The sequence below is a fragment of the Leptosomus discolor genome, chromosome 8 (genome assembly GCF_034619465.1).
Source record: "Leptosomus discolor isolate bLepDis1 chromosome 8, bLepDis1.hap2, whole genome shotgun sequence".
In the NCBI taxonomy this organism is placed as follows: Eukaryota; Metazoa; Chordata; class Aves; order Leptosomiformes; family Leptosomidae; genus Leptosomus; species Leptosomus discolor.
In genome coordinates this window covers 42,003,554-42,252,955 of record NC_141398.1, presented here as the reverse complement: position 1 = coordinate 42,252,955, position 249,402 = coordinate 42,003,554, and the positions used below count along the sequence as shown (strand labels likewise).

Sequence of the window (249,402 nt, the reverse complement as noted above, 5' to 3'; positions counted from 1 at the left end):
ACTGTAGTACAAATCTGACACTTTACTCATTTTAACTTTTCTTTGATATTCTCCATACATTTGGTAATGATTCAGTGTGTCGTTGTGTTTGATATGAAAAATGAGCATCCTGTTTAACTGCCTTTAAAAATTATTGCTTGGTGATTGTAACTGAAATGGTTATAATCTATCTATTGTTGTGAACATGGATTTTTGATAAGTGTTCTGTTGCGTAGAGCTGACAGAACTGGTTTTGAGTACAGATCTTCAATCTGTACTTTGTAGCTGTTTTAAAACTGTATAAACATTTTACCTTTCCTAATGTTTGTTTTGATTCATAAAATTATCTGTGCAGTGTTAGGATGCTGTATGTGCCATGCACACCTGTATACTTGCCACTGTCTATTGTGTGCACAGGTGTTAAAAAGGATTGTTTGCATTTGATCATAGGTCTTTATGCTAAACTTCGTAAAAAACTGATAAAATGGTTTCCTTCATTGTGGTCTGAGAAAAGCAAGACTTGCAAAGATATTAAACTAAAACCTAGTACTTTTAACCCTTTTTTTAATTTCCAGTGTTGGAAAACATTTACCTTTTGAGTTAGCAAAAAAAATATTAGGCTCTAATCAAACTTCGTTGGGAAGCTTCTAGTGACTTGTGTGATATGATTCAGTGCGTGCTTATTTTTTACTTAAGAAATTAACTACTGGGGTTTTCTTTAAGTTTCTCAGGCAGCAAAGATGTGAATGCCACTTTGTACTTTACTGTTTCACTAGCTCTCTGAATCATTATAAAATTTAAAGGAAATTTCCTGGCCATCTGTGTATCTGCTCTAGTTACATACTCATATAAGTCCCAGGCAAAAAACAATTTAAAAGCTGAAACCATTGTCATTGTTTTCTTCTCACTGTGCTGAAATAGAGCCAAATCCTGGACACCAGACAGAACACAAGTAAACATGTCTGGGTAGAGGTACCTATATGAACCACAAAACCCATGAGAACTTAAGAGTGTTAAAAACAATATGGGACAGTTTCACTTTAGCAGAAGCATGCATTTATTTTCCTTGTATGGCATACAATGCTTTTTTTTTTGTAATTTTTTTTTCAGGAGTTAATTGAACAGTGTTCAGATCCTTAGGTGAGAGGGAATGGCAGATGGTGTGTTTGCAGGGACATCAGAATGATTTGGTTTCAGGAAGCTGGAATATTGAGACTGCAGGATTAAGCCAGTAAATTACTGCACAGGTGGACCATGATGCTTACCTGTTTTATCAGTGACATGGTAATTCTACTTTACTGTCTTGCTGCCCTATGACATTCTCTTAGTACAGCTAATACCAGCTTTCATATTTTGCTCTGCCTGAGCATGGAAAACAGTTGTAGTACTTAGAATGTTTGTAGCCCTTAGGCTGTATAAATATGCATTATGAATAATGAATTAATAGAGATTTAATAAATTATCTTCTCTCCCATTAACTTTTATCAGCATGCCAAATATTGCAATGTAGACTGTAAAATCAGTGGTTGCTTGCTCACTAGTATAGGTAACATGCAAGACTATGCAGTGTGGCTGGAGATGTGTGCATGTCCTGTAATGGCAGTGATGCTGGGGTGAAGGGATAAATGGGGGGGGAGAAAACTAGTCACCGATGACTTTCTGTACAATAGTACTCGTTCAGCATTTACCCATTTTCCTCATATTCATATTCAGTATTTAAACTCTTGTGAGTCTGTAGTAGAAGGATTCTCTAATGTTTGTAGAGACAAAATGTCTAACACACCACTTATTTACAATGATGCCCTATGCCACTGTGTTACGGAAGCTAACGCAGCTCAAAGGATGATGGAGGACAGTTTCCATTTTGTTTCTTCTCATAGAAAAACGCACTGAAGACAAACAGATTTGTTCCACCCCCACTTTGTTAATTTTTTCATGCATCTTAAATTAAGAAAAAATAAAAATTAGATGAAAAGGAGATTTTCCAGAAAGAGCTGATGTATTTCCATGAAAGGAAGAGGTAACCTCATCTTCTTAAAAAATATCTCGCATCTTCATCTATTGCTGCTAGACTGCCATTATGCATACAATTTCCCCCTCAGCCCAGCTTGTGAATTCACCGGATCACCTGGTCAGAGAGAACATTTCGCCCACACAGTTCCCTCTTCTCACTTCCCTTGTGCTTTAGAACCCTACATGCATGCTGTCATTGTACTGACATCCTATATGGCCTGACAAAAGAAGACAATATTGATGTTTCTGAGTGAATGCATTGTATGAAAAGTCTACACTCTCCTTTAGAAATTTTACAGAGTTTATGGGAGCCAAACCTGATCCTCAAGGTGTGAAAACTTCCCCTCTGAGAAAATAAGAGAGATACCATAGTAGCTGTCTTGTTTTAGGACATTCTGATATTGTAATTATGTTCTTGTAAACTGGGTACCTGGGGCCAATGGAAAATGTTTCTGTTCTGTTCCTAGAACCCTATGTTCCTGCTTATTGCAAAGATAAAAGTGCCTCTGGTGCCTCTGGGATATTCCTATTCCTCAGTTTGCTATGCAGTGGTATCTTTTTTTTTTTTTTTTTTTTTTTTACAGTTCCAAGATCCTAAACGTAGAGAAAGCAGGTAACTAGCTTCTTGCATTAATAAATTTGGTTGGCTTTTCTATAACTGACTCACTACAGCTCAGCCTTTAGAGAAGTCGTCTGTAACTTTTAAACAGATTTTGGGATACTGACAAAAGCTAATCTTAGCTTATTGAGGCTGCTCTTCACTCAGGTCAGTGTGGGTGAGGAAGAGAGGGTTTTCAAATGGTAATTCAGAATAGTTTCTGCTCAGTTGTTTTCTTAGCCTCACTAGGCTAAAGTCAGCTTTTGTAAATACCATTCTTTTCTTCCACCTCAATATTTAGAGTAGGCTTGTCAAGCTGACCAATCTTTTTATCTGAACATAAATAGTCACCTTGTTAATCCCTGAATTTCCATTGCAAGCCTTTCTTGCATCCCTGGGTGAACTAAAATGAATTTGAGATTCAGCTGTTACACCCAAGTTACTAGAACAGTATTGTGCAGGTGTTGACTTCCACTCAAGTAGGCATTTAGCTAGGATGACAAAAAAGTGTATCTGTTGTCTTTGCTTGGCAATGATTACTTCTGTAGGTAGAGATCATTAAACAGCACAAATATTTCTTCCTTGACTTCTGTACTGCACAGCTGGTAGCATTCAACTGGTGTCAGTGCTGGTTTTCATTATGTTACTTCCTTATGCTGTAAGAGGGTCCACAAGAGCATGCAAGTATCCCTTCAGCAGGGGCATCTAGCACAGGGGCAGAGCAGACAGCTGAAAGTGGCCACCACCTTCGCTGGCCCCAACAGAATCTGCCACCAAGTGTCTTGCTTGACATTGTAGAGACTAGCTAGGACAGCAATGTAGTGAGAGTACCTCAGGTGAATTATGAGGTGGAAAACAACTGGATAGGGAGCCTTTTGCTCTAGCACCTGCACTGATGATAATACCTGTGCAGGTAGTAAGGATTAAGTTTTAACTAAACTGGAACGAGCTGCTGGTTACAGTCCTGTTCTTAACATGAAACATCCTGTTGACAACCTCAGCACAAACATGAGTAGCAGAAAAAGAAAAGGGCAATTAAAATATCTTTTTACTCCTTTCAAGTATAGTATCTCCAGATCAAGACTCAGGGTCAGTGATATGGGCTTCTGTGGAGTTTGTACTGTTACTGTATATGATGTAGCTGACCTCCCAGAAGAATGTAGTAATTTTCATTGTTTGATGCTTCTATGCAAATTAGCACAGAAATTAGTGTGAAGAGGAGATCTGGATGTGCAGTTGTCTGATATGCTTCCTTGTGATTCAAGAAATGGAACTGGGAAATGTCTGGCATATTTCCATCCCGTATACTTCCCATCTATTGACTGCTCACTATTTTGTGGATAAGTTCATAACCTTTATATAGCAGATAAAAGCTATCAAATATTTTATGCTAATTTGTATAGATTAGACAATTAATGAACAATATACAGTATTGAGCTCTGTCAACAACCTGTGTAAATATATTATAAATACACCCACAGTGCCTCATGAACTGCTGTAGTTTAACATAAAACTAGCACCAAGAGGATCTTCCTTGGTAAGTGAGGAAGTGGCATAATCTGTCATTAGTTTCCTCCTAACGAGAAACAAGTATCTTCAACCACATCTTTAGACTCCCACGCCACTGTGGATATCAAGATGTTAAGCTAGGTTTATTTTAAAGGTCATCATGTGAGATCTAACACACAATTTCTAAACTATAAACAAAACATAACTCCACAAAAGGAAAATGCAGATTATCAAAAGTGAGTGAAACTTAAAGCAATGTCTAAAAATAGGCTTCAGCATTACTTTTATGACTTAAAAACATTAGCAATTATGCACAGGGTTTGGTTTTTTGGTTGTTAGTGTGAGATGATGATGTTCAGGTCTGTTTGGAATATAGTTTTGTTATCTCTATTATAGCAACATCCAAAATAGGCCCAGTGTTAAAGAGTATATGGAGCATCTGCTATGAAAAATTTACCGTCTAAGAGAACAAACACAAAAGGTAGGGCAGACAGGACATAACTATATGCAAAGAGTGGAAGGTAGGGAGAAGCACAAAGCTTACTGACCCGTTTTTCACAGGAGTAAGGGAGAAGCTGGAGTACATCTTTTTGTGCTCTCTGTGACAGATAAAGATGCGTGTGGTAAAGGAGGAGGTAGGCAAGGGACTCGGAGTGGACTCATGTCTTGTTTGTGACATGGGAGAAAGAAAAACTTCATATAAAGCAGCCTAAAGAATGTGGTGTTGGGTGAACCAGTGACAAGAAAGTTCAAATAGTCAGGGATCTGAAACTGGGGTTACATGAAGCTGTATCAATGTCAGAGTAAAATGATTTACAATCTCCCTGAGTGCTTTTATTGGTGATTTCGATATGGTTCTGAGATGCTGGATAATGTCCTGCATTCAGATCTACTCGCTACAAATACGAGAAGTAGTGGCATACTTTCTTACATATGATTCTTGACAGGAGATTAATTTCAGTGGAATCAGCATTGATTCAAGGTTTTGCTAGTTGACTATAAAGCTTTAGACTGAATTACTTACAAAGGATGAAATGCTGGGTAAATTAGATGGATTAAAGTAACATATTTTGGATCTAAGTTCTCACAAACTTAAAAGCTATTTAGGCAAGGAATTTTGCCTCAAGCCCTGTTCTGTTTGAAATTTTTAAATTGTGTGCTTAAAAAGAAGGAACTGGTATCCAGTACTTCATGGGGACTGCATGGGATTTTTTTGTGAAATGTCTTTTGTTTTACTGAGAGAGGAGGTGAACTGAAGAATGCCAAAAAGGGGTACTGAATGACCATCAGTTAAGGAAGTTGCTACCTGTCCTTGAGTCTCATGGGTGTATTAGAATGGCACTGTGTTTGAACTATGTTGCCAGTATATTCTTGGGACTAATTATTCCTGAAACAACACACAATTCTCAGACACTCAGAGCTACTCAATAAAATACTTTAGCATTCAATTCAAGCCTGTTAAATGCTTTCTTCGAAAGAAAAGTGTGGAGATATAACTAAGGCAAGGGACTATGAAAGCTAACTTGACATCTATTCTGAGCTCTTTCATTGAGCTATTCAGGCTCACCAGTAATTTCATCCCTTTACAGTTCCAGTTCCTCTGTTAGCATAGAGACATTGTATGTTGTCAAGGCTCACATAGCAGGCTGTGGTTCAAACCAAGTTATCAACTGCTTGCCTCTTGCTTCTTGTTGCAACCTCCATCACTTATTACCTCCTCCTCTGTTGTGCCATCACAACTTGCTTATGGTTGCTTTTATTTTTCAGGTGAATCAGTTCCCTGATCTGATTCACCCTGGGCCTATACAAGTATTAGTGGTGGCACAACAGCAAGGATGGCAACTAGGCAAGAAAGGGTACCTGGGAATGGGGAGTGCCTAAGGAGGGGAAATGGGGACTGCTGAAATCAATATTCATCACCTAGGAAACGTCAGTACAGCCACAGCCTCATTAGCTTCAGGCCAAGAGAAGTACCTTCTGGCAGCCTAACCTTTGCATTTGTAGATCTTGTTTATAGGCAGGGTTCATATTAGTCAAATTGAAGTTGTAATTTTTTTCATCAAATTATCCCTACAAATGGTGAGAATCATGGCAATAGAGCCCTCCTAAATAAGAACACTGTACACTGGGAAACTACTTTGCAAGTTCTGTGATTTCTGAGAGCAGCTAAGACAAATGTCATTTCCATGTAATTGAAGTTATATTATTAAAATACCAGCTAAAATGACTGGCTACTGGCAGAACAGCCAGACCAAAACAGATCTTGGAGCTGGCTAAACTTCTCAAGTATTTATTCAGTTTTGTAGAATGTCATGCACCCCTGCAATGAAATCTGTGCTGCAAGGGTTCTGTTAGCAACAGCCAATACAGCTGCTTTATAGCCAGGCTGGCTGTGCCTGCATGACCTATAGCTCTAAAAATGCCTACAGTGTGCATACGCTCCAGTCACAGCAGGAGAAGTTGGTGGGCCAGTGTCTGCATTTTTTAATGATAAAATAATTGTAATTCTGATGGACTACCCATTGATTATGATGCGTATGGCAGTAATGCGAGTTTGTGATGGAAATCTCAATTTCTGAGTGTAGGTTGTGATTTTTTGGGAAGACCGTATCTTGTAAACCCTAGACAATTTATTGCTTCTTGCTAGTCCACAATAGAGATCATGGCAGCTGACAAACAATTTAGTCAAGTGTAGGATCTAAAATTAAATGCCTTGTTTTACATCTTTTGCCTTCCCTCTATTGTTTCCTGAAAACAAAGAATGTTTTGAAATAATTATTGAATCCACAGCACACTTCTGAATGTTTGTCTAGGGAATTAGTGTTTTGGGAAGGGTTTGGATTAGTGTCTATATAGGCTGAAGACCTCTGCCTATGATTTGGATACAGTGTGGTCAAGTCAGTTTTACAAGTGTGTCTTCTAAAGTCAGTTCTAGAAGAGTAACCCTGGACATCTCTTCCTGCCCCTGCATTGCCCTCTCAGTTCTGCAAGTGCAGCTATGTGTGTGCAACTGTTTGGCTAACTAGACTGGGGAACTGATGCAGGGTAAAAACAAACCAACTGGGTGGAATTTTTCGATAACCACGGGCCGCTGCTGCCAGAACTGTTCATGAAACATTCTCATCTAGGATGACTTTGAACCAGGCTATATAGTTCCTGGGCTGTCCAGGGCCCCACAGTTTGCATTACCAGATGCTTTGGACAGTGTCTCACTCCTAAATGAAAGATGAAAATAGATACTTTTTCACCACAGAAGTGGCAGCTGTAAGTGTTTAAAGGGTAGATATTGGCAACTAGAAATGAGCTGAAATGGAAGCTAAGTGGATTCTTGCATGGCTAACAGACAAATAGCGTTCTTGTGCAAAGTGAATTGTCTTTCCTGGCAGTAAGGCAGTTGTTTCTTGACTGTAACAGATGCTGTGCTGCTTCTGTATGCACGTAAGATGTCAGCATTTAATATTTAGAGGAGGGTTAGTCTGCAGCAAACAAAAGTTGTGGCAATTCAAAACGTGGACAAGAGATCAAATCTATTTCATCTTGCAGCAGTTTCTGAGTTAACTGGTTTTAATTGTAAAAGATTATTTTTAAAATAGAACTGCCGGAGGTTAAACTTTACAGATCATTAAAATATAAAGACTTTTTGTTTCCAAGTGGTCATCAGTTTCTCTCTTTTAAGAAACTGCTATAGAGTTGCCTACTGCTATGATATTCCTAGGGCTTTCTACAGAGATTTTGCTTCTTTCTTCTGTATCATGGTATTCATTCACTTTGTTTTAGGGGATTAATATCCATGGTAACCAACTGTCAGTGAAAACCTTGTCCAGTCTCTAAAGTAACAGAAGCCAAGAAAAGGGAACATTTTTCTTTCATTCCTTTCCTATGGTTCTCTGATCATTTGCCACAAAAAGCAGATTATTTTGACAGAACCAGGTTAGGGAGTGGCTTCATCTGTAGTCAGACTGACAGATCTGAGAGGACTGGCAACTGCAGGCGGTGTGAAGGAGTTTGCCTCTTAATACAGATCAGCTGCACAAGTTTGACCATGTCCTCAAGTTTAGTAATGCTCTCTCTCAGATCAAGGCAGAAAGATGGAAACTCCATTCTCAAGATGTGATACCAACTCTTCTTTCAAAAATAAAATAAAAAGCCAGATGCTCAGTTTATGGCTCATATGATTTCTGAATGACAAACTCGAAGTTCTGATTGCTCTAGATGGGCAAATGAGCTTGATCCTTTGCTTTATTTGGCTGTGAGTGAAGCCAAGGTTTGCAGAAAGATCCTCCATACGGGACTGGTCCCAAAGAGCATAAGGGGTGGAACAATGTAAGGAGAAGGCAAGGGTTCAGGGGAAAGAATTGGAGGAAAACTTGTTCCAGGATCCACAGTAACTTTTTTTTAATGCTCTTTCATGCTGTCCTGAGAATCTTATTTTCTAAATTAACGAGGTGATGACATCTTCTACAGTATGTCTTCCTGATGAATCCAGGTACTTCTAATAGCTGCTGAGATAGGTGACGGACAAACTAGGCATTGTTATCTGTGAACCATATAACATATATCTGGGAAATCATACAAGATTTTGACACTCTTCACTCCTGAACTTCAAGGCAGATTGGCAAAAATAATACAATTGGCTTTGGTCTTCCATGTTCCTACCACATCTGTATAAGCCTGGATATGGTAGAAGTTCCTTTAAAAGGATTTATGCATTTTAGCTTTCATCTGACTCCTGGCTCCATATTTTTGTCTATAGAATAAAAAACCCCAAACATGCAAGATTACCAAGAGTCATTTTTAAATGGAAAGATTTGGGAGGGGAGGAGCAAAACAAAAATGTCCCTCTGTTCCCTAAAACAAAAGCACATTCTTTGGAATCTCTTTATAGAGACTCTATATAGGGAACATATACACTGGTCAGAATGTGAAAAGTACTCAGTCTAGTCCCACTGCCCTTCAGAAAATTTACCAGGCTCTGGCAGTATCACTGGGGAGGCAGATATGACCTGTAAACAGACTAATCATTAGGGATTACCTCCTACCTTATGCCAAAACAAGAACTGTATTATATGGGGTAATAACTCAGCCATGTATTCATAAATGTGGGGAATGAGCAGCCGCTTAACCGTTCTTTTCCGAGTGTTACAGAGCCTTTAAAAATCTGTCCATGAATTTTTCTCTACGAATGCCTGTATTGTGTAATCTGATTTGGGGACAGGCAAACATACTGGATCGTGGAAGTTTGTAAATTTGTGTGTGGTTATAAAATAGTCTGTGTATTTTAATTTTTAATTTTCCAATAAACTGCAAGAGTCAGTAACAACAGAGTTGTTCATACAAAAGCGGTATGCATCTGCAACAGTATCTGGGGTGGGAGGGAGGAGGAGAGACCCACTTGAAGACTGAGCAGAGTGAGTTTATTATAATGTGATCTTAACTGTGTGTGACTTTTTCAGTGGATAAAAAGTTGGTCCTCAGAACACATGTCCTTTTTGGGGGGAAATGGGCAATGTCATGTAATTTGTGCACAGATGATGCCAGCTGAACTGTGAGTTCTGAATGCATGACATTGAGAGATATGACCTTTTAAAAATTTTCAAATTTTAATAAGAACTCTACCACACAAGCCTTGTGTAAACAAGCCCAGTTTTGCACAGTTAGTAAATGTGCTATAATATGGATTTGCAGAGAAGCAGCCAAAGTGCGTATTTGCAAGGAAATCACTGAATTCTGCTCAGACTATTTAAATGACACCCCTATGGTTTCAGTTTAAAAGAGAGTTTTATTATTTAAAGAACAAGTTTTGTTGCCACCTTTAACTGATTCTATTTTGCTTTCCAAGAATTCTCCCTTAATTAGCTGCCTAGATATGTAGCAGAAACATCTTATGCTTAGACAGGATGGCTTTTCTTGTGTCGGTGCTCCTCAATCCCCTAGTGTTGATTCTCCACATCTTTGTCACTGTCTCAGTTGTGGCAGTACAATTGTTCATGGGATTTTGTGGTAAAATAGAGTAGGGAATTGATACAGGTTAAAAACAACCTCTTCTCCACATCCCTTTCACCAACCCTCCTAACAGTTGTTTGGAGGCAACAAGGAAGAAAGAAAAGGAAGGGAAAAAGGAGTCTGGAGGCAAGGGTGTTTTAAGTCAGCACTGCTGACAAAAGCAGTATTTATCAGACTATGGCCTGTAGGTATTAGCTACCTGGTTGACTTGGATGTCTGTGACAGTAGAAATGTGTTAAAAGACTTCCCAGTAGAGCTAGTCCAAGGAAGTATAAACCATACCCATTTGTTCCAGAAAAAAAATGCCTGATCTGTGGAAAGGGAAAATTGCTGTTATAGAAGTGCTGTGCTGTCTCTAGCTGCCCTTGGTGAGGCAGAGCAGTCTGATGGAGCTACAGAAGATTTATGTGGACAAGTGCACTGTAGCCTGTCCCTGTAAATACGTGTATTTGTCACATAAAGCTGTTGGTAAAAGAATTTCAAGAAGCCTAAGTAATTTAAAAGTTCAAGTTCCATTTTCAAAACTAATATTGGGGTCTACATCCCACTGACTTATAATGACAGGCTGGTAAATTTCTAAGGCATTTTGGAAATGAAATTATTTTTTGGAAGTAATTTATACTTATACTTTGGAAGTAACTACTGTAGACAATTTACTCCATCTGTAGCTAAGACCCTGGTCTTACCGCTGTATGTAGTCAAGCTTCATTTTAAGGCACTGCTGTAAGAACTTGGTGGTTGTCAGTTATTATTCCAGTTAATTGAGAGGCATTTTTGATCTAGTGCTATGTAACTAAAAATCAGAAGTTGTCTTTCAAGTTGAGTATGTGGGGATTTTTTAACTTGTAAAATGAAACCAATGATTTCTTCTTTAACTGCATGCAACTTTTCACCGAAGTTTTACTTTACCATCCCATTGTCTCTTTTAGTAACAAGAGAAAAGACAGTTTACATAGGATAAGAGTCTAACCATAATCTTCTATTTTTAGAACTGAACTTTTTCCCCACAACTCCTGAAGACAAAACACCATGTGAGAAGTTGACTACTCTTGTCATATTCCAGCCGAGATCAGAAATAAAAGTGCCAGCAACACCACAATAAGCCTTTTTCTCACAAGACTTACAGCACATTTTTTTTCTGACAGAAAGCACTCAGATGAACTTCCAAACTCTTAGATGCTTATCTGAACTATACTCACATTTTTTAACCTTTTGTAGCTCTTACTTATAGCTGAGACTAAAAAAATATATTTGTCAGGGCCATGGCTTAGAACAACAATCATCCCTAGTGGATAGATTGTTTGTTTTCAGAGGATATGGTAGAAGTTCCTTTAAAAGGATTTATGCATTTTAGCTTTCATCTGACTCCTGGCTCCATACCATCAGAGGTACTGATATGAATTGTGGGGAGAAGGATAAATTGATGAATTGTTGTCTAAGTGCTTTAAAGATTCTCTTACTTAGAGTTTCAGTCTGTTTTTCCTGATGATTTACTATTGCATGTCACTTATTTCTGACAATGATCCTTTGAAGTGATTATGCTTCTCCTTACTGAACGCAAAATGTATCTCTAAAACTAAGGTTAACAAGAGAAAATCCTATAGCAAATAATTTGATAGCCCTGTCTATCACTTGCAATAAACCTCATTATTTACTTTTCAGACTTACTTTCTCCAAGTTTCACTATTAATCAGCCATCACAGATTTTTTTTTCTAAAGTCACTCTACAGCAATGTATTCACAGCATTTACCCTTGAGATACCATCTGTTCATTTCTATACTTGTTCACAGTTTTTTACTGGCATATTGATAGAACAGCAGTGTATTAGAGTGTTTCTCTCAAGCTGCTGCCACTTGTGGGCATGCACAGTGACCAGTACTGCTCTTGCACTTTTGTCTCACGACACAAAGCACTTGTCAGCAGTACTAACTTAAGAGATCCTTGGTCTGTGTTGCTTATTGCAGCCACCACACCATCCCTGAACAGTTGTGCTGACACAGCTTTTTGTGGGGCCACAGTGTGGATCAGATCAGGGAACTTATGTGACCCAAACAATCCTCCCATGCTGACCCCAAATAAAGAGTGGAGCTGGGTCAGCTCCCTTGCTCTGGCTCACAGGGTGGTCTCACAAATGTTTGTGCCAAAACAGCTGAGCAGATGACATGGTTCTATGGTGCAGAGGGAAGGAAGAAACCATTAAGCTTGTATTGCCTAACACCATATTCTTATTAGTGTCATAGTACAAACAGATATAAATATTAAATTTGTTTCTTGTTATAACTGCAATTTACCTTAATGGCCAGGTGGTCAATTTTAAGTATAAATGAGGAAAGGAGGGAGTTTTGAGACTTAGCTGTTATAATTTATTTTATCACATGGCCTAAATTAATTTATTTATTCAAGTTGATTAATGTGTTGTTAGAGAAAGAGCTATACTTAATATTCCTGGTTGGCTTTAATGGCTGTCTAACTGGTGCGGATCAAAGCGCTGCTTCTTTTGCTAATTATTCTTTAATTGCTAAGTTAGTATAATCTTCAGTTTGTTACCTGGCACAGTAAAGGTACATGTTTAAAACAGCAACAAAGGTCCTGCAAATGGTGCCAGGTCTGGCTCTGTTCCCTAGATTAGAGTGTGCTCTGGCATTCAGTCAAATTGAACCAATTCCAGTGATTTCTGTACTGTACCTGACTTGGGCTGGCTTTTCCTGCAGGTCTTGTAGGTCAGAAACCTGTGATTGTGCATTTGCTGCCCTGCATTCATTCTCCAACCTGCAGATACCTCATGTTTTAAAAGTGGGTTGTTTGGGGTTTTTTCCTCTCTCTACACTTCGGCACAAGGCATGCAATTGACAATTTTTGTTGAAGCAGCAGGTTCACCCTTATCAGTACCTTATTTTTGAAACTGGGTATGTTCAGTTGGTACAAATTTTTTTTTTTATTTTTTTTATTTTTTTTTGGTGGAGAAGGTATGTAGAAGGCACAACAACAGAGGAACAGGAAAGGGCTATATGCAAAATCCTGTCTTTCACATGTCTGCTGTGGCCTCATTGCAAAATAGGTGCATAATGAGAGCACTCTGGTACACACCTGTAAGATACCTCAGAGAACTGGCTCTGGGCATAGCAGGTGGGTTGTTGATGAAGAAAACTAAGATGATAAAGTTGTGACCAAGACACGGGTTCCATCCTGATTTTCAAAGGGAGTTAAGGAAGATCTGCTGTTTAAGCTGTGTGGGCTAACATGACTTACTTGAACTGTAACTGCAAAGGGAGTGTTCACTGCTTCACTGTGTAGGTGGCTCTTCAGCGAACCCAGCAGCAATCAGACCAGGACATGCATCCGTAGCCTCAGAGGTAAAGGCAGCAGGCTGAGCTGAGCTGAAAAAAAACCCTCCTTCCAAAAGAAAATGATTCCATTCCCTCCTCATATTGCCCCGGGCAGAAGATTAACACAACAAAAGTGAGACGGACACTTCCATCTAGTTTAGTGAGTTAAGTCATTTCGCTGAGGGTCATATGAGAGAAGTATGCAGAAACCCTCCTTTCCAAAACAGGGAAGTGTTAGACTGCTGCAGGGTTCTCATTGCACCTTTACTCTGTGGGTTCTAGCTAACAGTTTATAACAAATCATGCTCTGAGGCATTTGTGACTTTCTGCTAGAAGATGTTACTGTTCCCTTGTCAGAAGTATCAGATTTAGCAATGTTTTGTCTCTTTAATTTACTAGCTGCCGTGTTAGTGGAACCTAAAGCTAACTATAGTTTAAGTCACTATTTAGAATGTGAAATATGGGGCTCATATGAAGATGGTTAGCCACTGACTGCTGGACAGCTGATGGTCCCAGGGGTTCTCTAGGACCTTATATCAAACAGGCATGAAACTGAGCTAGCTGAGGTCCCTCCCTTGTGCCACTCATGCTACCGTATAATGAGTCAGTTCAGAGAACCGAGACAAGAAGTTGCTTTCTTTGGAGAGCTAGTTTTTAACTGGCTCGGATCCCTGAGCTGACTTATTGCACAGTGCTCACATCAGCACAAATCACTGAGCAGCTAAGGGTAGGGTGGAGGGCCAGGCTGTGGCAACTGTAAATTAGGTTGGCTTAAGGTGTTATAGAAATACACCCTAAACTGAAGCAGAAAAAATATATAAACTTCCCTTTAAGAATACTGTTTTTCTTGAGTGATTGAGCCACTCCTGAGAAATGCAGAGATACTAAGTTCAAAGGAATTTAAATCCTACACAATTCTAATTTAATTTTTAATTTTCAGTCATATTTGGGCCAGTTATGTTATAAATATTGAAGCAGATTTCCCAAAAAGGAATTATTCCCACTCTTTTATTTAAATACCTGTCATTCTGGTGTTTTTATGAGTTAATTAGTTCATTTTCTGAAATGTATTTCTGGGATATTTTCCCTTTAACTACTTCGACCCATAACCTCGTGTTCTGAGAGTTATTTAACCTTTGGTCTTGTACAGTTTACTGGCAACCATTCATTTCCTTTTAGGAGCTTTCTTATTTGTGATTCTTTTAGCAATATGAACCACATATAGCTACTATTGCCTAACATGAAGCTTCACACAGTGAATTGATGTTACATTTAATTAACAGAAGAGTTTTAGATATTTCACAAAGTTATTGACACCAGGAACACTGTACATTAATACAAAATGTTTGACATCATTTACTGTAATAAAGGGTTGTAAACCCAGATAAAGTCATATTAAAAGATGGATCAAATTTATTTTCCAACTAAAGGACTGCTATAGGAGAGAATTAACATTGCTTGGTTATACTGTATGAAGTTCTATGCCTTAACAAATCTGGATTTCTTTCAGGTTTTACTCTAACGTTTCTTGATTTACAATTTTTTTTTCTACTTTAATTTTAAAGCTTAATTTTAAACTTTTACAATTAATTAACAATTTTTAATTACAATTAACATCCTTGGTATAATTTGTTAGGGCATTCCCAATGAGAAGTCCAAGAAATCCAGTAAGACTGTTTTTAATACTCTGAAGGTATATAAATACCGATGTTGAAACTATTTTTAGTTTGATCTTTTGTCTGATTCACTGGTACATACCAATTGTTTTGTACCAAGCATAGTCAGAGCCTGGTAGCCAGTTGAACTGGGTTTACAACTTTGGAAGCTGCTAGACAAATAACTTTCATGTGCTGTCTTGACTGGAAAAGATTAATTTCCAGTTTATGGTCATACTGTAGCAGACACACCCCTCCCTTTGTGATAATAAATATGAAACAGTATTCTGTGATATGGATCTTTAATATATTGTCTGGTTTTGGAAGGTGCTACTGTAAAAATGTTAAAAGCATAAAATACGCTTTGTCTTAATATAGGTAAAACTTTTGAGTAAGCAGTTTCACATTTGGTGCCTCTGGTGCTTTAGAAGGCTCTTTTAGTGTTTCTTGAACAACTGTATAAACCCGGAGGATTAGTATCTGCCTGCAGGAGAGCACCAAGAAGGGCAGCTGTTGTTCTCTTCAGTGTTTTTTTGCTGAGCAAAAGCATGTCAAAGCCATCAGGACAGCTTAATGCTACTACATGCTAAAAAAGTCCTGCATTGTAGTGATTGTGGGTACATACAGTCCTGCTGACTGCTTCCTGCTGAATCCCTGCCCAGCAGAAACCACTTCATGGCTGATTGATTGTTTCTTCTTTTTTAATTGAGCAAAACTGGAGAAGATGTATACGTTTTAATTCAAATGGAAACTTAAGTAGCAGATTCCAGAGACTTGGCCTTTTCTCGTCTGTGGGTACATTTAGTTCAGCAAAAGGATTATTTATTAAGTTAATGAAGAAATTTTCATGAAAGTACTAGCTCCTCCCTGAATTTTTAATTCTATGTTAGATTATAGATATTAAAATATTTTTTTTAAAAAAAAAAAACTTAGTTCCATCCTTTTGTTTAGAAACCTGTCATTTTGGTGATTTTATGGGTTAATTCATTCCTTTTTTTCAACTGTATTTGTGAGGTATTTTCACTTTAACTGCTTCAACCTGTAACTTCCTGCTCTAAGAGGAACTTAAATTACTAACTATGCGTACTATTGCTAAACCACGTTATTCCTCAGGATCCTCCCCTTGATTAAGATGTTTTTCTTCACATGTTTCAGAGAACATTTTGGACTGTTCAGTTGCAGACTGAACAAGACTTGGAAAAGAGGCTTGTTTGATTTTATTTAAATAGAAATAGGCTGATATCATCCTGATAACCTATTATCACCAGCCTAGTGTGCCATGAACATCTGTTTACAGTGACAGTGTTGCAGTCATCCTACTTGTTAACCGATGCCCAGCCAGCTCCTGAGCAGATGCCCCCCGCCAGCTTTGCCCCTAGTTTATACACTGAGCATGGCGTCCTATGGTATGGAATACCCCTTTGGGCAGTTTGGGTCAGCTGTCCTGGCTGTGAACCCTCCCAGCTCCTTGTGCCCCCAGCCTCCTCACTGGCAGGGCAGTGTGAGAAGTTGGAAAGTCCTTGACTTGGTATAAGCACTGCTCAGCAACAACTAAAACATCAGCGTGTTATCGATGTTATTCTCATCCTCAATCCAAACCACAGCACTGTACCAGCTACTAGGAAGAAAATTAACTGTCCCAGCCGAAACCAGGATACTACTGTAATCTTCTGAAAATGTGTCCTTTGTTGTCCTACCTGAGATTTCAGTCTGGTAACCTCTATTCCTGCTGTCTCAATGGCTGACCAGGTAAGAGTCTGTATCTATGGCACCTATTTCCATTGGTTTATTTGCTGTGTTTCTGTGGAGAGCGCCATCAGTGGTGCCTACATGCAAGTGTAGTACTTATCTCTCTACTCTCTTACATCTTCCTCTTCTAGATGTTTACATTAAACCCCTTCTATCTACAGTCTGCCTATTTTCTTTGTTTATAATATGATGAAAGTTAGATGCCGTATCAGCAGTGGATATTTTACCTGGGAAAATTATCCACCTTTTTGATAATGTTTTGCTTGGCTTTTAGTCTATGAAAATAGAAAGAGTAAAGGGTGGCAGAATAGACAAAACAAGAGTCCGCAATTTTTTTTTCCTTGTCATTAGATGCATTCCCAATTGGAACATCTTTCTTGCGGTTTTCCTGACTATTTTTCTCTTTCTCAAATGGTCATCAAACTCTCTTTTTTTGTGAATTTCTGCCAATTGTACTATCTTTATCAAAAACTTATCTTTAAAACCTTATTATGTCCCTATGAAAGAACACTTTATTCTGTGCCATGCAACAGTTTTGACTTTTTTTAGATCTTCAGGGGTTTTGCATTCTTGTTCATCCAGGTATTTGTTTCATAGCAGTCACTGCTAAAACTCTGGTTTGTTTTAGTCTTCCATCTGTGGGAAAAGGCCTTGAAGATGGTTTGCAGAAGTATATGGCATCTTTCCATCTTCAGGATATTGGCTGAAGCTGTACCAGATCAGTTCTGACCAGAATCTGTTTCCAACCAATAGTTTAGCAGTGTTAGTCTGCAGATGTCAGTATAGCAAAGACACCTCCATCTCTGGTATCATTATTGTGAATGTCAGTCTTTCTACTATGGAGTGAAGACACTGAAGAGTGCTCACTGGAGTTGACAATGTGGGACACTGGTTCATATATAATTTGCTGCCTAAACTGGGTTTTCTGCCAATTACTTTTCTTTGGTGTTGTCAACCCAGCATCTTTTACAAACCTTGTCTCCCTCTTGGTTTTCTTTAAGGAACTTAATTTTTCAAGGACAAAACATTTTGCTGTGTCTCTGCTACCTCTTGGGTGTTACATATATTTGTCACATATTTTTGTCTTCCATTCTGCTTTCTCCCTAAGTAGCTTTTAACTTCGATACAGTGTCTTTTGTTTAGGGATATTAAACTACTTGTTACCAGTCACTTACCTTTATCATGGAGGTGACTAGTTTCCATTACCTTACATTCTTTGCCTCCCTATTCTTACTACCATTCTGAGTGTAACTACTATGACATTTTTGCCTAACAATGACAGAAACTAGATGTAACTGACAAGATTAGAGAGTGGCCTGCATGCTGAGCAATTTTCTGATGATACATTGTGCAATTGTTGGCTGCTTTATGATCAATCAAGAGATGGTGAACCTTGGTGTCAGCAAATGCCTTATGAAAAAATCAAACTGAGTAAGAATAAAAATGGATAGTTAAATTTTTTACCAGTAACCAGTACAGTATTGAACACTTTAAACGTAAACTAGATAACATTTTAAGCGATAGGGCCACTAAGATGATGAGGGGACTGGAGCATCTCTCCTACGAGGAAAGGCTGAGAGACCTGGGGCTCTTTAGCCTGGAGAAGACTGAGAGGGGACCTTATCAACACTTATAAATATCTGAAGGGTGGGTGTCAAGAGGATGGGGCCAGGCTCTTTTCAGTGGTGCCCAGTGACAGGACAAGGGGCAACGGGCACAAACTGGAGCACAGGAAGTTCTTCCTCAACATGAAGAAAAACTTCTTTACTCTGAGGGTGACAGAGCACTGGAACAGGCTGCCCAGGGAGGTTGTGGAGTCTCCTTCTCTGGAGATACGCAAAACCTGCCTGGATGCAGTCCTGTGCAACCTGCTGTAGGTGAATCTGCTTTAGATGACACTAGATGATCTCCAGAGGTCTGTTACAACCCCTACCATTCTGTGATTCTGTGATAAAGACACATAACATATTGTACACATAATCATATCTTCAGCCTGTCAAACCCAAGCATTTTTAATGCCTCAAAAGGACATTATGTAATGAAGTATATGAGAAAAAAGATTTTGATCACTCAAAAGTCTGTATCATGCTTTAAAATGGATGTATTCTTTATTTTAACACGAATCACAGTTAATGTCATGGTTTATACAATTGTTTCAGACAAATTTAATTTTTTAATGGGGAGATAATCTATTTGAGTTTGTTAAGGACCTCACAGAATTATTTACTGATCAAATAATGTCATAAGGTTGAACTTAACAAGTTTAGCCTTTTCTCTTACCAGTTTTTCTTAATCTGAAAATATTGGTTCTGTAGGTTATCATTAGTTACCTCCTTGTGGCTTTTTGGTATCACTTCTTAACACATGGGAGCACCAGACCCTGGTCTCCAAAGGAGTAGGCAGCAGGTCAAACATTTTATTTTGCATTTGTAGACAGATATTTGTGCATATTCAAACATCTGTGGCCTTTTTGATGATGAAAGCAAAAGGACCGATCATATGATTTGTTTTTGCTCACCGACTGGATGACATAAACCATTGGGATAAGACTATTAGTTTGAATACATGTTAAAAATCCATTTTATGTGAGCATTCATTGAAACTATGTTATTTTGTTCACTATAAATTAACAGCTAAACCATTGTTTATACATACCTAATGAATTAATATATTGGTTCTACAATTACAGCAAAAATAAATTAATTTTAAATGGGTGAACCCTTACTAGGTAATACAGAGCTAACTGGGATCACTTCATTAATTGAATAGCTCATTCTCCAGCTTGGAAGAATACTGAGATAGTATTTAATCAGTTATTACTTTCTATGTATTGTCATTTCTTCTTTCCATGAATTCTTGATATACAGCAGTACATTTATCCCAATCCCGTCTGACACGTAAGGAGGCAGAGGATGCAGCTAAGCCTATTCCTGGGAAGGGGTTAGGGTAGAAAGATAAGGACTGGGACCAGCAGCATAATATCAGATGACCAAATGTAGTGAGGATTGATTCTGTGACCAAATCGAATAGTTAAACCTCACAGCACTTGCTCTGTCAAAGAAGACTTAAGCCTCTTGCATGCAATCTGGACAACAAGCCAGGAGGAAACTCAGTCAATTAAAAATGTGAGAGGCAAGAGCTGCTAATGAAAACTATTGCCTCTGTTCCAATGCAAAGGAAAAAAAAAAAGTAAAGCACCTGGCTGGCCTGTTTAACTTTATATATACTGGAATGGATCACAGCAAAAAAGACAGACAGGCACCTGCCACAGCTCTGATATGGCAATCCTGTTCAACACCCATTGCCTCTCAGCTGAAACCTGTTGTATGTAAATTAAGATGTTGGGTCAGAAAGCTCATTAGGCACAGACTAAGCAAGTGGTGTGAACATATGTGATCTAACAACAGCAAAATGGATCCAGTTCCACAGAGAAAAGGTACAAGTCCAAGATCCAAACTTGGGAGCCTTTAAAGTTCTCCTCAGCATTAGAACCTATTGTTTTATGTTGGCTTAGTCTGTTCTGAGTCAAGGACAAAAGAGTGATTTGCACAAGATTGACATTCCTTCTCGCTGGAGAGTGAGCCCATCAGGCTTCTTACAGAAACTTGGGAATATGCATATCAAGACAAGATTAGTAATGCTTTTATTCTGGTTTCTTATTGTGAATTAATGGAGAAAAAGCGTAAGGAGGGCAAATATTCTTTTGCTACCCCTGAAGACAATTAAGGTTTCTTTATCAGTACATTAATTAACTGATAAGCAAAGGGTATGCGTCATTTATTAAATTACAATATATAAGGAGGAATGACTTAATCACATGAGATTGTGGTTATATGTAAACTAATCAGAGGACATCAAATGTGTATGTGAAATACAGGAAATCTGGTGCACCTTAAACTGGAGATGCATTACACTTGAACAAAACAGAACCATATCATAGGAATATAATATATAGATGTATAGATCCTAGAATAGAATAGCCAAAGGCTCAGACGCTGGGGTTCCATTTTGCTGTAACAGTTATGTGATGCTTCTCTTTTTCCAAGACAAGGAGAAATTTTAGCCCAAATCATCTAGCCAGGCTGCTTCACTGTTCAAACACAGTGTATAAGAAGTATTCCAGACTTGAGAGTTCTTTACTCAGAGGCATTTGCAATCTAAGTGAAAAGAGGAACAACAGAAGTTGTATTATCCTCACTGTAGAGGGAATCAAAGGCAGTGTTTTATGTGTCTATTTAAATAGCAAATTACTTGTGCTGCTTTGAGAAAGTCTGAAAATTAGACTACAAGAAATTGGAAGCTTGGAACAGAAACTGTATTTTCTATATCCCAGTCCTGTACAAGAAGACTGTCTATTGGCTAATGAACAGTCAAAAATGAAAGTTAAAATATGGAAAAGTAAGTAAAATGCCACCTTAGTCTCTGTATCAAGCCTAAGGGCTTTTATGAAATCCCATTTGAGTTTCCATGAATATTTATCTTATGCAAACATCACTGTGCATTAAAGGAATTTGTTCTTGTTCTGGTAGCAATCTCAGTTGTTGTCCAATTTCACTCACAAACCACTTTAGGTTTTGTAATAGGACTCTTAAGGTATCTGTAAAAGCAGTCATTTCAGAATCACTTGTGCCTGGAGTGTCCTTATATATTGATACCAGTAATAATGCAGCTGATAAAAAAATACTATGAATATAAAGTCTGAGAAGAGAGCCATGCAGTTAAGTGCCAGATTTCTAGACCCTCTAGTCTTTTTAACATGTGTGATGGTGACCTCCAAATGGGAGGATTCCTACCTGCTCTGTGAAACTATAGAAATATAAAGCAGCAGCAAACTTTATGAAGTAATGTCTGCTTTACATGGCAGAATATTAAACAATAAAGCAAAGCAATGATTGTTTAATGTAAAAGTATATTGAATAAAAATATATTCAAGGTACTAATATGACTGCAGTAAGTTTAAGAGAGCGATGAAACTTCATGGGGAAAACTGTAAAGTGGTTAAATGAGACTGTGACGTCATTAAGATTTTATGTAGATATGTTTTTGTCAACACACTTTGTAGGCAATCTTTTTTTTTTCTTTTAAACTTTTGCTGTTACAAATGCCCCATTGATCAAATGCTGAGCACAAGATCTAGATAGGAGTGTGGTAATTAACAGGCATGGCATAGGGAGTCTTAAAAGGACGACTGCAGATTTTCACTGAAAATTTATCCAAGTTCAGTCAAATTATCCCCTTTTCGTCTATCTTCTATTACCATGTATTCTTATGCCTGAATTAGGCCAACTCCTAATTTTCCTACAAAACTTTCCAATGCTATGCAATCTACTTTTGGTTTTGTTTTCCTTTTAATTCCCCACTGGCAAAAGTTTCACATTTCACCCAGGCACTGGTAATTAGCCAAGGAAATTATTTAAAATGCCAGATGCCACATATTAAATATAAATAACCTATGACCTTATGTGCAGAATGCAAGCCCCTTTCCTATATGACTGCTGAATTTAACTTTCTTGAACGTAGCCTCTATACTGAAATAGTATCTTTCTTCTACGTAACACCATTCTGCATGCTTAAAAAATGGATGTGCCATGTTAGCTGTAAGAGACATAAAGGCTGTGATAATGTTGTTCGTATGCCATTTGCAAATGAGTTTAAATGTGTAAGTGTACATTCACACCGGTCAAAAAATTTCCCTTGTTGTACTTGTGCTTTTTTCAATAGCAGCTGTAAAAGGCATAAGCAGAGGTGCAGCCAAGGAACACTATCTGCTGATTCCAGGAGTCTTTCTCTGTGCTTCTCATCTGCCCTTTCTATGCCACGCTGGTGTGTGTGGCTTCTAAACAGGTCCAGATTCAACCACAAACAGGAATGAGATCAAGCACATGAAATACAATCTTATGTGTTATATTCTTAATTCGAGGCTGTTTGGTTTATTGAATCATGCAGAACGAATGCCTGACCATGCTTCTTCCAAAGCCTACTCTGGCTACAATTGCACAGCTGGGTTTGATTTGTTGCCCATGGGAAGGGGGGAGGAATCCCTATTACTCCAAGACAAATACAGATCTGGGATGTGGCTGCAGTTCCAGAATTCCTAGCTATCCAACATAGGATGATGTGTGGAAAATAAAACACAGCACAATGTAGCCCTCAGGTTTTTGGAGCCGAAAGTCACAACACGCCTAGAAAATAGCCCCAGTTTGGAAAGGATTCAAGTACCACAGGAAGCACATTCCTTCCTTCTCAAGGCACATGCAATAACTCCAGCTTCTGACCAGATCAAGGTGTATCCCCATCTGGATGCAATTACACAGCCTTAAAAGCAGCAAGGACAGAAACCACCTATGCATATTAAATAAATGAATAAATAAAAGCACCCCCTCTTCACAAAACCACAAGTGAAATAAAGTTGCCCTCGTTACTGCCACCATTTCATCTCTCAGTAGCAAGCAAAAGCCAAATCAGCCATCCATGCCATGGACCTCAAGCACAGAGGCTGACATAAGTCCCTGGAAATTGATGTAAGCCCACGTCAATCATTTTAGGGCTTCTGCCAGCTCACTCTCAGTCACACGCCAATTACTCTTTAGCTGAACAGAAAGGGTTTGAAGGTGTTTTTCTTTTTACAAATTCAAATACAGAAAGGATGCGCATTTTGGTGCAGTAGGAGAGAGACAGCGAAATAAAAAATATGACGAAGACAAAAAGAAAAGATATTGCTGGCAAGAAATGGAAATTCTGAACTCAAAGACAGATATATCTGATTTTGATGTAAAAAGCTTTATAAAAAGTTTACTGTAAATAACCATCAATTACTTACAATGCCACTTTACCCTCTACATATTCTGTAAATTCTTATCTTGTTAGCTAGGTGGTCATGATGTAACCAATTACTCCATTCTATTTTAGGATATACAGTCCTTTTTAATTGACAGCTGTAGGTAGGACTAAAAGCACTGCCTAATGACCTGCATATATCATAGTTTTCTGAATGAATACTGTCTCAAACAGTGGAGAAAATAATTGTTTTACAGTTAAGGGAAAGGAACAAGACAGTAATATACATATATTTAATTTAGCATACTCATTAGAAATGTACTCTGAACATCTTATCAAAGAACAGGTATCAAATACTTGTTTGTGTTCAAATTTCCCCTTATGGAGAGAACAAGTTTGGTTGTATTTTTCTCCAGGGACATGCATAATGAATCATCTACTGGTATAGTAGAACAGGAAACTGCTATGGTTACTCCACATGCTGTAATCTGACACAACAATTATTTAACAGTAAGACAAATTCTAATATATCTGCTTTGAAAATGTGAAGATTACCTCAAAGTTTTTAGACAAAAATTAGCTGCTAAGAGCTGTTCTATATATAGTGTATTTTACTGAATTGTTCATTGAGGACCTGTTTTCATTCAAGAATGCATGAGGGCTTTTCTTAACTATGGTTAATCCAATTAGACATTCTTTTACAGCTTGTCTTGCTACATGACCTTGGATTTAGAGGTAAAAAGAGGCCACAGGCTAACTGGATGTGAGCTTCTTGTATAGAGGTTTGGGCTTCCTTCAGGACGATGAGCTGGCTACCCTAACAAGAGCATCAACCTTTGCTTTAAGTATTGTACAAACAGTAGCTGTAGTTGCTCATGTATTGTAGGTAAAGAAACAGCTAGTGGTGCATGGGAAGTGACAATAGAAATGACAGTGCATTAGAAGATTAAGTAAAAGATAAACATACAGCTGCTTTGTATTCTGGGCACTAGAAGCAGCTTCCCATTTTCACTTGGGGAAAGTCCTCCTGTCCCAGGTTCTACATAGTATTTTTTAGTATGATGCTTTCAGTTTCTACTAGAATTTTGAGGTCACAAAGTAGCTTTTCATTTGGGTTTGCTTTCTTCAGCATAGATTAGTGATCTTCCTTGTGAGTCCACAGGTAGATAGAATTAACTGAACTCTTTTTAAAGCCTGCTGGACTGAGAATTTTGCACTGTAGCAAATTTCTCTTCCTGTTAGCCTTCTTTTTTCGCTTTCGTTCACTGTCTGTAAAGAGAACATCTAGGTACAAATGCACGCATGGGATTATGATATGCCTGTTTGGATCCCTCTAAACAGCAACAGACACATAGGAACAATTTGAATTAGTTATTTATGAATCAAACTATATTAGCAGGTAAACCTAGAATTTCTATGTGGTCATGAGACATTAACTCTAGTTCAGTTAATTTTTCAACTAGGTAATGCAACCTGGTCCTTTAATGTTTAAAAGATATAGCACTGATATTTCTGATCAATATGAGTTTCACAGTCCCTAATAAATAAAACTGTAACATAGCTATACACAAATGTGACTGGCTGAGAGTAGCAGTTTAATTCCCATCAATGCCCAAATTTCAGCACAAACCTAAAATCTTCCTAGATGACGTATATTGAGGATTAATCTTTTACTCAGCACCCAGTGATGATTTCATCAAGTTTCTCCAGGATTTCTTAAGACTGCAAATTCCAGACACATGAGGCCAACTATGGTTTCTACACAGCCATCTGCTGCTGGCAGCAGGTGCTCCTGCTATAAGAACAACTTAAATTGTACATTTTCTTTTGCCCTTTTATTTGTCTTTCAACCTTGATGCAAGGCATAACAACAGCTGACGGTATGTTACTGTGCAGGCAGAGGATTCGGAAACTTCTGTGCTCTTCCGAATGACCTCTTGGCTCCCGTCATTGACGGCTTACATGGCTAAAAGGTATTTCATCAGTCTCCTTACAGGTGCCTCACCGCCGCTGTTCCCAAGGAGCACGGAAGGCAAGCGCCTAACAGCTTGGAGTCCTCCAGCCAGCAGTCGTTAGCCAAGCTACACTCGCTCCTCAGCCTACGCCAGCCTCTCCCGTTACCCGGGTCGTTAGCTGCCGCCACACCGCCACCTGCGTACGCGCGGCTTTTTAAAGGCTCTCATGGGAGCTTGCACCCCCAAAGGGTTTTGCCCTTCACCCTCACGCGCGGCACCCTGCGCCTCGCAGGAGGGCTCACGCACGGACCCCCGCGGCAGTCGCGTCGCGTCGCGGCTCTGACGGGGGCTCTGGCTGGGGCTCCGGCTTCCCCCACGGCCGCCCTCTCACCGGGCCGGGCCCCACGGAGCCCGGGACACGGCAGCCCCTGCGCGGCGGAGGCGGTGGAGGTAGCAGGGCGACACGTGGCACCCACAGCCCACGAGGCCGCCCCGCCCCTTTGTGCTCAGCTGGCTCCATCGGATTGGACGCCTACTCCAGGCCGACCAATCAACTACAGCCCCCGGCAGCTCTCGCGGGGCGGGCTTCTCGCGCCGCCATGTGACGTGCCGCGGGGCGGCCCTCCTCCCTCCGCGGCATCGGTGCGGGTCACGAGGCGCCGTCGGTGCCGTCGACGTCACCGTGCGCGAGAGAGACCAACTGTGGGAAACGCCGGCGAGGGGCGGGGCAGCCCGGTGGGGCGGGGGGGGGGGGTGCCCGGGGGCACGGCGCGGGGCCGGGGGCGGGGCCAGCCGCGGCCCGTAGTAGGCGCTTTCCCCACTGAGTGACAGAAGGCGCACGGGCACGGGAGCTCGCGCTGGGGCCGCAGCTGCTGCTCGCGCCGCCGCCTCCCCGCGCGCTCCCCTCCCCCGCCCACCCCCTCTCCGCTCCGGCCGCGGCGCCATCCAGTGTTATGAGGCGGCCCTGAGGGGCGGCGGCGGGGAACGCAGCCCGGCAGGCAGCCCGGCAGGAGCCCGGCGCGGCCCGGCAGGGCGACGGGGTCTCGCTTCGCCTCGCCGGCCAAACCCATGACTACTGCAAACTGCGGCGCCACCGACGAGTTCGACTTCAGGCTGATCTTCGGGGAGGACGGGCAGCCCGGCCCCGGGCCGCCGCTGGGGCCTGCAGGTGCGCTTCTCCGCAGCCGGGTCGCGGCCGCTCCCCTCTCTCCGGGCCGGCGGGTGTGTGTGTGTGGGCTTCCTGTTTTCCTCCAAGTTCGGCGGGGAAGGGGGAGTTGCTGCGTGCCCCGCCGCCGCGGGAGGCGGGAGACTGGGGCGGGAAGCGGTGCTGTTCCTCCTTAGGCTGCGGCCGCTTCACGGCGCTGCTGCCCTCTCCTCGCTCGCAGGACGTGGGGGGCTGCGGAGGAGCCCCGGGGGCTGAGGGGGGCAATGCCTCTAGCGAGGCCGGGCCGAGGCTTTCCGGGCGTTTGGCCGCAGTTACGACTTTCTTTGGGAAAAGAAACCTAAGAACTCGCTGGGCCTCCCCCGGGGCGCGGCGGCTTTGGCGGGGGGAAGGCCCTGGCTCTCGCGGAGGCAGGGGGCGGTTGGGATCCGGTGGGCTTGTCGCCCTCCGGGGACCGGGGCCGGCTCTGCGTCCCGCCGCCGCCTCGGGCGCAGGTAGCGGCGGGCGGACCCGCCTGCGATTGCCTTCGCTGCTGGCGCAGGGCTTGGAGGAGGGCGACAGGCGGAGGGTCCCGGCGAGGTAAATTCGACATGGGGCAGTGAGCACAAGATATTAATGGGGCTGGACTAGAGCCTCGTCTGGGGCTCTTGCGGGGAAAAGTTTCAAACGAACTGTTCCCCGTCTGTAAAGCATCCTAGTTACTCCAGTGTGTTCTCATAAACTTTGTGTACGTGTGTGTACATACGTGAGGATGGGCAAAGCACTGCGTGTTGAGGTGTGATGGCTGTTTGGGTCCGTATGTACGGTTGTATACACCCGTTTCGGAGTGCTTCCATTTTACTCAGTTTGTAGTATTAGCGCCTGAAAATCCCGTTTAAAAGCCCTCATCTTTCTTGAAACCGCAGAAAATAAATGTTCTCTGTAAATTATGATGGGGGGAGTCAATAAGAGCTAGCTATGCAGCGTGTAGCTGTACCAGAGCTCGATGGCTGCATGCTTTTTTCCTGACCTACTTGAAATATGTATTAATTGGCAGTACACTGTCTTAAGCCTTAACTGGTTAGGTGGTAAGATAGCTCTGAAACATGACTGGATCCGGGCTAAATGATGCAGCCATGTTGTTTTGTTCTCTGACTTGATTGTCTGTGTAAGTTCGTTAGAAAAAGAATTGTTTGATACAGTCTATATGTAATCAAGTGTGAATGCTCGGGATTGATTTCTTGCAAAATCTCTAACCTCCTTGATGCTAAAATTCAGTTTACAGATTCCTTCAGATAAGGGGAGATTTTCTTTGCCTATTTTCCAACTTTTCCTACTCAGTAATTTCACTGTTTTGCTGCATACTGGAGATGAACTCGCCTGCTGTGCACAGATGTGGCCTTCAGGGGAAAGGGTTAGAATAGGCCTCTGCCTTCAAGTATTTTATTAAAAGGATTGCCAGAGTTTAGCTGTTAATTCTGCCTATGTAATTTACATATGAAGAACTAGATTTCGTATAAGAAAGGACTTATATTGGAAATCTTACGTTTTTCCCTTCCCCCTTTTCCAAGTATATTAGTTAGATGAGTGAAAGTTCTTAGATCTCCCTAAAGCACATATTTCATAATCCCATATCACTTGCTTCAGTGATGTTGTCCATTGTGCAGCAAAGTAAGCATAAGTGTATTTTTTTTTCTAATATATGCTAATAATAAAGCATGTAGTCACAGGGAAAGTTGCTTAATTTGAAATAAATAATACTAAAATTACCAAGTCTTCCATGATCATGGAGAACACTTGAAAACATGTTCTCATGCTTCATGCTGTATCTCCAGAAGTTTGGGATTGGCATCCTTGTTCCATACCATGTTCTTGTGTAAACAACATGAAATCTACATTAATGCTTTCTTTTATGCCAAGACTACTGTAGTGTTATGAGGATTTTATTCTTTTATGTATGTACATATATAACTATATATTTATATTTTGTCTTTAACAGTATTTTTAATCAAAAGCAAGAAAAAGTGATCTATTTTTTCCATTTCCTTTAATATACTTTTGATTTCTGAACTACTAAGAAAATGCTAGTCCCAGGCAGTAGATTACCCTTTCTATGACATTAAAAGGACAATAGGAGAAATTAAATCAACTGGCATTCTAAGCTGTTATACAGAACAATTTCAGTGGTTTGCAGGATAGTAGAACTAACATACTTAGGTCTGTGCTAAGTGGCAGGAATTGAGTGAGACTAATGTTCTGCAGTAGTGCTGGTGTGCTTGATCTGAAGGTTATAGTTCCTGCTGCAGAGGGGAATGCCTGAAAGATGGTTTAAAGACGCTTGGAAGTCTATAGTCTAATACTGCAATCTCTGCAGCCTACGTCACTTGAAATCAAAGGGATAACCCATTTCATACAGCTTGTGAACTGAAGTAAGAATTTGCTCAGGGTTGCTAAATAAGAGATTGTCAAAAGCTGTTCACCTACTTTTAAGCGGAAGTTAGGTACTAAGCACCTTCTGCAAAATCTTGCTCTCTTCTTCTCTGATAGTTTAGTGTCCTTGTCCCAAAGAAGAAAGGCAGGATTTTGTAATGTTCAGCGCTCAGAACATGTAGTACAGTTCTAGTTACAAATGATTTTTTTTCTGGCAAAATAATTCAGGCCTCCAGTGCCCAAAGGTGATGCTGTAGAGCACTCTGAAGTGAACCAAATCTCTTTGGTATACTCTTGCTTGCAAAACTGTTTGGTTAGTTGCAGTAGCATCTGATTGCATCTCACCACCTTATATCAGTTGCACTTGAAATGCTTAAGTAGACATTTGAATTACAGTATCATTCAGGTCCTGTGCAGTCTAAAATAAATTGTCATGTAACTAACTGTGTCAGTTAATGTATTTGAGGTGCCACCATGTTTGGTCTTTTTAATGAAGACATTTTTGAGATGTAGTATGTGACACTTGAATACTTTTCTAATGATGCCCCCATCCCCTTCACACCCTCCGATTCTGCGATGCTATTCAGTATCATTTTGGGAAGTTTGCCTAGAATTTATTAAGCATTAAGCAAATAAACTGCAAATAGTCTTCACACTACTATTAAAAACTCTGCTGGGGGTGCAGTGTAACGATTAAATGCCAAACTCTGTGAAAGAGGAGCAAATGCAAGTTGCTATGATTGTTTCTTCTGACATTTTTATTTTAAGGGTTCATCTTCTATTTTAAAGAATGAGTTTTTACAAGGTAAGGGCCTTTAAAGAGCTTGGGGTATGTAGTACTAAGCTGAGATTTCAGGATCTTGTAAGGTTCTGTAACAGCCAAAATTACTTCTTGTTGGTATGTGAAATGGGGTCTGACTTAAAATTGGAGGCTGCAAACTGTTCTATATCCAGAAAATTAATTATTTTATTACTTAGGAAATTCTGACAGATGAGTTATTGATACTGCTGTTTAGAATCCTGTCTAAAATGTTCTTGTTATTTTTGATAAAGTCTTTTTTTTAAGAGTGAAAGGCTACAGTTTTATTACCTAGTAAAACAGAGTACTAAGTAGAATTTTATGCTCACACACACCTTTTGTCTTGGGTTATGAAGTAGGGGAGGAGAAATTCATATTATCTTTCGGTATAAGTAATCATCCTTGGTCGATTTTGTTTATTTGTTTTCCTGAAATGAGTGCTTTAAAAGTACTGATAAAGGTACCCTTCTTGTACTTCTGGTTTATAATATCTGTTTTATTTTCTTGGAAACTATGAAACAAGCTGAAAAGAGGTTCTCCATATTTCCTATGACTTAATGTTTGGTTAAGTAATACTATTTAGTAATCTTGTTGCAGATGAATCTCACAATTTCTCTTTTCTCCTGAAAAGTACGGTTTGAAAAGTATGAAAAATATCCCAGGTCTGTGATGAATTTAGTAACAATTCAAAACACCTTTGTGAGCTGGACCCTTGCTCTGGATAAGGACAGTATATCTGGATTTGGATCTTTAGTTTATTTGAAAACTTCTATACCCTTGTCCTCCTTAGAGTTTTTTTTTCCCCTCTAGCTTAGAGCTTATTAGCTTACTGGTTTGAGGCTGTTACTGAATATCAAGATGGAAATACACATTTTGCCATTGTGATGGTCAAAGCAATCCCTATTCTTTTCTTTTGAAGGTTTCTGTGTCTGACCTTCTTTCTGTATGAGCATCTGCGAGCTGCTTGGGCTTCTCAGCAGTTACCTCCTGCTCATGTGTTAAGTGCTCTGAAGTGATGATGGGTGCTGAACTTTTCCTCAGTAGCTCATTTAATTTAGATACATAGTAAAAGTCTTAAATACAATGATTTGTACTGAAATACCACCACAATACTAGTCTTCATAGCTTTGGATTCATGACAGGTATTGCTGTCAGGGATTGTTGGTAGAGTAGAAAACAGAAGTTTGCAGTGTGCTTGAACTTCCTGTTCTTTTCCCTAAGATGGTGATTAAGGTAAGCAATACTAAGAAAGTCAAACTGTGGTAGGAAAGAGAGTAGTCTTAATTAGACTGAGTCGAAAATTAAGGGCTGGATCTTGGCAATAATGGTGAACTTGAGGTGTGAGCTGACTGAGGGTTGCTCTTGGTGAAATTAATATTTGTAATCATATACTTCTGATCCAGAACAGCTACAAAGTTTTCTTTCCTTAGCTGAGTAAGAGAAACCTGTGAGACGTGACCTTCTGAAGTCTTTAACAGACCATCTTGCACACCTGTGTGGTTCACCTGATGTTTTAGTCCTTTTTGAAGTCTTTTTATTCTGTTTACATTTAGTTGTCTATATAAATGGGTAGGAGAGAAAGTCTTTGCACAAGACGGTAACTCTGTGGTTAATATGTATAATTTGAGCCATCCATATAAATACAGCTGTCTGTGCTGGTCTGTAAACATTTGCTATACAAAGAATGCTCATGTGAGTTAAGACTAGGATCAACTGGTGCAACTTCAAGAAAGGAATGAATGGACAAGTTGCTTGAGTCTGTTTCTTTTCTTCTTCCTTAGACATAAGTGATACTTTTTAACAGAAATGTTTGATTGTTTATTAGATATTGAACATTAAATGTATTGTGATAGGAACCACCACTTGAGGGAAATTTAGTTACTGTCATTTTATTTTACAAGCTAGTGGATACTGGTATCCGTGCACATAAGATTGACACGCAGGGATACAGTGCAAATCAGTCATAGGCTGTGGTTATATAATCTGCTGATGGAGGAGGGTAAACAAAACAGCTGCATCTGACCAAAAACAGAGGGTCTGTGACAAGAAACTTGTGACTTCAAGGTAACTCAGAGAGACACTGAGGAAGAACCAAAGGAAAATGTTTATTGGAGTCTAAGTTGCCTGGCCATTTAGAGTAACAGATTAAGATGGTAATTCTGGGAAGCTGACATGTTTGAATATGTTGTGGTTTTCCCCAGTGTGCTGGCTAAATGAAGTCTTGTCTATTTGGATAAAGCTTGACCAGGCCGAGACCATTTGGAAAAATACCAAACTCTCTCATGTGCTGTTACAAAGCAGTTGTAGTTGCACCTGATCTAATTGCATAACTTTTATGGTTTGGCATATGGTTCTTGGATCACTACATAGTGGATTGAGAATCACTATGTAGTGAGTCACTACGTAGTGCAGGGATTTGAAAAAGATCCTTAGTTTGACAAAAGGTCACTTATTTTGTGTGTGAATTCATAGTCTCACCTCACTCTCTGTGCCCTCCCCTCCCATCCCTTATGGGCACAGTGCAAATGAAAACAAATCCTGAGAGCTGGGATGTGGGAGATGAGCAAGGTACAAAACCATTTGTGATAATGCTTTTATTTTGCATATTTTTGAAAATTAGAAACAAGCTTTTTCTTTCTTCAAAGTAAAAAGTACCTCTCTGCTTAAAACATGACGTCCTTTTCCTTTTGTTTGTGTTGTAGAGCTCCAAGTAGTTTGTCATATCCCACTTGAAGAGTAGCTGAAAAAATAATGTTGCTGTGAATGCGTGAGAAGTGAGAGTAGATTGGGCCTGGGTCAATAGTAAGCAGCAGTTTGGCTGTTCACAGCAATAACGTAAATACGGGAGTTGTTGCCTAAAGCTGCCCTAGTGGGCCAGGGAATTACGTGGAGCAGACTTGGCAGTGAGCCCAGCCTGTAAAACAACATCCAAGTCCTTGCATTTGTCCAGGCATGCCATGTGGGGTTCAAATGACAGTGGAATTTAAGATGAGTGAAATGATCAGTGAAGCTAAGTAAAATTGCAATGCAGGAGCAAGCTTATTAACAAGCCAACATTCTCTTCTACCTTCAGTAGAACATAAAAAAAAGTGGAACTGTTCAAAGTCGTTCAGGGAAGATTAGTTTAAATCTGGAGAACTGCAGAACTGGATGACAATCAGGCTTTTGGGCTGCATTGTGGCCTGCAGATCTAGTGAGTTAACTGAACAGCTGAGCTTAATCATTTACGTGGCACATCTGATTAAATATCTCAGTGGCATTGAATGCTTATGGTTATTTTTCAAAGAGTGGTAGGTGTGATAGAAGAGAAGATACTTTTGTCAGTTTTCTTTGGGAGGCCCAGTCCTCAATTTTAGGTACCTGGGGGAAGGAGAGAAGAATCAGCTTTCAGGGGATCTGACTGCAAATCCATGATCTTTCAGCAATAAATTCTTGAAAGTAGAACTCAGGGTTTGGTTTGGGGTTGTATTGTGTTGCATTTTTGATTACTTTTTTTTTTTTTGAAAGCAGAAACAAAACCTTCATTTGAAGCTGCATATAATATATTTGTAGGTAGAAACAAGAGCAGGTACTATGAGCAGGTACTTACAGCTAACTTATTACTCCCATAAATGTAGAATCATATTATTCATATTAATATTTAGATTAATAGCAATTGATTGTTTAAAAATGACTTCTCAGTCTGCATTTTGAAGATTAGCCATCACTTCTAAAAATGAGAAATATTTTTAATATAGCAAAATTGCTGGATGGAGTTGGATTTTTCTGTTTGTTTTTTAACAGGTTGGTGGAGAGGGTTATTTTCAAAATCTTATAAATATTCTTTTTTGAATTTACTCTTTGGTCCTTTTAAACTGAGATCTTTCCATTTTCTTATGTATGAGGTTATTCAAGATTGCAGGAGGCAGTAACTTTGAATTTACTGCTTAATGAGAGTCTTCAGGTTTTAGCAGCTGCTAACTTTGCTTTTTTTAGGAGCAAATTCTGGGAGAAATGTCTTGTGTTTTTTAATCCTAGATTATTTTTTTTTATTGGTTTGGTAAATAGAAAAAATGGGAAGACTACTTTAACATAAATTCAGTGATAAGCAACATTTGTACTATGCTGGAGAGGGAATGGAATTGTGAGTGATTGAACTGTTGCCTTCTAAGGGAAGTTGTTTTACAGAGTAACCCTTTGTATCTTCCTACCCAAAATGAAAGCATACTCTAAAGGTAACATAGTCACGGTGCATTTATTAACCATTTGTGGCAATGATTCACTGCTTTTGATGGCTACATAATGGGCTGTAATAATGTCTACAGTGATTTATAGCGACTCATGTGTATCTTAGATGCTTTCTGGTAGTTGTTCCCTAAATCAAGAACACAAAGGAGATGAGGAGATGGAGTAACTGATTACAGAAGGCTTTAACGGTGCCATTTGGGATAACTGTAGTGAAGTGACAAAGCCACAAGAGAAAGCACCACTAAGAAAATCTGTCAGCATTTTGTGTTTTGCATAGCTTCTTTAGATTAGTTCTGTATTTCATCAGTGTAATTTGTCAAATTTATGCTGTTGAGAGCAAATCTGCTGTCTTTCAAATTGCCTAGCTATTTTGGTTGGGGGCAGGAGGTTAGGCTGATTAGGTACAGTATGTGGTGAAACCTCCACTCCTGTTGGAATAAACACAAGGTATTTAGGACTCTGTGAAGAGATGCAAAGTTTCAGGGCTTGCATGTGACACAGCCGTGAGGCACACTAATATGATTTTCCTTGTATTTTGGGTGATCGTTCTGAAAGCTGCTGAAAAAATGGTATCTGTGCTCAGCTTCAGCCTCCCCTTTCTCATCTGGCTGTTTGATTCCTGTTTCTGCCTGTTATGCTTACTGTATCAGTTTTAGCATAGTGAATTCAAGGTGGTTTTGTTTCTACATTCGTGTGAGCAGCTGGGAAAACAGGAAAGTTTCAGTTTATCATTCTGGCTCATTTCAGTCCTTTGATGTACAGAGCCTTTGAGTTTCATGCACCTGAAGTCTACATTAAAGCTGTATTATATATTGGTGAAAAGCTGTAATATTAATTGTTTGAATTACTGAGTTAGCTATGTGGTAGGATTGCCTGCTGGGGAATGGTTTACCTTCTGTCATGTTGTAGGACAGCTGCAGAAGTACAGTGTTAATTTTGCTGAGGTGTGAAGCATTCCCAAACTAGTTTGTTCAGATACTAGCAATACCAGTTCTCAGCCTCTGGGTCATGCTATGTTTGATAAACAGAAAGAGGCATGCCCCCATTTTGGTCTCCCCTCCTCTTACTGTGTATCCTGTCCCCACTCAAACTTATTACCTTGGCTTATTGCGTCTTTTTCTATCAGTTTTTGCAAAGATCCTAGCCTATGTCACCATACTCTCCTATAAACTAAAATACCCATTTTCTTGCATGCTCCTGTCTTGGCTTCTTTGCTATGGCTGTGCTTACACATTCTGATCTTGGAACCTGAGTTCTGCTCAGTGCTTGGTTCAGGATTGGAGCAGACTGTAAACCTGGAAGTGCCTCTGTATAGAGCAGCAAGCTCATTGGTGTTAGAAGTTGATCAGTGGCAAAGGCATCCATGTAGGTAGTTAGGTGAAGATTTCAGGAAGTTTATGGGTACAGCATAAACCAGAACTTTGAATAACTGGAGAGCCTTTTATGGACTCCGTTAGTTTTGCCCCCAGAAAGGGAGAGTTAGGTTGTGGATGATAAATTGGTCCACAGTACCAAGAATCTAGAGAAACCTTTGGCTGGCAACTACAGCACATAAATGCCTTATGCTCTTCAATCAGTATTTGCGTAATGTCATTGCTTATCTTCACGATCAGTCATCTTCCTGTGGGTCAGGCACAACACACCAGTTTTGGAGTGCTCAGTCTTCCCTGGATTCCCATGTCTACACATACCAGATGCTCTGAGTCTGCAAGGCTGCAGCCCTTTCACAAATTCTAACAACTGATTATACAGAATAATGTAGTTACTCTTCAGAATAGCAGTGACAAATAGGCTGTTAACACTATGTGCTAGTAACTGCTGCAGGGATGCATTGTGTCGTTTTAAGAATCTCCCCAAAGGCCACAGTGTATTTCTCAGTATCTCTAAACTACTGGGTCATGTTAAGCTGACTTTCTGCCTAACACTGAATGACAAATGAAGCTTCATCAGACTGGAGGGCAACAGCTTCCGTTTTGTCTACAAGGGTATTATGCAGTAAAATGCCCTCTTGAATGACGTACCCACAGAGAAAAAAAAAGAAGCAAAGAGGAGCCCATAGAACTTACGGATTTTAAAATATTTTTCTTTTTTAACCTGTTATGAGTATTAATGAATAATCCTTAAACACTGAACCACAAGCTCTATGAAGTTTTCATTTAAAGACATGCTTCATAATCAACTAGAAATACTAGGAGAGCTGGAGAAGGCACAGCTACAAACACTGCCTAGCACTTCTGGCTGCTATTTTCTGTCTTGTAACTGAACTTAGAATGACTAATTCTTGCTGAACCTTACAGTTACAAGCTGGATTCTTTGCCTACTTTGTACATCACTTTTTAGCAACATATCTCAAAAGCAGTCTGCCATGAAAGATTAGGAGAACTTGCCTTTTTTTTTAAAAAAAAGAAAAAACCTCAACTGATATTAACTCCATTTGCTGCAACAGAAGTACATAATTTTCTGAAACGTGCTTATGGCTTAAGCAGTTGCATTTGATTTTCATGTTTATTTAGTCTGTTTTTCTTACATGCCAAATAAAATTCCATTACTTATTTCCCTATGTGGAACTTAATTCCAATACTTTAGGGTGAAGCTGGATGTACCCTAAGACAGCCATTCTAGTTTAAATGCATACCAGGCTATGGCCGAAGGGTTTAGTTGCATGTTATATTTTTATTTGAATGTGAAAACACCTGCAGTTCTTGTCCTGGTTGCTCGTTTCTCCCCATGTCCTAAACTTGCCATCCTGTCAGTTGTATATATACAGGTGTTTGCTAGTGCACTGCAGATCTGATTGCCTAAATCATCTGGGTTAAAAATACCTCTCTTCTCATTTCCCCTCCCCCTTTATGTGTGAGTGTGTGTGGGAGGGTGGTTGCTGCTGAAAAAAACATAACATGTAGTTACACCCTGAGAGCCAGTATGTTCTTATTTCATTCAATGTCAGTTGTAAACATTTGATATGCTGTATTATTCTCTCGCTTTAATGCTTACAGTAGTGCACTTCACTATTCTTCTGCATTTCTACTGAGGATAATCAATTCTCCTCTGGAGTAGCATTTGGAAAAGACTCATTGACAAGCTCCCACTGCTCAGAAGATTGTTTTTCTTGTACGTTTCCAGTATTCTTGCTTAACACAAGAAAATGAGTGAAATTCTGATGGGCATGACAGAGCTGCCTCTAGCATACGTGATTGACAGAGGTAAAATTTATTTTTGTCCTTTTTGGATAATCTGATATGACCATGAAACAGAGCACAAAATCATGGAAGAGGGAGAACTGCTGCATAAAACAGTTGTACATCATTCTTTTTTGAAAGCTTAAACTTGCACTACTGTTTCGTGTGTTGCCAAACTTGGTCTATAAGGATGTGTCTACCCCCTGGCTCCACTTTGCTACCTTAATTGTTTTTAGTACCATATTTGGTGGCTTACTAGTCAGTTATGCTTCTTACAAACTAATGCATTGCTGTGGTTTTTTGGGTTGTGTTTTTTAAGTTGATGTTTTAGATTGTAGGAAGCGTCTCTGGGCAACTTACAGCTTGCAATAGAAAACTGGAGTTAAATATCCAATTATAGAGCTTTAGTGTGGTAGGGTACCAACAACAACTCTGATCAATTATCTTTTTAAGTGCACAGAAGGAAAGCTGTGACTATTGAGTATTTTGTGTTCTTTGTGAAGATTAAGACTCCTCTTTCATCCTAAGAAATACGCGAACTGCTGCAAATCAGCAGGATAATGAAATTAAAAAATGGAGCTGCATATGCTTTTTGTACTTACAGATATTTCTGTAGCATTCTTCATAATGCTGTGGTGTTCAGAAAGAGATAATGGTAACTGTCATGGCAGAACTGAAAAACAGAAGAGGTGGTTGTTCTTTTTAAAATTTGGGAGTGGAGATGGATTGTATGACTTGCCTGAGAACACACATGATGTCTGTGGCAATGCTCAAGTCTTTCCTCATGCTATTTAAAGGACTTCGTTACTGATCCTGTTTTCACAGTAGTATTTTTATAAGACCGAGATCATGTTGCACTTTCTTAGTACCTTATAAGAACTCTGTTGTCTGAAAATTATTTGTTTATGGGCTCACAAACCTAGAATAATAATGTGGTTTGGATAATTTTGGCACAGGGCTGGTATTCAGACATTTGATAGTAATTGACCTGTCAGTGGAGAAATCTGGCTCACTGCACAGCTGCACATACGCATGTGCCAGTACCTTGTTGAGGAGTGAACAACTGGTAGACAAGCATTACTCGTCCTGAATGTGCAGTCTGACATGGCAAATTGCAAGCAAAATGTACTTTAGGAGCAGTTGTTCTGGATATTTAATTATATTCTCAAGTTAGACAGCTTATGCTGAAGTGTAGTTAGCAGCTTAGTAAAGGATGAGCCAGCATTGCTTTGATACTGAACAGGAGCTTCTGTAAACTAGTCTGTTTCCAGACAGTAGCAAATGTACATTCAAAGCGACAGACCTTGTGGTTCTCATTGATAAAGGGTGACACCTGAGGTAAGATTGCAATGGAAGTCTGCAGCTTTATGTAGCTTATATGCATTTTGTGAGTACAGAGCATCTGCTAACTCTTGTGATCCCTCAGTAGTAAATCTGATCTCAGCAGGGTGGGGAAGAAGGCTTCAATAAATTTCTAAAGACTCAGTGGCTTCTCCAGGCATGGTAGTGTTAAAAGTCTTGATAAGTTAAAACAAAGCTGAGTTTCTTTCTATGCTAGCTATCCAGAAGACCTTCTTTGATTGTAACCCAAAATTTGTTTGACGCAGTTTTATTCTTAGCAAACATCGACTTCTTGTTTTGTTTCCCTGTCTCCTCTTAAATGCTTACTGGAACAAATAAACTCTTAATACCACTTCTAAAACTAAAGTTAAACTTATTGGCACTTAATTCTTCGGTATTTTTAAACCTTTTATTTGGTCCAGTTTTCTTTACTCTGCATTGCTATTAACTTTGTTAGCAATTTACTCAGTTGACTTTACTTAAAAAAAAGCTTCTAACACACCTGCCTTTTCAGGGTCATGGCAGACTTTTGATGTGAATGGCACTGCTTCTCTTGGTCTTTGTATTTTGCTGTCTGTCCTATCTAGCATCTTGCCCGCACATGCTTGTGGTAGTTGTTATGCTCTGCCTTAGTAATCTGTCCTAGTTTCTGGTTCTTAAATGCTGCTTCTTATGTTTTATGGTCAGTGGAGGCTTCGTGACTTGGCTAACTTCGCTTTTCTACTGTCTTTCCTCCCACAATAGGATTGTTTGTATGTCATAGCTCTCCTATTAAGTAACTACCAGATTTCTTGGGCTTCTCCAGAATTGTTTTGCCTTGCACTTGCCTAATGTGAGACTTCCTTGAGTTTGTTTGCCCTCTGCTTTCTTGAAGCCCCATGGTTTGGGTTTTTTTGAGCAATTCTTGCCCCTTTGCATCTATAGGGTTGTCAGCTGTTGTTTTTTTGTTGTGGTGGTTTTTTTCCCCTTCCTTTCTTTTCCCATTTCTTTCACCCAGGTTATATTTATCTTCAAACTGGTTAGAGGGCTTTTCTGGATTCTATTCTCGCTACAGACTTTAATAGGACAAAAATAATTATTGGTAAATAGTCTAGTAGAATTAATGACACAGTTTTTAAAGGTCTTGGTAGTTAGTGTTGTCCTTTGAGCAACTTACTGGTTATTTTAACATATGACTATAAGGGGCAGGGTTCATGTGTGTGAACTAAAATAAATCTACCTGTTTATTGATCGTGTCTGAAAATGGTTTGGGTGGTTTAGACTTCAAAATATATTGTTTCCACAGTCTTAAGCATGCTTTTGGGATTTGGTGTTCATTAGATGCATAGTTATTACTCTAGGTTTCTAGCTTCCTGGTTTTTGAGTGTGTGCCTGTATGCTGCTGGGGAACGGTAACGGGTGAGCATGGTGCCAAACTCATTAGAAGCTGTTTGTCGTGGGGAGGGACCAAAGAAGCCTTGAGTCAGAAGAGTGTTCTCCTGCCTTCTCCATCTTTTCCCCGGTTCTTCCCGGCTGATGTTGATAGTTCCGTCCTAGTCTGATCTCTCTACCTCAGCTCAATGAAACTTTAATTTTGAATGTATATCTGCTCCTTGTAAATCCCAATGACATTGAAAGTGGAGAATTGTTTTAAATTATTTTAAGATTCCTCAATTATTGCTGCAAGAGAAATAAGGCTCTTTGCAATGGTAAGAGTTTTAGCACAAATGATGTGCTGCTACTGTTCCTAAAGCCATTGATGATAGTAAATGGTTACACACAGGACTTGAAGACTTCCAATTGTTGTTTTCCTGTGATGTTTTTATTTATTATTTCACAATTTATGTACCTGTAACTGTTTATTTCTAAGTTTTGAATAGCTAGGTAATTGCATTTATCAGAGTCATCTTTTTCCTCCATTGACCTATGCTTCTAATACTAATGAGTGAGGAAACAAGGACATCTGTGATCTTGCACATGAATATACCAATAGATGTAGAAAACCTGTAACTACTGTCTCCGTTTCACTTTTTTTGATGGGAAACAGCAAAAAGAAAGACCCTCCCCAATTAAAGTTTTAAAATGTTTGTTATCCTAGTGGGAGGACAGAGAGGTGTGGTTTTGATAGTGGTGTAGTGAGATTGTGTTAATTATTTGTATGATATACAAAATAGACCTTCCTGAGTATCCTGATCCTTTTAGTGTATGCATATTTAGAAATTAATCTATACCGATTTTATTGTGTTCTTAACACATATAATAGTAGTTAATGATATATAATATGGATCATTGTTATAAATGGCGGTATGTAATATATATAAAATCACACAATGCTTATAAAACTACTTAGGACTAGTCTTAAATGCAATTTTGTGCCTCCTTTAATAGATATGATTACTAATAGAGCTGCTCTCTGCCCATGAACCTTCAGCCATTTTATTTTTTTTTTTTTAGTCTGAGGAACATAGTCTGTTCCTTCGTAACAGTACGCTTTCTCTCCATTTGAAAATGCTTACTTGTTGTCTCTGAGGAGATGCTGTTTTGTTTTGTTTCTGTTTTAGTTAATTTAAAGCTGATTGCTATTAGTGAAACTGATAATAGAATGAATTCATTAATATACTAATTTTTTTCATCATGGAGGGGCCTAAAATACATGGCATCCTGACTGGGTATTTTATCTGATTGTGAGAGAGACTAGCTTTATTTTAAAACAAGTATTAGTATTCTACTGATACTCAGGATAAAAACCATTTAAAAAAAAAAAAAAAAAAAAGGAAGAAAGGAAGAAAGAGCTAATACCCAGAGATGCAACTAATGTCATCCAGTCTGGCTTTATGGAAAATAATTGTATTAACATGGTGTCTCATCGTCACATTTGACACAGGAGCATTTTTGCTTGCAGAAACATTTATGCTTCTTTGTAATATTCTCATACTACTGAAAAAAAAACTTCAAAAAATAGAAACCCACACACAAAACACTAGAAACTGTGCAATTTTAATGATGATGTTAAATGTTAGTGATGAGTCAAGAGCTGTCAAAGTGATTCAGCTTTAAAACAAATTACTTGGGTTGTAGAGACAATATTGATAACAGATTCTGAGACTAGTTTCAGTGTCTAGTGGAGATGGTCCAAGTACATTTAACTTCACCTTCTAGGAGATGGTAGGCTAGTTAACTGAGGTCTTCTGCATACTCACTTTCCATAATTATAGAGGGAAGGATCTCTTTCAAAAGGGGAAGGAAACAAGACTGGAAGCATAGTGGTTACAAAATAAGAAAAAAACCTGCATTTCCTACTCTTGTTTCAGACAAAGGTCTTGTACAGGCAGTTAATTCAATATTGAGAAGCGAGGCAAGAAAATCTGCTTCAGTTCTGTGAGACAAAGCTGCTGATTTTTTTAACTGGACTTGCACTCCCTCTCAATTGCTTGTTTTTCTTTGGAATATTTCCTGTGTTTTGGATAAGTTAGTGAGATCTGAGAATATTTTGTTTTGCGTTTTTTTTATGCTGAACAACTTGTGCTCAAACTTTGTGAGACTGCACTCGAAAAATGCTATTCTGTGGGATGGGCACTTGAGAGTTTTCCAAGTCTTTCCAAAAAAAGTCTTTGGAATAAGATTTTTTCATAATATCTTTAATAATATTCTTTGTTAGGCCTGTTTTCATTGAATGTTTTTAGTTGTTTATAATCTTCATTGAAGTTTTGACTCACTGCAAGATGCTTTCTATTGTTAAAGGAGATAAATATTACATATGTGATATTCTGGTGCTTGTAAGTATTGACTAGTGCGCTTTCAGAAAGTATCATAGTCCTATTCATGTCAAAATCATTAATTTTTAATGGATTATGATTTAAAATGTTTAATTATGAATGGAATGTAGTTATGAAAGATAACATTTTATTTGAGTGTTCCAGCTTAGATCCTTTCAATATTTTAAACCCATTTTCTTTGTGTACTATGTTTTCAACCACTGAAAATGTGTATAAACTGTGGAATCTGCTTGAAAGCAAGATTTATGACAGAAAATTATGCTATAGTCATATTGGGCTATAAATATGGCTGGGGAAAAATTAAAATTAAGAATCAGCTTTATTTTGTGTGGCTAGTGTAATAGGAAATGTCTAGAGTGTTGAAAACAAGGGGTTTGTTTATGGCATTTTTCAAGTATTGCATTCTGACTCTGTTCCCCCCTTTTTTTAATTTTGTTTTTAGAGCTTGAGTCAGATGACTGTGCATCCATATACATCTTTAATGTAGACCAACCATCATCCTCTGTAAATCAGCCAATTTGTATTCCTCGCCATGGACTGCAGTCTCACTCCTCTCCTCTGTCACCACCTACAAGACTTCCGAGTCATAAAAACTTTGAAGGAACTTGTGAGGTACCGGAATCCAAATATAGTCCACTAGGTGGACCCAAACCCTTTGAGTGCCCTAGTATCCAAATTACATCTATTTCACCTAACTGTCACCAAGGGATTGAAGCCAATGAAGATGAATTGCACACAAATGGCACAGAAAATGAGTATATGGAAAGACCTTCACGGGACCATCTCTATCTTCCTCTTGAGCCATCATATAGGGAATCATCCCTTAGTCCAAGCCCTGCCAGCAGCATTTCATCCAGAAGTTGGTTTTCAGATGCTTCTTCTTGTGAATCCATTTCCCATGTTTATGATGATGTAGACTCAGAGCTAAATGAAGCAGCTGCTCGTTTTACCCTTGGCTCTCCTTTGGCCTCTCCTGGTGGTTCTCCAAGAGGTCCCAGTGATGAATCTTGGCAGCAGCCTTATGGATTTGGGCATGCCTTGTCACCTAGACAGTCTCCTTGTCATTCTCCTAGAACTAGTATTACAGACGAAAATTGGCTAAGCCCTAGATCAACATCAAGGCCCTCATCAAGACCTACATCCCCCTGTGGGAAACGACGACACTCTAGTGCTGAGATTTGCTATGCTGGTTCTCTCTCTCCTCACCATTCTCCAACTCCATCACCTGGACATTCTCCCAGAGGAAGCGTAACAGAAGACACGTGGCTAAACACTTCCATCCATAATGTACAAGGCCTTAATTCTGGCCTTTCACCATTTCAGTGTTGTACAGAGACTGATATTCCTCTAAAAACAAGAAAGACCTCAGAGGATCAAACTGCCACTTTATCTGGAAAAATAGATCTCTGTACTGAAGAGCAGGGTAACTTATCGTCATCCCTTGAAACTGCAGTAGATGACTGCTCTGGAACTCAGCACACCTTGAAAAAAGATTTGCCCGGAGACCAATTTCTTTCTGTTCCTTCGCACTTTACTTGGAACAAACCAAAGCCTGGTCATACTCCTATATTTCGGTAAGTGATTAGAAAGTCCTTCCCTCCTGTTTTTCCCCTCCTGTGCATCTTAAATAGACATAAATGTGCTTATATTTCAGTGATGCATTAAGACTTCCTAAAGAAAACTTCTTGTAGGCAGGTGGATGATATAATTAGGAAAAAACAAGTTGAGACACCAAATACCTGTCTCTTTCTGAGCATTTAACATTTTACATATAGCTAAAGAAACCTGGCTTACATGATTTTATAAAACTGTGAGACCACAAAAGAGGTGGGGAGTTTATTTGCTTTTGTTTTTACTTGCTTCTTTGGGCTGACAGAAGTCTAGAAATAGAGAAAAAAATTTGCATGCCATCCAGGAAGAATTGATTTCTGGGCTATAGTTCCACCATTCTGGTGCTGCGTTAACTAGCTCTTTTCCTAGCAGGGTGATTTGTGGAGGTTCAGAAGAGGGAAGTAGTTCATTTGGGGGAAAAATTCACCCTCCTTCCCATTCTGTTACTTTTTATATATTGCAGTTCTGTGATCTTTCCAACCCATATAGCTTCTGGAATCACTTTGCCAGTGCAATGCAGTGGGTATAGTAGAAATGAGAACTCCTTAAGCAGCATTGCTGTGGATGGACAGATACTGTGGTTACTCAGCTCAAGTTGTCCATTTGATTCCTGAACCTTTTTATTGCTCTACTAGGTTTTAAAAACAATGGGTAGGGAGATACTGGTAGGAGGAAGCTGTAGATATTTTTTGTGTGGACATTTTGTACGAAAGGTGCATTAGATTAGTATCTGCAAAGCACAATTATCCATATAAAAGCCATATTATACGCTTAAATGTCAGTGCTTCCATGCTTGTTAATATTGGGTTATGAATAATTTTGATTAAAGTAGTATCATTCTGTCCACTGGCAATGCTCAAGATTTGCTCTTCAAGGATGTAGTGGATGAAGCAATTCCTCTTTCTTAGAGCCAGGGGGAGCGGGGGAAGACAGGGTAGGATTTGCCACATACATGCTTTATTTTGAAAAAGGCACAGCTTGAGTCCTAAAAGTTAATGATGATATACAGCGTTCTTCCTATTGCAAAGTCATTTTTGCAAAGCACTTGTTTTCACACTCTGTATTTTTAATTTTAAGAAGAATCGCTTAGAAAATATTCCTGGTTTTAAGATTTTCTTCCCCCCTACCACCTCCTTCCCCAAAGTAAGTGAAGCAAAATACAGACATGTTTCTGATCAGGCTTCAGAGGTGACCTATAGGAGGCTATTTTTTCCTGGCTCTCAGAGTTTTAAATTCTTAGCTGGCTCTCAGAGTTTTAAATTCTTAGCTGGCTCTCAGAGTTTTAAATTCTTAGCTGGCTCTCAGAGTTTTAAATTCTTAGCAGAAAACTAGAATTAACTATTGCCCAGTAAGCCAAGCTTCCTGAAGAGGGGACCTCCCTCAGAAGCACAACTTGTTGAAAAATGGATGCTGTCTTTCATGGCAACATGCTACTTTTTATGTAATTCCCCTTTCTAGTGGGTTTTTCCAAATTCAGATCTCATTCCTGCATCATTTTAATGTTGTCAAATATTATTTTCTGATGACTTGTCAGATTAATAAGCCTGTTGAAAAAAACGTTTTAGAATACCTGTTCTGGTTCTCTGTTGGGTACATGAATATTTTCAGCAGTGTCCATCTCGTGGAATGCAGAAGCACTCAGTCATCTTTTAAAGAGTGCTATAGCTGACCCTACTGATGCATGTTTTAGGTAGAGAACTAATGGAGAAAATTCATCTGTAACCTTTACTGTTCAGTAGTTAAGAAGGAAGTTAGGAACATAAATGGGTGAAATATAAACCATACTTTCAGGGTAAAATGAAACGTCCTTAAAACAAATGGAATATAAGTGAATCATAACTTTAAGAGTTTCCTGAAGGGTAACTTCTAATGGGTACTATCAAATAGACTTTGGTGTTCATCTGAGTTCTAACAATGAACTTTTCAGTTTTACTGCTGCAGATATTCCTGTGTGTTGATTGATCACACAGAAGGCTCATTTCTGTTAGTGCAAAACTTCCGTTAATTTTAAAACTGTTTTGTATAAATTCTAAAGAAGTTGTCAACTAGCTTAGATTGTTAATATCTTAATATATTTAAACAATGCTTATTCAACCATTTTGTCATTTTTGCATAATTGTATAACCAGAGATATTAATTTCTACTGTCCTCAGAAATGTATTGGTTTTAGAGAGAAGTGACTTTTTTTTTTATCTTTTTCTTTACTATCCTTCCACGTAACTGTTTGTGAATGTGAAGTTTAGCAGTAAAGACGCAGAGCTGCTAGCTGGAGAATTCTGTTTTACCAGATCTGAAACTACTGTGTTGACAGAGATGTTAACTGTCTTGAAGGCTGGTTTTGTTTTGTTTTGTTTTTTTTTAAATTCTGTTTCAATCTGCTCGTCTGCTAATAAAATGTGTTCAGTCTGTTACTGGAATCTTTTCATTCTGACTAAAACAATGATAGCTATTTTTCCTTAAATGTGGATTTTGGAATTGTATTATATTTATGTAGGATACCCAGCAGTCCTAACTTGGCATTTTTGTTAGCTCACAGGCTAACATAGTTCATAAAAGGTGAGCGCTACTGAAGGGTAAAAGCACTTGAACATATAGGCATGAGGCAAGGTGGGGTGTGGATCTATAGTTCTTTTGTGGCGTGACCAAAATAGTTACAAAAATAGATACTCAGTTAAACCTGCTTCCTTTGTAGTGGGGAGAACTGAATAAAAATAAATTTTACTGTTTTCATTAAGAAGTAAAAATATTTTTTTAAATGTCAGAATTTATTTAGGAGCTGGCACTGAAGAACTTCTCTAAATATAAAATGGGCAAACAGGCAGAAAACAGTAAAAACTGCACCTATTCACAAGTAAACTAAATAAAACTATTAAGTTGTGTACATTCGCTGCCAAAAATGTGATCTGACTATTGAATTAGTGGAAATGGCTGCATTGGCAGCTGTATCTTCAGTGAAACGTTGAATTACTTAGCAGTTGTAGCCTGTTCCACAGGTGCTATGAGAGTATGCCTCTTCAGTACATTAAAACATTTCATTCTGTCATATGATATTTAAAAATTATTATGCTTATAAAGTAGGGGGGCTAAGTTGACTTTTATGAATAAAAATGAAATGCAAGAAGACCCACTGTTTCTTAAATAGTTTATGACAGTGACCAAAAGTGAATACCTCAGTTGTCATAGAGTTAGATATTAATTGCAATTTATTTCTTTATTACATATCATATATCATAATTGATTGTATCATCAAGTACAACGTAGTGCATGAAGTAAACTGGGGTATTGATTCCAAGCATATGAAGTGACTCTGACCAATGTGCATGTTCAGCTGCAATAAACTGTCTTAATGAACTAGCTTTAGTAGGGGATCAGACTAGACGATCTCCAGAGGCCCTTTCCAACAGCTACCGATCTGTGATTCTAGTAGAAGTCCTCACGTGTGACATGGTGTGTAATGTGCAGATAACACCTTCTTCTCTGAATGCCATCTAAAGTTTTGCAAGCCTGTAATCTAGTTTATCTATTAAGTCCAGACCAAGTTTTCCTTCTTTCTTCAGTGTTCAGTAAGTGTTCGGTACTTAACAAAATTCAAAAATGTGCAACATGCTTTTGAGCATTGTAGTTGTGTTTCAGATGCCATCCAAACAATTTTTTTTTTTTTAGATGACAGCTTGTTATTTGGTCACAAAGCCCATAATCTGCCAGTGTGTAGCATATGAAAAATGCCTGTGTATTGTATGCCCTGAGTCACATTTCTGCTTCCTGGTCAAATATAAGTCTAGACAAGTAACGATGGATGGAGCCAGTGCAACAATTCCTTTTAAATAGGTAAAAATTAACTAGGTAGTCTCTTCTGTATCTAGGAATAGTGAAGGTATCTGTCAATGATGTCATTAACAAAGTACCATGGCAGATGAGGAGTCTTTTGATGGCAGATTAAATTGGTCATTTTACAGAATATTCAGCAATGAAGTTGTTTGATAATTTTATTTATTGCATTGTCACTCTAGTTACTGTTAATTAAGGTACATCTTTCTTTCACCCACTAGCCTCCCTCCAGGATGATGGACAAGAAATGGCTTTATCTGTGTCTGATGTTTCCCTCCCCTCCACCTGGAAAATGCCTTTCAGAGATCTTAATGTAGTGATAGTAGATGCCCTTATTACCCAACATTTCGTGAAGATGCTGAGTTTATGACTTTTTCTTGCACATCTACTGTTACAGCTTGATTTTTACTCGCAGAAAAAAGCTCAAGTTTTTTTTCACTAAATCTCTTTAGAAGACCTATTTCTAGGCTTTTGCATAAAGTTATTTCAGATTCTTTTATTAATTGGATTCTCTTTTTCTTTCGCTCCTTTCCCAAATTCTGTAGTGGCTGTTGGAAGGGAAATATAGGTGCTTCAAGTTCACTTTCTTATTTAGATTGCCTTTGTCAGTATAGGTTATAAATAGTCTAGAAGAATACTAGAAAAAGTGTTTATTCCAAGTCTATTCATATTCAAATATCAAAATTTGATCCACTTGCTTACACTGAGGCGCTATCTGAGAGGGTGCCTTTCACACATGCTCATGTGAAGTGTATCCTTAAGTCTTTGAAACTTTGTGAAATTTCTATTTAGTAGGTATTTCATAAATATTTATAAAATCATGTAATATTGGGAAGTTCTTTAAGACTAATTCCTTTTAATGACATTTTCTTGTTTAGATTCCAGTCAGCCTCCTCAAGTACAAAGCTGCTGTATTAGGAAGATGAGTAGCAAATTGTATTTTGAAGTACTATGCATACTAGTTTTACAGAAATTAATGTTCTCAGTTACAATGTATATAGCTCTTCTGTGTCTGATCCATCTCCCCTGAAACAGGTTCACAGTTTAGAAAGTGTGTTTTTCAGTACTTTTTAAAAACTTGATCAAGGTGAATAAAAAGAGTATAGGGATGACCCAAAAACCTTAACTGAACAATCAGTATAATATAATATACCTTTGGTGAGGGCTTGTCACTAAAAGTACCATTCATAAGAGATCAGCAACCTTTCTGGTGTTAACAGCCATGGTGTTCTGGATAGAGTTAACAACAGTCGTGGACAACGACCAGCACTGGTGCAGGTAACATGGGGCATTTTGTTAGAAGAGTGGTTAATGATGATGCAGTTGAAAATGATGGGGGTTCTGTTATTTTTGCTTTTAGGTTTGTTGTTTTGATTATTTTTGCTTTAAACTTAGGACTTTTAACATGAATTGGCTAGTGGAACAGTAAGCTTTAGGTTCTGTAAAGTAGATCTTCAGAGTCTAATTTGTGTCTCAAGCAAATAGGCACTTTGCAGGGTAGTAAACTTGATGAGTCATTAATTTTTTCTTTCTTTCTTTAAACCCTGAAGTATTTGATGGGAACAAATGGTGGGTTTGTGTCTGGTAGATAACCAGGCAATATTCATTAAGGGCCAAAAATCTTGAAATAAAACCTAGGGGTTTTTTTACTATGTCTTCCCTCATGGAGTTCTTAAGAGACTTATACATTGATTTAAAAACTACTATATAAACTGATGTCTGTCTTCAGACTGCTATGTCACAAAATTAATCTAGAGCACTGAGAAGTGACAGGATATCAAGTAGTTGCATTGTTCCAGTAGCAATGAACAAGCAGGCTTTAATAGATGTATTTACAGCTCAGGAATCTTTTTAGTGATGGATACTTAATGGCAACTTGAGAGTATTTTATCTGCAATTATCTGTCAGTTATCACTGGAAGCTAGGATTGCTGACAATGATGCTTACTCTAATAGAAAAAAATAGTTTAAATACAGTGGTCGATGGTTGAATACTTGGAAAAGTTGTTTCTCTTGCCTGAATCCTTCTCTTGGAAGTCTAGGAAGTAGAGAGGAACAGAATTATGTTCTATTTTTAACATAACTATTGGGACTTTGGTCTTAATTTGAAGAATAAATCTTCCAATGTGAGTGGACTATAAGCAAACTTAGTCTGCAAAGTACTTACCTTATCTTGATAAATAGAAATAAAACCAGCTATGCCACGTTAGCAAAACTTTAAAGTGAAAATATTTGCAAATCACTGACTTTGAAGATAAGGACCCATTTAAATGAGACAAACAAGAGAACTTTGAACCTCTTAGATTTTTAATAAGCTAGGCTATTGCTGTAATGTTTACACACCATTAATGAATCCAGAGAAATTCAGGTAGTGTTTGATATGGGACCTTTGTGCTGTACATGTGATTCGGCTCTCTGCTTTGTTCTGAAATGATAGAATATCAATTTTACTTGTCAGTATACTGTATCAATTCTCTGAAAGCATAGTTAACTGTGGATCTGTAGTAGTAGAACACTGATATTTTGAATGTAAACAGTATTCTAAAAGTCTGTTGATAAGCCACTGTGGCAACTGGAATGGCCCCCAAATTCTTAACTCCAAAATTACTCCACCAGGGAAAATATTGCTTTGTTCTAGGTAGTGAAGAGCAACCATAGCAGTATTTTGGCTCTACAAGCATTCTTGAAAAGGACCGTAGTATTAGATCATAGCTAGGATTTGAGATGCTCAGGGGTTTGCTGTGTCGCAGGATATTGCTGTTGGTTAATCTCTGTAAAAACTTGGGATGAGGAAAAGATGTGGAATATCCATTGTATGGTCAGTCAGCTTTTTCCCTTTTGATGTGTTGGGAGGAGCTGTCAGTGGAAAATGTTATTTTTGCTGCAACTAAGAAATAGTAAAAGAATCACTCTAGCAGATCTGTGAATCTGAACCACTGATGGAAATAAGAACTTTCACAAGCATCTTGAGAACCTAATGAGTATCTTTGAAAGGTTATTACTAGACTTAGTGACTACAAAGAGGCAGGAACATGTTCATACAGAGTGGCTACAATGAGATCCACCTGTGTTTGAAAACTTTCTAAGCAAGGAGTCCAGGAGAACAATAAACTAAAACTGAGCTAATAGCACATGTGCTTCAGCGGAGGTACCAGTTTGTTGCAGAGAGCCCAGCTATTTGTCCAATGAATTACACAGGAAGAATGCTACAAATGGAAGGTAACTGTGTTAACTGGATTATTTTTAGTGGCTTTTCATAGGCTTTGTTCTTCCTTTTGTCCCACATGTACTGCTCTGGGGCCTCAGTCAAATGCAAGCAAGCAATCTTGTTTCTGGGGTTTGTTTCTTCCTGTGTGAGAGAGGCATAGTCAGCCCATGAGCTGGGCCCTGACTTCTGCAGGTCTACTTAAGTCTTTATGGACAGTGGGCTGTCCTTACGCTGAACATTAGATGTTTCCTCATCAGTTCGTGCAGCCTGAATCAGTTCTATTTGAGAGATAATGGTTGCAGAGGAAGAAGGTATCTGTTAAAGTAATATTGATAAATTATCACTGAAGTGATAATTTTAAATGCGGTGGCTTCTGCTGAGGATGCTACTGAAGGGGTCCTTCTTTACTTCTGAGTTTCCTTTAATAGCTGCTGTTCTCTGAAGCCTTTGATTTTGATGTGATAGGAGTATAAGCCTTTGGAGGCTTGCATTAATCAGACTATATTATATTGGTATTACTGGAAGAACATTTGTACATTTACAGATTGGTGCTATTTCAACAACATGCTAAGGTTTGATTCTAATGGAAGTTTTAGAATGACAGTCACTCATTATTTCTGTTACCTTACATGTGACTTGGTGCTTTACTAGTAGGTTACTGCATTGTTAATAAGGTTTTTACTCATTTAAAGAAAACCAAAAATTAGAGAAACTTCTGTAAAAGACTAAGTCACAAGCTATTGTAACAGTAATTTGGCAATGAACTAGGTAGAACTTTGTAATGAAACATGTGGAAGTGTCTATGAATGTGTTCCTCCCCCATCAGGCTGGAAAAGTGAGGCGCTTTAAGGTTCTTATTTATTTTAATCTTTTTATTTAAAATTACTTGGAAAAACCCTTACAGTCAGCAGCTGATCCAGATTCTGTGTTCTAAATGCAAAGTTAGATGGCTTTATCAATAATACAAATGCTATTGTGCTGTGTATAAGCTGGGAGAGACAGAAATCTTTTTGTAACACCAAATTTTTGCTCATTTCTGAAGCAGCTGAGCTTCTTATTCTTAAACATGTTTCAGGTATTTTAAGAGTAATGCAGCACTAAATTTTGAACTTACATAAGTTCTGAACTACCAGCGATCATTGGGAGTTCAATGCACAGTTTACAACTGATAAAATAACTGATTAGTCAGAAGTCTAGCAATTTTACTGCTGATCTCCCCTAATAGTGTAGACTGCACAACATTTTTTTGAGAATAGATTCTTAAATGCAGTATAGCTAGCAGCTTCAGACTTATTTTTCAGTATCCAGCATCTGGTACAAAATAGCGTTGCTTCATACTGAAAAGTGTTCAAAATACACGCAAACTTGTTGCTACCTCTTACCCCTCAAACACCAACGTGATTCTTCTTGTTTAATGTTGATTTCTACATAGCATGAAAAAAAAAAACCCAGGAGTTTGTAGACTGTATTGTGATATTTTTAAAATTTATTTACTGTCCAAGCTTGGGGGTTCATGTGACTTTCAGAAGATGACAGTGCCAGCTAGGATGTTCCCACTCTGCCTCCCTCCCACTAGTTCTGTTTGAAGAAGCTGTATAGACAACTGGGGCTCTGGTAAATTAGTAGGATTCAAAAATTTACCTTTCAAAAAGAAATAAATTTAGATCACTGATCCAGTTCAATGTGTATTTCTGCAGCGTTTGTCTCAAAAAAAGTGAAAGGATGATGAGGAAGCAGAAATACATTAAACTGATATCCCCACAGGGCAGAAGGGTGCACGACAGTGTGCCCAAATTTAAGATTCCACTGCTGCTGAGAAGCTGAGGGTGATGGAGATGGCAAGAAAAATATTTAGAGAGAAACAACGCTTTGGGTATCCAACATCAAACTCCAAAAGGAAGCAGCTATAACTCTCTAGCCTGCTACATCCAGAAAACATCAGTTTGAGGCAGCACAGCCTCAGAGGCTGTGTAAATTATTTGGAGAACTGTGTTTTGAAAGCTTTCCAATTTTTTGATGTTTTAGGTGTCTGCGCATGCGTTGTGTGCTTGCTTATTCTCTCATGCTGATATTTTCTATTTGTTTTCAAAGAATGAAAAATCTTGAGACTTGGTTATTTTCCTGTCTTTGTGTTTGTTCTAGTATTCCAAATATTTTTTCAGGAGATAATGGGAGTCTGATACAGCTTGTGCACATTTTTATTAGTTAATTGCAGAAGGAGTAAACCTCTTTGAGAGGCTGTATGGAGAGTAGTCCCAAGGAACAAATACTGTTTTCTTGACTGAATTTATTATTAAAATTTTAGTAATTCCTCCCGGTAATTGGTATATAGTCTGTGGTGTTATACCAAGTTTTCTTAGGGACTGTATCTGTTCACTGTGTATACCAACTATTTTGACATAGAATACTTGGTTATATGTGGCGAAAAATGTTTCTAGAAGTACTAAAGAAAAAATTCTCGCATGATACATTTCCTTTTAAACTCTTTTTAGTATCTTCTAATCCTGACATTTTCTTTCCTTTTTCAGACAGAAGACTTGAGTCCTCTTCTTCAGTAGCTATAAAAGTGAATGTCAAGGTCTAGTTGATAGCCAATAGTAGCATTTAGGCAGTACGTCTTGGCCTGTGGTAAGTATCTGGAAGGACTGGGCTTATACTGCATTCCTGTCAGTGTCCTCTTACTGCTGACATCACCAGTCCTCTCCTACCCAGTAAATACTATTGCTGTGGAAGGACCAGTCATCAGACCTCCTTACTGGGGGAAGAAGAGTCTTTGCTGTACACTAAATGCTTGTGGAGATGATTTATTGCTCACATTTCTTCTTTTCAGTAAGAAGAAAGGGAAATACTAATTTCTTCCATTGCTCTTAGGTGCTTCAGGAGATAAGGCTTGTGTTACAAGTTAGCCCTCTCCTGAAGTGCATGGCAGAGGTACTCCGTGAAGCAGCAGGTCAGCAGACTTGTAGGTTTTTTTCCTATAGGAGGAGGGCAGCAAGTGGTGCCATTTCATCTCCCTCTTTTCATGCTTAGTGACAGTGATTTTTGTAGTAAAAGGTAGATTTATAGTGCTTCAGGCTGAGCCCAAGTCCGTCCAGATACTTGCTAAAGACAGAGCTTTCTTTTCTTATTTGTCCAGTCCAAACATTATCTTCTTTCTTAACTATGGATATGTTTTATAGGTCTTAGCTAAATTCTCCAGAAGGTATATTATTTTTCTTGGACCTGTGGCTATTCATGTTTGTGGAAATTTGCATGGCTTTGGATTGGTGGTGGTGTTTTTCCTGACTTCCTGTAAAGCAGAAAGAAATGGACTCAAGCTTTCTCAGATGACAGTACAAACCGATATTTGTCCATCTCTTTAAAACATAATTTGCTTTCCCTATTGGTCAGAGTAAGGTAGTACAAAACCATTTTAATAGCTTATTTTTATTGTAAATGTTCTTGTTTGGTACACAATGCTATAAACATTCACTTTTAAATGTTCATAAATTAATTTGCTCTACCAGGTAATTACTGACTTGAATCTGACTGTTCATCCTATTAGACTTATAAGTCTGTAAATCTATGCAGGTAAAAGGGTAGGTATTGAAAACACTGGTGATATCATGTGGCTCATTTCCCTTTGAGGTTCTTCCATATTCCTTCTATTACTGCATTTTGTTCTTTTTCCCTGGAATGGCTTTGCTACTGCGTGTAAGGGTATGTGTAATCTGTGGATAAGCATGTACTTTAGGTGTCTGTTGTCTGTTGCAGTAAGTCTTTATGCTTAGATAGGACTACTAGCTCTAAAATTTTGGATCATCATATATGAACACATTTTAATGATAGTTAACAAAGTGCAGTGCTTACCAGTCTTAGAAAAACAACAAGGTGGAAGACAATAATGCAGAGCATTAAAACTTAATGACTTACAGATTGAATTTAGATGTCTAACAACATTTAAACTTGCTTGCTGATGTACTCGAGAATAAAAAAATTAGTATAAAGACATTATAGAATAGCACTGGTAGTGTGGGGCTGGGCATCATACGGTACCTTTCTTTTATTCTGGTGTTGAAAGGAAGACATTCCACTCAACCCCAAAAGAAATACCTAGTTGGAGATTTTAATGCACTAGCAAAATTTTGGAATTTTCAAGTAACAGTTTTAGGCTAATAGGTCATTGTTTGTTAGGAAAGTGACATCTTTTCTGTGTTTTACCATGAAGTTACTTTGTACTGTGGCCAATAGTGTAGTTCATCTAACCATAGTGTGCTTGTCTTGATTGCAGCACATCTTCGTTGCCGCCTCTTGACTGGCCTTTACCAAATCATTACGGGCAGTGTGAACTGAAAATAGAAGTTCAGCCTAAAACTCATCACAGAGCTCACTATGAAACAGAAGGAAGCAGAGGAGCAGTAAAAGCATCTACTGGAGGACACCCTGTAGTGAAGGTAGGAAGTCTGGCTTTCTTGAATAGAAGATAATTTTTTAACTACAATTACTGGTATTTACAATGCTGTGAATTGTTACCTTCTGTGAAGCTTACAGTCCTTCCTGGATAAGATTTTCTCCCTTAAATGTAGCTTGTTTCATAAAAAAGCTACTTTGAGGTGTTTAAAATCTTAGTTTGCTACAGTTACAATGCATGGCACAGTTTTATGCTGTGTGCAGTTTTATGCTTGTGAATGGATTCCCAGTGCAATAGCATATTACTTAACGTATTCAACATGAACTTTGAAGAGGGAGTGTGCATGGGGACAGGTAAGAAAAGTCCAAATACTAGATTAGTTGGAGCCATACTGAAATACGATATAGCTTCATTTGAATCAGAAATCTTCTTTCTTTTGGTGTTGAGGCAGCTGCTGAATGCTATAAATGCCTCTTGTTCGTGTTTTTATTAGGTTATTTCTGTGAAATGGTACCCATAAATTCTGCTAATTTTCACTCAAACATTTGGAGTAAATAAACTTGACTCTTCTCTTTCTTCAGCATGAACCAGAGGTTATTACTCACAGTTTAATGGTAGCTGTCTCCTTAAAAAGTAAGGCATCATCTGGTTTCATTAGATTTGGACTGGTTATCTGTAAGTGGAAGTAAGACTTGTTTCTTGCTTTTGTTTTTTTTTGACATAATTTCCATTGTCTTAACAGAATCATGCAAGCTTTATTGTCTCTTAGAACAGCTCCGATCAGTTTCAAGAAAATGCAGTAGGGCAGGCAGCAGTCCACATCTGGCTAACAGAGGGTGGTGCTATACTGACTGGTTTGATAACTGGTGCCTGCCATTAACAGTTGCTTTGGCTGGGTTCTTTAGCTAATGCTAAATATTTCAAACACTAATGAACATCTAAAGCGTTATTATTTAAATACTTTGCAAACACCATCCAGTTACTGTTGAGCTCAGAATTAGATATAAGGTTGTGGTAAATTAGGCTTGGCTTTCATAAGAAAACTTTGCTGTCATATTCTCTTTGAAGTGTGGGTTTGGTATTGTGGGTATAACTGTGTGCACAAGCTGTGATGAGCTCCTCTCTGACTTTGAGTTCAGGTGTGTACACATACTTTATACTGGGAAGACTTCTGGATTAGTTAGGGGTAGTTGCTGATGTCTCCTTTAATGTCTACAGTGCCAGCTGGCTCATGCAGCTTGAAAGGGAACCCACCCTCATTCACTGGACATGGGGAAGATTGTGCTGAGGAACTGTGGTACTCCTTAAGATGCCTTGATTTATCAGTTTGCCACATCCTTTGGTGAAAGCAATGTCTCTTTACATACTCACCTCAATCTTGCTTAACAGTCTTAAACCCAAACCAAGTTAAGATAAATTTTAACTGTTCATTTGTAAGTCAAATCAGACAACAGTTATAAAACCTTTATAAGACAAATAGGGGGAAAAAAAATCGGATTACATTAAGGTTACAGCAGGGTTTGTTTTTTTCCCCCAAATCCAGGATATTTCCTGTTCTTTTCCAGCAGAATGGCAGTCAGGGTTTCAGTCCTTAACCTTTTGCTATAGCAGGCTGTATATTAAAAAAGTATATATTTATCCTATTTCAGTAGTTGGAAGTAACTCATTACTGTTTGAGACTAGATGCAAAGTGCTAATAGGATTGGCATAATCAGTCCCTGTTCTCTTTCTCCTGCTCATACTACAGTGTAAGCATGTTACCGCTTTTTCTTCTAATAGTTTATGTCTCCTCTCTGGCAAGTGACTTCTGTCATGCTTTGTAATTACATCAGTTTTGGAAAAGCTCTAATGTTATACCTATATAAGTAAAGAGGTGTGAGCAGAATATGAATGTCTTGGACCATTGGCTCCTTTTTCCTTGCTTAAGCAATCTTTTCCTTCCAAGCTCTTCATCTGATGAATTTCTTCTCTCAACCTGACTCCTAATCATGTTCTTTGGGCTATTTATCAAACTCTGTTTTTTTTCTCTGATGGCTTACCTTGAACTTTTTCATTCCTCCTTTTTTTCCTCTTAAGACTTTGTATATTTTCTTTCTCTCCCTCCAAAAAAGGGCTGGTTGTCCGCATCCCATCTTCTTTCTTGAATGTCTTTCCTTATTCCATTTCCATTCTTAATCTGAGCTCTTCATCCAACTTTCCTGTTCTCTACAAAGTTGCTCAATATTTTCCTTTTCATCACAATACCGTGGCCTAACCAGCTCCAAGACCTACTAGATTTCTTCGCACAGTAGAGGCAAGGGTCAAGTGCCTGTCAGGGAAGTCTATGCTGCAAACTAGAGAAAACTGAGGATGCCTGGACTAGGCTGGAATCTGAAAGTTGGCTGGGCACACATCTTCATGTAGAGCATTCTGTTGCTTTAGCTGGTGGAGAACAAGTAGACACAACTTTCACATGCCAAGGTGCTGGCATTGGGATTTCTGCCTCATTAATGATGTGTTAAACTTGAGGGATTTTAGCTGACAAAGTAAGTCTCTGCTGAGCTTTTGTGAACTGCATTCAAATTATTTTTTTTCACCTGCCCCCAGGTGCTTGTGTCTTGCACCAATATTTGCATTAAGGGAACTTGTTTTGCTGATGTTTGTAGGATTTGACAAACATATGTAGGCTTTCTTTTGCTTGCAGAACTAGATGCTTCCAAGCTGCGGTACTAGATGCAAGTTAGAAAAAACAGATTTGTAATCTATGTGTCTTGCACCGATGATTTTAAAAGCTATTCATTTGCATTAGAATTCTAAAATACCTTGCTATGACAAGAATGCTGTTTTGAAAATGGGGATAGTATTTATGAGTCTGACAGTCTCATGCTTAAACACATGGATTGTGCTCTGCCTCTCTAAATTAAAATGAATACAAATGCAAATCAATATTCTATTTTGCAATTTGGTCTCTTCCAGCTGGATTAGAAATTAATTGTTGTGCTTGATGGGAAAGAGGAAGTTGTTATGAAACAAAACATCGATTTGTATTAACTTTTTACTTATTGCTGGGAAAAACAGTATGCTAAAGGCCAAGTTTGGTGAAAGGTAAACACTAAATATCTGTGAGCAGATGAAAATTACTCCATTTAAATACAAAAGTGAAATCTTCTGGAAGCTTATTACGCAAACCCAGTTCTGTATGCATTGCTATTTGTTTCTGACTTAACTTTTCTTTTTAGTGTTATTAGCATGATGCTAGTCACTTCCATGTGTGCCATCATTGCAATAAAGTACTCTGCATTTTCTGGTGTGAAATAACTCTATGTTAACCAGTGTCAGAGACAAGAACGGATGTGGGTGAATAGAATAGAATATTGCAGTTGGAAGGGACCTACAATGACCATCAAGTCCACCTGCCACGTCTGGGAGCCTAAAGGCCTGTGTGCCTGAAGGCTTGTTTGCATTTTGCTTCCTACACAATTATTTTTTTTCTCTTGAATGTTATTTTTAGAAAGCTAGAGTATTTAATTTCCAAACTGTGAAACCTCTGTAGTTCTGCATGTGCAGTTGATGTGTTACTTAAAGATTTTAAGATAGTACATAGCTTCAAGCCATTAATCTATTAGTGCATGTCATTAATCTGTTACTAATACTGTACCATACCTGTTGCTAGGAGACTAAGCTTCTGACAAATTTGGCATCATCTGTTGTGAGTAGGTTTAATCAGCTTATTTCCAAATGTGAGGAAACAAGATGAGTGGAGCATCATGCTTTGCTTTGTAACGTCATTGACTTTAAGGAAGCAAATTCGGTAATGAAATTCTCTTGTTTTCAGCTCTTTTAATGCAAAATGTTCTAAATAGCAGATACCGGTCATCTTTGTGTCTGCTCTTGGGAGCATGTCCCAACTAATCCATGTCATCTCGAACAATTTCTTTTACCTTGATAGTGAATCTGCAGGGTAATGCTGACAGTTTTCACAGGAAGGAATAAATAACTTGTCAGAATGGTTAGCGAAGAACAAGGTGGAGTGTTGAACTTCTGTCATCCAAATTATGTGGAAATTTTGTATTGCATTGTTAGGAGACACAGAAAGCCTCTGAGCTTTCTCTGACGACTATTTAGGCATCTTCTGCTTCAGAATCCCCAAAATAGATAGTAAAAGCCATGTCAATGCGTCTACAGTATGTTTGAATACTCAGTCTAGAAAAATGCAGTAATTAATACGAAAAACATTAAAAATGGCACACTGGACAATGCAGTCATCTGCTTTTTGTATTGTATGTGTACTAAAATGTGGAAAAGTAGTAACTTTTCTTCAAAGTAAAACCAATTTATGTATGGTTTTGGGGGGGGGGGGTTGTGTGTGGTGGTGGTTGTTGTTGTGGGGTTTTTGGGGTTTTTTCTTCTGTAGGTTATGTGGGAATAGCCTTTTTCTATCCTGGAAGTGCTAGCCAAAAGCTGTCCATAGCATAATTTATCATTTGGAGTTGGTATTTTGGGAACAGTACTTTCCCCCCGCCCTCCCCCCCTCCCCCCCCCCCCCCCCCCCCCCCCGCAAGAGTGTAGAGCAAACTGCAGATGGACAGTGTACTGTGGTGGCTAGTTAGATGTGACTGGCAATTCTGCACTGTGTGAAGTTGTGCTATTTGTCTAACACTACTTTAGCTATGAATTGATCTCCTTTTTAGGGTAGTGTAGAATGGGACAGGACTCTGAGCTAAAACACTCTTCAAAATACGCCTGAAATTAGCAGTTAAAACACTTGAAATCCTGTCCGCAAGCAGTGAGTGAGTGTGTAGAAGTATGAGATTTCAGAAATAGAAATCCAAGTTTTTAAACCTTGAAGGATGTTCTGTATGTTGTGTGATACGGTATCATGACCAATAATACACTGGTATCTGCAACTACTTGTTTGCTGTAGTTCTTTGCAGGACCTGTTTGTCTTTGTAGTGACCTTTAAAATGTTTTTAAAATTGGACTTGTGCTGCTACCTAATAGTTTATTAAAGTTTGTTCCTTTTGTGTCTCACTATTTTTTTCAGAATTGCAAAGGTCTGTACTATTTTAAACTCTTCCAGTCAGTCTACTCAGTAAGTTTATTTAGCAAAAGAGGAAGGAAGATGCTTTTTTGATGTGCATGCTTTTCCTTCTCAGTTGCTGGAAAGGTACATCAAATAATCAAGTGGTAGAAAATAGTACTGCACTTCAGGAAGGGGAAGTAGATATTGTTTTGGTTTAACATATTTAATTTTAAAATCAGACATATAACTTTTTGTAATGTTATAACCTTTGCAGAATCAGAATGAAATTATTTTAAAATTCCCATGTGCTTGAACCAGTTGGTTGAAGTATTGCCTAATAGAACTGAATGGAGTTTTCTTCCATTAATTCTGCCAGGTTTTTTTACACGGTCCATTGAAGACTATAGGTCAGCACCTCTGCAAGGCCACAAGGGATGACTGTGGTCAATCGGACTTTCAATAACTTCCCTGAACTCTAACTTCTTGCGTTTATATATATGGGTTTTTCAAGCTTTTCAAAATGCAACTGTTGATAAATTCATGACAAATTGTACCACTGGTGTTAGTCACTGTGTGTCTCTTGTTTCAAATTATGTTAATCTTCATGCCTTTGGATCTTTGTCATCCTTGCTTTTATTCCCAGGGCATTGTTAATAGGTGTGCTGTGCAGCTTGACATAGTAGCCCTTTGGCTTTTAAACCAGCAGTCTTCACAGTTCTTTAGGAAAGTCACCGCACACCACTCAAAAGTGACATTCTTGTGGAGAAATATCTGAAGAAAAAAGTTTGGTTCTTGAAAACCGTGCACGGTGCCTCTTTGATAGCGCTGTCCAGGCTTGTGTGTCACATCTCTGTTGTCTCAGAGGGCAAAATACTTCAAAGGCGTGGTTTGCTTTTCTCTTTAAATGCAATAAAGAAAAAAAAAATATTATTTTTACTTTAGAAGTGGACTAAAATTTAAGCAGTGGAAGTTCTTTTCCTTTAGGATTGTTGAGGTTTCATGGTGAATTATACCATATCTTTACTCATACAGTCGTCCAAAGTAAAAGTAAAAATAGTAAAAATACCAAATTCAGGAGAACCGCTGTATCTTTCATCCTTTCACCTCTATATAATGTGGACTCCATTCTCCTCTTTTGCCCTCCTTAGCTTGTAATTTTGGGGGGGTGGGGGTGGGTGGGGTGGGGGTGGTGTGTGTTAGGGAGTACAGAAGTCACTGAAATGCTTCCAGCTGCCATGAGACTAGCAAGGAGGAAATAACTAGTTACAACGTGCTTTCCGTATCGAGGTGTTGAAAAGACTAGGAAATCTCCATCTGAAGTAAGTGCTTACTAAGTGCTTGTAGTTCTTTACGCAGCTGTGTGTTTCCTTCCCTGTTCTTCATGTTTGAACTGAGGATTTTTATATGGACACTGGTGCATTTGGTGAAGATAGTGGTTAATCAAGTCTGTTGTTCACTGAAGTTATCCCAAACTTTTCCTCTGACATGTCTTGTATTTCAAGACTAAGCCCTATTTTTAGGAGGCCTATTTGTATGCAAAAGCTTTCTTTCTAATCAGCCTACTTTACCACTCCAGTAATGCCATAAGCAGTGAATTAATTGTGCAGACACAAAGGAGCACTAAAGAGTTGATAGAATCTTCATCTTCAATTAGCAAGCAAAGAAAAGGCATATATAAGATAACACATGAGCATTAAACCCCAATGAAAGTTTATTTAAACATGGCGATTTCCTAATAAATGCTGGAAAGTTTTGCAGGAAATTTGCTTTAAAAATACAATCAAGTGGGTATTTTGGCACTGTATTAGTATTGTATTGCTTGATTGTTGAGCATAAAACTTAGCTAATGAAATGATTTTTCTAACTCCTTCCCCAAGTTTTAGTTCCATCTTTCTTCCTTAGTTTTTAGCCTGAAAGAATAGGTATGTGAAACCCTGACATCCCTTCTGGATTCAGTGACACTATTAGGTATTAGATTTTTTTGTAAATAAACAGGGGGTTTTGGTTCACAAAAACAAAGTATATTAGTATTGTCTGATAGGTACCTGTTTACTGTGAAGTGTATATTTTCTGTTGGATATTTTTGTCAAGTCTTGTTACAGGTCTAAGGAAATCACGGCTTGTGGATAAATAACATTTACATTTAAATAGAGCTTGGTCATACTTGGGCTGCATTGATAAGTGGGAAACAGACAGAACCTTCTTAATTTAAAAAAAGGCAGGAAGGGAAGCTTAAACTTCTAAATATTAAAAACTAAAAAAAAAGTCTTCTCGCAAGCTTGTTGAGTGTTGCAAGCTTTACTTTAGATCAGAGCATGGAATTGATGACATGTGAGCCAGATATGGCCCCAATATGATCTGCATGTAATCTGGAAAAATGCTAACTTCTTTTTTCTAGGTTGATGCCTCCTATTTAATGTGACCTTTCTGCTTTCCTCAGCAAGGAAACGGTTCTCACCACTACTACAAAATTCCAAGTTTAAATGCTGCTGTATTCAGTGGTCAAGTTAATCTATATAGTCTCTAATGTTACACGTTTTTTAAGGATTTTTCCATATGTCCATTAAGAAGGTATGAATGTTTTTGTAATGTAAAATACGACTTCTTGATGATCCAAAAATTCTCTCATTAACTTACTGTCTTTGTAGTTACTTGGTAAAAATTATAAACTAAGTATTGACATGCATGTGTGAGTTTACTGCATGAAGTATAGTAACAGGGCTGGAACTGTTTTGGCGTGAAGCCCTTCTGGCTTATCCTGTAGTGACCTTCAGTCTTTAGCCTTCCAGCTTTAGTTTAACTTACGCATGCACTGACCTTTGCTATGGAAACGATATAGAAACACAAAAACAACTTGGCTGAGTTTCCTCCGCAAAGCAGTGGGTGGTGTATCAGTATTCTCTTACAGAGAAGGGTTTCTAGAGGTCAGTAGTGACAGTGTACAATAACTGGTTGTCTACAGCACACTTGTTTGCTACTTCTGTTTTTTAAAGTAAAATTAGCAAGTTTTTTATTTTTTGTAGTATGCAACGCTAGAGTAAATAAAGTAAATGCTGGAAGGTATACTTGAAAATATACCTAATGCTTAACCAATAGTTTAAGTTGTTGTCTGTCTTTCTGTACGTGACCCAGGACTGAATCTTGGCAGGCTGATACTGTAGCAGTTTATTGTAATGCATTTTCATCGTGGTGATTCTGTAGCACTTACCAGTAGGTTGTAAAATCCTTTGTTAATTTAAATACCTATGGTCTGTATAAAGACACTATGTTCTTATTCATACATATTGTGTATTCTTTACTAAGGTGAAGTGAAGGTACAGATACTATGGCTTCATTAGGTAGTTGAACAGAACATCTGTTCTTTCAAGTTAATTATGTAGCTATTTTCATTTAAGAACAATTAGCAGGGTTTTTTTATACTGACTGAAATGTTTGGGCTGTTCAACATACAGAATGACACGTAGACCAGATGAAGTAATAAGAAAAGTGTCACCCCTTTGTCACTGAAACTAAGAACAATCAACATTTTTTTAAATGAGAACAAAACTGTATTTAAAAGGAATGCATTTTAAATTCCCAAATATGTAATTTTTCCTGATTTGAAGTTGATTTGGAGTAGTAAGTCTCCTTCATTATTCACAAGATGGGTATTGCATCAGTAATGGCAATTCAGGCTCCAAATATCATCTTTCTTTTGCGGGAGAGCTGACACGATTCCTAGGAGATGGAAGGTAGTTCAGATTCTGTGATAATTGTCTCCAGGGGTGACCAAGTGTGGTGGGTAGGAAGTTCTGCTGTGGTTACTATGTAGAGGTTTTCTGTAGGGACAGATGTCCAAGGCTTACTGTCATGTAATGGACTTCAGAACACTTTCATACTCTTCAGCAAACTGCTGAATGCACCTGCAGTTAAATAAGGTAGGAGTACTTTCAGGTGAATTACCAAAGCAATCCGGCATTGTTGTCTGTTCTCAGGAATGGCATGACACGGGTCGTCTGTAATTATGTGGCGCTAGGCACAGCGGGCTGGTTTCACTGAAGGCTTTGAATGATTATGTAATAGAAATTACATGGGATGTGCAGGCATCCTCTCCATGAACTGTCGGATCATTTCTGCCTACCCCTTGGCTCATGGGCCCCCCCCAGACTCTTCTCTTTGATTACAGACACTGTAAATTTTCAGTTTTCCTCTTGCAGAATCCATGTCATGCCTAGAGATGTCAGCTCACTTCTTAGACAAGATTTAAGGGGAAAATGCTAATTCTAAATCATAAATTTGTGTAATAAAGGTTGGGTTTTTTGTCGGTTGTTTGGGGTTGTTTTTATCGATGTGTTGGTTTTGACAATCTCTCCAGCTGCTTCAGAGTTTTAGCTGGTGCATAAGGCTGTCTCATTAGCATCCATAGCCTATTAAGCTTACTGTCTTTTTTGCAGTAAATGTGGAAACACAAGGACGCTGTGCAGCCTCCTCATTGCTTGCTTAAGAGTGTGTTATGGTCCCTTTTTATGTGCGCCTGTTACTGTGATCAGGCCCTGAACTACACTTTGTAATATGAGAGACAGGGGTTAGTCTTCTCTTCCCTGCCCTGCCCCCAGCTTACTTAATTGCCACACTTTCTTGCACACATTGGTTATATTTATGGCTTTACAATGTTCTTCTTTTATGCTGTTCTCTTTTTTTTATTTTATTTTAAACCTTGAATAAATGCAATAAAGCATCTGTAATGCAAAGTGTAAATTTATGCAGTCTCTACTACCTTGCCATTCTGTTACTATTCTGCCTAACCATACATATACACATTCCAGTACTCTTAACAGGACTTCATTGCAGATCCTTTACAGCAATTTATTTGAGGCAAAGCTATCAGATGTAAGCATCTGATTGACATCATCTGGGGTGGAGCTTGTGGGCTTGCGTGTTTGTTTTGAGGCTGGTTTACATTAGCATGGCTTTTAAGTAGGTACAAAATTTTCAGTGATTTGTCCTGATGGTATTACAGACCATTTTTGATTATGAGATGCCTTATTTGTATGGTTCTTTATTGTAACATGCATAGGTTTCCTCTAAATTACTATAAAACTGTATTCTGTTGCATTATAATATTTTTCCTTGTAATTCCCTTGGGACATTGGATTTCTTGTTTGTTTTCATTTCATTTAATATATAAACCAGAAGAAAAGTGACTGAAGGTGGTACTACTGTGTGGGGTCTTGTTGTGGGATATTTATTATTTCTTCTGAAGCTGTAGTACCATAGTTTCACATTTCTACTTTGGTATAGCTAATGTACTGTAGAGATGTGAGACAGCTGACAAACAAGCACGCAGACTTGTATCACAAGAGCATCATATGGAAAATGCGCTTGATGACCTATTGATATACAAGCTGGTGGTGGAGTGGGCATTTTTTGTCAGACTTTCCCACTGCTTTCCACTCCCACAATGTGCTTTGCAGAAACCAGGCCTTACACATCTTCCATAACAGCATATCTGGGCGAGCATAGAGGGTGAACTTTGCTCAAGAGTAATGGAAGCAAAACTAGGGTTAGACACGGCTTTGAGCCATTCAAAGGTAGTAATAGAGCCTCCTAGGCAATACCACTGCATCTGCTGGCACGGGGTATATTTTGCTTCACTAAATTAAGCTCCTGCCCTGTGTACGCTTCTGTAGAGGACAATTTCTCCCCTGACTGTAGACAGACCAGCTTAGTTTTATCTCTCTTTCTCCCGTCCTCCCTCTTATATCACTAGTATCTCTAGAACTGTTGTGTACATCTCCATTGTTAAGGAAGGGGAAGATAGCTTTAATTGGAAATTTAGCTTTGTCACAGTGACCCCATTTGGAAGCTATTCAAATTTTTGAATAGATCTGGCTTGTAATTTATGTAATTCCCAGTATTAGAGTGAACGCATTTAATGAATGTCACGTTTAGGCTGTATTCCATTGTGTTAAGATTTAATTTTAACTCTGAGGAAAATGGATGGTGGAGTCACAATGTTGAGAACTTGGGATAAGATGGCTGCTGTAAATGCTAAACTAATACCTGTCCTTAAATTTTCTTTAGACTCTAAAATAATTCAGACTCAGAAAATATGAAAATATTAATTTGGTATTGGGGAAAAAAAATCTTTTGGAAAGATGTTGGAGTCCTTCATCGAGTATAAAAAGGAACTTAGTGTGGTTTTGTATTTAATGGATGTAAGAGTCCCTGTGCTCCACTATCAACATGACAATAACTAAGAGTAAGGTGTGTGGTCCAGTTGTATTCCTGTAGTTTACAGGTGACTTCCAACAGATAAAGGGAAAGAAACCTGTCAGTACACTGATGGTCACAGGAGGTTCTTTGTCTCCACTGTAACATTTGCGAATGCTTGAATATCACATTTATTTACATGGGCAGCAACTCTGTCTCCACTCAATGGACGAGGGTTTTTTTAATTGGTTTGGTTTCTTATTTGGTTGGTTGGGGTTTTTTGCTGGATTTAGCTCTTTGTAATGAGAACTCCAGAGAGAATGAAAAGATTTTTATATATTTCACAGAACAAAAAGCCTGCGAATAATAGACATACATATATAAATGCAAATAAATGAGATCACCTAAGAAATTAGTTTGAAATATGTCAATTATAGGACAGGACACTGTATTGGATAGAAGCTGCCATGACTTATAATTGTGGCAGATATTCTTCCTTCATTATAATGAGTCTGAAGTGGTAAGGATTGTTAAACCCATGAGGAGATGTGACTTTGTAATTTAACACTAAGTTGATTTGTTCTGCTTGCCTGTGCACACATGAATTCTCGATGGTAGCTGGAGTCAAGTGGGGAGACAGATGAGAATCCATTGAGTTTGAGGACAGGAACCAGTGTGCTTTAGCAGAAGCTCATTTGTAGCCTATGTACGATGCAGTACAAAGGTAGCCTACGTCTTCTGGTAAAAGTTGAACTGGACTGGCGTCTTAGAGGCATGACACCTGGGAGATGTTGTACATGTCTCAAGAAAGGTACAAGGAGACTTGAGGACAACAGAATTCTGTGTCTACAACCATAAAAAGAAGCCCAGTTTCCTTACTGCAGTAATCATCTAGAGATTTCCCAGCCCAGAGAAGTAGTAATAGAACCAGTAAATCTGAACTGTTTCCTTTCTTGCCTCTCCATTCAGTTAAAAAAAAAAAAAAAAAAAAGGCGAGAGGGCATTTTCTGAGAGCAAGCTCATAGTGATTGTAACAAATAACGTATTGGATCTATTGAGCTTTTGTGTCAGCTGCTCAGGGTGTGTGTGTGTTGTTGCTCAGTAACAGTTATCCTGTAGCTTAGCCATAGATTTTTATCTGCAGTATGTCTCAAACTATTTTAGATTGTGTGTGTGCTGGGCAGGAAGAGGTGAAGAACACGCCTCAGTGGTTGTTTTGTGTTTGAGTAAGCTCAGTTTTATTTGTCTGAGGTGGTCTAGATTTTGGCTGTTCTGCTTCTCGATCATGTTAAAAGGCATTAGGCAAATGGGAAGAATGCTAACTAAAATACGACCGCGCTGTTGTATCTAGATGGATTAATTAATGTATTACATCTTGGACGGAAGCATTCGTGTAAGGCTGAAAGCTTTGAAAATGGCTCTTTAAAATTCCAGACTTCTGTTGGAACAAAATTTCTGTTCTTGATTGAGAAAGGTCTTACAAAAGTGACAGGACTGCTGGGTGCAGCCACAGCTGTGATTCAAGTATAGAAAACAGGCATTGATTGGGTGTACATAAAACTTGCTGCCAGTAGTAGTGCATCAAGATACAAGGAAGCTACAGTGGTGCTCCCTGGTTTCTGGGTGTGAGTGTGCTGCTGACTACTGGCATTAATTACTCTTGTAAGTAAGTAGGTTAAATTGACGTGGTTTTGTTTGGTTTTTTAAGTCTTAGTTCTGTAAAAAGCTTGGATAATATTGTTGTGTGACCAAATAACTCTCCCTAGAGACAGAAATATTGACATGACAAAACTGCATTTAAAGAATGACTGTCTGGGTCTCCCTCCAGTTTGAACATAAGTTGATGAAATGTAAATTTGCTGCATTGCTTTTTAGAAATTATATAACTTGCACTGTACATCAGTCTGCCAATTGCAGGAAAGTGAAGTAGGCTTCATGGATTTATAAGACATATTTTCTAGGCTTCAGATTTAAAATTGCAGTGGCTAAAGGAAGGCTTCATGTTACTGTTTGTTAAATTTGTTTCCTTAAGTCTTCTGGATAATACATTACCAACGTACTATCGCAAAACTAACTTTCTTTCAGAGTTCATTTAATGCTTTTTTTCTGATGTTTCAGTGCGGTTTATGCCTAGAATTACTACTGTTAGCTCAAGCAACTGGTGGTTTTATGACAACTAAGTGCATTAGTGGTTAGTCTCATATTTAAGAAAACAAAAGATGCATGAATTAACATTTATCAAGTTTTGGTTCTTAAAACATCTTCTTTTCCAAAAATAAACCATACTTGATTTTCTCACTATGAAATAAATATTCTTCGTCCTAACACAAGAGGTTTTGTGAATGGAAATTCAAGTTTAATAAAACTCACTATTGCATTCCATAGTAGAAAAACTAAACTCTAAAATATTTTTAGTATTTCTAGAAACTAGGTGTATCTTAGTAAAATTGATAATTTGACTGTGATTAAAAATATCAGAAATGCAGCTATGACATAGCATAGCTTTGATGTAGAAATTGTGTAGATAAAACAACTCTTTTCTCTTTGAGGGATTCAAAAGTAATAAAGATATTTTGATATGCATGTGTTCTGGTATATGTTGTTGCTGATACTCGTATTGGGGGACAGATACCTGTACTCGGTTTTCTGAGTTCCAAAGAGATTGAAGAAGTTTGTAATTAAGTACTACTCTTTGACTCTTCAGACTTTGTACTAGTTGTGTATTTACATTGTGCAGACACAAATGCAGTACATGTCTACTAATACGTTAATATTACATCTACTTTTTCATCAGCTCCTGGGCTACAGCGAAAAGCCAGTAAACCTACAAATGTTCATTGGAACAGCAGATGATCGCTACTTAAGACCTCATGCGTTCTACCAGGTGCACCGAATCACTGGAAAAACAGTTGCAACAGCTAGTCAAGAAATAATAATTGCCAGCACAAAAGTTTTGGAAATCCCACTTCTTCCTGAAAATAATATGTCAGCCAGGTACATCGCAGCTGTTGTTAAATTAGCTGTTTAGCTGCTATGTGTCTTTTTTTTTTTCATTTGTGCAAAGGTGAAAGAAAACTCTTGTAGATGAGCATATTTTCCACAAATATGGCTCATCATCAAGATAGACACATCTCTCTATACATGCTAATATTTAGGTAGTCAGAAGTAAAGGCGTAGAGAGAGACAGGGAAGCTCATAAGATTGACAGGGAGAGAGATGAGTGCTTCTGGGATTATACTTCCCCATACAATCCATACATATATGTGACTCTGGATTTGTGGAATTGCATGTGGGTTACTGGCAGGTAGATTTTGTTTGATTTTATAAGACTTTTTTCTATAAAAATACAGTCATACAGTGCAGTTGCTTGTTTCCTGACTGAATGTGGAGATTTAGTTCCTGGTATCTTGGTAGGCGTTTTCCTTGTTTTGATTTTTTTTTATTAAGCATTTGAGTTATTCTGACTTTTCAGGTCTTGCCAGATGGAATGTAATAGTTTAATGGTTAGTTACAGGAACAATTAAGCTGCTCTGTTCTAGCTGGAGGGCTAGTGAACAAAGTAAAGCACAATTATTTGTTTATGTAGCACATTTATTTCTTATGTAGATTTCTGAAGTCAGCTTAGACTTTCCTGGTTGCAGACTTCATGGTAGTTCCATTGAATGCTATGAACCCACAGTGATGTGCCAAGATAACGCTCCTCACAAGCTTAGGTATATGCGTTACTTGATTAAAGTAAGCATGGCTCATGGGAGTAATGGATAACTACGTGGAAGGGTAGCTGGGACTTCATGGCTACACTTTTGTCATTCTCTAGTCCTTCCTAAGGCAGAAATAAATGTGTCTTCTGCTCCTTGTAAATGTTTACTGTGTTAAATAACATACTTCAAAGGTGAAACAATGTGCAATAACACATAATCTTTTAAAGGTTCAAAAAAGCAGCAGCTAGACATTTACAAGACCAAATGTTTCAGAGTACTTGCTGCCATTCTTGACACTAACAGATTTTTAATCTCAGACATTTAAAATAGCGTAACATGGAGAGAAAATAGAATGCTCTTCATTCTTTAATAAAAGAAAGGCTTACAAAGTGTACTTTGGCAATAGTTTGATTAATTTTCTTCCATTTCTTTTCTGATCCATCCTCACCTATCTCCAGTATTGATTGTGCTGGTATTTTGAAACTTCGCAATTCAGATATAGAGCTCCGTAAAGGAGAGACAGATATTGGAAGAAAGAATACCAGAGTGCGACTTGTGTTTCGTGTTCACATCCCACAACCTAGTGGAAAAGTCTTATCTCTGCAGACTGCTTCCATACCTGTTGAATGCTGTAAGATTGCTTTAACTGTACATAATTTCTACTCATGTTTTCTGCGTGTGTCAGGAGTATTGTCACTCTGACAACATTTATTGTCAGAATTATATATAACAAGTGTGCGTAACAAGCTAAATTACGAAAAATTAATGTATCTCTATTTAAAGATGGTACTTACCAAGTGGCAGCATGAAGGTCTGGAGGAAAAACAATGTTTTAGGCTTTAAGCTTTATACCGCAGTCAGACAGCTAGCAGCTTCAGTACCTCCTGTATATCAGCAGAGGCAGCTGATATATCTCAGTGAAAATAAATATTCATGTTAGGAAGAACTAACACCATTTCAGTTACAAGAGCCTATACCATTACTTGGCTTTATACAGTGTAATGTAATGAACACCTCTAGAGTTCAGTTGTTCAATGCTGGCACTAAGGAATCAAAAAATGACCTTAAGCTGAATTCATTTTGTCTATAAAATACTAAAGTAATTTTTAAACCAATTTTCCTAAGCTAAAATTTTCATTTGCTGTAACAGTAGACTGGTGGGATTCATGGCTTCTTGGTGTTTCTTTTCTATAATTATATAATTTCAACATAGTTTTAAAAACAAAGCTAAAGCATACACAAATATGATTTATATATGTAAATAGATGGTCATTTTAGTTTCACCCCAATTCTTTATTAGGATTATAAAAGAAATCTCACTATGATTAAAATTGTGAATAATAATTTTTTGTTTGTTTGTTTTAAAGCTCAGCGATCTGCTCAAGAACTTCCTCAGATTGAGAAATACAGCATCAATAGTTGCTCTGTAAATGGAGGCCATGAAATGGTGGTAACAGGTTCAAATTTTCTTCCAGAATCCAAAATTATATTTTTTGAAAAAGGACAAGGTAAATACTTTTTTTTTTCCCTCTGGAAAACAAAACCAAACACACTACCTGAGCTTGCTTTTAGGAAGTAAGGATGTTTTAAAAATGAAGGAAAAAAAAAAAAAAGTCATAAGCAGTAATCTGAAACTTCAGTTTGGTCACTGATCTATATGCTGGTTGGCATACTGATGAATATTTCTGAAACATCTTTCTTTACAGAAGTAAAAAATGGTTTGCAAGTTTTCTTTGGTTTTGTTTTGTATTATACACAGGTGCACATGCACACACACACCCCCGGGGTACATGCATACATATTACTCAAAGATGTTCAGGTACTCAGGATTCCTTCCTGGTTCTGTAGCTCTCCTGGATATACACCTGATCTTAGTTTTTCTTGCTTAGTCTAAAATGCATGAAAAATAGTTGAAAATTTAGGACTAGCTGTCTTAAAACATAGAGTTCCTTTTCTTCCCTGATTGTCCCTTTAATGTAGAGAGCATAAAATTTGAACAACTTAAGTTATCATTGCTGTGACTTGAATACCTGGTTTGAAATATGAAAGTAAAAGAGTTGGGTAGTTTTTTACTAGCAAATGCAACATAAGAGTGTGAGGGTGTGTTATGTTTTGACACACAACTTGACGCGCAACTTGAAAGCTTGTTAAAGAAGTACTGCTGCTAGGTACTAGGTTCTCTGCTAACCTGTACAAACCTCAATAGCAGAGTGCTGAGTGTTAGATTAAGGGTAATGGGTTATGGTAGGTCAGAGCAGAGAGAGGTTCACCAAGGTGGTTTACTTCCCTCACAACACAGATAGCTTGCCTGGTATTTGAACTATGGGATCTTTTGGTTCAGGGGAAGGTGTGTGTTTTAAATGCATAACCTGTGGGTACGTGCATGAAGATATGGCATATGTTATCTCTTACGTGGTGACTTAACCTATAAGTCATCAGCACGTTCGAATAATCAGAAGTGTTAAGTAGTAGTTTAACTACCTTTCAAAAATATTTTTAGAAAAATGGGGGAAAAAACTCATTCTGTATACTTAGAGTACACACTGCCTTCTTTGGAATTAGATCTAACTGTATGTAATCAGCATGTTCTGTTAAAATGCAGCATCGTGCACAACATTCATTATGTTTGTAGTGTTGGAACTCCTAAAGCATCTCTATATGTCACGCTTTGTTTGCAGTATATCATGTGTCAGTTGAATGGCCTCTTCATGACTGAAAACAAATGCAGTTTTATATTATGTATTTAAGTATTTTTAAGATTAAGTATTTAAGTGTTTTTAAAAATGCTTTTTGCTTGAATTATTTGTAAATTTCTCTCAACAGATGGACGACCTCAGTGGGAGGTAGAAGGGAAAATAATTAGGGAAAAGTGTCAAGGGGTGAGAAAAAATTTTTCTTACTTTAGAAAGCTTCTGTTTTAAAATGAGAACTAGGCATCTTCACTGTTCTGAAAGTTTAGTAAAGTAAGGAGATCAGTGGCTGATTCAGACAGACAGCTGGAGACTTCTAAATTGGCTTAATACTATAAAGTAGCCATTAAGATGATGCTTTGAAGGAACTGGAAATAGTATGCTTGTGAAAGCAATGAAAAAAATAAATAGAAAATGGCAAAAAGAAAACTGAAGTTAGTTTTGCTAAGATGACAAATAATTTCCAGTGCATTAAAATTTTCCTTAAAAGCTTAATGATCCAAAATGCAATTCTTTGACTGCTAGAATATTTTTATGCTCTGGCAAATAAACAAAGCATCCTTTAGATGATGTGTTTATTTAATTAAAAGCATTACCTTCAGAATACTATTGTTTAAAAGAAGAAAAAGTCTCCAAGTAAAAGTTTGCTTACAGTACTGTTTTACTATGTAATATACATAAACTTGAAGTTCAACAATTTCATAATAATATCAGTTTGCTTTAGTTTTGCCATAAGTGTTTTAATTTTTCTGTAATTAAGAGCAGTTTCACTTGCATTTGATCTGTGAAACTCTTGTTTCAACTTTCATATAGGTAAACATCATACTTGAAGTTCCTCCATACCATAACAAAACCATTACAGCTGCAGTTCAGGTGCAGTTTTATCTCTGCAATGGCAAGAGGAAAAAAAGCCAGTCTCAACGTTTTACTTATACACCAGGTATTAAATAAAAAATTAAAAGTTTGTGTTGTCTTTTTTTTTAAAGCAAACATTTGAAAGTAATTCAGACAGTCTTGTACCTTTGACATGTAGGTAAGACTTGCTTTGAGTTGTTTATAAAACAACTTACTTAAGCTTGTCTAATTAAAAAGCTGAAATTTAGACTAGTAAGCTATGGTGCTATAATTACAGCCAGGTATTTCCTTCGTTACACTTTTTACAGAATAATTTGCATTCTACTTTTTTTTGAAAATGATGGTGAAAAAAGCTAAATATTCCATTATTTAGAATAGCTTCTATAAAAAGCTATTCTAAATAACCCTGTTGATGACATAGAAGATAGTGAGATCATAGACAAACAGGTTTTACGCATCCCCCCCTCAAATGTCAAAAAACCCCCGGGGTTTAGATACAAGGCAGATAAAAAAAAAATCTCCCCTCCCCTCCAGATGCATTGCAGCATGTTGAGAGAAAAGAGTTTGTAACTTAGACAGAAGCGAAAACTGTACAACCTAACTACCCGTAGTTAAAACATCTTAATCCCTTCCATTTGGTATGAGGAAGCGGTTAATAGTGGATACTATGCCTACTCCTTTGCCTGCCACTTAATTTCATTTCTTTTAAGAAATTCATACCCATCTAGACTAGTCACAAGTGCCATCACAAGGTACCAGTGACGGCACTAGACCCTTCAGCACTGTTCGGAGGACTTGACGTCGGGTATCTGAAGGAGTCTTTAAAGTCCAATATGGATATTAATATTAACTTTAAAGCTAACACATATGCTGACAAAGCCAACTACCATTAGTTTACACTATTTAAAATAAGTTTTGCTTACTTGTGCTCTAAAATTATCTACCTCATACCTTCATGTGCAATTAAGCAATGTTACCTCGTACACTAAGTATATAGTAATTGTGTTATCAGATTTATGTGGTGTCTTTCAGCCGTTCTTAAGAATATCAGCTCTGAAGATAGTTACAAGACACATCTTAAACTATATTTTTTGTTTGGGAAATCCAAATTTTAAATTATTTAAATGGTGAAGTACTGACACTGCTTAAATAAGAAGCAACTTTAATTATAACTGCAGCTGTTATTGCACAAATGTTTTAAAATCCATTTTATCTATAAATATATATAACGGTTTCTTTAACAGTGTATTGTATAAAGTAGGAATTGAGTATTTAAAAGCAGTAGCATTTTTCTACTATTTGTACTTAAAATAAATCAGTATATTTTCCTTAGCCCATCACTAGCTTAAAAAAAAAAAAATCCTGTAGCCAAAAGTGTGTCAATTTGTAACTCCCTGTATTATAAGAACACTTGTTGCCATCACTGAAATCGGGGGATGTGCTGAAAGAGCTCCTGTAATTAAAACAACATGCACTACTCAAACGAGTTTAACTGTGTCACAGTTCAGCTGTCATCTTGCTCAGAGGCTAAGGAAAGCTTGAAGCCAGCTAAAATCTTCATTCTCCTTTTCCAAGTGCCAGATACTAAACTCTCGTCTGCCTAGTTTCAGTGGAGCCCAGCAGCATCCCCCACCCTGCACCTCTGAGCTGTATCCTTTAGATGTACTGGACTTTGTCTGGGGTTGCAAATGCCTTCAAAACATAGATTGCACAGGAGGTTATTTTAGAAGGAAAGATAACTTTTTGAATAAATGCTAGGAGAGTTCTTCTGGCTTTTAAGGGCTAATATAGCAGGCATAAGGTGAAGAGAAAAAAAAAAAAAACAACACACAGCAGAGCAAAATAAGGGAAATTAGAGCAAGGACATTACCAACACTGTTGTGGCTGTTAAACAGCAGTTGGCATGCATTTATCCCAGGATACAAATGGGTTGAAATTGTAATAGTATTTTCCTTTTTCTAGTTATAATGAAGCAAGAGCACAGAGATGAGGTGGATTTGTCTGCTGTTCCATCTTTGGCCCTGCCTCACACAAGCAATGTCCAGGGCCTGCATTCTATCCGAACTCAATTGCCTTCACCAGAGCAAGGGCATCCACATGACAATTTACTGTCTACTTCACCCAGGAGCCTTGTGTGTCCAGTTCAACCGCCATACCCAGCAATGGTCACTTCAGCAGTATCCCACCTGCCACATATGCAAGGTAGAAACCTCAGTCCAAGTGAAGAGTGTCATGTTTTGCCTCCTGCTGTGGTTCAGTCTTTTCAGGTAACATCAGCACCTCCTGTGAGGCCTTCTTACCAGCCTCTGCAGTCCAACGATGTATACAATGGACAGTCTGGTCTTCCTATGAACTCTGCCTCCAGCCAAGGATTTGATGCTATTTCATTTCAGCAAGACACAGCTGTACCTCATTTGATAAATCTTAGCTGCCAAGCTCTACCACCAATGCAGTTTCATTCTTCAAATCCAGGTTCTGTGTCAACATCAAGTACAGCAGGGCACCCGCTAGCACACCCCGCTCATTCAGGACAGTCATCTTCTCACCTGCCGTCAATGGGATACCACTGCCCAAGCGCTGGGCAGGGCTCCATCCCTTCTGCAATGAGTCGGTCCCTTGGGCAGTCTTCTCCCCAGCTGCAGCAAGTCCCATACCATTCTACGAATCAAGCATCTGCTTCATCCTCATCCCCAACAGCTTCCCACCCTTTGGTCCATTCACCCCTGTCTGGACCTTCTTCACCCCAGCTACAACCTATGCCTTATCAATCTCCTAGCTCAGGACCTGCCTCATCTCCCCCACCAACCACTGTAACTCACTCGGGACAGCATTCCCCTCAAGCACATAGTCCAGCATTGCGAGGTCTTAATGCAGCACCATCCCTAGTACACCATACCGTATGCGATTCATCTCCATTTTCACCAGATGGGGCAGCTATTAACATTAAACCAGAACCTGAAGAGAGAGAATTGAATTTTCAAACAATAGGACTACAAGACATCACACTAGATGATGGTAAGTGGATATAGTATTTTAATGCTGGGATATAATCTACAGTAGACTACAAAGCAGGTGTGGGAGGGTTGTTTTGTCTTGTTTAGACCACACTCCTTTTCACAGAAGTAAATCTGTATCATCAAAATTGAGTCTGTTTTTGAGTGCGAAGCAACAACTTATTTAAAACTAATGGTATCAGCTGTAAATTTGTAGTTACACAGTTCAAGTACTTTAATTCCTTGTAGGTAAGGTGTCAATGTGTAGGAGTTAATCCTCAAGCCCTCTTTTATGACAAAAACAAAGTCTATGGGCAAATTAGACTAATTTGAAGCCTTTTCTGATTGTCTTGTTGGCATGTTTCAATGAAAGTCATAATACTGTATCCAAGTTGCATAAATGTAGTTTAGAGCCTTGTTTCTTGGAGTTGTCCCAGTTTGGAAGGGCAGGCTAGTTTTTTTTGAAAATATATCACATGTGTTTTGGCACTGTCTCTGTAGATACGCTGTCATCATTCAGCACCTGTGCTCACAGTAGCTGTTCGCTTTCTCCTTACCGCTATGGCTACCTTTTTCAGAAATCCACTCGTTTAACATAAAGAGAACAAGGACATTCTAGAGCTAAAGGCCAGCTATAAAGTTCTCCACTTTAAATACTTTAAGACAGTGTTAATTTACAAAACTTGTCTAACCAAGCGAAAAAAAAAGAAGATATCAGATCCCAAATGTCAGACGACTAGAGGCATAGATGCAAAGCAACTTAACATGTCATGTTAGTAAGACTAGAAGAACTGAAGGCCTGGCCATAAAAGGTGTGTACAAGGTGTTTGATATGGATGATGGGAATCTTACTACTATCCCTCTTCTACAGTAGCCTTAACTGTTGTTTTTTGGGTTTTTTAATCATCCCCAGTAATTATTTAATTGCATCAGTGGTAAAGACTTAGGTGTAGACCATCTGTTAAACAGCCTTGTCAGCCCCACTTCCTTGCATAAATGGGGCTTTGCTATCGTTACCTCCAGTCCGTACTAAGAAATGCCTTTAAAGACACAGAATACTAGGAAGAAAATGAGAGAAACTGAAAATATAGTTGGGCTTTCAGTTAAATGGCCACCTTAAATAAAACTTTCTTTTTAGAAACACTGTTTCTTAATCAACTTTATTTAGAAAGGAAGGAAGAGACTGATTCTATCAAGGACTCGCTGAGGGGAGAAATGCAACAACAACAAAAAATAGCATTTTCTACTTCTGTACTAGAGGAGTGAGAGAATCTAATGTTTCAAGAAATATCATGTTAGAACCTACCTTTTTCTTATCCTTCTTCCCTCCACACCCACAAAAAGATGTAGAAATAAACAAAATACAACTGTAGTTAAACTTTTTACAATATAAGCAGGAGCATTTAGCATTTATGAGCATCTTGGTAGTTTGTTTATACTTGTTCAGAAGTGAAAATGAATACACAGTAAAAAGAAAGCATTTTTTCCCTCATATCACAAGTATTAGTAGCTTTTAGAAACTATTCCCATTGCTTAATGCAGTGAAATTACCTAGTTGTTTCTGTGCTGACAAAGACGTTGAATCACAGGAAAAGCTGCGAGAGCCACACTTGCACGTGTGTAGCGTGACCCCTTGCTAGTATCTTAGAGAGGGATAATCAATATACATACGAGTCAAATGGCTACAGCTTGAATAATGTCCTTTCTTAAATAACGCTTGCTATAGAAGTTTAAAGAAGGTCTGATAACTGGCAGTTAGATTGTACTCTTCCTTCATTGGACATGGTTTTAAATGCTAGCCTAGCACTTGGCAGCAACAACACAGTTGCAAGCACAGAGATTACCTTCATTTCAGTTTCATGTTACCGCCAGTCAATGATTGCTTGGGGGGCTGGGTTTGGGTTGTTTTTTCATTTCCAATCTGCAAATACAAATCAGATGTCTAGCCTGAAACCTGCTGTTCCAAAAATCTTGAAGGGCATAGTGACAAGAAACAAGCTGCTTGGTTCTCCAAGATAAGTAAATACTTCCTCTGCTTAATCAGCTTTAAATAAAAAAACATGTTTAGACAGGAACCCATTTTTTATAATGTATCTAACATTACTGTCGTTTAAAAAGTAACTTCAAAATTTTCTTTTGTGTGTAGCTGAATTTTAGTTTCAGTACAAATAGAGCTAGACATAAATAGCAAATCAGTTATTCTGCATTAATGTTATAACAATTAATGAAAAAATCCAAACATAATGGCATACATAAATGAATGCTGATAGGAGTATGTTCTCCCAGCTAAGATACCAAACCTGAAAGCTATATTTAGTTGGAAAATAGGGTTTTAAGGGTTACCAATTAAGGCAAAAAACCCTCAAAATAAAGCACTAAGGCCAAGCCAATTGAAATTTGTATAAATCATGTCTGGATTACTGACCTTAAATATTTAAGTCAGTAGTCTTAAAGTAAACAAAAAAACTCAAAAACCTCTGACAGCATAAATAATCTTTTAAGTAACATGCACTGTTTCAAAATAAGCATAGCAGATATTTTCTTTGCCAAGAATATAAAATATTTTAAGACATTTTAACAAAATTTAAAGGTAGTCTGGAAGTGCTACCTCATGACAAAATCAGTCCTGGAATTACTAAAATGTTCAGCTTGACAGAATAGGATTTAAAATTCTTTAAAAACAAAACAAACAAAACCCCCACCACCCCACCTACAAAGTGGTAATCTGGATAGCAGCCTTTAAGCTAGACTCCTAAAAGTAAATCTTACTGCCTTCTTCAGCCAACATTCAGGCTTTTCTTAAACACACCAAAAAAACCCAAATCCATTACTCAATACAAAACTACAAAGCTGCTTTCATCCATCTTGGCTCAAGCCAAGAGCATCTGGATTAGTCTTGATCCAGTATCTCCTGGAAGGTGTAATACATTGGGATTCACCACTCAGCTTCTCTGCAAAGCCGAATGTGCTTGCCAATGACCAGAATGGACCATCTGATTAAGTTTTGTTGGATTCCTTTGCCCTTTACCAGTCAGAGCAAGCTGGGCTCTGTTCAAACTATGAGGGAAAAGAATTACATAATTTAAAGGCAGATCCTTTACCTGGGTGTCTGCATAAATTACTTTTTTTTTTGCCCCTTTTTTTTTCCTACTGAATGTTGTGTGGGTCTCTCTTCCTGTTTTTCAACAGGATCTGATTGATGTCTTGAGGCTTTTCTAATCCCCGCCTTGGATTTGCTCTTTTGTTTGGCTTCCCCTCTTCCCATCCTTGCTTCCTACAGGAAGCACTTTCTAATTCACCTGAAGAAACAAGGGATCAAAACACATGAGGGGATCTAGATATGAAATTCAAATGATATTACAGAAAACAATTGAAACAACACAATTTAAAAGTAACTTGTACTTTATGCTACTAAAAAGGTGTTCTGAAAAAAGTGATTTTCTGCTTAGTTCTTTACAATAGTCAGTCTGCACAAGCTGGTAAATTTTTGGACTGGAATTAGGTAAAAGCAGCTTCTTGCTCTTTGTCCCCTCTGCTTTTCCATCCACCCCCCCTGGTATGTTGGGCCTTTTTTCCCCTCAATATCTTTCAGCAAGTCTGCCCTCTGCCCCCCTCCCCAGGCTAACATTTCCCAGTACAGACAGTGGAATATTTAAGGCTGCAAATACGTGTAAACAAGGCAGCCAAAATGACAAGAAACAGGGAGTTGGTCATTTCTGTCCTTTCCGGTATCCATCATCCATACTGTGCTCTGTTGCATACCCATCTAATAAAGGTCCTATTTCTTCCCCATTTGAAAAAAACAAACAAACAAACAAAACCAAAAACAAACAAAAAAAACCCACCACCAAACCCCTCGTCAGTGTTACACTCAGCCTAGTTATATGACGAGGCCTGGTTAACTTTTTTCCTCTACTCTGTTTTTAAAAAGTGCTCCTAGTGTAGTGGTTTACCTGTCCCACTGTCAAGTTTTAGATTTAAATCTGTTCTAATACTGTTGATCTAAAATTTAATCTCTTGTGGTTTGCAGTTTAGGAGTGAGTTTACCTTGAATTTCATGGCTTTCTACAGCGATGGGATTTCTAACATGTACAGCTGTATTTAACCATTTTTAAGGTATTATGATTGGCTGTATTCAGCAAATCAGGATGACCTTCTACTAATCCTCTTACATTTTGTTACTCACTGCATCTCCATTACATACAGATGGAGATTAGAAAATCCAGTATGTGGACTTACTATAAATCATAACTAGAAATCCTCTAACTGTTCTTGGTACATAAAGCAGTAAGTTTGCTTTGACAGACACATTCCATGTAGGATTCCAAGCCATTTGCATGTAGGATTCCAAGCCATTTGCGTTCATTCATTTTAATAGTTCCATTTGTGTTCATTCATTTTAATAGTTTTCTGATACTTCTCCAGTTGATAAATTCTGCTGCTGGGAAGATCAGAGATTATTCTGATCTTTTCTACAAGATTTGTACATCTCTACAGGTGGATTTTTACTGTAGCTTTCAGCTAAGGTTCTGGAGAATCACAGTAGTAACTAATAGGGAACTACTGGAGAATGACTATACTTTGTATTTCTCTATATTCTGAAGACTTATGCATTAACAAGTCATTCTTAATTGAGGCAACATCCCACCAAACAGGGCATTGAAGGTCTACAGAAACACGAAATGTACTGAAAGTTAGAGTCTAGCTTAGTATGGAGGAGAGCAGCTCAAAAACCTGTCATCCTGTCAGTGCAACTCAAACTTGAAATGTTTGTGAGATATACATCTCAAGGTTTTTTTTATGCTGTCTCCTAAGCCCAGAACAAAATGTTGCATCTTGCAGCATGCCCGACATGGATTTGTGTGACAAGAGCTCTAGCCTACATTGTACACAGAACTCAAAATACTCCTGTTAATAAAAGGCATTCTGAAAATTATACTAGTACAAATTATTTAGTAAGGTTGTGTTCAAAATCCTCATTTCCTGGTATTCTGTATATTAAATAGATATTGTCAAGCAGTATGGAGATAGCAATAAAAAGCAGTTTACAATTCTAATTCTTCTTGTAAGCTTATGGGCTCTTGCAGTGAGATGTTGAGGTTGAGTGAGGTGGTAAGACAGAACCTGAAACATAGTGGAAGAGAAATGGGTGTTACGAATGAAATAGAGAAAGATCCAGACTGAGCAGTAGATTAAAAGGAAAATGCTGTAACACTGAGGAAAGGTGAAAGGAATGTTATCCATCTGGGGCTGTCAACAGTCAAAGGATGCTATGACCATATCTTCTAGTGGATTCATTCATTGTGTTCATAAAATGTGTGCCAGCAAGGCATCTGTTGAGAAGACCAGTTATAGACAGCTAACGTGTAAAGAACTTCAGGTAAATCCTCAGGTATCTGTGACCAGCTAATGTTTGAAACTTCCCATTTGCCTCTGAGAGCCACAGAACGCTTTGTAACTAATTCACCTTACTCACAAAGTAAGCTCAACTAGCTGCACCACTGCAAAAAGATTCCCATTTAAGAATCAGAACAGGTTACTCTGTGAATGCAAGTGGCATGTCTGCACCATAGTGCGGATGCTCGCAATAGCAGTGGAACTGGAAGAAGTTAGGCATGCCCTTGTGACACTGGCAAAATTACGCTTGGACCCTTTCACACTGCTTTCCACTGCGCAGCATGTGTCCTCCAGCTCAAAGGTTCACGCTTAATACTTACTATGTTAGACATCTCTATCTTCTTGCATGAGAGAAAGAGGTAAACATGTGACTTAAAGGAGCTGGTTTCACTATGATACATAAATGCAGAGTGTGACATCAGAACCATGACATGAACAGGGCTATTTGTTACTGTACCAAGTAACTGCAGAGCTTGTGCTGTGACTCTGCAGGCACAGTCTGTCTATATAGCTATAAACATAATGTGCACAGGAAAACTATACTCCTAACACTTCATAAAGCCTTATTTTATCAGTTAAAAAAAAACCCAGCTACTTAGTAAAGTTGGCATTGAACCTGAAATTACTAAAAGTAAGCCTGTCTTATGCCTTGAAATAGTAACTTACAAGGTAACCCCACCATGTCCTTGATAGCTGCCACTGCAAGTGTGGCTGCCATATGACTGGTTTTGATCACAAACCAGCCAAATCAGCTGGCTGCTCCAGGGTTAATTATAGCCTGGCAGGTTTGGGGTTTTGGGGGTTTTTTTGTGTGTTTTTTTTGTTTTTTGTTTTTTAAAGAAAGTTGACACTGTACTGCTTGTTGGTCATGTGGAATCAAAACCAGGCTCAATATACTGCACTGACCAGTGGGACGTAGCTGCAGGGATTCATCACATAAATGTAGCTGAAAGAGGTCTATGTGGAGTTGACAAAAGAAGGCCTATATCCGAGGAGGTGTGTGCTGCTGTCTGTCCATAATGTTCTTTGATGTTTACTGATCCTCGTTACCTCTGTAAATACAGCAATTTACGCACCTGTCCTCTAAAACACACTCAGTCCTAGGTGGATGCTACCAAACCTAGACACATGATACAATCTGCCATGCAGTTATGTCAAACTTGGTTTTGCAAAGTGTCTTGAAAAACCCTACTCTGGGCTACTTACTGTAGTGCCACTGCAAGCAATCATGCATTCTAGAACAGGTTTTGGGATCACTTTTCTAAAACCAGTACATCATCTAGTTTAAGTCCCATTGCCCACACATCCTACTTCAGTTCAGTAGTAGTAAAGGATATACAGGCTAAACTTTTAATCAGACCGTGCTACAAAAAATGAAGTTGCTTGACTCCTGTAGGAAGAGATCCTGAAAGCCAAATGGTATACTGCCAGTAGCTTTTTGGTCTGCCTGTACCTGTAATAGAACAATAATTTTAAGTCGACTTGCTGCGTGGACCTAAATCTGGTGCAGATAATGGAAGATTTAAAGTTTTTCTTAACCTTTCTTTACTTAATGGAGGAGCCCAAGACAAAGAGGTAGTTCATAAAAGTATGACTTTTTGGTCAGTTAAATAGATAGCACTACAGGATGTCAGGTTTCTTGATCTCTATTTCAATTTAGTAGTTTTAGTGTTATATTCTTTCGGTACAAAACTCATTTTAGAATTGCTTAAGAAAGTAAAAGTCTTTCTCAAATGTTTATTAAATTATGAGGTAAAAAGGCATTTTTAATGTATATTTATCTGGTACCTCAAGTTTTATCTAACTTCAGTGTGCGTTGAACAAAGTCTTGAAAGCAACAGCCTTTTCAAGTGTGTAATACAGCGTATTTACCACGTTCCACAAACATCACATATTGTGTGCCCAGGGCAAGTGCATGCTTCATTCCAGAAGGTGCTGGCTGGAGACCTGTTACATGTGCTACGCATGACACGTTTTGTCAGGGGTTTATAAAAGCAAAAACTCAATACTGTCAGCAGCTTTGTTAGAACACATAAGAAACTCAGAATCCCTCTATGCATGAAATTAATTAGAAAAATTATCAGAATCATATTTCTCTACTAAAGTGACAGAAAATCCTCATTGTAGAAGCTATGTAGACTTTATGGTGCAGAGAGTGTTGCTTAAAAGAGCTAATTAACTTCTCTGTTCTCTCTGGAGGCTTTTTGTCAGCATGTTTGTTGTCTGCTCCTTTGAAAGCCTGAGCTTTGAAGAGGATTGCCAGTAAAAGTTAATTTGTTTCATCCCAACGTAGTTTTCTGCCCATCTCCCTGGATTCATTAGGTCTTTATTTAAATGTCACTTTCTTTCTGGTTCTACCATAGTTGGTGGGGAAAATGTTCTTTTCTTAATCTCCTATTATTTGACAAGAATTTGTCGATCTATTCCTTCCCTTCAACATGGCAGTGGACATTTTCATTGAAACCCAGATAATGCTTTTCACTTCATGTTTAAATACATGTAACTTTAAACTTTAAACAATTAAGCATAAGAAGTCATCCAAAGAAGTAATTTGAACTGCTTGAATTTCAGGAGGAAGTAAGAATAGACTCTTCATTCTCCCAGGAGACATCCTTAAGCAGGGCTTAGAAATCATGCTGCAAAGTAAATGCATGGCTCTATCCAAAAGGCACAAATTGGCCACTTTCCAGAGTAATTTTGTTAATTATATTAAAGCCTAATTTACCAAACTTGCAGCTCTGTCTTGGGCAGGAAATAAAAACCCAAACCCAACCCAGTATGCTGTTGTAATGCATAGTCACTAATCACAACTGGATAAACACATACCTGTTATTGATTAAAGTAATAAATAGACTATTCTACATTCATGTCTCCTCCAGGAATGACAGTTCAGTGCAATACAGTTCTCCACTTCCTCCTTGGCTTCTCACATTGCCTTGGTCTGACAGAGCCACCTGCACCGATAATACTTTGTTTTCTGACACTTCAAACTGTGTGGCCTGACTGCAGATCAGTCAGTACCTTGGCCAAAACATGCAAATAAGTCCAACAAGTAACGGGGCAGCTAACAGCTGTTTACAGCAACAGTTTCCTTTGTCCAAAGGACAGGAAAAATAAAAATAAATCTTTTATTTACTAGTTCTCTTTTGCCTACCTTGTTCAGTGGAGGTGCTGTCAAGTGGCATAAGCACTTTTAATTTGACCACAGTTAGTAGAGCAGATTGAGACAGTTGTAGGAGGAATGCTCTAAACTAACACAAATACTAAAATGAAACTTATGCAGTATAAAATTATGATGATGCAACTAGGCAGACATCCAGAAATATTAACCATTACCTTTATGACTCTGGCTGCTAACTGAAAAGTAACTAAATATACAAGATAACTGATATTGTATTTAATAGGCACTCTGATAATTTATAAATAGTTACTTATGTCAACATATGTAGTAGTTGTGAATGAAACTGGGTATTTAAAGTTAGTGCTATTCAAAGAAAACTGAAAGTCACTTCCTGGTTGAGTGAACTGTAACTTCTTGGTTTAGTCCAGTCAGTAGTTATGTCTGTCTTCTTCTCTGACACAGACAGTTTTATCTCTGACCTGGAATACCAGCCATCAGGTTCAACAGAGAAATGGACTCAACATTCAGCACTCATGTCCAACTCCTATGTGGAAAATCTAGAGGGTGAGTCTGCTTACTGAAATGCTTCAATGTTTGAAATTGGAGCACGAAGGAAAGGGGAAAGTGTTTTAACAGTCTTAACATCTACCAGTGAAAAGCGCTATGTTACTGAAGTATTGCTATAACTGGACACCTGTGTATTCTGAAATAGTTGGATATTCAGAAGTTGTGAGCCAGGTGTACACTCATTCAGTAAAAACCTCCACTTAAAGTATATATAGCTGCCACAGAACTTCCTGAGTGCTGTAGGATCTAGTAAAACAACAGAAGAGGATATGAAAATCTTAAGCCAAATATGGGCAAAGTTGTAGAGTGGCCAGATCAGTTAACTAGGAGAAATTTAAATGTTTCTTCTTTTTTTAAAAAGATGAAGCAATGTCAACTTAAATAGATAGAATACAGTGGCATACACTATCAATCTAAGAATTAGGAATACAGATTCATAAATATTATAAGATGCTTTCAGCTTCTTTATTCCACATATAAACAAGATAATTATGCACTATGACTCTCTTAAATAGTAACAATGTTAGAAATTAACGCGTGGTATATTGGTCATGTTTGTGTTTACACTCATTTTTCTTAAGTGTTTTCATTTTATTACAAACATGCCTAAAATAACAAAGAAATATACTGTCCCTTTTTTACATGTATATACACACACACATATATATAAACACACAGATAGAACACATTTTACTTTCCCCATAGATTTTGAAAGGGTAAGTGTACAGTAGCTTTGAGATTGTTAAAAATAAAATAACCAAGCTCTGTGAATAGCCTTAATAAAACTTGCACACAATTAGCCTGGTGACAGATCTGAAGTTTGCCCACGAAACAACAATAAATCACAATGTTGGTCTTTTAGCATCTTTCAAAGAAATGATTTGGTTCTGCTTTCCTTACATACCAAAACGTTACTAGTAAGGTAAGTAGCTACTGTTCAGAATGGTGAAACTAGAGGAAGGACTCTCTACGTGAAGTTGAAACTTCTGTATCTTGAAACAGCAAATCAGTTAGTAAAATAAGAGTTGTGGCTTAGATTATTTCTGTGTTCTAGACTACATCCTGTGCACCTCAGCATCTAGTAGGTGCAGAATAATTGTTGAAGAGTAGGAGTTCTTGAAAAATGAAAACTCAATTTAATAATAAAATAACCCCCAAATACCAGTATCATCAATGGAAGTGTGACACACAGGTTGGCAAGCCCCGAACTTAGAATTCTGAAACACAAGCCAACAGATTCCTTTTAAAAGGCGCACACGCAAACAGAAAACAAGACCCAGGGAGAAACATGCTTGGACACAAATGCTAGCATCCAAGAAATACAATTGAGAAACATGACATTTTTAAAAATTGAAATAATGGGTATTTTGTGCAAGAAACATAGTCAGCATGGTACTCATGCAAGAGAGATTTACACGGGAAAGTTAGTAGAATGGTTCTGTACCTTGAAGAATACTTAATGTCCAATCAGGCAAGCTAACTGTATCAACTAGCAGTACAGAATGCTTACAGATTTAACCTTCAGGCTTGTCTTAGGAAGAGTATAGCTTCTGAATTATGCTGCTGAACGGGAGAGCGACCCTAACCCTCTTGTGCTACAGGAGATCAGACAATCTGCACAGGCAGGAAGTAGACTGATGGAATACTTGAGTCATCCTTTATAGAACGGGTAAGTGTGATGAGTGCTTCCTGGAGCACCAAGTCACAACCCACAAGGGGAAACATTGCTCAGTTTGGTACAAAGGAACTGATTCAAAAAAAAAAAAAAATTATCTTTCTTTTGTAGGAAAACAATAAAACTTAAGTAAAACATAGGTGGTCAAAATGATAAAATAGTTGCAAGCAGTATACAAACTATTTATGAAGGTTCAGATTAAATGTATGAGTTCTCTGCAGTGAGAGAGACTACAAGCTGCTTCCAAATGCAGAAAACAGAAAAAAACATGAAAAGTATTAGGCGAAATGTGAAACCTGGCCAACAGATGGCAAATCAGGAATTCAGTCAAAGTTAGATAAATGAACTTAGAAAGGTTTTTATATTGATGTTCACAGTGAGGAACTAGAGTGTCTTGTGCCAAAATCCTTTGAAAAAGGGATGTGTTGCAAGACCTGTCTTAAGTTGAAGTGTCAGTAAAACTGATAAACAGACAGTGACAATCTGGATAACGTGCCAGATGACAGCTCTGAAAGAGCAACAGTTGAACTATTGACTGTAACATATAACCTCTTGCTTAAATCTAATTTGGAGCCAGGGGACTGGAAGTTGGTAAATGTGACATTGCTGCTGCTCAGCTACTCAGAGTAGTGGAAAACAAAAACTGTCTAGAACCCTCCACAGGAAGACCCTGTGATTAAAAGAAAATCAGTCAGTTAAGGGAATGGGAACTGGGGTAAGGGAAGGGGAAGAAAACCAAACCTGCCCTAATTCTGTGCATACAGTGACAAGCTCTCTGTATTATTCTCACTTAAAGCCGTCTTGAATTTAAAATAGGCAATTCTGTGAAAACTTGCTCAGTAGCATTAAAAGTACTTTTAAAAGCATGAATAAATGCTAAGAATATTTAGGAAACCAGCAAAGAATGAACAAATGCCACTATATAATCTAGTATGTGCCCACATCTTGTCCTCGATGTCATAAAAGAATTAGGTGCATACCTGTTGTTTTGCGGGGTATTTTGGTTAAGGACAACTAGCATGACTAAAGATTTGGAACAGAAGTTATCTGAATCCGCTAGGACTCTCCAGCCAGAAAAATGAATGAGGAGTATATGCTAAGTATAATAAAATGAATAGGTGGCATGGAAAAGGTAATGAAAAATACTTCTTGGGAGAGAAAATACTAAGTAACCACCAAGTAATCATTCAGTAAGTTCAACGTATAAAAAAGCATTGCTACAGCTCCACGCAGTTAAGCTTTGGAACTTACTGTCTCAGAATGTTGCAGATGACAGAACTTTGCACAGACCTTAAAGAACCCAGGGAGAAAAATCCAAATGGGACCATTCAGCACAACAGATACTGTCTCTGGCTCAGGAATTCCTTAGCACAAACACATTTTGGAGGCTGGTAGAACATCCTGGGGAAGCATCACGATGTGTTTTCCCTGGATTTCTACTACTGCCCATTACATATCTAATGGTTTGTAATCTGACCTGTTTGCTTGTAGTTCTCTATGGAGGTTTTCAAGCAGTGTTTTTGACCTACAGAAACCTAAAATGCTTGGTAACTGCCTAATAGAGAGATTCTCTTGTCCTGTAGAAAGTACAGATGCTGATTATAGATTACCAAAGGAAAGATACCAAAGATTGCAAAGGAAAAGAGGTCACTTGCACTGTTCCCAGAAGCACTTCCTGAACCTAAAGGCCTTTCTATTTTCCTTTGTGCTTCAGTATGAAATATTTGTCTCTCAGCATTTACAGAGGGGGTGAATTAAGTACAGAGCAGTTTAGAAGCATGCTAGTATTTGGTTGGCATTTGATTTAAAAAGAAAATGCCTTTACGATGTTAGAACTTCACCCGTCTTAAGAGATCATGCTACACCTAAATGCAGTCTTCTTCTAATGTAAACTGTTAGTAAGGTGGCACAGCTATACAAGTTGACTGACAAAGTATGGATTGGTCCCACACTAAGAGAATAAATTAAGGGGACACTGTAGAATTGATTAAACAAACCAGTAGGGAAAAAAGCATAGATCTTACAAACATATCAAAGCACCAGTTCCTCTTTTAAGAACTTGTTACTCTGAATTTGTAATTTCCTTTTAATTTATCCAAAACACTCAGCAACTTATCATTAAAAGCACTGGCTTTCCTAATGTTGTCATGCTGCAGAACACAAGAGCTTTGTTCTGTTCAGTCAGCTTTGTGTAGGTGAGAATTTCCCCTGAGAGGCTGGTCAATACTGCTTGCAGGATGCATCTCCAGTGGAACAGCTGAGAAGATTACTGCCCCTGGCTGTATGTGTCACTCACTGCACAAATGGCTGAGCTGTTCAAACTAATTTTAGTTTATCTTAAAACTCTGGATTGCAAGTTGCAATAGTTTTAAGAGATCTTCATCAACAGTCTGTCTGTTCACGCAGCAAACAGCTGGAGCAATAATTTTATCAGCTGTCCCACTGCAAATCTTCAGTGACCAAGAGGCAAAGCCCTCAGCCTAAAAGATAAGGGCAGGGGGAGGGAGAAGAGGCCTCCAAGGAGCTGTGGCCCAGTTTTCTGTCACTCTCAGTGGCTCGGCTGTCTTTCATGTGTGCAGTCAGTAGGGACTTAAAAAAGCAAGTGGAACACTGTGTGCAATCAAAACAGTGGGAACAACTCAATAAAACAGAATATGTGGTTGCTTTTGTTTTACAAGCTTGACAACAGATCCAGGAGTCAGAGCCAGTTACCTTCTACTCTGTCCCACCAGTACTGATGTTAGTATGCTACTTAATTTTTTTGAAAGTTTACAGGGGCTTGAGCGTCCAGATGACTTACAGTGTTTTTTCAATGCATGTTCTTGCTTTTTCTATGCTGCACAGAAGGGGAAGAAGAAAACAAAACACATCAAAAACCAAACCACAAAAAAATTTGCAATACAGTACTACAGTATCGCCAGGTCAAGTCTAACCTGTCTGTAGCAGAAGGTTTTCTCCCTCCCATGTTAAATTGTGTTCTGCAAAATCTGTTTTCAGCTATTAGTATAAATTTACCAGCCAGCTTACACTATGTGTAAATACTAGGAAAGAAAAAGGTGAAGCTATTGCAAATAAGGTGACAGCTGAAATTCTGATATCTGGAATAACTGCGATAGAGGTCAATTAAACAGACATAGGAAAGTTGTTAAAATCATTGCCATTTCACAGCCTGATTTTTTAAAAAAAAAAAAAAAAAAGCTGTACTGCATTTTGATCCACGCCATATCTGACACAAATTTTCAAAATGCGGTTACCGCTCTTGTAGTGGAGGAACCTGCCACATTTCTGTACAGCGTAGTGTGTGCCTCCCCTTTCTGTTTTGATCTGATCCATCATTATGTCAGGATTAGCAACCTGGATTGTTAGCACATAAAACATTTGATAACATTTTTGATGTTATCCACTCAATTGACACTGATCATCCAAAACTATTTTAGATGATCAGGAGGTACTAAGTGAGTACTAAATATTAGCTAGATCTCTAATTATTTAGTACTTAAAAATATTTCTGGTTCCTCATCTCTTGACAGCAGAAGTCTAGGGTATGGGATTAGCAGTTAGAACACCTGGCACCAAACATACCAAACAGAGAGTGATTTAATTGGGGGAGGGGGTGGGCAGGGAAGAAGGTACTAGAAAGAGTCATGGTCCTACTCACCTAACTGTTCACCTCCATCTTAAGTCTCATGAGATTGGCTCTCTTCAAAGAGGCGCCAAGTATAAACTACACAACACAAATGAACCTGGCAGCCAGACCATAGAGGACCTTAACAACATACTCAAGATCTGTATTACTGAATCTCTGAACAAGCTCTGCAGCCTTCCCCTAGAAATTGTGCTGAAGAAAGAAAGGAAGTTTTATAAAAAATAAGTGCATGTAGTAAAAGCACCATGTATACCTTGGTTTCCCAGTATCTGGTTGCTAACTGGATGGCTTTTAAGGTTAAGTGAAAGAGCACATGAAACCTTTCTAGCTATTTTTCTAGGACCTCGCACCCCATAGTTGAAAGTAGCAAAAGCAGGATAAAGTGTTCTTCTGAAGTACAGAAAAGAAGTTTTCTTTTGTTTATAACGCATCATCCATATAGCCTGAGCTCTGTCCCTTCTCAGGGCTGTCAAAATTGACTTCTTCCTCTCCCAATTTGCCACTCAAGGACTTGGATGTTGCTAGACAACATTACAGAAAACCTGTGTTCATGCGCATGAATAAAGTTTTTCTGTTTTATCACAGACTACTAAAGGTTCTGTGGTTGACATGTGTGGAAGAAGTTGCTGTGTCATGCATTCGAATATTAACCTTGGGATTTCTCTTTTAGTGTTTAATCTAACCTAATTTTCTCCATCACAAATTAATACAGAAAAGAAAACATCATATGATTTCACCTACAGTCTTGTACATTTCTATGCAGGATTTTAACTCTTCTTACTGACTACATGATTTACATTCTAAACTTCTTTAATTTATACCTTTCCACTGTCAGAGACAAGTTAATTATGATAACGCTGGTGAACACAGGACGTCCTTCATATAAAGCCAAATGCTTCCCAATTTAGATACATGCAGGCATCTCATTATTTGCTGCCTTAAAGCAGAGCTGTATGACTCTTCAGTAAGCTCTTCCAAAGGACTTCCAGGCTGCCTAGTTTTGGTGAATATTCAGTGTGGCTTCTTTACAATGTTTTTTTCAGGCTTTAAGAGCTGCCTTCTCTAGAAAAGCTGCTTTCCTGGTCTGAATGCCCCTGCCTCCATCTGCTAGCCTGCATGCTGGATGGGTACTTCCCCTGTCCCCACTGATCCCTTCCTCTGCTCACAAGCGTGCTGGGCACAGCCAGGCAGGCAGCGGGCCCCTGCCTCCTCCCTGAGCCTGTCACCACATCACTCAAACCTGGCAGCCAGACTACTGCACCACAGAGGGCCAGAGCACTTTGATCTCAGCTGCTGGCTTCTGCAGGCTGCGCTGGCTTCGAAGCACTTTTACCAGCATCTGTAAATAATCTAAATCAACATATAGTCTTCCAGAGTCTGCAGGCATCCCCCGACCATTTGTTTCTTACAGATTTCCAGAGAGCTAAAACAGGCACTCTTGGAAAGTGTAAAATAGGAGGATGTGTTAGGAGACTATGGTCTGTGAAAAAGCAAAAACATGTCTTTGCCAGACATCACAGAAAAAGGATTCTGGCCTTTTATTTAGGCCTGCATGGTGCTCTGACAGAACACCGATTTAGATACCTCTTCTTTAAGAAAAAAAAAAGCACATTTGAATACTGGTTGGGTTTAAAAGTTAGCAATCCTAACAAAATTACTGTGGCAAGTAAAACTACTCCACTAGAAATTTCTGTTGGGAAGGAGATAAGTAGATGTTTCCAATGTAAATCCATATGAACCAGATAAATCTGTATTGGTCACATGCTAAAAATGTTGCCAAAAATACTTCTCCCACAGCAAAGTGAAAGGCATGACAGAGCTATCTCACTGAGCCATAAAACAGTTTCTTGTAAACAAATCAATGATTTATAAAAAAAACAAAAAAAAACCAAACAAACAAAAAAACCCAACAACACACAAACCTAACACAAACTGACCTGTAACTTTAATACTCTACATAACGAATTATGCAGAACTTTGGCAAATAAAATCCCATGTGGCCAGCTATTGTGTTCACAGTGTAAGGTGATTTAAGGAAAATGTAATGCCACATGGCTACATGCTGTTGAGTTAAACACCCTGGCCTGTGGGAACTACAAAACGTTGCAAGAGCATAGACCAGTCTGTTCTGATGTTGCCAGTACATGTACGTATCATCTGTCAAAACTTCAAGGAAGTAACTGTCTGATAATCTCAAAATGTCACAGGTATTTAGCTGTGCTGCTTTTTGTTGTACCGCTCATCAAAGTTTTAGTAGCACTGAGCAGCTGCACTATTTGATTTGCACAAAGCAACTGCTGGGTAGCGCTCCGCAGACAATGGCTGTTCAAGGTCCTGTAGTTAGGGCAAGCCAGTGAGCGCCTGGCAGAAACTGATGGAGTAGAGTTCTTACAAGTGAACATCTAAATTTGGTTTAAAAAAAGTAGTCTTGTTTTTTTTAACAGCTGTTTACTTATGCATTGTGTTGGTATAATAAAAATACTTGAAAAAGTATCCTACCTGCAGTCACACGATTTTTGGTGTCATAGTGCCAGTTAAGTTCATTGTATGAAAAATTTTGAATCCAAATAAATTGCAAGTCTTGCAACACTCGAGGGAATTGGTTATTACATAGCTCAGCTGACCGGTTTTAACCTTTGGGCTGCAATACTGTGTATTTTTAACAAGCTGTCCTTGCCTTCGTGCAAGTGAATACTGTTGCCATTGATGGACTTTCAGATAACAACTACCTCCTCCCTGGCTACATACAGGTATATGACATAAGGTAATTTTAAAGCTTTCCTAAGTAAACTAAAAGAATACAGACAAAACTTGTGTTCAGAATTGGATTTTATATACATTATATGTACTTCAGAGCATCCGCAGTATCACTACATTTTCCTTCAAACCCACTTATGCTGCTGCAGCAGCAAAAGGCAATGCTCGGACTGTGGAACACTCTATAAACATAAAAAGCAATTTATACTATCTGTAGATTGATTTGATTATGCTTCTACTAGACAGGAATGGTTAGTAGGAAGCTAAATCCTGCCATGGAAAATTAAGGATGCATGAAGGGTGGTGATGTCTCTCATTACTGCTCTGTGAAGTTACCCACTGGAGAGTGAAAGTGCAAAAGGCTCAGTTCCAAGTCTGTTAAGATTTTCAATAGAAGCAGCTTACTAGCAAAACAAAAAGAGTTCTTATTTTTACTATGAATGGTCCTTACTCAGCAAAAGGATCACATTAAATGTCTGTTTATAGAACCCCCGAACTCATGTCAGACGCTTTTATTACTATAATTCAGCATATTCAGTCTTGCTGAATAAGAGACGCTGTGTACCTATTGCCACTCAGTTGTGGAAAACAACAGATCTGACTGCCTCTTCTATTAAGTAATAAATATTAGATGATAACCAAAATGTAAGTTATCTAAAAATTGTTAGTATTTAATGTGATATTTTTCATCTCCACTTAGAATATTACTCAGTTTTCTTAGTTAAACTTACCATTGCCCATTTTGTAAAATGGACATTTATATCACCACATTTACACTTATCCATTAAAATAATTATTTTTGTCATCTTCCAAATGCAATTGTACTACAATCAATTATCTAGGCTTTAGAGTAACACCTCAAAATTGTCATTTGCTGATAATCTAAGAGCTACTTTGTCGTATTCACAGTGGTGTCCCTCACTTGTAACTAGTAATAGCTGACTTCTTTGCGGAATTTGACGCCCACACAGACACACGATCAGACGTGACCCACGTATTAGCCCATCTGAATGCTTCACTATCGAAAGGCTGACTGATAACTAAGGAAGATTTTGTTACTGCAGTTTCAGAAATGCAAGTATAGAGAAAACTGGCCAATTAAACAGGTATACAGTGTTAAAAAGAATATTCTACCAACCCTAATCCACGTTCTGAGGAAGTTCTGTAAGTAGCTTGAAAGAGCAAAGAGTTACTAAGAGTTACTTGGTGCGCCTGTGACACTCTTGAACAGAAGGAGGTCTGTGGGGAAATCTGTTCTAAACTGACCTATGCTGTGCCTTTCCCTTACCTCGTTGTCATCAGTATGTATGTGCTCATTTTCTTCAAGTGTTTTAGGGATTCTCCAACATGGATTATGGTAAGTAAAGTGCAATACTAAGAGAAAACAGGACTTTTTTTTTTTTCCTTGCCTCTTGCTCAACTGCTACTGAAGTGAGGTTCCTCACTCATCCTCTGTTACTTAACTGCATCAAGGGTTAGCACTGAAGTACTTCTCTTTAAAAGGGATATGCTGATGAGTTCTGCCTTTTGGAAAGCATAAAAAAGTCACTTTTTTAACGTTTGGTTTGGTTTTTTTGTTTGTTTTTTTTTTTAGTGAATGAGATCATAGGAAGAGATATGTCTCAGATCTCAGTGTCACATGGAACAACAGTGGCCAGCCAGTCTGCACGTACATGTCCTGGATCTCTGGAGACAGGAATATCTGATGGAATCCAGTAACAGATAAGCTCACAACTGAACGTCCATGAAAACTTCACTATTTTTCTGCATCCTTCTTCATCCTCTTCCTCTTTAGACTTACTGTGCTTCCAATTCTGTGGCCTTTATGAACTGGAACAGCGGATCCTTGCAAAGCCCATTTAGCGGGTTACATTTTTGATGTAGAGACAGAGCATTTTAATTATAGTTCCTCAGATGCTGTAAAGAGACTTCTGAAAATGGACACACAGAATCTACACCAGTTATTTTAACTGTTTTAAAGCTACAAACAAGCTTCGCTTTTTGCATTTAAATAGAATACTTTTATATTGTAAGTGCTTCAGATGTGTGGAGATGTTAGTTTTCTCTTATAATATTCACAGTACTGAATGTCGGAAAAGATTTAATACACATCTTCAGTGTGCTGCTTTCCCTTAGCGATAGTATAGTTTGTAACTGATGATTTGTAACATCTTTGGGTCATTTTGGAAAGCCTTTAAAGCTTCTATTGTTTAATTTTTTTTTAAGATACGATCTTCCAGTGGCAAATCGTACCTGTCATCTGAAGCCAATGCCACGGAAGCCATTGTGTATACAAATACTGTAGCATTTTCTTTCTTAGATTCATAGGAAGCAAAGCCAAATGTAGATCTGCACTTGTTTATAAACTGAAAATGTTACTTGATAGGCTGCAAAAAGACCATTCCATCATGAAAGTGTTGGGATAGAAATGACATTCCAAAATTTAACTTTTGTAACTTTGTGGATAATCTTCCTGTTCTTTATTAGCACAGGCTCCTTCTTGAAATAGCTTTTTCTTAGGAAGTTACATTTGTAATCAGATTTGAGCAGTAGGATTTTAGATTAAAGAGCAGCAACATCAAAGCCATGTTAGATACAGAGACATTTTAATATTTGCTGAGGATCTAAGTGTTCCTGTTATCCCTGCAGAATATGGTTTTGAAATCACCAGTCCAGTGGCACTCCAGTTTTCCATGCAATAAATCGTTTGATCACATCCGTATCTTTTATACGCTGTATGCCTGACCATGCCACTTGGAAGTCCTAAGGAGATGGCAATGACAGTTCCTTAAATTTAAGCTGTCCGTAAATGTCAGTTTGCTAAAAAGAAACTTACTGTGGATTAGCGATTAGGTAGTATGATTTGCCCATGTTTCATTGTAAACGTGAAGCAGAAGCTACCAAAGAAATATACAAGATGTGCTCCAAGGATGCGCTTCCCTTGCCCACATAATCTGATACATTTGGAACAATCTGTTTACGTAGTTATTAAAAACCTCAGGCCTCTATGATTAGAAACTTAGGAGAGGATCCGAAACTGCCTGTCTTGGGCACAAACATCTCCCTCCCCCAGAAGACATTGTCGTTTACAAAGCTTTCTGATGTGGAACATACAGGGTACAACATTCACAGCAAAGTAAGATATGAAATACACTGAACATCAAAACATTTGAGATGTTAGTTTTAGTTCCTCATTTGGGTGAGCCACGATGCTCTAACGAAAATTAAGAGCAAATACAGTCAAAAATTGTGAAATACAGAAAGTGTATTTGCATTGAAACTAGTTCAGGCAATTGTGGACATTTTGAAGGTTTACCACATGTGGAACACGTGGCCCTCTCTGTAGAGAGTTCCTGGAGACTCTTAACATCACAGTAAAATGGTCTTAAAGGGGATAGCACCACGGAACTGTGGCACCTGTAAGAGTAAACACAGATTCTACTGATGGTGCATTTTGGCAGACAGTCATGGGGAAAACTTTCCATTGAGCCTTTTGCAGACAAAGTACTACACCTAAATTTAAGTTGGCACCCAAGCAATACTATTAAAGTAGTTATAATCCCATCTTTGTAATAGCTGAATCATGATCTTTTAGAAAGACCATACATTAAGCAGGTGAAATTACAACTCTATCGTGTACTTCCTTGTAAAAGTACAGCCTAAGGCTACTACCTTGGTGCTTCATAGTTAGTTCAGACAACTTAATTTGAGGCCACTATATGCGTGCTGGGAATCTTAAGCATCCTTTTTGTGAATGTACTGTTCAATGGTGCAAATCTTTTACATTTGCAGAAAAAAAACTGTCAGGGCTGTAATCTGAAGAGTGTGGTATTGTCATTGTCCCTCGGCGATGGTGCTTTACTCTGTCCTCTACTCATGTACGTTAAAAGATCCTACAAAAGGATTCACACGCTCAGAAATACATCTACTTACGTTTTTAACACCTAAAAAAAACCCAAACCGAAACAACCCCAAACCCCCCACACAATGCTGTAAACTATGTAATTGTCCTCAGACTGTGTGCTGGTGGCAAGGCACGTTCCAGTTCTCATTCGTGTATTGGGTCTTTTGCATTAACCATTGTTTGTAGAAGTCTAACTTCAAAGCTTTTCAGTCTGTATGGGATTTATGCTCCTTTATCCTACTGGTACAGACTCTCCTTGCAAGTTCTCCAAGTAGCTGGAATTCGCACTGTACCTAAAGTATAGGAGCCCAAACAATCCGGAGTTGCTATGCACTAAATTTTCTGATGCCTTTAAATACCTTGATGCCTGTAGACATAGAGACGCTTTCCTATTTAAAAATGAAATTAAAAAAAAATATATATATAGCTTTGGATACTAAAGCAGTTTTGTATTTGCCTTGTAAAAGCTTCAGTACAAGGGTCTTAATTTTATTTTAGCTTGTGTGATAACGTAGGTAAAGACTGTTAATCTTGTATAATTTTAGTGATATAAAAAGCACACAATCTCTATTGGACTATGCAAATTTAATTAAACAACAGAACCTGGCAACTGTTGGCATCCGCTTCCTTGCCCTTAAGTCCTCTCTTCTCCCCGAGTACTTTTCCAAAACTTTTTAATAATTTTGATTATCCTGAAGGAAAGCCTTAATGATGAGGTAACTTTTCTAAAAAGAGGGTCAAAGATCAATGTTAAAAACAAAAAATTAAGGAATACTATATTAATCCGGGAGGAAGGAGGGATGATTTCTGAAATTACCACAAACTAGCAATCTGAATTCCTGTAGTAAAACTTCCATGTTATCGGGGGAACTGCCATCCTTTTTAAACCAAAGAATGAAAATAACATGAGAGTTTTGTTCTGATACAAACAAAGCTTTGAAACTCTATTTTTGATACTCACAATGGATGTCATTCCTTGAGGTTCAGAAATTGTTCAAATTGAAGTTTTATATTTAAAAATGTGGGACAATAAAGATTAAGTTCTAGATGTTTACAGAGCCTTGTATTGTAATTTCATGTACATTTTGTATTTTAAACATTTTTTGTAAGTTATGATTGCAGTGCTACTTGCAGAAATAAAGGGAAAAACTTGCATTTAGGCTCTTAAATCGTAGCATTCAAATAAATAATAGGGATGTAAATGCATTGTCATTTATTTAAAATGCAGAGTGGGAAGAAACTCCCTATTTGCAATGAGTGGTAAACAGCCATGCTTAGTTGGGATGTATGAAATGAGGGACATTTAAGGTGGCCCTAGAAGAGCAGCAGTTTCAAAGCAACAAGGTAGTTTGGGGCTCAGGTTTGAGCCAGCAGCAGTGAGCCTACACATACGCAACAAACGGTCCGCAGTGCTGACAGCACGTCAGTTTGCACAGTAACTAATGATTTCCTATTTGCAAGTATCATCATCTCAGTTGGACGATCACAGGATTATTGTAAGAAATTATTATTCAGGGAGCATATCAAAGTAATTTCCATTCCTGAAAGGATATTCTCATAGGCACAATGCAGTTAAACTGTTTTAGAAATAGATGTAAAATTCCTACAAAGTCTAAATTACTTGCCAAGCCTTGGCTGATCAAGCAGCACTGAGGGAAACACCTTTGGGAACGGTACAGTAGATTCAGGCCTTAAAATCTGTATCTCATCTCAGTGGCATCAATGCTACTGAAAAGATTTTTCTCTCCCTCGCAGTTGTGTTACAGGGTCTTTTACTTATCTGTGGAATTCCTAGGCATATTAAGGCATGCAAGTGTTCCAAACTCCACGTTGGAGCAAGAGCTCTGGCCTCTGGTTAGTTATGCACACCCGCCTGAGGGAGAAACGGGGCAGCGACCACACTGTGATCTCCTGCCCACATTGCACAGGGAGAACATGGGCCAGTTTGGGATTAGCCTCTTGTTGAGAGCGCATGGCCTGACCCATTACCTTCACTACATTTTTTATCTATAAATATAGCAGAAAGCGGTAGCTACAGTGCCAGTAACTGACTGCAAAGTAAATATAGCCGAGTTTTACTAAAAATAGCACGAGCAGTTTGAAAGCTGTTCCAACATGTTTTCTAGTACGATTACCCAGTATATAATTAGCATTTACCAACACCAGTAACATCCCGTGGATTGGTTGCGTAGCTTTACTGTCAATTCAAGCCTTCTTTCGGACGCAAATAGGCTGTCTCTCTAAGATGGACAGGAGAGATGAGAGGATGTGCAGTCAGGCTAGGGCATTTAAAGCTGAGCATGGCTAACTCCGGGCGCTCACGCTGACACCAGTATCTGTTGTATTGCAGAGGGGAGACTTTGTTCCAGGCATTGTGAAAGCATCACTCCTACCTTGCAAAACACTGTTTTGTAATTTCAGGTAACTGGCGAGAAGGCATGCCTGTTAGTCAGTCCTTTCAAAGAGCAGTTAGCAGCTTCTGTCCGTTTAGGACCCAAACCCAAAGGAAGTGCCGGCAGAAATCAAGGCCTTTTACTTCTCTTATTGTAGCTAGTATTTCCTTATAATATTCCACAGCATTACTCGTGCTCTCTGCTTTCCTCTGCTTGTTGTTGGACTTCTATCCCCCTCTGCCGTCTCTCCCAGCCTAACTCGAAGTACCAGTGTATGCTTTGAATCCAGCGCTTACTCCACTGTAGTGAGTTACGTGAGGACTGACACCTTTATTCATAAAAATACCTAGGTAAGTGTTGGTGCAATTGATGTACCTCACAGACAGAAGAAAAATTCAATAGCTCATACCTAAATAAGCCACAGAGAAGTCACATCAAGCTGCCTGTGCATGGCTCAGCCCGTTCCCAAGCTATATTAATTCCTGTGCACATTCAGTAAATTAGTCCTGGCCTCTTTCTATCTCACTGCAGAGTTAAACCTTCCATAGCGAGACCCTTGGAACACCTCTCAGAAACCAAATCACGTATACACAGTGATAATGAAACAAGCATTTAAGATGAGAATAATAAAACTGGGTGGGCAAATATGCAAAGAGAAAAAAGAAAAAAAAGAGAGCACCACTGTTTGTTTGATCAGCAAGACCATGTTCTGGTGCAAGATCATTACTTAACTAACCCACTCTTGTTAAAAGTGTTTTTATGACATCTAGAAAACCCACAGATACATCTTTCTCAAATCAGTGATTTGATGCCTGAGGGCCTCAGCCCTTGCAGATTTATTTCAAAAGACAATGTGGCCATTCAACATTTCTTAAAGAAAGATTCACCATGACAAAGCAAATAAAGAAAATACATTGATGATAAACACTTCTGCATGTAGGAGCTGTGCTATCCATAAAGGGAACCAATGCAAGTAGAAAAAGTTGTTCGGGAAAAAAAAAAAATCAAAAAGACATACAGCACAGGAAACTCCTGAAGTTGGACAGACTGATTCTCTAGGTGAGAGGGTGGGGAGCATGGGCTAAAGGGCCTGAAAATGATAAAGAGCAGTTCTGATCAGAGAGGTCCTGCCCCTTGCATCAAGAAGTTCAATGCCAGAGGTAACTCTGATAGTTCATATTACAAATAATTGACAGAAAGTTTTTGAGCTTGAGGTGCTGTTTGCTCGGTGTCGGCTTTTTGTTTCTTTTTTTTTCCCCCACCAGTCTTAATAATCAGACTCCACATTTGTTTCTAGCAGTTCCATCCTCCCATGCACTCTTTCCCACCCACCTGACCTCTAGTACATGAGAAAAGCTACTGTCAATCAGTTCTTTCCTACAATTTTCGATCGTGTTATAATTTTCAAAGAAGAGTGATGCACCTAAAGAGGACGCAGACATCCATGAAAATATTGCTTGGGAATGTAGTATTGGATATTCAGTGGCATCACATGAAGTAAGTTGGAGGGAAAAGGGAGCCACTACTTTTAGAAGTTCTTGTGTCAGTGGAATGACAAATGACTGATGACTTGGAAAGTTTCTTCTCATGAAAAGCAGCAAAGACAAAGAAGCAGACCATTGAAAATCCTGACAGTTGGGAAGGTAAATGTTTCTAGAAACAGGTAGTTTAAAAAAAAACAATAAGCACATCTACATCTGAACTGTAGCATCGAGTACCAAACATACAAGTTCCTAAGCCAAACTTCTTAACACTCTTCTGCAAGCAGCAAGAGTAAAGCTAGCATAGTCCTGGCTTTAACACTGACATCAGCTTTCAGGATTTAATCTGGTAGTGAGCATTGTTTAGGACGAGGCATGAAAGGTCAGGGTTGCCTTCCTGAATTTAACATAGCTTGGTACAAAAGGTGTGATGAGGTCTCTCTGCCAAGATGGCAACAATACTGCAAGAAACATTTCAACACAGAATAGCTGAGCGTTCTCTTATATGCATCAAATTTTTCCTCACTGCAATAAAAGGATCTGTTTGTGAATATTTCATGAAGTCCCTGGTGTATCCACCAACCAAGTCTTTCTTACAGAGTGCTGGAAAAGGACAGGACAAACTTTTAGAAGTCACTGTTTTCAAGTGGGAAATTCTGTGAGTATGATGTAAGAACAGATTTTTCCAGTCTTCTAACATTTGAACAAGTGCCTTTGAAGCTGCTGCACAGCCTGCTCCAAAGCACTGGTTTTCTACGATTTAATGAATTATCTTTTAGTTTTAAGGTCTGGCATTTTAAGAAATGCACCATAATAAAAGTGCCACCATTTACAAATCAGATGCAGTTTCTATTCACAGCAGATCTGCAGATTTCCAGTTTAGCTGCCATTAATTCAATATGTACCCTCTGTGCTTTCCATGCAGTTTCACCGTCCATACTGGTTGCTCATACGACATTAATCCTTACCACTGCCTGTTGCTTACAACAGTTCCTGTTCAGGTCTGCGCTGTGCGATCATCCTAAGTTCTTGTAGGAATTGTTCCTGTCTCTAGCGGCACTAATTGGCACACTTACTGTTTTGCTGATACATGCATTTGCGCAATTCCATGTTCCCACAACTTCTTTCCTTACCAGGAATAAAAATTTGCTTATAAAATCTTCAAGAGAAAGCAAATATGAGAGGTCAAGCATAACTTTATTCAAGTAACAGCAAATACCGCCCTGTGACATTTGCCTGGCTGTAGTCACAGTAGCTGGATGAGGAGTCAAGTCATCAAGCCAATAGGACAAATAAGGCAATACTGAAACTGATTAAGTGCTACTATGGGATTATTTTTTCTAAGCGTATGAAAAAAAAGCTATGCCAAGAATGTCATCATTGCCATCTGACCTCACCACTGACAGGAGTTATAACGGAAAAGTTGCACAAACAATGAAGGAAACAAGTAATCCAACACTGGCCAAATACTGGGCTGAATGACACCGTGGTTTGGAGAGACAGACGTACATTTTGTGGCTGTCAGTGTTTCACTGAGAGTCTAAAACGCTGATTGTCTGAGCCTAAACCCTTTGGAACTCATCCAGGTGCTAAAATGACACTGGAGACCAATAAGGTTTCCTTAGCTAGGAAGGGGAATACAAAACACGCCAAACAAACAACACAAAACAAACCAAAACCAAACGTTGGTTCCTGGGCAGGCCTGTTTCTAGTTGAGTCTTCCACTACCACAAAAGGTTAACCTCAACTTCTACTTCATAGCAGAAAAATCTCTGGCAAAGTTCTTAGCAATACTTTTTAGTTAGCAGTTAAATGCATAGAACTCCCTCTAGATAAGCAAGAGTTAAACATATCACTGGCTAAGCAGGGCACACTCTAGTGTTTATTGTTCAATTTCCCTGTGCCATTTTGCCCTCCCTCCTGGATCCCCGCCTACAAGGGCTGTGCCTCCATTGCTTTATATCACTTGCACATATATTACAGCATGCTTAAGATTTTTTTCCAATAGTACATGAACTCTTAGCAGTTAGAAACATGTGGACTAGCTGAGTAAAATGGAATTCTATCAAATGTAAAAAAAAATGCCATTTGGTTGGAAGGACAGAGCCTAAATACAGTACAATACTAAGTGACATTAAATATTAAATATTTAACAGTGACTAAGTTTTTCATAAACAAAGTAGCAAAAATGAAAAAGGTAATTAAGTTCTATCTTTCCACTCAGTAGTTTTTAAGCTACATTGTGTTTCTTTCATCCAAAATACACAGGGCTGGGGGGGGGTGGGGGGGGTGGGGGTGGTAGTTTACACATCACAGATTTGCAGACAACTGGGATCAAGCAAGTAGAATCAGAAATGGACATCGTGCAACATAAAAAACACTGAGGGGTGATGTTAAAAAAAATCATATTACAGAGAGATGTGGAGTTCAGCTGTTCTGGAAGTTGTTTCTCAAGCTCTCAAATTTGTTTAAAACAGGCAAGCATCTTCAGATCTTCTTTGGTATTGCTGGTGCTCTACTGAGATACAATCAAGCTTTCTACTCTTAACAGCATACTGATATTACTCTTTTTTTTTTTTTTTTTAAGATTACTTTTTTTGTTGTTGAAGTCAAACTGCAGCTTGGGGCTCAGGGGCAGGGTTGCCACAACATTTAATCAAGGTAGAGATCCCATCTTTATGCCTGCTGTTCAAATTCCCCTCCAAAACAGTAAGAAAAGGGTTCACAAACAGACACAACTCATCTTTTCATCTTTTGTTCAGGAACCATTCTGGAGCCTCTTTTGCCTGGCAAATGAGGTGCAAGTGCTCAGGAAACACATACCTGAATCCAGCTTGTGCGCCGTGAGCTTCCCAAAGGCACAGACATTGGGCATAAAGCAAGAAGTGAACGACGCACCAGCTTTAGCCTTCTATATGCAATGAGAGGGAGGTTTAGGATCACAAGCAGTTTGAATTATTTCTCCCCATTTGTATATTTTGAGTGGCTTCACGCTCAGTATGACTCCCACAAAATAAACATAAGCAAGCAGGAATAGGAGATGAAATCTCGCATGCAGAAAGGTCACTGAGGAAACAGCTTTGGCCTGCCTGCCCCGAACCAAACAGAGCTAATCAGGAGGTTCACGACTTCTACAGTGTCCCTCTGTACCAAGCTCCAGTGAAGCCACTGCTGTTTATACTTCTAATTAACTAAGGACTGGACTATCTTGTACCTTTTTCTGACCATAAACAGTGATAGAGAATAGCCTTTCCCAGAAGATGCTAACAGAATGACAGCTAACCAAGATACAAAGTCTCCAAGTGAAAACAAAGTCCAAAGTGCTGGTACCACTGCTAATATGGCAGTGGCATACCCGTAACCACAGGGCTGCAGAGAACAAAGCAGAAGAGTTCAGTGGAAACTTGCTTTTAAAATGAGAAAATGCTAGGAAGCCTACAAAGAGGAAAAGGTTGGGAACCCCTGAGTGTCTGGTCTCTATCAAGAGCCAGTAATACGCTGCATGTAACTACAGCATGCTGCTTTCAGCGTACAGACCGACACAGGGCCTCAGTCAGACCGCGTTCAGCAGCAAGGGCCAGTATCCATCAGAAGGAGAGGAGATAATTTAACACCTAATTGAGGCAAAAACTAAGCAGTTTAGTAAAAGAACTGATGCTTAATATGTGGAAACATTTACATACATAAGGAAGTGAAACAGCCTTTATTCTAAGAGGGTGGCCCAACTGCCTCCTACCCAAAAAAAGATCAGGATCTGGAAGAAGGGGGGCAGCAGGAGAGATTAAACTGGTATAAATCCTCTAGAAGACTTGAAAGGGAATAATGGCTGTAAAAGCTAAAGATGCCCCATCAAAAAGGTGGAAGACACAAAGGCTAAACCCTTAGTTGCTCTTACCAGAAGGGGAAAGAGCAAAGCTGTTTACTGTGCAAAAAGAGAGCCTTCTCACATATAATAAATGCAACCAAGCTGAACATGGGGTGGGTTGTTTATTTATTTCTACTCCTGTTTTTTTATTTAGAAAAACAAAACCCACAAAAAACAAAGCTGCTTGCTCTGAGCATTACGATTAAATACAATATTCGCAGTCTAAATCACACTTACCTCACAGTAGTTACAGTAACCTGGGTAACAGCAAAGTATTCCTTATCCTAACGCGTGGTGAATCTATACACTGAGACTTCAGGACACTTTATCAAGTGACCCAGCTACCCAGTACCTCATCCACCCAACTGAAATAGTAACAGCTCCCAACGCAAAAGGCACAGCTCAGGGAAGAGCCGACAGCACGTGCACCAGAGAGGCAAAAATAACTTCCAGTAACTGTTGGCCATGCTGGAGGCTCTCTGCTGGGCAATCAGTTATTGAGTACATACTTGAACCCCAGGGTTCACGTGGGGCAGAACATCACAGCATTGAATAAGCTTTGGTAAAATGGACAAAGCTATCTTGGGATGTACTAGTTTTTCAGTATCACTGTATCATAGACAATTTGTGCTATAATTTTGGTTTTGACCCATTTTCCATTACAAGGTATTTCAAATAAAAGCAAAAAAGTCATGTCAGTCACTAAGGAGACAACCTCCCTTCAGCTGGAATGCAGCAAGTGTTTAATATTAATCCCAGGAAGTCAAGAAATCAAGAAATATTGTAGCTAGCTGAAACACAGATGAGTTTCAAGTAGGTATTACATAATTATCCGAGTTTGTGCAGGCCACTAAGGTAAATGTTTTCTTTAGCAATCATCATTTGAATTCCACCAAGTTATTTTCCACTATGTCCCACAGAGATAACATAAAATCTCTGTTAAGTACTGTGATCCCCAGTTCCCAGAACTCAATATATGTTTTGGTTGACATTTCAGGTCACGTATACAAAGCATCTTAGAGTCCTATCAGTTACGATGCACACCTTTTAGTACTTGTCAACATACCATGTATTGATCATGAGTTGTTCCATCCCCGATCTTTCCCGTAACTCAAACTTTCAAACATTCACAGCTTTATCAACGATCTCCCTCCCTATCCCCAGACAGATTCACCATTTAAAGTCAGTCCCAAACCAGAGGAAGTTTGAGGTGGTAATGGAAGGATAATTGCTTCTTTCCCCCTCCATGCCACTTTGTGAATCCATATCAGATTCCACTTGGGAGGAGATGAGGAGGACCATTGATACAGGTCCTCCCAGGTAGGAACCCTAATTCAGAAGCCAGGATCAGACAGGGTCCCCAGCTCTCACTGTACTCAGGAAGGGAAGCAAGCTGCTAATCAGCAAGTGTGTGGGGAGGGGCAGAACAGTGCTATTCAAGTGCTTATATTATCTGCAACATACACCTGCAGTGGCAGTAATGCCTCCTGTCAGATCTTTGGTTAGAGTATTCTCTCACTCCATTCTGTTGCTATTGTTTCGTATTTACACTCCTTTTCAGCTACAAAATTCTGCTGTTACTGAAAGATACTCAGGTTCACTGGTGTCTTATTTATGCCCCAACATTAAATTCACTTAAGTAACAGATGGCAGTTGATGAACCCTAGAATTTTTTAACACATGCTTCTCTTCTCAGTTTCATTAATTTAAAAGTAATGAATAATTCATACAGAAACAATTAATTCAATGTCCCTCTCTTGTTCCTACAACAGTACAGAACCATCCAAACCACATGGAACAATTGCCTCAAACACCAGCCACACTAAACAACTGCTCAGAAAGTCTTCAATCTCCCCCTGCCATACAAGGCACACTACCCAAAAGACAGTACTACACAACTGGTTGTTTCCACAAAAGAAATGCACAACTGAAGAAAAGGACACAAAGGTGTATTTATAAAAGGCAGCATTAAGTCTTAAAAACCAGATTCCTGGTATCCCAAAATTTGCAGGTCTCAAAAAAATTAAGTGAGGGGGGGAAATAAAAAAATCTCTATGGCCTTATTTGTCTAAAAATTAGGGCAGAATTTTGCATGGAGAAATTTCCCTCTGAAAGAAAGAAGATACTTGGCAAAAGGGGCTGGACTTAGAGGCATGGCCAGGTAGGACCGATGATTCAGTGAGGGCTTTCAGGAAGAGAAGCTATTCTGAAAGGAAAAGGCTTGTCCTTCAGGTACAGGGCTCCCTGCTATAGTAGGGTTAAGAGAAAATCATTGTTTGCTCAATGTTGGGAACATTTAAATTATTTTCTCTAAAAGGTCTGCATAATTAAGGCTGGCCTGGGTTGGCCTTCCAGCAACTACTGTAGCCACTCCACTGGCTTCACACAGCTGGAGCAATGTTTACAACAGCTGAAGAGCTGAGCTCTTCTCAGAACATGGTGGGTGGGCTGGGAACAGTAGGCACAAAGTATGCTCACACTGCGCAGCAGCGAATGGTCTGTTCACCAACATCAACACCCTCCTCTGCTCCAAGCTCCGACTTCAAAGCCAAACCATACACCTCAGTTTGTCAGGCACCCCTTGATACTTCCTATAAATATCTACCCATCAGCATGTCCTCCCAGAAACGTACATTAAATTACAGCAGTGCAGAAAGGATTATTTATAAAGCTCCACATTATCAATCTTTTAGGGAACGCTGCAGTAAGAGAAACACAAAGGCACTTTTTGAAAGGGAGGAATGCTTTCCCATCATGAAGCATTATCAAGAGAACATTATCTTCAATACTTTAATACATCTGAGTCAAAAGGCTATATGCGCGGTTTGAATATCAGTCTGAAATGGAATGCATTTACTGTATTCACCTAGAAAATAACATTTTTTGGAAAAGTTCATTTTTTGTGCTTCTAAATGAAAGTCTGAATAGTTTATGCGGGGGTGGGGGCAGGGATAAAAAGAAATCATAGGTCACTAATATTATTTACTGTTGAGATACTATGTGGAAAACAAAGATAATTTTAAACTAAATGTTAAAATCATACTTCAAATGTACCAAAATGCAGCCAAAACTAGAAAAGCACCTTTCACAAATGAAGTCTGGATTCAGGGAATATCAGAGGAGAGCTGGGCAGTGACGGCTGTTGCTCTGGGCAGAACACTGGCCTAGACTAATTGTGTAATCCTTTTAGAGAAAGGCTCAAGAAAATCACAAACAGATAACTCCGTATAAAATGTTCGCTATGCTGAGGCTACAAAGTGTCCACCGTACAGAAGCGGGCTATACTCTGAAGACAGTTATACAAAGAACAGGCCAGAGAAACGCAAGACCCTTAGATCTGCAACGCAGTCTGGGCTGTGCCACAAAGGCATTCCGGAAGGACAATTTGAGGAGCTACTCACGAGCATCAACAGGTAGGACAAAAGCTTGCCTTTCACACTAATATATCACCCTCGGTATAAATTGCCACTTTCACTTTTATATTAAAAAAACCAAATCCACCTACCACACTTTACTCCTTTTAGCACTGCAAAGCCACCACACTGACAGGGAGTAGCTTGGATTATTTTCCATAGTATTCATGGTTTTCTATTTGCAAACCCTGCTGTTGGTGAAGAAGCAGTGAGACTGAGTTTCAGATCTTAGATTTTGTCATTCACAAAAAGCACCTTGTTGTAAATCTATCAAATTTGGAGTGACTGAAGGGCAGCAAGCGTGGAACTTCATTATCATTCCTAAAGCACATCAGCAAACCCATCTAAGAGAGAAGAGAGGATAACTGGTATTCTCTCCAACATTGTATCTTCCAGTGAAGCAGACTGTGGTACTAGTTGCCATTCTGCACAGCACGGCTACTCGCTCACAAAACTGTCTGAACAACTTGGATCTGCAAGTATCTCTGTGTCACTTACATCAAGAAAGGTACTGAAAAACTAATCTCTTAGGTATCAGTGTTGCGCTGTTGATTTGGGGGACTAAGGATGGAGTGTTTTTAATAAGAAAATTCAAAAAACACCCTATGGGTTATGTGGGTAAAAAAAAAAATTAATTATAAACCACAGAATCTTATTTTTCCTGGGTACACTGAACAATAGAGAAAAACATTCAAGTGGGGGCAGGGAAGGCAGTGGTTTTGAGCATTCAGGAAAAAAATGCAAGTCCTCTTACACAAAGAGTTTGTAGAGTTCAATTTTTAGGGGCGCAGTCTGTCAAACAGCAACCATATTTTTCCAGTATACTTCACAGATTTTATGTCTATAGCCAACATGAAACTGAGTATTTCTGAAATTGGTAACAATACATAAGAATGAGAAGAATTTCTGAAGAGATGCGCTGTGCTTGCTAAATAAAATTCAAAAGTTAGTCATTAATTCAGTAATGGTTTTCTGAGGAATTTCTAACCCAAATACCAGAGGTACAAATTCAAGGGCTCTAAGATCCAAGGGTGTCTGCTTCATTACCAGCTCCGTAACTAAACCTCAAAGTTATGTGCTTTTTACAGTGACATTAATACAAATAATACATGTTCCCTCTTGCTAAATAAGCCTTGTTTTACAGGGATGAAAACTGAGGTGCAGGTATAAGAAAAGCTGTTTCTTGTCTCCTCCTTCTGATTTCAAACCAAATTTTCATTCTATATCTAGAGGCTAAACCTTCATTTATACTCAATGACAAATGTGCAACGAACAAACTGCAATTGTTTCCAGCAACCTTTCCCCTGGTTTTGTTTATCTTAATTGTCTCAAAAAAATCTGAAGTCCACCATTCTACAATCAGTTGTCACTGCAGCTCCTGAGACTAGCAATGTGAGCAGAATGACCTCTGTGCTGTTAACCACATCCCTACTTGTCCAGCATTTTCATGTGACTACACTCAGTGCTGCTGAGGCTGCGTGGCTGGCAGAGCTACCCAACCTGGTTCAGTTAAATCCACAAAGTGCTTTGACTGATTTTTCTCCTTGCCTTCACTCTCCGTTTCTGGCTTATCCAGAATTACCCCGGCTGCCAGCATTAACACTCTTTGCCTCCAGTTCATCCCACCCTATTAGATTACTTCAGTGTCAGTAAAAACTATGCAAAATTGATTGTATTATTAAGTTCCTGCATTGCTTTTCAAAAAAAAGTAGCCCTGACCTTTTCAGGGATATTTTAAATTAATGCTATTACTACAATTAATATTCAACATAGTTTGTGTGGATTTTCACAGTAAAACCCATGATTGCACAAGGACTGCATTGCATCAAAAGACAGGCACACTTAACCCAATGGGAACGAGACCCACGTTTTCAGAGGATGTTTAAATAAGAATTGATTGGATTAAGTTGTAGCAAAAAACGTTACACTCAAGATGAGACTCAAACTGTCCTTTCCTCACTTAACCTCTTGGGCCCCAACTAGAGATGAGGAAGCACCTGTTCCCTGCCTGCCTTTCTGCTGCTCAGTCACACCACACCTTTACTTTTCTCCTGTGGCAGGGCTTCGTGTGCCTGCCATCCATAGGGAAGGCAGTCCACACCTGGACCTAGGAAGACTGATCCCTAACAGCAAATAGTACAGAAAACATCAGGAAAAGATCTTATTCTTCCTGACAAGGCCACAAGCGCTGGCTTTCAGTGCAGCAAAGCAAGCTAAGTTCTACTGCTGCTCCATTGCACACATCAGAGAGATTTTTCCAACAAACCAATCAGAAGTTTTTCAGAGCTTCTAGAAGAAAATTCCTGTAAGTTTCCCCTCCCTAAAATACCACCATACATTTCACTCATCCTCTTCTTGGTTATTCTGATGTTGTTTCCTTCCACCTCTAGTCCTGTTCTTGTGGATGGTGACATGAAGAAGTATAACTATATTTCCTTCATTTTGCTCTTCCATAATTTTTAATAGTATTATTTTTAAAGCACACAGGGTAAAGATTTTGAAGATTTTTGCTCATAAATACATATTTCAAAAGCTACATTTGCATGAATGTCAAGCATCCTAAGTTATTGTGAAAGGGAATATATACAAGTGACGCATGGCAGTAGGACATTAGCTTTTCTCCCACACCCAGTAAGCAGAAAATTAAGTGCTGATAACAAGTGATGATTAAAAGCAAACAAACAGCAACAACAACAAACTTTCAGAAGTTGCAGTGTTGTAACAGCGAACCCAGAAGGTAGGGACCAGTACAAGAGACTGATAAAAACCAGAATAATTGCACATTCATTAGGTCTGTGGTAAACACTGCTCTCACAAAATAAAAGCAATGTAACATGTTGTTGTTCACATTTCTACTTACTGCTCAACAAGGGAAGAATGTCCTTGGAGGTCTACAAGCAGCAAAGGCCCTGTTGAATGTTCTCAGGCTTTTGATACAAGGTGGGTTGCATTCTTATAAAGTCTTTTTTTTTTTTTTTTTAATTCTGTTGGTATTGGCTCAACCTTCCTAACTTTTCTCTAAACTCTTTCTAACCATTCCTTTGTACCTTCTGCTACTTCATCAATCTTAGTGCAGGGTCAGAAGTCTGAGTAAAACAGATACTCATTACGCTTACAGGAAGGAGGAGAAGAAAAAAAGAAAAGGAAAAAATCCCAGCATTTAGAATTTCTAACGTCAAAATTGAGGTTTTATATGCTTTCACTTAAAAACATACCTTGCAAATAAGCTTATTTTATCTTTTTTCATGAAACACAATTTTCTTTTATAAACTCCTCACTTTGTGAGCTAATGATTTTTTCCTTACAGTTCTATCGCCATATTTCATTTTCACTTTAAACAAGTTAAAAATACCTCACTTACTCTTGAATTTTGTGGGAAACATAACATTCAATACGGGGAATGCTTCAAAGCAACAAAAATGCCCAAAGACAACTCACATGTTTGAAGGTTAAAGGTTGCAGGACAGAGTGTTTATTTTTTTAATATAGCTGAACTATTGATATACAACTCCCCACCCCTCCAATCATTCCTAATTTTACAGAATTCTCTCTTGAACAAGTGAGGCAGTCCCAAAATGTGGCAAGTGCTAGAGCAACAAAAGAAGATCTAATACAGAACACTGAAAACCCTCCCCATTTTTATGATACTTCCTTCTATTCTACATGCACACTACAGGCCGTGTGGCTAACGAGCATGAGATTCCCTACAAAGAGAATTTCTGAAGACTGTCAGTTCATGGCGCTCAACACAACCAAAGGAAATTACCTGAGAGATGGCTGAATGGCTGAGAACGAAAACAAACCTACATCATCAGTTTGGCTTTTTTTTTACAAGGGGAAATGAACACACACAGTGCGATTCAGAACATCAGCCATGGGCCTCAGATGGAGGGGCAAAGTAAGTGCCAAGTCTAGTTTTCCTCATGCTGAGCTCCAGCTCCCTCTGAGCCCTAAGCACAGCCTGCTCTGCAAAGGCAGCACCAGGAGGAAGGCAAGTCCCTCTGTCCCTGTGTGTTTGGACACCACGGCAGGAGATCCAGCAGCTGCAGATCTGGAGTAGGCTGGAAACAGGATGCAAACCAACAAGAACAGCAAGTTTGCTCTCTGCCAACAGTAGTTTACAACCCCCAGCAACGAGGAGCTGAACGAGCAGCTTGAGAAAGTCACCACTTCAAGAGAAACACTGCCAATATCGAGGCCATTATACCGCACCAGGAAACCAAGAACCAACCACAAGGCCAAGAGCAAGTAAATCAATCAGCAAAGCATAACACCGCACTCGGATCTACCAGCTGGGAGCAGGCAGCCATCACAATCAAACGCCTGGCCATCCTGGGCTGCAATCACGCTTTTTGCTACCAAATTTAATCGGTCATAAACCCTTAACTTTATGCTATTGTAATAAATTTTTTTCTTAAAGCCAGAAGAGTAATTTTGCTTTCACTTCTTGGTCCCTTAGTTTCTTATGTTCTAAAATAGTATGTGACATTTGGGTCACACTTAAAGCACTCCTCCTCCACTGGACTTCTGTTAGGTATTTTAATGATTTCTTTCTGTAGAGCAATTTTTATTTAGTTGGAAAAAATAAACTTTTAGAGTCAGATACTACTGTAAATTTCACAATTTGAAATAAATTTGTACATTTCAAAGCAACCCTATCAAATATCAATGAGTGCACCACTACACAGAAAACATTTAAAGCAGAAAAACAAGAACATTTAAATTAAAAAAAAAAAAAAAATTAACTGTTTTATGGGAACCATAATGACCTCCGATTTTAAGACTAACGGACACCAGATTATTTACTGAGACTTGTGTGCAAAGGCTCCTACTGCAGTCGCTATCAAGGAAACTCGCAGGCCCCTAACCATTTTGTGTTTCAAGCACACTACTCGCAAACCCTGATCGGAAGGGGACATCTACTGGTAGCAAAGATTAGTGTAAGCAGTCAACGCCAAATCAAGTTTAATAAAATTACAATACCAAACTAAAAATCCACTGATGCTCCTGACAAATCTAAAAGCTCTTACTCCTGCCACTAAATAACGACTACTAAAAAAACCCACAGCAAAAGATATTCTTTCAAAGACACACCTGACATTAAATAGACACCATTACAACAATACTTTAGTAATGTTTACAGAAGGGAAGGCATTTTATTCAAACTCTACTTTTTATTATCAGCAAGCAGACAGAAAGCAACGTCAAATAGCCAGATATTTTTTTTTTAAATCACCAAGCATGTAAATGAAAAAGGAATAACACACCAATATAAAAAATGGCAATTGGCAAGTCTAAATTAACATGCCATCATCTTTATTTGAATATTTACATTTCCAGCTAAATACAGTGGCCCTCACCTGATTATATAAAAAGAAAAAAAAAAAAAAAAGGAAAAAAAAAAATCAGGCCTCTGGTTTATTTTGGATTTGCTTTTTTAAAACCCATATAACAAATAGATCTAAAAAAGCAACATTCTAAGTTTACTACAGGCAAATCTTGGCACATACCAGGAGTTTTGTGTTTCAGAATATAAGGTTATCTTTAGATGCAATCAGATAGATACTATAAGTGGTAGACTCAAAATTCATTACCATGGACTTTGTCAAATACAGATCTATACAATTATACAAAACAGGATGCAACTGGTTAAACAGCAGGCCTTGTGATTCATTTCCACTGACTGAAGTGAAACAAATACTATTTCAAAAATGAAGGTGTTGAAAGGCTTTTTTTCTTTTAAAAAAAAGATCATGAGTTGAGCTTCACTCATAAAAGTTTGCGGAAAATGTCTTTGTTCACATAAACAAGCAAAACCTACAGGCCTGTCCCGTGTGGGTCTGCTCTGCAGATGAAGAAATTCCAACACAAAACACTTGATCTGGAAGCACAGCTGCAACTACTAAACTAGAGAACAGCCATTTCAAACTCTTCAGTCTCACCTGGTCTCAAACACAAGCAGTAAGACTAAGCTGTCTTCTCTCTAAACTGGGGAGGTACAACCCATGGGATGGAACAACATGTAAATAATTTCCAGGTAAAATTATCAGTATCAAGAAAATGGCAGCAGAAATGCATAAGTAAAAGTATCCTCTCCAAATGAGCACTATCAGAAGCACAAAGCTAAGGGATGAAATGCAAACAGCGTGAATTCTGTTCTTCCATTAGATAAAATAGCAATACAAGTGCAGGTAAGGCATTTTGCTGATGGTGAGCACAGAATAATCTTCTTTTTGAGAAACCAGTTTTGTGGCTGAGGACACAAGTGACACAAGAGTGCAAGGACCCTTTAACAACAGTAATGGACAAATCACAGCTCTTTCTTCGGTGAAACAGTTAAAGCTTAACACTTTTTATATTTATTTTTCTTATTCCATTAAACCACACGCACATACAGACAAGAATCCCTTTGTAAGGCTTCTGCAACACAGCATGGTCTAAAAATTGAATCACCAAGAACAAATGTCTACATCAAAGAGAAGAAAAAAGAAATTTCAGCCTTACCCCAAGTTCCCAGCCTTCTCCAGTGACATAAGCCACCATTCAAAGACGCTTGATACAAGTGTTTATGTTCCACTTGTGAAGGAGAACTCTTGGATTTGAAAGCCAGCTCATTAGTATAAATAAGCCTCCTCTCCAGCTAAACTGCAGGTAAGCAGCTCCAAACTGACATTACTTCTGGCACACGCTGCCTCCAGGAGCACAGCTAAGGTGTAAGCATAAGCACACCTTGACTTCCAGAAGCTGCCTGCCGTGCCCGAGCTCTCCAACGCTCAAATTATGACGGCCTCATCACATCCTCCTGGCCTCGGAGCAGCCTCCCCCCCTCGCACAGCTGAGCCCCATGAGCTCTCCGGGGCAGCCCGCGCTGGGGCACATCCACAGTCCAGCGAAGGGAGGCCTTCGTGCTGTGGTGTTCGCTCCTGAGCCTCTGCGGGACAGCACCGAACGCCGACGGCAAACACAGCCTGGCCGTGCAAAGGGCTGGGGAAAAACCGTTCGCAACCAGATGCCAGGTCTTGGGGCACGGCGGAGGGAGGCCGAGTGCCCTCTGACGCGGTGGGGACCCGGCCCTGCAGGGCCACAGCCGCCTGCGGAGGCCCCTCGGGCTCCTCTGCCCCCCCAGCCCTGGAGCCTACTACCCAGGGAAACAACTCTGCCACGGGCCCGTCTCGTTTTGACCGCGGAAAAGGGCAAAACCCAGGCGGCAGACGCCGGCCGCCCTCGCTGTTAACCCGCTGTCGGCGGGGGGCCGCTCCCGCGGGCCCGGCGGGGCTGAGGGAGCCGCGGCCCGAGCCCGCCCTGAGGGCGGGGGATGGCGTGCAGTCGCAGCAGGTGCCGAGGTGCCGGAGCCGGGCCTGCCTGCCCCGCTCAGCCCCTGCCCCATGGGGAGGCACTTTTTTACTTTTTTTTTTTTTTTAAATTCCGGAGCAACATGCGTATAAATGAGCTATTCCACTGTCTCCTTTTACTATTATTTTCTTTCCTGAAAGACCAGAGCTCGATGCCAGCAAGGCTGCTCAGAGGAAGGGCACCTGCAGGTCCAGCCTGTTGTCAGACCCCACCTGGGTTCTGGTCTAACCCAAACGCTGTCACCACCCTTGCAGTCATTTTGCACAGAGAACTTCTTAAAAAATGTACGCTACTCACAGGTCCCATGTATTCGGTTTTATACACACACAGCCTGAAATGTCCAAGTCCAATAACTAGGTTCCACTATCTCACGCTGAACAGTGATTACAACAGCAGCTGGAGATAGCTAAGCCTCTTCTTTAATGGACATGGCAGAGCACAGGGCTGCACTTAAAATTAAACCATGATCACTGTTGACTAAGCCATGAAGGTGTTGAAAGAGCAAGAGGAAGGTGTAGATCTAAAGCATGGCTGATGTGTTAACTGGAGGCATTCCCACCCTGGCTGAGCTTGCCCAACCTGCCAAGGAGCAGAGCCCCTATGAACAACAGAAAAAGCCGTAAAGACTAGATGCTTTCAGTAGATTGAGCATCATTTTAGCTAACAGAAAACCACAAGTTCTGTACAGGCTATTAAGAGGAAAAATAAGATGTTTCAAACTGATCGCAAAGCCCTAATCAAGAGGTGACCAGCTGGACTATGCCAGAAGGCAACAGTGTATTAACTGAAGGGGTAGCTACATGGCATAGGTACTGTATTGCTCAGGATAGAGGCTGTCAAAATTTTAAAGAGGCAGAAGCATTCTCCTCAAAGGCACAATGAGAACATTAATCATCATGGTACAGTCCTCTCTAGTATTCAAATTACTTTAAAACCAAGATTCTTGGTAGACTTCACCAAGACAAATCCTGGAATCAGAACAATGCAAACAGTCCCACTTTAAAATCATGAAAAAGCTTTCCCTCCAGTCCCACCTGATTGTGTTAAAACTTCAGCTGGGAGGTTTTAATGATGAAATAGCATCTGGCATGGGATGCTTCCAACTAGAGAAAAAACAAACCTTATTATCTTAATATGATTCCACCTCCATTTTTACTACAGAAAGGCTGTCTGGCTCCACCATGACATAAACATAGCATTTTGGGTTGCACAGAAAAGCAGATGACCTATTAGGTCAATTAAATCCAAACATGAACACCATTTCCAGTTCAATACTTTGTTTCCTCTGGCACCAGAATAAGAAAGCATGTAAACGGTTACATTGCCTAAGAAGTGTTCCACTACAGGAGAAATATGTATCACGTGTATTTCTGGCTTACCAGCACATGCAAAAAAAGAAAAAAGAAAAAAAACCAAAACCAAAACCACACAACAAACCAAAACCCACACCTGTCTTGCAAGGTACATATGCCTACCTACATCTAGGAGAAAGAGAAAAATGAGTAGAAGTTTATTTATCAGCGAATGACGGCCCATGAAAATATTAAAACAAAGCATAAGTTAGTTTCAAAAGCCAATACACATCATAAGCATCTTTTATTTGTTGTAATATAAAGAAGCATACATCATTCAGTTCTTTGAAGTACAACTCAAATTGTACACTAACAAAAAAGATCAATTCAGACATCCATGAACATGTCACAACATGATTCATTACCTTTTGCTCTGCTGGTATTGCACTTGGAATGGTTTGAAGTAAGGCACAGTAAAAACAAAGTCATATAGTGCTTCTACAGCAGATGTCTTTTTTTTTAAACACATGCTACATGATGTAAAAGTACTTCTAGCTTATGTATATATACACTGAGGGAACAAGAAAAAAGCATGCACTAGAGCTTTGAGATTTCAACGTATCTTGTTTCATAATATACAAATAAAGTAGTTTAAAGATGTAAACAAATTGCATGCACATAAACTAGAGCAAAATCTTTAATACAAAATCTGAAAGCTATTATGCTTAAATAAAAAAATATAACTTATTAGTACTCAGGTTTATGTGCCATTTTTGTCCTGTAGAGATTAAAAGTTTGGGGTTGGGGGCAGGGAATATTTTTCTGGTTTTGCTGTTGTTTTTATTTTTTTCCTTTACATGTTGGCAGCAGTACATTGGTAAAAAAGACAAATATGGCTTTTGCAAAACAACATATAATGAAAACATGAGAAAGCACAGTTGCATTTGGGGCCCAGCATCCTGGTATTTTCCAGTCAAGAACAAAACAAAACAAACAAACAATCAATATGATCTACTCTTTGAACTGGGAAAGCTATGCATTCCAAAAGATCTTTCTAAAGACATTTAAACTCTACAAAAAACAGACACTTGACAAAGTGTGAACTCTTAAAAACTCAACACAGAAGAATCTGAATGACTTAAGCTTCACTTTCCACTTCAAATGCTACTGAACAGGTTTCTCCCATGGCTGCGATAGCTGAAGTGCTATTCGATTGTCTTCAGAATTAACGAGATGCCAGGAGCGGGTTTGCTTATTTTTAAACAAGTACATTAGAAATCAAGTAAATTAACTGCATCATTTTTGGTTTCACTTTATCTTTGGCATAGGATACTCCAGTTTTCAAATTAAATACAGGACATGTACCGCTCTACGTTCCAACATATTATGCTGAAAAGGCACATTTGCTGCTGCCTGGGTGGCAAGGGAAGACTTCTTATTTTGCAAAAGGCACGGTGTTCAGTGCAACATCCTTTCCCCATCCCCCAAAGAGTGTTTAGTTAGACCAGGTACAGTTCTACATAACGGCTTCCCAGGAGCTGTCCGTTTTTCTCAGCCACTGCTTTCTTAGCTAGATCCAGGCTTGGAAAAGTCACCAAGGCCTCTCCACTGGGCTGGCCACTAAAGTTGTAAAGCACGAGGATGGAATCTGTGTGGAGCTGCAATGGTACAAGACAACAAAAGAAAAAAAACACCTATGAAGACCAGAGACCACACCTGGAAATGCAGTTTTTAAAGCTGTGCATCTGGTTCACTCCACTCCTATGTCTGTAGCAAAAAGATTCTGGATGTGAGAATGGGAAGGAGGAGAAGTGACTGAAGATTAAAAGAATTCAGCTTTTAGCTTGGTGAATGGCAGCAGCTCATTCTGCTGGTGTGCTGAACAGAATGACATAGACATAATTCCATGCTAAGATTTTGCTAGAGATGTTATTCAGATTAAAGGTTGATATGAAAAGAAAGATTTAGATGTTAATAAAGGGAGCAAGAAAGTCCAGGCATTCAGTGAATAACTCTTGTACTGTGTGGACTACTGGCCAAGTGACAAAGGTTCTATGGCATGTGAATACTCACATGAAAAGTTTAAAAAAAATAAAAAAGTGATAGAGCTGTCAGTTCTGTGTTGGGAGGATGAGCTGTACTTAACACAGCTATACAGCGCAAGAAAGACTGTTCAGTAAAGTGAAGTAAAATTTGGTGCAGTCCAACAATTAAAGAAGTCTTTACTATAATTTTAACAAGGCTAAGAAAAAAGCAGGTTAGCAAATGAGATTGTTTAGTCATTGGAACTGATTTACTTCGGAGTGCATTTGCCCTCATGAATTCTTAAAAGGCAGTTCCAAAACGCTGAGTTTAAAGCAGATGTCTGTCTGCCCTATAGTGCCCCAGCCATTTCTCATAACATGCTGGAAGGCCTTCCAAGCTAAGACTGGAAGCCCTGTTTGTTGAATAGAAATGGATCTCAATGAAGTTTCAAAACCAAAAGTTGAAGGATCAAAAGCTCAGCATACAAGGTTAGTTTGTCGGAGAAATCAGTGCCAGGCAAAACATACGGTCTATGCCAGAAAACCAACCAGTTTTATATGTATTAACCCAATTCAAGTCAAGTTCATGTCACATATGCCCTCAGGAGTTTATAAAAAGTTAAACTATTCAAGGGTTTCACTTTTTGTGGAATTTGTGCACGCTGTGTATGCTGCAAGAAATATCAGTCTTCTCAGTTATTACCAGTAGCAGTTTCTGATCAGCATTACATTCAAACATATGAAAATAAAGCAAGTACATGCCAGAGCTTCACTCACCCAAACACTTAGCAGGCAATAAAAGTATTCTTAAGATATAGGCAACAGTACACATTAGAAATTAAAAGTATGTATAAGACAGTCAGTACAGACTTCATGTAATTTCTTCTCACAGAACTAAAGTTAGTCAAGAAATAGCATGCAGAAAGAAATTAAAAGACAAAAAAAAACCCATCATGTCTGAAGCCCAGTTCAGGTTTGGAAGTAATCTTGGTTTATTTCAGAAAAACACTGTGTTCAAAGAGAAAGTGACACACAGTTTGGGTTGAGTTGCAAATCTGAGCTAAAAGCTGGTCTGCTCTAAACCAGCTATTTGCCGTTAATCCATATAGGATCCAGTCAGTCATTTACCATCAGTCCTGAATACAATTTTAATACTGCAGTTCAGAGTCACCTGAAAGCACAGAGGGAGCACAGTTAGACCTCTGAGCACAGAGGACAGCTTTAAAAAATAAATAGCAGCATTAGTGTCGTACCAATGTAGAGATCTGGAAATTCACCTTAGAAGAGTTGCATAGCAAGTTAGCAGAGAAGTCTACACATTCTGCAAGCAACATAGTTAAAAAGAGTAAATAGAACCCTCCAGTTTCATTTTAAGACACACAACACACTAGTTTTATGTTCTTATTTATACACACTTATAGATATAGATTTTCTTTATGTACATACACCTTTTCAAATACAGATTAAAATCTGTACAAATCTTTTCCTGGATGTTTTCTCCTAAAAAGAGTGGTATCTGTATGACACTACTTTGGACTGCTTAGAATTCAGGATGAGTTACCCCATGAATTATTTTCTAGTCAAAGACTGTTTCCAATCTCATACATAGTAGAACCCTATTGCTGATCTGGTTTTCCAGTTAATCTGGGTAAAACAAGAGAGTCAAACAGATTGTCCAAGGTCACATAAATATGTAAATGCTCAGACTAATAATAGGTGTTCTTCTGTACACCACCAGACCATGCGGCCTCTAGTCTACCTTCTCCCTAGCAGATCTAACAGTATCATGAGAAAGCAACTAATCTGAAAACAACAGAGTTGACAGTGACTACATGAAGGTAGTTTCATCTATGAAGATAATTCCATCAAGGTACAGTATTTGATTGTCATTTTTTGTATGGGAAGTTGTGTGGTTTTTTTTTTTTTTAAAGGAGAAAACACATAGTAACTAATCAGTAGCATTTTTAATGGAATACAATAGTATTGGAATGTCAAACTCCACATAGGTCACACCAAAATTTCTTTAAGAATTATGTATTAGTGCCAAAAGTGCAGTAAAGTTACCATTAGCAAATTTCGTTAATCGCATTAGAAAGCCACTATACTAAAGAAACCTCTCCAAAAAAAAAAAAAAAAGTAATAGTTCACATTGCATTAGGGAGATCAAATCTCTAGACAGCTGTATGATACAAGAAAGTGAAAGCCAGAGGTTTGGGGTTTTTTGCATACACATTTGTGTGGCTTTGTAGCCATATCAAGGAAAAAAAAAAATCTTCTACTGTTACACTAAAAATAAAATATTGGACTGAAAGCTTTACATTAGAAACTTCCCTTTCTGGAAGTTTAACACGCCATCTGAGCGGAACCAGGCAATCACACTACCTCCACCACTGCTATCCCATCACCTACAGATCACAATTGGCCTATTTCCTTAGGTTAGTTGATTTTTTAAGAGGACAAAAGCAGAAAAATTAAAGCAAGGATCCCAATGCAAGCTAAAGAGGAAAAGCCATATGCAAAAAAATCTGTATCACCAAGCCCTTCTTTCCCTTCCCGTTCACCACTGGAGACCCAGTTTCTGCCAGTCACATCTTACCTTCTTTGGAAGTTACAAAGAGTTACAAACAGACCCACTCTTTCGGTGCTTGTAACACACTCCTTGCTTGATCGCTCAGCTGAATAAGGCCATTGTAGTCATCAGGTGCATACTACAGTACAAGTGTGACATACGATAATCAGCAAGAGAAGGAACAGTTCTGGTACAGCAAGGCACACAGATGATCATTTGCAACCATAATTAAGAGCATCAGATATAACAACTGGCAGGAGACAGCAAATTTGACAGATACTATTGTTATGCAAGATTAAAAAAACCCCCAAAACCATCAACTGAATTACTGGTTATGAAACAGATTTAAAGTAAACACGTGGGGAATATTCTAAACTATGTATTTGAACTGTTCCTTAACAGGGAAGGGAAATAGTTCAGACCATGAAACTCTCCTTTTTTCCTTCTACTCATGAGACAGCAACATCAGGTAACAAAACTCTGAAGTTTACGTAATCATGCTTCCAGTAACGACTCTCAATGGGACAGAGGAGCATCTTCCAGCATGCATACTGAAGTGGGGGATTAGAAGCAGCATACACATCTCATTCAGATCTTTTATGCAGTCATAGAAATAAACTGCAGATTCTCTTGAGTTGAGTGATAAACACTTCAGCTGCATAGAACACTTGCACTACACAGACTACAACAGTGTAGTTAAAGAAAATAAATGTCCCTGCATGAATGCACTTAGAAGGTAAAGTAGCATTTATACTATACTAGTACATTTCCATATAGGAAAAAGAAATAAACTACACAGTGTAACTGCATCATGACAGGTTTGTAGCAGAAGAATATTAAAATAAAAATAGTGACTGTATGGTACAGTCACACCAATAAATTAAAATGAAAAAACCCACACATGAATCAGATTAAGAAATATTTGAGATCCTGAATCTGAACAGTAATCACACATACTATTGGAGGGCCCAAAATAGATCTTGGGGAATATGAAACATTGTTTTGTATCCATCTTAATCTTTCCAAATTGCATATTCTGGAAAGGGACTAGGCATTCTTGCACATGCTACAACGACTACTGGAGTGGCTCCTGTAATCCAGAAGACAAAATACTTAGCATAAGCTAAGTTATAGAATATCCTTTCATTGGCAAGAAGTGTTTCCCATTTCTCCAAAAATAGCTGTTTTGAGCTAACTTTTACAGGACTGCCAAACACACACAGTGTAGACATGCTGCCTTCCTTTGATATTTCTGTAATACAAAAAGTCTCCTGCCAGCTTAGGGAGAAAAAGGTATTATATTTGGGAATACAGGACACATTCTATCTGTCTAAAGGGAAGTTGAAATGAAAAAAAAAAAACACCACACAAACCAACCATCATAGTATACACCTTCCACAGAGAACAATAACCAAGAGCCCAGAGAATGTAAAAGAAAAGAACCTCCCAGAATTTTTACTACTGAATTCTAGCCACCTTCACGTCTAGACCCATGCCATTAAGTAAAAGACAAATATAAGAAGTGTTTTCTAGATAGTCTCTGCCAGGGCAACCAGACCGTGCAAATATTAGATTTATCAGTTCCCAGACCTGCCCTTGAAACAAATCTACAAAATGTAAGTTTACTCTTTGAAAGGAATGTCTCAAGATAGTACATACTTTAGATTATCAGTAGATGTACAGTAGGTAAAGATCTACAGTCTCTTGTGAGGGACAGTGTTTCAAAGGTTACACTTGAAATGCATAAACAATGTGGAAAACATGAAAGTGGGAAAAGTACCCTGCACAGAAATGTCAAAGTTGTCCTTAGGTTTAGGCCTAAGGAGAGAAAGAGAGAAAAAGATCAAAATACCTAGCAATAGAAGCAACTTCTAATCAGAAGGCAGACAGGTAAAAGACTGCAGTTAATTAAAACAGAAGTTGTGGAACTGTAAATTCTTCAAACTTGCAGATTTCAAGTAGTACTGCAAACCAAACTAGGACAAAGTGGGAGAATTCTTATTCCCTGTGAATGAAATAACTACCCTAACTTGCCTGAGGAAGTATATAATCATGAATACTTCTGATTCTGTCTGCATTTCAGAAACCCGTAAGAACAAAAACATCCAACCATGCAGGACAAACAGCGTAAAGCCAAGGGTAAAGCTATAAACTCATTGCTCAAAATGGAAATACAGTTTTGCTAGCTTCACCTGCAGCAGGCCAAATTCTGCATCCACTTAGATCTGAAAAATACCACGTAGTGACTTATATCCCCAGTAAGCCAGCTGCAAGTTCACTGAGCTAGATTCTAGCAGTTTCCTGTATAAATATTATTGAGACCTGAGACAGCACAAAAATACTAAGATAATATGAAACTTCATGTCATATTTTCAAACACCCACCCTTAACACACAAGTAACTAGTAAGAAGTTACCAATGCAATTATTCCCTTTAAATTTAAAGTTATATAAAATTAAAAGCAGATGTCACTGTTAGTGCCTTTACTGCCCTTCCCTTATCCCACTATCATCTCATTCCCACCTTCCTTGATTCTCCAAACTGAAACACAGCCTCTTTCCTCAGAGCTGCTGCCTTGTTCCCTCCTCCCTTTAAGCTCACAGCTCTTGGGGGGGTGGACTTTCCTTCCAACCTAAATGAGTCTGTGATTCTTTCTCACCCAGGAGCTTCCACTTACTCTCAGTATGTCAACAGTAGCATTAAAATATAGTGGTCTACTGGAGCGATGCAATAGCAAGTCTTGCTTTGTTAGACTTAATCTATGAAATACAATCTCTATTAAAGTCTTCCTTCATCTCATCCTATTAAATCGGATTCTCTCACATGCTCATAGATGACAAGCAGGGGAGATCTATTTCCTAGAACAACTGAAGTAGAATGCAGAAACAATTCAGGCAAAGCAATTTCTCTTTTCCCCTTGAAGCAGTCATAAAGAAGTCTAACTTAGTCTAGTAAGGAAGATCACACAGAATACCACTGTTAAATGGAGAGCTCCATTCAAAAAGGCAGCCTCAGATGTTACAGACATGAAGATAAGGTTCTCAGCATATGCTCTGGTGCTATACTGACTTCTTCCAGTGATCAGAGGTGGCAGCTGGATCAAGAAAGATGGAAACTAGGTACGGGATAAGGTTGGCATTTAGAGCCTCATCTAGGAGAAGGAAACAAAACAGAAGCTTTTCAAGGGGTTACTAAATAAGACTCTGGGGTCAATGATTACCTCTATGGCAGGCTGCAAGATGGCAGGAAGAACATGCATATGTACTGGGGAAAAAATGCAGCTGATTGGAGTAGAGATTACATTGAACAGTGAAGAACAGTGTTTCCTGTTCCCTACATTCTTCTTGTTATCTCCCCTGTGACAGTGGGGTTTTTTATAGCTTAACGCATCTGTTAATAATGGCAAAATTATGTTTCCTGAAGGACATGTTGCTTCTTTACAGAATCAGCAGTTTACCTTACAAGTGTAAGGTAAATACCTTTCTGGGTATTAACATATGAAACAGCAGAGATATTTCAACTCCTGTATATTAAATAACACTTATTATAATATTAAATAACATATTACAATAGACCATAGAATAATATACATGTCATTTACTAAATAACACTAATTCTTTTCTCCTAAAGGAGATGATCATTTCTGACCAACAACTACCTCCAGTATGGTAGCATCTCCCAGACAGACTATCTGCTATGCTTACAGCAGTCCAAAGCTTTTTTAAGATGATAGGTATCAGAGACAGACTGGTTAATAAAGAGGTAGTGTGCTACACTCTCTCCTTGTACATGGTTTGGTTTGGGTTTTTTCCTTCAAAGTATTTTATTTCTTTCAGAAGTACCTGCTACATTGAGGGGAATACGGGACTGTTCTTGTCCCCTTACAGACCGTGCACAGATTTAACCAGGTCACTAACCAACAGGACATTGATTTCCACTGCATTTTTGCAGTTCCTACAGTGGAAATTCAAAGATCAGTCTAAAAACAGCTCCTGCAAAGCAATCTAGGAAAACAACTAACCCATTGCTGAAAACAAAATTAGAATTGGAAAGTATGTTTAGACATGCCCCAACTGGGAATAAAAAACAAAAGGAAATGAAAGAAAAGGAAAATACCATAGGCAAAATGGCCACTTCAGGATTGCAGCTGCAATGCTAGCCTAAACTGCCGATAAACTCTATCACAGAACAGTTCCCAAAGGGATGAAATCCAGCTCTTGGACTTTTGGCAAAAAGTCTAGATACAGTACGTCTGGAACATAGAATCAGATCTGATGACTAGGTAACTGCAACCTTTGGCACAAGAGTGAGTAGAAATACCCTAAACTGGTTTTGCCACTAAAGTATATTAATTGAACCTTAAGAGTACTGATACAAGCACCAGCAACCACCTGAATGCTCTAAGGAACAGATACCACCTGAATGTTTTGTGGAACAGATAGTGAAGCATGTAACATCTGCTCCCAAAAATACAGCTTGAAGATGGTGCCAATTAGTCTCTTGCTTCAAGCACAGGAGGCAACAGGCAGAAACAACAACCACTAATTTACTAGTCCCAGTCTCACAGATGCTTTCTCCACACAGGCAGCATTTCCAGGTGGAAGATAAATTTAGGAATAAAGCAAAACAAACAGCACACACTATTCTGAGAGCACAGGAGTGAGTGTACAATAATAGCTATATTGCCAGATGACTTCAAATACCAGTAAGTGGGAATTCTTCCTCTACCACATCCTCTTTCCCTTCCCTTCTCTAGTCAGAAGGTGCTATGCCTAAAATTGGCACACAGATGATGGGGTATCCCTCTCAGACTATGAAGCATCAGATTTCAAAAGGAACTCATAGGAAATAGAGAATACGTCTTTGTTTAAGCATGCATTTCAGAGAAAAAAAAAAACTAATCCCTAAAAAGTGAGTAACAATGAAGCCTGCTGTCCTGATACAAGAGAGAAATGTTGTTAATACCCTTGGAATCTAGCCATCCATCCATTTCCCTTCACTTCCTTATTACTGTTTTAAGCACAAGCCACCCCCCTCCTCCCGCAACAATGAGCCTTGAATTCTGGATCTCTGAAGACTTGGAGGATTAATATATTGCAAAAGCTCTTTTTGCTGCAGATAAAAGGCACCTAAGCCCAGTATAGGTTTAACGCAGTATTTACTTTAAGCTTCTCTTACATAAAAACACATACACAAAGAAGTCCCTACATTTCCACCCTAGCCTTTTTCAGCTAATTCAGGTGGCTTTAAATAAAGCTCAGATAGTAACCATGGCCCTTAAATCTTAGTCTGCTCCTAGTTTATTTTTTTTAATAGTTCCGAATGAAACACACTACTATACTTCCACAAACTTACCCAAATAGCAGGTCTGCTTTCTAAGAACTAATCCACATGGTCTTTTTCAGGCAGACATGAGTTAACTTTACATTCATGCCAACCTCCCATAAACTGGGCAACTACTACTAAATGCATGCTGAATCCTACCCAAGACAGCAGTTGTGAACTGGCTTTTGGTCAGCTAAGACTATGGGCACAGTTAAATCGCATCTACTTGTACATAAACCTAACAGTTCTTGTCAGAATACCAACTCTACCAGTGTTCGCTATAAACCTGCATTCTCGTAAGAAGCAAAAAAAAAAAAAATTAGGTCATTATTTGGAGACTAGAAATATTTCTCATTGATTCATTTAGTAGCTAAAGAGTAAAATCCATAGCCAGTAAATAAAGCAAAATAACTTCTAGGGAAAAAATTTGTTCCGATATGCACAAATAACTTCATGTAAATCCATCACTCAAGCTGTACATAATTTACTTGATTTCTCTCACTGCTGTACAGAGTGATGGCCTAAAGTGACACCGAGACGTCTGTTGCATGGAATTCTTGGTTTTGCACCATTTCTTCCTCAAACTTTTCCCCATAGGGTCTGAAACATGTATTATTTTTCTTTATTCTAGAAGGGTCTCTTCACAAGCACAGATTTTTCAAATTATAAGGGAAGTTTCCTGTAAACATCCATAGATCTCTTACTTCAACATAATGCCCAAAGACCAGCATCTGCTGAGCAGCTGGTATTTTAGCACCTGTCAGAGCAACTACTGTCATCCCACTGTCTGATCTGAATTGTATGGTGGGTTTTTTTATTGTTGTGGGTTTGGTTGTTTCAGGTTTTGTTGTTGCTGTTAAGTATCCTTTATCTATGTATCCAGTATATGACTGGAGGCAAATCAGTGGCCCTGTTGAATTACAGTATAACTAAAAAGCAGGTTAACATTAATTACTTACTGAATCAAAGAGAACTAATACTATCTCTTTTGGAGATTATGGTACTCTACAACGTTATACAGAAAGGTGATGGTGAAAATTACCACCTCCAAGATTTACTATTGGAATTCCTCACAGGTTTTTCAAGATTGTTGAAAATTCCTTCCAGCTGGAAGGAATTTTCAACAATAAAAACAAAAAAGCAGAACTATAAGAAGAAATCAAGATGCTGAACCACTAAACAAGCAGCTACTGCTGATACAGTTAAATTTAAGTTAAAAAGCTGATCTGCAGATTTTTTTACATTATTTATTATTAGAAGCATGTACTGATATTGAGACCAGCTTGTTGAAGCCCATGATAAGCAAAGTCTATCTCTTAAGAGGCAGGTCTGGTATGAGAGGTGCTTTCACTTAAGTAGTAACATGTGCATACATGCAATATACAGAGCCCATGAAGACTGAAGGAAGAGAACAGAAGAGAATAAAGCAAGAACTAAAACTTAAAACCTATTTCTTTCAGACAAGGACATACAAAGACAAAAATCACCCTTCAATCTCAGCATCTCCAATCTGGTTCCCAGAATACCAACATTGAAGCCCACTGAATACCAACATCAATTAGTTATACAGAGATTAAAACCATGCCCAAACCACTGACGATTATTAGGGGCTCACTTTATAAACGAGCAGAAGCACCGTGCAACAAATCCTTGGGCAGCAGCAGAAAATGAAAAAATAATGTAAGGAAAGAGGAGGAAAAAAGAAAAAAAAAAGGTTAGTTATTGCTCCAGAGACATAATATTGTCCCAACACAGTAAGTCACCACCTCTTTTTTCCCTTATAGTAATGAGCGAGTATAAAACTAGCATTACCACATGCGGGATTCCAAGAACAATTCAAAAGAATTCCTTGGCTCCTTTATAAGATATTGAACCCGATCTCATTTGGACAACATCTTCTAAAGAAATCAAAGAGGTGACCAATTTAATAACAGTAAGTGATGATAGGACGTCGCAGCAGAAGAATATAGGTTTCACCTTGTGGCAAAATTTTGATTCATTTGAAACATTTAATTGTGCAATACAAACACTATGAACTGCTTTCCAAATGCAGAAAAAAAGAAAAAGGGCAAATTCAGCACCAGATCCAAAATCCAGATTCACTAAACTGAATATTTACTGGAAGACAGTGCTACCAGACATTCTCACTGACCTCTTCCATGCACAGACAGGTTCAGGTCACGTTTTTCAGTGGTGCACACACACTTCTAGCTGAATTTCCATTTAGTAAACAGGCTTCCTCAGTTAAAGTTTTAATACACCCACCACCCATCCACCAAAAACCCCAGTCAGTTGGAGGAAAAAAAAAAAAAAACAAAACACGAAAGAAAAAAGGTAAAATATCAGTGGCTAAGCAACAGATGAATGATTACTACTGTTCATCTGGAAATCACGAAAGCCACGAGTAACTGAATTTTGTTTGAACTCTAGAAATACTCATTGAAGAAAAAGCCCTAAAATAAAAAAAACCTAAACGTTGTTACAATGTTTCTCAAAATTCATCACACTTTTTATAAGCTAACCTTCAAATTTTTTGACTGAAAAACAAAGTATGCAAAACCGCTGTCAAATAAATGTAACATTTGAAAAGAAGCCACAAGGTAGAGCACTGTACCTTACAAATACTCAAAACTTGTTGAAGCCCATGATAAGCAGAATCTCTCTCTCAAAAGGCAGAACTTGGAACATACACATTTAAGCATCTGTTCTCAGCCTACATTAATTTACATAGCAGACATCTGGTTCTACAAATTAAAGCCCATTGTCCTTTAAGAATCTTAAAGAAAAAGCATACCATGCCTGAATGTTTCATATTAACTGCTGCTATGCATTAAAAAGAATCCATCTGCATCTTACCCTTTAGCAATACCACTATTATCCAACTTCGGGAATTCTGAATGAGAAACATGCAAAAATTGTCTTCTTTTCACACTTATCACTTGAACAGCGGATTGAGGCCCACTGAGCAGATTTTAAGTCAGGGCCTCTGCGTAGTATCAAAACAGCAGATTTGGTATTTGTGCAAGTGCTGTTATCCACAGAAGTTAAATACTCACCAGAATATACCATATTCTATTATCTTTCCTTTTAGCAAACATGCAATGACAAAACATGGATATAGATACAATATCCTCGGAGATGAAAGGCAGAAGACATGTAAAGACCCACTCCATGAATTCAAATAAGTGCCGCTGGAAAAAAAAACGTTTGTACATGCTGCCTTTTTTTGGTTTGTTTTTGTTTTGTTTTGTTTTTTATTTTGATGTTCCTCAGGAAGATAAGTTTCTATGTGTTCACACACTGACTGAAGTTACCTGTAGCACGTAGAATATTTGCTATCAGCATTAAGTAGTTTGGAAAGTACAGTTTTCCTTTAGTTTGCAATGTAATGCAGTTTTAATGGAAAATGTTCTTGCCTGCAACCCAAATAATTAGTCCTAGAAAGAGCGTCTGACAGAGTTGTCTGTCTGTCTCCTTTTGCAAGCAAGTCACTGCACCTAGGTCATAGCCTTCTGTACTAGAAATTTACTCTTGGCAGACTTAACACTTAAGTCTTGATAGTCAAACACTGACCCTACCTCAGGCTCCCATCAAAAAATCGGCCAGGACTAAAAGCTTTTGGCAGCTCTCACCTTCCTCTGGCGGCCCCTTTACAGGCCCACTCACACTGGGGGTCTGCATTTTCTTCCTTCTCCAAACAAAACCCAACCCTAGACACTAAATCACTGCTTTCAAATTGGAGTATGTTTACTATGTAATAAATAAGGCAAATTGTGTATTACACTTTGGCCTGCCAGTTAAATGTAGAACATTGAGCTTGCACACTTGTTCAGCAATTTCCAAAAGCACTCACTTGCTCAGTTTTATCCCCAATGATTATTACTTTGAGGTCCAAATACAATACGAAGGAGAAGGACTGCATACTAACCTGGTACCCCTGGAAGAAACTGAGTATCTCCTTCATTCCTGTGTTATATGGCAAGCCCTGCATACGGACTAATGCTCCAGGCTGGGGCAGAATCGGAGTGTGGGTGGCAGTGGCAGCAGCAGCCACAGCTCCTGGAGGAGCTGCAATATACCCCACTGTGGTAGGGGATACTGGAGGACTGAAAGACAAAGAGGGGCAAAATTGTTATGAAAACCAATAACTGGTTTTAGAACTTAGAATAGGCAAAGATGAAACTGAAAATTTAAATTTGAGAGTAAGCCCAAAAAACACAGAAAAACAAGCAGCCCTGACGCAGACTGCTTTGTGGACTTCAATTTCTCTTCAGTGTCTGATAATTTATTTTTAGAGAAGGGAGGGAAAGGAAAATAGCTAACGTTTGTAGTTGAAGACAAGAAGTGGCATTTGTTATTGGGAAGAGAAAAATAGTAGCTGCAGATGACTTGTTCTAAGATTGTTAATAAAACCATAAAGAAAAAAAGGGAGGGTGGGGGGTAGAATCATAGTATGAAAAGCTGCCAAGGGTTCAAATCTGGTACTTCTGAGCCACAAAACATTGAGTAACGTAGTATCTCTGGTCAGGGCCCATCTATCAATTTACCAGATACTCAGGCTAGTAAGTGTCACAAGCCTAGGAACTATGACTGAACAAGCTATTTCCCCATGGACCCAAGTACCAGACTTCAGTGAGCCATATTGATACCATCTATGGGAAGCGAAAAGGTGGAGATCTTCTGCTTTGCTTACACATGTAGAACGTTCTTCGGAGTCACTGACATAAGAAATCAAACCTAGTACACACCTGATGAGTCTTTCAGTATGGAAACAGTATTATAAGTACAAGAACAAACTAAGAGATGAGGGTAGAGGTGCGTATTGACACAGCTTCTTGTTTGGCCAAGAAATAGAACCGCCTTGATGACATTGCACCAGTGCCAAACACAGTTAAATATTAGAACATTATCATGAGATCCAAACAGAACCTACAGAAAAGCCAAACTTCATTACAAGGCCACACAGAATCAGTTAAAATGGCTACTGCCTCTGCTGATGAACATCAAGTTCCCAGGATTATCTACACCAGAAGCACAAATTAAAGAGCTGTTCACAGATGAGCACACAGTTGTCTGCTCCACTGAGATGAAATGTCAGGAAAAGCAGCTAAGTCTAGGGGTTACCTGGGATAGTAAGCTGTGTAATTCATATAAAGCTGAGCAGCCTGAGCTGGGTAGTAGGTAACAGTTGGAGGAGCAGCTGCAGAGGCCTGGGGAGTCCTGGTGGCTGGCAAAAGGGCTTGTGGCTGGTAAAGCGCTGCCTCTGCTGGGATCACAGCTGCTGTTTGGAAAGCAGCATAAGCTGGTGGAGAAAGACCTGAAAAAAAACCAGAACACAGCAACAAAAACCGATTAGGATAGGAAGAGAATTATTCATCCCAATGTGATTGATACCACCTGGGCACGATTAATGAACACTTGTGCAAAGACTGCTCTCTAGCCTCTCCCCTAGAGACTCCCTGCTACATCACCATGAATGACAACTGAGGCATTCAAAACTAGCAGTTCCTAAGAGTTCACAACTCCTAGAGCTGAGCAGCCTTACCCATACACAAATGGAAAGTAGGGAACTTCAGAGTTATTCAAAGAAAGCATAAAGCCATGTGCATAGAGAAAGCAGGCGTGCACACCAACACACCCTCTGTTCTTTCTAACAGAAGTTGTACTCTGTGGGACAAAAGTACCATAATATTAGCTCCACATGGGCATCCACAACTGCTGACCATGAGTATCCGTATATAAGCCTCCAGCAACTTCAAAAAGTATTTTTCAGATATAGCAATGGAAAAAAAGAATACCCCACTAGATCACTAGTCTGATGCATTTTGATGAATAAATACCTGATTTGTATAGGAACATTAAGCTTGGCTTGGTGTGCAGTCAAATTGTTTTTTTATATACTATATTTGGCAGCTTTTTACTATTTTGCAAATACACATCGGCATCAGCTTTGTGATTTGGTAGTGAGACTAATTAGAATGGCATGGTAAAGTTCCATTATAGTCACACAGTAAGATTCACTGTAACCTTAAATAAAATAAAAATAAACAAAAATCCATCCAACTCCACCACTCTATGGTCTGTTAGTGTATCATCCCAGTGTTTTCCTTCAAAAATAAGCCCATAGAGTACCTTCTCAATGCTCTAAGGCAAGATAGCAAGAGCACTCATTGGCAGCTAGAATATAGAATTTTTCCCCCTTTCAAAAATCCCTCTAATTCCAAGTGGGTTTTTCACTACAGGCAAGTCTACTGCAGAGCTCAGAAGAACCGTACACCCATAAAAAGCAAAGTGTGCAACAATTTCACTGCCCTCTACTCACCACCGAAAATACAATAAAAATGCCTCTGATCAGTCCCATTATTGCCCAAAGGGAACAATTCCAATCTCCGCATGTATACAGATGGATGATTATTGATCATGGCAAAACCCAGGTCAAAAGGTGAAAGGCCACAAAGCTTCAGCACCTACCACATATCAGGCTTTAGCAGCAGAGAGCAGAAGAACTGGAGACTTACATGGTAACTTACATGGCGGTGGGGATAAGCCACTACGATTTAAAGTGCCACCCATTAAAACAAAGTTCATCTCCTCTCCTGAACACTGGAATACTTCCACATAACGGTCCTTCATCATTTTTTTGTGACATTTTTGAGCCACCATAAAAGCTTTGTCAGCAGATTTCATTTGGATAAAAGCATCACCTGATGGTCGTCCCTAGGGGCAGGGGGGAGGAAGTAATCATAAGTCAATCAGTTATTAAAACAGGCAGAGCACAAGAAATGCAGAAAGTACTAAGGTCAGATCTCCACTAAAAGTCTGTGTTGTTCTTCCTCATCTGGCACCGATGACTAATAACTCCATTATTTTCAGGAGCAGAAAGGCAAGACTCAGGTAACCAGCACTCAGTTAACACAACACTACTTCTGTCTTCTATAGAAAGAAATAAAGAGTAATTTAGCATGGAAACAAAGTTTGGAGGCCTGTAATTCAAACGCTGTTTAAAGCAGGACTAACTTTGAAGTTACATCAGGCCATTCACTGCTTTCTCCACTTAATGCTTAGCATCTCTGGGATGGAGATTCCACAGCCTCTCTGGGAACCTGTTCAGGTGCTTAACTAATTTCTCATTGTGATTTTTTTTTTCCTCTCCTTTTCACCCAATCGGAATTTTCTTTGATGCAGTTTAACAACATTGTGTCTTATTCTTTTGCTGTGAAGCTCTAGGAAGTCTGGCTTTGCCTTCATTCTAACTAACTTCTAGGTAATAGTACAACAGTACTAAAGCATGTCTGGAGCTTTATAAAGTCCATAGCTACTTTAGAAATTGATATCCAGGTCTGATTTTCTGCAACCTGACAGACATTGCTGTACGTATAAAATATTTAAAACTTTCTTAACAAAAAAAAAAAACACCACAAAAAACAACCAAACACAGAACAAACATGGTAGATCACTCATTTGTTTTCTTTAATACCTGAATATTTCTATGGCTAACAGAGTTTATTTGTAACACAAGACAACAAGGAAAAGATATCCCTGTAGTTATGTCATTAAAGTATACCTAAAACACAATTTTTAATTATCAACTTCCTTTAAATCCTCAGAAGACTCTTATCAAGTTCTAAGTTAGGAAAACCTAATTTTTCCACAAATACCACTCAAACAACAAAGCTACCACTAAGCAGAAACCCTGGAGCTGACAGAGCAGCTATGCCATCTAACAGGAGACATTTCTGTCTCGTGTATTTCCAGCACTTGACTGAAACGCAAAAGACTATTTAAGACAGCCTCCAGGATAAAGCTATCATTAAAAGAACAAGCTTCACCTTCACCAGTCTTATGCGTACATGTACAGAAGGAAAAGCAAACGTGTATGTAAAAGAGGAAGAGAACTGAGGAAGAGAGACAAATTACATAGTATTGTCTCAAGGTTATAGAAGCACAGCCAAGAATAGGTCAGCTACCCTGACTTCTAACCCTGTTCAATAACTGCAAAGTTAGGTCTCCCATGCAAGACACTTACCTGTTGATTAAGGACCATGTGAACTCCATGGGGCTTGATATCAGCTGTGGCATCTCCCATAAACTCCAGGATGTCATCAATGCCAGCAGTGTAAGGAAGGCCTCTGAGCCGGATACAGTCACGTATGCTACCCGTGGCAATGGTATATGGTGAGGGTATGACAGGAATGATGGGAGTTGGGAGAGTGGGAATAAGAGGCGTTGACATATATCGATTAAGTACCTGTTGGCAAAAAAGCACATTGATAAAGATTTACACATCATCTGGCTAAGTACAAATCAATTCTCCCAAAATTATTTCACACATTCAAATAAATCCACTTCCAACATCAGAGAGAAAAAAAGAAAACCTTCTTAAACCAAATTATTGTGGATAGCTTCCTGTTGGGCAGTTGGAAGTTTCAAACTCAGAAGGAGAGAGCGGAAGTCTAACAAATTTAATTTGCTAGACCCTAATAGCAGACCTTTGTAATATCATTATAAAGAATTTAAAAGCAGATTAGAGTTCATTTTAGAATATCCCAAAAAGGAACATCTAAAAATCACATTTGTACTAATAAACCAGTATTGTCACATACAGTTCTTAAATTAGGGTAAATTAAAAACAGTAATTTTAAAAGGGGCCTGAAATAATTACTAAGTAAAAACACTAGCTCTAATTCATTCACAAAACCCAATTGGTTAAGTGAGGGTGCTTGGTTTTTTTAACCTGAGCGCTCACCTCCAAGTACAGGGTTGGGCGGGGGCACATGAGAAAAAAAGAAAATAAAAAGAAAAAATAAATTTTAAAAGAGGGTAAGAGCTATAGGAGACCTTGATTTCAAGATTATTTTTTTTCTCTTGACTCATTCCCAAATGACAAAGGGAACATAACTTGCTGTTGGGGCCTACTGCTGAGAAGTGTATTTAGTGATGATTATCAGAAATAAAGAAACACATTTCACTGAAAGAGGTACCAAAAAAGAGGTTACAAAGCTTTATAGTTTTGTCAGTAATGACTCAGCCTAGGGAGTTTGTCTCAACCGAAACCTTTTTTCAGGAATCTACTTGTAGCACATTTCAGGCCAGAAATCTTCTCCCTCAGATATGTATAGAATACTGCAATTACTTCATATTAACACTAAGTACATGAGAGTACTGAGTATGATTTACCTCTTGTAATTACTCACACAAACAGCCTGTAACTCCCTAGAAAATCATCTCTTGCTCAAGCAGCAAAAAAATTAGGGTGTCACCCTAGGCAGCTGTTATAGAGAAAGAAGTAATGACATATTTGTAGAATATAACTTTTATCCAGGTCTCTCTAACAAAAGTGAGAGCAAAGACTTGGTCACAGTGACAGCGTCCTTAGAGGATTTAGTCTCATTCTCTCCGAGGTGGGGAAGGAAAAAAAAAAGAAAATTTAAAAAAAAAAAAAAAAGAGAAAAAATCTCACCATGCCATTTCACTTAGTCTTCACCATACACATACCAGATTCTTGGCTGTTCTAATCTCCCTATCACAGTACTAATGGTAAATGTCAGGCCTATAAGTGTGGATATTCCTTCCCTTGCCCCACCCCTTCTATTGAAAAGGCTCCTCATGTCACATTGGTTGAAACAGTAACTGTATTAAGTTTTTATAGCCAGTGGTTTTGCAAAGACCAGATCAAATCTCATATTTTTTCTCTTTGGCATTATCAGTCTAGAAATATTCTGTTTAGGCAGAAAAATGCAATATGTGATGTTTTTCACAGTGTCAAGTTGCTAGCGCCAAAATAAAACAGTTTTACCATTTTCAGAAGGTGATTATAGGAACTGGTAAATAGATAGGGTAAAAAGTGAAATATATTATCTTAGGAAAAGAAACATTTCACTTCCTTTCACCAAAAATCAGATACATGCTGGTAATTCTTAGTTTCCAACAAAGCAGTTGTAGGAAAAGCCAATTTTAATATTAGAAATTCTGTACATGGAGACCAGACTTTAATGACAATATGGCAGATTTTCAAGAAGCATTACTACAATACAACCAATCTAGTATATTTTTAGAATTATTCTTGTGACTTCAGTCAACCTTTAAGAAAATTATTTGACTAGTTTTACTTAACAACCTGAGGGATATTAACAAAAACAAAACAGTGGCAGTAAAATACCAAAAAACAATGCTGTGCAGTTTTCCATGCCAATCAGGAAGCACATGTCGCCCTTTCTAGAATTTGACATCTTTAATATAATAGACTTTCATGGTTGCCTACAATATATTTCCGTGCAAGCATTAGAAGAAATGTTTTAACTGTTAATTTTCAAGTCTCAGAACTAATAGTTATAACCTGTTGGACTTCTGCTGCTGTACTCCTGAAGAGTTCAATGTAACGTTTTCCAAGTATTTCTTTGTGCTTTTTAAGTGCATTCTGTGCATATTCTTCACAGGAAAATAACACAAATGCATCTCCTGTAGGCCTGCCATCTGGGTACTTGACAAAGAGAAGTCCCTCTTTCCCTCCCGTGACTGGGCACTCTGGCCCCAGGAACCCCAAGACATCCTCCTGAGTAGCAGTAAATGGAAGGCCTCTCATCCGGATGATAACTTGATTCTCCTTAGATAAGAACTGGGCCACTTCATTGGAGGTGCCTGGTAGAAAGATAACAACATATGGTCACCCTGGTCTGTCAATTCCATAGCACACAGGAGCAACAGAGCATTAAGGAGCAATATAGGAGATAACTACAGCTAGCAACAAACCCACAGAAGACCTGAGACACTACTAACTCCCAGTAATCTATTTTGAAGTGAAAATCCCTTACCCTGAAAGTGTTTCATTTTTAATTAAATTGGAACAAAGATGAGATTAGCGTGAATCTATACAAGGGACACAGATGCTTCCACTGCAAAGGCTCATCTTCCTCGTAAACAGCAAGACCTGTCTGTGAACATCACAGCCCGAATGCTCACAGCTCAAATTCAACCCTGTGAAATCAGAACTTGACAGGGGCAAGTATTCTTGGAAGGCAAAACAAGAAAAGCTACTTCATTATCCATTTGTGTCCTCAGTCAAGAAAAAAAAATAAAATCAGAACTAGAACAACACTCCTATGAACTGAAGTAATCACACTGAACTCCAGCATCACTTACCTCCTGCAATTTTTAAGAATTCTTCCCCAGTTGCTTTGTAAACCTTAAAAAGGAAGAAAAAAAACACACACATGAAAATTACAACATTCAACTCAAACATGTGCACTCTTCCACACGTGAGAGTATTGTATTTCGGTACTTGGAGCAAAACAGAAGTGTAGTTTCTTCTCATTTGAAACCGTAGTCTAAAATATTCAGGTTGCTCTCCAAAGACCTGTTTCAAGTCACTACTTTTTACCTCAATGTATCTGCTACCCATGTGATGCTTATGTCTTTCCAGTGCAAGATCTCTCTGTTCAGAATTGACAAACCGAACCAATGCCTCTCCATTTCTTCTTCCTTGTGCATTCAGACAAAGAGCCACACCACCTCTGGAAGGAAAAGCCAACAAAAAGAAACTTAGCTTAAATATTTAATACATTTAATAAATAATTGTGTAAGAGTAGTAGAGCAATCAGACTAACACTCAGTTTACAGACTGGAAAAGAAATTGCTACTATCCACAATTTAATTTAATTTTGATGCAATACAATTACACTGCAGAATCCACTTCAGTGAAATTTTGGATCTCATGCTGTTCACGACTTCCTCAACCTCCATGCAGATGAAAATTTGCAAGCCCTTCCTATCACCTCAGAGACGCAGATAAATAATAATTTTAAATATACATATAGTTTCTCAGTGTTGAGAAGCTGGAACATATAAGTGAGAGATATGCTAATTAAACTCACTTTCTCTCTCTCTCTCTCTCCACACAGAGGTGTACACACACCAGTCATTTGAAAATTTCTTCCAAACAGTACTTGCAGGTTTCCGAATCTGGTCTGTTTAGGAGGTATAGAGGAATAGTGAAGAACTGGCACAAAATTGAAGCTTCTACTATATCTTGGACTCTGCCTTGATTAATGCAGTAGGAGTTTCTCCCTTTAGCTACTAGCAATAAATGAACATATGTTGGTTTTCAATTGGTAAATCTCTTTTCTTCTTCATGCACTCCAAAACTTTCTTGCACACTTAAAACCTGTTCAGTTATCATAACCACGGCATGGGAAGGGGCCTGGGTAGGGAAAGACAGTAGAAGTGAGGACTCCAGAGGGGGTGTGAGGGATAGCGTTAAATATTAAAGAAACTTGTTATTAAAGACAAAGTGATAAAGCAAGACAAATTCTTATTATCTTACTTGGCAATGTTGAGTCCTTTGAAAAATCGAGCAATATCTTGGTCTGAAGACTGCCATGGCAAACCTCTGGCACGTATTACTGTCTCACTGTCCACTGTTTCAGATTTACTACTGCACAGAAAAAAAGAAAAAAGCCAAAGTAAGCTTTAATCTATGTTTTCCATTATCTTATCAAATTTCAGCTTGCAACTAATTTAACTTGAAAATCAGGAGTACATTTGCTGTTGACTGTTCTAATTCCATTACTCATTTCAATAAAGGAAAGATAACTGGGATAATCCTTTTATATATACAACACCTAAGATCCATTACGTTGTCATCACATTGCAGTTCCTTAAAAAAAGTAGGAAGACTGTCTCAAAATGGTGTAATAAGGAACTGGATTAATTTTATTTGAAAGACCTAACAATCCAACATAGATGATTACAAGGCAGAACCAAACATGAATACATATTCCTTATGCTTAAGACGTTTCGTTCTCTAGTTACCACCATGTATTTGAAAACAGAAAAGAACCATTCTGTTTCTTGTCTCCCTAAACCCAATATGCAATACAGCATATTAGACCACTCTCCAGAAGCACCATGTAGTCCAGCTGCAGACAGGGTGCACTAGCCAGTACCCCTGTTGACTTAGGGAAAGTTCACAAATATTTCTTCACCACTGGGTAAGATAAGTCAGCCTCACTGCCATGCAAAACAGAAGCTAGAGAACAAAGAGCGTTTAACTTGCACTGATTTTAAAGAGACAGACTAAAGTAGAGCATTGAACATACCAGCTACAGTCTGTCTACACCAGACTGCTGAATACACTGTTTTCAGGAACCAACCTACTTTCACAGTGACCATGGGGAAATATTCACAAGCTTTCCTTGCTTTAGACAAGACTCATCTTTGGTTGTAAACAACCATGACAAGGGCACTTACCAAGGACCCGTTTCGTACTTGTATTTCACAGTTTCAGGCTCAGTAAATATGCGATCTGCAACAAAACAGGAAGTTTAAATATAACCAGAGTCACAGATTACTTAAGAATGACAGTACCACTGCCAATTCATACAGAAAAAGAAAGAGTTCAGCATTCTGTATAAGTAGTTCACTTACTACAATTTTCAGAGAGCATGCTGAAAATGATAGCCACCATGGTTTTCACTTGCCACACGCCAAAGTCCTCCTCTGTTTCATCTGTCCCTAAGCCTAGATCTAAACAGGTGATTATAGAAAATAACAGACTTGCACAATCATTTGCAAACAAGTCATGAGGCTTTCCTGATATAAACACAGAACTGGTAATCAAATTTACCGGTCTTAGGAGGGACACATGACCATTAGACATTTGTTACTCTGCTCATAAATGGGTTAATATTCACTTTAATGGTCAACAGTCTGAAAACTATTGATAGCTTACATCATTTCAGTGTTAACAGTTAAAAACCAAGCTGAATAAGTTCCTATCACTTCAAACTTAGCTGAACTTTAACCAATTCAGCTGGGCCACAACAATTCCCCTAAACTTTAGAAGCAGGGTGTTGTGGCTTTTTGTTTGTGGGTTTTTTTGCTGCTGCTGTTTTGTTTTAAACTCAGTCAGGATCATACAAGAGAACTACTACTATCTGCAAACAGTAGAAGCTTGCAGACCAACTGGTGTTGAAAAGGCCCAGTGATAGCTAAGCCCTTCCTTTAAGGTCAAGTATCAACGCAAGAGATGTTTTTCTTTAGGGGCTTTACTAAATAAGGTTTAGAACGCAGTGTTAGACTCAAATTGAAAAAAAAATTTACAAGCAGAGCCACACCCCCAATACACACTTCAGCAAACATTTCATCTGTGAGTTTTTAAAACCTATGTTTTAATTTAGAAGAATAAACCTGTAACGATCACAGACGTAAAACCTAAGGAAGCATAAACGATTCTGGTGTAAAAGCTGCAGCAAAAGGATACATTCTGCCATGGTCTTGGTAGTCTGATCTTTCACAGCGGCTGAGCTAGGGTAGCAAGTGTGAAATTCTTTCCGCAGATCATAAAAGGAATAGAAGCAGTCTGACAGCGGGAAGTTCTACAATGAAGGCAAAAAGTTTGTTTTGTACACACCATTTCTTTAAATTCCGTTAATATTTTTGGACTGAATGAGGCAGTCTCAAAAATCACATAGTTGCATGTCGTCAGCTTGTCTATGATAGACCAGTTTAGTCCCTTTTGTAATACAGTTCAAATTCCATAGCCTTACAGAATTAAATCTCTAGATGAGGAAACCCAAACAGCTTCTGAAAGGCAGACCTGTGCAAAACAGCTAGAGAAGACTGCTGGGAAAGAAAAAAGAAATATTAAAAAAAAAATCTAGGTGTTGCTGTTTTATAAATAGCCCATTTAGAATTCTGTATTTTCTCTTTTGTGGTCACACTGAAAAGCAGTATTGTACCAAAGTGTGATAAAGTTTAAGTAAATATTGTTACAGTGTACAAAGTATCTTCCAGCAACTTAAAGACATTTATTCATTACTGTTGCATATTGGATAAGAACTTTAATTATATAATATTATTAAACAAATGTTTAATCAGCCCTCCACTTAGATATTAGCTTATTTTTTCAAGGAATAAATAAATAATTCTGGTCTTATTCACTACTTTCTCTCTCTCCAACTGTTTTACTATATAGAAGTTTGACTTCGTCTAGCCAAACAGCACCCACCCTTGTAAATAAAGAATTAAGAAAAATCACAAAGTAATGCTTCTTAGAGTGGCAGGAATAGTCAGACCTAAGGTCTGAGGCTTACTAACATTTAATGTGCAGGGAGAAATGAACTTTCACAAATGAAAAAGCATCAAAGGAGAAAAAAAAAAAAAGAGAAAGAGATGCAGTATTAAGAGACTCAACATGTGATCAGATCTTGATCTGGTATAGACAATTGTTTCTTCCACAACATTACAGCATTTGTGTTGGTTTAGTCTATTTGTTTCAAGGGGAAAGTACAAAGAATTACCCATCAAAAAAAAAAAGGTACTATCATGTTTGAATGTTAAATATCATTCCTGTTTCCTTATTTGCTTCATCCCTACATAAACATGTGCTTTTCATAAAAAGTCAGTGTTATGTTTTAATATAACAGAAATGCCAAACGAATACTTGTAGAAACTCAGCATGAGCCAATACCCTTATATAGAGAAAAAAATACAACTGATCAGTCAACTCCTTCCATGTCAACAGCTCCCATTCCTGTGGGGTTCCTGCAGACCCCGCCAAGCAGGCTAACTCAAGAGCCACCACTCTGCACAAAGGCAAGATTCTCCCTGTGCAAGACAGCCTGATCTAAGATCTTGCCGGAACTTGGAGTGGAAGCTGCTGCCTCATGCTGGAGCAGCAAATAAGCACTACTTCCCACTGAATAAATGCGTATGGGGAACCACTGCCATTCCTCAGGGCAAGTCACTGCCTGTGTGTTTACTCTTTAAGGGACATTGGCACACGGCTCGTACCAATTTCGGATCTTAGTAGAAACCCGTGGCTCCACACAAAACCTGTGGTTTAACTCAAGCCTAAACAAAGCAATAGTTCTCCATCACTTTTGCTTCCATTTCTTGAGACACAGAATTCAATGTACTTGTGTTATTCCCGTCTCTATCCTGTCTTTCCTAATTTTCCTCTTCATTACACTCATCTGGAAGTCCTCAAGCACTGTAGCTGACTTCCAAGAGCAAGTGCCAAGAACTACTCTGCTACTCGGGGTTCAGACAGGGAGGGGATTATCTTAAATATTCTTGGAACGCTGCAGTTCCCAAGGTTGAATTGTGTTGCTCATCTCAAACTCACATAAGCTATTTTCTTTGATGTCCTTAAAACACAGTACTGCCCTTCTGCATCACTTCTGATCTCATACCTTCTTAGAGGTTTCTGGGTGGAGGACTTGTCGAATGAGTAACTGGCCATCACTGCAGAGTGTGTAAGAGCTCCTTCCAAGTACTTTCAAATCACTGGATACCAGCTGACTAAACTGAAAAATAAAGTGATAAATTGCATGGTACTGACTGATACAGATAATTCCAAAAACCTTACCATTATTATAACACTTTTTTTAAAAAAAAAAAAAAAAAAGATAAAATAAGGCAGCCCTTTGTGATAGCTTTTGAAAAAACATGATGGAGAACAGACACGGGCTCCTGATAAAAGGCACGCAAATAAACTATACGCATCTGTGGAAAAGAAAATAAGAACACCAGCATTATGGTAAAAAGAACAATTAGGACAATACGGCAGAATTACGAGTTCATATGAAAGGTCCTGGTATTATAATAATAATGTTAAAAATCTGAACTAACTATAATAGATGCTATGAAATAGTTGAAAGAAAAAAAACTTTCACAATCAATCACAACACTGATTTTGCAACAGCCTTTTTTCACCTACAGCACCTTTGACTTTGGTTATATCCTTTTTATTTTTTTAACTTCTTTTAAATTTGAACTTCAAAAAGAAAAAAAGCTACCCATCAAGATTTACTAATGTTCCAGAAGGTACACGGTAACAGAAGCCAAACAAATTGTAGTCTAATACCTTCAAAAGTGAAACTATAATCAAGTCAGATCTAAGCCAATGAAAATTCTTGGTAGAGATACAGTGTTACAGTCAATAGATAAAACCAAATTATTCCCTACCTGTAGGATGGATAACCCCAATGGGTTAATTCTCAAGAGGAAAGGGCTCCATCTGTCTTGTTCAATGTTATTTTCCAAACTTATACAAGTTTCTAGCCTTTTATTACTCCATGCCTGTGTTAAATTCCTTGCTTATAATAGTCAACTAATGCATTACAGTACCTATATGTACCGAATCAGTAAACAGTAGCTTGTTAGCTAACTTTCAAGGGACTAAATATAATTAATTCTAAGTTTCCCTCTTGATGCTACTCCCTCCCAGGAAAGCATCACCTCACAAACAAAGCAGTAATTAACATCATGATGCAGTAGCCACCCACTGCTCTCAGCAATAGCTTACAACTCCAAAACAATCACCCCCAAAAGAAAACTACAAGTCAACTTGAAACTCAAACATCTTTATGCTTGTCTTTTAACCTGTGTATGGGGGGGAAAAAAGAGGGTTGCTTTGTTTTATCATCAACACATGTGACACTTCACATAGTTACAGTCTCTGTTCAGGAAAGATGAGGTCCTAATGATCTGATCCCACAGCTACACAGTATTCACTGTGTGAACAAATATTGCAGCATCTGTGTCCCAAAGGTACAGGTCCACAACCGAAAAATGATGTATTGAACATGATTTAGTAGGAGCAGACACATGATTACCCAGGCTTCGTTTCAAAATAACTGCTCAAATCCAATTCAGGCCCTTTCCTAGACTTGGACAGCTAACCAGCGTTCCACTACCATTTTGAGTTCAGAAATGCTGCAGTAGTTGTTACTACATATCAAGACAGAGAACCATAGGTCAGAGCTGGGTAAGGAGAGGCACTTACATCACCATTGTGTGTAAGCTGCTTAATTTGTAGATATATCTCTCCAGATACAGATAAAAACATATCTGTAAAATTAAGTTATTCAATATCAAACAGAAGATATTTGAAACTTTAAGAAGGGCGTAACATCCTCCCCAAAAAATCCCTTTACAATGCAATTCTACTGCAATGCATTACAAAAAACACACAAAAACAAGCACCCACCCCCCAACAGAATAATCAAACAAACCACCTAAACTCTTGCAGATTCAGAAAGCCAGTTTCCTCCTGATTGCTAGTGCAGGTCATGTTTCTACCACAAGTTGAAGTCTTGAAAAACCTGAGGCTATAAAGCAAGTCATTGTTTAAGGACGATTTAAAATCAGAAAACTGAGATCTGAAAGTACTCTAAATACCTCAGCTGATGTGTAAACATCAGAAAAAGAAGAAAATTCCAGAGGACTCAAAAGTAACCACTTCAGAAATGCAGTTCTGGGGACTGCCACAGTCACAGACCATCAACAAATATTCTCACCACAACAGACATGAGAAGAATTGCCTTCTTACTAAATGCAGCACCTTATTACTTTCTGTTTTAACTTCTGGGCACAGTAAAGAGCAAATATTTGTAAAAAGGGATTGGAAATGGTGATAGGAATTAGCTTCCAGAAGGTGTACAGGGATTCTTGCCAAAAGGAAGCAGAGTCTTACTGATGAACAGCAATAAAACACTCCTCAAACCTTCAACTTTGTACCCTGTGCTTCTGAAGATGCACAAGAGCCCATACAAAGAGTGCAATTAGGGAGCTGTTTTGATCAGATACAAGAAATCCAACACACAGAGCAAATGTATGCAGTCTCCTGCTTTACAAATAAAACATTAGAACTGTAGTTCTAAAAGTCTTCACCAAGCTAGAAGACAAAAGGAGAAAAATTTTTGGACAAGAGAGGAAATGCTCAGGCCAAATGTTGTAAGTCAATTTGGTAATAATCAAGAGTGTTGCACTGAAATAGCCACATTTTTTTCAGACGGTGTTTCCCACGCAACATACAGCTGAAAAGACAGATATACAATGCAGCTGTTTTCAGAAGCACAAACGAGTGAATTATTGCATAAGAACACTGATAAGCCAAATACTCCCAGTGTACTAGGGTTTAAAGAAGGTATGAGAGGCAGCATTTGTTTTTATTTTTAATGGAGCCTAAGTATTTCCACTGCATATTTATTAAATGTCAGTCTAACATTCAATATTGCAAACTCCTTTCCAATAGGACAATCAACATGTCAAAACAATTCTCTACTTTTCTTGTTAGAGGCTAGCAGCCTAAAGCACCTTAGATAAAATGCCACAAGGTTGGCAGGCCTTGCCTAGCACTTATTTAGAAACTTTTATTTTAAAAAACAGCCTTTTTCAAACTTCGGGGTGTACTGCTCCAGCAGAGGGCAAAAGGAATGTGGGAAGAATAGGAGACATAAGCAATCCTTGCTACCCAAACCAGCTTAGCTACTGCATGGGTTAACTGAGGAGAGGAATGGGGTAGCAGAATATGAATGGCAAGATTCACCTAGGAGAAAAGCATGGGGCAAAACAGCAAGCACAACACTGCCACAGAGGAATGACAGATATTTGAGATTGGCTTGAACTGGCTTCTTTCATCCAGACGAGATGTCTCCAAGTTCTGGAAAGGTCAAGTATGAAAAGCACAGCTGTGGACCAGCTTTCATTACTATAGGTTACATTGGACCCTTAAGTCTTTCAAGCAATAGATAGAGCCTATCCCATGTATCAAAAGGAGTTAAAGCAACCAGTGTAGATGTGTTTATAAATTAAATGTAAGTTAAGCTATTCAGCATTCCTGCGGAAAAGCCATTTTCAGCCTCCTTTTTCCCCACTATGAATTTCGGGCAGCATCTCAAAAACCCACCTTGAACCAGCATACACCTAAGCGTAGCAAGCTAAGGACAAGTTAAGACCAGTGCCAGATTTACATTGCATTTTTCTGTCTCACATACTGAACGACCTGTCCACAAGTCTGTCATTTCGTAAATTCCATCCACATCTTCTTCACCCCACTAATAAAAACCTCAGCTATTTACCTCCTGTCATTCATCTTCGGGCTGCCCTCCATAGCACTCCCCCACCTCAGCATGCAAAGCTGCCCCACCTTAAGACTGCCTCCACCAAGCTCACACACCCTATGTGTCTCCTGTTAATCTACTCATTTCACAGCAACAGAGTTATACAGAGCATTAATTACCACTGTTTGCATCTTGCAACCAGCCTTCATTTCGACTGCAAGAACCACGGTGTACTGGCATCATTCTCAACCCTTTATTGCTAGTTCCACCAGATCAGTGTCTCTAGCAGAGCTCTGATGAATCATTCCATATTTAAAGGAATATGTTCAATAATTCAATACTGAGATTAAAACTGTACAGAGATAAGAGGAAGAATCAAACAAGCTGCTCTGTACATGTATGTCCATGAAACCTAAAACAGTTCTTAGAGAAAACGTGATGAGAGGGAAGGACAAAGTTTGAGCACCAGTTTGAAAAACTGGCTGAACAGGATTTCAGTCATGTAGCTGAGAGTACAAAGAGAGGGAAGAGACATGTTTTGCCAGCAGCAAAGCTGGATGAAAGCCAGCACAAACTGCTGTGTTTTCTGCAAATGAATCCTAAGTGGCTGAAATGACACAGCCCTGTTCGTGTTGCCTTAACTATAACTGAACAAAGCTGTGGATCTTAGAGAAACAAGAAGATTCCTCATTAAGCTCTTTCTATAGTTATGATGCACAAAGCACTAAAATAAACCTCTGGCTATTTGGATATTCCCATTTCCCTAACTAAAAATAGCTCTCATCCTCGAGAAAGGCCACTGCATCTGCACTGCATCTGTGCCTGGCATGATAATGGAATACTGAGATAATTCAGTAGCAGAATGCATCCATGCTGTCAACTGAACCATTTCTAAAACACCGAGATACTCTGGGATTCTCTCTTTAATTCATCTCTGAGAAATAACAGAAAATTTGGCTGATTCTTATTCATCAGATCTCCAGCAGCTTCTAGTGCATCTTCAAAACGGGATCCTTTCCTTTAATAATGCACAAAGTTTCTGTTTTGCTTCTTTTAGCCCTACTGACCCATCACAGCTAACAGCACCAGACAAGACACAAAATTACTCACAAAGCTTCAGAGTTAAAGGCATCCTTGCAACTTAACCAGGTCTGGAATGTTATGCCAAAGCACCACAAAAATCCAGAACGCAGCTTAGTTTGTAGTCCATGCTTAAGCTAGATGTGCATCTATTCCCAAGCAGAAAGATAAGTTATTAGATTTATCAATATTCTCTGTCCAAAAAGTGGAGCTCATGGTGTGGGGACCTGGTTTCAGATCAGTGGAATTGACAGACACGTTACTAAACTGTCCAGAGATAACAATTTGGTGATCACACGTGAATACATGATCAAGTTTCTGACAAACTAGCATATCAAAAAGTGCTCATTTTGACTTCTATGCCACCTTTAGACTTAGGTGGGGGGACAAATCACACCTGGTCCAGACAAAAATGTAGACGCAAGACAGATGATACTTGATCTGGGATAAAGCCTGTCGAAAGAATTTGAACAGGCTTAGCATTCTAGATCAGTCGTACAAAAAAAATATTCAGGAGTGACATCTTTTGGTGATTATTAAAAAGAAAACTTCCAGGAATAACTTAGGAGAAAAGTTATTTCAGCTCACCTAGGCTCATATATTCCAATGTTTTCCCTCGAGCTTAAAGAACTCCTGCTACTAATATGGAACTGTGCTAGACAAAGTGAAAATATACTCCACAGATCTGTGTAATACTGTTTGAGACAAAAGTTTTATCTGAGGCACATAAACATGAACTGCTTACATCTCTCTTGCTCAAAACTACATGCATTCTTTTTTTTTTTTCCATATTCATTTTAAGAAATCAAGAATAAATTTCCACTCTGACCAACACACATCCCCATGCAAAGCAGAAGCTAGAGATCTATTTTAGATCTCTTTCACAAATTATTTTTCCCTAAATAAGAAATTTCCTTCAGTAAGGAATTATTAAAGAAAAAGGTGGAGGGCAGCATAGAAACCATTAGAGGCAGGCAGCTCTAATATAATGATATATGTATCTCTCTGTACACAAGCATATGTTTATCCACAGAATTTAGAATAGCGACACAAATCATAATATTAAAAATCTCATCAGATCTGCTGAACTTTCACATTTGCATGTCTAAAAATTCAGACTTTCTAAACTTATAAAATTATTTCTAAATTTCAATTCACTGTATTTCTCAACATTTTCTTTAAGTCCTGAAATTTGTTAGTTTTATTAGCATAACGAAGTTTGAGAACTACAGCCCACAGCCTATCAGATTATCAAATAGAATTTACCAAAACAAATCAGTAAGGTCTATACAGACTTGCACATATATAGCAATGGTTTATGTTGTAGGAACAACTTAAGTAGCAACCACATAAAGCACTTCTTTTTCAATCCAGAATCACAGAATCATAGAAAAGTTTTGGTTGGAAGAGACCTTCAAGATCATAGAGTCCCACCCTTGTCCTAGCTCTAGCAACACCACTAAACCATGTCCCTAAGTACAACACCTACCGGTCTCTTAAACACCTCCAGGGATGGTGACTGCACCATCTCCCTGGGCAGGCTGTTCAAATGCCTGACAACCCTTTCAGTAGAGAAATTCTTCCTGATATTCAGCCTGAACGAGTTCACTCTTGGGCAGTCTCACACTTCGCCATATGCGAACCACTTAACTGAAAGATGTTAAATTTTCCTAATCACAGCTCTCCTAGCAATGAGACCACATACTTCACGTATTAACATCATATATCACTTTGCAACAAACATCACATGTGCTTTGATTAAAGCCACACTGTTCCTAACCATGTATGAGATCCAGTCTCACCTGTGTTAAAAAAACCCTATCATTAGTTATTAGACATTACTGTAATTCACTACATTAGAGCTTTAGACTGTCCTTTAGGCCTTTGGTATGGGTCATTCTTTGCTTGTGGCATAGAGCATGTAACAATGATCTGTCTTCTTTCAGGAGAGAAGCATGGAAAACAAATAACAATCTCCAAAATGGTCTCTCTGAAGATTCTCTACTCCAAGCTCTGCTTCAACAGGCAAAGATATTGCAGCTCTTGCCTCAAAGCCTGATTTTACCCAAAGTCCTCTAAAATTTATTGTCAGAGAACACCCAAAACCAATTATATAGTTGCAGGTGCAGTTCCTGAAAGGAAATCTCCAGTGGCTGAACACTGAAACAGTCTGCCCAGAGAAGTTGCAGAGTCTCCATCCCTGAAGATATTCAAGACCCAACCGGACATGGTCCTTGGCAGCCTGCTGTAGGGTTTGGACTAGACAACATGTATACGTCCCTTCCAACTTCATCTATTGTGTGATTCTCCAATCTCTTTGGACTTTCCATTTTGCCTACTCTGCAGCTACACAAAAGATCATTACAACAATGACACCATAGCGTATACACACACGTGTGTGTGTTTGGAGAGGAATATGTTGTCTTTGGTGGGGTGGGGAAATATCAAGAGGTGAGATGCCGCCAAATTTGATTAACAGAACTTTTCTGCCACCAAAACATAAGTAAGATTGGAGCACCACTGAAAAACAAACATCCAGCAACCCTGAAGTCTCCCTTAAGACTTAAAGGCTCTAAGCAGAAGAAATCTCAAGAGTTAGAAGCCAAAAGCTTGAATACACAAGCTTGAACATACACATACCATGATGTGTCAACTCCAGGAAATATTGTCACTCGGACTTTGTGCCTCAGACCCTACATCTATGAGGGTTTCACATTTATTTACAATACTCTCCATAGGTAGTTTTCTGCTCCTTCACTCTTCAAACCCTGGTGATAATGTCAGCCTTATCCATGCAATGGAGGAATTTAAAGCATGTCACTACTACTAGGAGGTGCACAGACTGCATTTCAGCAGTATTTACAAGTATGATAACCCTTTATTGTGCTAGGTAACTTTTTAAACAGAGGATCCTATAGTAAGCCTTTGCCTTTGTTCATCTGTTAACTGCTATTCCACACGGCTGATAATACATGGTGACCTTGTACTGAAATTGCTGTGTAGAAAAAAAGAAAAAAAAAAAAACAACTGTAAGCCACAGTGCAGCTAACCTTTTTCCCCTTTAGCAAAATTGGAAAAATTACTGTCTTTAGATACTATTCAGACACAAATGTGAAAGAGAAATTGCCCCTTCGTTTTATTCCTTTACAGGGGAAACTTGCAGAAGTTGACAGTGGTAGCCCAGGTCCACTCACCAGAAATGTTCAAAAACAATATTGCCACTTTGATTTCTCCAATTAAAAGGAAAGCAATTTTTTGCTCTACTGAACGCTAATGCCCGAGATTATTCAGTGACTGAAGACTAGCCTGACAAAAGCATGGCTTTCATTTCCAGCATGCCACAGACAATATGACTGTGCTCAATATGACCAGTCAAGTTAATTATCACCTTATGCCTGTCGAGGTACTATAAACTGTATTAAATAACTGAATGAGTAATCAGTCACAATGGCCATGATACATAAGAGAGAAAGATGTACATATCACCCACAACCAGTCAGAGTTTCCATCCAACCTTGGAATTTGCAAGTGTAAGAGCAGGTTTGCTCTCCTCAGTGTCAAGGAGATGGAGGATGTGGCACTTAGCTTCAAGCACTGTAGACTCAAGCCTATTATGTTGCTTCTTACTACCTACTAATCTTCTTGTCATTTTGTATTCTTTCCTGAATAAAGGTCCAACAAGAATAAAACAGGTACCACACATCCTGCTGCTTCTGCTGCTGTTCCAAACCAGTTTCATCTACACTGCATGTCTGTATAGACATAAAATCACATTGTTGCCTTTCTCACAGAAAAACTAATTCTTTTCCACCCATGGCATGAACTAACAAAGGTCACAGGGTCTGGGTCTCAACTATCCTATGCTTGGGTTTCTACCATAAAATCCAAACATCAAAAATCTTCAAAAGAAGTAGTAGTTTAAAAAATACAGAATTATACATTTGAAGCTATTTAAGATATCTACTTTCATCTTTTACTTTGTTGGGAAGCTGAAGTTCCAGTAAGTAACACCACCCTGTCCTCCTCCTTGTCGTCATCACACAATTCTCAAGTCAGGAAGGCAGACAGCCTACATATACCTCTTAAAGGCAGGAGAAAAATGGAAGGTACTCTTCAAGTTTATCACATCCTTCCATTAAACAAAACACAGAAAATACTTTAAAATTCATCATACTCCTCCAGAATTACCCAGTGGGACTGGAAACTTTACGCTTAGGTATGGGTAGCCTAGAGCTAATTTTCTGCATAAAAATTGGTTTGTTTAGCATGGTTCAGCAACAGGTAGGATAGGAAATACAGAAATGGGGCAACGGTTGTCATGCTTTGTCTGCCCAGTCAGTTTGTAGAGCACAGAAAACAGTCCATTGTGACTCAGGACTGATAAACTGTCTTAAGGGTGATACTTCCACATTATCTCTTTCTTTGGCTCATTTTAACTGGGCCTGGGTCTTTGTGTGGCAAAGTAAACAATAGCTAACTAAACGTTTTAAGTCTTCCTAGGAAAGAATGTAAAAATCTAACCTCTACCAAGACAAAGATCTGTCCAAGCCATGCCACTTGTGCATTTTATGACCATTTTTGATTAATTATTTCTTAGATGGAAGTTTGCAACACCAGATTATTTGCATGCTTTCCAGCTATGGTATCTACAGCATCTAATTCAGGTAATGCATTAAGCATATAAGGCAAGACCACAGTTCAGGCCATCTAAATGTCACAGCAATCAGGTCACAGCTTTTATCTTCAAAAGCACAATCTGTTTTAATAAGAGAGTGTTGAAATATGCAGAGTACTCCACAACTAAGCTACTTGAAGTTAGCCTTGTGTAAGATAAAGCACCCCAGTCCAGCAACACAAGAATTTCAGTTTCTCGACTTACTTTACTGTTATTCAGCAGTTTCCTGACACATAATATAAGGAAACACTTACTGAGATGAACTAAGTTTTCACCTTTAAATTAACCTGTATGAAAGAGGCAACTAGCTATCAAAATCAACAATAATGCAAGAAAGTTGCATGTCTTGCAGAACACCTTAGCATTTGTTAGCATAGATTATTCATGAGTCTGTCTTTAAGCAGAAGGAAACTCTGAATATTAGTAATGCAAAAAATCCATACTCTGTCAACCTTTTACCTACATTTCAAGCAGGATTAAAATGGTGCCTCACACTCCTCACAGGTCGCTGACTATCAGCTCAACTCAGAGCAAGCCATTACAGCCTAAAAGACAAGATTGAACATACTTTCCAAACTCTAGGTTTTAATTAATGCTGTGACTACAATATTTCTTTAAAATCTTCATTTAAGCACAAGCTCTCTCTCAGTGTTCTGCATCTCCCTGACTCCCACTTAGCTCTGTTTCAAGGACAAACTTGCATTAGCAATGTGATCTTTAGCACTGGCTCTATTGACTGTAACGCATGGTACTGCTCTATTTACTCAATACTACCTCATTGTTTGTAGTGCAAGCTTAAACAGTTGTAGGAAAACAGCCAATACCTGAAAAATTAATTTTTTTTTCCTATGGGGTTGTTTTCCAGGTTGTTTTTGTAGTAATATCCAAGCAAAGTAAAAGGAAGAGGAGACATAAAAAGAAAGACGACATACCTGTTATTCACAATTCAATTACCTTCAAGATTCTCTCATACTCCTGACCCTCCTTTAAAGTTAAACTATATGAACATCATAGGCATGGACTTTCCAGAGTAACAGCCTCAAGAGCCATGAGGTACCTTTGCCTATATAAGAATCCAAGTAATTTCTGCTCAGACTCTTAGAAATATCAGCAATGAAGTCAAACTTTTATAATTTGGCTCTACTCTGCTTCAGAAACAGGAAGTTTTCCCTTTCTTGTTCAACATGTTTTCACAAAAACATGAAGGATAAGTGGAAGTACATCCCTAAATCAGCTTGCCTTTAATCTCTGAAATTTTGAAGTCACAAGTTAGAGCAGCAACCCAATGCATCAGGAATTGATTGTTTGATAAAAGGAAAAATGAGAGTAAGAAACTACTATCTCTAAGATTTTAGTCATTCATAACTGAGTAAGGTCAGAATTTGCACTTGGCCTTCCAAGGGATTCAGATCTGCCCCATACAGAACAAGGACATTAATAGTGACATTACAATGGTGACTTTATTTATATGTGGCTTCCTCTTATAGAACTACATCCTCTCCTTCAGGTAGCTTGTTGATTCTGAAGCAAGTTCATTATAACTGACAAGACTTGATATGAGTTGTCTGGAATATGAAGCAAGTCACACAGCTTCTTGTGATCAATTCTCAGTGCCTGAGGTTTATAAGAAAAGGGGGTTGATTTATATTTTCTTTTTTTTTTTTCTTTAAGCATACCACAAGAGCAACAGTTTTCTTCTCCTGCACCTCATATTAACATGGTGCCACTTCACATGCTTTACAATAAGCAAAAGTTGCTCCTATAAGAGTTTAATTCCGCTGTAAGAAATAACATTTGCTAATATACTCAAACAACCAAGCAAACCCCAAAACTCTGTCATAGTCATATGCTCACGACTGCTGTGTATTTTCCAGTTCTCAATCTCATCCATCCCATTCCAATGCAATAGTTATTTAAGAGGTTTGATGTGTTACACACGGTTTGTTTTGTGTTTCTCTTCAGCTGCAAAGCACTCCTAAATTAACTTTCAGGCTTTCAGGTACACAGCTACAATAAGATGTACTAACAAAACAAAAGCTTCACAGTGGTTTTTACACTTTTATTTTCTGAATTACATACTCGAGCTCTACTTTACCCATAGTGCAATTCACCGCAACAGAATTATTTATCAGGAAAGTAATTCTGCCATAGTTTCTGAAGACGTTTAATTTCACAATGTCTACACCATTCATGATAACATTAAGGCACATTCTTAAAATTCTCTAGAATTAGAGCCAGAGAATGGGAACGCCGCTAATTAAGTTTTAATTTCAATTCAGTACGAATGATAACACAATTCAGAGACTGCCCTAGAGCTCTAGTAATAAAACCTTTTCTTTAAATCTAACAGGTGTCCAAAATCATCACAGGAGCCAAGTTTTCGTGAAATACAACTGTTTCTTAATCATTAAATTAAGTTTCTTTCCAATATTTTGGTGCTAACTCAATATCCATTTCTCACTTTTTGCTCACTGTAGCTCTACAAAGAAAAACTAAAATATTTTTTAAATGGAAGTTTGGCAGAAGTGGCAGGGTTGGGGTTTTTTTGTTTGTTTTGTCACTCATCATGAGTGGTGACCATTTGAATTTCAATTCCCAATACCTTTTGCATAATATTTATCTTAAAACTCACATCTACCTTCACAGCATGTGGATTTAATGAATGAGGGTCAGATTTGTAAAGCAGCTGTTTATAAATAAAGCAAAAACAGAGACTACTGTATCAAAGTACACTGGAGTAAGTTGTGAATAGTTTAAAGAACATCAAAACAGATTTATCAGACTGAAGCACTAAAAAATGGTTTGTAGAGCAAACACAACTTCTGATTCAGTATCTTCTTAGGACATATACATGAAGTTGCCTTTCAGAGTATCAGTATTTTCCTCCTTTCTTGAAATAAGGTTGTAGAGAACAAATTGATCATGAAGGAAAACAACATGATATATCTGCAGTTTTTATACAAAGCAGCAACTATTATGAAGAAAAAAAAAGCTCTTCCAGAGCAGACAGGAGATGGCAAAGACATAAATGTGAGGAAGAGGGACAATTACAGTTTATGTTTCTAATTAAGACACATAAAAGTTCAAATTTTAACCACAGAAATTATAAAACAAATTAGGGCTGACATTATGTTGCTAAAAAAAAAAATTACTCTTCAATCAGCATTTTTTTGTTTTGGCCACAACACTGCTTTGCTAGCAATACCAATTCTATATGTCACTCAAACCTAACTGTTCAGCGAAGAAGTGCTGCAATACATTGACAGAGATGTTGCCCTCGTTTTGCAGCACTCAGCTACCCAAGACCTTCTGCATATAACTTAAGGGTGTTTTTTTAAAAAAGGAAGAAAAAAATTCCAAGTAAGCACACAGATGCAAGAACTGTGCAACCCCTTCAAAAGTTGTGACAAGAACCAGATAAAACACTGTCAGAGGAAGAGGGAAACAGTGGAGGTTTGCAGACAATCCAGAGTATCCACACAGTTTTGTAAGCCACTTCTACATGTTAATGTGTAAGAACTGGTAGAAGCACTGCATGTATACTTATTGTCAAAATGACAATATAAATCCTTTATTCCTCATTTATTCATCAGCCACTTTTGAAAACCCTGATTCATTATATTCATTTTATGTACTTCATTAATGCGTTTCCAGTTACTTTTTCAGTAGCTACTTACAGCAAGTTGGAGGAAAGAAGTTCAAAGTCTTTGAGGATCATTTAATCCAGCAATCGTTGTATTAAAATGCTTCTACCCTGCGTTTTACTGTCTTTCAACGACTTTTAAAAAAGCTACAAGTATAATTTCATGAAATTCAAGTATTCATATATAATATTATAGCTGCAAGAACATGCAAATGTGCTAGTGACGCAGTTTTCAAACACTGCACATCACACTGTATGAAGACAGGCGTTTCAAGCTATTCTGGACAGGTCATAGTAAAGTTTATTTTTCTACATATGCTAATCCACCCAGACTTGGTAAGAGATTCAATGTTACTGTTTAACTTCACCACAACAAACAGCAGCATCAGCTATCATAAAAAGTCTGCTCAGGCTCATCCTCAAACCACTGGGCCAAATTATTCACTTCTAATTTTAAAAGAAGATAGCCCAGCTAGCCAAGACTACCACATTTTTATGCTTGGAAAAAAAAAAAAAAAGAATATGCAGCTTCAGACAAATTTCTTTATCTAATTCTCTGCTCATTCCGAAGTGAATGCACCTAAATATAGGAACAAAGCAAGGTTTAAGGGAATACTCAAGGAATTCAGATGAAAGTATTACAACCTTCATACAAGTTAAGGTTGTTGCTTTTCCACAAAACCTGGCAGAATTTACATTCTGTTAATAACAAATGCATTCACATAATCTGCATATGCATATTCACATATATACATATATAAAATGTACATAACAGAGGAACTGTTTCTGCTAGTAACTCTTCCCTGGTTTTGAGAGAACAGATTTGAATGTTTCAATAATGTAGTGGGAGCTGGTTAACACAGAGGATTTGTAAAGGGAAGAATAGTTTACCTATATTTTCAACAGAATTAAAACTAGGATTCTGATATAAGAGTTAGCCATCCATTTTCATTGCTAAAGAAAAAAAAAATCCCACGCTTTAACAGCCTGCATGCAAGAAGCATTAGCACATCCTTGCTTCCCCGCAATAAAGACTGATGATATTCCAATATTAGGTATCAAACATAATTTAACCAGTACTTATCTAAGTCTATCAATGGAAATAGGAAGATATTAGATGCTAATATATAGTAAGAACCCTCCACAAGGCTACATGCACACAGTACATTCAGCCCTTCTCTAAAAGCAGGAGTTTATCGCCTACCTACCCTGACAACTGAAGGCCACCTTATATCTGTCAGGAAATCCTCATCGCTCACTGCTGATACCAAATGAAGGCCATAGTTTCACAATACAAACTGCTTTATGGCCAACCTATCTTAAAACATTTCTCTCCTTTCACCCACACTGCTTGTCCACACCTTGGTGCTATGGCTGCCCTCAGAAAAACTACCTAATCTGCCACACTGGACATCAGACAGAACCACTCCCAACCAAAGCTGACTTTAACTCAGAACAGTGCCCTGCTCCAGTTTAATATGCCATCCCAAAAACTTCTGTACTGGCAGAATGCAGGTGAGGAAAGTCCATGTAGCAGCACCTACCTAAGTGAAAGGTGCCACTAAAAAGTTTTCATGCAACTGCAGTTTGAGAACATGATGCAGGGGCAGAAATACTTTAAGCTGGTATCGCCATCAAACATGTTGGATCATGAAAGTAAAACCAAAGGGTGTAGTTTCATGGGACGTGAGTTTGGACAGCAAAGCAGCTTAGAAGTTCCCACCCCACCTGCTCATTTCAGTGATCCTGTTTACAGCACAGTTCACAAAGGGTTTTACTGACACAACAAAAAGATGTCAAAGTACAGTGCAGGGGCAAGAAAGAAGCTGGCTTCACTGCTGAAGCCAAATCTTGTGAAATTTCAGACTAAGTATTTATTGCGGAGAGAACAGCCTGCTCAGTAACACTTGCCAAAGGTTTGCCAAACACCTGCTCCAAAACTTCAGAACACAGACCCAGCAAATCTACCAAGAGACTCAAAAAAAAGTCGCTTTGCATTTTCAGTTTTTCTGTGGTCTGAAGGTTCAGAGGTGTATTAAAAAAAATTAAAAAAAATAATTTATCCAAAATGAAGGTGTGACAGCTGGCAAGCAAGCCAAGAAAACTTTCTGCTAGCACTCTGAAGAGGTGGCTGTGGAACAAGTTTCTCTTAAAAAAAAAAAAAGTTGTAACCGGTTTATCAGGTTAGAGGAATTCACTGGTTCTTCCGCCTCTCCCCCCATCCAATATGTTTCCAAATGCTCATCTAACCAGCTTGTTTCTTGATGAATTTGTTGCTATATGAGAAAATAAATTGCACCTGAAGCTTATCTGGATGATCAATAAACATCCAACATGCTTTAGAGAACTGCTAATTGCCTATCACCTGATGAAGTGGCAACCCCTCAGTATTTTCAGTTTGTGTGTAGTTTAGGAGAGTGGAGGGAAAAAAGGCCCAGTTTTGTCTTTCTACATTTAAGAATATGAATTGAATCTGTCATTGATGTATTGGATTCAATGTACAATGCAATGAAAGCTCAGCAAAACTGGGTCAGTCTTTCAAACTTTTTTTAATACTTAAATGTCAATCCATAGGTGACATTTGGATGCTTTCAGTAGGTCCAAAAGCAGATCCGGCTCTCATGAGAACCTCTCTCTTTTTATGTATCTCATTCAAAGTAAAATGGTAATTATAGCTAAATACTGCAGACAGCTCTCCACAATTATTAGCTCTTCTTAGACTTACCCTTTGTCAGGGAGACATGCAAATATTGCCTTGCGAAAGGAAAGTAACATGTCTTAAGGCAAGTCATGCTGATTCAGCCAGGTTTTCTGTATGGGAAGGATTAAGAAATCCGCAACACTTTCAGCTTAGTATTCGATCTTTTAACTTAGAAGCCCCATGGCTAGAAGCAGAGAAGCACATGAAAATGTCAGCTTTTTGATGACAGAGTAATGAGGCTGAGAGAAACGCAAAGTTCATTTTGGTTTTGCTCTTTAAAAGCAAGCTTCCATTCCAGCAAAGTTTCAGAGAGCAACCAGAAAATAATTCTGCCTTAAAAGCTTGGAAACTGGGAAACCATAAAGCACCCAGTTATTCAGAAAAGCACAAATAACATGCTAAATAATCCAGTCCTGTGATTTGAGGATCCGAACAACAAAACCTCACAAGAACATCCCAGTAATGCAAGAAGAAACATAGGACACTATTATTCCTTTTAACAAGTAGCGTAGGCAACGTATGTTCAGAGCCTTACATCACAGGCTCAAGACAGTTTCAAATACACACTTGAACAAGCTATCTCCTACTTACTTTGTTAAAAAAACCCTCCCATTTTTCTACTTGGTAGCATTCTGCAACAACCAACACATCTCAGTCAGCAGCTGGAAGCTCACCACTACTGGTCCAACAATAGAGATAAGTTATTAATGCCATTTTGAACTAAATACACTGAGTAGACTGCTTCCAAAGGGGATACATTTTACAAAACACGAGTTAACATAGGTAACTATTTCCTTAATGTTTGTACATTACCAGGATCTCCCCTCCTCACCCAAAACATAGCTACCAAAAAATTGCACATCACCTACCAGAAAACATAGCTGGATCCCATAAACACACTAGTATCTGTGGAATCAAATGCATGTTACCCTGGACAAGTACAGTAAACTTGCAGCAAAACGTATAGAACATACATTGCAGCAAAGAGCTCGGTTATCTGGGGACACAGTACTTCAGAACCTTACTTTGTAAAATTACTCAGCAAAATTGTATTGGTGGGGAAACCTATTTTAGAACATTTCTTAAGACAAATCCAAGTAGTAAATCATGTGAGATGTAACACTGCAAGAGTATGAAGTAAAACTGAAATGATGCATTATCTGTTAAAATGCCTTGTTACAAGCAGAAGACTAAAGACTTAACCACAGATTACAGGCTTTTGGTAGACCCTATCAACACTGGAAAGTGAACGAAGTAGTAACAGAAGGAGGCTTTCTGTGGTCAGTGGAAAAACTCCAGACACACAGTAGCTGATCTACTGTTTACCAGTTATGAATCACAGAACAGCTGAGACTGGGAGAGACCTCTGAAGTACAGATAAAACTTACAATAAGTTTGTGCTTAGTGATTCTCACTTCCCTCTACAGCCTGGGAACCCAAGGCAAAAGCCAGAAGCAGGCACTGAAACGGTCATTTATATGATTGAGACGTGTGCTAAAGTGAGCAATTTTCAGCTGCATCATCAAGTTTTCTTCCACAATCCAAGCAGGGTGTGGAAAGCTAATTTCACATACTCTATAACATTATCTCAAATCAAGGTACAAGTCTACTTCCTTTTCCTCCTCCTTTTCAAATAACCACTTCACCCACCTGTGCTTTTGCTAATCAAAACAACTGTTGACAAATACCTGACTCATCCTTAAAATACATGATGCAATTAAGATATTTAATAGACATATCTTCAAAAATGCAGAAAATTACCTACTATTAAAGAACATGGAATTTTGCTTTTTGCAACCACTGCAAGGGGAGGATGCATTAATTCTCTCCTTACTCCCAATGGAGTCAGGACATATGGAGGGGAAGGGAGATGAGCTTAGGTAAAGTGCATTCCAGAAGACCTATGACAGAACTGGCCACATCACAGCTAGCATCCAACAATTAACAGCAAAATCATTATTTAGTTGCACAGATATGCCAAACAAAAAGGAAAAAAAAATGTTGTTTTTCAAGAGTCTCTACCCACCTACACACAAAGGTAGTATTTCCTTTTATTTGCTAAAGCAGACCCACCTACAGTGCAATTTACAGCAATAGATACAATCTCTTATAAAGTATTGAGTATAATTAAAGCGTGTCTGTTATAAAGGTAAACAGAGTGTACTAGGCTAAGCTGTTCCAGATGTCTTTAGTGCAAGATCTGGGACAAGATCAAACCTGCAGCTGCACATTTTCTCAGGGGTTATTTTGAAACTTAAAAAAAAAAAAATCACCTCTTAGTTTTAGACTCCAGCACAGCTAGTGCAAGCAGAATAAATGCCATCTGCAGGTAATGTTGGCAGATTTCAAGACACAGAAGTTACACATTTCTACTTTCAAAGATACGCACTTCAGAGTGAAGCATTAACCATCCAGTATCAAAGAAGGTTAGGACCTAGTCTGCCAAGTTATCTGTGTCACCAGAAGTTACAGCAACATGAACCTGTTCTACTGCCTAAGCAAGTTTCTTGCTGAAACACACCTACGAATGATTCAGACAAGGTGTGGAAAGCCAGTTTTATATGTTACACAAAAACGCAGTATTGTATTTTTCCATTCAAGCACGTTTCGCACATAGAAAAAACAGTGAAAGAGAGCAAACTTTCAGGAACTGCATATGTATACTACTTGCATTAATTTTTTTTTAGGTAACTTGGGACCTCTTGCACCAGATGATACGAATTTACAGATTCACTGTCTTGGTGGGATATTAAGTGAGCCAATGAGCAAACCACGGAAATCGGGGGGGGGTGGGGGGGAACGGGCGACGACGGACACCCAATCACTATATAATCCACTAAACTAATTAAGCTCATCTGGAAGTGATACACTACAAGCACAGCTGTTGTTTATGAAAGTATAATTTTGAAGAATTCAACTAACTTTAAGAACAACAAATGAGAAAAGGTCAAGTTTTTTAAAAACATATTGTAGCAGTGAATCTGTAGATTAAAACATACCACGTCAATTTTGAAAGATTGATTAGCACTGGTAAATTAAGTAGTGCTCTTATCAACCTACTCTTTTTAAGGCTTGAGTAAGAGAAATATGGAATAAAAGTAGACCCATCAAAATAATCAGAAGCCAGATCTTCGAAGGACTAGAATATCAGCTCAAATACTCTGGTACTGTACATAACTATTTCAAAATTACAGGTTCCCATCTCAAATGGTTCAGGTCTCTCTTGGGTTAGCTTTAAAATAAGCACAAAAACTTGCCAGTGATTTCAAAGTGAAAAGCAAACTTAAAGTCTGGTTTTTTTAATCAACTCAGCTGAATCTTGTCCCCAGGCTTCACCCTGAATAGCCCCGGCTCCCCTGAGCAGCACCTCACCTGTTGAAGAACCCGGTCCAGTGGTTCAGCTTCCCCCAATCCCTCTGGTGTTAAGCCACTCACTTCACGACACTGGTCACTTAAGTCCAAGTTGTCTGCTTTCACCAGGGATTTGTGCAGTGTCCCTACCTAAAAACATTTGAGAAGTTATGGACAACAGTGAGGAACAACCGAATCAGCTCTTTTGAACAATGCATTCAGACTGCAGAAAAAAATCAGAAAGGTACAGTTTCACGTTCCCAGTAACAATCGCAATGAGAAAAAGCATTTGTGGATTTCACAAATCGAAACCTTTCGCCTCGGTTTCTTTCCCTCCCACCCAGGAGGGCCGCGCTCTCCGCTTCGGTGAATCGGAGCCAGTTTTCATGTGACACCTTTTGCAGTTAGCACCGATTTTTGTGGGAGTTGTTAACTGCAAAGGGAAGATCACATAATATTAAGGCAGTTTCTGAATCTATTAGTGAAGATAGTCATGTTTGTTTTATCAAAGCCCTTCAATTCTAGGGGGTTATGACAGGGCTTTTGGAAAAAAAAAAAAAGAGCATGTTTTCAGATTAGACTAAAAATTAATGGAAGTCAATATTCTCTTAAAGGTTAACAAAAAACATCGGTTAAACCCAAACAAACAGAAGTCTCCCGCAGCAGGCCGCAAAGGGCCCAACGGTCACCCCGAGATAGCTCCCACCAAAGCATGCACGTTTGGAGGGTACCGGGGGCAGCTTTCTGTTTTAAAGCTTCAAAAGTCCGTAGACACCTTCGAATTTGAAGCTACAGCTGCTTTAAGGGGGACAGGGCAGGGGAGTGGAAGCGGCCAAACTTTCTTTCAAAGTTCCTTCTTCCCTTAAAACGGAACAAAAAAAGACCTTCTCGAGTGACTAACCCGGTAAGTGAATGACCTCGGGCACGGGGGCCCCGCTCCCTCCCCTCCCCTCGGTGCAGTTGTGAAATGAACAAACGGCTCCGGGGAGGCGGCGAGCGGCCGGGCGAGCTTGCTCGCCCTGCGCCCAGGGAACGCGCCCTCGGACCGGGGGGTCGAAGCCATACCTTCTTGCTGTGTAGATCCACAACTTGCCACACCAAGAGAATTAGTTCCCTCTCATCCGAACCCAGTTTAGCCCCATATGCACCAGCTGTTGCCCCAAACAACACCACCAAAGAGTCACTGTGCGAAGCCGTCATGACCACAGGGGGAAACAACTACAATCAAAAGCAGAGGTCAAAAAAAAAAAAAAAAAAAAAGAGAGAAAAAAAAAAAAAAAGACACATACACACAAACAAACAAACAAACAAACAAAAACCCCAAAAATCCCACAAGGCTCACCCCCTACCTTAAAGTGATTAAAGGGGAAAGGAGCGAACGAGGAGTCACGATATCAAGAGGAGAGAAAGAGCTATTTATGAGGTAGGGTGCTTGAGACAAAAAAAAAATGGAGAAAACTTGCATCTCTACCTGTTCCCGGTGATCTCCTTCTTCCCGGGGCTGACTGGGAGGTGAAATTAGCAAGCTGTGGCTTTCTTTCCCTCTGACATCATGGCAGAAGCCCAGCCTGGGCTTGGGCTTTTTTTTCTCTCCCTCTTTTTTTTTTTTTTTTTTTTTTTTTTTCCTTCCCCCTTCCCCTTCCCCTCTCCTGGGTTACCTGCCCTTGGTGCAGCTCATGTGACTCTAGTCAATCTCCCAGAGGGCCGAGGCCATTGGGCCTTTGGAAAAGGTGTAGGAGGGACGGAGGGAGAATCAACGCCTGGCTGATCTGGCCTGATTGGTTTTTGAGGGAGATCAGAGGAAAACTCCCTTTCTCTCCCCTTAATTCCGCCTGCAGGAAGTGCCTCTACCTGCTTTCAGTTTTGTGGGATCCCGGCCGGCGCTGGGCGCGGGCACCGCGCGCTCTGGCTGCGCGCCCGCGGAGACGCGCGCCCGCCTGCGGCCCCTCGCCCGGCGTACGGGGGGGATGTGAGGTCTGTGCACTCAGACCGGGGCCCGTTTTTCTTTAGAAATCCGAAGAATATACACGTACAGTTGCTAAAACACAATCTATGACTTAGCTTTGAAATGCACAAAAGCCTTCACCTGCTTCTAATTAATTGCCTTGTGCGCACGGTGCTGCGTACGTATCGGGCTGCCGATGCCAGCGTTAATGTCCAGGGAAAGTGTAGTATTAAACAGGAATTTTTAAGGGATATTACAAGCAGAAGGTACTCTGCCTTTTAGGCCCTATTCTGTGTGTGGTTTGCAAAGGTGTGTTCTAGTAAAATAATTTTTGATTCGAGAAAGGGTGTATCTAGGATGTTTTGTAAAATAGAAATATAAAGCCCTGTATTTTCTACCCTATAACTGCTCAATAAAGGACCATCTCCTGGGCATGACCTGCAGTCCAAGACCAGCAGTTTTTCTCTATACTTCTTTTCTGTCTCACAGGTGAGATACTACAATGGGAAAACACCACCTAATTTAGCTACTATAAAAATACTCCTCTAAGCAGTTGTGCTCGATTGGGCCAGCAGTAATATTTGTAACATCGGGGCCTGAGACAATTTTTGGAGACATTGTCAAACACAAATTTACTTTAAAGCAGAAATTAAAATAAAAAAGCCCCTAAACTGTTTTGACCATATTATTATTTTTCCTATTGCCACCACTGATGAGCTACTAATGATTTTTAAAGGCCAAATCCTGCAACTTAGACTAGTCATAATTTTTCTTTTGCTTAATTAAATCTTCAGTTTGTACTTCAATATTAGTATTGTGTTGAAATAGTTTTCATTGGATGAAAAATGGTACTGCTATTTAGCTACAGATGTCTATCGTGGGCAAATGAAAAGCTGGACATTTAACTGAATATCTGATGGGTTTAAATATTAACATCACTTTTTCTCTTCTTTTAACATGCTAATTTTGTAATTGGTTAATTATAGCAGTTATTATGGAACTCCTTCGGCAAACAACAATTCACTAATGCCATCACCAAGACTATTTCCATTTATTTCAATGAAAGTAAACTATAGTTCAAGGATGCTGCCTCATGTGAATTACCTTAGAATTCATGTTTTGCAAGTATGTACCTGGCAGAGGCCAGGCAGAGAACTTTGCAGTGCCATGGGTGTGTCTCACTGAACATTACAAGATAGTTGTTAAATGCTCTCAGCTGTTGTCTCTGCTGCTCATATGCCCAGCTGCCTGAAAAGCAGTCCTGAAGACAGATACTGTTACAGAAAGGGCATATTCCCAAACACTCAGAGGTGAAGACTTTCATCTGTAACACATATTTACATATTCAAACTGTTTTCAGCATTATATTTTCTGGCATTGCTGAATTTATGCAAGAGCTCTTTTCCTCTGTCAATACATGTCTAGAAGACCTTGGTAGAATAAAAACCCATTCATATTCCTTTTGGTTAGTTATATCCTTTGGATACAGTGGTAATGAAGCAGCATAACAGCGTATCCATTGTGTATGGGATGATTCTTAAGTCTATAATAAGAACCATGAAAACACATTGACTTCAAGTGTGAGAACTGTTCCTGTTATCCCAACCTATTCCTCCCCTCCCAAATACACACATATCATGGGGGTGTTTGGGGGGGAGGCAGTGTCTGTACACATAAATGTAAACACAGATTTTACCTGTAGCTACCTTCACAGAAAAAAAGTACCAGTCTGCTACAATTTAGCTGCCTTCATGAGGGTGCCATTTCATAGCCCTAATATGTAACTACCTCACAAAAAATGGGGTTATAATTAGCAGATTTCTATAGAAGATCATACACATGATATATTCTTGTCAACTTGACATATATGCTCACAGGCTTCAGGGAATTGGCACACAGAATGCCAATACATATGTAACTATCTTTTAGGATCCAATATGAAAGGAAAAATTATGGTAATTCACTTATGGCAACATGTCAAATTAAAGAAGTCCTACTCATATCAATGCCAAAGATCCTTGAAAACTTACTTGAAATCTACACGTGGTATCAAAGGCTAGTGAGCCCACAAGCTTGCATGCTTTCCACAATTATATTAGCTCATCTAATAAAATGTAGTGTCTCTTCCTAGAAAACCCATTTGGTTTCTACTTTTAAGACTACCTTGACTCATAGAATTCCATTGTTACAAACATATCTGAACTATTCTAGCTAAATGGAGTTCAAACATATTCTAAAATATTTAAAAGAAAAATTTAAATAAATGCTGGCCTTCCTGGGATTTCAGACATTTTCAAGTAACAGATTATGGAACTGGTTTCTCATTCACTTTCTATCCACAATTGCCCATCTCTCTGGATGCAACCCTTAATTATACCAGTCTCTGTAATGTTATTGATCTAAAAAATTTAGAGGAATGACATCACATGTCTCCACAGAACAGCAATAGGATCCACTTCCTGAATCAGTTTGTGGGACAAGCCCTTGTACACTGAGCATTAGCAAAGTTAATTTGTAACCAGGATCTTGCTGAAATACAAGAGTTAGTGCTGGCCTTTAGCTTTAATCCTGGCAGGCACATTTATAGACGTTCTTGTTCGTAGGCTCCATATTAGGATAATGTCTCATAAATGTAACTGGGTGGAGAATAAAAGTTTTAAAGATGGATATTCATTGTTGTGCAAGTTCAGTATTGTGAATATTTTGTTTGGGTCTTTTTAATCAAACAACAAAACTGGAAAATAGAACGGCTTTACAGTTACATCACATGAGAATGCTGAAGAAGCTCATTAAAAGCATTGTGCTTGCAATGGACAAATCTGAGTGACAATTTCATTCTTACTGTACACACGATACAGTTTCATGAATCAAGACAAACAAAGATCAAAAAAATAGAGAACACCACCATCACTTTTACCTTTACTACGTTATTATTAAAACCCCCCTATGGACTGAATGTCCTGATCACTGAGGTCCTTTTGTTATACCTTAACAAAACAAGTATGAAACTTGGAGACATGAGATCTGGAGTAGTATCCTGGCCACATTCAGATCTACAGCAATATTTCAGTTATCTTTCAGGTAAGGTAAAAGTCAATCTATTGTTCCAAACTTGTATAATATTGAGAAGTTATTTTGTCTTCCTTATGAATATTGTACTCTAAAGTTAAAAGGAAGATGATGATGTTTAACCTTGTAAAATGGTTCGAAATGCCCAGAGAAAAGTGAAGTAACTTTGAAGTTGGGTCTAACTTCAAAATTGGCCATGCTGGTGGGACAGGGTGGTTGGACCAAGTGACCTCCAGAGGTCTCTTCTAGCTGAAATTATTCTGTGGTTCTGAGAAACAGAGATGCTAAATTAAGTAAGTATGGAGCCTTGGTGTTTACCTGCACAATAGGGGTAGTAGTAAATTCTCAGTGTGTCTCAGCATCTCCAAACTGAGCTGGCACAGGAAGTAACGATCTGTAGGTGATCTGTAAGTAAATGTGAAAAGATCATTAATATTTCATACCCATTCAGTCCTTGGCTTTTGGATGGGAATATAAGCAACTGTAGCAATATTTTATGAAGGAGGAGCTTACTGTAACTGCTGAAATACAAACCCATATGAAAGGAATTTTCTGGCATCCTTTCTTTAACAGCAAATGAGTGAGAAAGGGCATGGGAACAACTGCTTAACAGTGTTCTTTGATTGCTGTCCAGATGTTTGGAGAGATTTGATTTTTTGGTCTGCCAGGTAGGTCTGTCATGATTACAATACAGTGTAGAAACCTTGCAATAATTTCCATCGGGATATTCACAAAAGCTCAGCGATATGCAAAAGTGCTTCAGAAAGATGGTTTCCAATGGATTGTTACCCTACAGGTACTAACCCCATGAAGACATACTGAAAGCTTTCACTTAGAATACTGTATCAGTTGGAATTTAATTTTTATTGACTCAAAGGTAAATTAAAACATAAAATTGGTGACTAGGCAAGGTAAATAAAAATTGAATTACTTTCCTTATTATTTTACATAGCTTCTCTTCTTTATGGGATGACAATCGATCCTGTGTCTTAATCCTACAAAGGTTTTATAGATGCTCAGCTCCCATTGGAGTACAGGTGTATGCTGCTTCGCCACATTTCTCCAGATTACAGGTATCAGGCTTTTGAACATCTAAGCATTTGCTTTCCTATGCAGCTTATGGACAGATCAAACATGCATGCATAGTAGTGTCTTTCATTAATATTATTACAGATTTGCATTGAAGTTAACAGTTTGCAACAAATAAACTGTGGATTTAGGTTTTCCTCTCATCGGAAATAATGCTTTCCTTCAAATAATATACTAAACAGTTTTCTGGAATTAGAATCATTGAAATGTTAGCTGGACTCTGGAAGTGCTCATGTCCAACACTATGCCCACAGCTGGACTACTTCCAACACTAGAATGAACCAGGCAATGCTTTGTCTAGCTGTGTGTTGAAAAACTCCATGGATGACCTGTTCCAATGCTGCACTACATTGCTAAAGAGAAACTTTCTCCTAGCTGCCAATCTGATCTCACTGTTAAATTTTTAAATAATTCGCTACAACTAGTTGAGACAGGATCTTTAAGCTGTGGTAAGCTAGACAAGCCATGTGATACAATTTCTGTTACCTAATGAGATGAATATGCAAGTACTTCCTGAACCTTTCAGTCTGCCTTACCTGTGATTGAAAGTTCACTTCGTGTGAAGCTTTATTGCCCCTAGAATCTGCCTAAATAGATCTTCATTGCAATTGGTCACTTTTTTACTAGTCTCAGGTATAATATGAAAATGGATATTCAATGGAAAATATTTCTGCGGCAGGTTTTTAGGCAAATTGATGTTCAGCCTTAGACTAAAGCACTTCTATTACTAACCCATCCTCTCTTTGTCCATTGAAAGGATATAGCAGTTTACAAGTCTGTCAGTGTGACTGCATATCCAACATTAAAAATTTGCTTTTTAATAATGAGGTTTTTAATATAATGAGTTATTTGTTACATCAGCTATAAAGGAAAAAACTCCACTACCACCATCCTTGCTACCACCACTACCACACTTCAGTGAAAAGAATAAACACATAAATTGATAACACAATTCACTGCAATAGCTAAAAGCAAAATGCTGGCTTTCATTCACTACTATTTAAATGCAATTAAATAGAATAATCTTATTAATTTATAAACAATCAAATCTAAAATTACTTTGCATGTTTGAAGTTCAACAGGATAAACCTTATATCCTCTTGTGAAAAGATCAAGTGGTTAACTCCTCATAACAGAAAATGAGAATGACCTGATATCTACATGAAGCATTTAGTTTGGGCCATTTTATACTCTGTATTTAACAGACCAACTCAGAGACTTCGTCATAGGAAGAGCAAGACAGGAAACTCATTAATCATTTAACATTTTACAAAAGAATCTTTGTATTCACTCCTTCAATGAACTGATGATATTCAGCCCACCATATTCCCACACATAAATGCATTCACACTGCAGATCTAGAAAGTTCTCAGTTAAGTTAATTGAAACACAAAATCAGTGATGTTTCAGAATGACACAGCCAAAGCCACCTGGAACTTTGGATGTTCAACTCCAGTCACCTTGCATGCAAACATAAAAACCAATAAGACAACATAAGAAATGTAAATGTCACTATCTACATCAAAAGACCTGAATGCTGTACACTACTCTCACTTACTGAGAGTTGATAATCAATTCTGCAATATAGCAGTGATGAAAGAACTGATCATCAAGTGAATACAAAAAACTGTGTACTGGAAGTCCAAATTTCTCAATGAAAAACAACTGTATGAATTACACAATTAATGACGAATTTACGCAAGTTACATTTTCTCAAGCTTTACTGACAACTGGCTGATACTTGCCTCATGAAAGTACCTTGGCAGAAATTACTAAGCTCTGGCTTTTTATTCACATTGTACCACAAGCTCTCAGCTGACTTAAAAACCCTGATAAAAAATGAGGGGGTGTTCCTATAATGCTTCATTCTGATTTGATTTAGCTGCGCTGATATTTAACCTGTTTCTGATTATAATTTAATTAAAATTATTCCATATACAGGTATGCAAATACACATCTTTTTCTCACCACAGTATAACTAGAAGTAAAATACAAATGCAAAACTTAAGCAAAACTTAACTACCTGTTGAAGTACTTAGGCTTTAAAAACATTTAATCAAAGTATTTTGTATAATAAATTGATGAATGCAATTATGTACATCCAAAATAGACATGATAGGAAACCTATCGTTCAATGGTTTCTTGTTCTTTCATCTTGATTATGTTTATTTTGTTTCACTTCTACCACCAATTATTACGCACTTAGGATCTGACAGAGGGATTTCAAACATGCTCTGTGTCCTATTCTATACAATTACAAGGATGGAACAGTTTTCTCAAAGAATGAGGCCTCTGATACAACTTTTTTATTTTTTTATACCATCTTTGTCTCAAAAGTACATGGTCTTTAAAAAGTGTTGTCTGACTTGTTACTACCAGACTCTAGCAGAACTAATATGCCAATGTCTAGAAAGACTAGAAGAGTTTATTTTCTGCTCTACTATTTGTAACTTAGTAAGACAACTCCAGGTTTTGCAAAGATACGTCATTTTTTCTACAGCACCTCTAGATGCAATTGCTTGCACAGAAGACTCTAGTTTACACTGAACTGTATTATATAGTTACAGTTATGTCAGCAGAGTTATCAGATTCTCACTCAAATCAGTTTCCTTGTTTCTATTCAACAAATCCTCTCTTCACTTCAACCATGGAGCACGGTTGAACAAATATCCCTCTTCCTTTAGCCTGATGATGGATTTTATATGCTGTGGAATACGCAGTGGAAGTAAGTTAGTAGTAGTGTCCTCAGTGATACACCTGGCTGATAGCGGTATGAATTCCTGAGAACAAACATTCTCAAAGAAACACATTGCACATTCAGTAAATGTATTTAAGTAAAAAAAAAAAAAAAGGGCAAAACCAAAAAAGAGGACAGCTCTACCTAGATTCTTCCCTTTGGCATACTGCAGAAATACTACATTTAAGATGCCGGTGCCGTATGATGCAATTCAGTGCATTTTATCACTTAATAGCCACAGAACTGCTTTATAAACACAGGTAATAACTAAGCACATGGCAAGGAGCTGCAATGAATTCTGTTCCTTCCATCCCCAGTAAGTTGGAGCTGTGATAACATACCATGGCAGAGCTGTCTTACAAGTGCCAGTACTACCACACCTCCTTTCCACCATCCTCTGCTAATGTGGCACACCCTTGTTTGACAAGAAATGTCACCTTGTGCTCAGTCATTCCCTGGCTTTCTCAAGTAATTATTTTAATCATAGTGTGACAGGGTTAACACACACTAAGATTTTGCCTGTTCTTCACCGAAATATTTGGTGGTGAGGAAAAGGAATAGCGCTCTGGGGCATACACAGGAGAAAGTTGCCTGGAAGTGGCTACATGGTGACTAGAGTGAATGTACTGATAGTGCTCTGGGTGATGGGGTGATGCTAATGATCTCCTAGCAGATGTCTAGGACATAACTTTAACTTTCAACCCCTTCTTTCCATTCTTTAATGCTTTGCTTTGTGTGAGCAGGGAGGCAGAGGAGCCTAATCTACTCCTTCATTATTCTTCAAATAGATTAAATCCTAGTATGCACTATATACAAACTTAGGCCCACTGATGAAATGGGAATAATTAGGAGTTGGTTGGGCCTGCCACATACAACAAACTGTGCTCTCAAGCTGTAGGTTTCATAATAAAATGTTTGACAGAAATATAAATTTCAGTCATACCTTTTTCATCCAGCCTCAGCTATTCATTCTCATCCCACCCTTGGCTGATTGTCCCCTCTGATTCTTCAGTGCTACTATTTGTGTGGCTACACTATGAATCAGCTTTGGAATATTGATCCAGTTTCAGAAAGCCAGATCTGATTCAGTTAAAAGCAAACAGAACACCATACCACCTCATTTGGCAGAGTCTTCCTTAAGATAGATCCATTCCCTCATTTGGTTCAGAGGTTGGTCCCACAAACAGTTATTTTGGAAAAAACAGGATGGTGACTCATGGAAATGGGAAAACAAAGAGGAGTACTGCTGCCTATAGTAGCATGAATCCATGGCTTTAGGGCACACCAAGCTTTTCTATGGCCAGTAACTACTGAACACCTGCAGCTGTCACTAAAGGATGGCTATCACTATTACAGATGAGTCAGTTGGGTAGCATTTTACACCTACTTTGTACAGTTGTAAGACTGTGAAGATTAGGTCATCTTGTCTCTTCAGATCTCTGTATTAATTTCTATCTATGCAGGAATCCCTGTCTGAGGGCATGTCTGCATTAGGAAAAAAGGGTGCTTTTGCTGTGTAGATTCCTGGAGAAGGGAACGCCGTCTATAAATTAACATCTTGCTAGCCAGATGAAAGTATCAGCAATCTGCTTTGCCTTGTGTAAGAGTTGAAATTGTGCTGGTCAACTTCTGGTAAGAACACATAATTTCCCTTGTGGAAGACGAGGCAAAAGGACTCAGTAACAAAGGGTGGAGATTTTTTTTTCGATAGTATCGATTCTGTTCTGTACCTCTCAGTGTAAAATGAGCCATTCTGTAAAAGGTGATGAGACTTTTAATAAATGATACAGGGCTTTTCTTCTTATTTAACATTATGTTTGTGATAAAATAATTTTTATATTTAATCTCTTTTTCTCTCATCTTGCAAAAATTACTCTATAAAACATTCCTTTGCGTTGGTTTTGAAAGCACAAGACCTAATCTATGCAAGCCTTGTGAACCTGCTGGGCGTAGGGGAACAAGGCGGAGCTCATCACCTTCAATCAAAGATTAGCTGCTTTAATCAAAGGGATGTGAACAGCTTGCATTCTCAACTTTTGGTTTCCACAAAGCCTGTTTGTTTTACTTAAGGCTAGTTTGTTATGCCCCTGTTACCATGGAATTGCTAGGGAGCTAAGCCACACCTTTATGAACTTATTTAGCATTTCCTGCACAGTGCAGCCTTAAGAGCAGATATATACTCCAGAGAGATAACTGGAGCTAAAAAAGCATAAACAGCTACATCTTAAGATCTTGGCTGGCTGGCAAAGCCAGTACAGACCACCTGTCTTCATGCTCTTGTTAAATAGTTCATGGAAGGTTTTGGGGATGCATTTACCATAAGGTGTATTTTTCAAAAGTATTCGATGCTTAGGATACTGATAATATATTTCCTACCCTTTCATGGGTTTGAATCCAGCTCTTCCGTTGGTGGCTGCTTTGTGACTAGAAGAAAATGAATTGGTGGGTTCCTCTCAAATCCCTCTGGGCTGATATATACACTTTACTAGAGTAATGGTAGGCTGAATGCCAGTTCCAGCAGACAGGATAAGTGTTCATTATACGTAAACAACCCTCTCAGTGCTATGAGACAGCATCTAGCAATTGCTAGATCACATGCATCTTCCTTTTTCTGGTTCATCTGTAATTTAAATTATTATATAAAATATTTGCCAGTCTTGTCAATGCTCAGTATTTATATGAATCTTAGGAAGTTGCTGTGTTTGTTGTTCGTTTGTTTTTGTTTTTAAACACACTATACTTAAAGGAACAACTTTTAAAACACACATTCAGTACTATAAAAAAAAATCAAAGCACAGAACTCACTGCTGAAACTTAAGCTGGCTAAAAATGCCTAAAGCACACCAAACATTCACATTAGAAACCTTCTTACTGATGAATCATTCCCCTAGTTTCACAGATTTCCCCCTCTACCCTTCCCTCTTCTTGTGTTTTATATACTGCAAATGGGACTTCAGGTTACCACCAAGTATTTCTTACAGTTTTTATGACATGTTACAAATTATAGTAACTTCTAAGGCTTGGTTGGATAGTAAAGATGATTAGTAAGATACAGTTACTAGCACAGCAATAAGGTGGAGTAGGTGTGAGTAATTGTATTCTGTGGGAACTTAATCAGAATCCTCTGGCTCATGGGCAAAAAAGGATAGAAAATCAACAGCATTTTAATGCAAGTTTCCTTCAGGATTTCTTTAAAGAGGAAAATATTTACAAGTAGACAACCATAGAAAATTAAAAATTGGGAATTAGTTACTTTCTTGTTACTTTTGCTTTTCTGAGAATGAAACCTGCAGTACACATTAGGATGATGTAGGCTCAAATGCAATGGGAAAGGATTAATACTTTAAGAATTACAACTTGGTTGCACAGGCCTAAAAGCAGCAGAGGAGACAGACAATGCATTTGAGGATGCATCTTCATTGCTTCAAAGGAACAGCATAACAGTCACAATATACTATTGGGGAGGCGGGGGGGGAAAGAAGGCTGTGAGCATGTACATAATGAAACAAAACTAGTGGGTGTAAAGTAACAGCCAGTTTCATTTATTTGCATAGTTTATCTATAGTAGCAACCAAAGCCCTAGTATGCAAACAGCCTGGGCAACTGGGGTAGAGAAATGTATTCCACAGCTCTGCAAAGATTTCATATGAAGCAATACCATTTTACTGGGATTAGTTGTCTTTCTCAAGACTAGGCTCAAATGGATTTACGAAACATATACGCACACTCAGAGCCATAGTGTAACTTCTTCACTGTTGTGTTGACAATATGCTGCATAAGACAGACTGATTTTTTCTCTCATGTAGAAAAGAAAACATCCCTTTCTTAGACGAATCCTAAGGGACTGGTAATACATGGGTTAAGGAGGCAGGCTCATAGTCTCAGCTGAAAAAAAAATCATAAGACCACTGACAAAAAGTGTTAAGTTTCAGGAAAAGGGATAATTAAGCCAACAGTTCTGCAAGTCAGGCCCACAGTTCCTGGTTCTTGGGCAACAAATATTCGTTGTCAAGTGCTGCTATTTAATATAAAATTTGATCTTCATCCTTCATTTGTCTTTCCACAATACAATCAAGGCTAGATGTCAAAAATAATTTGTCACATTTCAATAGAGAACATGGCTAGCCTTGGGTATGGTGGCTTGTGCAATGGTTGAGGAATACAGAGGCAAAGATGTCTATTGGAATGCTCTCAACCTTATAAAGCCTCAGTTGCAGCCTTCATTTTTTAATGTGAAACAAAAACTTCAGCATGTATCAAGAAAGTCTAGTATGGGGGTGAAACATTGAGGAGTTTATTTGATCCACTGTCCTCGAGTGAGACAAAACCCAGTAATTTCAAGAGCATTGTTTATAACAAAGGAAAATAAGAGCTCAGGGATCTATTTATTTCATTTATTTAGCCCTTTAGAGGATAAAGACTTATAAAAGCTAATTATCATACTGTTTGAACCACTTCGATGACCTCAACATCAAATTTCAAAGAATCAAAATATAACAGTTCAGTTTCCTAATCTATTTCCTGGATCCAAAAATAAAAAACCACCCACAACCTTACTGCAATCAAAGTAACATTAAGGTTTGGATAGCAAGCTCACCAAAATATGTGATCCCATATCATAGACAAATATGTATGTATACCTACAAGCACATATACACAGATCTTTTATTATACATTCATTTTCATTCCTCATCTTCTGCTCCCTCAGAGTTTTCAAGTTTGAGCCGAAGGCAGACAGTTGATCTGTTCCCTTTTAGCATTCCTGGCTTCCTCAATCTTCCTTTAGTTTATACTTTTCTAAACTTTCTCTCAAGTATCTGAAAATGCAGAATATTAGTTGAGTATATAGCAACACAGAATGACCAAATGTCTGTAGAGATCACAAGTTTCCCACAATAGTATTCCAAGTATAAATTGAACACATATTTAACACATCATTCACAACATATGTCATTATGGTCTTTCCCTTCCCCCCAATGAAAGGAAGTGACACTTCAAAGAAAAACTGCTTTAATAGGGTGAAATTCACACCTGCTATAATGCCATTATACACTTAAGATTTTTACATTTGATTTGAACGTGACTCACTTTTCTACCAGCAGTATAGAACCCTTTTTTAGAATGACTGCCTAGGAGAGACACGCTGCTTCCACACGAATGTTTCTTTATGATACCTTTCCTCCACTCCTCCCAGCAACGCCTTCATGTTTAAGCAGCTTCACTCTTAAGTTACTATACCTATGCAACTGTTGCTCCTTGTGTAGCCCTTAATAATTGCTTTCCATCTGGATTATGCTGTTATGTACTCTGCATAAGGCTGCACCTTAAAAACCTAATAAAATGAAGCTCATGTCAGTACAGCAAAGACTTGAACTGCTTGACTCAAAGCAATTCTTTTCGTATGTTGGTTATGAACTACAAGTACTACGTAGAATGAGTGTATAATGTCTTATCTTTTTTCTCTGTCTACACACATGTCAAGAGATGGTTACCGTTGCAGCCTATATGTGCCTCAATTTGATATCCTTGATATAACAAAAGGCATGACTGGCAGAATTCTCTGTGAGGATTCATAAACTCAGGATATTTACTACTACTTGGAAAGAGCATGAAATTATATTTAAGCCACAATTCAAAAGACATCTGCTGGACAGGGCCTTTGGAAGGGGATGAGGATATGCTTCCATTGATTAAGAATGTAGAAAACAACTCTGTATATACCAAATCAACTTCGATGGCAGGCTTTAGTCCAAAGCTGGATCATGGCTGAATTTTTCCTAGGCCATGCAAGATCCCAAATGTGATGTAAACCACAGTCCTGCAAAAGTTCTTGTATTTCTTATCATTTGTGCAGTTTCTCAACAAGTTTTGTTGTGATGTGACAGATGTGAGTTGTGAAGGCAGCACTCAGCACAGAGCTAACTTGTGCATTCAAGTTCAACTACTGCTTCCTGCTAAGCTGGCTCAGTAGATGTCAGCAGATAAGACTCCAGTGGGCCTTGTAAAAATTCATTTACCAGTCCTGAACAGTACAGAATTCCTGTTGAAAGTTAAAGCAAGAAAGGAAAAGCTTTATTGCCATTATTTTTTAATATAAATTTGTTACGTTATACTTCCTGGACTCTGGATCCATTCTGAATAAAGAATGCATTGCTAGTGTCATGCTTGATGCACCTTACTCCTTTGCACTATTTAGAAGCATTTTATTCCACCATGGTAAGATATGCAGTGAATGCAGGTTTTAAGGTTATTTGTAATAGTTGCCTTCATTTTAATTTTGAAAATTCCAAAACTCTGTCCTTTGCCCATCGCTAAAGGGTACAATTATATTAATGGAACATAGCAGTCATTTAATCTCTGTAAGACCACACACTGGCTTAGGCATGCAGCAAAGTACGCTCTAAAAAGCTGAAATTAGTGCAGGAGGCCTTTAAGTAGACATAATATCATGATGCATTTGTGTTTGTCTATGAAACTATGAACATCTGATAAGAAATGCTCTGGAAGATGATAGTGGCACAGTATCCCACACCAGTGCCCTGAAGTTACTGTCTTACCTTCAAATCAAATGGTAAGTGCTATCAACTGAATCAAAATCTCATCATGGATGTTCTCCTATGGACTCATTTAAATAATAATCCATACTAATTTGTATATTTTTCAGGAAACAGTAGAAGGATGTAACATTAAGATGTACTTAGACTACTTTTATGGTTGGACCACTGTGCTGATCAAACATCATTCAGGTTTGCAAAGTCAGTCTTAAACTACTAACTTCACATGAAGAGATTCTTGCTTTTTTTTTTTCCTTTTTTTTTTTTTTAAAGCATTATAGGAGAAATGTCTCCTCAATAGTTACACAACATCTTTTGCCTTCTCTTTCTCTTTGCTTCCATCAACTTAATTCTAATAATTCTCCTCAATGTCTTGGGAAGATGACAGTTGAATCCTACTCAATGATTAGACTTTTCCCCCAGGTTTGTGTGTTCTCTGGACCAATTTGAATTTTTTACCTGAAGAAGAGTATCAAAACAACTAGATGTATCTAAAAAATATAGGAGGCATGTTCAAACAGTAATAAGTCTCACACTTCATATGCACTACAAAGAAAACCACAGGATAATAGACATATGCAATTTTAAATATAAAATATGTATGTTTATATACATATAATAACGACATGTGGGAATCAGATAGGAGACTTTCATAATATAGAGGTGATAGACAGAAGCCTTCAAGAGTCCATGGATGTTCTTTCCCTTTCCCTTTTTAAACATGCATCTTTCTTTATAGCCCACCCAGAATTAGGTCACCTCTGAAAATGTTCTTAGTCAGTGACTGCACAACATGCCCAAGGCAAGAGGACAAACATACTGCTGTTGCAGTTGCATTGCTGTACAGTTTGTCTCAATGAGGCAGGAGGAGAAAAGGAGTACTTCAACTTGTTAGAAAAAAAAAAAGTGAGTCTTTTGTCTTGAATTATGGCTCCAAAAAAATGAGAGGAAAACTTACAGTCCATAGGAACATTCAGCAGTAGCACTGTTTGTTAACAGAAATACTACATCACATATGTTAAAATGTCCATTTGTTCGCTCAGTTTAGCTTTCGCCGTTACTACATTAACCCTTACAGCTGAATAATATGACATCCTCTGCTTGAACATTTTCTACTATGTAGATCAGGATAGTCAAGCTATGATCCGGAAGGCAAACACAATTCAACACTTAATTCAGCTCTCATGTGGCCTACAGCCAATCATTTTTCATATTTTGTGTGAATTGTAACTGATTAACACGGAAGTATGTACTAATAGTTGGCCTGCCAAAAGCATTTCAAAGATCTATTCAGCCTCAGAGTAAAGAAAATGTTTCCAGACCTGGTACAGATGAAGTTTATTGTGTAAACAGTTTTGTCAGCTGAAAACAATAATACATCCCATTTACTTGTCAGAGCCTCTACAGTGGGAAGTGCAGCCTTCTTGGGTCTACTGTCAGAAAAGGCAGGTACTAATTTCCTTCAAAGTCATCTGCTTCAGTTTAAACAGCCAGCAAAGACATTTTGACATTTGGGATGATTTTACCCATAGAGTACTAGGGAGCATTCATATGATCCTTTCTGCTGCCAGAACTGCTCAGTAGTTCTGCTGCTCAGAACTGCTCCAAATGACAGGAACAAAAAAATAGATTATGGGTGATAGCATATTCAATATACTCAGCAGCATTGCTAAGAGAATGCTGGACTAGAGTTTAAGAAACTGCTAAAATCATAGTAAACCAATACATTGCTCTGCTCCTTTTTCATCTTGGTGGACATTATGAGATTATTGCAAAACTGGCTGAGGGTATTTAAGTCTCTGTATGTTTTGTTTCATTGCATCATATTACCAAGGGAAATTTGTAAAACTTTTACACAGAGATGATACCTAGGTCTAAAACTTTAATGGTTTGAATAGTTATCAGACAACAGGCTCACCTGCAAATTTGAATTGAATTCTGAACTTAAACTCTATTCAGAAAAATCTTTAATTTGACACTTGCCTTTTCAAGCAAAACTTCTGAACACAATTTTTGAAGTTAAATACTACAGCTAAACTGGTTTGACAGCTTGCCACTGCCAAAGTGGGAGGTCCTTCTTGTTTCCCCACTCTTCTCTTTCCCAGCTTCACGTATCCCATCTCTTTGTACCTGCTGTGGTTGTGGTCAGACTCTAGCTGAGCCAATGCAACTTGTTAATTCAGCAGTAAAACACCTTTTAGTCACCAGGCTGACTTTGTTCTACACAGTCTGTTGCTGCCAGAGCCGACATAGAGGGGCATAGTCAGGAGTGACAGTAGAGTCTCCCCCTTTCAGCAAACCATAAGGCTGGCCAAAGCCGTGATGCAACATCCCTCTCATTACTTAAACATTGTAAAAACCTGATTTTGTGTTTATAACCAGGAGCTTAAGACTTGTTTTGGCAAGTAAATTTTCCAGGGAATTTTCAGAAGCTTTGACTCCCTAACTATCCTTTACCTAAATTAAGTTGTAGTTTCACAACCTTTTTCTTTTTGGGGGTTGGCTGGGACTGGAAATGCTGTTTTAATTATAAGCTACTTTAGCAAATACTGCTGCAAAGAAGAATGATTACAATATTATGCCCTTATAGGGTCCTTCAAACAAATACAACTTTAGTATGACAGGTGAGATAAGAGCAGACTTCCTTAAGGTCTCATAACTAAAATGTTATGGCATACATCCTAATCAGTTTAGTAGAGACCATACTGATCAAAAGACACAACTTATTTACTTCAGATGCATGTACAGAAGGAAATAAAGCAATAAAAAGAGATTACACAGTAAGCAGCCAAACTCTTCATTGTTTAATGGGTGATGCACTCATAGCTACTTAGCAGCATCTTGAGATATCCACAGCAACTATTTCAGCCCCTGGGTAGTTCAAATTACTTTCAAAACTTTACATTTTCAGATCTTTTTAGAGTGATAGCTAAAGCGCAGATGTAACAGCTGAGGAAAAATAATAGTACAGCACTACCCTTAAACTTTTAATACCATCGATGTACAAGACAGAAACTGATCTTGGACAAGAATGTCAATGTTTGTTTCCCAGAATATCATAAAAACCTGGTGGTATGAAAGACAGATCTTTCAACATATCAGATGCATGAGCATATGCATTTTGAGTGTTTCCTTTAGGTCATTCTGAACATGCACCTATAGCAGTATCCACAGACATACCCTTTTGAACAGCTGCTTTATTTAAGTATAATTTTAGTCTGCTAGGAAGTGATTCAGGTTTTCAAGAATCCAATATCATGGCTGGAGTAGTAATTTTAGAAACATCCTGTCCCTATTTGTTAACCAGCTTTGCTCATGAATAAATACCATGCAGCCAGCTTTTTTTCCTCCCCATCCCACCTTTTAATAACAAAAGCAGCCTCAGGCCATCGAGCCTTCCCCATCACCTGTTAATCTCCAGGAAACAGCTTCTTTCTCAATTGTTGTTGCTTAACTATGCAACATTTAACATACCAGATGAATCAGCACTGAGCTACCAGTAAGTTTCTGACTCTATTGTCCCTTCAGCTCCACAACACTAAATTTACCGATGAAAGTGTCAGGACTATGATGACCTCCATTTTGGGAGGTCATTCTAGAGCTCACATTCGCCTCTGGTACTTTCTTACCACTTCTTCCTTTGAATCTGTCTCTAGATTCTGGTAAATTCATTTCTATGATGTAGTTAATTCTGATTTTCAGAACTCATTATATCTATATAGTTTTTGTTCTTCTTAGCAGGAAAGGTCCTAGATAATTTTTCTGAAGTTTAGGGATTCAGGGTTTAGTACAATACCTACAGTGATTCCCTGTATCACATTATTAAACATCAAAATAAAGTGTTCTCTTGGTAGAGCCACTGAAGAGGCTGCAGTTCCAGTGAAAATAATTTCTCTTTCTCATCTAAATTTAACAAGAAACTCCAGTGGATGATGGAAACAAGATTACAGAAGGAGCAACGGGTTTGTTAGGAACTCTTCCCTCAACAATATTTATATGTATTTATATATACACATAAATATATATTTAGAAGGTATATGATATAAAGATATATACACACACTTTTTTCCCGAAGCAGTTATTCAGAAGGGTGGCCAAGGATGAAATCCCTTGATATTTTTGCTAGAGTTCCGACTTGTTCCTGTGCATACATTTTTTTGGTTTTCCCTCAATTTCATCGAGCAGAATAGCCTCTGTGTAATAGATATATCATCAGTCAGCAAGATCTTGTCTTCAACTGTTAATACTTATAACCAGTAAATAAAATGATGCAGGAATCAGAAATCTCTGTGCTTTCTTTTTTTTTTTTTTTTTTTTTTTTTTTTTTCCCCTCTTATTTCTGTTCTTGTAACTCCTCATTATCCCAGCCAGGAAGAACGTGTTATCTTTTAGGCAACTGCTCTAGTAACGTTTTTCTTCAGTCTAACACATGATCGAGGGCTGAGGCTGTGGGCTGCGTTTACTGAGCAGCATCTAGTGGTTCACCATAGGAGCTACCCTAGGCTACAACTTCATATGCTGCAGTGGCAGCAGGTACCTGCTCATACCTTGCACAGCGCTGTCGAGGATGTCTTGCCTATAAACAAGGATGAAGAAAGACAGTGGAAAGATAATAAGCCAGTAACATTGACCTCTATGCCATAGAAGTTGATTTGATCCTGAAACACTCGCAGTCTGGTCATGGCTTACAAGAAATGCATAAAGCCAAAGCAAAGAAAGAAAAAAAAAGCCACAGGGTGTTTGACATGTCCCAAGTACAGGATGTGAAGGGAAGAAAAAAGAATTTATGACAGTGATATTTATCTTGGACCTTATGTGTTCATTCTTCAAAGATGCTACAAATTTCCCATACTAAATAGATGCAAGATTTCCAAGATAACTCATATTCTAATATGAAAGTCTTCTAGGAATTCCTATTCCATTCACAACTTCAAAATCTACAATTTGTGAAACTACAACAACACTCTAGCAAATATAGAAACTGCTCACAGGAAAACTAGTGCACTATTCAAGTCTCTAGCTGTTCTTTCATTTTAGTCAGAAGAGCTAGGTATTGGAGATGCCAGAGTTACAGGACTAGCTAGAATACCTTCTGAAATCTTTAGGAGACATTATGTGAAAAGATGGAGGCTTAAGGTATGCCTTGAAGATCAAAACTGAACTTGTTGCTCGAATAAGCTCCAGTTGCTTACCTTCTAATTGCACACTATTAGGAGTTATTCATGATACTGTGTCAGAACTAGCGAAACAGCATGTGACCCATCTAAGGTGGGCAACACAGTGTTGAACAACATCTTGTAGTGAATGAAATTGCAGGGGTAGTAACTGACCTCTCAGCTATCCACACTCAGAGACTGGGTAGTAAATTAGTCCTGTTGCTATTCTTTTACATATTCATCTGCACTGGAGCAGCTAATGCTTCCCTGAAGGAAGAATATTGCATATGTGAGCAGGATGAGGCAGCACATCAGAAAACAGCCAGAGAAAGAAATCTTGTTTCAGATGAGAACATTATTCTTAGTGCAAAAACTGCTATTCACACAGTAATCCTTCCTCATTTAATAGATGGTCCATAGAGAACATTGTACCAGAAAGAAGACGAAAACCAAGTACACAGATTTCACATATTACAACCCCAATCTGGTTCTTACCATACAGACTCCACTTTTGTTAGAACAGCTTGATTTACCCATCATTTTACCCATTCAGGAGATTAACTGTGGCAAGGTACTTCAGGAAGGCTTTTTTACTTTCTGCCTATATTATATTCACTGTCAGTGCCCCAAGTACGCTAGTAGGCCTTAGGTGATCAGACTCAGCTAAACTGGAATTTCTCTCCACATAACATGCCTACAAGAGCCCATTTCAGCTCAGCTTTGAGCCCTTTCCTTAGCCGTGCTGTACATGTGCTTGTGTCATAGACAGCTTGTCTCTCTCCAGTGTTATTTCTGGCCCCATCTTCTCCTGCTGCTGACTGAGACTCCCAAAATAGACCCTGGCTTGTCAACTTGCTCCATCTGGAACTGTTGAAGGATTATGACCTAGACACATCCATGTCAGGTACTGCAAGACTAGCCCCTGCCCAGCAAAAGGGCAGCTGCCCAGCCTCTAGGCCTCCTGCCCACTCCCAAAGACATGGCACAGCCCCTCTCTTACCACTTACAGGGAGCTCAGGCCAAGAACAACTTCCCAGGCCTGAGCTGAAACAGGACTCCTGGACCAATTGGAAAGGGGTGGGGGTGGAGGCCTCAGGTGGTGCTGGTCAGAGCAATAAGGGTCTATCAGTGCAGTCAGCACTCGAACACTCTGGACATAGGGTCCACATATAACTCACCTTCATTCTGCACAGCTGATATCTTCCCCAGTAACGCTAAATACTGTATTTTAAAATAAAATAGAAAAATATTAACTAATTTGCAGTTACAGCCTGGGGGCAATGCTCTTCTTCAAATTACAATAACCAAGCTTTTCAGTTTTGGAAAACAAGAAATGATCGTCTTATGCTAGACACTACCATTGACTTCCTATGGTTGAAAACAAAACATTTACAATGTGCGTTAATCTTAATGTTTAGAGGTAAAATCAGATTATCAGAAATGTACACTCACTATTTGAATTAAACTTGTCTGAGACATTCCTTATCTCAAGCTCTGAGGATGCTGAATGTCTGTAAATAAATTAAACTGTAAAGGATAAAAGTATAGAGAAGACAGAATTAGACTCTTCTTGGAGGATGAGTAAAAGGACAGAGGCACAGGCTGCAAAGGACATTCTGATGACACATTAGGAGATGTATTTTTCATCATGAGGTGGTTAAATGTCCAAACATGGACCAGAGAGGCTGTGAAATCTCTGTGTTGGAGATATTAATATCTTTATCGGACAAGCCCTGTGTAACTTGATTGCACCACAGACCTACAGAGGTCTCTCCCAACCTATACTATTCTATAATTTTTCTATTAGTAAAATCCATAAGAATTATTATATGCAATAATCTCTGAAGAGTGACACTCAATTAACATTTAACTGAAAGAGAAATTAACATGCATATCTACTTTCTTGAAATATTTTTTTCTTCCAAAATATTACAGAACTGTAATTTATGAGTGTAATCTTCTGGATTAGGAATAAAACTGAAACTTGTATTTACAAGGTACAGGAAAAAAAAATCTTCAGATGTACAATTAGTGCTGTTCTCTTGTGAGATAGGAGATTACTAGAATTTACCATCTGGCTCCGGTTGTACCAGTGTAACTGACTTACCCAGTATTTCTGGTTTTAGTTCACACTTAGTGCTGCTCAGGATAATTTTAGGATCTCTCAGAGATCAAGGATAACAGTCAATATGATTATTTCCGGCAGGCTCAAATGACTTGATCATGTTGTCATATGAGAATAAAATTTGTTGAGGAAAGTTAAAGATGACTTCTGCACTTTATGATGAAAACATGAGATTATTTTTCTGTCTTCTCTTCTATGAGGGAGACAGGTGAATTTCAGGGTACGTCTTGGAGAACTTTGTCACAGGCACTTAGACACTGAAATAAATAATAAGCCATAAAAAAAAGTTAAAATGAAGGCTTCATAGGGATGAGCTTTCAATAACAGTAACTACCTTTTAGTTTCTAAACTTTAGGCTTTCTCTTCTGGAGATGTCATTGAAGAGTCAAGATACAGGGAATCAAAAGCAGTCACTGACACTGCTTGTAGCTGAGGCCAACTTTGGAAGCACAAAGTCAGTCACTTTTCTACTTTGAGGAACTTTTTACAAATCTTGGCTTTTGTTTACACTTTTGGAATGTACAAACAAAAGAAAGAAACCCATTTTTTTGGACTGGGAGGGTAAAGAGGGTGACATCATTAAATATATCAGCTGCTTCAGACCCAAAGTTAGTTCTCATGATGAGGTCAGCAAAATTCTGATTTTGTTTCTATATGTCAAACATGTCATGAACCACCAATGCTCTTTATGTCATAGAAAGCAATCTTCAGACTCTCTAAACATCTGCTACCATAAAAAACCCGCTACTATAAACATGTTACTATATCATATTTACACTGTGCAATTCTGAGCAAGCTGTATGGGGGAATATATTTTATGTGAGAGTCTTCAGCTAAAGTTTCCTCGAACCTCAGTGAAATTACAAAGGGGATGAACACCTTTACCTGACTAGGAAAGGAAAGGAAACAAGACAATCTGAATATACCCCAGGTACCAGTACACAAATCACTCAGTTTGCCTTTGACCTTCCTAAACCAGAACTGCATCGTAACTTTTACATTTCTTCCTGTCTTACTCCCCTCTTTTCTTACAAAGGACAGTAAGACCCCTTTACCTTTCCCTTCCACACCTAAGGACAGAGCTATTTCCTGTAGCAGGGGAATAAGCCCTCTGGGTATCCAGACAGGTGATGGTGCAGTAATCAGAGACAAGCCCATTCAATAGGAAGGCACCCCTGCTCACTGCATTGATAACAGCACTCTCTAAGCTTGACAGTCATCCATCTCAGCTAATCTCCAGGTTTTAATTGAGCTGTATAGGAAAAAAGCTTCCAGGTGATTTCAGATTCTTCAGACAACACTGCTACATACAGAAGAACAGAGAGATTCACAATCTGAGGTACTAATCTGTATACCTTTTTAAGTATAATAAGATCAGTGTAATCAAGTGTGATATTTGGTCCTTTGTTATGGGTAAGAATTGAATTACTTTGTAATTACCCTGTGGCCTTCCTGTTGATAGTTTAGAACCCTGAACCCTGATAGAGCAGCTGTGTGTACACACAGATAGGCCTTCTGTTAAGTTAATTGAATTACATTTATTTATTTGGTCCTGATGTTCTGAGATTCTTCCATATTAAGTCTGTGATGTAAAAAGAAAGAAACTATTTCTTCTCAGAGTATTATCCAGTAGAACTGAGTGTAATATAGAATGCTTTTCAAAATTCCCCATAACCCAGTCTGTATGTCTGTCCACACTTCAACGAACTTGGAAACCATACTCTACTATCACAGTGTATATTAGGTTTTGCCTTTTTTTCCTGGTTAATCTCTCAACTAATGGTTCATCACACCCCAAATGCGTTGTCCTCCAAATTTTGCTTCTGCCAGGAATATTGGTTTCCTTTTTTTTTTTTTAAGTCAGTGTGAGAAATTTAAAAACCATAAAATTCATTACTCATAGAAAACAATAAAAATGAAAAAGGGACTCTTCCCACCATTGGAACTCTCTGCAAATTTTTATATGACCATTTTTCTCCCTAAAACTTTGTATCACACATAATGAGTTTTACATTTAAACATATGGTAAGGCTGGAAACCTGGAACACAGAGAGTATTCTCTCAAGCCTGAAGTCTTTCCTCAGCTGCTTCCTTTCGGTTTGGTGAGTTTTGCAAACTCCCTGAAAAGGTCAGCTGCCACAATACTGATAAAGCAATTGAGATTCAACCTCTGTTATTGGCTGTGTTCCCTTAATAATCAGCTATAAACTAGCAGGAATGTATAACAGGAAAAAATCCTTTAACCATTAAAAATTAAGTGCTGTCAAGAAATCTCAGTTTCATTTCCTTTGCCACTTAATTGTTTTATGGAACCTTGGGTAGAGCAGTAACATCTGTGTCTCAGCCTTCTCCATCTGAAAAACAGGTTTTGTTTTCTTTCACTAGGACCAGTTTTGTAAGCATGAACACTAGCTCAGAGAAATGCTCTGGAATTGGCATCTTGCCTAGAATATTGAAAAAAATGGAAAGCCTTTCTTCAGCCATCTCTAGTTTAACAGAGAAATTCTTCTAGCAATGAAAAATCTTTATTAGAAACCAACAATCAAAATAAAACTTCCTATTACTGAAAGATTCCTGCTTAGGATAATAAAATATTTTTATAAGCAGCACTCATTGGGCAGCAGCAACATGAGCTAGCCTACAACTCTCCACAGATTTGGTTCAGCCACTAAAGGCAGGCACAATATTCTGTTTCTGTGCACAAATAACTGAATCTGCTGCAAATCTGTATTGCAAGATGACTGGCTAATGGTATGCCAACAGTGTCCTAGGAGTTACAGACACAGCATCAACATGACAAGCTTGTCAGGAATGTACTAATCAGAAAATGCCCAGATCCAACATACCTAGACTAGACGTTAAAAGCTTTTTCCTAGTGACTGCACAAATATGAAGGAAGTGAAAACACGAAGGAAAGGACATAAACCACCTTGAAAATGGTGTGCTATTCTTGATACACACTGCTAGAATTCAGGGACACTGAAAATAATTAGTTTCTATTCCTTCACCTAGGACTGCAGCTTTCCTCATGAACATCATGTTACAGGGAAGTAGCTACATAGTTTGCTGGATCAAGGAGAGGGCAGCTCAACAAAAATCCAGAGGCAAAGCCTGAACTAAGATTAGACCCTCATATGACAGCAAACACTGATCATCAGTCAGAGCAGATCAAAGGGATCTGCGTCAAAATGCCTTTAATTTTACCTAGTATATTCCATGATCTTTGTTTTGTCCAAGGATTGTGGATTGCAATACCTTTACAGCACAACTGATGTTTCTCATCAGCAGGCAAGCCCTCAGGTAGGGACAGAGAAGATTGAGCTGACTAGATTTTATTTATTATCTCCTCCCTGGCTAGCCAGATAGTTCACTAGTCAAAACTTGTTGGAACTGACTTTTAGGTTTTGATGGTCAATCTCCTGCCAGTTAAGGTGTCTACATATTAGCTGTTCTTTATTAGGCTTTTGTTGCCTTTCACTGTATTTCTGTTACCTTGTCATATCTGGAATACTATCATACTACTGAATACTGAATATTATCACATGAAATGATGTCTTACTAGCCTCTGCTTTCATGCTACTGTCTTTTCATGATAGCATGATCTGACTTTTCCATTGCTTTTGTCCAGACATAGAGGACATTTTACAAAGCAATTACAAGGCATGCACTGTTTACAGGATCTGCCTGTGCCCCATTGAAATGCAGTCACCCTTGAAGTGTAAGTAAGTCAGCTGCCTGAAGGGAGGGAACCAGTAATGCCAGCATCTTAACATAGAAAGTGGAGAAAACCTTGTCTAATTTAAACTAGAGGGGAGATTTTAGGCAGGAAATGTAATTATCATACTGGAATTTGGAAACAACACCTGGATTGACATTCTTCTTTCATAGGGAATTCCGGATTTTTGATGACAGCAGGCAAGAAAAATCTTGGCTTTGCCTTTTTCCAAAAAGCTGCTACTTTCATCACAAGACTGATCCAATATTGTCAGAAAGATTTTTCTCCAAACTAAAATTTACATGCAAATAGAAAAACAAAACAATTGAGGTTTCTTCATTAAAATACAAATTAAAAAAAATAAGTCTATGTAATTCTATCAAAGTCATTGTTCAAAAATCTACAAGCCTTCTATCATTTGTTTTTCACTTTGCTTTTACATAAAGTTAAAGTAGTTCAGTTCTTTCTACAAAAATGTTTTAGTAAAAAATCAATTTTCACTAAGGTTCTTTTAAAAAGCTTGAAAAAATTTATTTGCTTTAACAGAGGTCAACACTTAAAGTTGAAGAAATTTATATATTTCTTACATATTACAAGAAAAGAGCCACTGACTTGTGCCTGAGCCTCCCTTTCTACAAGATCTGGACAGCTCCTGACAGTTCCCTTTCCACTTAGGAGATTGCTTCATGACTGAAAACTGCTTTAATACCTAAAGTTGTGCAAGGACGGACTCTACATACCAACCAATATGGTTTCAAGCAAAAGCTGTTTATTGAACTTTTGGCTGCGTCTTATATACTGTTTTATTTCCATACGTGTGATCACACATTCTGCCAAAAGGACATGTACGCCTTGTCTTGTAGTCGACATTTTCTCAGGACTTGCTTGCAGCTGCAGCTCTTCTTGCTCCTGTCTGTTCTCTCATGGGTAGACTGGAATCCTCTCAAGGTCAAAGTCGTCCTGTCCAGAGGCCTCAGTCCAGCTGAGATCCCCCACAATTCCCTCTTTTTGTATTTATGCTAAAAAATTGCCTGTGCTGCCTTCTGCAGAGCCCTTTGCATCAGGGACAATAATCATGGCAACATCAATATCCCAACTACAACAACAATCAATATCAAAATTCCAGTCTTAATCAGTGATTAAACCTAACCAGACAATCCCCAGCCATTAAAAAGGTTATTTAACCAACTCCACCCGTCATTAACCTGAGGTTTCTTCACTCCTTCATTCAACAGCTGAATACTCTTATGAACTGACTCTAAGTGCTCTGACAAGTTCATACAACACATGCTTTCAAGATCTTCACGCCCATTCCCTTGTGCCAACAATAAAAAAATCTATGGGAGCTCCATTTTACAATGTAGCATGTCCAACCAAATCTACATCTAATAACAGTCCACTTCTACACCTAAGAACAGTCCACTTCTAGCCATTGAGGTCACATTACTCTGTTTTGCTAACCAACACCCCAGTTTATTAAGAGTAGTTAGCGCCTGAGCGGTTGCCACCCTGGGAGCAAAGACAGATGCGGGTATGGTTTGTCAGGGTCCCAGAAATTCAAGCTATCCTTACATGGGTTTATATAGGCATGAACGGTTTGCCTATTGCGTGGTCGTCTGCGAGAAGCACCGTGGATCACGGTATCGTTAAGTGTCAATACTGTTAAGTGGTCCAAGCTACAAGGTCCAAGCTCCTTTGAGATGTGAGGGGATATCAAGCCACACTCTGTCTCCATAAATAGAATCACTCCAGGGGGTAGGCTAAGTGGACGATTACTAGGACGTGAAACATTTTTTGATGTATTATTACACCAAAACCTATCATTTCCATACACAATCAAGCTAGAATGTACACATTATCCAATTGTGTGATTTTTCTCTGAATAATCAAAATATACGCAATAATCCATTTTTACAGATTGCAACAGTTCCATCTCCCGTTGTTCGAGGTTACCTTGGCTTAGACATGGAACCCATTCATCCCAGTTATGAACCACTCCTGAACCCTTGGCCACCACCTGTTGGCCTACAGGTACAGACCAACTGTCCAAGGGTTGACCCACCAAACCTGTTGAGAACAGATTACCAGGCAAGGTAGAAGATAAACAAATAGAATCCTGTCCTGTTCTGTTGGCTAGGGCAATCCACACGCTCTGCCCTGTCCACGAAACTATCCATCCATCACTGACGCACACCATCCACCACAGGCTGAACACAATGAGCTGGAACCCACCGAGGACCGCCATCTGTGGAAACACAAGCATATCCTCTTCCCCATGTCAACAGTTCATATGAAGGGGACCATTGACCTGTAACCAGATACTCCACTTGTACCTTGACCCCTGGTGTCACCCCAGAGGTAGGTGTCAGGGATCCAAAATGCCGCAGCATTGGTGGCTGTGGTGAATCATCTGTTACCTGTAGAAAATTTAAGACATATATATCTTTATTAAGGCGTGATTCTGGACTTTCTCCCACCATTCCCCCTTTTTGTTTTTGGAGCATGCACTTCAAGGTGCCATGGGCATGCTCCATGATAGCTTGTCCTGTGGGAGATCAAGGGACACCGTCCACATGCTGAACTCCCCAAAAAGACAAAACCAATTTCACCTTGTTAGATTTATATGTCAGTCCATTATTGGTCTTAATTTTCTGCGGAACACCTGCAACCGAAAACGCACATTGCCAATGTCGAATAACATTCTTTGCCGACTCCCCAGTGTGTGCTGTAGCAATGATAAAAGAAGAAAAGGTGTCAATTGAAACATGCACATATTTCATTCGTCCAAAGTCTGACACATGTGTGACATCTGTCTGCCAAATTTGTAAGGCTCTTAACCCACGTGGATTGGTTCCATAATACCCAGGAACGTGCTGTCCTTGACAATCTGGGCACACTGCAACGATAGCCCAGGCCTCCGTGTTAGACAGACGAAACTGTCTCTTCCACGCCTGGTGTCCTTGATGACAAAATTGATGGGACTCAACAGCTTGCTGTTTAATATTAAGTACTGGTTCCATTGCTACCCCTGCTACAGCAGCATCGGCTCGAGCATTACCTTCAGCAATAAAACCTGGCAATGTTGTGTGGCTTCTAACATACAAAACATAATACAGATGCTGCCACTCTTGAATCACAAGCCATAATAATTTTAATACCCCAAATAATCTTTCATTTATCACATGATCTAACACAGACTTATCCAATCATTGCACCAAACCAGCAACATATGCAGAGTCAGTGACAATATTAAATGATGAAAATTTTGAAAAACCACCACCATGGCCCGGAGTTCCACAATTTGTGGAGACCCATCTTGGTGTTCGATCAGCTGCTGCCACTGCTGGCCATCATACCATACAACAGCCGCTTTTCCGTTTTTTCCTGATCCATCCATAAACACGGTCAGCCCAGCCACTGGTTCTGATTGGCTCAACTGTTTTTGTGCAAATCGCGCTTGACTGCCTAATTTTATAAGAGGATGAGAGGGGAGATGATAAGATATTTGCCCCTCAAAACCTGCCAACGCTGCTTGTAAGGCTGAATTGTTGGCAAGACACCATTCAAAAAATTCTGTTTTAACAGGAATAACTATTCTCTCAGGATCATTGCCTGTCAATTCTTGACATCGAGCTCATGTTTTTATAATAATTTGTGCCAAAAGTTCAAAAATCCCAGGAGCTGTCTTATATGGTCTAAGAGGCAAAAACGCCCATTCTAACACATGTAATGGGTCAGACCAATCAGAATTCCATTGTGCTATCATGGCAAAGGGCATTACTCCATCTATCATCACAAAAACATGCACAGCCACAGTAAAATCAATCCTCCACGCTTGACTTCTGCTAATTGCTTGTTCTACATCTTCAATCACTTGTTTCACTTCAGGTGTTAATTTTCGAGGAGCAGCTATATCGGCGTCCCCCTTCAAAAGGTCCAAAAGTAGCTGTAATTTAGATGACGTCAACCCTAAATAGGGTCGAATCCAATTAATCATTCCTGCCACCTTTGTATGTCATTCAGCATTTTTATATTCACTTCTAACCGAATAGGTTGTGGCCTCACCACTTTATCCAACACTTTCATTCCCAAATACAACCATGGCTGCTGTCGCTGCACCTTTTCAGGCGCCACGATCAATCCATAATTTTCTAGTGATTTGCGTGTGTCCTTTTCTGTTTCATCTAAAAGTGGCAAGCAAGGTGTGGCTAACAAAATATCATTCATATAATGACAACAATAACACCGTCTCACTCACTCACGCATTCAAATACTGATAACCAGCTTTTACACTACTGCACAAGGAGTTCCTTTACACCATTCACACAAAAGACATGAGGACACTTGCAACTATGGTTACTACAATAGGAACTATAGCATTAAGCAGACTAAGATCCAATATCAGACAAGTTCCAATTCATGTAGTCAAATATCAATGCCAGTGGTCAAAATACACGTTAACATCAATGCTGACCAGTGCACAGTGAGAGCACTAAGCAAATTACAGAACCAGACCAGAGTGCATTCCAGATCAATTGCTATGCACTATATTGCCAGATGTACGGTGTCCATCATAGGATGTCTCCTATGTTTCTCGGACACCTTCCAGAGGGTATACCTGAACCAGAACCAGAAAGAATACCTTTTTCTGTAGATGTTCCTTGTCTGCCCCTGCAGCGAGCCAGATGAGTCAGAGAGTCCCTCCTAGAAAAGGTCCCAGGGCGTGCCTAGGGAGACCCTGTCCTCAGCAGCTCCTGCAGCCGGAGAGAGATTGTCGCATCTGGGTCGTCAACTGAATCTGAGAAAACTCAATAACAACTAAGTGTTATTAAGCAAGTATTCTTTATTGCACTTCAAGAAATCTGTCAAAGGCGTTTATATCTTTTATGCAGTTCCCTTCTTTTTTCCTTTTTTTTAGTGTGAGGTGTGTTTTTTTGGGGGGGAAAAGGGTTGGTGTGACACCAGGAGTGACGCCGGGGGTCCCCTGTTCCCCCACCTCTCCCTTCTTTCCCGGGCTTAACTTTATTCCTGATTTCTCTCCCTCCTCCCCCTGAGTGGCGCAGGAGGGTAACAGGGAATGGGGGTTGTGGTCAGCCCATCGCACTGCTGTTCCTGCTGCTCCTTCCTCCTCGCCAGGGGAGGCTACAGGAGGTGCTCGGCCAGGCTGTCCGTGTTGGGGCCGCGGGGGTTGGGGTCAGCTGGCCCTGGCAGCTGAAGGGGAGGATGCCCTTGCTGGGCGCGTCCCGCTCTGCCGCCCCAGGAAGACGCTGTGGGAGCCGGCGCCGCCCGCCAGCACCAGCTCCGTTGTTTTTAGTTGTGATAGTGTCCCGTGGAACCAGGGGTACTCGGAGAGGGGGTGCTCCAAGGGGTCTGTCTGGCAACTGTCTCTCAATCCGGGTGTCAACAACTGGCCCGAAAATATAGAATCGACCATGGCTTGTACATACGGATTTTGCAAACCCCACTGTTGAATTGACTTTTGTGCCTCTCAAACGAGTTTCCAATCTAATGGAGCCCACTGCCAATGCTGAGGTTGAGCGGGATCCGGCGTGATCACCGGGAAAGCATTAGGAACAAATTGACCCTCAATTACGGCTTCTTTTATTATCCCTTGCCATTTCTGAGCAGGATCATGGTCCGGAAGGGCCACTCCTGCTTTTAATTCCCCCCCAAACCCTCTGGCTGCTCTTTCCCAGGCGGATCGGTTAAGGTGGTGCAGGTGCGGACGGTAAAGGTGGTGCAGTAGGAATTACTCCATAGTCCTCCCCTCCCCCCCCCCCCCCCAAAAGATCGTCAGGCATCCACAGGAAACGCTCTTTAGGAGCCTCCAGGGTCAAAGTCTGCTGCACCGAAAGCACTACTCATTTTTCTGTTTTAATATCTTCCAAAACGGTCTTAATCTGTCTCCAGAAGGGAGTGAGACTAGCTGCTTCCTTCGAGCCAGCGCCGACCGAGTCCCACAAGACCTGACCCATATCGACCCATATTCCGGATTCAAAGACGTTGTTCAGGGTTTTTGAAAAATCCCTGTCTTTGTCCCCAGTGCAACAATTTAGTCACAGTTTGTTTATCAATCTTCATATCTCTCTTAGAGAGTATATGTAGTAGTATCTACCGAACCTTTTCTCCCTCTTAGAGGGATTTTTATTCTTCCCTGTTACCCACTTGCAATCTCCCAGGTGATTCATGTGCACACTTCCTGTCTCTCGGACACCCGGAGAAGATCGTCTTCTCCCCCCAACCCACCCCTTGCCTTCCTCTGAGGTGTGATCAAGCCTCCTTAATCGTTATCACGTCGGGGTCACCAGTTAAAGTTGTGCAAGGACGGACTCTACATACCAACCAATATGGTTTCAAGCAAAAGCTGCTTATTGAACGTTCGGCTGTGTCTTATATACTGTTTTATTCCCGTACACGTGATCACACATTCTGCCAAAAGGACATGTACACCTTGTCTTGTAGTCAACACTTTCTCAGGACTTGCTTATCTTGCAGCTGCAGCTCTTCTTGCTCCTGTCTGTTTTCTCACAGGTAGAACTGGAATCCTCTCAAGGGGCCTCAGTCCAGCTGAGATCCCCCCCAAATACCAATTACTGAAACTTTTCTTTCTCCAGAAAACTACTGTTAAATAAAAAGATGACTTGGATATTTACAGTAAGAATGGCAACGTCAATGATAAAAATGTCAGAAAATCTGACTCAGTTGATTGACAGGGTCAGATAAGAGCAAATATGACCCCCAAATCAGGCAGTGAAAGGTTGTGGTTGATGAGGAGAGGACGTGTATGGCAGGGGACGGGAGGGATGGAGCTACCACTATGTTGACAGAGATCATCCTGGTCATCTTAAATTGCAGTGGAACTGGACCCTGATCGAGAATAGCCCAGGCTACCTGAGAGACTTGGACTCTAACCCAGGGTAAATAATCACCTGGGGAAGACAGGGATCTCAATTAGCATCTTATAAAAAACTAAGTCATATATTTGTCCTGGCTCGGCTGGGATAGAATCACAGGCCAGCCATGCTAGGCAGGCTGTTAGCAGTTTCAAGCCAGCCAGGGCAGCTGACCTGAGTTAGCTACAGGGGTAGCCCTCACCATAATGTCATGGTCATTATAAAAGGAGGAGGTTTACTGAGGAGAGGGTGCTCCTGTGGGGGTTCCTTCTCCTCTTCCTCTGGCTTCTGTAGAGGACTACCCTGCAGTAGATCCTGACAACAGCACTTTCATTGGGCTAAGTATTTTTCTGTTTGTATTGGTGGTGTTTTCATTAAATCTGTTGTAGTTTTATCTATGGGTCTTCTCTCCTTTTTCCTGATTCCCCTCTCTGGCTGGTGAGGGTTCATTGGGTGATAGAGCACCTGTTACAGTTTAGCCCTGGGTACAGGCTAAACCCAGGACAACACTTTATACAGCACAGTCAATAGCATACCAAAGATATTCAACATATGAAAGACTGAATATATATTAATCATGTAAAAATATAATTATCAAATTAATTATAAGGACTTTTTAATTGCTGCCACTGGTTATGTTTACATATGTAAACTTGGTGCTCTAACTTCTTGTTATATGAACTTGGAAAATTAATATAAAGGACTTCAGGTTTACACGAAATTTTTGTTTCCAAAACTTATAAAACTATGATGTTTAATTATTTTGTGGTGATAGACTGATATAAATGAATATGAGTAAACTTTTAGCATCAGTTTTTTCCACTAAAGATCAAGAAAACAAGAGTTAGGCAGCAGGGCTTTGAGTTCAAGGACAGACTTTACATTCTGTTCTATGTTGCTCAAGATCCCCATGTATGGCTGAAAGAATAAGGATCTTTCTTTCAGTGCTACATGTAAAATGTAATTATTTGCTTAGGAAAAAATATCAGTTACGTACAGCAGAGAGCATTTTTATTTAGTGTTGCTCTAGTACTACATTAATGTGACAATGAAAGAATGAAACTGAGCGCCATCACAGAATCAGGGTTATCTGTTCAGTTTTCTCTTCTAAACTGAGATAAAAATAGCATCGCTTATAAGCTCTGACTACTCAAGTGTCTTTGTTACTATCTTTATAACTGCTATCAAATTTATTTGGCCTTGCATCTTTTTTAATGTGAGTGTACTGAATTTATGTTATTTATTAATCAAAAATACTTCAAGTGTTTCTTTCCTATGCTCATATCACAGATGAGACACCTGGAGTTAACTGACTTACCAGAAGGCAACTAAATAGTCAGAGGGATGCACGAGCTTAGGATGCTGATCAAAATACTGCTCCTAGGTATATACCTCACTTCTGCTGCATAGAGGTTCATCTGCCTGTGGATCAGCCCCTGACCTACCATAGTTTCAGAACACCTTACTACAAACTGCAATCTAGGAGGTAATCAAAGAGTGGCTTTGCAGTTCTGACTAATGAAGCAGCTAAGCTTGATATGCATCCTGCCTGTGTTCTTTGTGGAGGTTTAGCACACTTGTTTGTGAAGCAGTAGCTGTACTGCTGCAATTTACAATCCAACACACTGAAGACAAATACCATAGATATTGGTGCTCTCTAACATGGCAGGCTGTAAAATATAGGAAAATATGTCCAAAAATATGCAAAAAAAATTTAGCAACTGGTGCGTGAATGGCTGCAGCATCCCTGAAGACCAGCGAGGTGAAGAATGTGAGTGTGAACTGCAATCACCCAAAGCAGAGTCCCTGCTTGTGAAACTGAGGTGTCAGTCATCCTCTGAGTAGAGACAGTAGCAGATTCACAGGTCTAGAGATCTTGTAAGCCAGCTGAATCTAGGCTGGACCAGATCATTAAACAAAGTTCTGAGGCAAAGCTAAGAGCAGAACCAAGTAATTTTCTTCTCATTTAATGTCCATATGTGCTAGTTCACATATAAAAACTAGTGATCATCACAGTGAAAAAGTATCTACTTGATAATCCCTCTGATGACCTGAAACTTTAAACTCTCAAAAGCTCCAACCATTTTCTTCAGTCTGGTTAGGATTCTGACAAAAGATTTTTCAGCTGATTCTCTTAATTTGCATCCTAAATTGACACAAAGGGAAGAGCCAGCTTCATTGCTAGCCTAGCTAAAACTGCTGTTGAAGGAAGCTCTTCCCAGCAGCAATTACTCACTGCAACAGACACGTTTTTACTTACAGACTAAGATCCACCAACCCTGCCCCAAGGGGAGAATAGCTACCCCACCTGTCAGCATGCAAATATGTTTGGTATGTTCAGTCCCATTCACTGGAAAGCTTGTGATCCCACTAATAAAAAGATGAAGGTTTCTTATTACTTTGACACACATTTTCAAGAGATCAAAACAGTGGACCAAAGAGAGACTCTAAAACTGGGAAACCAAATTTGCAAGACTTTACACTTCCATAAAAGATACAGAGAACCCCTAAAAAAAGAGTGGGTTGTTTTTTTTTTTTTTTTAAGCTTCTGAAACTCAGTGCAGCCTCAGGCTGTTAACTTAGTCTCATCCAAAATGCAAAATTGCTTTCAGGTGACACAAGCTTCATGTTTTTAGATCATTTCATAATGTTCTCAAATAATATGTCATAAATCCAGAATCATTAAATAATTTCAAAAGTATTATTTGTGCTAAGTCAAAGTATATTTCTGTTGTCATTGCTTTGCTCTTATTTCTTGATATCCCAGGCTGGTAGGCCGGGATATTCTCACAAGGTAGGAAGTGCTAGGAAAGTGTGGCATCCAAGAGCTGGGAAATTAAATTACTAAATATCTGGACTCTCATGAAATTGTGGGATGCAAATAGGCTCATGAAACAGAAAACTGTTCGATAGCCTTTTCTACAGTGTGGTGTTACCAAGGTTTGGAGTCATCCTAATTTGGGCAATGCAAGAGTTCACCCACCAGAACTGTGTGGTCTGGAACAGCAAGCAAATGAGCTTGTGTCCTTTTTTTTTTCTATCTAGCAATGTTAAATTTCCCATTTTATTTATTTTTTTTAATTTGCTATTTATCCCAAGTAAAACCGTATGTCATCTCCATTCTTCTCCCTTTCTTCCCCAATAAAGATGAAGGGGTACAGCAGTAGGGTAAGATAATACAGCTGTGACTGCAACCATTAGTGTTGTTCTTACTATAATATCTTAATCCTGCCTCCCAGCGATGGCAAAGCTTGGTTAGTGTATACATAGAACCTTCACTATCAAAAGAAAATAATGTAATTTAGCTTTATCATACACATTTTTGATCCTACCCTGGAGACCTAAACAAGAAAGTTATTTTAAATAGTTAATTTAAAATTATATTCTTAAAGGCTGAATCTGTCTACAGAGGAAATAAAATATTATCTGTAATAGTCCAGGCTAGATTTATCTTCCACATCCTTTAAGATCCATCTCTCTGCTGATGCTGAAAATCAAAGGGCCAATTCAGACAGACTTTTTTTTCAGCAAGAACACTCAAGGATAAGCAATATCTAAGAAAAAATTTTAGCAACACAAACCAGATTATAATCTACTTCCTATTTTAAGACTCACTGATAAATTTGCAATTAAAGACACTTTCTCACTAGCAATGCATTGTTCTTACACCTCCTGCCTTTCAAACTGGTGAACTGTTACTTGTGATGACAATTAAGCATTTGCTTAAACTTGTGAATGGAACAGATAGAATTTTGAAGGCCACTGAAAAGAAATAACCTGTAGAACTACACCTGAAAATGTATACTGTCTATTTGCAATTATAGCAAGAAAACAAACAGAATGTAACTGTAAGAAAATCAGGCAAGTAATGTCCCAGTTCTGCTTCTCTTACTATAATTACTTGACTGATCATCTTGATGTCAATTTAGCAGTTACATCTATGACTGACCACTCTTGAAATATTTTCTGCTCTCCAGTGGCTTCCATAGAAACAATAAAGAACATTTCCACACTAAAAAAACTTGAAAACAAAAATTTACTTTTCAAATGCTTGAAGGAAGGGACTGCCTTAATATTCTGTGTTCTGCAGCAAAGTCTGTTTAAAGAGTTCCCTGCCCACGTTCTGGGGTTTGGTACAATGGTTCATACAACTGCTTGTGGGGCTGCATGATGAAACATACCAAGTAACTGATCTGTGTTAAAAATAAGCCTTTTTGTTAGGATATTAAGGGTTAAGATAACTCTAAGGAAAAGGATTATTTTTAACACAGACATTTCCCTGATGTACTTAACCATGTAGGCTAACAAACAGTTGTACTATCACCACCAAGGACTATGCACGAGGACAGAGGTACAAGATGAGAAAACTTTGTATTTGTCACTGACAGAAAAAACTGTGCATCCATGGTCCAAATTCCTGATTTCTTAACCATTTCTGCAGACTGACTGTGCACAACCACCTCTTGTTTTGGCAATGACCAGAACACTACCAAAACTAATCAGAACAGGTGCAAAACAAATTTATACACTAGACATACATGTATTACATTTTAAATTAAAGCTTTCAAAAATGCTGTTAAAATCAGACAGAGTTTCTGCTAGCATCTTTCTTTTTTGCCCCCACCTCAACCTTACATTTTCAGGCCTCAATCAGGGTGGTCCTCTACAGTCATTTTCACCTGTCACCCCAGTATTTCCAGCTAGACACGTTTTTGCTGCTTGTTTGTTTATTTATGCCCAAACCTGCCTTTCACACTGTCCCTTAAACCTAGAAAACCCTGCTCAACGTAATTACTACTCAACTTAAAATCCAACCTCAAGACATGTTTTTACTTTGATGCTTATGGTAAACTGCCAGTTAAAGGTGGAGAGGAATTGTATGCAGGGAATTTTGATACCATAAACACTGTTTACTTCCAGCTTCAGTAAGTCTACTAAATAAACATATAACTAGACTTGTTGCTCTCTGTTGTTTCTTATTTCTTCCACTAAATTAGTTTGCTACATCTATTGCAATACACGAAATAAATTTCTCTGCATTGTATTAAGAACATGAGCATGACACAGAAAGCTGGCTATTGCTCTATCTCTTCTGGGTTTTTTTTTTGGTTTTTTTTTTTTTTAGATACATACTGATTTTAACTAAATTTAGAAGCAAGGTTGTTCCTTCCTTAAAAGCTGTTAGTGAGATATAGTAAATTTTACTGGTTTTCTGCCTTACTTTGGGAAAGGACTTGAAGGACCAAAGCCAGCTGTCTTACTTCAATCCTCACTGCATATCCCAAGGGAAAAATTCAGTCACCTGTAAAACAGGAAAGGAAATGTAATAGACTAAACTATATCAGATCAACTAAGCTTCACCATAATAACCTAATCTGATTCTATATCACATACACACACCGGAAAAGAGCTGCTCCTCATCCTGTGAATGTATGCCATTTTTGCATATTTTCAGGGGAATCGATAGACCTGCAGTCTAGCATGTTGGCAAATTAAAACTCTTCTGAATGTTAATAGATCAAAACAATTCTTTTAGCACAACTATGTTAATGATTAACAACAGAAGCATTACCTATGTACGTTGGTCCAGAAGAGAAGGTAACTCTTTATGGATTGTTGTGTGAATAATACATTGATAAATAGCTTGTTAGGAGATTCTTTGGAATTCCTGTCTCAGTATTCCAGGGATGTACAGGGTCAACAGACATGAAAGCTTCCATAACTTTTCCAAAACCACTTATGTTATGGTCTACTCAGCAATAGCTTGAGACATAGTTTGCAGATAACAAACTTCATTACTGCAGTAGTAGCTCACACAGTGTTAAGGACGATTCACAGCCAGTCACAAAGCACATTCATTTTGTAGTTAGAAAGACTATTCAATTTGTGCATGATGTCATGCATTTATGAGGACAAAAGGCAAGAAAATAGACATATGAAATACTGAGCACAATTAATCAACTCTGTGCCATAGTATAGCCTCTGTTGTCAAACTCTATGTGAGTCTGCTTTCATTTGTAAGTTCAAGTTATGACAGAAGGAAAATCTGTTTTAATTTTATAAGACACAGGCTTAGCAGGACTTGTGTTAATGCCTCACTGATACAATAGCTCGGACCCATCCATTTTATTCCTCTTCCAATATTTTATATTGCGAGCTTCCTTCTTTTAGCACCAATATGACAAAGGTCCTGTAAAACCTCTCATGGGGGGACTTGAATGACTGAAAGATGTGGCTAAAGAAACAAGGGACAGAGGAAACAAAAGGATGGATGTAGGAGGAAAAAAAAAGTTTAAAAACCATTACATATGTTATAAGTGTCAGGAGAGATATATAAAGAGAACACATTGATACAAACAACAAGTACACTGAAAGTATCAGTGGAGTAGGCTGTTATACATAAGAAAGACAATCTAATGGGCAAAGAGCTGCCATAGAATCAGAAAGCCTTGATTCTATTTCCAAATTACCTGCCGTGGTTCTAAAAAATCCTAAAGAAGTTACTTAATATATTACATTTTCTGCCTGTATGTCCTGGTTCGGGCTAAATCAGAACCAATTCTGTTTTAGTGCTTTAACTTTTCAGTTAAGTCTCCTCTAACTAACGGCATTTTCTGAAACAGCAGCCTGTTTTTCCAGGCAGTGACTGCTCCCAGCAGTGATAAGGCCTGGTGTTTATAGTTCGTACCAAGGAATGGGATGCAGAGAGGCCCTTGCTTGTACTTGTTCTTGTAGCGACCAAGGTCACTGCTAAATCTTGTACTCCGTGTTGGGGTGCCGGGAGTGAAAAGGGTCGCACCTGCAGGGAGGAGCGAACTGGACAGGTGACCCAAACCTGACCAACAGAGTATTCCATCCCATAGACGTCATATTCAGTATAAAGCTGAGAGATCACGAGGGTCTTGCTCTCTTTGTCTCTTCCTCTCTTCTTCGATGGCCGACATCTGAGGAAGTCTGTTCTTCTGTCGTCGATCCCAATCTGTGCATCCCTGAATCCAGTGCCTGAGTCCAGCTCCTGCATCCCATCCTTATCTGCTGCCAAGTCCAGCCTGGGACTGCCCCAGTGCCTGCCCTGCGATGCGGTGGTGACGTATTGTCATCAGGGTGGGGGCAGTTGGGTTCGGTGTTGGTTTTGTATATATTTGTACATATTGTATATATTTCATTATTTCCTTATTCTTATTATTATCTTTTCTTTTATTGTTATAGTTCCATTAAAGCTGTTTTTGTTTTCTTTTCCAAACCGTAAAGTCTCTCTCTCCCTTGTTCTCTTTCCTTTTCCCTTTTGGGAGGGGAGAGGGGTTAGTAGAGAGCGTCTGTCATTCGTTAGTGGCCGGCCCAGCCTCAAACCTTGACACTGTAAAATCAGAAAGAATGCTTATCTAATAGGCAACACAGGAACATAAGTAATCTTCAGACCTATCAAGTTTCATGCACTGGAAATGAGATTTACACAATTGCTTCCAAACACACGTTCTCATACAGCCAGCCCTCCATACATTGGCTGAGCAGTGCTGCAGCTTCCCTTTTCTTCCCTCATCTCACTAGAAGACACCTCTCAGTCGCAGTTCCAACCTGAAACCCTCCAGCCTACAGCCCCAGCACTTTCTTACATCTGAATTGAGGCACCTATGCTATGTGATCTATGGCATGAGGACATGCTGCTGTTCATTTGAGGGGAGGGTCTCCTGTTTATGGAGTTACAGATGTAAGATGCTACAGAACTGGAGATATTCAAATCCCTAGGCTAATGGAAGCATCTTCAGAACCAAATATTTGGGTAGATCTGTAATGCCAGGAAAAAGTAAAATATCTGAGTCAGCCTGTTTGACAGGTGTTAAATAAATAAGTGACCAAGTTTGGCTTGATAATAAGTGTTGTCTCTTACTTTCCTAAGGCTTTTTTTCCTATTTGCTAGTGATGTCTTGCTCTGTTACAACCTCCTGAGGTTTTTCTGCTGGAAAAAAAAGGCTGAACTAGAAAAAAATATATAATTGGAACAACACACCAAATTAAATGTTCTACAGAAAGTAAGCAACTGTAGAGAGAACTATGTTGTCCAATAGCAAACAGCATTCGTATCAGAAAATTCAAACAGATGTAGCCAAAGCAGCTACAGAAGAAAGCAAACACAATTATATAGCTAAAGAGGAGAAACAATGAGAACAAAGGCTATATGGTTAATACAAATGATGGAGTGAGAGGAATTACAAAGTCATACACTGAAAGAATACATCAAAACAAGCATTGAATGAATGAGTTCAATATTTTTTTAAAAAAAAAAGCCCCACGCCTGGAAATGTAAAAAAAATGAGTGCTGAGAAGAGAAAATGTCAGCAGAAAGATGAGAAAGATGCCAAACAGAAAAGATTAACACTGGATAAAAGTCATTGAGGGCCATAGAATATTTTCCAGCTTGCTGTGGAGGACAGATTTGGAATAAGGGAGATGAAGGTGAGGTATTTATACCACATAAAGTTAAACCTTTAGTTTAAGAAGATAAATTGGGAAAGTGACCTCCTTATTTTTTAATATAGTTGATAGACAAACAAGATCTTCCTCTAAATTGCTTCAGGAGCTACTTACTTCTTTCTACAGGTTAAACAGGGAGCCCAGAGGGTGACAAGTGGCTGAGCCAACCTAACAGTTCTTGGAGGGAGGGCATCCAGTCCTTTTCCTTATCTCTCACATCTTTCTTGTGCTGCTTCTGGTGTTCATCTGATTGATCTCAAGGTCAGGCAAAAAAACCTCACTAACTCGGCAAAAATTTACACCCTTGGAAAGTGGGCAAGGGTAATTTTTCGCTGTTTTATCAGGTTGAACAACCTGCAGTCAGATGAGTTCCAGAGGTGGCTCAAGGTAAGCAGTGGGATCATGTAGCCAAGAGCAGAGAAGGTTGCAGGAGAAGGGCGGAGGGAAGAGAGAAGTCCTTTTCGGCAGCATCAAGATTTTAATTTAATTTAAGACATATCCTGAAGTCATAGGGAGCCAGTTTTGTAACTTATCCACCTTAGCTAAATACCTTAAGTTAGATGGTGAGAACTGTGCCACTGCCATCACTTATGGACATAGAAGAGGGGCTATTAGTATTCTTCAGCACTTTGGAAACTTCTGTCTTCAGATTTTTATGTCTTTTCTATTCATGTTAACCAAATCACGCCCCCAAAAGTCTGAGTAGAGTAGAATTAGTAATATCCCCAACTGTTTTGCTACACAGCACTACTTTTTTGTTATAGTATTTGAAGTATTACATGCTTCCAGGAGGAAGCTAGCATTAGATTTGCATACTTGTGTTTTTTATTGCAAATCTCATTATGCCCATTGGGTTTTATTTTTAGCTTCAAACCTTACATTATGCAAATAGATAAGAATCTACATTTTCAAATTTTAATTTCTCAGTGGTGTTCAACATTTTCTTGTTTACAGAGACTCTGGTTATATATTAAAAATTTCCCCACTTCTCTGATATACCTTATATACACTTCAATATACCTTAGTTAGGAAGGCTTTGTATGGTATTCAGACTAAATTTAGCCGATTTAATATTAATTTTTTTCTATTTCTACTATCCCAGGTGCTTGCACCTATTACACGAAGCTTGAGTGAAAGGTGAAACAAGGATTCTACTGCCTATAGGTACAGATGTACAAACAAGCTACTACAGGGCATCCTAGGGTGTGAACATGCAGCACATCACATGCTCTGCAGAAGCTGTCTGCAACCTGTTCTTTCTCTAGTTTATTATGTGCTGTTACTACATAAAAGTGGACTTTATGATACTTTGTTAGCCAACAGGAACTTGTGCACAATATATACATAGTCAGGCTAGGTGACCATGCTGGGCCCTTCTTTCTTAATCTACAAAATTATTTCCTTCTGGGAGTTATGACTTTTAAATATCTTTAGATAGTAGATGTATGGCAATAGATTACACTCCTGAAGAAACTGTTGTAGATATCAGAAATATTACCAGGCAGAGTAAAATACATCTTAGGAAATTCTTCCAAATGACAAAACCTTTGAAACCAGCTTTCTGTTTAGGAAGATTTTTATACTCTGGTTCCTCTGAAAATCTAAACATTCAGCATATAATTTTAAGCTTGGGAGTGGTCATATTAAAGTCAATGAGAGTAAATAATGCATGCAACAGTTATGCAGAAACAAACTCCTTGCACAGTTAGGAATCTTCCTTGATTTTATAACATATCTGATTGACTTCTAACTTTAGTAAAAACAATTTATTTATCCTGTGAAAAACCATGACACTCCCTATATATGCAATCTCTTCCTATATACAACAGCATATATGCATGTGTAAAGATGTGTGCACACAAACACAAACTGTTATTGTACACTGATTAGATCCTTGTGTTGTTTGAGAAAAAGGTAAAATGCAATTCATTAGCTCATTAAATCTTTTCTAAATATGTATCATTGTCGGGGATAGCCTGACTGAGGAAGATGAAATTGGCCTTGACAGCGTCCCAGTATACCCATGAGAAGATGAAAGAAGTGGATGAAGAATGTTGTAAACAGGTTTGAGGAGGTGATAAGAGACTGTGCAAGGAGAGACTAAACAAGTGAATATCACAGAGGAGAAATTTGGCAAGAGAACAGTAGATGAAGTGGGAAGTACAGTAGGAGCTCCAGCCAATCAGTATGTGAATAGAGGTGAATGGACAGAGCTATTGAGCGAATCATTATAACAGCCTTAGTGCACGAACCGGTGGACAGATCAGAAAGGTTACAAAAGGGTATGCTTTTTCTGCTGCGCCAGCTCGGCCATCTTGGCTTTTGTAACTTAATAAAGACTGCCTTCTTACACATACTTTTGTCGTGTCCCGTCCCAACCGCGACAAATGGTGACCAAGACGTGATCTTTGAAGGCGATGTGCTTTTGGCACAGAGAGATTCTGTGTGGGCTGCAGGACAGCTCGACCTGATCTCGGCCATCCTGGCTTTTTGTAACTTAATAAAGGCTGCCTTTTTACATATATTTTTGTCGGTGTCGGTCCCTACCGCAACATATCATCTTCTCTGTAGTCTAGTGAATATATGAATACTGTAGGTCATAAAAGAAATAATGCCAGAGGCAATGAGATAGGTGTGTTACATAAAACTGAAAGCTGTGTGTCATCTGCAGCATCCGCCCAGTTTAACATACTGAGCAATAGGGTGAAAAATGGAGAGCTGCAAAGGCATGAATAATAAATCAGCAAAACTAGCTTCCCATTGGATTGCCTTTTTCTAAATGCAATGATTCATAACGGGCAGTCTGACTAGGAAACAATGTTTAAACTCCTGAAGAAAGCTGTCCATGTTAAATACCTGAAACTAAGTCAATACCTGAGATAAATACATTGTAGACTGAGAATGGATGTGTAAGAGACGTAGCCTTCACCTTCTTTGGCTTCTCTGAAATGTAAGTTGCCCAAAATTACACTCATCTACAAAAAATTGTCCTGTACTATGGTGCTCATTACATCTAAGTGGAAAACATACAATCAATTTGAAACATAATTTTAGAGGTCTGATGTTAAAACAACAAATCATGACACACCGTATCAGAAAATATACTTTCAGAAAGTAAAAATCAGGGATGATACAACAGAGGTCTTAAATATATTAATAATTAAAAACATTAAAGCTTGTATTATCAATGAAAAATGCTAGGCTTCAGAGTGAACTTCTAATTTGCTACAAGCCTGAGTCTACAATGTTTTTTTTGTTCTAGTCTGAAATTAGAATAAAAAACACTCCTTTTGCTCTGTGGGCTTCTAAGGCATCTTAAGGTAGCCTCTGGGCTCATTTCTAAAAGGAGGGATTATATGTGACAGACAGAAACAACTATTTATATGTGATCTTCTCTGTAAATGTAAGAAGTAACAACCTGGAATTCCAGTCTGACCTCTGAGACATGTTGAAATCAAATACCTAAAGAGTAGGTGTTTACTCTGAAGACTGTTATTTTTTAGTTTCTGTAAAATGATTTTTCCAGATAAAAATTGCTTTTTGAGATTGCTTTGTGACTATATACTCCTTGCTGTTGTTTAAAACTTCTTTAGAGACTTTTGTAATCAAAAGCTAAAACTTCTGCTTTAACTAAGATGTGGGAAGCTTTATCAGTAAAGGCAATTATTTATATACTAAATATATAATTTATATAAGTAACTTTTTGTTCAGTCTAACTACACTCTGAGAAAATGTTAATTTTAAAAATTTAATGTATTATTTTAATGTAACTTTCTCTGTTATTATTTCTCCCTTATTCTCAGTCCAGGAAGCCTCTTGCAAAACCCTACTAAGTTTAATTCCATACTAGTTTAAGAAGTTTACCTTCCTGAAATACCAATTCTACAAAAAGCCAGCAAAGTCTTTGAATAATAAAATTTTTGAAGTATTTTGCCTACTTGTGCTGAATGTTGATAATTTTGTGTATATATATATATACACTTAACTATGGTAATATATTATTACTCTTTTCTAACACTTGTTGTGTAGCCTTGGGTACCTCCCTTCACCTTCCATTTTTCTGTCTGTAAACTGGGAGTAATAATAGCATAGACTAGTATTGCAAATAGCACGGCCTCTGTCAGATGTGCAGAGGTTTTTTGCTCGCATGCAGGTCATCACGGCAGCATGTGTAACCCATTTGTACCTTTGCGGTGCATTTTGTGGCAAGATGGAATTCCCACAGAAATGTTTTATATTAAATACAAACTGAACTCTTTGTCCAGAATCATCAACTACCTAAAGTTTCTAGGAACATGAATTCTACTCAGAAAAAAACAGAAACAAAAATCTTCTCCTGTGATACATGCAATGTTGGGGCATTAAAAGGAGTGCCCTCCTGACCCCCAGCTTATATCCTGAGGCAGTAGATAGGGTTACTTGTATCATTGCCCTAGCTTGTATAACTGGCCATAAAATAAAAGCATTTTAAAATTCCTTCAACACCACTTACTTCCATGAACACCTGCAGCCCTGGTTTCCATAGGCCAGTTACAAATTTAGTGGAGAAATATTTCTTTACTTTCACTGTCCTTCTTACTGTGGCATCTCCCTATTTTCTTGCTGATCAAATGGAGTCTCCTCAATTCTGTTAACCACTGCAAAGAGGCAGTTTTCCATTTACTGAGCCTCTTTTTATAGAGGTTAAAATCCTTCTTCCTTAAAGAAAAAATATTTTCATGCTGTATTGGTTTATTTGCTATCATGTAATCATTAATTACACATCCTGAGTTAGTGTTTAAACAACAGATTTTAGAGATATATAATTAACTGTTCAAAGCAGTTCATGATGTTATAGAAAAAGAGATAAATCCTTAGGTTTTCCTGATGCTGGATTTTTTAGTAATTACTATTTCTTTAATACAGCTTTGTGAATACTTGAATAAACAATAATATTAATTAATTATAATATGAATCAAAATATGAGAAGTTGCTAGTTTAGGAGGCTAATCTTTATCTCCTGATTCAGACAAATCAAATTGGGTTTCCCTTTTTTTGTGTGGTCCACTTTACAGAAAAATACTCATCTGAGGCATGTTTCCACATCACAGTTACAGCCTATACCAGAGACACCATCACACTTCCCCTTAAACAGGAATGATGGTAAGCTACTTTGCTTGCTGAAAGGGGAAGAAGTGGAAAGAAAAGGAATTGGTTTTGGCTAAAGCAGCTAAGGTGAAAAGCAAGCCTATGTTTACATGAAGCCAGAAAATATGAAACTTCACTTCCCAAGCTTATCAATGTCACACTCCGTGTGCTTAATTTTGCCTATAAATTTAGAAAATGAGAAGGGATTTCCTTGGCATACAAAAAGTAATGTCAAGGTGGGACATTTTGGGGTGTAGCTATTCGCCACTGTCTCACTATGCTACTCTAATGTGCTGAAAAAGAGCTAGAAATGAGTACACCTGAAATCAAACTCGTCACTGCAGAGCTGGGAGGTCTGGCACACGGTGAAGCCACATGAGCAACTCCCTGGTCTGGGGTTGCAGGGTCCCAGCTGCTTCAGAAATGGTGTTTCCAAGCTGTCGTAAACATACAGGATCTAAGCAACTATAATAGCAGCTGAAGCACAGAAAGGGGTGTTACCTCCCCTAATGTGAGGAGGAATAAGTGTGTGAGGAAAGCGTAAAACAGACCATGCTGTCAGGTCAGCTTGGGTTAGAGGCCTGCTCACGCCTGCAGCTCCCTCAGCTATTGGCAAAAAAGGCAGGAAAATGCTCCAGGGGTTCTTAAGCAGTTTCATTCCCTTTGATATAACTTAATACTTCTGGATTCATTGTCACTGAAAACATTAAAATAACATCACCACCTCTCGGCGAAACTATCAGTGTGCCTAGAACTATTTATGTGTGCAGAATTATATAGCAACAAGGAAACAAGTATTTCATAGCTAATGCAATATGATTTTGATGCTTGGGAAATGCATCATTATGTTTTTAAACACATGCCAAGCATTTTTTTCTTTTTTGCTATTGTGCTCAGGACGCTGAATATTTAACTTTATTAAACCGATGTCGTTCATCTAAATGCAATGAAAGATCATATCACACGGCCAATCTGACAGTTACATTGGGCTATTTAATCATCTGGTTAACTTCAGTGAAAGTTCAGTGATCCAAAGCAGGTGAAATTCTCAGTGCAGTTTGTGATAACATCTTTGTGATCAGAACAGTGCATGCTTTCCTAGCTTTTTTGCTCATAGAATTTCCATGTATTTCCAATGGTGAAAAGTTAAGACTTAATTTTCTGACCAGAAGGAAGAGGAAGCAAAATATCTTCCCATGTTTCAAATACAGGGAAACTGTGATAAGACTTGAAGACTTAAGGAAAGAAAAAGGGTTAGATGTAGGAAAAAGACCCAGAAGTTCTTGTATTAAAAATCTTCTTCAGATGTAATACTAAATTTGCAAGGAACGTAAATATCAGCAAAAAAGTGGCAACCTTGAAATGTTAAAAAGCAAAAAATAACCTATTTTTTTTCTTGGAGGTTCTCCTTCTTTATATAAAGTTGCTCAACTTAAGCTATCACATAAAATGGCAATTGAGGCTTGTGGGCATTATTCCACGTATAATTGGCATTATCCTGTTCTTGTTCTTTGGTGTTGCCATTGCTGCTGACAATCTATCAGGTCCCTGAGCACACTAATAAGCCTTAATGACCCTTATTAGCTCCAGCTGATGTCTCCATGCCATAGACCTGCCTATAAGTCCTGATGTCCATGTAACTTCAGGCCTGGACCTTCAGCCACTACCTGAGCTATGCTGTTGGTGTGCCTGTTTTGAGTTCTGCCACAGCTGTGCTTGTGCTTGGCGATGTACCTTGTTGATATAGCCCCTGACCTATGGATTGGCTTCCTGGCTTAACCTCAGCCCTGACTGACCACTGTGGTCCTGCTTGGTGATCATGGGGCTGTATATGATGCTGGGTTTTGTCAATGGACCTGACCCTGACATACAGATTGACTTCCTGGCTTGACCCATGGACAAGCCCTGTCTGTAAAACACAAACAGAAGCCATGAGCGAACCCACAGAGAAAGAAAATCTTCAATTTTCATGTTACTTTAGTCAACACAGAGCAAAGTAAGTTGTGTAATGTAAAATGGCTGGTTTTTAGTGTAATATACAAGTCTGGGGATAGAATGGATACTTAAGGAAAGACATGGTTAGAACCCTTCAATTCACGAGCTTTTCTTCCTAGAAGTCCTCATAAGAATTTCTTCAGCAAAATCAGTTTCTTCTGATTCTGATCTTCTTAAAACTAGGATGAATCAATTAGTGTAATGCTATTCAGTGTGACAAATGTAAGAGGATTAAGACAAGCCTTGTTCATAGACAGACTCTACAAGCATTCCATACAGAAACTAAACATTGCAATAGAGAAAAACAGAGTTTGGAATAAAATCTCTTTGACTTTGTTTTCTGCTTTACTCTTAAGACTTCCCCTTTTTTTCTTAAAGGCAAAGCTTTTGTGATTTTCTTATCATGGACGTCTTTAAGACAAAAATTATTCCTAATTTTATCACAATGAAGTCAAGACCTTTTGAAAATTTTTGAGAGCACCTCAAAACTACCAAGAGCCTAGAAATCAATACTGTCACCTGGAATGAGATGTGAGCTACTCAAGTTCAAGAGTCAGGATCCAGCTCAACACGCTTATTGATGGTTTTGTTGGAGAAAAAAAAAAGGTAATTTTCACCACAGGCTTTTCACAAACTGGCATGAGGTAATTATATTCTGTCAAAAATTCTTAGCCTCCCTAATTTATGCAACTTTTGAAGTAATGTGGGCTTGGGTTCCTGAAGAGTAAGGAAAGAACCAACTAGACCGCTCTGAAAGGAATAGGACTTGGATGCTTAGTATAGCCATGGCTTTTTTGTGAACCTCTCTGTCTCAATGACCTAAACCTTAAAATACAATTCACAACTGAAACAATGAACAAAGTACGTCACCAGTTGTTTCAGTGACTGTTTCAGAGTATTATAACTAGGCCTAACTTTTTAAATGGGAGAGCCACATGGTGGCAGAAGAGAACAAGGCATGTAAAAAAATTTCTCAGCTAAATGCTTCCTTCAGTTTTAACTACTTAATGCTCCCTTCTACAGTGTAGCTGAAGGTTTGTGGCTATATTCTTAAATCTAATGGACATGAACATAGTTCATTAGTTACAATGTTTAAAAAAAGTCCACGACTAAGTTTCTGATACTACTCACCAAGTTCAATAGGTAATTATAAGTGAATGTTAATATTACAATAACTGTTGAAGTTATGTAGTACAGTTAAGATATGGAATCTGCAACATGTTTTTAGATTGTCTACGCTGCCACATCTTACCACAGCATGAGATGTCAATGACTATAGAGTTGATCTTCACATAGCTATTTTCCTTTTATGGTGACACCACCAGGTTAATGACAGGCCATAAATGGCGCCTCATAATTCTCTGAAAATACATAAAAAATGAAGGGCTAAATATTTCAGTGTGCTATATCATGAACAGGTCTGCTATAAAAAAAGGAAAAGTGAAGATTTTCACTTTAAGATCTACTAAGAGCAGTCTGAACTACTAACCCTCTGATTTAAGACCATCTGGACATACACTTCACTTTATGGACACCCATAATTTCAATATAATGTTTCTAGATGCCTCAGTACAGTTAGCACTGTTTTCTAGTTAATAGCCAATGGAAATAGTAATGCACTTAGCTGTACACACTGTTAGTACTTACACAATTGCAGCAAAAACTGGAGTGTAACCAGTTACCTTTGCAATCAAGATGCAGTCCAGGTAGCTGATTTCTATTAAATTAAGAACAAATGGATTCTGCAGTGGTAGCAGATGTATAATCTTGCTAACTTAAGAGCTGTGACTGTTTAACCTGTACTGGAAGACTTTATAGCATCCTTTCCTTTAATTCCATCAGTTAAATCAGTGACTTCACACATTCCTGAAAAACAGTATCCTTCTAATCTGAAACTATATTCAACTTAAATTAATCTAGTTTAAAATGTTGAACGCTGACTAAGAACCACTAGCATGACTTTTAAAATAATTGATTTAAAGGGAAAGAAGACATGAAGGAATCAAATCGCATAAGATTCTGTTATCTCCATACCTATCAGCACAAGAATTTCTTAGTACTGTGAACAGTGTTGTAAAGTTTCTGAAATCCTAGTGGCTGTCGTCATAGTCCTGGTCACACCCAACTCTAATGCTACAGGAGGAACATAAGCTACTCACCATCTCAGAGGACAGGGTTACGTCTTTCTAAACTGCGTTTTATTAGATTTTTTTTTTTCTTTAACCTATTAACCAGTGGAGATCTAGCCAAGGAGTCTTCTAATAAAGAACTGTTTTAGTGGTTAACTGATCTGACAAGAAAGCATTTACTAAAACCTGAAACTGCCTTGCACCAGAATAGTTCTCCTCTCCCTCTCTGTTCTCCTTGTATACTCAGCTTTCATATCTGAACTTCTCATTTTCATCCAATATTCTTCCTAATAATCTTAACTGACTTTTCTCACTTGCTTTTCCACTCCAACCAAATTATTTTTTTCCTTACTCTTCCTTATACATGCAGAAAAGGGAGTAATACAAGAGTTGTAGGATATAAAACCAGAGAAAAACTTCACTATTGTTAATATTGGCTAATTCTGTATCTTCTAAAAATACTTATTATGGATCAGACTCTTGCTTGAATGTGAAAGAATTCACACGCCTGTGTAGTCTCCATGCCATCTGTTAGCTTCCAGGTTCTTTTACTTCTTTAACCCAAGTCCTGCATGCAAATCTTTCTTTTAGTCCTGCTAATAGTAATCCTAAGAGCTCCGTAACTGCAGTTCTAAATGTCTTTAAAATGTCTCTTAACTTCTCTTAACTTAAAATGTCTCTACTTCTTCCTAGACAATGTTCTGTTGGTTTTATTAAAGAAAAAAAAATTCTTTAGTATAATGCAGTTGCCCTGTTTCTGTGTGCAAATAAGGATCTCTGCGATTTCCCTTGTGTTACCTCTTAAATTAGAAGTTGCCTCTAAATATCCACAAAGCTCCACTGTTCTAATCCAGACCTCTGTAATAACTATTTTACCATGAGGCTTACAGAAAACTTTCGATGTCGGCAGGCAACAAAGGGTTTAATACTGATACTTTTTCTTCATGTTCTTTTTTAATCCTTCTTGTATATTGGCCATGTATGAACTAAAAATACTTCAGGTACTCCTTCACAGAATCGCAGAATGTTAGGGGTTGGAAGGGACCATGAACTCACTTTACGCAGCATGATTCTATTTCAGTAAATGTGATAAATTCCTGTATACGCATGCAATGTTCACAGCAAGTTTCAGGCTGGGTAAGACTTTAATGTTAAGTTTATTAATTTTTAAAAACATGAGAAATTCAAACCACCTGATCACCTCTTAGTACTCGGTGTTCCACATAATGTTCCCTGTACTTCAGTGTAATCTGAGGTGATTTGACTCAGGTGACTGAAGCAGCCCTCTCTTAGCTCAGCCTTCTTCCTTGCTGTGTCATGAGAAATAGCTGGACACTGAAACCACAGAGACAGACTTCATAAACAAGGACAGAAGAGTTAGGAAGTAACATAAGGGGAACTCAAACGAGATGAAACCTCATTTTTCTCAGAATTGTTCCCGTTTCTCACAAGTTACTAGTAAGTCTCCTCTTGCCTCTGAGTCACTGCTTTGAGTTAGCTTGAACAAACAAGGAAAGTCTTTGCTTTCTATCAATCTTCTAATATAATCTATAAGATGGATATTTAACGTAATCAACAAGAATCATGAAGTATCACTAGCATAAGATGCAGCATTTTGGACCAAGCCTATGCTAGGTCTTGGGTTCGGCTGGGATTCAGTACATTAGGAATATCCACTGTCTATTGGCTGAATGGGCCTATTGGAATTCCTACAGCTTTGTGACAGAGCACGTCAGCACAGATGAAGTAGTAAATCTTGCTACATTGATAGGTCTGATGTATACCTCTTAAAGTAAGAAGCAGTCAACTACATCATCAGCTTATACTGCTACATTGACTCTTACAGACCCAGTAACATCATGGCTGTGTTGCCAAAAACATTAAATCGGTGGTTTTTATCTGCTCATACCAGCAGTTGCAAGAATTAACTCTATTTGCTCTGTAGAAAAGTGAAATTAGTTAAGGCTGCTGGTTTAGCATCTTTTACTACTCCTGAAGCAGCCTTCCAAAGAAACATAGTTGATGACTGACTACTGGAGGCAGCTGTCCAAGGCCATTAATATGAACATAAGAGGATGGTTCCAGATCCTTGATGGACTGCATGTTCTACAAGTACTGTTCTACTTCAGTACTGCAGTTGCGAGTAAAAAGCAGTGGAGAAAATGTGAGAACTGAATACTGAGACAGAAAAGTCATGCTATCTACTGTCAAAGCACAGAAGTAGAATATATCTCATGTGCTGCTTTTTGGTCTGTTGACCATAAGAAACATTCTCTTTGTTTAGTTAACTTAGTTTAGGTCTCTATGCGAAGTACTGTAATTTCAGTGGAAGAGCAGCACCTGGCAGTAAACGATTCCAAATCCTCAGAGTAACAGTTTTCAATTCAAAACTGCCTTAATTAATTACTTCCTTATTCCCTAGGATGTATTTACTGATCTGTGGATGTTACTAGTTCCCTTTTTAAGACTCCTGGATGCTGGGCAGGATGCAGCCTGAGCAGCAAAGTTCATTTATCTGTGAGTGACAGGCTAAAAAGAAAAAAGGTCTGACTCACTATTCCTTACCCATTGATTTAAAAAAAACCCCAAACAAACAAAAATGAAACAAGACTGCAGTAGGCAGTATTGCACAGACTATATATCTGGCCACTGATCCCTTTATAGTCTGCCCTGGGTTAGGCATAGCTGAGCATAAGGTATTTAACATGCAGTCAATGCTCCCAAAAGGCTTGTTGAATAGCAAATGGCACAAAAAAAGATTGCCTCATTCATGAGATAGTTGATACACACACAGATGGTTAGGGGCTTAACCCAGTTCCTAATAAGAAGATTGATTATAGCTAGGTATAGGACTGCTAAAAAGGAAAATTCCAGTCAGGTAGCTTGTACTAAGGTCTGTCTGGGTCTTTTCCCGACCTGTAAGTTGTGAAATGCTTGGCTGCTTGTGGCCTAGAACGCTAGTTCAGTGCAGTGCTCGGGTGCTTATTATCTCCTCATCTGTTTTGTGTTGTTGAATGGTGACTGCTACCTCAAGAACATATTGGGAAATACAGCTTCACTTTTTTATGAGCAGATAACTGAAGTTGCTGCTTTTATTGTGAGATAATGCCACATTGCTATATTGAATACACTAATTGCAATGAAAGAGCAATTAGTGGGGTAAAAGAATGGTAGGTGGATGGGGTAAAGTCTAAGGGATTTCATCTGCTGCTTACTTTTTCCTGCAAACAAGGTCTTACTAAAGTTTCATTTACTTTCATTTCAGTGAGGGAGTCCTATTGATGGAAAGCCCTCTGTGGTGTGGACTTTCCTCCTATGAGAAGAAAGAAATTACTTTTTCATAACGAGCAGGAATAACATAAATACATATGCAAAGTTTAGAGAAATATTCTTCCATTAACAGGTAAGGATTTTACTTCCCTGTGTTTATTTCCATTTCCAAGCTAAATTAATACAACTCAAATACCCTTGGCTGTTAGACAACCAGATTTTGAAAATTAAGTTCTAGTTAGTATTTGTAATTTCTTTGTAAAGACGAACAACATAGCTATTTAGTAGCTGACCAGAACAACATACAGGCAATTACAACACGTTTCTTAGAAATCAGTAGTTATCTTGATCTTATTACAATTTATTGACTTAAAAATAAGCAAGAGCAAACATAAAAACTGTTTGGCACAACCGGAATGAATAAAATTTCAAAAGCAAACACTTGATGCAGTGAGCTTGCACAGATTCACGAAACTAAAATAAGGTCCTTGCAAGCACTAAATTTATTGGTTTCTTATGGCAAAGCCCACTCTATTCTACAAGAGAGGAAAAAATAACGCTTTTATTTGCAAGGTGAAGTTCTTATGGTATTAGTCGCTTTGTACTACTACCATCATTTTCTTACACATAACAAATAGTATCAAGGACCTCTGCTTCCCTCATATCAGAGCCTGACCCAATTCCTCCATAATTTAATAGACATCTTGGAAGCTTAACTGAATCAAACTTTTTGAGGATACTCATAGTATGTATATTTAATATATCAATAGTTTAACTGCCACTGAAGTATGCAATGTATTTGACATCAAATATAGCACGAAGTCTGTAACTACATTTGCCAATCAACACAGAATTCTCATACCTCCCAAAGAGGCATTTCACACTCCACATTTTACTTGTTAAAACCTATTAACACAAGGTAATTCGGTAAATGAGGTTGACTGTGTAAACAACCCTTATTACTTTCAAACCCGAAGAAAGAAATGAATAACTTTAGATTTTCCATCTACCCGAAAATTTTATGTGTTGTTAATATACTTTAAAGCGATTCTTACCCATATCAAGAATTTAAGCATGCTCTCTTAAAATTTTGACAGATTATTAAACTAAATGACAGATTATATAAGGATTTTTCAGCATCTAACAATGTTTTCTGAAGGAAAACTTAGTTTTAAACTTTCAAAGCTTATTTTCTACATACAGTCCTTTTCTGTTCTCTGCACTCAAACTTTCTAGAAATCACAAACTATTTTAATGGAAAGTAAAAATGCTGTATTTCTTACACTTTGAGCGTCTAGCTACCTTGCTGAGGTTCTCAGCATCAGTGAAATACTGCTAATTTCACGATGTGGATACTAACTTAGGAACTGAACTAGGTTGTCAATGCCAATTCTTTTATAACAAAACAAACTCAGAGTTTTACCTGTCTCTAGCTTCACCTGGACTGCTTAGTAAACGAAACTGAGAGTACGAGAAGAAAGGACTACTGAAGGAATGACACAAACCCACATTATTCACTATGATGTTCCTTGTTAGAGATTTTCTGTGCTTACTAAAGTATCTTCTTGTTTGGCTACAACCAAACTTTTTTTCTTGTCTTCCTCTGTTACAGTCTGACTCATCTGTTCAAACAGCTTTGATATCTTGGCAAATCTCAGGTGATTCTGAAATCTTCGTGCAGCAAAAGCATAAAGTAGAGGGTTAATACAGCTACTGATGAATACAAGTGCTCCAGAGATGTACACTCCTCTGCCTACAATTTCATCCAGTGCCAAAGACATTTCCTCATTAGAGAGTTCTATCTGAACTGAAATAATATCTAGGATGTTAAAGAGATGATGAGGGAACCAGCATAAAATGAATGCCACCACAATGCTGGCAATGAGCCGTTCTGATCGCCGCTTAGATTGGTAAGTCATTCTGCTTATTCTTCTTGCAACACACATGTAACAAGTGCAAATAATTAAAAAAGGGATTATGAAACCCGCAAGAGTCTCCAGCAAAAGATATGATACTTTCTGTTTATTAGAAGAGTAGTTGCGGCATGTGCATAGTAGTCCACCGTTCATTTCTTCTGTCTCTTGAAAAGGAACGACAGAGATGCCGAAAGCAATAGACAGGAACCAAATGAGGAACATGATTAAAGAAATCTTTTCTTTTGTTTTGTATCGTTGAATTGTGAAAGGGTAAAACACAGCCATCAACCGCTCCAAGCTCAGTGCTGTAATTAGAAATATACTAGCATACATGCTGCAGTAAATAACGAAAACCAGTATTTTGCAGAAGATGACTCCAAAAACCCACGAGTCAGCAAAGGAGTAAATCCAGATTGGTAAAGTTATCAGTACAAGGACATCTGCAATGGCCAAGTTCAAGATGAGCAGGACTGAAGGAGATATTTGCTTCATTTTCGTACAAACAGTCCAGATGACGATGCAATTTCCAGGGGTCCCAATAATAAATGACAAGCTTAGTATTATGCAGACTACTGACCTCACAATATTCCACGTTGAGTGGATACTGCTTTCCTCAGCTTGCCTCATTCTGGAAATTCTTTGGTTCTTCTCAGTTGCCAAAATTCTTGGTGCTTTGCACTCAGCTTTTATTCTGAAGATGTTCGCGAACTACTCAAGAGAAAGTTCTCTAACTGATATTCTGTAGACTAATATGGCATATGAGCTCACATCCTAGTGCTCACTCTTACAAACATCTGACTACATATTGCAGTTCCTGTTGTTGAGGAAGACTGTGTGCATTTTGGCATACAAAGCAAAAACAAAAATACAGTGTAGCACCTGACTTTGCTTTGTTATACATCCATCATACTTCAGCAGATTTTAAAGCATGTCAGTGGTCTTTCCAAAGTGTCCCTGTTTAAAGAAGCTTGCAACTTTGTTGAAGTTACTGATCTAATCAACAGCTATGAGGAGAAAGAAACCCTCTTTATGCTACTCTACTCTTGTTTGTACAAGTAATGCAACATTTTATTATCTAAAAGCCAAAAAAGAGCGGTGGCAGATATAATGCACATTTGTGATTTATGTTTGACATCAAATTCCATTCCAAAGCATAAAAAAATATTGTGCTTACTGCCTTCATGTCAACTTTTGTTTAGATCAGCAAAAAAGTTGATAATGCTTTAGAAATATGCTGGCATAAAGGAAATCAACATTTGTCCTATAGTGAGACTGTACTAGTATATAATACAATAAAGTGGGTGGGAGCTGTATTTGTAATGCTCTGGGAAATTGCAGTCCGTTAGCCAAACAATAACCATCAGAATAGTCTGGATACGGGGTTATAGGAGGAAATGCTCTGTGTCAGAGAGAAAATACGTTATTACCTTGTCCTCCTGCTGTGCCAGCAATGGGCTATGACTTTATCTCCTAGGAAACTCGGTAGTCAACACACTATTCAAATGTTGTGTGAATCCTAAGGTCTTCAGGGTCTGGTTAAAGAATATGAAAATATTTTGTCATCCTGATGTCAAAATATCTTCTTTTGAAGTGCATTTCTAAAAAGCTAAAGGAGGAACTAAAACAGCAGCACCAACAGAAATGTTCAAGTCACAGAACTGAAACTGGAAGGGTATTTTCCATAAAAATATGCACAGAAAAAAAGGAGTTATGCATAGCTCACTCTCTTAAATTTAAGACTGCATTACAGTTATGTCCCTAAATGTTGAGGTAGAATTTTAAAAACCTGGCAAATGTAGTACATAATATTAAGTTGAAAAGTATCTTTCACCATGGAAAAGGATTGCAACACTAACCACCCCTAAACCAGCTTAGTTGGTTTTGATCTCCTAAGAGCATAATGAAATCAAAAGCAAATCCAGAATAACTCCCCTGAAGTCAAGTATTATATCTTCAAAATACTATTTGTGTAATAAAGATTTTAATTTTGATTTAATCAGATCCATGATTCCAGTTCCTTTTATTTTTAGCTGCATTTAACACAGAGTGTGTGTGGGGAAAACCCAAATCAGTTGTTTGTATTCTAAAGGGAACTTCTGAAAACCACTTGTAAAAATCCACTAACAAAAGGAAGTGCTGGGCAATGCCTCTTCTTCTAATGAAATCACCTTTATACACACCACTATTTCTCCATAAGTAACTTTGGAAGGGTTTTATCCGTTGCCAGTGGCAGCATTTCTAGATTGAACTAAGTTGCAGATTTTTATTTATTGGAAAAAAAAAAAAAATCAAGGAAAGATGCCCGGTACCTCTTGTCACATGATGCTACAGGGATAGGGAGGTTCTTTTAGGTAATGTAGATTATGATTATTATATCACACACTGATTATTACGAATTTGACCTGATCTGGAGAGGGCCCAGGTGACTGAAAGCCTAGGCAACTCAAGACTCTAGACAGTAAGTATACAGATTACTAGAAATTCTGCTTAACTGAAAGCTATGATAATTGCTAAAAATTCTGTGTAAGAATAAGCTATGCTAGCTACTAGAAATTCTAGATAACAATAAGCTATGCTGATAATTAAAATTTTTATGTCATAATAAAGTTCTAATTGTCACTACAACCCTGCAGCCAGTCCTCATTCTACCAAGGATCTCTAAAAGAACGTGCATTTCCCTGTAGCACTGCGTGACGTGTCTGTAAGATTTTCCTCTTTAAAACTTTACTTTCCTCTTTAAAACTGTACAGCTATTGGTATTGGTACTAGTACAGTTCTGTTCCAGTGGTGTATGGATCTGGTTGAACTTCTGATGTTCTTACGTTTTTCAGAAACTTGTTTCTCCACTTCAGTTGAAGTTTGCTTGCCAGATGGCCTCTGCCTCTGGCTGTACCTCTCATTTAAAGATAAAAACAAATGAATCAGAATTGCAGCAACAGCCTGGGATGTCTGTTTCAAAAAAGATCCCAGATAGGTATTGAAATGCTAAAACTTCCTTGAGTAAGTCTCCGAAGATAGGCTATTAGACTTAATATCACAGATACTAGAGCTAACACTAGCTAGGGAGCATGTTTCTGAAGAGCTCTATGTGACCGTTGGATTAATATGAAAACTTCAGATTGTTTGTAAACTGTCTTTAATATTCTCTAGAAGTGCCTGACTGTTATTTGTCAAATTTACACTAGTAGTACGCAAACTTTATGGGAAATCTAACAAATATTTCCATTAACAAGGGGAGCAGTGTAGTATGTTCAATAACATGCTAAACAAATCAGTATCTTATTCTAGTGACCAAACATGGGTGGGGCTTTTAATGTATGAACATGCAGTTGGACTTCTGACCACATAAGCTCTGGTCTAATTCTATTAACAGCAGTGAAATTAGGCTGCACTTCTGTGTTTAAAAAAAAAAGGCCCAAATCTGTGAAGTTTTTTGTATGCATGCATATTATGTGTAGTACGACAATTCAGTCATTAACACGGGAAACTTTCTGTTAGGTCTGTTAACTTTAGATTGGCAAATAACTTTTGAAAACTTTAAAAGCTGAAGAAGTCTATGCTACTGCTAAGAAACATTTTGAATAGAATTTGCTTTGGCTTAAATATTAGGTGGGGTGTTTCATTCATCCTTCGAATTATTTCTTTTTCTTCGTATGCATGCATGAGCCTCCCTCTGGTGGATGGTCTGTAATTGATGCTACCACTGAGCATTTTCAGACAGCTGTGTCTGGATCACTAAACATAAGTTGTAATTGATATTTCCAGCTTTTGCATATTTATGCTGAGAACCACAATTTCACTTCAAGATGCTGAGAGCCTTTGCTCTAACAGCTTCTGCTCAAAGAGCATCCAGCCCTCCATGCAGTAAGAGTACGCCTCTAACAATTTAGAGTAGCTCATGCACGGGAAATCCATATCATGTAACCTGTATGAATAGCTGTACCAAAAAGACTTTTAAAATCCTCTCTGATTTTTGTCTTCAGAAGGATCCCCTGGATGTTTCTCTAGTAAGCGATTGTAGAATAATGATTATCACCAAGTACCATGTATCTGCTGAGACACCGGAAACCGATGTTAGTAACCTTGTTTGCCTGCTAATGCTGAAAGGAGGAAGTCACTAGTCTAAACCCCCTAGTTCTTCAGCCATTGAAACAAGGTAGTATTTGCAGGATTGGTATAGCTGTCCTACAACAAACTCAGTGCAATGGTGCTATTGACGACAGTGTGAAAGTGGCACACTTTGCCTTCATCAGAGAATTATGGGCAAGGTTAATAGCTGATCTAAATGTTGCTTTCTTGATTACAGGAGGGTCTCCTATATAAATGGGATCTCATGGTTGTGTGTAGCAGCTAGTAATGTCTCTGCTCGGAAACTACTGCAAAGGAAAGTGCAGTGTAGGAAAAGACACGTACCAGATGTTTCTAAGCTCTTGCAAACACTGTTTGTGACAGCAGCCCATGAACTAGCAAGTACAAATAAGAGCACTCTCAGTACTTCTTGATCACCAGAGAAAATAACTTTGTGAAGAGCTATGCTGGGATCATTTCCAGAACATAATAAAAGATGTCTACCTTACACTATAAAGTTTGAAATATTCTGTGCTATGTGCATTGTTGTCTTCTAATAATATTACAAAATTATATCCCTTACTTAGCTCAGTAGCACATAATGATAGTTTTACACAACTGGCCAGGGAAAAGATTTCCTGTTCGTTATGTTCAGGGAAAACTGCTTTAGAACTTGTGATAGGAGAAGAAGTGCTTACAAGGCACCAGTTGTACGTGCATAAACACATGCTTACATATTGGTACCTTTCTTACCCTAACAGAATGATCACAGACAATCAGAACACGTTTCCAGCAATGGTGAAACTATTCAAGTATATGGTGAAATATTTTTCTTGTACAGACATACCAGGTTCATGAGAGTAGAAGTGCTAATTAAAGTAGTGGAGAACTATATTTATAATTCTGACTATAAGCAGGAATATGAAAAACAATTATGCAAAGATTATAGAAAAAATTAAAAATATCTTTTATCAACATTATTATGGCTGTATATAGTTTTAATTTCCTGTTATTCATAGTACAAACTTTCAAACATGTAAATGTATAATTTGTTACAATTTAAGGTGAAACTTTGGCCTGTTCTAAATTAGCTATCACTAAGTTGCTATTTGTACATACACAAACTGTTGCTAGCCAAAATCCTTATCTACACAAGCCTATCTGGCACCACAATTGCTACTGAGCAAATCAAATACATTGTTTGCATACTCTTCCTTTTGAGTATCAGTAAATTACTGACAAATACTGCTTGGATGATTTGCTGCCAAATGTTATTTGATTTTTCTTCATTGTTTAACTAAGCCTACTGTCATTCCTACCTCATTTGCTGGGATTGCATGTAAATACTGTGTTACTACAGGATCAACGTCTCTTTGTTATTCAGCAATGCAATGAAAGAAAGTCTTTAGCAGAACCTGTCTTAGTGAAGGACTTGTGACTAAAAAAAGCCAAACCCATACTTTGCTGTGCATATGCTGCAGACGGTAGCTGTCGTTTGGCACGTAAACAAGACATACGCTATTTCCTGTAGCATACTCTTACGTAAAGGGATCCGTCCATGTAGTTATGTATTTCCAACACAGGGCGGCACTGGGGAAGCATCTATTGGATTTTTGGCTAAGACTGCAAAACATGGAGGTGTAGCCTTTCTCTGCACTTGGTGCAGGGCGTTCAAGGCTGAGGCCCATAGAAGTGATTCTTCTGCATAAGAAGGTCAGATGATTGTGACTTAAACTTCAATACTGTTTCTAATTTATTGATAACTTTATAGATAAAAATCACAAGGTCTTTTCTGTCTTGCAGATCATGCTACTTTCCAAATACTTGTATTTCTAGCTCTTAGTTCTCTTTTGATATGGGTCTATTCCAATGCTACATTCTGCTGTAACAAATACAATAAGGGCAGCTCCCTCTGCAACAAAAATAACTTGGAATCTGATTTAATTTTCTACGCCTCTGAAGTAACAAAGTTCGGAAAGTTTGGCAATGATGTCATTCCTTTCATCGTTCCTTCAGTGTAGTTTCTGTTAGTGTGTTCTTGTAGTCTCTTGGAAAAACAGATCCAATTGCGATCTCATGTTGTGAAACAAGCCTGCTCAGCAGATCTGAGCAGTTTGTGAGTCTTATTTAATTCCTTTAGTACACAAGCATTGAGCCACTATCTTGGGCCCCAGTGTGACATGAAGTCCTGCTTTTGTGGCCCTACATCAGGAGGCTGGTTATCTGTGCTGAAAGTAGAAAGACTGTGCAAATTTTATGAGGAACACAAGGATTTTCTCCCACTCTGTAGCAGCCACCATAGGTGTGTTAGGTAAAGAAACTCTTAAAGGAACGCTTACACCCTCAGTCACTTAGTAATTAGCATACCTGGCATGTTGTTCTGCATAGCTAGAGAAGCTAGCACATTGTACCATGCTGCTCTTCAGAATGATCTTGTCCAAGTATTCTTAATCTGAAATAAAAAGTAGTCAGGATTGATTCTCAGATGCCACATACAGCTACAGTAACAGCTGTTTACTAGACACACATCTAATATATTGTATGGAAAAAGTGTAAGATACAAAATCTTCAGGCACAGGTAATTTTCTATCATTCTACTGCTTGTGATCTACTGCTTCCAAAGAATTTTTATTTACTATTAGAAATGGCAGTGTATAATGGTAACTTCTCCATTAAATGAAGCAAGCGTTTTCACTGGCAGAAATTGCTAGCATCATTTTCTTAGTTAAAAATCTAAATATTTACAGATTCTAATAGAATGTACGGCTAATAGACTCTTCAAAATCATCCCTTCTCATATCATTCTTACATTTGACTGGTGAGCCTAATAACATGATCTGGGTTTAGACATTCTTATTTCTAGTGTTCTAGTGTCAAGTCAGACTAAAAAGTCCTTTTAGCCAAGTATCTTGCCTCTGATGGCAGCCAAAAGCAGGTGCTTAGGAAGACTATAAGAACAAGCCACACATATCCTCTGGCATTTAGCCAATTACAGCTGAGGAGGTTACTGAGCCAGGTATGGTTCCTTGAACTCATGTAAACTTTTAGCACTGCACCATTGATAAATGCTGTGTGAAGAACCACTTCCTTTTGTTTGTTTGCTTGTCTCCTGTTAGCTTCATCCGGCTCCCCACAGTTCATATATTGGAAGAAATACTGAATAGTTGATCCCTATTCATCCTTTCCATAGTCCATATTTGACTAAACCCTACATCTGTCAGTCATTTATTTCCAGATTGAAAAGTTCTTGCATATATGATCAACTCCTACAGAGAAACCATTCCACACTTTTCATCATCCCTGTTGCCTTCTCTCTTTGTTCAGTTCTTTTCTGTTCTCTTTGAAGTAGAGGAACAGACTAGTTCAGAAGTTTAAGAGTTCAATTAAACTGTAGTGTGCTGCAGGGGGAGAATGAAAGAAACCAAGTTACATGGAGGTCTAAGATCCCTCATCTCAAGTCTGTTTGTTTCACCCTGCCACAGTCTAAAAAGGAGGAGAGGTTGGCTGTCTGTACTTAAACTACTGTCAAAAATGTCCTTATGTTTTTAAAAAATTGGGGATTAGTTTACATTCAAACCACAAAAATAATTAGCTTTTTTTTCCTCAATGCCAGTCTGTGCTCTAGCATTTAGAAGACTTTGTTCCAAAGGTCACTGTGTGATTCTTCCTTCATTTACTCCAGATGCTCCACAGTCACAGAAATCCTCAGGTGATGCAATTACCTTGTAATCCTTAAACCATAGATTGTCCTCTGTCTAGTAGAGTTTTGTATCTGTTTGCTTTGTGTCCTATTCTGTGCTTAAACCATTAGAAGTCAAGTATCATTTAAATATGCCATTATCTGTTATTGTACGAAAGGGAGTTTTAATTGCGTATGTTACTTTTCTTGGTAGCTTTGTGTCTTATTATGCCTATCTGTGAAGGAAGTATTTAGTCCCCAACGGTATTGAATCATATATCTTTAATATCTGTTCTTCCCTTATGCAGTGAATGTGTGACTACTTTTTTCATGATTGCTGTTTTCCTGTCTCTTGAGTTGCTACATATTAACCACATTGTGTGGTATCCAACCACAGTATTACTGAAACTATTGCTATAGCTCTGCTGCCTTTGTTCCCCTCTGTATTAGCTGGATGTACTTCATCTTGGCATAGCAATACATTTGCTATGTGCAGTATATCCTGATACAGAGTGCTGGGTTTTGGCACATTTTGAGGTCTGTTGCTGACTGAAAAGCAGACTGCATAGTAGGGAAAACATGGCTAGGGCTCTTGATAGACACTGCTGCTGAGCATCAGTTGATCAAATTATTAGGTGTGTCCCCCTCCTGAAAAATCACAGAGCCAGTCACAAACTTTACCCAAGTTCTACTTCTCTGATTCAAGTTTTGAACAATGTTAGGCTGAACTTAACAGTTTAGGAGGTTTGCTAGGTTTTTGTTTATCATCATGTAATACTGTCTTCTATACGAGGTTATACAGATATCAAGAAGACAGCTCTAAAGCATGTAAAAAATTAATTTAAATAGACATTTAAACAGAACTTCAATTTTGAAAACTGTTATCCTTTCAATTTTATCTGAGAAGTCATCTTCTGTAAGCACAACAGAAAAAAATCAGTACTGTCTAGCAGCTTGCCAAAATGAGGAAACATCCAGCAAAATAGAGTAAGATAAAATTTTTGAGAGAATTGTTTTCTCCAGCTAATCAAGGCACCTTTGCCACCCACAAAAACAGGACTGTTCTCACAAGTTATGGTAGGATGAGGTCCAAGCAGAAGAGTTGAAATTGCCTCATAATGTTATATCCTTTAACAGGAAACCATGAGACCAGTTCATCTGCCACATGAAAGCTCGTACATTTCTTGCTTTCAGCAGAAAATTTGTTTTTATGTCACATGTTAGCAGTACCCATTTTCTACCAGTTCTTTGGCTTGTAATCTGAGGAGCTTCACTTCCTGCTGCCAAACCCTGATAGCCAAATGATTTTCACCATACCGTGAAGAAACTCCTAAGAGTGTTATTCTAATAACTTATTGGCAATGTAGCATGGTAGCAATATTTGAAGCATCTCAAGCTGTTTATAGCACATTAATGAAAAGAAAAAGTTATTCCACTAAATCCATTTTGTTAAAGTACTATGTTCAGACAGTCTTTGGCAAGCTTCCCCTTTCTAACATGTCCACAAATGTCTCTAAAGTATCATTTTGCAGTGTAAAACATGACAGGCAAGTTCACTGCCCCCTATTTAAAATGCCCTTCACTCAGTGTTAATCCCAGAAATGGGTTATATGAAATGGTGGAATTTTATTAAATTGTCATTTTGTATTCTCCTTGTATTATATTTGCCCAATAGAACTACCAGAGTAACTGTCCTGATCTAAGCTTGATTCTAGCTATGATTTGAACAAAAGAATAATGACCTTCAAAAGTCCCTTCCAGCCTTAATTTTCCTACAATTACAGTTTTGCACTGACATGTTTGACACAGCCTGATGCAATGCTACTCATGATGCTGCTGACTAAACTATTTTCCATGATTAACCATTCCCAGCCGCCTGTGTCCCTCGGCCTAGAAGGGAACTATGTCCTTAAAGGAATCATCAAGCAATACTTTCTTAACTTAACATGCCCAAGGGATGGGATAGTGTCTATGCACAGTTTAGATGCATTTACAGGCGATCTGTCTCTTTGGAAAGTGAAATCAGCCAAGCAGCAGACCAGGCATTTATTTTTACGTGCACTTACAGTTGAAACTCAGATCTGAACAATTAATTTAGTTATTTTGGGGTTTTTTTAATGTTAAGTAAGAAACTTCAGTAAAATTTAGGTCTTTCTTATTTGGTTCTTAACTGTTGTCACTTTTCCGACTCATATCCAGTTTTTAATGTGGTAATCTAGATTTAAAGGATACAAAATAAATGGGTCGTCTATGTACATTACATCTCCACATCTAAGAAGATCGTTTGCTTTATAGATGCATCTTTTAGTGAGATTGCATACATGTTTCAGATCCAAAGAGCCATAATTGTAAAATGAAGGAAAAAAAATATCTTTACATATCCCTTAAACTCAGTTAAACTCAATTCAGTTCATTTTCTAATGCACCCACTAAAGAGGAACTCTCAGATTGTTTCTTATAGGCTGAAGTCTCTCAACAAATACGATCAGAGTCACATGTTTTTCCATTCTTTGGTATTTGAACAATTTAGCACTGAAAATGAGTGAGTGAAACCTTACCGAGACTAGACAAAGACAACATTCCCCTCAATAAATTACTAAATGACTGACATCAGTTTCAGTTCTTCTGGACACACTTTTGCTTCCAGAAATGGATTTGCTTTTGTCAGTAATCAGTTGGATCTAGTAGTAGCAGTGTTGTGTCTTTCCAGCAGTAACTTTGAGCTAGCAAATTTCCTAAGCCCTGTAACTTTCAGGAACTTCACTGACACCCTGCCCAACTGGGATACCAAACAAGGTATGGCACTGGACAAAATTGTTTATTAGACAGAAGAACAGTGGTCTCCTTGCCTTTTCATTATCTGTGGGTTAGAATCCTGAAAGGCTGCTGTTTGACTCACGCCATAGGAAAACAAGATTTCTTCTGCTTTCTTTGACAAGTATGTCACTGTGCCATGGCCACTTTGACAGTCTTGTAAGACGTTAGCCTTACAGTAACAGCTTGCTGAATTCTGTTTTTTCTCCAAATCTTCTCTTCACCTGAAAAGTATCTTGCCTGCAAATCAAAACCACCTTGTTGGCTTTCTACCTCAGAGGGCGCAGTTTCTCTACACAGCAAAAAATGTCAGGTACTATCACTCACGCAACATGCTGGGAAGTTGTTGTAATTTATGGGAACTTGTGCAAGACATAAGCTGTCCCTGAGGGTTCAACCTACTCAGTTTTCATCACAACACAGAATATATTTTCAACCCTTTTCCTCAAATAATCATCCTACAGAAAATTGTATCTCCTCTTTCCATCTTCTGTGCCACCTATTATTTTTTTTAATTCCATATTTTGCCTAGCTTCCATTTAAAAATTCTTCAGTGGTCCAACCCAGAACACCAACTCAGTAAATCTTCAGTAAAACTCCTGGTACCTTAAGTCCCAGCATTCTTGCTAAGAACTTCTTACTCCCAGATTCTAACAAAATTCTCTTTGAGCAGAAATTCTGCAATTCAGCTTCTTAGTCATTAGAGCCTCACAATTTACTATGAAGTTCTATTATATGGATGGTTTACAAGGATTAATTGATTTGCTTTAGCAAAATGTGAGCCAGAAGAGTAATATAACCTCTATTATACAGATTAAAGGTTTAAAAATAGGAGAGATGACAGCAACAAGACCTATCAACTGTGGCTATCCTACCTTGGCGAATGTCTAGGCTCTGAGGTTCTAGGTTGATATTCAGGTAAACCTGCCTTTCTGTACTCCTGCTATCCAACTGCCCTCTTCCCTTCTTTCTGGCCCTGTTCTGCACTGTAGCCAAATTTAGCCTGAAAGACACTGAGGAACCAATTTCAAATCTTGTTTACTGTCCTAATGCTAGTGAGCAGCTGCGTGGGGAACATTATGGAAGTGAATGTGAAGTGCTGATGAAGCAGGGAGAAGGGAAAGGAAGAGAAAGTATCTTGCAGCCCTGGTTCAAATGCATGTCAGCTTGTGTCCTGGGACTATGCTACTGCGCCTATATGCAAGTGCATCTGGTGTTTAACAAGTGTTGTTTAACAAGTGCGGTGACTTTTTTAGAAAGTCTGCTAACAAGTCCAACAGTGGATTAAAAAAAATTTTTTTTTGCTAAAGGTAAGAAATCAATATCCTCTTCAGGCAGTCCAGAAGTGGAACCCTCCCCTGGCTGATTTAACAAACTCAGGCTATAAACTGAACTGAATGTCTGGCATATTTACGCAATCTTCTATATTTAAAATTTGATTCTGAAGAAATATTATTACATAACCCAGTGTTGCTATTAAAAAAAAAAAAAAAGACTCTTTCAAATGCACACTCAGCTCTTAAGATAAATACATGTTTATAACTGTCTGTCCACCTTTCAGGTCAGCTGCAAAATATAAGTATTATTACAGGTCTGTCACAACTGCGCTAAAACCAGAATACATTGCAAAGTTATGACTGACTTCAGCTGGGCCTCAAACATTCTTGAGAAGGAAGGGATTAAACTTGTTTTTTTCTCCTGAGTTGAGTTTTAAGGGCTGATATTTCTTTAAAAAAAAACCCAAACAAACAATTATCTTGATTTGTAGACAGTGAAGAAAGAGCATATTGGCGTTGTATGATTTTATTTTAGTGCTGCTTTTACAAAATAAAGACATGTTTAAACAACAGCCAGGATTCCTACTGTTACAGGAAAACTTAGGAGGGTTAATCTGCTGTGTCAAGGAGCACTGGAAATCTTTGTAACATACAGATAGAAGAATTACTAGTGAGAGAAAAAAAAAATCCCAGCATCTTTAAAAATTCTGTATTCTTTAATGAAGCTTCAAACTGAACAAGTGTGCTGTTCTGAATGTGAACTTTACGGATTCTGACTACTTGTGGCAAACTAAAACACTCTAGTCTTCCAAAATTCCTTATACCTCTGTATATGTTAGTTTTTATCAATCCATAGGCTTATGGAGGTTTCTGGGTAGGACTGACTTCTTCTCACTAGTTGATTCCCTCCTGGCCTTGGGCACGACTTCAAAATTGTGCATATGAACATAACTTATTTAAAGCTGAATACTGGGCTGGTCTGTGATGATTGGGGGTTGGAAGGAAAGAAATGTCACAAATCAGTATTACAATGTTTTCCAAAGACAAAGAGAATTTTTGGGAATTCAAGAAGAGATGTCATACTGATGTCTGCAGGAAAAAATGAAATGGTCAGCAGATGCTGTCTATACACTCAGTAACAAGAAAGATGATTAAAGCAAATCACTGCAAATTGACCCACATATTATTTTTTGTATACGGGATAGTAAGCTTATTAACTTATTAAATCTTTTACCTTCTTTCTTGTCTAAGAGGCTCCTGTAAGTGTCTGTATTTCACTATTCTCATTTTCATTAAGGTTGGATTCCAGGTTTCAGGGATAATTTGTATTGCTGCAAATTCAAATGCAAAATCAGGATGGTTGGTAAAATCTTGTGAGGTGGTAAAGTTAAGATAGCACATTTCTGAAAAGGTACGAGTGATGATGATTGTGTTAACATATTTTGTACTTGGTAAATTCCTGAATGAAACACATTAACAACAGCGAAAGTGCTCACACGGGCTTCTGCCTACAGTACAGATCTGTGCCAACACTGTGTCTTCACACCTTCCTTTGAAACTTGCTGGTCTTCTATTAGTGTGATTAGCTCAGCACAATCATGTTTGGGGGTATTTGAGCCAATACAAACACTACTTAAATGGCAAGGATCAGAAGCAAACAGAGAATTCTGTTCGATCAAATAAAAGATGTTTAAGCAAATATTAGATTTCTGGAAAGTACTGTTTCTTTTGAACAACCAGTGTGCAAACTCATATCCAATTCACGGTTTTTGTCAAGTTGCCAGTGCAAGCCCTCAATGAGTCTTAAAGATAGTGTTACTGATATTGAGGTTTCTGGTGTTTTAATACAGTTTTATTCTGTTGGGGTTTTTTGAAAGAAGGAAAGAATATTTGCTTAGAAGACTGATTATTCACATTAAAAAAATTCTCTACAGTGGTAACAAACTGGACGCTGGAGTACGTATAATATTTTTTTTTCACCTCATCTATAAGTGAAAAACGTGCAGTACTGCTTTTATCAGTAGTTTCAAATGTAACAACGTCCTTTTTTCATGTCTAGCGAGCTTTGGATACAAAACATGTGAAGGAAACAGTATATAGCATGTACTTTGTATAATAATAAGCTTGCTGGCATTTTCTGGCAGGTCAGACTTGTACTTCATTCTGTTATTTCTTGAATTTGCCTCAGACAAAAAGTAGAATTCTGTCGTGTGGCTACACATGGTCATGTTCCCAAATGGCTGTTAAACTACTAATGCCCTGCTGTCAAGTCATTCTTTGTGGCAAAAGAGCTGGATTGCCCTTCTAACAAAACAGCACTTAGAAAGTTACACTGACTTGATTAATAGCAGGGTATGGTCAACTGTAAAGCAATGCTAAGGGACTGTTCCGTGTGTCAAGGTTTCCTGTGTTCACTGGTCTAAGTGACAAGAGGACCAAGCTGTGAAAACATAAATTTGTTGTACATATTTAAACGACCTTACAAAGGCAAAGAGCTTAATTTACTTTGGTTTTGAATGTGAATGGTCCTGATCTCCCAAAAGGAGATAAAAGAATAGCATATGCTACTTGATTCATCAGCTGAAAGGCTGTTATCTAAAGAGCCTGGGCTTGCAGAGCAGTAGGAATAGCAATTATGTGCTTAGCAGGCTTTCACTGGAAAAGAATAAGATGGAAAGGTTTAACGCTGACAAATCAGTGTTTACATCAAGACCAAAAGGCCTGTGCTCTGAGAGGCCTGCAGTAGAAATGCCTTATCAGAAGACGACCTGCCTTCTGGTAACAGGAAGATGGCAACAAGTTTACAGTAAGTCATATTGGCCATTCCTCTTTCTGTTAGCTCAGCAGGAAGACAGACAGGTACTTCAAAAGGAGGGAACAAAGGCAACAGGCCATGAGCTTGCCCAAATTTACAGACGGTGAAATAAAAGACTGGGACCAAAAAAAAATCACATTGTAATGACTCGCTCCTAAAAGGCATAGAAAATCTGTCCAAAAACTGCTTTGATGCTACCCAAGGGAACCCAAGGGATGTAGTGAGGACTTGACAGCTGTGATTCATTGAACCTTGTGTCATAGCACAAGTGATCCTGGCTGGACTATTTGGACATGTGCATTTTGTTGCTTTTGAGTTACAGTGATATCAGAATGACTGTGAGTGACTGAAATAATTTTTCTTTAAATATTGTCTTACCTTTCCATAAGGTGTTTTGCTGCATTTTCTACCATCTAATTCCTACACCAGGACCAATGCTGCAATCAGTTTTACAGCTAATCATATTTGCACACCCTGTAGTTTGTTTTAGTAGGTCATTTCAAGTCATCACTTGCATAGTGACTAAGCACCTGCCTTTGGGACAGGCCTTTGGGTTTGATGACATCTTTCCACTTTTTTTTTCCCCAAAATATTTGTATGTAAATATACAAGGTGTGGCAGCTGCCTTGAAAAAGGTAAGTCTAGATTTAGATTTAGCCTTAGCTTCCTTGAATGATCTGTTCCATTTTCTTCCTTTGTCTTATTTCAGGAGGAAGATGTGTCCTCCTCCTTCCATGTCAATGCCAAGCCACACCCATCATTTTTCAAAACTGTCAACAGGCCAAGTACCTGTTTTACCAGATTCTACCTTTACATACAGTTCTTTTTTACACGTCTTTCTGCAGGAATTACAAATGTTGAATACTAAATTCAATGAGGCAATATCTTCAATTTTATACCTTATAGCGTGTATAGCTGGCAAGAGTTACCAAGTCAACAAGTAGTTTTCTACTTCTACTTGCCTCTGACTCCCATGTCTTCATTTGTGATATTATTCATGCTAGTGTAACAACCATTCAAGGTAGGAATATTTCTGAAAATTAGTAGACTTCCCGGGGGATGTAGGAAGCCATGAAGCAGATGCTGTAGTGCCCTTGTTGCAAAGTAACCTTATCAGAAATAGCTTTACCCTGAGCATGTATTGATAACACCTGGCTCAGAAAACATGTATCCACGGCAAGAGAAGACATATGAGTGAACCAAGGAAACCTTGTCTTGCTCACCAGCACAATCATGACTGACCGTGAAATGTGATTACACTGGTTCCAAGTATCATTTTTCCCCATTTAGTTTCTGCTTCTGTGGATACCTTTCTTTCTCCCCCTCCACAACTAGACACCCACCAAACAACACGTACTTCAGACTGAGCACGTAACTCCTAACTGGTATTGCCAAAGAACAAAGGCTTATATCCCTTCTGGTTTTAAATTACTGTAATTAGAAGTCTACCTGTTCTTGTTACATGTACAAAGGTCTAATGATTTTTTTTAGTATTGCCAAATGCCTGACCTCAGCAATACTCTGTACGAATTAGCTGTCACATTAGTCAGGTGTTGCCTGAAATACAGCTATGCCCATAAGTTTTTATATCAGATGCCCAGTCCCTTGACTGTGTCATACTGAAATTCCCAGCTCTGCTACTTTTGGCTTTCCTTAAACCATTCTGACCACGCCTCTTATATGCTACCTATTTTGACGCATAAGTTTTTCAGCAAAGGCCCCTTACTTCACTTTTAGAAATCATCACCCCCATCACACAACCGTAGGTGTAGTAACGTGAGACAAAGGCACTCCTCCCGCAGCACGGCTCCCTACTGCCAGCCGGGAGCGTAGGCCTCAGCCCGGACCTGCGAGGTGCCCTACCTGTCCGCTCCGCCTCACGCGGGCCGGGGCCGCGGCTGTGGCCCGGGCCGCGGCAGCCAGCGGCCTCCGAAAGGCGGGGCGGGGGGCCCACAGGTACAGAGGCTTCTGCGGGGCCGGGCACGGAGCGGGACCGCTGCGGCCGAGGGGTCATTGCGGCGGAGGGGGGCGGGCGGGCTGCTGGCGGGGGCGCGGGCTGGCGCCCCCGGAGCCTAAGCAGAGGCTGCTCGGCCTGACAGTAAAGCCCGCCCGCGGCGGCTCGGGCTCTCCGCGATCGGCTGGTGACGCCTGCGGGGGCGGGGCCAGCTGCCGGCGGGGCGGGGCGGGGCAGGGCGCGCCCTTTTCTGGCCGGCCCGGGCAGTGGGGCTGCACTCCGGCGGCGGCGGCCCCGGTGGAGTGACGCGTCCGGTGCGGGGTGGCGGCGGCTCCGGCTCCCGGCCCCGGGGTTATGCGCTGGGGTGATGGTTTCGCCGGCCGGCGCTAGGCTCCTCCCGCGCCCGGGAGGGGGCCCATTCCTCAGTCTCCTTCTCCTGCTGCTGCTCTGCCCCAGCGGCAGGTGCCTGCCGGGCCGCCGGCCCGCGGGGCCGCCCGTGGTGCTGGGTAAGAGCCGGGGGGCGGCGGTGTGTGCGTCTGGCGCCGTGGAGCTGGTCAAGCCCTCCGTCTCTGCTGCCGCACCCTGGCGGGGAGGCGGCGGGAGGCCCGGGGCGCTGCGGAGTGCGGTGGGCACAGCCGCGGGGCTGTGCGCCGCGGCCGCCGGCTCCGGAGTGCTTCGCTGAGCGACCCCTCTTCGTGAGCGCCCCGGCTGCTGCGGGTATCGCAGCCCGCTAGGAGCGAGGAAGGCAGGCCCGGGCCGGGGGCGGGCGGCTCGCTGCGCACGGGGCACGGGCGGGCTGCAGCTGCCCGCGGCCTGAGCCGCCGGCGGGCGTGGGAAAAACGAGGCTCGCCGAGACACGTTTTCAGCTCACTAACTAAAATCAGACCCTTGCTTCTCAAGCTTTTGCTCGATATGAACGTTTCATAAAAGAGGCTGGGATCAGGTGTGGAAAACGAGTGTCCAGGTGTTCCAGCAGTCAAACTGCAAGTATTGAAAAAACACTACGCTTATTTTGTCACACAACATACGAAACGGATATTGGTTACTGGCCTGTCCTTTCACCTGTTAACACAAAACAGTTTGTAACAAAAATATGTGGAAAGCATTCATATAATGGTTACTAAGTAATACTTGTTAGATGCTTTTTGTATCTATTAATAAGAAGAATTGTAAATAAATTTTAAGTATTTTAATAACTTATCTACTGAAATTGTAATTCTTAAGCATTCTAATATGTTAATTAAGTGCATTTGGTGATATTAATGTCAGTAGCCAGTTCTGTGAATGTATTCAGTATGCTGTATGTTCTTACTATGCAATTAACCTTGGTAAAGGGGGCAGAAAAAAAATGGGAAAAATACTGGGGAAAGGATAATCTCAGTGGCACATTGTTCAGTTTAAGCTCCATTTATTTATAATAACTATGTCTCTGCTGTTGACTTTCTTGCTACTGTTAGAAACTTCTGACGTAGAAGGGTAAATGTGAAACAAGCTCTTTTTAAGATGCTCTGTATCTTGGGACCACCATGTACAAACTCACAGTTCTTAGCAGATGGCTGAGCTAACTGAGAGGATGTAGATTTGGAAGCAGAAACTCTAAAAGGATGTCCTCAGAGGCTGGAGTTTAACTGTGAACAAAAGTTCTTTGAGTTCTGTCTGCAAAGGTTAGAAGCAATCTTTTATCCCATGTCTCCACTCTGTAATGCTGGGTTTTAGCCATAAGCTTTGGCACTTATTCCAGTGCAAGTGTCTTGATGGCAAAGGTGATAGTGTTTTAGTTGCTGATCCAATATTCAACTGTAGCTATGAAGGAATCAAAAAAAGATATAAAAGCAATGAGGATAAAGGGATACTGACTATATAAGCATGGAGTTACTACTGATGGATCTACAGTAAGTATGCATGGTCCTGAAGGATGCTTTTAAAAACAATGGCTGACCTACATTTTGTTTTCCTAAGCGACATTCTGGTAAATACTGTGTGGCTCTGCATGCACTTGTCAGTGAGTGGTTGAAAACACAGACTTACTGTTGCAGGGATTTTTCATCAAATGCTACAGAACTTGCATCTCATACTATTCTAGTCGGCGCCTGCGTTTCAAAATTTGCTGTTTTCTGCTGCCCAGTCCTGACCTGTCCCAGAAGTGAAGATGCAATGGGTTTTAACATAATTTTTCTGGGTTGTCTGTATGTTTGAGAAAGTAGGTGCTCTTATGGAGGGATTTGCTGTAACCTCCTATTGTAAAATTCCATGTTTTTTATGTATAGAAGTGACTGTCATTGTACAAACACCTGGACTAAGAGCTTAGCTTCAACTGGACATGATGTGGGCAGTGAAGGTCACACAAATAAAGAAGAGGAAGGAGTGACTGTCGGTCACTCACTGGTTCTGTATGAAGTGTTCTCATCTTGGTTCTAGTTAACTTTTCATGACCTTTTCTTCACCCTTCCTGCCTATGTGACAGGTTAAGATAAGCTTTTTAGGAATTACTGCGATGAGGATGGTAGAAGGGTTTAGGAGGATCATTTAGGGAGGCATTCTAAGTGCTGGCTTAATACAGGTGTTTGGGAGAGGGGCAAAAAACACATTGCACTGGAATCACAAATGCAAAAGGAGACTGAGGTGTATGCAAGGCTGCATTATAAAGGCTTATAGAAGTCCAAGACTGTTTTTGAGTTCATACAAGACGGGGACACAGGGTTGATCCTCCTGATTTATCAGACTGGCATTCAGACCTTTAATTCCTCATGTGTTTGGTTTTTAAATATGCTTTTATCTTGTAGTAAATGAGGTCTAGTGATCTAAGCATCCAGTCTCGGTCTGTTAGGAAGTTAAAACTCTTAAGTAAAAAGGGGAGTTGACAAGTTTGGTCTTATTCTGTGCATGGCAAGTTGGCCATTTGATCTTAAAGAATAAAGAAAGAAGGAATGCTGTTCAGATGAATGTTGTCAACATAATGATCACTTCATAAATGTTTCAGACCAGTGACAGTCACAAGACCCAGTGTAACTTGCTCTCAAATTTGTCATGTAATGACCCCACTTGCAGTTGCAACCTGTGCTTACCCAAGTAACGGAGAAGGAAGTAGAGCAGTAGTTTGCAAGTTAGGGGTACTGACTGTATCTGGATATCTGGGTAACTTTGTTCTGCTCCCTAAGTACTAACAAAAATACTGCTTCTAGGAGTCTCGAATCTGAAAACAGATGAGCTGCTTGAATACAACCTTGTAACTACTGGCTCTAGTTGTGGCAACAGATCTCAGACTTGTAGAGCCCCCTAACTGGCTCGGGTGAAGTGTGGTTCTGTGAAAGAGCTAAGCCAACCTAATAGCTCATTAGCTCCCCCACCTTTCCTGGTGCCTGCTTATTGGCCACTTTGTGGAGACTTATCTTGCTAAAGCATGAGAAAATTAACCTGTTGAGGAAAAAGCACTTAATTTTGTAGTTCAATTACCTTAATAGAGGAGCTGGCACAAGGACTGTAGAGAGCAGCACCACTCCATTTGGATTAGGTTATTTTCTTAAGCTGGTCTGTGCATCATCAAGTGGTGCCTGTTTGTACATACTATAGGAGCACGACCAGGGACCAAACATGGGTGGTAACTGCCAGCAAAATACTGCAATGCAATTGCTTAGTTTCCCCTGAGATTTAAATGACAAAGCGTCAAAGGGTATGCATATAATAGCGGTACTAGAGAAGAAGACACCTAAGGTGAAAGTCAAAAGATTACTTCCAGAGTCCTGCCTGAAGGCTTGATATCAAAGACACAATGATCATTAAAATGTAAGGTGATTGTCTTGGAGTTCCTTTCAAGTATTTTTGGGGAAAAGGGGACTGTTTAAGATACTGAATTGCTTTCATGCCTATTTTGAGTTTCCTATTCAGCCAGGACAATATATCCACACATGAAAATCTCCTTTAAGAACTAGGATAACCTATTGCCAGTATCTAGTAAAAATAGAGACAGAATATATATATTCCGTGCAAGTACTTCAGATATCTGCTTCATGTTTACATGCAATTATAAAATTTTTGCATTTCTCTTATCAGTTTGGTTATGTATTCAACATGCTTGTCTTCTAATGCTTGCACTAAGTTCTTTTATTTTGTGGCTGTTCTTCATCCTTCATTTTCTCATATAGTCCATCAATAATCAAGGTGTACTATCTCATGTCTTATCAATTTTGGGAGCTGATAACCTGTCCTTATAAGATCAGCAGTGGATTCACTGAACTCTTCACCTTTTAGAGCTGACTCAACACAATTACTCTATCAATGTTCTGATACCTTCTGCAAACAACTTGTTAGGTACTTGGCTAAAGTTTTCTAGAAAGACACCTAAATGAAGTTTGTTAATAATTGATTTACATGCAAACGAGGTTTCTCTTTGAATTCCTGCTGACTGCTAATTGAGGTGTGCGTGTTTGTATGGTCAGCTGGCTAGATGTCAGGAGTGATTTAAATGTTTATGCCTCATGTGATCTGAGGTATCCAGGAGTATCATGTGAGATGTTGTTTGCTTTCTTGTTCCTAATTTTAAACACAAGCCTTTTCTGTGGCAGTCTGTCATTGAGTCTATAAGCCACTTTAAGACATTCTCCTTGGAGAACTGTGGTCAGGGTTTAAAATTAATATTCCAGAGAACTTGGTACATTTTGAAGGCAGGCTAATTTATAAAACCAAAAAGATGACAGTTATTTGAGGAAATTATACTAGTTAAAAAGTTACCATAGTTGATATATATCCAAAGACACTTGCATTTCAGATAAAAGTAGTAAAAAAAAAAAGTACCAATTGATGGTCTCTTTGCCACATGAACACTGATGTATTAGAATGAGTTCTGTTGGGATTACTGTCTTTCTGAAAAATGAGAATATGCTAGAACTGATAGATCATCAGATCTGATGCAAACACTTTTTTTCTGCTGAATATGAAATCTCATTATGTTTCCAAATGTCATATTTCAGAAGTAAACACACGTATTGCACAACTGCAAATTAGGGAAGCAAGGGTACTGCTTGAGATCTTTTCTTGGACATCCAGTTTTAACTAGTGCTGGTGTATTATGCAGAACTTCACTTGCCAGTTATTTTATACATTTACGGGGTCAGTCTGCAAGCTTTAGAAAGCAAGAACTTTCTATAATGTTTCCAGCAAAAAGGCTTAGAAACTATAGATATTGGTATATGAGAGGATGAGGAGAAAAATTGCTTATGGATTAATCTGCCCGCAGATGCCTTCTGTGTATGGTCTGAAAGCAAAGTGAAATGTGTTTTTTCTACTGCTTTCAAATTCCATCACAGAAAATTCAGAAAGGTATGTCCTTATCCTACAGAATTAATCTTCAATGTGATCTTTTTTAATCTGTTACTTATCAAAAAGCCACTAAGTAGTTCTCCACCCAAAATGTAAATCATTAACACTGTTAAATTGTGTGGGGTGAAGACTGAAGATCTTGAATGTTTCTTTCCATAATCTGAAAAATTTGCGTATTGTTCCTTATAGCTTCATCATGAACCCTCTTCAGCTTGCCAAATACACTTTAGAAAATAAAACACGAGCTGTGAATTACACTGAGTAGCAGTTTCACTGTTAATGTGGAAATGTAAACATGAAAAAAAAGGTTTTTTAAATCTCTGCTTTATAAACCAACAGACATCACACCTGTACATGAGACTTTATTTTTTAACTGCCAGGATTGCATCTTGGCACAGGTGGAACTACCTCTTATCTTTCATTTAGAATTACATACAATTACCACTTTTGCACTTGTTCCTTGTAATCTCTTCAGTAAAAATTAGTATGTAATGTTTCTCATCTTCTGCTCTGAATTGGACACAAGAGCACAGCCTCTGTCCTCAAGCTTGAGAATAAAATATCTTAACCAAATTAAACTTGCAGTTCATCTAAGATCACTCCATTAGGTCCAAGTGAGATTTTTGTGGTTTCTCACTATCAGTGCTCCTGTTGATAAATGTATCTTGATTATAAACTTCTTCAGTTGTGAGTCTTTCTACTCTGAGCAGGAGTGCTTATGATTATTTGAATTCTGTTTGGAAACCTCAGCAAGTTCTTAAAACTCTGCTAACTCCAGATATTTGTCTAAGTCTTTGAAAGGTATCTTTGCTGGAAGAACTTGATTTTTACCCAAGGAAATGAGATTCCAGGGTAGAACAGACTGTCACTCTTCCTTTTCGTTTTGCATTGAAACTGAAGATAAACTCAACCTGTTCCGTCCTTGGCAGGTCTGCTGCTGAAACTGGCCAGCTGTGATTGATTGATATAAATAGAATGACATTCTGTTCCTTTTCTAATTAAAAGCACTGATAGGACACAGGCACAAGACTGTGGAACAAGCTGTTGCCTTATAGTTCTATAAGCAATAACTAAACAGCATTTTGTGAGGTTACAAGACTGAACTTCAGTAAACTCTTTCTAGGATGTGATGCAATACTAATCTCCCTTACTATGCTTTCCAGTATACCAGAGTCCTTGAAATATGACCTAAAGTAAACTGTGGTCAGCTACTGGGTCTTTTAACATTTCACTTAAGACTACAGAAATAAAACCACTAAAAACCTAATGAGAAAATAGGGGTAGTTAATAAAGAATTCCTGAAGTACATCTTTTGTGGTGGAGCATAACCTGCAGTGGTTAAAGGTTGTAAGAGTGTGGTTGTCCAGGTCTATAGTCTGAAGTTCTGTCCTTTTTCAGTTCTGCAGTAAGTGTTTCTCTGAAAGTGTATCTGGCTTCCCAGTCAAACTAGGGGTTCCACTAAAAGCTATTATCTCTTTCTTTAAACCATTGCTGAGTATCAGTGTTCTATAGAACTTAAACTGTTTTGATTAAATGATTTGCTGAAGGTGGTGGTGGGGAAAGCTGTATGGGTTGGTCTGTATCAAATAACTTCAAAATTAAACATTGACAAGTAAATAGGATACAGTTATGCACATCTCAAACAGGTAGGGGTGTGTGGAGCTGAAAGAGGTGTGGGGAACCCTTAAGAAGTGCCTAACTCCTAAAGGTTTCCAATACAGAGAAACTTTTCTGTTACTTCAGTATCTTTGCCTTTCTGGTTCTTGAGGAAAAAATGATTAAACATAACAGAATGTAAGAAGTTTCACTGGAAACTTGCTGGTGAAAATTGTAAGAGGATTTTCTAAGCTTAGTTCTAATTTAGAAATAACATTCCTGTCTCCATCTAGTGTTTAAAATAAGTAAATGAAAATTAAACTTCATTAAAGGAATACTGGCATTTAGTATATACCTTAAGAACAGTGCACTTCAGAGAAGGTGAAAATACAAGACCCTTTCCTCCAATATTCCCAATGTAACGTATCAAAAAAAAAAGTGCAAATCAAAACTGTTGTTGCATCCAAACCTGAATGTAAAAGATAGGAAAGTATGTATTTGGATTACTATGCTAGCCAACTAAATCTTGTGAAGCAAAACTGTGGTCGGAGGTGAAAATAAACATAAATGGAGCTGATTTTACTTTTCACATTTTTTAATGTCAAATTGATAGTTTGCAAGTAACTGTTTAAAGAGAACAGAAAGACTTGCATGTACAGTTGTAATACTCTGAAGAAAAAATTCTTTCAGAAAGATTCAGTTTGCACTTTAAAACACAGATAACTTTGATAATGTCTGAGATCATCTGTTTTTCATACCCAGGGCCTGTTCCTATATAGTATGCTCTTTGAAGTTAAGCGCTGTTGATCAAGAATTATTCTATGTGGTTGTTCCCCAGCTAATGATTTTTGAAAATCCACATTTTTTCAGTGGAAAATGTTCATGTAGTACTTTGATATTATGTAATATTTTTTTGTATCCAGTTACAAAACTTAATGGTATCTCTGGATGCAGTGATACTGCATATGAGGGCTACAGTATTAAGATGTGTATATTGTAATGTAAGCTGTTATGCACTTTAATGTTAAGTGTCTACTTTTTATATCTTTCAGTTCCGGGGGACTTAGGTAATCAGTTGGAAGCAAAGTTAGATAAGCCATCAGTAGTGCATTATCTCTGCTCTAAGAAGACAGACAGTTATTTTACACTCTGGCTGAATTTAGAATTGCTTCTGCCTGTCATCATTGACTGCTGGATTGATAATATCAGGTAAGACCAGAAATGTTGCTCTTTGCAGTTATCTCCTTTCCTGACGTGCTTGTACAGAATGGTTGCCTTAAACTTTCTTTTCTGGTTCAAGACCAGTGAGAGAAATGACTTGGAATTCTGCTAGACAGAGTAACAGGGTGGATCAGAGGATGTGACTCAGTTGCATTTGAGGTAGCTGTTCATCCCTAATGAAAAGCAGAGGTTCTCTTGGTTTCTTCCTGTCCTACCAGTTACCCAGTGTTGGTTTCAGCAGTTATCAGACACCTCTATAGGCTTATCTAAAGCAGAACATTTTCTGCTTTTTTGGGAAGTTACTTAAGTTTTGATGAGTCGAGGGGGAAGGAAGTACATTGGGCAGCTCAGAGGGCACAGGTAGGAGGAATGTGAGCTGGCACTTTTGCTGGCAGTGTGTCATTAGAGAGCAGTCTCAGGGGCAGCTGAGACACATGGGGTCCTTTAAGGACAGTCTGGAAGCCTCTTGCCAGAATTATTTTGGTTTAAAAAAATCACCTAATTTAAAGCTTCCAATTTCATTGTTCAGTATGCTTCACTAATGTTCCTGTAAAAATCATATAAATATCTCGACAAAACCAAGAAATATTTAGCTCGTGCAAATTAAAAATATTGTATTGGCATGTTGCTCTTTTATATGAATGTACTGAGCTGTTGTGTAGTTGTGCCTCTGCTTTAAGTTGTGCTATATGCCTTGCAGATTAGAGAGATTTTTGGTTTGTGAAGATCAGTGCAGATTCTAAACCTCCATCTAGGGGCAAAAATTTGCATTAGGAAATGGCAATTGTATTGATATGGTATTAAAAAAACGCAAACAAAACCTCAATAATATTAATGGAAACAACAACCCTCACCTAATGCTCCAGGTTCTTCATATCTCAAACAGATTTGAAAAGTATCTACAAAATATTCAATACCTCTGTGTTTCCTAATTGTTATTATCCAAGAAATATCAAGTACTCCCTTATGCTGGTATAGGTGTTCTAGCTAAACAGAAATAAATTATTTTTATCTAGAAGAATTTTTCTGGTATCCGATTTTCCAGGTATTTTATCTTCTGCTGCCACATTCTCATGTTCTTGACAAGTTTTCTTCATTATGTGGCTTGATGCAAAGTGAAGTGGTATAGAACTATATACAGTAGCTTATATTCTAAAGCTGCAGTTCAGCCACAATTCTGTATACTCAGTTTTATAGAGAAGGTAAGTCTCAGATTCTGCATGTAAAGCATTAAACTAATTAAAATAATTGTTTGCATTGTATAACCTCTTAGCCATTAGAGTACTCTTATCATGTCTGTCTGCCTCTTTTTTTTTTTTTTTTTTTTTCTTCTGGGTAATATCACTTAAAGTTCTTGTTGCTGAACTCAGAATATAAGATCCAATGAAGTTGAGAGTTGTCATGTGGTAATATGACATGCTTCATGTTTTTCTCTCTCGTCTTTTCTTTCCCTCACCTCCACCTGCCCCCAGGCTGGTTTATAATCGAACAAGTAAGATTACAGAACCACCAGATGGAGTGGATATCAGAGTCCCAGGTTTTGGACAGACGTTTTCCTTGGAGTTCCTTGATCCAAGTAAAAGGAGCGTTGGTATGTACAAGCTGTGTCTGAAGTATACAAGCTTTGTCCCTTGTATAAAGACAGACTAGAAAAATCCTACAACAGGCTACTGAAATGTGATTTCAAATTACAGTTCTGTTTAGAAGTAGGAAAACTTGTGGGTTTTTTCTGTGTAAGAGGGTAGTATGTGGCTTACTCTGCTTTTAAGTGTTGTCAGTGCATTGTCTTGTTTTGTGTATTGTTTGGCCTGATTGAGACAAGAAGATTCAGTGTTATTTAGTCTTGTGCCAAATTTAAGTTCTCTGGATGAAACTTGAGTAGGCACTCTGAAGACAGACACTTTTGGAAAATGAGAGGGATTGAGTAGAAAATTATGTGACTGAAGCTTCACAAGCGAAAACAAAATAAACCCACTTTATTTCAGCTTTGTTCTCAGTAAGATGTTCTTTGGCCTTAGGAATGAGTTAATGTGCTTACCACACATTATGCTACCATACTCTGTAGTTCCCTGTCTTTTGTTGGTGTCAGAATAATTATATAATTACATTTGTGTTGCAAAAGATTTCTGCATTGAAGTGTTTGCAGGAGTTTTTGTTTAGTGTTTTTGTAGAAGTCATCTTTCAGAAAACACTGAATCTGAATAAGCTTTTGTGAGTTGTTCTTAGCTGTGGCTGAAGACTTAAGTAATTTAATAGTCAGTAATGCACTGAGCTTCACATGCTTCATAGCATGGATTCCTTTTTCTTTAGGAAGCAATCTCCAAAAGGGCAGTAATGTGCTTAGTGATCATCACTAGATGACCCTTATAACTGAAACAGGGCCATATTTAAAATTGCCTCTGTACACTTCAGGGACTGTATGATAAGCATTCAAGACTGAGTGAGGTTCTGCTCAAAACTTAAATACGACTGTGATATTCAACAGGATGTTTTGACACTTAATTTTTCAAACTGTTACTAGATACATTTAATTGTGGTAATACTTTAATCCTACGTGTCAAAGCTTGTAATATGTAACATGTTTCAATATGTAACATTAGCCAGTCTACAAAGGTTTCCCTTCTTTGTTATTAAAGCATTATGTTGTCACTTAAGTCTTAGTCTGTCACCTGATAGATAGAAAAATAGTTTTGGAGTAGTTTCCAGAATTTTGCCCTGGGGTATGCTATAAGCATTTGTCTCCAAGAATAAATGTTGGTGAAGTCCAGGCCAACCTTTATGAATGTATTATATACCCTACCTGAAGTTAATTTGCAATAAACTACAGCATTAGAGTCCTAGCTTTTATTTGAGGTGTATTCTTTACAGTTCAAGGGTAAGACATGCTTCTACTGAGGAAAATTTATCCTTTCTGTGTATATCACATTTTGCTGCCACATTTGTTTGATAGATCAGTCAACTAGGAAGAAGTTTTAATAATGGTATTCTCTCACTTTTGGGGGACAGCAAGCATAACTTTTTGTTTAACATGCAGCTTTCTAGATTGTCGAAGGTTAAGACTACAGTTTTAATGTCTGTATATATGGTATCAGAGTTAATGCTCCCAGAACTTAGTTTGTTTCATGATAATGTCTGATGGCTGCTTCTAATGTTAATCTTTTCACTGCTCTGTGTCTCTTATCTGATGTCTACAGGCAGTTACTTTTATATGCTGGTGCAGAGTTTAGTAGACTGGGGCTACAAACGTGATGAAGACGTAAGAGGAGCTCCTTATGACTGGCGAAAGGCACCAAGTAAATAACATACTGTTCTTGAACAAAATTTTGACTCTCCCAGGCAGCAAATAATGTTTTGGGTCTCTTCTCCCAACCTACCTGTACAATTATACTGAAAAACTTAATTTTTACTAGTTCTTGGGGCCTGGATACTCCTCGACCCAAATGAAAGTCCTGTTGTGTGGTTTCTTTTCTGCTTTAAACAACTTGCTACTTACAATTTGCTTAATAACAAAACAATAAAAAACCCCACACAACCAAAATGCATCCCTCACAAAAACACCCACCGCTCCCACTTAATATTGGAATTTCTAAGCTCTGCATTATTAATTCCACAGTTTAAAATAATAACCTTTTAAAGAATTGTGTTGAAGTTCAGCATTCACAATTAATAATTATAACTGTGTAACGTTGTATGTTTACTTTAGATGAGAATGGAGACTATTTTGTGGCCCTTCGCAAGATGATAGAGTTAATGTATGAGCAGTATGGAAGTCCTGTGGTCTTAATTGCTCACAGTATGGGTAACATGTATACCCTCTACTTCCTCAACCAGCAGACTCAGGATTGGAAAGACAAGTACATAAAGGATTATGTGTCATTAGGTGCTCCATGGGGAGGAGTGGCTAAAACTCTCCGTGTGCTGGCTTCAGGTAGGTAATTTGAGCATAGTGGAAGATACTAACCAGACTGTTAACTGTAAGACTGAAGGATGAGAGTTTAAGGTACTATGAAGTTAAAAATAATTTTTCCATAAGTGATGGCAACTTGATGTTTCAAGCCCTGTGACCAGACTGTCATTATTTATGTTCATGGCAGTGGACTGATTTTTTTTTACATCCTTTAACCAGGAGCTGTGTCCCCTCTTGTCCTCTCCTGACCTCTTTTCAGTCAATTGTTGCTGCTGTTTGGCTTGGTGTCTTCTGTTTCTGTCACTTCTGCCTGATTGCTCTCTGTTTAGTATTGCAAAGCTAACAAGGACTCCAGAGCATTCAGTAGTTTCCTTTGATTAAAGATCACACAGCTGCTTGAGGTTAGCATTAAGGGAAACTTGTGAAGGTGGTGAAGTGATGCCCACAGTACAAATGCTCACAAAAGCACTCTGTAGGTAAGGAAAGTGAATCTTTGAGATCTTGGGTTTAGTGTACTGGATATGCCTGAGACTTAAAAAATGCATAGCAGAGCATAACTTAGATCACTAAGTAACTGCAAATGACTGATGGAAAAAATTCACTAACTCCACCATGTGATACCATAATTATTTCATGTGCTTTGGCATTTAGTTCATCATGTTTCTGGCTTTTTTTTTTTGTAGCTTATTTCTGGATTGTTAGCTTTGGCTGTCTGCTTCCTAAACAAAGCTAACATCAGAAACTGGACTTCATCAAAATGCAGAACACACAGCAAGTGCCAGCCACGCATGAACAGATCAAAGAATACTTTGCTTAGCAAAGGCATTTGATTCTGAATAGAAGTGCACAGCTGGGTTACTAATTAGAAAACTTAAACTGGATGCTTGTATTGCGTTATACATTGTAATGGCACAGTAAAAATTTATTTCCCTTTTCCCACAGGCTTCATCTGACAAGTTTGCATGCAGGAAGTGAGCAGTGTTAATATCACCGTCATAAAATTCCACACAATTATATAAAAATCCACAGTCCCATTTCTATTGGATTAAACTTTTGTGCTTCATATCTTGTTTATCCTTTATAATGCATCTCATCCAAAGTGGCTAGCTATACAAATGCCTAATGAATAGTTAAATTTCTACTCAAATGTACTTATCTTTTAATCTGTACGGCTGTTGTACTAAATTCCATGGTTTAGAGCAGAAATTTAAGAATCCTGTAGGAAAGTTGAATGGACAGAACATAATATCAGAATGCACGTTTTTAGGCTAGTTCTGTCTCAAAATCACCACCATCACTTGGATTACATTAATCTATTACAGAGTTTCTAAAAGTTATCAGGGGGTTAGTATGCAGAAGAATCGTTGCTTTGAAGAAAAATTCATTGCTGCAGGAAAGAAAAGGCAAGCTATAAATGCATTCTTTCTGCTCTTGTTCCTGTTTATAATATGGTAATGGCTAGGAACTGCATGTCAAATCCACAGTTGTGTTATCAAACTGGTAGACGGTACACAGGTGGAATTATTTTCTCTAGATCTTCTGTGATACTTTCTGCTACTTATTCATGTGCTTTGCAGGATC

At 38.6% G+C, this 249,402-nt stretch overlaps 4 protein-coding genes across 7 annotated transcripts in view; 2 read left to right on the top strand and 2 right to left on the bottom strand.

Annotated features, from left to right (window-relative positions):
- The first annotated feature begins 26,633 nt into the window (after positions 1–26,633).
- On the top strand, positions 26,634–99,027 carry NFATC3 (nuclear factor of activated T cells 3). Of its 2 annotated transcripts, none has more exons than XM_086469606.1 (11): positions 26,634–26,733; positions 42,880–44,011; positions 55,354–55,516; positions 69,462–69,661; positions 70,827–70,999; positions 71,736–71,876; positions 73,192–73,247; positions 73,872–73,998; positions 75,876–76,928; positions 85,887–85,988; positions 95,664–99,027. In XM_086469606.1, exons 1-11 carry the CDS (start codon positions 26,634–26,636, stop codon positions 95,786–95,788), a joined length of 3,372 nt encoding a protein of 1,123 aa, XP_086325732.1. In that variant the 3' UTR covers positions 95,789–99,027. The 2 variants fall into 2 exon arrangements, with proteins under 2 accessions (XP_086325732.1, XP_086325733.1); XM_086469607.1 differs by lacking the exon at positions 95,664–99,027 and adding an exon at positions 87,593–87,642.
- A 20,242-nt stretch (positions 99,028–119,269) lies between these two features.
- ESRP2 (epithelial splicing regulatory protein 2) lies at positions 119,270–164,570 on the bottom strand. 3 transcript variants are annotated; one of them, XM_086469160.1, is made up of 16 exons: positions 164,454–164,570; positions 164,048–164,200; positions 163,004–163,132; positions 143,879–143,992; positions 141,946–142,060; positions 141,111–141,209; positions 140,934–140,988; positions 140,008–140,118; positions 139,066–139,198; positions 138,828–138,870; positions 138,025–138,326; positions 135,715–135,936; positions 134,207–134,405; positions 132,813–133,005; positions 131,617–131,794; positions 119,270–119,428 (listed from the first exon to the last, which is right to left on the bottom strand). In XM_086469160.1, exons 2-16 carry the CDS (start codon positions 164,180–164,182, stop codon positions 119,270–119,272), a joined length of 2,187 nt encoding a protein of 728 aa, XP_086325286.1. In that variant the 5' UTR covers positions 164,183–164,200; positions 164,454–164,570. The 3 variants fall into 3 exon arrangements, with proteins under 3 accessions (XP_086325286.1, XP_086325285.1, XP_009959811.2); XM_086469159.1 differs by lacking the exons at positions 119,270–119,428; positions 164,454–164,570 and adding an exon at positions 122,413–122,502 and having other exon boundaries at positions 164,048–164,182; XM_009961509.2 differs by lacking the exons at positions 119,270–119,428; positions 164,454–164,570 and adding an exon at positions 122,413–122,502 and having other exon boundaries at positions 134,219–134,405; positions 164,048–164,182.
- Positions 164,571–218,790: 54,220 nt separating this feature from the next.
- Positions 218,791–219,801, bottom strand: LOC104341950 (leukotriene B4 receptor 1). Its single transcript, XM_009958985.2, has one exon. The coding sequence runs from the start codon at positions 219,799–219,801 to the stop codon at positions 218,791–218,793; it is 1,011 nt and encodes a 336-aa protein (XP_009957287.2).
- A 16,347-nt stretch (positions 219,802–236,148) lies between these two features.
- Positions 236,149–249,402, top strand: part of PLA2G15 (phospholipase A2 group XV) — a 15,512-nt gene continuing 2,258 nt past the window's right edge. The window contains exons 1-5 of the mRNA XM_086469289.1: positions 236,149–236,287; positions 243,746–243,902; positions 245,387–245,505; positions 247,109–247,207; positions 247,618–247,842. Of these exons, the coding sequence (XP_086325415.1) occupies positions 236,149–236,287; positions 243,746–243,902; positions 245,387–245,505; positions 247,109–247,207; positions 247,618–247,842 (739 nt within the window). The remainder of the gene's footprint in view (positions 236,288–243,745; positions 243,903–245,386; positions 245,506–247,108; positions 247,208–247,617; positions 247,843–249,402) is intronic.

Excerpts from the sequence above, each read along its gene's own strand:
- NFATC3 (XM_086469606.1), top strand. The coding sequence starts at position 26,634 with ATGACTACTGCAAACTGCGGCGCCACCGACGAGTTCGACTTCAGGCTG. Across the intron at positions 44,012-55,353 it reads GGTCATACTCCTATATTTCG|CACATCTTCGTTGCCGCCTC; the intron begins GTAAGTGATTAG and ends TCTTGATTGCAG. Across the intron at positions 71,877-73,191 it reads ATTTTTTGAAAAAGGACAAG|ATGGACGACCTCAGTGGGAG; the intron begins GTAAATACTTTT and ends TTCTCTCAACAG.
- ESRP2 (XM_086469160.1), bottom strand. The coding sequence starts at position 164,182 with ATGACGGCTTCGCACAGTGACTCTTTGGTGGTGTTGTTTGGGGCAACA. Across the intron at positions 143,993-163,003 it reads TGGACCGGGTTCTTCAACAG|TTTAGTCAGCTGGTATCCAG; the intron begins GTGAGGTGCTGC and ends TTTATTTTTCAG. Across the intron at positions 133,006-134,206 it reads ACCGCCATGTAAGTTACCAT|GTCTTTCTCCACCAGCTTAT; the intron begins GTAAGTCTCCAG and ends GTTTTTTTTCAG.
- LOC104341950 (XM_009958985.2), bottom strand. The coding sequence starts at position 219,801 with ATGAGGCAAGCTGAGGAAAGCAGTATCCACTCAACGTGGAATATTGTG.